Below are 236217 nucleotides of genomic sequence, written 5' to 3'. Positions count from 1 at the left end.
CGGAGATGTTTTACCTGAGAGTAGTGCTTTTTTCCCCCCGTTTGCTTCAAAGTGCTTTGTTTGGGTTCTAAAGGGCCACCTCTATCCATTTCCCCTGTTCTCAGAGGTTCTCAAGACCTACGGAGGAGTTTCCATTAGGCTACATTAGAAAAATGTGGATGTCTACTTTTATGCTTCTCTTTATCAGAAATTGCATTGGAACAGAGATTCTTTACAAACAGGTAAAGCAGAAGTGGTTTTGTTAAATTTTTGTCATGTTCGCTAAACCACTGATTTGCATAAACTTCCAGATGTTTGATTTAGAAGTGGCCTATGGAGAGAAACGGGATCTTTAATCTGATTTAAATCCTTACTTTGCAATTTACTACTAAAGGCCCTGGAAAACTAACTTCAGAGCCTCAGTTTCCTCATCTGTACTATAGAGATGTAATACTTTCATTGAATATTATAGAGAGGATACAATAAAAATAGCTAATATCTGAGAGTTACTTCATGCCAGACACCATATTAAGGGATTTATATGTGTTAATTCAATTATTAGAGATGATTAATTGTAAAAGTACCTAGCTGTAATATGTATGTAACCCATAAGTATTAATTCCCATTTAGCTTCTCAAATTTGATAGAGACCTTAGAAAAAGCATCTGCTTTGATGTCTTGAACCTCTCCACAAGTAATCATCTAGCTCAGTAATTCTCTCAACCTAGAACATTGTATCACCAGAGGTAGATGTAACTGAATAATCCTACCTCCCAATTTCATGTCTTCAGTAAATTTGGTCTGTAGGCCATCATTCAAGTTCTCATTCTCAGATGCCTTCCTTGCCAAATGACACTAATAAAATGCTTTTTAATAGGGGCCCCACACCCGACCAATAAATCAGAATCTCTAGGGATAGAGTTTAAGCATCTGCCATTTTAAACTCTCTTCCCAGATGATTATAATCTGCAACCAGTATTGAGAATTCTTCAAAGGAGGCAGTACCCACTGTTATTTGCTCCCACTCACCCCCAGTTTTGCCTTCAATTGACCTAGAAATCTGCTACTGGATAAAAACCCACCTCTTGCAAAGGGTCCCCTATATAGTAGGCCTCAAAGATCTGCAATTCTGCCCTCTGAAGAGAAGCAGGTCAGCACTGAGTCTTCCAGGATGCATTTAGCCTTGATTCCGCAGGAGAGTGCTTCCTTCAGTTTGCCTGGGTACCTACCAACTCTATCAGCTTTTCTTCATCCTTTCAAGCCCTTGGAAAATGGTTTCTTTTGCCATCATCCCTCTCAAAATCTGATCCTAATGATTGCATGCAAGGTTTCATCCAAATAACACACAGCAAAAAGATGTTTATGGCTTTCTTCTAATCACTGTATTTCCCCGAGTAAATCCTGGGAGCTATTATGGCAGCAAAATTACTCTATTGACTCCTATATTACAATTTACTAAAACTCTCAAGTAGTAGTCTTTTTCACAACTGCTGCAAAACACACCTTCTCAACCTGTGCTCATTACAATTTGTGTTTAGCATTTAACAATCTAGTCTATTAAATTCTATTGTACTAAGTCAGGCCTCTTCTTTTAGGTTATTGACATGTTGGGTGTCACTGTTGTAACTGAGTAATTCTACCTCCCAATTTCATGTTTTCTGTAAATTTGGTCTGTAGGCCATGTCATCATTCAAGTTCTCATTCTCAGATGACTTCCTTGCTAACTGACAAATCTGTGAAAAGCACTTTGTCTTGGTTTCAGAAAATTAGCATGCTGTTGATGAATAATCTCATCAATTGAGGAAGCGTGTGTTATTGAGTCATATTTTTATTCCTTGTCCTAGAGCATCATCAAATGTGCATGGGTGTATGGCATCTTTGTAGAAATTAGAAGAAAATACACAACCCTTACCCAGGCTGAGGGATTACTAAGAAAAAGCAATCTCTTCCTCCCAAATAGAGCCCTAAACAGCTGTGTTTTGTCCAGTGGTGTGTTTACTGCTGTAGCAACATTGTGAAAAAAGGAAATGACTACTTAGTGAATTCTCATTAACTTCTGAATTTCTTCTTCCTTTTCTAAGTACCCAGATACGACTTTAATAACAGGTTTATTAATTTTGCTCAGGATCTGTGAAAAGCACTTTGTCTTGGTTTCAGGAATCAAGCTATTCTTTTTTGAAAACATTTGTCCATCTGCAGTCGTTTAGTATTCATCTTCCTCTTTGCTGGTTCTAGATGTAAGTCCTTATTTGTGAACTTCTTGCTTAGATATAATTTTTCTGGGCAAAAGAAGTCAAGCTTTAGAGAGCTAAGACATTTTCTTCATTTATCTTAGTTTTCAATCAACTCTTGCAAAGTTTATTTTATTCTTTCAGTTGGATGGTTCTTTTTCATGATAGAGAAGAGAAGAATTAAAAGGGGAATTAGTTCTGGTTTGTTATCCATTTATCTCAAGAAGGGGCATCCTTTTTATGTTTATTCTTGTCTGAACAAAACAAAACAAAAAAGTATATATTGTTGTTGTGCTTGGTTTACTCTTGGCTCTAGCCTAACAGACCCCAGTCTTACAGGAGTATTAACAAGTACATGCTTTAGTTTATAATTCATTAAATTATACTCAAATTTGCCCTTTACATTTTACTAACCAGCCAGCTGGTCCATGACTATACAACTGTGTGGATCCTTGAAATGCTTTTTCCCCCCTGAGGCCAAATTAGTCTCTTTGTAAAAAACCGCCTTACCCCTACACCTAAAAGATCCACCCTGAGTCACTGAAAAGGAATGATCATTTTGGTTTGCTCAAGCCCTATTGCCCTATACTTGTACTTACTTACTCAGTGATAATCTCTCTCAGATCCCCCTTCCATTTTTGGGCATTCAGCCCTGGCCAGACATCCACCAAGACTTCTCCAACCTCCCTTACTCAGGCCTATGGCCTCTGTGACTTTCTCAGGGCTGACCTGCTTCTCTCCATGAGCTAGACTGTTCTGCTGCTACTGCTTCATCTCCTGATGATTCAAACTTCCTGAACTTAGGTTTCATCATTAAAACAAAAGGAGATAACGTGGTTGGAACTTGAAGGTATTATGTTAAGTGAAATACGTCAGATGGAGAAAGACAAGGACCGTAGGATTTCACTCATATGTGGAATATAAAAAGAAAAACAAATAAACATAACAAAAGTAAACTCATAGATTCAGACCAGAGCGTTACCAGAGGGGAAGGGGTTGCGGGTAGGGTGAAATGGGTAAAGGGGTCAATTTGTATGGTGACAGATGGAAATTGGACCTTTGGTGGTGAGCACACTATAGTGTTTACAGATGTCAAATTATAATGCTGTACACCTGAGACTAACATAACGTTATAAACCAATGTTATCTCAATTAAAAACAAGCAAAAGGAAACATTGACCTACATTCTTAATATAACTGAGTTGTATCCCCTCCAACCTAGTCATAATTTGAGGCTTTTATACATAATTCTTCGTCAGGTACAGATTTCCTGGCCTCACAAGCTTTTAATGGATCATTAATTGTTCCAAAAACTTCCATATGTGTTTCATTTTATCCTCACAGGCTCTGATGTCGGCATTACTATACTCATTTGACTCATGAGGAAACAGGTTCAGAAAGTTGAAGCAAATTTCCCAAGATATACATCGCTCAAACCACATATGATTGAGTTTTCTGATATCAAATCCCGGCTTCTACCACTAAAGCACTCAGCCTATACTAACTTTTTGCATCTAACGGCCCACTTACAGTCTGAGTGTCCTGGCCTCAGGTGAAAGTTTTTCTCCATTCTTGATTGACTCTTGAAATGGATAATTTTTATATCACCTCTTTATTTATTTTAAACTACTGTGGGGACAGAGCCTCAAAGAGCAGTTTCCAGGCTCTCGGCCTCACATAGAAAGGTGCTGGCTCAGGTAGTAAATGGCCATCAACTGTGACTAGTTGGCCATCAGCTCCGTGGGTGTTCCTTTTTGGCCTCGCCATATCCTGCATTCTTATGCAGGAGCCGGACCAGAGACCCCGCAGGCCACCCCACGTGACTCCCTGCATGACAACTACCCAAGGTGTTCCATACACCTACCAAGTTACAGCACTATTCTCTGACATTACAGAAATGATTATTGATATTTGCTATACGAATGAATGAAATTAGAAGTTTGTTCTTTTCCTTACTGAATGGACCAAAAGGAGTTTAAGCATTATTTTTCTTAAAAATATTAAACATTTAATATTTTCCTAACGTGGTTTTTGAGAATTGTGGACATCAACTGAGGAGTTTAGAAAATGAATGTTTGCTGAGGGTTAATTTAATTTGGTGATTCTTTATAATAGGCAGTTGGATAGTATTTAATCCTCCTCTTTTTATCAAACTCTGGCTTTTTCCAGAAGAGTGCAATTAAGGAAGAACTGTGTGAAGAAGTTACTACTCTTCATGGCCAAGAGGAAAGCGCTGGTGTTTTTAAAAATGCTAATATAACAAAATGTAAAAATTTGACTACAGTCTAACTCAAAAACAGCATTCCTTAGAAGAACTTATCATCTGTGTAAAAAAAGTAAAAGGAAACTTGGACTAATTATATGCCAACCTGTTCATTTTACAGAAAAACAGAAGTTAACATAGGTGGTGGTTGTTACCAGTTCTTGCTACTAATTCCTGGTAGAGGTAGGAAGAGAGAGCAAGCCTCCTGGTTGCTAGCCAAACTTTCTTTTTCCCACTTCTCCATGCTGCATCATTGACCATGAAACTCTAACTTCTCCTTCTGAGACTTCCATATTTTACATGTACTGTGACAATTTATAGAAAAATGTAAAGATGCATTCTTTTCACTAACAAAATATCAATGCATAAGGAGAAACAAGCTTTGTTTTTGGAGGAAATCAAAGGCCTACTCAAAATATAAATGAGATGGTATCTTTCTTTTACCATTGTTAAACTTGATGGTGTATACGTTACTTATAATTGTCCACTGACATGTAGGCAAAGTAAACTCATCACCGCATACTTAACAGTTGCTACCTAACCAAGTTTCTATCCTTATGGTGGAATCTTTAATAGACTTTACCTATCTTGAGTCATTTATCCTCATTATGCCTAGTTTAAGGTATTCAAAAGTCTTAACAACTTGTCGTTTTATTTCAGGAATCAATTTTCTAAGTTTCCTGCTGTTACATAAGAAGGATAATTCTTGATAGTACAGTTTCTCTTCAGAATGGGCAGATTAATATTACCATGTGAAGACCACCCACATATATATATTAGGTTGGTGCAAAAGAAATTGCAGTTTAAAAGGTCAAAAATAATTACAAAAACTGCAATTACTTTTGCACCAACCTAATACATACATACATATAATATCACTTTCAGATGAGTCATTAAGCATGTTGCAACAAATAACCATTATGAAGCAGACATTGGACATAGAATCAACATTCTTGGATTGTACTATAATGGAAAGTCATTTAAAGTGAATCTGCCTGAATTAAACACATTTTAATGTTGTTTGGGGGAAATGAATGGGTTAATATTGGAAATTGAGAGTGCTGGGTTCTAGGACTAAGTCTTTCACATATCAAGCAGTGTGACCCCAGAAAAATTGTTTCTTTTTTGTCTCCTGTAAACTTGGAAAATTCATCAATAACATACATGATAACTTGGGCAAATCACTTAACCTCTTTGAGTCTCAGTGTCCTCAGCCATAAGTTGGAAAAACTGGCCTTGAATCCTGGTTATACATTAGAATCACCCAGGAAACATAAAAAAGAATGATACTATGCACTACCCCAGACAAATTAAAACAGAAATTCTGGGTGGTGTGGCCTGGGCCAGTAGTATTCAAAATGTGGTCCATGGACCACCAGCATCAGCATTACTTGGTGTATTAGTCAGCTCGGGCTGCCACAACAAAATACCACAGTCTGGGTGGCTTAAACAACAGAAATGTATTTCTCAGTTCTGGAGGCTGGGAAGTTCAAGATCAAGGTGCGGGCTGATTTGGTTTTGATGAGAACTTTCTTCCTGTCTCTTTGCTGTGTCCTCATATGGCCTTTCTCTAGTGCCTTCACATGTAGAGAGAGACAGATTTTTCTCTTTCTTTCTCTTCTTATAAGTCCACCAGTCCTTTCAGATTATGATCCCAACCTTATGACTTCATATGATTTTACCTCCTAAAAGCCCTGTCTCTAAATACAGTCACCTTGGGGATTAGGGCTTCAACATATGAACTGGGGGCAGGGGAAGGAGTGTGGATAATTGGGTCCATGGCACTTGGAATTGTGAAAAATCCCATCCCAAGCCCAGAGCTATTGAATTAGATTCTCTGGGGGTAAGCACCAGGAATCCATGTTTTAACAAACTCTGCTGGTGGTTCCTACGCACAGCCAAGTTTGAGGATCACTGGCCGAGGCCACTTGTTCTTCCACTGAGCTGCACATTGAGTCACCTGAAGAATTTTTAAACCTTTGATGCCTAGGGCCCAATTCCAGAGATTTTGATTTATTGCAGGGTGTTCACTCTAAGCAAATTTTAAAGCTCTTTATGTGAATCCAATCTGAGAACCACTGGCATGAAAAATCTCTAAAGGTCTTTTCCGTCCTAAAATAGTATAAATTTTAATGTAATCACATATATATGTAATATAATATATAATCTAGATATTGTACATCAAAAGAAGGTGATAAGATAGCTCTTTCTATTTTGTAGTTTCAAAAACATTTGTTAGTCCTTTTTCATTAATCACATGATATAATGCATTAAATAGGAATTTTTTGGGGAATTGCTATTTTGGTTGTGCATTTGCTAGATAAATGGTCCTTTACTTTTCATAAAAATCAAAAATTGATTTCATGGTCAGTGTCTTTCAACTATATAAGACTAAATGAGGGTTGCAATAGCCAGATGCTTATGAGATATTTTAAAAGAATCTAACAAATTTAGAGTCCAGGAATATTCTAAAAAGCAAATAAACATAATGTAATTATTTTATAAATCTCAGAAAAGCTCATTCAACTATATAAATAAAGGAGCTATGAGTATTTCTTAGTAATAAAATTTATATTCAGAGTTATGTAATTTTAAAATCTCATTTGATACCAGGATATAAATGGCTCTAGGATTTTTAGATGCCATTCCCCCAAAACTCACAATAATCATTATAGAAAAATGACATTTAAAAATATCTCAAGGGGGAGGCCACATGGCTCAGTTGGTTAGAGTGTGAGCTCTGAACAACAGGTTTGCCGGTTCGATTCCCACATGGGCCAGTGAGCTGAGCCCTCCACAACTAGATTGAATGAGAATAACTTGGAGCTGATGACGCTGGAAAAACACACTGTACCCCGATATTCCCCAATTTAAAAACAAAAAAATTTTTTTTTAATAAAAATAAATCACCAGAGCTCTGACCACTGCATTTAATTGTAAATACTGTCATCACAAAAGTTACCACAGAAAAATAGAAAACACAACCCCTGTTCCCCTTCCCCCCACAGTTTTTCTTTTCTCTCCCAGGCAAAGGAACTATTTAAAAACGCCATTTAAAAACTTCAATCTCATCAGAGAAGAACAAGTAACTAATGAATCAAAACTAACAACTTTCCTGATAGTCCTGGGGTTTAACAGGAGAGTTTTAAAGAATGGTTTGTGAGCACTTGACTTAATTAGAATTCTATTCTGATGAGGCGAAGGTAACGTTTTCAAACATATAGACATGTTAAATCTCCATTCTAATGGTCACAAAGCAACTGGGGCATTAACATGAAACTTATACAGCTACTCCAAAACCTCTGCTCTACTCTAAGGAGGATAATGGTGTCACCTTTTCTACAAGTCCTTCAAAAGCTAGCTTTCAAATATTTTTCCGCATCTTTCAACAGTAAACTTTACCCGGAAATTACAAATGAAATATTAGAATATATCTCAAGATATGACTTTCTTTCCATATGTAGGTAACAGGATAATACTCCTTATCTGTAAACAAGTTTATAATTAAAAAATAATTTGGTGAGGGACTGTTTGAAAATAGTGCTACATATGAATTTTGCTTTTATTGGATACCACTAAGAATAACCATGGCCTAGAAATTAAACCTGAGATCTTGCCTCACAAGTCAATGGTTAGGATTTTTTGAGAAAAGCAAGCTACATCAACCACAGATGAGCTGAGATTAACAGATGCTTGAAGAAAAAGGGAATTAAAGAATTCTGAGTTGTAATAATACTGCAAAACTCCCAGCTTTTTCCATTTAACCACGTCACCTGGTATATATGCTGTATTGAAATTAAAGTTCTATATTACAGACTATCTATTTTGAGAGTGAAAGAATAGTGTTAACTTTGCTATGTCCCTAATCCGTCAAATGTCAGTCTCTGAAAGCTAAGAAGCTTCTGAACTTCACGAACATTAAAATACTATTTTCGGTATGTAGGAAATGAGATATATGACTATAGTAGCTGACCTAGAAGGATAAATAGGAAGATATATTTAAATTTGATCATGATGGTTGATAATGACTACTGAAATCCATAAAATTTTGATAACAATGGTTATTGTTAAATCGTATTTTATTACTAAGACGCTGAGTAAAATATACTGTTCACTTTCAGTGGGGAAATTGCTACAATACCATCTAAACATATATTTTTTAAGTTTTACTGAAAGAAGCATTTTCCAAACTTATGTATTTCCTTAGTTCAGAAATATAGAAGAAAATCTTATTTGCCAGCTTTTCCAGGAAATGACAGCAGAATATGTCTGTGTCTTCCCTTCCCCAATGAGCAGAATAGTTCTAATGAAGGATAAATCAGAAAATATAAATTATTTTTGGCCTCCACCTTTGTAGGTGACTTTTATTGCTTCAACATTAAAATGACAAATGACAGCCCAATTACTCTGGATCAACAATTAAAGAACTGCTAGATTCTATATTCTGAGTGGGTGACTGAAGTGTCAGAATTATCCTTGGAAACAATAGTTCTCATGGTACCTTCTCCTTTAGAAATTATACTCTGCTTGACTAGTATATATCATTATAAAGTTTTCATTTTAAATTTCTGTTACTGGCTTGGTGTTCCTGCTGCTCAGAAGTAAAATCAAGTATTATTGGCTGTTGACTTCCAAGTACATTCTTGAGGTATGATACATGAAAGACAATGTTTGAACAGGTGCCCCAATTCTTCTACCACCTCTTTCATTTAATGCACCGTTGACTGTCAGTGCCCACCAAGGGAAGGCCTTTGAAGAGCTGACATTCTACCTGCCTCTTCTGCTGGATGGCACCAGTGAGGAAGAGCATGAGCCAGGTCTGGCCCAGAGAGATTGGGTCCATCCAGGCAAAGGTCTCTGATAGTTTATCTAGATGTCTTTAAGACTCGATATTACCCCCCTTTTAATGTCTCTGCACAGGGTTTTAAAAGGAAAAATTATACAGGAGTTGTGGGAGAAGGAAGTTGTGAAAGAAGGATGTCATCACTTACGCAAATTTATAGGAAGTGTTCCTTATTTAATCTAATAAGAAATCAAAAGAATTGTTACAAAGTCTAATAATCTATTTCTGACAGTTCCCTTAAGGCAGCTTTTTTTCTAACCTTCTTTTGTAACTAAAAATTAATATGGATAGATAGATGATAGACAATAAATGATAGGTAGGTAGATAGATTAGATAGATAGATAGATAGGTTATAAAGATATAGAAATACATATGGATATAACAAAGTCTCAGAAACCATTGTTTTTATTTTTATTTTAGTCTATTTAATTTAAAAAAAAGACAGATTTTGATCAACTAAATAGATTTCAAGACCCACCAGTGGATTACAACTTGCAGCTTAAAAACATTGCACTGAGGTTATCATGCATGTGTAGAGAGATATTGTTCATGTTTACTTCAAAGTTTAAGAGTATAGACCTCTCAGAAATATGTAACTGAAACAGTGGCTTCTGAACTCTTTTGAGCTCCATAAATCTGATGGTTAAAAACATAAGAATATGCCTTGATGCTTTAGCCAAACAGAGACAACTTTGCTTAAAAAACAAACACCTTGTGGCATTTAGAAGCTTGCTCATACTGGCAGAAGAAGGAAACAGTAGTAAATAGATCTAAGATTTAGAGCAATACACTACCTTTAATATTTTCCCAATGGCCTCATAAATCTTCTAACAGGAAGATTATGTATTTATGGGGCACACTAAGAAACGTTACAATTGTCAGAGCTGTAAGGCGCCAAAGGTTTCTACAGCCTGGAAGTCATACTCCCATCAATGCGAAGGTCCACCATCAGTTTCTGCCACTGCAAAGGATATATCCAAGGACTGCACATTCCCGAACCACGCCCATCAGATGCCCTTACTACCTCATCTCATGTTTTTAATACCTAAAGAGTAGTTCTTCCCTTCAACAAACATAGAGACTTTTAAAAACTCCTCCCACCTCCTCCATTTATAAATAATTGTATGGTAGTGTATATACTAGCATAGGCTGTGATCTGCAATTACAGATGGACGGATACTGTGATCTCTAAACATGTCATCTATTGATTATCACTTTTATTTCTTTTCACAGAGTGGTCACAGAGAATCAGCAGTAGTAACAGACACTTATAAGTAATGAGGGAAAGAGGGCCATGATCAGAAACTTTTGCTGCATTGGATACAGGGCTTTGGAGCCAGGCAAAGAGAATTTGCCTTCCTTCTTCCAGCAGCAAGGATTCAACTAGACAGTAATAGACTAAAATTAGAAAGCGTTTTGTGACCTAGTCCTAAGAATCCCTAAAACCAGATTTATTTACATATTCTTATTGGCCTAGGGTATTTTAATTTATCGGTGACTTGGGTTAATTACTCTATAAATTCTACACTTGACAACTCAGCTTAAACCTAAAGAATCCAGAAGGATATACATCAAAATGCAAAGCCATTAGTCAGATATTTCTCTGTGTCTTCACTGACTTTCACACACACACACACACACACACACACACACACACACGGTTTTTCATACAGTTTGGGACATGTACGTACATGGATCTCAACAGGCCCGGAATCACCCAGGACAGTAGATTCCTGGAATGCGACACTCAGAGCAGCAAATATTTGTGTTGGTGGGGGAAGGGAATCTAGAAATATTTTGGATGTTACCAACAACACTATTTTCTTAATATTCTCAAATAGTTTATTAAAGGATAAGAGAGAAGGAAAAATATTTTTCAGCTTTAAAAAAAGTCTTATATAAGCAAGCCTCTGCTGATGCCATAACTTGTAAAAAATAACTTGTTTTTATGGCGAAAAGGACAGGACCCAGGGAGTGGCTTACCCATCAGCACTTGATCCTTCTGAAGAGCAAACTAGTACTGGAGAAGAGAGAAGAAAGAATATTGTTTTGTGGATGCCAGAGAAAACCGAGATGTAGTAAACATTGGGGGGAGAAAAACATTAATGAATTTGAAAGGTTCACAGGTCTCAATAAACTCAAAGGGGTTATTTGGGGGGCCAATCTTTGAAAAAATACTAAGATTTCAGTAAAACCACAGCTCTGTGTAGAGTCAAAACTAATAATTAGTGTGAGATCGTGAAAAGGGGAGACATTGACTTAAGGCCCAAATAGTGATGAATTTTGGAAGCACTAACTATGCAGACAGGATCTGATGAACAGAGACTGCAGCAAGGGCTGCGGGTGGTGAGACTTTCTATGCCCAGAATAGTAGAAACTCTTAAACACTCAGTGTGGCTACTGCAGCCAAAAACAGGCAGCACAGGAGGAAGAAGCTCACACTGGAACGGGATCCATGGATGTGGGATCAGGGACATCTTGGCTCTGTCACCATTTCAGGTGACCTGAATAAGTCATTTCATCCACCTGGGTGCTAGTATCTTCATTTATGAAATGAAAGGGTTAAATCATCTACAAGATTCCTCGAACTTTGGAATGTTATGATTCCAAGTTTCTAAGCTATAGGACAAATGCCTTCTAGATCCGAACTGTCCAGCAGAAATATAATGCAAGCCTCATATGTAATTTTAAATGTTAAAATTAACATTTTAACATTTAATATGTACAAAGACATTAAATATGTAAAAAGAAACAGGTAAAACAAGGTTTTATAATATTTTTATTTAACCCAATATGTCTAAAATATTGTCACTTCAACATGTCTGAAATCTTGCATAGCAACACACACTTCAAGTGTTCAAGCCACTTTTAGCTAATGGCTACCAACAAGCATGTTGGAAAGTACAGCTCTGTAGAGTAGTGTAAAGTTCTCGGGATGGCACAGGAGCTACACTTCTCTTTAATGCTCTGAGCCATAGTTCCAAAGCCTGACTTACTGGATGAACTTAAAAAAATATTTTGGAGCCTACCCCATTCATTGGATATGGGCCACATCTTGGAAAATCTCACTAGATAAGTCTGATATACAGGCAGTTCCTACCAGTGTGCAGGGCAGTGTTTGAAAACCTCTTCGTTGACCTACTGAGCCTTCGTGCTCTTCAGAGGTCAGTGGAATAGGGAAGCATGGTCATGTGGTTAGCATCCCTTCCAGAGACTCTATCAAGACTCTATCAAGACTCTATCAAGAGGACCATATTCTGTCTGCTATGTGGACTGGGAGATTTCAACACTAATCCTGACAGCATAAGGTGTTTTCAGTTATTGAAGGCGATTTAACTTTTTCAAGTTAAAACGTTTTAAAGAGCAATGAGCTGATGTTGCAAAACAAAGGAGACTAGATTTCACTCTGCCAGGATGTGTCCAGCTGGTATTTTGATGGAACTGCAGCTGTAGTTACAGATCGATTTTGGGGCCTGTTTAACATTTGTGTGTAGACTGGTTGCCCTCAATCTAGGACTGATTCTCACTTTCAGATGTCTTCAATTGAATGGTGAGAGTAACTGAGAAAACTTATCAAAGTGAAGGGTCTTATAATACTTCATGTTTCTGACATGAAAAAAATGGGTATATGTATTAGAAGTGTGCCTTCTAGACTTCCAGGATTTAAGCAAGGGCAAAGGAAGCTACCAGGGAATTTTTAGAAAAGAGGTAGGTTGAAATTAGGATGAGGAACCCTAGCCAATGTTATGCCACAGGGCAAGAAAAGGTGTCACAAATGTAGAGGAGGATTCCTGTGGCCTAATTGGAGAAAAGGTTTAAAAGTATCACGTGAAAAATAATAGGTGAGACCCATATGGATGTTGGAGTACCCAGCCTTTGTCCCCCCACAAAGATGAACAATTAGACAGCTATGCACAAACAAAAACAGCTCTGGAGAGCTCTGGAATCCACTTAAGAAACTTTAGCAACACAGTGGAACAAAAAACCTGAGAATATCCACACAAGAAGAGAATGAAGATAGGTTCATTTTATCTGCATCATCCTATCCCTCAGCTGGCATTGCCCAGTGACAAGAGGGAACTTCTCAGCCAGTAATATTTCCTTTTGCCTAGAAAGGAAAATCTTACCCAGCCTTTTTGGACACTACACGACAGTTCCACTTTGGTTTCACCCCACCTAGACCAGCAAAGCTGAGACATACAGACACAGCTAGGAATAAGGGGAAAAGCAGGGGTTACCAATAGCAGGAAGCAATGAAGCAGGAACAATTGCAGTTCACAGTGACCTGATCTGCAGACATACGCAGCAGTCTTTGCCACAGAGGAAACTAATGACCAACACAGGTAGCTGCCACAGACCCCCTGCAGATTTCACCAGCTTTCACCACACAGGTATTCTCATTCATTGACACTAGCCACCTGGTTCTTCCCCACTCTCGCCCCTTCCCTGGTTTCTAGCCACTGCATGTGGGAGCACTGCTGAGGACCCTAATAGCCCTTGAAGCCACTGTGTTACCCCCGCAATGCTCACCAAGTACCACACTGTTACTGATGCTGTGGACCCCAGCAGCATGAGCCAAAGATATATCATGCCCTCCCAAACCTGGTGCTGCCTCATGCCTTCACACTTGATGCTTTCCACCAGTTGAACAGGGGTCAGAGCATGCTTGAGTGTGCCTCCACCCACAGGTGAAAGTTTTCCCTTAACAAAGTCAATCCATAAAATCTGGAAGAGGTAACTGCTTCTTCAAATGCAGAGACACCTATGCAACGCTACAGGGATCACAAAGAATCAGGGAAATATGACTCCACCAAAGAAATACAGTAAACCTCCAGTAACTGGCTCCAAAGAAATGGAGATACAGGGATTGCTGGACAAACAATTCAAAATAATTGTTCTAAAGATGCTCAGAGAGCTATAAGAGAATACATGCAAACAATTTAACAATATCAGAAAACAGTACAAGAACAAAATGAGAGGCTCCACAAAGAGATAGAAAACATTAAAAAGAACCAAACAGAAATTTTGGGGCTGAAGAACACAATGAACAAACTAGGGAACTGAATAGAGAGCGTCAACATCAAACTTGACCAGGAAGAAGAGAGAATTAGTGGTCTAGAAGATGAATCAATCAAAATCATTCAATCATAGGAGGAAAAAAAAAAAGGAATGAAGAAAGCCTATGGGATACGATTGCAAGAAACAGTGTTCTTTCATCATTAGAGTCCCAGAAGGAAAAAAGAGGGAGTAAGGGGTAGAAAGTTTATTTAAAGAAATAATGGCTGAGAACTCCCTAAACCTGGGGAGAGATTTGGACATCCAAGTTCATGAAGCTAATAGATTACCCCAAAATTTCAATCCAAAATGATTTTGTCCAAGACACATCATAATAAAACTGTCTAAAATCAAAGACAAGTAGAAAATTTAAAAGTTGAAAGAGAAAAACATTTTTTTCTCATATAAAGGAATCCCCATAAGGCTATCAGCAGATTTCTCAGCAGAGATCTTGCAGGTCAGGAGAGAAAGAGGTAATATTCAATATGCTGAAAGAAACTTCCAAAGAAGAATATTTACCCTGTAAAGTTATCCCTCATAAATAAAAGCAAGATGAAAACTTTCCCTAACAAACAAAAGCTGAGGGAGGTCATCACCATTTACAAGAAATGTTGAATTGAGTAGATATACAATATAAAAAAGAGGTAAATTGTAACATCAAAAACATAAAAGGGTTAGAGTTGTTGTATGCAATCGAAGTTAAACAGTTATCAATGTAAAATAGATTGTTATATCTATGAGATGTTTTACTTAAGCCTTATGGTAACCATAAAGCAAAAACTTGTGGTAGATTCACAAAAGATACAGAGAAGAGAATCAAAGTACACTACTATGAAAGTCATTCACTCACAAAGGAAGGTAGCAAGAGAGGAAGAAAGAAACAGGGAATTACGAAACAGTTAATAAGATTGTATTAGTAAATCCTTATCTAACAGTAAATATTCTAAATGTAAATGGATTGAATTCTCCAATAAAAAGACATATAAAGGCTGTGGGATTAAAAAAACAACAACTATCTGCTGCCTATAAGAGACTCACTTCAGCTTTAAAAACATACATAAGCTCAAAGTTAAGGCATGTAAAAAGTTATTCCAGTGTAAAACAAGAGAGCAGTTGTAGTTATACTTACATTAGACAAAATAAACTTTAAGCCAAAAATGGTAACAAGAGATAAAGAAGGCCATTATATAATGATAAAAGGGTCAATTCATCAAGAAGATATAATAATCATAATATACACTCCAGAAAAATGTCATCCTTCTTTGAGGTACAAAGAGAGAGTTTCTTGAGCTTCTTCCTATTCTGACAGAGTTCTAACTGAAATTTGTGTAAGGCTTTATTGTACATCAAGTCCATGAGCTTGATTCTCTTATTGTACAAATCTTTCATTCACTCTCCTTTAAAATAACTCACCACTTTTGAGATATCACGAGGAGGGAAATTCTCTTACAACAAAAAGAGCCTGACTTGAGAACAATGGCTGATCCCCAGAGCGGTTGGTTACAAGGTCTATATGAGGTTATGCTGTCTAAGACCCAAACAGCACACAACAGGCTTTCAATAAATATTACTTACGATTTTCCAACCTCCTTACATTTTTTAAAAAAGGATTTTGATCATTAAATTTATGTAGTCTAGGTCAACATTTACTTAATAATCCCCAATCTTTGCCTCACATCTTAAGGACAAGTATGAGGAAGGAAACTCTGTTCCCGTATAGCATGCACTAAATAGTATCTTTATTCTCTTTAAGAGAAGAACTATATTTAAGGAAATATTACCTCTAAATACTGCTGCATATTTAGTGTATATTTGAAAACCATCTGAAGTCTAGATTCTAGAAAGTGATTATTACTCTTTAAAAGCAGAAATCCTTATGATTCAGTATCTGAAGGCTGCTTACATCTACTCTAAAACCTTTTCTACGAATCTCGGTACATGGCACATGCTTATCTTTAGATTGACACTAAGATTTTCCTAAACTTAAAATAATTATCAAATTATTTTACAGTAGCCATTTAAGATCACAAAAAAACAAACACCTTTATAGACAAGCTCTTATCAAAGGAGAAAAGCTACTAAACCCTGTATTTATCTAAGTCCCTTTATGTCACAATGGCAAGTGTCCAATGGCTAGAGATAGTCAGATCTATGTTCAAGTAATAGCTATACCATTTATTTGCTCTATAACCTCAGCCAAATTGCTTAGCTTCCCCAAATCTCAGTTTTCTGGGAGATTGTAATGCCCATCTTGTGAAGTTATGAGCATGAAACATAAAGAATGTAAAATGTTGAATACAATGCCACGCGGACTAAATGCTCAAAGGTGGCTGTTATTATTATTGAAACAAAGTCTATTTAAAGACCTTACTGGTGAACACTTATTAGATTTTCTGGAAATTAAGAAGGGCCTCATGAAGAAACATATTCATTCCCTGTAACAATCCATGACATAAATATATTTATTTGGAATACTATGAAGAAAAAAAAAATCCCTGAATTTTCCATTCAATATTACCTAAGACTCACACACACGTGCATGATGCTGCCCTACCACCTCCCTTCATACTTTCTACATTTCTCCAGAGGAAAAGTAGAACACAAAGTTCCTTCTCTAAACCACAAATTAGAGGTCATCATCAGTTCATTTGGAAAAATATCCATCAGTGTTTACACACACACACACCCACACACATATACACTTCCATGTACATACATAGACATAAACACATTTGCTTCTCTGTATATTTGAAGTATAAATCAGTAAAAACCTTGATGTTAGTACTTAGCTAACGTAAGTGAATGAGTTGCTAGGGAAGCTCAAGCACTTTTGATGACCACAGACTTCTCGTATGCCTCTGTCATACTTTTAACCATTCCTAAAGGACTTGTCTGACAAGCACATTCCATATTCCCACAAACCATTCTGGTGAAGAAAGGAAGAGGGGGAAGGGAGGAAGGACAAAAGTCAGGGAGAAATAAAAGAGGAAAAGGAAGGAGGAAAGAAAGAAAGATTCCATGTGTGGGGCGTGTGTGTAAGATGGGTTGGCAAGCCAGGCCAATTTTGGGAAGCCAATTTTTTGCCCACACAGAGTTTGCCCAGACTTGCCCTAAGGCTATGTTACAAAAAAGGGAGTAGTGATTTCTTTGCCAGGCATATTATTGGAATGAGTGGAATCCCAGACCTGACTAATGTTTTCTTCTTGGCCCTCTTACTTCTTTAGCACAAACATCTGAAGCTGTGGTGGTTTGAAGTGTGCTCCTAAAGGAGCCCAAAGTTCCTGCTTTTTATTTCTTATTTCCCTGATGCTTACTACCTAGTTCAAGAGCTGCTGATCTCTGTCCCACCCAGCACTAACCCTGGAGATTTTAAGTCCTTTAACTTTTCAGAACCACCATTTCAAGTACAGCTATCTCCACGCAGAGCCTAGAAATTATGATTAATGACCCATGCGAATTCAGCACCATATTGATTCCTCTAAGGCAAGTATTCATCATTCAAGGCAGCCCTATGTTTGGGGAACACTTGTAATTGAGAGAAGAAATGGTTCTGACTGGCCATTTTAGTTAAACTGATCCTTAGACATAGTAACAGGACAAGCTAAGGTCTGAAAGAATCGGTTGTGCCAAGGAGTTACATGTAGATAGATAACAGTTGATTCACTTAAAGAAACATTCAAATCTTATAACATGGCTTCCGTGTTTCCATTGTCTGGTTAAAAACATCTTCTTGCATATTTTACTGACCTCCTAAGTGCAGAATGGAGATTCTTCTTTTGTTGGTTACATATTTTTTTATAATAGCATTAATTTCAAAAGTGGGCAACAGGCAATCTGAATCCTCAGTTACCTCTGATTTTCCTTCTCTCCCAACTTGACTCATTTGCTAAGTCCTGACAATCCTAATGACAATTTTTTCCTTCCTATTCATTTCTCCTGCTACTTCCTTAGTTCAGGATTTTATTATCTTCTCACCCAGATTGATCCTACAGTAATAACTGGTTTTCATAACCCTGCCCTCTTCTCTCTTTAATCTATCCAAAACATAGTAGTCAGGTTAATATTCCTAAAGCATAACTCTGATGATTTCACTCCTTGTTAAAACAACAAAATGATAGTTTCTCATGACTCAAAAAAATAAAATCTGAGTTTCTTAGCAAAACATTCCTTTATAAAATGTATTTACCACTTCCCTAAACCAACCCCAAATTCCAGTTATTAAAAAATTTGTAGACTTTTTTCAATTCAACTGAAATAAAGCATGAAGTTTAAAAAAGAGAAACAAAAAAAATGGGGAAAAGGGTTATTACTTGTGGGTGGATACATGTTTCCTGACAACTTGTAAATGTTCTAAGATTTAACATTATGTAAGTTCTTGGAAGCGTCATGTGGCCACATCAGCTACAGGAGATGAAAAGTTCAGGACACGTGGTCATGAAATATGGTGAGCAGATGGACAGGGCTGGGGTGAAGGACATCCCACCCTGGACTTTTCAACCAGTTACAGACAAGAAGACAAAGTAATTCATCTACTGAACAGGAGCACGTTACTAGTAAATGGATACAGATGAACAGAACTTCTAGCACAGGGCGTATGAGGTAAATAAAACAAAGATTAGAGCAAACATTTCTGGAATACTCAGTTTTGCTATTTGGAGCCATAGAGGAACTCGTAGTTCCAGATGGACCTGGGCAAGGATGTCTGGGCAAGCTCTCAGAGGTCCAGAGACCCTTGACAATAAGAAGCTGAAGAACTGATGAACTGGCATGAAGCTGCTTTTATAAACATGCTGCTGCCTGCACAGTGCTTTGCTGGAAAATGGAAAAAGCTTTCTATCACTCTACGGCTTTGTGAATGGAATAAGCTACATGGATTTGGCAAATTAGGTAACAAAAACTCAGCAAATGCTGCTTGGGTGTGGGTCAAATGGTTTAGCTAAGCCTTCCACTCTCTGTACTTATGCCAAAGGTAATCTTTGGTTTAGTCTATGATTATAGTAAATTCTGAATTCACAGGATCCAAATTTAAAATGTTTCACTATGGAAAGATGCACGTCAATTAAAGGTAAACGGAGCCCCAAAAGGAAGGTTAATCAGGACACCAAACAGAGATGTGAGGAATAACAAAACTCTTGTCACATGAAAGAACTGATGAAGTTTATTCTCTGTGGTTACTGTCATTTCTCTTATCTGACAGAGTCAAGGTACAGGTACCCCCTGCTTTCTGAAAATTTGCATTATGCCACTTTGCTTTTACAAAATATCTACATTCGTATAGTAGTGGGGTTTTTTTGTAAAAGCAAAAATCTTCAGATCTCTTTCAGTTAGCAAGAACGGGTACTAACGTATGTCTTTCTAAAAGTGAAGTAGCATAATGCAAACTTTTGGAAAGCAGGGGATACTCTATGCTTTATTGCTATTTTGTCTTGAGAAGCGTTTTGTAGGAAGGCTCTACTTGTGGATAGTGGGGTAAACCAGCAGTTGCAAAATTTCTGTTGCAGGTTGCTGAAGGTGTGATCTTCATAGTTATAGCAAATTTCATAATGTCCTCCAAAACTGCCAAGGATGTTATTGAATGCAGGAGTAAAAAGTCTAAATAAATCAGAGCAGACTTAAATTTAATGACCTCAGAGCCATTTCTGGAAAAAAAAAAAAAAAAACCACACACAAAAAAACAATTCACACAAGACATTTTGGCCTATCAATAGTCATTAAAAAGTATGTAAAATCATTTTACTATGATATATCTGAAATCTCAGATTTCATCAAAACATAATTTTTCTAAATCTTCAGCCTTTATTTGATCTCAGGACTCTCTGTAATCATGTGTAATACCAATGCTTTTCAATTTATCCAGATTAATTCTGCAATTAGGGCATTTCTAATTTTAAATGATGAATAATAATACTATTGCAAAATTTAGCTGAAGTAAACCCTGCACAAAGCAACTTATACGATATGTTTTCTTCATGTCTATGAGGCACTATAGCATGGCAGTGTTTCTGGAGTAGGATTATTTAGATTTATATACCAACTGTACCACTTATCAGCTGTATGATACTGAGCAAATATTTATCGTCTGTGCCTCAGTGTCTCTAATTTGTAAAATAGGGGTAATGATAGTATTTACACCTCATAGGGTAAAAGTAAATATGGGCATTATCGGTAAATCACTATCATGAGCTATTCTCATCACAGTCGTAAATATTAATATATATGTATCATATAGTCATTAATTTTTTTGCAACAAAGACTATAACCTTAGCCTAAAATGCATAGACCAATATTTTGAGCACAATATAATTACGCTAATATAATCTGATGCTATTTTTTCCTTTAAAACATGCAAGCAAATAGAGCAACACACATGTCTCTCAATATAGGTGGCAATATAGTATTAGTTTAAAAATAATGCTTCTTTATTTTTAACACAACTTTTAGAAATTATAACTAATCATCACATTTAACTGAACAAGATCTTGGCCAAAATTAACTCTATCACTTTATTTAGCATCTTGCAAGCTTATGTATCATTTTCTCATTCAACAGTTTAGATTCTGTCTAGGTAATCATGAACCTTTCCAACAGGAATGTATCTTCTATTAATATACTGCAAGCTACATATTTTTAGATTTTCTTCAAGACAGAGATTTATTTATTATTAAGTATAGCCAAAATAAAATTTTTGCTGGATTCCAAAGGAGTTGACATCTGAATACAAATGTATAGCAGGGACATTCGTATGCTGAACATAATTCTGAAAGAAATATTTATTATTGATTAAGTACATAGAGAAAAGAAGAAAACAATACCATCAGCAAAGAGAGTCTTACTCTCTGAATAGAGTTGTGGGAATTAAGAGAGCAACAGAAAGTGGAATTGTTTGTGAATCAGTTCAAATGGAAAATTGAAGCAGAGTCCTTTATCTTTCAGAATATAATTTGGCTTTAATTCTGCTGGAATGTAGCAAAGTCATAGTAGCAGGCTGACTAGAAGTGGTGATTTTTCTCATACTTGTTTTATTACTGATCTCAGAGGGAAAGCTTTCAATATTTCTATGGTGCCTGCTATTGATGTTTTATTGATATCTTCTATTAAATTAAAGAAATTCTCTTTTATTCTTAGTTTGCCAAAAGATGTATTTTAGTCACAACAAATGCTGACTTTAATCAATTGCTTTTCTTGTAAGATGATCATTTAACTTTTTTCCCTTTATTCTGTTAATGTGGTAAATTCTACGAATTGGTTTTCTAATATTAAACTAACATTACATAATTACAACAAACTCAACTTATTTGTGACGTATTATCATTTGTATGTTATTTGGTGAGCTGACATTAAGAATTTTGGTATATGTGTTCATGATTGAGGTTGCCCAGAAACTTTTTTCCTCATAATTTCCTATTTATGTTTTGATATCAAGGTTATGTTGGCCTCATAAAGTAAGCTGGAGAGTGCGCCCTGTTTTCTGTCTTCTGGGAAGGCATAAAGATATTTATTCGTTAAACATTTGCTAGAGTTAAGTAGTGAAACTACCTGGACCTGTAGTGGAAGGTTTTAAATTAGAGATTCAAATATTTTTAGTTGTTATGCGATATTCAGAATTTCTGTTTTTTCACATTCGAATTTCAGCAGTCTGAATTTTTTGTATTATATTCACCTTAAGCTTATATAAAATAGTTAAGACATGAAGCATACATTTATTAGAAATATAATTATTACCAAAATGTATGGTGAATGAGAACTATATTTAAGGATAGTTCTTTCTATTTCTTGGTTATTAAGAGTTTGCCTTATTAAAATGAACTGCCTTTTCAGATAAATTTCAAAAACATAATTGTGGTACTAAAAAGACCGAGAATGCATCTTATTTGTCTTGAGTTAAAATGAAAAGGTGGATGTAAGAGCATACCTAGTATACTTGACATCTGACAGGGACAATTTTTAACACCTCTTCCTCTATATGACAAAGCATTTTTGGTAATAATCATGAAATGAAACAAATAACAATTATTATGTCCAGAGAAGAAATGCAAAAAGTGACAATTTTCATTTACTGAATTTTGCATATACAATGAGTAAAATGCAAAAAAAGTAAAGTTTTAATACTTTTTAAGTACATTTATGTGTTTTTAGGAAAAAGGAGGAAAAAATTTATACTTACATATTGGTTTGCCAATGATGAATAATTTCATTGCAGTTTTTGGCTTTGAGCCTTCACTTCTGCAAATTTGTCAATGGGTTTGTCAAAATGACCTTCACATGTCCATGGTCGACAGAAGCAGGATAGCCAGATTTGTCAATCTATCTTCACTCACAGTTGATTGAAGGACACTTGATATTTATTTTAATTTCAAGTATTTCTTTCATATGAAGAAACAGATATACAAATAGTTAGGAAAGCTATCAGAGATTCATAAAAATCTCAGTTAACTGTAAATTCTAGAAATTTCAATACTGTCCATATCTTTGCTCTTTGCAATCAGTTCTAGCAGCTTTCAAAAGTTTCTGCAATTGAAATTTTTTCAGTAAAATACCTTTACCAGAAAATTCATCATACATTTCCATTATAGTTGGCAAAATTTTCCAAAGCTTATAATGGTTGTGAATTAGTTGAGCTTGCTTCAGGCAGAGTTCATATCTCTAACCCTTGTGGTACTATGTAATCCTGTGTTTCAACATAGATTCAAAATAAACAATTATAGCACAGTGATTATGAAAATGAAGAAAGAGAACTTGGCTGCTTATTTTTGAAATAAACATGTGTAGCTGAGTCCACGTGCAGGGGAGTTAGAATTACTTCCATGTAGAATACAATGTTTGTTAAATAAGTAATAAAAACATGGTAATTTTTAGCTTACACATAGTATATTATTAAATTTCAGTAACTGCAGTAGTTATTTAGAACTTAGACCAACACGTGTTTTTTTTTCAGAGAGAAGTAGTATCATTGGCATTGCTTAGAATTGTCAGTGCATAATGATAATAAAAAGCAGACTAGCATTTATTATTTTTTATTTTATTCCTTTTAAATTTTTTACAAATAGAGCACTCCTTTATTGCTGATCCTAGGGGTGGACCACTCCCACCACTGGTACACTACTGGCTGGATGAGAAAAATAGTGAAGGAAGCTGAAAAGAAGCATTCATTTCCTTTTAACAGCAGGCCAAATAATCTTCTGGAATTAACAGATTCCAAATAATTACAAGAATAATGTGTCTCATTGATTTATTTTTGGAAATATCCACAAAAAATACAAATTACATTCCCTTTTGCTCCTTCATTAGGCTTGTTTAAATCATTACAATGTGCCTCATTTTTGCTTATCTGCTGCTACTGGCAGTGGAGTCATAGCACTTACTCTGATGTAACGGAATGGATAATTAACTGATATAGCAAAATTAAAAATTTGGGTAAGGCAAACAAACCTCTGAAGTACCATCTGAGGTATTTCCTGGCCTTATCTGACACTTTTTGACACCCTGTCATCAACTGAAGGGAAGTGACAGTATTCTGCTCAATATACTATGCACATCCTCCTGGATCTGGAAAGGAAATATCTAAAAAAAAATTAATTAAAGTCTAAGTGAATCATAATGTGCATCTCAGTAGACTGCAGCAAATGTTAAGTTTCTGGTTCACAGCTTAAAAAATAACAAGATATGGTAAAGTTTCAACATCCTAAGAATGTAGTATTGCATAAATTGTAGTAAGTAAAATAACTGGAAAAACAGCATTAAATCTTTTTGCAGATTTTAAACTAACCAAAATGACTACACCCTATGAGGTGTTTATAAGGTGTTTTCTATGCTTCATTGACAAATTTGGTTGAAAGAACTAAACTACCTCTGTCTTAATAGTCACAAAATAAATAGAAGAAATGCCCATTTGGTGCTTCCTGTTTGGTTCTGTTGATGGACTAATATTCCCTCCTGCTGTAGCAATTGAGGATGTTTGTATTCTTGACCCCTCCACAGGGAAGCAGGAAAGAATCTGAACTCTGATGACTTGCTGTACTTCTGGCTTTGATGTGCTGTTCTGGCCTCTGTGGTGGAAGTGGGCTGGGCAGAGGAACAGACCTGAACTTGTACTAAAAGCAGTGAAAATGCCAATCAAGAGTCTGACATTTAGCAGTTGTGCTTCTCAGTTTACTTGTGTAAGGACACAATTTCTATAATAACACACATAATGGTTTCAACTGCCATTATCTAAAATTAATTAGATAAAATATATAATAGAAACAAGGGATTTTCTTTAAAAAATACTAAATGGCCAATGAGGTAGAAAGCATACACCAATAATGGACCCACTGACAACAAATAGAAATATTGACGAGGAGCATTCTGGAGTCAAGTATTATTAGAATGCTGTAAAGTTTTGAACTCCAAATTCCCTGTAATGCCAGTGATTTCTATCCCCAGTGAACACCAGCCATGGTTCTCCCAGCAAATCGTTTGCCCAAGATCCTGACAAGAAAATCTATTTTCCTCCAACTCTATCTTTTCTGGAACCCCAACTTCATGAGATAGTTCACGGTCAGTTATGACCTCCCAGGTCACATTTGGGAGCTCAAAAATTTATTCTAACCCTCTCCCTTACTTATTTGTTCACCTTGTGATAGAAGAGAAAGAGAAATCCATGAAACATTTATTTTAATCTTGTACTACAGTGTTTCCCCAAAAATAAGACCTATCTGGACCATTAGCTCTAATGCGTCTTTTGGAGCAAAAATTAATATAAGACCCGGTATTATATTATATTACATTATATTATATTATATTATATTATATTATATTATATTATATTATATGACCTGGTCTTATATTATAGTAAAATAAGACCGGGTCTTATATTAATTTTTGCTCCAAAAGACGCATTAGAGCTGATGGTCCGGCTAGGTCTTATTTTCAGGGAAACATGGTATACACATTTTAAGAAAGGGAAAAACTGTATTAAAATTGTATTACTCAATATATACCGATAACAAAAGATGAATACAAGTTATGTGTATACATTTTTTTGGCACCCCCGTATTAGAGTCAGGACAGCTGGGTTCAAGGCTCTGCTTCCTATTATGGAAATAAAGTCTGAGTCACCTCTCTCTGTACTTAAGGGCCAATAGCTTACTCTTTGTGATGTGCTGTGTAACTAAGTAACTGAGAAAAACAGGTCTGTTCTGGAGAAGGATGCGGCTATACTAACTGGATATACCTTTCTCTGACTTTTCCCTGTTCTTTCCTTTCCTTACTATCTGCACTGTAAACCCCTTCAGAATTCGTCACTTTCCCTTTAAGGGAAACCCATCCACTTTCCCTGGAGTTAGAAGGCCTATGTAGGAGGCCTGCATATTTGAAGATCACACAAATGACCCCAACATCAAAGCTAAAGTTTAGTAAATGTGAAACATCGTGAAAATCTAACTGCCTGACTAATCATTTTCAAGAGTCTACTTAGGGTTGTATTTCAATCTGTTCTTTCCTCTCCTTACAGACTATTCCACCGGAATGAATTTAGGAAAATATATTTATTTTCACATGTCTCTAGGAATTTTTCTGCTTCATTTTGCTCTTACCCACTCTTTGCCCCATTTAGATTTTGAACCGTTATACTTTTCTTTCCATTAAGTCTTCACCCTGATTCATGCTCTGCAGTTTGGCAGCAAGCTTCAGGGAGCACCTGATATCTTTACATGTGACAAATGAAAAGAGAACCTAACAGTTTTCTTGGCCAAGCAAAAGAGAGATGGGGTATGACTGCAGTGAGTCAAGATTTGGCCGTCTCAGTACCAGCCGAAAGACACCCACGGAGCCACAGCACCGGATGAAAGTACATGGCAATGAAGGCAGACGCATGGTCAAACAGTGTTGTGGTGGCATCATTTAAATATTATCAGCAAGATCTAAACGACGAACTGGCATGGCGATCACAGTACCTGCCAAAGATTTTATCAGTCTTGGTACAAGCAGCCCCAAAGATATTTCACACATAAAGATGTTTCTTTTAAAGAAAGATCTAAAGGGAAGCCTTACCTCAGATTTTCCTTTCTTCTCTAGAGAAGCTGTCACTCCTCAGGCTTCCCGCCTTCATCTCTTCTTAGCTCTTCCAGGATGAAGGCTCTCTCCCGGTTACAATGGTGATGAGCCAGGAAAGTATCTGCATTGTGCTTTAAGTCAGACAGCAAATTATACATGGGTTGTACATTTGAGACAACAGAATTGTAAAACAGACAGTAGTGATCTTTATGTGGAAGGCAGAAGAAAATCACACGACATGCATAAGAGCATTACAGTGTGACAAACAGAAATTGTATAAATACAGTTGTATAATTGCAGGAGACCATCTACCTACCCCAGTTGCAACACAGGGTGTTAGGTTTTACGAAAAATGATCAAAAGTACAAGAAATTTGGGGATGAAGGCAAGGTAGAAAGTACAAAAAATTATTTTATACAATTTCTCCAATAAAACAAGGGAAAGTATCCATATGTACACAATTAAGCCTACCCCTAGAACTGAAGCGCTGGTGGGACGTGGAGATGATGGATTACATCACTCCTCATTCAGGAGGATACATCACAACTTATGATGGACATTTTCAAAAACATGTCTGGCCTCACCCCAGACCTGCTAAAACAACGTCAGAGAGTGAGGCCTTGGAAATTTGCAAAATTCAGGCAACTGGCAATCTCATGCTTCTGGGATTTCCTTTTGCAGAAAATCCACCTCTTTCCAGTGACTTGTGGTCTTGAGAGCTCTGATGTCTGAAGGATTCCTCTGATGCCACCAAACATGATCGTAGGCTAGCAAACACTGGCTCTAAGCTTTCAGGTGACTGGTCACCTTAGGGGGGGTTTTTCTCACCCTTGGTGGACCACTAAAACTCTGCTGCTTCTAAAACACATAACACTGGAATGCTTGGTGTGTGTCCCTACTTGGTCTCCAATTGTCATGTAAAGGGGTCACAAACATCTATTATTAGTACCTCATGGTACAAATACGAAATGGGATAAATTGAGAGAAAATTGGCAAGGAGACAAGTAGGAGAGTACAATCACCTGAGTCTTCATTACCTACAATTTAGGCTAGGAAGACACAAATTGCATGCACCCTCAGGAGAATGGACCCTACCTGTGTAACGCTCCACCCTTTGACAGAAATGGGTTGGGGAAGGGAGTGAACATCTATACAATGGAAGGATGTACTCAAACAACAGCCTACTCTTTCCTTGAGCTAACTCAGGCTGACTGAGTTAGAAATTGGGTAGTGGCGTGGGTTGGGGGTGTGTGTATAGGGAAAGATAATGGGCCTCTGGGGTTACTTGGATTTGTCTACCATTGACGTCCAACAAAACTAGGCCGTGTCTGTGTACACACACACACACACACACACACACACACACACACACCGGGGGTGCCAAAAAAATGTATACACGTTTTAAGAAAGGAAAATACTGTATTAAAATTGTAATACTCAATATATACCAATAACAAAAGAACAAAAGATGAATACAAGTCACGTGTATACATTTTTTTGGCACCCTCAATGTGTGTGTGTGTGTGTGTGTGTGTATGTGTGTATACATATATATACATAAATATACATATACATATATATGTATAGGTGTGTGTATATATATGTGTGTATACATATATATACATAAATATACATATATATGTATATGTGTGTGTGTGTATATATATATATATAAAAGTAATACTGCACACAATTCTCAATCCTGGGAACAATTTCATGAAGGTTCCAAAGTTACATAACCTACAACTATCCTGTTCTTCCAAGTCAACCATGGTCAACCATGATTTCCCTGCCCTTTTAGCTGATGAAGACCTGAGACTCACAGAGTCAATTCAAACAGCTGTTAGGAAGTGGAGTTGGGATTACAAACTGACCTTGACTCCCAAACTCATGTTCTTGCCACTAACCCAAACTATCAACTCCCATCAAGTTGCTCATTCCCAGCTATTAAAGCAGATTAGGAAAAATAGACAAAATATCTTTACTTCCTTGATCATACTGCTGTTGTATGTGCCTTGGAGCCAGGCAATAAACTAAGGAAAATCGGGCAAAATGATTAAATAAGATATAAATAAAGTCACATGAAAATGATGGTGGAATTAGCAGGAAAGACCAATAGCAGACATGGCTCTGGGACCTCTGTTTCCTGTGTATAAGAACAAAGAAAATCCCGGGTTGGAGGTGAGGAATGGAAGGGGTATCTATTAACTACTGAGTTCATATAATAGGGGAAGTTTTACTGGACTGCCAGAAAGACAAATGAGTGGATCCTAGATCAAATTAAGCATGAAAAATCACTGAAGGCAAAAATGATGAAACTGAAGTTGTCCTACTTTGGGTAAGTACATCATGGGAAAGCAGGGTTCTTTGGAAAAGACAATAATGCTGGTCAAAATAGAAAGCAGCAGGAAAAGAGGAAGCCCAAATATAAGATGGGTTGACTCCATAAAAGAAGCCATAGGCATGAGACTACAGAAGCTGAGCAGTTGAGGACAGTTGAGGACAGGACATTGTGGACATCACTCATTCATGGAGTCGCCAGGAGTCAGAGCTGATTCAATGTTAACACAGACACAGGGACAGTTACCCAGAATATGTCAGGATTAAACTGAGATGTGAAGGTGGAGTAGGATTTATCTATATGGAACGGTGGGGAGTGAACTTCAACTGCAAAGGCCTGTGAACAGAAAAGAGGAGCTATTCAAGAAGCTAAGAGTTTGCCAACATATCTGGATTGAAGAAGGTGAAAGGGAATGAATCAAAAAAATTGAGGCTGTGAAGGTGAGTAAACCCCAAATCAGGCAGTGTCTTAAAAATGCTGTACTCTAAGAGCCATAAAAAGGCATTGTAGGATTTTAAATAAAACCTAGATATGATCATATTTACGCTTCACATTTCCCAGTTTCTCTCACAGGTGTTTACCCTAATAAATTTCTTGCACACTGAATCCTGACTGGCATCTGTTTCTTGGAGAATCCATACTAACACAAACTCACCGAAGTTTTAAGGAAAGTAAATGAGTTAAGGTATCTGGATAGCGTATTAAAAAAAAAAAAAAAGAAAGGATGCTCAATGAATTTCACAGAGATCTGTTAAATATCTTCTTTTCAGTCATTAGTTTTAGGATCAGGAAGTCACCTATAGCACAACCAAATACCAACCTTCCTGGGCGAGCTGTAGGCACCATGTTCCATTGCATTGCTGTGGCAATGATTGTCACATGACTTGAAGGGATAATGCTTCGCCAAAAAGTACTTTTTAAAAATCCTACTTATCTAGTAGAGTGGGGTGCATTAACTAAAAGCGGTGAAAGGAACAATTTCCTAAGGTCCAGTTCCAGGGGAGAGTTAGACTGTCCATTTATTATGAGACACAGATTATCTGAAAGTATAATCTTAAAATTATTAATTACTATTTTAATAAAAACAATATTTTCTATCAGAACATTATTACTGTTACTTTCATTACTCGGATATTAGATTGGTAATTCCATTTCTTTGCTGGTGCATATTATTGCATTCCTTGTAGCTAAGACATCTATCTATTCTAGATAATAGAGCATTTAAGCAGATGGTCAAATCACTTAAATTGTTAAACCACTAATTTTAAATCACATAGATTATTGGATCATTATCAGCTTTTAGTAAAGTCTCTAGTTATGAATCACAGGCCAATCTTATGTAATTAGAACTAGTTGGAAAGTCTTTATATAAAGATCCAGGAACTCAACCATGAACCCAATCATAAGCCAGATCATGAACCTAATGCAGCTTTGGTCTTCTATTTGTCCTGTTTTCCAGCCTCAATTTGAACTCTTTTCACGATAAATTTCAAAGATTTATAAAGTTAAGGGATTTACTGAAATAAACTTTAAGCACTGATTTTCCACCTTAGGTATAAATTAAATGCACTTGGGAATTTTAGTACAAAACGTATAGTGACTCCAGGCCCACAAAGAAGGAATCAAAATATTTAATGAGGGATAGTGAGAAGCAGCAGTCATCTGTATTTTTTAAAGCACCAGATATAATTCTGATGTGAAACCAGTATTACCAATCATGGCTTCGGAAGCCACCGATTGCCTAATTTACCGCAGCAGAACATCATGCTCTAGAGAGTCTGGGTTCTGGAGATAAACCACCAAGGATCATTTCCCAACTCTGCCCCTTTACTAGCTTCACAAGCATCAGTAAATTAAGTTCATCTTTCTGTACTTCATTTATTCAACATCCAATGTATATTTGTTGAGCACCAGACTGAGTTCTAGACACATACCAGTGCACAAAACAAATGGAAATTCCTGCCCTTGTGACATCTATATTCTAGTGCAAGGACACCGACAAAATGACAACATAATAAAATAATAAAAAATATATATATGTATACATGTAATAGATACACACACGAAGGTGATATGATAATAAGGGAAAAAAGTGGGGTGGGGGGGATTGAGAGAGTATGTGCGTATTGGATCTTCCCCACTCACAGAATGGTGAAGGTTAAACAGAGTTTATATGTAAGGTGTTTAGAACAGTGCCTGACCCATGGTGTTCACCAAGTGCTATCTGCCATTCTCTTATCTTACCAATGAGGAAACTGATATCCAGAGAGGTGGAGGAACCCAGCCAAGTAACTCTAAGAAAGGAGGCAAATCAGCATCAGGGCTACCCCTACCTGAGCCTCCTGAACTCACTCCTAGGAGAAGTTCAATCTGGGGCTGGAAGACAAATGCTAAAACAATTGGACCAGCATCTGACTCCTAACACAGATTCCTGTACCTGAATATAGCTCTTACTGGTGCCTACATCAGAAGCAAATATTGCTAAACGCAGCTTTTATCTGGCATCCCTGAGGACATGGAAAGATAAAGGCTAAAGTAAATCACCTTGCCTGTAGCTCCAACAAACTCTTTAAGCATCTTTATATTAAAATAGCCATATGAGGGGCTATTTACTGGTCTCGATTTACAACATGAATAGGTAAACAATGGCTAAGGAAAATGTAAAAGGGCACTAAAAATGCATTTTGACACAATTTAATATAATAATACTTTAATATAATAATAATTATTATTACTATTAAAATTTCCATGATATAAAATAGCACTATCTTGTGACTAAGCAAATGTGATAATTTCCCAAAATATACTTAGGACAGAGCTGCATTTTAAGGCATTTTTAGTCAGATAGAACTTAGAAAACTTACAGAAGACCAGAAACCAGGAAAGCAATAATTGAAGACATTTTCTTGAGAAAATGTATTGTGATAATAACTTATCTGAGTCAAAGTCCTATGAGATGTCCAAACAACTCTTCTAACCCTTTTTTAGTATGACTAATATTTGTTTGTGTTACAAGATAACTATGAAGGTTAAGACCCATATGATGTGACGAAACTCAAACTTTTCCCATGACCCTCAAGACTAAAAAGAAATTAAATTTGAGGTTGAGTAAAGGAAAGAGAAGCAATCAATTTAAAGATGTTGCAAAACATTCCATAACCTATGTGAAAAACATAATTTGCTTCGTTAGAATCGTGCCTATGATAACACAGCAAAATTTTCTCTTATCCTTATGGACCGGAAAAGAAAAAAACAAAACAGTAACTCTTGATTTAATGTTAGAGATTAAATTGACAGAAAAAAAATGGGGAAAAGGAAATCATCAAGGTAGTGGCTGAGAGTCTTGAAAACAAAGTTAAACAAAGTGAAACTTGATGTAAACAATGAGAAAATTGCTCTGTGCCCAGGCGGGCTTAAGTTTATGTGTAATTCATTTCTCTAGGAATTTTCTCTGACTCAGAATATGAGTTAGTATAATTTATTCCAACTCTGTTGGCATTTAATTTATTTAAAAAAACCTTATGTGCAAAGCATTTAAATGTGCTCACTTTAACAAGTTTGGGCGAGGATGTGGAGAAAAGGGCATCTTTATGCACTGTTGGTGGAATTGGAAATTGGTGCAGCCACTATGGAAAACAGTATGGAGGGTCCTCATAAATTAAAAGTAGAACTACTATATGACCCAGCAATCCCTCTCCTGGGTATGTATCTGAAGAAATCCAAAACACTAATTTGAAAATATATGTGCACCTCTATGTTCAATACAGCATTATTTATAATAGCCAAGATATGGAAGCAGCCTAAGTGTCCCCTGATAGACGAATGGATAAAGGAGACGTGATACATATATACAATAGAGTATTACTTGGTCACAAAAAAGAATGAAATCTTGCCATTTGCGACAATATGGGTGGACCTAGAGGATCTTATGCTAAGTGAAGTAACTCAGAGAAATACAAATACCATATGATTTTACTTATAGGTGGAATGTAAAAAACAAAATAAATGAACAAACAAAAAAGAAACATACTCATAGATGCAGAAAATAAATTGATGGTTGCCCGATGGGAGGGAGGCTTGGGGGCTAGATGAAAAAGGTGAAAAGGATTAGGAAGTACAAATTGCCAGTTATAAAAATAGTCACAGGGGTGTAAAGTTCAGCATAGAGTATATAGTCACTAATGTAATAATTATGTATGGTGTCAGGTGGGTATCAGACTTAGCAGGATGATCACTTAATAAGGTTTATAAATGTCTAATAACTATGTTGTATACCTGAAATTAATATAATATTGTTTGTCAACTGTAATTGGAAAATAAATTAAAATTTTAAAATCCTAAAAAATAACATGCTCACATTTACGAGTGTTAGCCAATTTTCTTTATATGGGCAATGGGAAGGTGATGAAATTGTGTGTGTGTGTGTGTGTGTGTGTGTGTTATAATAAAGTTTGTTGTTTGGATAACAGTAATACAATTTTAATATTTAAAAATTAAATTTTAAAAATGTTTAATGTTGAAATCATTTCAAACTTACAGAAAGGTTGCAAGAATAATACAGAGAACTCTTGTATATTCTTTACCCAGATTTACCCCATTTGCTTTATTTTTCTCTATATATAACATATATATATATAATTTATATAGACATATAGAAATAAACATATATAGATGTGTATGTATATATATATACATGGATACACACACACACACACACACACACACACACACACACACACATATACACATATATTTTTTCCTGGTTAATTTCTTTACTCCTTAATAGTTCAGTATGTATTTTCCAAGAATAAAGACATTCCCTTTTACAGTTACCAAATACAGAAACTTGTAATGCTGATATAGTACTTTTATGTATTCCAATTTTGTCAATTGTCCTAATAATGACCTTCACTATGGCAATTTTTATCTTGTACAGGACTAAATCCAGGATCATGTGTCGCATTTCATTTTCTTGTCTCTTTAGTGTCCTTTAATCTGGAAAGTTCCTCAACCTTTATTTATTTTTCATAATATCGAAATTTTAAAAAAACACCAAAAAATGAGGGTTTTTAAAGCAAATGGTATATTAAAAAATACTTTATTATTGAAAAATGACTAAGGTCAGTGACAGAAATGCATGAATAAGAGAGAGCATAAAATTAGGGGCAGAGAGGAGACTCGGAAGACAGAAACAGCTGAGGTGATGAAGGCCTAACAGGTTGGGAGGGAAAGGTACCCATGTGAGTGATTTAAGAGCATTTAGTGATGATTATGTGTGAAAAGTAAAGAAAATGAAAGTTTGATTCTAGCTTGGGCCATTTAATGGATGGTGAAAGGATCATTAGGTAAGAAATAGATTTTGCTTTTTGTTTGATTCTAGGTTGAAGGAGGATAACCAGGTTTGCTTCTGAATGCTAAGTGGACCTGTGTATTATGTAGTTGGAAATAAGACAGGGAGCTCAGGTGAGGTGTCTAGGATAGAGGATTATCTAAAAAAGGGTAAACCCATCTTCTTATACTTCTGTCTCCTGGCTGAGCCCTGAACACAGCAGATGCTTAATAAAGATTGTAGACTGACAATCATACCATAGCAGCCTAAGGGAAAGGCCAGGGGCAGGCATCTTCTGGGAAGATAAGTGCTGGGACGATTCTGGGGATTTCCCAGCAGAATTGAGGAACCCCTGAGTCAGAACACCAGGGCAACTCCTCCTCTGCTGCTGAGAATCAGTCACACAGGAATTAACAGGGTGCCAGAAGCACATAACGCTTTGTACCAGAATTCATAACGCTTCATCCAGAATTTCCTAATACAAATAATTTTAAAAGTATTTTAACATCTCATTTGGCAGCAAAACTGACCTAAAATGATCCTGAGACTTTTGATCGTGTTTATTTATCCCACTCATTCTGAATATTCATATATTTCACTGCATAACTATTAATAAGTTTGATAACAAGGGCTGCCCTAGAACTCACTGGGGATGGTAATTAATTCATAGTATGTCTACCCTATCTATCTCCTTTCTAAAATCCAAAAAATTCTGAATTTCAAATTCATGGGACTATAAAGATTTCCGGTAAGGAAATATGAAAATGTATTCAAAAAGCGGGGGAAAATACTTTGCAACCTAGACTGTGGATTTTAGGTGAACATTTCACCCATGAAAATGTGAGTGGAGTTCACAGAAGGCTCCCCACGCATTGGCACCTTATGTGGGGAACTACTGAGAGGGCCTGTTTTGACTCACTGTTCCTCATTTCCATACCTTTGGCTCTTTGCTTGATTCTGTCCCTCAGCAACCGTTACAGGCCTGGCTCACCAGTCAGTTCAAAGCCCTCACTCTTCTTCAGGTGATGGATTTTGCTATCTGATATCTGACCCTCCTGAACCATAACTTCCTGTAAGAAAAGCTTATCAGCCCCTTTCCCCACCATCCCTGCTCCACTCTCACTATGCTGTGCCCCACGGGACTTATAACCTGCACCTGTCTCCTACTGTCCTGCCTCGAACTCTGGGAGGTGGGAGTGTTTGTGCAAAAAGAAATCAGATCAGCCAGCCATTGAACGATCCGGTTGGTCATTTTTGGATCATTCATTCATTCAAGAAATACATACTGAATATCTACAACGTGCCAGGTGCTGTTTTACATAAAGGACAACAATTAACAGACATATTTGATGTCATCATTGAGTTTACAGTCTATCAAGGAAAACAGATATTAAATAATTAAGTACAATTGTAGTTAAGTGCTGCAAATGGGGATGCAGAATATGGTGAAAGTTTGTAAGGATGGGGAAGGGGCCTAACTTGGCACAGTGGCTCAAGGAAATCTTCCCAAAGGAAATGGCTTTTTAGTTGAGATGAGAAAAATGAGTAGAAGATAGCCTGATAGCCCAGTGGAAAGGGAGAGGAAGGCGGGGAGAAGGAAGGTGGGCAGAATCTCAGGCAAAGCAAACTACATGAGCAGGACCTGACCTAGGGTAGGAAGGAACTTGGCCAAAATGTGGAAGTGAAAGCCACAAATGTGGCTAGAGGACAGAAAGAGAGAGAACTTGGGGTGAGGTAAAAGAAGTTTGGTCTTTATCTTAAGAGATAATCAGCCATTGAGGGGTTTTAAGTAAAGATGTGACCTAACCAGATACTACTTGTCAGATCACTCCAGTTGTGAGGTGGAGAAGGAATTGGAAGATCAAGAGTGAATGTATGAAGAATTAAATAAAACAGTTCTTCCCTTTTGGGACACACAGACCTCCAATAGAAGAGGTAACACAGAAACAGGCCAAATGAGCAGGATTGGACCTCCCTGCTGCTGAAACAGATTACACAGCGTAGCTCCACAGGGTAAGGCCAGGACTTCCAGGAAGGACTTGCCATCTCCAGGAAGGAAAAGAATCAAGACTCCTTCCAGGTGGGTCCTCAGAACCACCATTCACCTCTGAGGGAGAAGCCTACCCCCAAAAATGTTGCCTGCTCTCTCTCTATGCTCACACATACACTTACTCCATAACCTTTCAGCTTGACTACCCCTGTAGTCCAACCACCATTCTGCAAAGAATGCTCTCTCTCTTAGGATTTCTCTCCACATGTTTTGTGCTTGAATAGTATCTAAATGAAAATCATAGTTGGGATGATTTCACCTTCAAGTTTGTTGTTCATAAATGCTCATCATTTAAATTCTTAAGATGGCCATGAACTTTGCATTAAGAACCATAATCATATGTTATATATAAATGACTTCACTCAAATAGAGCAGAATTTACTCTGGCGTACTTCCATACTCCAATACTTTTATGCTGCCTGCTGGCATTAAGAACACTGCTGGAATTCATTCTTGAACAGAACTTTTCCTGAACTGAAACTCTATACTAAAAAGCAGTGAAGAAAACTTGTTACCATTCATTTATTTTGGACTTAGATTCAAAGAGTGGGAGGACTGGGGAAGGACAATAGTTCTTTGACACCAGCAATAGTAAGTTAGTATAAAGCCAAAATCCCTTCATTAGACTTAATAGCCTGAGGCGGAATCATCAGGGAAACAATTATGAAAAGTAGATCTTTAGCAGGAGGGGAAAGATAAGATAAATATATGTCATGAGGCATATTAAGCCATTGACAAATATTATATGTGATCCTTCTGAATTCTAACAATTCCCAGCTCTTCCCTACTGTAAAAGTGTATCAATAAGAGTGATACAATTATATATTCAGAAGTTAAAGGAACTTGCACATTTGAAGTTGGGCTTTTTTTCTTTCATTTTTTGCATTTGTATGAAAAGAATATTTAAACATAAAAGGAAATGAGTGCTGTACTATTAAGGACTATTTAGTATTCCAAAAATAGTAACAACCACCTAAAATGTATGACTTGAAACTTACTCTTCAAACATGACTCTTATTATTTCCAGTTGTTCCTCTAATTGTGACTTTGGATCCCAAAGGATTACAGCAAACTCTGCAAGTACAAATTTACTAGTTTAGCACTGAATAAAGTCTCTTTCTGGAAGGTGTGAAGGTCTGGCTTTACCCTCTTAATACTGTACCCATCTTTCTAATAAAATTTTACATTTTTTTTCTGGACTAAGATTTATTAATAAGTGCCATATTTAAAAAATGGTTTGAGTAAAAACATATTATTAGCAGACTGGCAGTTTATTAAAATTCCACAGCTATATTTGCATCTAATGTTCCACATTATCCTTGCCCATAGCCAACCATTGCCAAAACACTAGCTTCAGAAAACAGCAAAGTGTGTTAAGTAACTTTCTTCTAGACTATATTAATTTTATTTTCTCAACTTTAATTCACAGTATGCCATGGAATTATACATCTCAACATTAATAACTGTTAAAAATGTGCTCTGAAATGTTATCTTGGACCTCTTAGGTGAGAAAAAAAATTTGTGGATATTTTTGTTCAAGTTTTGGAGATCCTATTTGGTATAAGTTGAGTGAGAGAAACCTTCCTCCTTTCTATGTTTCTATCTCTATTTCTGTCTCTGTCTCTATCTCTATACATATCTCATCTATATCTATTTAGATCTATATATTTTTGGGTTATGTCCTCTCTGCTTATCATGTCTTATGACTTATTTAGGAAAAAGGCAGCAACCCACTCACATTCTAAAGTAACTTACACACATGCTGCTGTGGCTTCTGCATTAGCTAAAGGTTTATTAGCACTGGAGAAAAGCCCCAAGTAAAAACAATAGCATCCCCAGAAGATTAAATCAGTTTAGAATTTTGTTTCTTCTTCCTAAAAATCCTTTATGGTCCAACCAGTTATACATCAAAAATCCATCCAGAATTTGAGTTAACATATATTTGCAACTATACTCAGAACTGTTTACCTCTACCCATCTCTTCACTGTCCACAAATGTGGCACATATTCCTTTTGCTTTTTTTCTTTCTTACTCTGTTTGTCAAGAAAGCCAGGAATTTAAAAATGAGGATGTTCTGAAGAGCAGAATCTACAAAACCGACCTAACTTGGCTTTCACACTCTTAAGAATTTTGGCCCAGGATAGACAAATATATTTTAGTCATAATAATTGTAAGACTTATAAGCTCAAATTCTATGAAACTCAAAATGAAGGAATAACTTTTTTTTATTAATTCAAGCAGCCTTTCAGGATGAGGAAGTTTATCTACATTTCTATTTTACCATGCCTTTGGGACATTTTGTCCCCTAATAGCTTTTTAAACTCATAATTATAGATAACTCTTAATTGGCTCAAATTATTCTTAAAACCAGTAGAGGGAGAAACTGTTCAATAGTCAGTCCTCACTTATCCCCTAGAATTTTAGATGAGCACAAAACCACATTAGCTAGAGGCTAATTTCTCTCTGCTTCCTTCAAACCAAGTTTTGCCATTGGCATGTGAGTGGATATGACTGTGGAATTTTTAGGTCACATTAGAAAACTGCTTGCCTTTACTTCCTCTTCTCCCGTATTTATTACTTAACAATATTTAATCATTATTACCTACTTTATGCAAATTGATACCATCCTGGGAATAGAAAAGCTAGTCAAAATTGTCTTTATATTTATTCAACTTATTTCCAAATTAAGAAGGATAAGTAAAATAAATTCACAAATAACTCAAAACAAGGTAAAACAAAACATGCGATCATAATATATGTACAAAAAAATGCCTGAGAATTCAGAGGAAAAGATAATAGGCTGAGGTGTCAACAAAATATTTTAATTAGGAGTTAAGTGATTGAGAAGGGTGTTAATGAATACAGAGTGGGAGAAGATGCTCCTCTTCCTCTGGCCCACCTTTCAAAATGCTGAAAAAGTCAAATGTTCCTGTGCATCTCGACACTGGAACTGAGTTAGCTAACAGTATTGCATGAACATTATATGTCATAAAACATGTTAAATGCTTTACATGTTTAGCTTTCTATAGCTGGTGTAGCAAGTGACCACAAACTTAGTAGTTTAAAACAATACAAATGTAATTCCTTAGAGTTCTGGAGATCAGAAGTCCAAATAGATTTCAGTGGGCTAAACTCAAGGTATCAGCAGGGCTGCATTTCTTTCTAGAGCTCCAGGGGAACATCCATTTCCTTGCCCTTTCCAGCTTCTAGAGGTTGTCCACATTCCTTGGCTAGTGGCCTCTTCCTCCATCTTCCAAAGCAAGCAATGCTGGCAGAGTTCTTTCCATACTGCACCATTCTAACCTCCTCTTCTGCCTCCGTCTTCCACTTTAAAAGTCCCTGTGACTACACTGGGCCACCCAGATAATCCAGGAAAATCTCCCTATCTCAAGGTCAGTTGATTAACAGCTTTAATTCCATCTTCATTTGGGTAGATGATATACTAAGTGGGAAGGATGCATATTGCTTTTCTGTTCTCAGAGTGAGCTAGAAATATTTCCAATTTGAACTTCATGTAATTTCTAATAACAAACCTTTGTTTTCAAGACTTCTTCCTCAATATAGTACAGTAAAAACGAATGGCTTATTTATTTGCTAGAGCTCTTTTACCCTTGAGTTCATTCATCAGCAAATGAAATCTCTGAACCCCAAGTCTGAAAATCTGGAAATGTTGTTAAGTTAGAAATATCAGCAGTAGCAAGAGGTATTGTTTCTTAAATCTGTCCCACATTTAATAAATGCTTCCACTGAGGACACTCGTCTCTTAAAAGCCATACGGTCTGTTTAGATTAATACGTTCAAGTTCTCATGGCTGTAGAAGTCAGCCTTCAGTGTGCAATCATTCAATCAGTGCAGTCAACAGTGCACAAGAATCTTCTGGCTGATGGGCAGTGAAGATACAAACCCTGGAAAAAAAAGTTATCAGGACAGAGACAGCAGTCCTTGAGTTCCCCTATTACTGTCAAGGTTTTCAAGAAATCAGAAAAGCAACAGGACATAGCAGAAAGAGACTTGAAGTCAGGCAAACTGAGTTTATATCCACATTCCATTACTTACTAGCTGTGTAACTTTAGGCAAGTCATTTGACCTCTTTGAGATTTCCTATCTTTACAATATGGCAAATTCTATCTATGTCATAGAGGGGATGAGATAATTTCTATTAATGATCAAACAAATGAATGACGGTCTCGTTCCAAATCGACCTTTCACATTTTTAAAACAGGTGCATAGAACGGCTTGCTTACAAACCAAAGGAAATTGTAATGCAGTCTTAAAGCCAAAGAATTCACAAGGCAGAGTTCTTAGCTAATGGACGAAGAGTTATGATACCAAAGCATCAAGTTAGATAACATAGTATGAACTTTTCATATTAAACTAATTTTTATGTGGAAAGTAGTAAATGACTTTGATAAAATTTGGTTTAAAACAAGAGGGCTGCTTTTTATCATGAAAGTCTAGTTGTTCTAAGAAGGTTCTTTGACCTTGGAACTATACTCACACACAAAAAAAAAGTACTGATATTTTTGTACAATTATATACAAGCTCTGGATTTTTAATGAACAGTGAAAACACAAATTTCACAGGAATACTGTTAAAGGGTTTATCTACTACTCATCTAAACATCATACTATCTAGAAAACGCAAAGAAACATTTGCTCTTGTATGAAATTTCTTAACCTTAGGATGTTGAGATGCTTTCAAATATAAAAATCAAGTTTACTAAATGGCTTGACTGTTAATTTTTGGTATTGTACCAAACAAATCACTATGATTCACACTGACTTTTAAAAATTTATGTAATCATTTTCATTAATTGTTTCACATACTTTATTTTCATTTTATTTTAAATTATTTTACCTTACTAAAAATACAGTAGAGGTTTGTCCCAGTAAGCATAGATTTCATTGATTATTTAAATGACTAATGTAATTACACAATTTTTCAACTAACACTTCTCAAACTTGACTCATTTAGCTGCTTCTCTCTGAGGGGTAATGGCTCAGAAACATTTGAAAATTATTTTAAATCTATAATTTTTATAGTAAAAAAATAACATTTGAATTATTCTTTTGATATTATGTGAGCCAGTAGATAAGTACTTCTAGTGTACTTATTCCCAATTATAAACACACAATTTTTGCTCAAGAAATGCTAACTGAAAACACTAATTTTAATTAAGTAAAATTTTCCCTTACTACCCTTATTAATAATGGCCTGCTATGTCTGTGGTACGGCATTTTAGTTCTAGCAAGTTCCCTTTTACCCACCACCTGAAGATACTATTATGTCTAGAACGGCATTGTCTCGTAGAACGTTCTGCCACGATGAAATGTATGCTGTCCACAGTAGCCACTAGCCAGATGCTGCTACTGAGCACTTGAAATGTGGTCAGTGTGACTGATGAACTGAAATTTTCATTTCATTTACTTTAGTTTAAATAGCCACATGTGGTTATATTGGATAGTGCAGGTCTAGAATGTGTCTTAAAATAGCAGGAGCAGTGGAGAAGTATGACTGCTGTGTCTTCATGCCCCACCCATTTCTCAAGCTATTCAACTCTTACCCATAGTAGGATACAAGTCAAGGCTCGTTTCTTCCATGAAGCTTTCGCTGACCACTCTAATCCACATGGATGTCTTCCTCTGAACTCCCAAACACTTAACTGTTTTATAATTAAATATAGTGCCTGACTATACCTTGTACAATAGTTTAATTTTAATGTATGTTTTAGCATAAAACAATATAAATAATACTACCAGCTTCTACTCATTGAAAGTTTATAGTGCTAAACACTTTACACATATCTTATTTCATCTTCTTAATAGGCCTGTCAAGTATGTATTATAATCTCTATTATATTATACCTTTGAGGAAATTGTGGCTCGGAGGGATGATATGACTTCCTCAGGTCAAACAGGTAATAAATGGCATAGCTCAAACTTGAAACCAGGTCTACGACTCCAGTCTACACAGGCAGACACCTTGTCAGATTGTGCAGGGTCATTTGAGATACTTTGGCCTGATTTGATTATTGGAAGCCGTCATAACAAACCTAAACCTGTTTGAGAAAACTACTTTTTAACAATTACAGCTTAGTGGGAATAAAAGATTGTGATTTAATTTAAATTATACGAGTATTTCATTTATAGTGAAAGACGATTCCAAAGTTCTTCCATCAGACTAGACATATTACTTTCTTAGACCGCTTGCTCCCTCTAGTGAAAATCGCTGGGAATACCATACTCACCAAGTATTGGCTTTCACGAGATGGGGTTTCGGATGCTAGATATTATGCAGGAAGTCCGTATCAACAAAAACTTGCCCCACTTCTGAGAGGAAAAACCTACTTTTATTTATCTGAGCTTGGAATGTAACATAATTTTACATATAAAAACACAATATGTTTGCACTCTTTTACTACACAATGAATTTTCCAGGAAAGAAACTATATGAATTTCATCTAATTTAAGACATCATCAGTTGTAAACATAGTATTACTTAAATATTACCAAGAAAAAAAAAGGAAATTGCCAATTAAACTATGACACAAGGCATTCTTATACATAATTTTATTTATCTTTATTTAAAGAGCTCTTGTACACTTATTTAGACGTAAATCAAATAGCACACTTGCACATACTTAAGGGGAAAAAACAAAAGGAAAATAATTTTTTAAGTATTTCCAAAACTTCTTCATATCCAGTAAATTTTCAGAAACAGTTTTTGACTCAGAGTTGTCAATATTCATGTTTTTTCAAATAGTATTTTTCTCTTTGCTATCAAGTATTTTGATGATGCTATATTTCTTAACACAGTGCTCAACTCTTGTATCTAGAATTTTCTTCAAACCCACTGACACCAATTACATGTTTTGATGATGGTACTTTTTGAGCCTTTCAAAGACATCAATGGAAAGTTTTCAGACAACAACCGGTAGTTATATCCCTTCTTCAGATGGTCTTTAAACAGTTTGTCCAGAAATGAAATCGGTAACAATAACCCAGATCACATGTGCTCAACAAACATGTCATGACTAACACCTGGCTGACAGTGCTTGAAAGACATTCTGATTTCAGAAATGTGAAAATGAAAAAAATTTTTTTTTTTTTAAGAATTTTATTGGGGAAGGGGAACAGGGCTTTATTGGGGGAACAGTGTATACTTCCAGGACTTTTTTTCCAAGTCAAGTTGTTGTCCTTTCAGTCTTAGTTGTGGAGGGCGCAGCTCAGCTCCAGGTCCAGTTGCCATTGCTAGTTGCAGGGGGCGCAGCCCACCATCCCTTGCGGAGTCGAAACCGGCAACCTTGTGGCTGAGAGGAGTGCTCCAACCAACTGAGCCATCCGGGAGCTCAGCGGCAGCTCAGCTCAAAGTGCCATGTTCAAGCTTAGTTGCAGGGGGAGCTGCCGACCATCCCTTGCGGGAGTCGAGGAGTTGAACTGGCTGTGGGAATCGAACCGGCAGCCTTCTGGAGTTAGGAGCACGGAGCTCCAACCGCCCGAGCCACCGGGCCAGCCCCTATTTCTTTTTTTTTTTAATTTCTTTTTTTATTTTTTTAATTTCTTTTTTATTTATTTTTTTGTTAGTTTCAGGTGTACAAAATAATGTAATAGTTAGACATTCATCATTTATATCCCTCACACAGTGATAACCCCCTCCCCCAATCCACTACCCCTTTGACATCGCATACAGCCATTACATTTCCACTGTCTCTATTCCTAATGTTGTACTCTACTTCTTGCAACTATATATATATATATATATATATATATATAATTATAGCTGACATTGATTATTGTTCAGCTTCAGCTTCAGGTGTACAGTGCAGTTATCAAAGATCTGTACTCAGAAAATTATAAGACACTGAAGAGAGAAATTAAAGAAGATACAAATAGATGGAAACACATACCATGCTCATGGATAGGAAGAATTAATATCATTAAAATGTCCATACTGCCTAAGGCAATACAGAGATTCAACACAATTCCTATCAAACTACCAAAGACATGTTTCACAGAAATAGAACATATAATCCTAAAATTTATATGGAACCATAAAAGACCCCGGATAGCCTCGGCAATCTTGAGAAATAAGAACAAAGTGGGAGGTATCACGATACCTGATAACAAATTATACTACAAGGCTACAGTAATCAAAACAGCATGGTATTGGCATAAAAACAGACACATATATCAATGGGACAGAATAGAGAGCCCAAAATAAATCCATGCCTATATGGTCATTTAATCTACGACAATGGAAGCAAGAATTTATGGTGGGGTAACGACAGTCTATTCAATAAATGGTGCTGGGAAACTTGGACAGACACATGCAAAAAAATGAAGCTGAACCACCTCCTTACACCATATACGAGAATAAATTCAAAATGGATTAAAGATTTAAATGTAAGATCTGAAACCATAAAACTCCTAGAAGAAAATATGGGAAGAAAGTTAACAGACATTACCCGGAATAAGATTTTTACTGATATATCCCCTCAGGAAAGGGAAGTAAGAGAAAAAATAAACATGTAGCATTACATCAAACTAGAAAATGTATTTCTTACAAAGGAAGAAATAGAGTCGTGGCAATTGATGAGAACTTTTCCTTTTTCTTTTCTAAAACTTAACCAAGATTTGGTCACCAATTCAGAAAATCTCATCACTAAGAGTAATGCTAGTCATGGTATCTGAGCCACAAGTAAAACCTACCTGTCAGTCTTGGTGATTATACCAACAGGTGTAACTTTCTAACTACTCTGTTATTTCTTATAGTGTAGGTATGTTAATGCCCTTACATATTAAAACAGACACTGTTATAAATTACTTTTATTTCTCTGTTATATCAGAATCAAGTCATTATATTGATGTTTTTCTATTTATGTGTATAGGTGGTTGTTTTATCTATGAATTTCATTTCAAGAAAGTAAAGACTGTTTTAGAAAATATCTATTATAAAAAGATGACATTGGGTCTGATAGGGTTTAGAAAATACTGAATTTAGGGATCATGAGTAAATGTTTTTCCTCTAAACAGAAAGCAAATCCTTGGGCACTTTTCCTAACAAATATTAATATGCTTGTGGATAGAATGGGAGAGGCGGCAAAAAAAATGTGTATTAATTTAACATTAAGTGAGGATAGTTTTATGCTATTTTAAGACAGTGACTTCATTTTGTACAGAAAGCATGAGTTCTTGAGCCAAACTAGCTGGATTTCAAATGTGTCATTTTTGTATATCATTTTGAGTAAGTGTCTAATTCTTTCTTTGCCTCAGTTCCCTGATGAGTAAAATGAAGGTCATAGTAGCATTACCTCAAAGTTCTCATGAGAACTAAATGATACAATACTTGGAACAATTTACAACAGTGATTGGTACATCAGAAGCAGTAAATACATGAAATCTATCATTAATTATAACCATAAAATATATCTTTCTGCAAAACAAAATTGTCTGAACTTCTGCTAAACTCCTTACTACCTGAGCAATTATTCCTGAAGAATCTATGATTTCTTGACATGGTGGAGAATAACTTCATGGTTTTGTGAATGTTTTCTCATAAAATCATCTTAGAAAAGATTAGACTATCTTTTGGGTAATGAGGTTTATTGCCAATTGCCACAGAAATGCTGTGTAATATACTAATGTATCTTTCATTTCAAAGTGCAAAAGGGTAATATATGAAGTATAGCCAAAATATATTCTCCCACCAAGTAAAATGCTATGCCAATATAGACACACTATTGGTTTTTGTAAGATCATTTAAGACTTTATTTTTTTCAGATCAACAAATATCATTAAGGATCTACCAAAATCTCAGCTCCAGGCTATGCTGAGTAAATACAAAAGAAGAAGCACTGTACTCTTATCCCTTGGGAAGATGCTGGGATGATGACACTGAAATATATGAAAAATCAGAGTCACTAAGAGGAAGACTATAATTAAGCACTAAATTGCATGGCACAGCTCATAAAAGAGTTGTAGGAATTCAGAAGAGGAAGATTAATGAGTTGTTATGCCTAGGAGAAGGCTGGGGGAATGTAGCAGCTATTATATGGATGACCTGGTTAACTTCTCAGAGTTATTGTTTCGTCTTTTGAAAAATTTGACACTTTAATGCATGTTAAATGCCAAGCACATTCTAAAGCGATATAGGTTTGTGGTGGGGTCTTAGAGAATGGTATCTGCCTAAAAAGAGAATGTTTCAGATAGCAGGATAACCTGTGTCATGTGAAAGAGATGCACATTCAAGACTTCAGGTTCAGGAAAACTTCCACAAGTAATGGCCCTACTATTACAAGTACAAATTTCTGTGGCAATCATATTTTTGCCCTGCATGGCAAAACAGCTCTTTGAGCACATGAGACTTGATGCAGGCTGAAATTCTATAGGGTTCCTTCTTAAAAGCAAAAATTTGTTCTTTAAAAAAAGAAATAGCATAGAAAACACATATCTGCTTTTCCCTCTAAATCCTTGGTTCTTGCTGGCCCTTCTCTTATTTAAAAGTGATCACTTATTCAAAAGTGATCATAACCTAGGCTATCCATCATCTATAATGAAGAGTTATAATCTACTGTGATTTTCAGATAATGAAAATTGGAAGAAATAAGTTTCCTCATTTTCTGTATATATTCAATTAAATTATCTAGTAAGAGAAGGACAAGAGAAAGAAGTGTCTCAACACTACCTGGGAAATTACGCTCACCAGAGTCCTGATTACATTTACATGTACCATCTATCACTGGAGTCTTTTCTAACATTACCAGTTAGAGCACTAATTATGCTTACAGACATCATAATGGTGACTGTGACAAATAAAGCCACATCTTCTAGGATTGGTCAAAGACTGGCACTGTTTTCTGCTTACAAATAGAAGGCATATTAGAGTAATAAAAGTTTCCACTTTAGCCCAAATTAAATTACTCCAGTTCTAAGATTTAGGATAAATTATTTCATGGCAATTAGAAAGAAGTGGGCCTCAGAAGCAATTCCATTATTTATTCTTATCTATATTAAATAATTTCAGCCATGCATCACAGGATCTATATCCATTTCTTGCAAAGAGAAATGAAGTAAAGCCTGGATCCATTACGTTGGCTTGTTCAGAAAGGAGAGAAGAATTGGAAATACAGTGTTGGTAGTTTGAGGCTTTACCATGTAAATTCACCTAAATATGTCAGCCTTTCAGAGTTTGTCATATGGTGTGGTCACATAAATGTAAATTATTTGTAAAACAAAATTTTTCCTGTTTTTTGTTTTTTTGTTTTATGCTTTCATAGGCTTTGATGCATATGTAGAAATTCATTTGACTAGGGCTTCCTTCCTGCAGATAGCAGAGCAGTCCTCTGGTTTCCTGGTGGCAGATAGGGAGAAAAGCAGGATGACAATCTGCGTGCTCCTTACTTCTGCAAGCACCAAGCTGAGGCAGAAGAAACTGCATGCTGTTCACTTGTTCCTTTATTTACCATTTTAATAATCTATGCAACACCGTGCAAGGCCGCATGCCAGGCACTTGGTGAACAGTGGTAAACAAAAACAAGGCCCTGTCCTCCTGGAGTTTGGGGTCTTCTCAAAACCCACTTTTGTGGTGGGTTTTGGCTTTAATTTTATCTGTGTATTGTCTAAGTAGATTTCTGATCTCGATAACCAAAAACAGACTCAAAACATGATAAATCAAGCTGTTGGGCAGGACCTCAGAGGAAGCAATGGGCAAGAGTGAAGGGGTGCTGCTAGGAAAAACTTGAGGTACACATAAATGCAACACAAAAGCTCAACCCAAGAAGTACTCATTTCATATTGCTCTGTAACAAATTACCACAAGCTTCATAACTTAAACCTACACAAATTAATTATCCTATGGAGCTGAAGGTTAGGCATCATAAGGTCAAGGTGTTGCCAGGGCTGCATTTTTTTGGAGGCTCTTTGGGAGAATCTACTTCCTTACCTTTCCAGAATGTAGAGGCTGCATTTTTGCCTTGGATCCTGGTTCCTTCCGCCATTATTAAAGGCAGCAGCATAGCATCTTCAAATCTCTCTCTCTCTCTCTCATCTCTGCTTTGGTGATCATCTCTTTTTAGACTTGTACGCCAGCCTCCTTCTTATAAGGTCAACCCAGATAATCCAGGATAATCTTAGATCTTTAAGCTAATCATAACTACAAAGTCCCTTTTACCACGTAAGATAATATATTCAAGTTTCTGAAGATTAGGAGGTGGACATCTCCGGGGGCCATTATTCAGTCTACCACACAAGGCAAAGCAAATAGAAAAAAAAAAAAAGTTTGCCTCTTTTACACTTTAAGTCAACTAAATGCACTTTTGTTTTTTACTTCATGATTATTTGGTTACCCATTTTAAGTGGCTTTTCTTTATAAAATGGTGGCAGGTGGCTCCCGCCAACCGGTATTTCTCTGAGGCCTTGTAACTCGCTAACCCCGCTTTCCTTGCAAGTCAACTGGAGACACTGACATAACTCTTCCATGAACTCTATGAGCTGATTGCCATGAATATACACTTCATTACAGCCAACTTTTCCTACCTCCTTGCAGAACTAAGTTTGTTAATAGATCAATAGTTTTTGGGGCCGGAAATAAAGCTTTTCTATTTCCCACAGCAAGGGGCTATGGAGCAAAATGTAGCAAATTGATCCTATATTAATTCCTGCAGACATTATGTAGCACAAGCTCTTCTTTGATACAGATTATAAATTTAGTACTAGCAAGGAATAATATGCCTCACTTTAGTGGTAAAAAGCCGCTGAGTAGCTTTTTCTCTCAATGACGTTACAGGCTGTAATCGATATTTTCATGTCACTTCTATTTGAGAAAAGGGAAACAATTTGCAATTCATCTTCGTTAAAAAAAAAAAATAGAGAAGATTTTTGCTCCTGGACATTATGGAGTAACAGGGAATAGATTTACCTTCCTGCCTAAAAAAATACTGAAAACCAGAAAAACATGTTTTTATGCAAGTCTGCACTGTAGTACTGTGACCCCTACAACTATCCGAGTTTATATGCTGGAGGCAGTTTCCAGACGCTTCGCAGTGAGGGTCCTCACTGCCTTCGGACTCTGAGTCCAATCTACATTTATTTACATAAATCAAATTTTCTGTCCCCGCGAAGCAATTCATACAAGTAAAACTAACAGAACACTCGGGGACTGCAGGCAACAGCGGAGCCAATCCCGGCGGCAGCGAAATCTCGCGTTACGGTGAGATTAACGGCACTGACGTCACCCTCACGGAGACGCGGGCGACTCCAGAGGGTGGGTGGTGCTAGCGACCGGTGTTCGCCGAGCTGGGTTTCTGTGAGGAAAGCGGACGTTAACCTACCGTTGGCCTGGTTGCTACCAACATGAGCGGCCCGGAGGGGGTCGAAAAGACCGGTCTCCTCCTGACCCGCAGCCCCACTCCTCCCGGCCGTGCCCCAGGAGACCCGGACCCACACCAGTGCCTGAAGCCCCGCGAGGAAACCGAGGCGTCACAGGTGATGGCGGAGACGGGTGAGGGAAGCTTGGAGGCCAGCGTGCTCCCGCAGGCCCAGCTTCCAGAGGAGCGGGGAGCCCCCTACGACCCCGCGGGCTGTGGCCATTCTCCCCAGATCGGAGTTGGTGGGGATTGCGGTTACCGAGCGACCAAAGCGGGGAAAGAAGCAGCTCCGCCCCCGGTCTTGGGCCCGGAAGCCTTGTCTGTGTCCATGGCAACGGACCGCAGCCTGAACAATGGCTGTCAGCGTGGAGAGCCGAGTGGCCCAGGTGCGGAGAAGGCCCTAGAAACCTGTGGCGCAGAGAGGTTGGAGGCTGAGGTGATGGCGGAGATGAAGGCCGAGGAAGGGAAGGCTGAAGTGAACACCATCTTCTCAGTATCAGTGGATGAGGAGGTGGTGAAGGAGACGGGAGTGAAGGAGGAGGGCGTAGTGGAGGAGGAGATGGAGGTAGAGGAGAAGCCGGTAGGTGAAGACATAGACGTGGGGAAGGAAAACAGAGTGGTGGCGGAGGTGCCGGAGGAGGCAGCGCGGCGGCCCCTGAGTATGGATCTCCGCATGAACCCTCTGGAGGCCATCCAGCTGGAACTGGACACTGTCAATGCCCAGGCTGACAGGGCCTTTCAGCAGCTGGAGCATAAATTTGGACGGATGCGTCGACACTATCTGGAGCGGAGGAACTACATCATCCAGAATATCCCGGGCTTCTGGGTCACTGCCTTTCGGAACCATCCCCAGTTGTCCCCCATGATTAGGGGCCAAGATGCAGAGATGTTAAGATACATAACCAATTTGGAGGTGAAGGAACTCAGACACCCGAGAACTGGCTGCAAGTTCAAGTTCTTCTTTCGAAGAAACCCCTACTTCAGAAACAAGCTGATTGTCAAGGAATATGAGGTCAGAGCCTCTGGCCGAGTGGTATCTCTTTCCACGCCAATCATATGGCGTCGGGGCCACGAACCCCAGTCCTTCATTCGCAGGAACCAAGATGTCGTTTGCAGTTTCTTCACCTGGTTTTCAGACCACAGCCTTCCAGAGTCTGACAAGATTGCTGAGATTATTAAAGAGGACCTATGGCCAAATCCACTGCAGTATTACCTATTGCGTGAAGGAGCCCGTAGAGCCAGACGTCGCCCAATAAGGGAGCCAGTGGAGATCCCCAGGCCCTTTGGGTTCCAGTCTGGTTAAACTTTGCCCTTGGGACTACTCTTGCACAAGGTCCCCTGTCACCTCTTGCTGGACCTGTGCTTGGGTGACAGAAATGGGTATGCCTTCTACCTTTTTTCCCCGCCGGCATTTCTGCAAGCTTTTTCCTCTGGACATTTAGTTCTCTCAACCTCAAGATTGAGACCTTCATGGCCATGCTTCTCCACAGCCTTCAAACTGTTCTGCATTACTCTCGCATGCTGCATGGCCATGATTCACACTACTGCTCAGCCAAGTGAATGATGCTCTCAATTGCACTGCCTTTATCAGCACTGCTTGGATGCTAGTTGTTCCCGGGGCCTCTGGTCTGGCTCTTACCACCTATAATTCTAGCTTTTTCTAGGCGCCCATCCTACCCACTTTGCTCTGCAGTGCAGGTAGATAGTCTGTGGACAATTGCGGGGCATTAATGTCAAGGGAGAGCAGCAGTGGGTCACTTGGTCTTTGTGATTTACGTGACTCCATTGCTCTTCTTGCACCTCTGGTCATGTAGTGCTGCATGCTTCTAGCTGTGCCAACCCCTTTGGCTGCTCCCTACTGAATGAAAATCTTCCAGACCATTGTCAGCTCCTCTGTCTGGTTTCTGGTAAACCGAATCTTCAGAACTGGTGGTGGACCAAGTTTCCTGCCAGCACAGGTTTCCCTTCCAGCCCTTCCATTCCTCTACCCGAAAGACTTCTCAATTCTTCACCCCTCTTCCCTTGAGGAACCCTACTGTCAGGCAAGTGGTTGAGGTGTCACGTTAGACCTTGACCTCATGACGAGTAAGGATGGTGTCCAGGCTTTCTCAGCCTCAACTAGTGAATTCACACAAAACCTAGGTACCTCTTGGTGCCTCCTTTCCTCATCCTGAACATGACTGTCAGAGTATCAGTACATTTTCTGTTTATCTCCTGTCTATTAAAAAACAATTAAAAATTGGCTTTTTCCATCATTTCCAGGGACAACAGTTCCTGTAAAATATACTGCCAGAGCTCTTATTTCCCTCTGCTCTCTCTCCCGCCCCCGGCCCCTCCAACACTTAGAGGACTTAAAGGGAGGCAGATCTAGATGGGATGAAAAGTGATACCTAGTTCATATGGATGGAAGAACTAACGAGATTGTGAGGAGTGCCCTAAGCAGGGGAAACTGAACAACAGACCGTAGGCAAAAATGAGCCAGGTAAAAATTGGGCCTAAAATTCAGAGTGGCTGGCTGAGAACCTTCAAGGAAAGGTTCTTTCTCTGTTGGTGGTGATGGGAGGAGAAATACTTTTTCTCAGGATTTCCATGGGAGAATTAAAGGGGCTTGGAGTGTTAAATACGTTGCCAAGAGAAGAGTTTTTCAAAGAAACTAACACAACTTTGGGTGCTTGCTCTTATTTTCGTTTGACTTAATTTATGCAGAAGATTAATACTGTGTCCTTTATTTCACTAGTATTTAGTAAAATCCTGTATTTTCTCTGTTTCTGCTTACTGGGAAAGTGGAGCTGTACAGGCTTTCTTTCCTTTCAATTGGGGACATTTGGAAAAATAACAGACTTTCCAGTACGATAGACTTAAATGAATATTCATAATGATTTTCAATTTTTTCTTGTTTCTGTCAAAACTGTATTCGTAGAAATATGAATAACTTGGTATTGTCAGATTCTGAAGACTTTGGAAATTGTCTTCATGGAACAATAACCTACAGAAAATATGTGGTTTGATTAACCTACTTGATAATCTGCCCTGGTAACAATTTAGTAATTGATGTTTCTTTTTTCCTAAATAGCATAAATGCTTATGAGATTGCTCTGTCAAATTGGAAGTGTACCATTGGCATATTTGTCTTTCCTTATATGCATGATGGTAAAATAAAAGCATGTTGCTCTGTTAGACTTCTCATTTTTCACCCTGCCAACAAACTTGCTTAAAGAAATTATTGAAAATAACAGATTATGGAATTTAGTAAAGCTCTTAAATCGATACAACAAGCATTTTCCCAAAAGTAAAAAAAAAAAAAAAAATAGAGCACACTACTGTACCTTGCAAGGTAGGGAGGGTTGTTGCCTTTTTTTTTTTTTTTGCTTTAAAATATCAACAACTGCAATAGCTCACTCATAAACTCATAATGTCACTTTTTTCCACATAGTTTGTTCAGCATCACCACCCCTTTCACTTCCTTAAAGCTTCCATTTCTATGTGTGTAGATATCCTCAGGTCATTCAGGCTCTTTTTAGTCACTTGTGCACTTAATAAGCTCACATTCAGAGAGTTCCTGTCATAAGTGATGTATTCTTGTATCCTATACTTTCTCAGCTTTAAAAACTTGTTCTGTTCTTCAAGCCTCACCACCATCTCTGTGTCAAATCCTTCAAGCCCTGTCATAAATATCTTTTCTGCTTTATTGTTTTTCTCTTCCCCTTAGGGAAGATAAAAAAAAAAATTATGTACTTGGTGTACTTTGTAAAGTTTTCTGTACTTGGTGAACCTCTGTTCTAGAAAATAACACATAGTAATTTATTACAGTGAATTTCATGAATATGAAGGTATTCTGCCAGGCCCCAGGAAGATAAAAGTATAAGAAGATAAAGTTCATTACATTTATTGTTAAAGAACTGGGGAAAAACTGATAGGCAAACAAATAATTGACACAGAGTGACACAGTAAAATAAAATACAAAGATATACTTTCTTATGTTTTTCACTCTAGTTTCAAACGAAGTTTTGTGAAAGCAGAAGATGGGGGATATTTTTACATTCTTTACTACATCTAGCTTAATGTTTTGCACATAGTTGTCACCAGATAAATATTTAGTGAATGACAAAATGAACAATTCAAATGGAGAAAAAACAAAATAACACAGTACCCAGAAAGACTTTTGATGAGGTAATGAAAAGAAGAAAACGGTTTTCAAGGCATTTGTAAAATTGCAAAAAAAAAGTTTTTTTAAATTTAAACAATTTGTAAAAACTTTGCAAAAAATTTGCAATCTTTCTTAAATAAAAACAAATTTCTTGTTTAAGTAATTAGAAAAAGTCCAAACACTATATAACATTTCATCTTTTACTTGCCATGTTAACAGAGCATTAACTTTGGATCAACTTTTAAGTGATTTGTTTTTGTACATCTTAAGGTAGTGACTATTACACTGGACTATTACACTGACTTACACCAGTGGCTATTGAGCACTTGAAATGTGACCAGTGCAAATTGAGATCTGCTGTAAGTATATAAAATACACACTAGATTTCAAAGACTTCGTATGGAAAGAAGGATGTAAAATACCTCAATTTTTATATGGATTGCATATTGAAATAATATTTTTGATATATTGGGTTAAATGAAATATATTACTAGAATTAATTTTCCCTATTTATCCATTTTTTTAATGTGGCTACTAGTAAATTTAAAATTACATAGGACAGCATGGTTCTAGACTTCTTGATGAATATCTCAAAGCATATAAAAATATCTGTAAAATTTAAACATGCTATTACTTTCTCCCCATGAAATTTTTTGTGACTTTATGACAAGGGTATCTAGCCAAAATTCACAATGGGTAAAGTACAGCCAGAAGCCAGTGGGTAAAAAGGGTAAAATGAAATGTCTTTAATCAATTTCTTCTCGACTACCTAAGATATACTCAGTACTTTCTAAAATGTACTGTGTAAAACTATGCTTCTGGATATAAACAAGGTAGATCTGGGTGCCAAATTGGCACTGATAGTTATATTGATTAATAAGTCTCTAGCGACATTTAGGACCTCTAGTTTCATATCTTTCGAGAATAAAATGTGTACTTTTTGGTTTACAGGAATACATAAAGCTAAGACAATAATTTCAGTCATTAAATACAGAAGGTGCCAAAAATGTATAGGAAAACACTGTATTAAAATTATGCTGATGTACTATTTAGTATATGTTACATAGGCTACAAATTTTAGCAATTGGCCAGTGACAGAAAACAAAAATCTGAATCTATCACTGCCATTAAGTCAATTCAATACCCACCATTTGAAGCATATTTTTTTTTGAAAATTAGTGTAGCAATTGCACCTTGCAGCATTTATTACTTATTTTGTATTGGATACTATATTAAGGATTATATGAGATAGTAAAGATTTTCCTTGCCCTCAAAGAACTCAGTGTCTCATCGAGGGAGTATCCATTCCTTGATGTTTCTTCTTCTCTAGCATACTCACATACCTAAACCAGTTACACACACAAGAAAACGGGATTTATGTGGTCAAGAGGAGGTGTCAGAGATGATCAGGACATTTCCTTCAGGGCCAACTTCTTCAATGTTAATATATAATTGAAGTCCTAGACTGTATAGAAGTAACATATAATCTTTATCCATTAGTATGGGAAGTGTTTCACTTGTGAGCAGTACTTCCCATGTTTGATTGAAGTGCTTTGTTTCAGCTCCAAAGGGCTACATTGATCCATTACCTTTGACCTTAGAGGTTCTCAAGACCTACGGAAGTTTCCATCAGGCCACATTAGGAAAACCAAATGTCTGCTTTTTAGATTCATTTTTTCAGGATTTGTATTGAATGTAATTTCCTTGAGAACAGGCCAGAAAGAAATGGTCCTATTAAAAATGAAAAGGGTCACTTAAGTAAGCTATTAATAATTTTTATAAATACCTAAATGTCTTCTTAGTGGCCCGAAGAGACAGGGAAGACACATTACCTTTAAATTAGGATTAAATCACAGTTTTGGAATCAACCTCCTAGTGCATTAGCCTAAACAAAGACCTTCTCTGAGCCTCAGTTTCCTTGTCCATAATGCAGAGATGATATAACACCTGTATTATAAAGCTAACATTCTCCCAGATTGTATTTGGAGAATGTATTATAAGGTTGTAGAGAGGGTAACAATGATAAAAAATCTTTGGGAGCTTACTATGTGCCACTGCTAAAAGAGTCCAAGTATTAACATAGTTAATAAAGATTAGAGTGCAAAAGGCCAAGCACAATTCCTGGTATGTAATATGTAATCAATATTCCTATTTATCTTCCTCTCAATTTTAATTTCTCATTTAATTTACATTCAGACAAGTAGCAATCTGGCCTAATATTTGTCAAACCTGACTGCCCATTATAAATAGCTGGGAGCTTTGAAAAAATCTTGACGCCTAGGCTCACCCCAAACCAATTAAATTAGACCCTAAGGTGCAGACAGGTTTGAGAATCATACATAAACTTTCCTTGGACGCCTTAAGTGAGGGAATACCCACTTCCTTCCCAGTTGTGTTACATTTACTCAGAAATCTACCCCCTTATAAAATCCAGCTATTGCAAAGGGCCAGGGATATAGTAGGCTCGCAGCACACCTGCTCCACAGTTTGACCCCTGTGGTCTTGCAGAATGCAATTAGCCAGCTGCCACAAAAGAGCTGTTTAAGTACTTGAAGTTAATCATTATACTCTACCCTTCACCCCCCCACCCCAGACAGATCAATATATCAATTCTTTCAATGTTCCTCATCCATTCTGTATGCTAATTAGACAAGATTCATTACGCCAATGTTCTTCCTAAAGTCTGGCGCCCAGAACTTGGGGGAAAAAAAAAATCCAAATAACAGAATATAATGGGATTCTTACTGCCTTTATTATAAATAGTATTTTTCTTTAAATGGATCCTGGGAGAATATTAGCTTTTGGGGCAGCACATTTACCCTTTTTACTCTTAATATGATATAATTTACCAAACCCTTAAGTTTTCAAGTATTCACGTGCTCCTGAGTTAGGCTTCTCTATCTTACACTTTTTGGAGTTTGTGTCCAACACTATATTAATTTTTATTCTGTTAAACTAGGCTAATTCATTTAACCTGTTCATATTTAGAGGCTTATTATTTCTAATGAGAAATTTTATCCCTTAGTTTTGTGTCATTTTGCAAATTTTGTCTGTAGCCAGGTCACTGCTGAAGTTCTCACTCTCAGGAACCTTCCTTTTAGAGCGACATAGCTCTTTAGGATATGATCTTCCCATCAACTATGGATTCACGTGTGTGTGTGTGTGTGTGTGTGTGTGTGTGTGTGTATTTTAACTTTGTCCAAGGGCATTGGGCAAGCACACTTGGCACCTCTTTGGGAATTAGGGAGAGATGTCCCCCTCCCGTCTGAAGGATTAGAAGTGTTGCCAATTCCTCCCAGATGCAATCCATAAGAGCAAATTTGTCTTTCAAATTCTTTTGTCAAAAAAGGAAATGACTTCTTAGTGATTTTTGTTTACCTCTATTGATCACTCTGCTTTGTTTTTGAAGGCAGTATTAATATTTTAATATTACTATTTCAACTTTTGTGGATTTGAAATTTTTCAAAATAAAAAGTTAGGGAAATATTAAAAACGATATATAGCTTATTTTTATCAGTCATCAAAAATAGAAAAAAATTTAAACTACAAAAGTGCACAGTTAAAGGTCTAATTGACAGCCTTGATCAATTTCTGTCAGGGTAATAGGGATACTCATATTTAAAAGATTGCTCTATAATTGGAGACTATAGGAAGTAAACAGGAAGCACATATTATGAAGAGTTATCAGTGATGGTGGGTTATTCCATACAGCTCTAATAGACCCAACATTGCCCTAAATTGACCACATATCTAGAAACTTAAATTTATTTGGGGATTCATGTATTCCTTTATAAAACTATAGAAATATGGGTCTTCTTACCGAGGGCTTGGTTTCAGCACACATTTCTCGAGGCTGAGGTCCACTGACTCAGTAGAGGTTGGCATTGCAGAATCAGCCACAGCTGAAAGCATGATTCATACACATAAGTCTGTAAATGTCTTCCTAGATAGTGACTTCACTTCCAAGTCTTCATTTATTCAAGCTTCAAACTCTGATTCTGGAGTTTAGGGCAGCTTCATATTGGAAAATGACTGCGTTCTCCACTTTCTTTCTAGTCAGTCATACATATTCAGTTTGAATACATTTGCATTTTCTTGGTCACATTAACAGCGGCTAACAATGAGTGCTAAACATTTACTCTGTACCAGCTTACTATTGTTTTTGCCTTAGCCATTCTCTTTTCTCTTTTAAGTGACTGAAGATGTTAATAATATACTTCTTTTGTTTTTGGTATTTGTCATTTTTTTCCTTTATTAAAGTATAATTTACATACAGCACAAGAGTGTTCATAGCAGTTTTTTACCTAATAGCTCTAGAAACATACCAAATGTGCACCAACAGGTGAATGAATAAATACATTATGGTGTATTTATACAAAGGAACACTATTCATCAACAAAAAGGAACAAACTATCGAGCATGCAACTACATCTCAAAACGTTATAATATGTAAGTCTCAAAAACACGTTAACTGTAAGATGTTGTTAGGCGAAGTGATTCCTGGTACTTAGCATGACCATCTTATAAAGCAAGCTGACCGCAAGTTCACCCCAGGAGGGGTGGTCCAGTATCACCTGACATGTTTTTGCATAGGTAAGTTGGCCCATTAAGTTGTTTACTGCTTTGAATTATGCAGCTCTTAATGAGCCCCTGCCATGAGGCTTCAAGCCACCTGTGTTAGCAGGTGCCACTTGGCTATATATCACGCCTCCTTCCCCTTTCTGTGAGGAAATCTACTGTCTTCCTATCATCCCAGAGTCTACTTCTGCTGTAATTTCCCTTAAACTTCTTGTTTAATTTTGGAGTTGTCAGTCTTTTTCTTGTCTTTCGGGCCCTGTCCTCATTTGGAGGTTGGTCTCATTCAGTACTTTTCGAGAAGTGTTCCCAACAGATGACAGGCAAAAGAGGACAAACAATGTACATTAAGTACATTCAATAGCACGGGAAACTTATCTGTGGTGAAAGAAATCCAGAGTGGTTTCCTTAGGGTTGGGGAGGTAACTGGAAAGAAGCTTGAGCAAACTTTCAGGGGTGATAGCAATGCTCCGTATCTTGAATTGGGTGATGATAACACAGGTTATTCATTTGTCAAAACTTGTCAAATTTGTACACTTAAGATCCATGCATTATAGTGATATACATTATAACCTCAATAAATAACAGATTTTAAAATATTGTTGGGAATTCAAAAACTGGAACTCCATTTGCTCATCTCCAGTGTTTTGACTTCTCCTGTGCTTAAATAAAAGTTGCTGACTCTACTTGCAAGACCTTATTTGCAAGCTCTTATTGCTGTATGATTTCATTTATAATTCCAATCTTGGAATCACTTAACTTTTCTCCGTCAGTTCCAGGCCAAAGTTGATTTCTCTAGAGTCTCTTAACTTACAAACTAAGAGGTTCTGTCATCCTCTGGTCACTGAAGAAGTTAAGTCTGCTCAGGACAATATGTCCTGAAGTAGTACTGACATAATCAGTAATAATCTCCCTGGTGCATTCTCAAGAATCTTCCTGAGTTTCCCTTTCCATTTCTGCACACTCAGATGCCTACAAGATGCTTCTTTGACCTTCCTTACTCAGGCTCTTCTCTCTGACTCTTCAGTTCCAACCTACTCCTATCTATTACCCTAAAGCAGTAGATCAGAAAGGGTGGCACAACTGAGACTTGAAGCCAGATCTGTTTGATTCTAGTGCTATATGTCTTTATCCAATGTCAGGGTTCTCCAGAGAAATAGAGCCATCAGGAAGAGCTTTATTGTGAGGAATTGGTTCTTGTGATTATGGAGGCTGAGAAGTCCCAGGATCTGCTGCTTGCAAACTGGAGACTCAGGAAAGCTGGTAATCCAAGGCCTGAGAACCAGGGGAACTGATGGTGTAAATACCAATCTAAGGGCAGGAGAAGATATCCCAGCTCAAGTACTTAGGTGGCAAGCAAAAGAGGTAAATTCCTCCTTCTTCCACCTTTTTGTTCTATTCACATCATCAAGGGATTGGTTGATTCTCACCCACATTGGGGAGGGTAACCTACATTTTTATTCTACTTATTCCAATGCTAATTCTAGAAATACCCTCACAGACATACCCAGAAATAATATTTAATCTGGGCACCATTTGGCCCAGTCAAATTGACACATAAAATTAACTATCATACCCAGCACACAAAGCTATGAGGTCATTCAGGTGAGGGACCTTGTCTCTGATTTCCTTTATGATTGAGGAAAGCAAGGGTATACGACTTTTTTTTTTTCCTAAACATTATCAGAATTTTTAAACAAATTTTAACTTTGTGACAGTGACAACATAAATATAATAAAGATTATAATTTAATTTTAATAATATATAGAGCATCAAATATATGTTGAAAACTCATGCCACAGTTCTTTTAATGAAGGGATGGTCTATAAAATTGCCATAAATATTCTCTTCAGAGCAGTTTAAACTTTAACACCAAAGGCAAACTCAAATCAGATTATCATTCTAAACACAAGTTCCTTAGCAAGATAGAGATACAGATTTAATGCAATCCCCATGGTATTTTTTTTAAAGAAATAGAACAAAAAATCCGATTTGTATGGAATCACACTTTGTCAAAAAATCCTTTTGCCAAAGCAATCCTAAGAAAAAACAACAAGGTTGGAGGTATCATACTCCCTGACTTCAGTTTATACTTCAATGCAACAATTAGCAAAACAGCATGGTATTGGCAGAAAAACAGATACACAGACCAATGGAATAGAATTGAGAACCCAGAAGTAAACTCACATATATATGGGCAGATAATTTTCAACAAAAGAGCCAAAAACATACAATGGAGAAAAGAAAACCTCTTCAATAAATGGCGCTGGGAAAATTGGAAAGCCATGTGCAAAAGAATGAAAGCAGACTGCTATCTGTCACCACACACCAAAATTAAATCAAAATGGATCAGACCTAAACATAAGAACCAAAACAATAAATTTCATAGAGGAAAGCATAGGACCTTGGGTTCAGAGAGGATTTTATGAATTTGACCTCAAAGGCAAGGGAAGTCAAAGGAAAAAAAATAATGAATGGGACTATATCATACTAAAAAGCTTCTGCACAGCAAAAGCAGCTATCAACAAAACAAAGAGGCAACCAACCGAATAGAAGATATTTGCAAACAACATCTCTGAGAAGGGCTAATATCCAAAATATATAAAGAAAAGAACTCATATAACTCAACAACAAAAACACAATCCAATTTAAAAATGGGCAGAGGACCTGAACCGACTTCTCCCAAGAAGATTAACAAATGGCCAACAGATATATGAAACAATGCTCAACTTCACTAGCTATCAGGGAAATACAAATCAAAACCACAATGAGATACTACTTCACACCTGTTAGAATGGCAATTATCAACAAGACAAATAATAGTAAGTGTTGCAGAAGCTGTGGAGAAAAAGGAACCCTCACACACTGCTGGGGGAATGTAAATTGGTACAACCAGTATGAAAAACAGTATGGAGGTTCCTCAAAAAAATTAAGAATAGAATTACCATATGACCCAGCAATCCTCTTTTGGGTATCTACCCCCAAAATCTGAAAACATTTATCCATAAAGATATATATACCTTTATGTTCATTGCAGCATTATTCACAGTGGCCAAGACATGGAAACAACCAAAATGTCCTTTGATACATGATTGGATAAGGAAGATGTGCTACATATATATGTACAATGGAATGTTATTCAGCCATAAGAAAATATGAAATTGCCATTTGTGACAACATGGTGGATCTTGAGATTATCATGTTAAATTAAATAAGTCAGACAGAAAAAGTAGAGACATATGTGGGATATAAAACTGAAAGCAACAAACGCACAAGACAGACAAAAACTCATCAACACAGACAACAGTTTAGTGATTACCAGAGGGTAAGAGGAGGGGTGGTAGAAAAGTGTAAAGGGGGTCAAGTATATGGTGATGGAAGGAGAACTGACGGGGTGATGAAAACACAATGCAACATATAGATAATGTATTATAGAAATGTACACTTAAAACCTATTAATTTTACTAACCAGTGTCACCCCAATAAATTTAATAAAAATTTCAAAAGTAAAAAAAAAAAGAAAAAAGACCACTTCCTCCCTCTAGTGACTAGGAATGGGAATACTATATTCACAGGCATTTAAAAAACTGATTCTCAATGTGTACATGTAACAAGGGGTGTTTGCGAAATTTCCCAGAGTTATTTTGGCTATTAGAATGAATGTGGATGTAACTGGCATTCACTAAGGACATTAGGGATGCTAAACATCCCCCAATGTGAGGGATACAAAGTACTTATCCAGGGCTAAACATTCATGTAGACAAAAAAAATCTCTTAATTATTATGTAAGCCTAGAACCTAGCACTATTTTACATATGAAAACAATTTTTTTTCACTGTTTTATACACTGCATTTTTTGAAAACAACTTCATTATTTCATCTACTCTAAAACATTGATTATAAGATAATGTCATTACCTTAACCTAACACTAAGAATGAAAACAATTGCCAATTAATCTCTTAACAAAGTTTTCTAATACTTAAGAATTTTTATTTTATTAACAATCAACAGTGAAAAGGCAACCCATGGAACGTGAGAAAATATTTGTAAATCATATATCTGAAAAGAGGTTATTGAATCAGATTACCTGGGTTCAGATGTTGGCTCCATCACTGCTGTGTGACTTCGGACAAGCAGCTCAATTTTTCTTTGCTTCACTTCTTTCTGAGGTAAAGCAAAATGGAGGTTATTATATTATCACCTCATGTGGTTGTTGTGAGGATTAAATGAGATAACACATTTAAATGTGCAAGTGCCTGGTGTATAAAAGACATTAAATAAATGTAAGCTATAATGAATATATAACCAGAAAATATATCGTTCTGAACAAACAAACTTGCTGTTCAAGAGAGTAATAATAGGGAATATTTCACAAAATTTCCAGCATTTACTGTATACTTTAGTAAAGTCATTTCTATTATATTGTATTAATTTGAACTTCTATTAAACTCCTGTCGCATAGCAAATGAAAATTACCTTTCAGATTGTCATGGCATTTTTATGGATATTTTCTATAGAATCATAAGTTATTAAGGTATCTTTTTCTGTGCAATGAGGTCTATTGCCAATTGCCAACAGACTCTGTTGTGCACAGAAATCCTATATTCTAATATGCAAAAAATGTAAAACATGAGTCATAGCTACAACATATACAGAGGGTGCCAAAAAAATGTATACACATTTTAAGATAAGAAAAAATTGTATTAAATTGTAATAATATATATCGATAACAAAAGATGAATACAAGTCACGTTTGACTTCTGCAATTACAAGAGGTGCTCAAAGTGGTTACCATCAGTATAATTTTAATACAGTTTTTTCCTTTCTGAAAATGTGTACACATTTTTTTGGAGATATATATAGATGTCAATGTCTATATCTATATCTATCTCCACCCAACTCAAAATGAAATACCAGCATAATCATATTATTCATTTTGGTAAAACCTTCAAATTTTTCATTTAGGTTAAATCTTTAAGTTTTATTAAAATCTTCTGTGAGATAGTCACTGGGCTATATTATAGTAGATGCTAAAGTAGAAGAAGCCACTATGCATCTATCCCGGTCTAGTTGGGATGAGGAGACTGATCTTCATGAAACAACCAAGAAAATTAAAGATAGAAGATAATACATACTAAACTGGATGTCAAAGCTCATAAGAACTATAGAAATTTAGAGGACTATTAGGACAGTAAGGTGGTTAAGGAAGGTTATATAGAGATGGGAGGAGGCAATTTGCCAATTAATGTATGTCTCACCATGGGGGAGTTAACTTTTCTGTGTTCTTGGTCCTTGTTTATGAAATTAATGCATTTAAAATGCCTAGTGCAATCTACACGCGTTAGGCTTTGAATGGAGCTTTAAAGCATGGAAAGGCTGTTGTTAGTGGGAAATGATTCTACTGACAAGAACAATCAAAGCTAGGGACAAGGATGTTTTAAGTAGTGGAGATATAGATCTTTTAAAAATTCTGGTATACACAAGAGAAAAAAGTTCACAGGTAGTAGCTTTATGTAATTTTCTAGTTTTCTGTTGCAAATAGCAAACTCTTTTTTTTCTGCATGGCAAAGTAACTTTAATCCAGCATTTCCTTGTTTTCTGCATTTTGGCTCAGGTTATAATCCAAGAGAATTAATCTTTCAACAGTGCAAAGATTCTTTGGGAAAAGAAACAAGGCAAAGTAGTGTCAAAGAATAACTCAAAGTCACAAAGTCACTTAATTAGATTGATTTTCACCCCACAAAAGCAAAAACAAGATTTATTTTTTAAAAAAAGAGGAGAGAGAAAAATAATTATACAATTGGAAGAGTGAATCTTCTTTGTACAATTTTTTATTGGATAACTGATTAGCTAGCAGCAGTCACCTGGACAGTCTATCCTTGAGTAGCTGACTAGGGGTACCAAAAAAATCTTAATTTTTTATGAATTCTCTGGAAAATCTTTGTGAGCTAAACTGACTCTGCATGACAAGCAGTTTCTCTGTAATGTCTGCCAGTGCCTTTCCATTAGTACCTCATTCTTAGCTGGACGAGGTAAGCACTACTTCCCTCACTAGAAATCTCAATATACCTGCTGCTTTTCTCTAAATCCTTTTCCCCTAAGTCCTTTCCTCTTCCTGAATCCTCTTCTGAGCCCTTATTTGAAAGGGATCACAATCTGGGGTGCTCTGTATTGGAGTTTACATTACAGAGTTACAATCATAATAATTTTCTAGTATAAACTTAAGACATTAAACAAAAATAAGCAAACTTAGTTTTCCTTCCTTCCTGCATTTTTTAAAAGGATAAACACCAGTATTTTCACACTCCAACAAGCTAACAAAACAGCAGATAGTACTGACATCACTGTCTAATGAACTGTATGAGCTAACTGACTTGAATAGACAGGAACTTTTTCTTATTTTTTAAGTAAATATTTTGATATTAAAGTAATCTTAATTAAGACAATAGCTTCAGGGCTTATCACAGGAGCAAATTTTGGCAAATATTTGCTGGTGTCATGCCCACGGGCATTATGAAGCAGGAACGTTTTTAAGATGAAGATTATAACCTGAGGATAAGCAACATATAAAAGGCATAACTTTAGAAATTAAAACCCCCTGAGATTACATTTCTTCCTATAATGCTTAAAGACTAAATTTGCACACTTGCTCCTGTGTGTCACCTCTTAGTAGGGAAAATACATTTTTCCTCTTACATTAGTTAAAAGTGAAGAGGGAATATTGTCCAGTTGCTTTGTAGGTGTTTGCCAAAGTATATAAACTTTAAAATCTGTAAGAAAAATTGAAATGGTCTTTTATTATATATCTTGTTAGGATGAGACAAGTTTCCCTTTCAGTTGCTCCTGATTTTTAAATGATCGCACTTGACACAGCAATACTTCACTTTTCTTAAAAACCAAACTCTGTTCATCTCAATTTTTGGTAATAGCCATGAATCTGTACATTAAAGGAGGAAGGCCTGTGAATTGCTGAATTCACTTTACTGTACATGAGAAGCCCACTGAGCTGAGTTTAAATAAACAAGTAACCTTTCTCACCTTTTAAGCAAATATTTTAACAATAGCTTAGGTGCCTTAGAAATTCAGTCTTAGAAATCCACATTAACACAAAGCAGACCAAACATGCTTGAGTTTGGTCTGCATCCAAGTATACAAACCAAGCCTGTTGCAGACTGACAAAATTCAAAACATTTCGTAACACAAAGACAAAGGAATACTCTTGACTGAGGAGCTTAATCACAAGGCGCAGTTCTCGCCCGATATTAAGGCTCTGCTGTCCTGACGTCACCGGTTGCCATGGCAGCATCCTCCCAGGGAGGAAAAGAAGGGTGGTGCGAGGGGCGGAGCACGGCTTCTACAGAGGACAAGGATCGCTCTCTCATCCTGCAGGTCTGACTTCTACCAAAATGAGCGGCAAGGATGGGGACCACACCGTTCCTGTCGCTAAAACCTGCGGCCTTGCTGCTCCTGAGCATGCTCCAGGACATCCGGACCTGAACCAGCGTCAGAGCGAGGAAACCGAGGCGACACAGGTGATGGCGGACACAGGTGAGGGCAGTTTGGAGACTGCCGCGGAGGGAGGCGCATCTCGGGCCCACTGGGGCTGTGGCCCTGTGCTCCGCATTCGAGTTGCTGCGAGTCGCAGCCGTGCAACGGCTACAATGGGCCAGAAAGAGGCTCCGCCACCCACGGAGGGCCTGGACGCAGCCTCTGCCTCCGCCTCGGTGGCTACAGACAATAGTCCGGAAAATGGCTGTCAGCCTAGAGAGCCGAGCGGCTCTGCTGGAGAGAAAGCTCTAGAAGCCTGTGGCGCAGGGCATTTAGGGTCTCTGATGCTGCTGTCTGGGGCAAAGGCCAAGGAATTGACGTCAAAAAAGTGCGCCATCTCAGCGACAGCAGAAAAGGAGGGAGTAGCAGAAGTGGGGGTGGAAGAAAAGGTGATTCAGAAGGAGAAAAAGGCGGTAGGAGGAATGAAAGAGGAGACACGCGCCAGGGGCCCGAAGATCAATAACTGCATGGACTCGCTAGAGGCCATCGATCAGGAGCTGTCAAACGTCAATGCCCAGGCCGACAGGGCCTTCCTTCAACTGGAGCGCAAGTTTGGCCGGATGCGAAGGCTCCATATGCAGCGCAGAAGTTTCATTATCCAGAATATCCCAGGTTTCTGGGTCACTGCTTTTCGGAACCATCCCCAGCTGTCACCTATGATCAGTGGCCAAGATGAAGACATGATGAGGTACATGATCAACTTGGAAGTTGAGGAGCTTAAACACCCTAGAGCAGGCTGCAAATTCAGGTTCATCTTTCAGAGCAACCCCTACTTCCGAAATGAGGGGCTCGTCAAGGAATATGAGCGCAGATCCTCTGGCCGGGTGGTGTCTCTTTCCACTCCAATCCGCTGGCACCGGGGCCAAGACCCCCAGGCCCATATCCACAGGAACCGGGAAGGGAACACCATCCCCAGTTTCTTCAACTGGTTCTCAGACCACAGCCTCCTTGAATTCGACAGGATTGCTGAGATTATCAAAGCAGAACTGTGGCCCAACCCCCTACAGTATTACCTGATGGGTGAAGGGCCCCGCAGAGGAATTCGAGACCCAGCAAGGCAGCCAGTGGAGAGCCCCAGGTCCTTCAGGTTCCAGTCTGGCTAACTCCTGATCTGTGAGAAGCTCCTGCACAAGTCTCCTTACCACCTCCTCTTGGATTCTGTGCTTAGCCAACAGCATGCAATTTTCCATCTGCTTTCTCTTCACACTGGATTGTTTTGTTCTTTGGTTCTTCTAAATCTTCAATCAGTGTCAAGATTGTTGCTTACATGCCTATGCTCCTTTTCCTCTGGGCTTTGGTGCTGTTCTGCAAAGTGTTCCGTGTTCCAAGTGCATGGTCTCCCACTGCTTCTCTGCCAAGCACATGCCATAGATATGCACTGACTTCCTTTGCATGCCTTGGGCGTTCTCTGTGACTATGGTCTTTTCCCAGTTTTTTGAGTGTTTACCACAAGGAAGCTTAATATATATCTTTGCAAATAACTACCTGGGCTTCATAACGATGCTGGCTCTGTTCCTCATACCCTGTACTCTATGGTGAGCTCTCTGAGTGTCACCACTGTAAGATGAAGCTGATACAGATGATGCCAGCCATCAACCCAAACTGGACATTCCAAGCTATCACTAACTGGTTCCCAGCTGCTTTCCTGAGCCTGTGCCATCCAGCCTGCTGGTTATTTGACAGAATAAGCAGGTGGCTGATGGGTGGCTACTAGGCATGAATGAGGTAACAGATGTGTTCTGTTATCATGTTGATCTCCTTAATGCCCTTGGTCACTCTACATCGTGACCAGGTACTGGTGAGTATGAAAGCCTGTGCTGTGGCCCACCCAAACCTATTCTCAGCTTTTTGGATGAGCTTTGCACAGTCACCATGGCCTCCCTCCTCAGGAACTATCGTTGGACTTAAGCCCCCAGGCAGCGCACAGGAACTACTCCCTTCCCAAATGATTACCGAGAAACCCAATTGACTGTTGGGATGGTTGGGCAGTCACTTGTGACAGTGCCTAAAGCAAGGCTGGAATGGGGGTCCCTTCCAACAGTTAGCCTTTCTGAGTCCTAGACAATAAACCACCCAGGAGCACCGAGGAAGATGTATTTTTGGTCTGTCTTCCTCTCCCTCCTTCCCCAGTCTCCTTGCCTTTGTTTCCCCCTCCCTCCTCCCCCTGCCCTGCTTCCTTCCTCTCATAAGCAGTTACTGCTCAGAAACAGACAAAAGGTGGGACAGCAGTGCTGTCAGGGCTGTCTCATGGAGGGGTTTGGTGGTAGTGATGACATCCACCCTTCTTTCTCCTTTAGTTTTGAAGGCATTGCCGTAAGTTCCCCGAGGGCTTGGGAGGTCTAGATACAAAGCAGTGGGGAGGGTACTCTAGCTGGAGAAACTGAAAGCGCAAATGCAAAAATGAGCCTGCTGTGGAGAGTGTTTGGAAAGGCAGTCAGGGAAGATGATCCCTGCAGGGTCAGGGGTGAGAGGGGAGGCCCCAGTGCTCTTCCCAGTAAAGGCAAGAGAATCAAAGTAGTTAATGTTTAAAGAGGATGCTTGGAGGAGAGATTTCCTTCAATTTTTCCTATATCCTTGAATTCACCAGATTTTTATACACAAAAATCCAAGTCTAGATGTTTTCTCTTATTCTAGGAATGACCTTGTATGTGGAAAATTAATGGTATATGCTCCTTATTTCACTGTGAATAAAGTCCTATTAATTCCTTCATTTTTGCTTGCTGGCAAAATTGACATTTACAGGCTTGCTTTTTGCTTGTAATTGAGAATGTGTTCAAAAATATCAAACTTGTTTCCTGTGCAGTATGAAGACTTTAATAATGTATCAGCTTGTTCTGGTCTCTTCATATGTAGCTCTATTCTTAGAAATATGATTTAAATAATGTGATCTTTGAAGAGTCTGAAATTTTGCAAATTGTCGCTGTCTTGTGAAAGTAATCCCAAGAAGAAAAACATAACTCTGTCTTACTTGATATTTCTTGCCTTAGTAGTAATGTGGTACTTGGTATTTATGTTCCTAACCTGTGTAAGTACTTTAGAATTGCTCTGTCAAACTAAACAAGAATTGTTAGTACTTTTGTCCTCTATGTGCTCGAAGAAAAAATAAAATCTGTCACTCTGCTGTATTTCTTGTTTTCACTGAAAAATAAAAATTAATCAAGTTCTGTGTTGTCTAGGCTAATAAAAGGCTGAGAAATCATTAGTTAAATGGTACGCATCATCCTGAAGGTAAACACAATCCAAAAAAAAAGGACAACAGCCACCAAACCTAAGTTGTTTTTTTTTTCTTGGAAAATGGTAAAGAAGAAGCCCATTGCAGCTGCATACACATGAACACAATTTTTCCTCTACAATCAGTGCAGTTTTTGGTGGTAATTGAAGCATCATATGTTGATTTGTCACTTAACTGTTTTCCATTGAAAACTTCTCCCTGCAGCATCCTTGTTTACTATACTTCTGTTAATCATATCCCCTCCTTGATCTCATTTAATGAGCTTAAGATAAGACTTTTGGAAGAATTAACCATTGTGTATTCTGTAAGTGCTACTTAAATTCTTTTCATACAAGAGTGATGCTTTAAAGAGAAAGAACAAAAAACTATGCCTGAAATACGTCTAGAAACAAATGATAACAGACATCACAACTTCAGTTACCAGGAATGTTTTGCTGTTCATCATTTATTACCTGAAGGTTTGGGAGATAAATACTTCTGACTTCTCTGTAGTAGGGAGGGCTATGGATGCTGCAAGATCTGTGAAAGTGAATGACCCAAATATTTTTAGCCATCTAAACAAAAGTTTGACAAATGGCTCAAAATTAATGATTTGAATTAGACTGTTAATTAAATCTAGAGTTAAACAGACTTGTTGACACTTGGTGCAATTCTTTCTCACAAGTTCTATGTGCTGAAAACTTGAGAGCTAAGTTTTCTTTTGCAAGCTCTACACCCATCTTAATCCAAACTCCCCGTATGAACACTTTACTTTTCCAATTCAGTGATTGCTGTATCTTCAACCACCTGTTTCAAGCATCACCTTTCATCCTCTTCTGGCTATAATCAGAAAACGTCATTTTGTTGCCCTTGATTTATTATTAGATTCAGTCTAATCAATAGAATTCATTTGTCAGGCTGGTGGCACTCATTTGTTAAGAGATTTGTTTAGTCTAATAAAATTAGTCTCAATTAGGCATTCTCTAGGTTGTACTTACTAACCAATTGGTTCACTCCTATAGGCCTGTTTCATTTCTTTGCATTGCCTTCTTTTCCTTAATTTTAAACACAAATTATTCTTTATGCAGACCTCCAAACCAATTAAGAGGTTCTCTCATCCTCTGGTCACCAAAGTAGTACGTATTATTTTGGTCTGCTCAGGCCATATTGCCCTGACGATAGTAGTGACACATTTCATGATTTCCCTGGTCCCTATGTGACAATGTTACAATTTCTGGGCATTCAGCTCAAGCCAGACACCCACAAAAGGCTTCTCTGACCTTCCGCAAGGTCAGAGTAACGGCCTCAGTAATCAGGCCCTCATCTCTCCTCCCCGTTACTCCTGCTTCTGCTTTATCTCTAGTTGATCCAAGTTTCCTTAAATCAATTTTCATCATAAAAACAAACCAAAAAAATTACCTGTATTCTTGAGTTCCCTGCTCCATGGAGTCACAATTTGCACCTTGGATATCTGACTGCTTCAGATACACTTTCCCTGGCTTGAGGCTCTCAAGAGATCTGAGATATGTCAGGCACTTCCACGTGTGTTCCCATGTTACTTCATAATTTTTATCTCCATTTAAATAGGTGTAGAAACAGGCTTAGAAAGTTGAAATTGCCTAAGATGCAAGTCACACAGAGTGTTACATTTTCTGATTTCAAGCTAGGGTACCTTCCATTATATCACAGACGTACTATACTAAATTTGGCGTAAAAACAAAAAGCCTATTTATGTGCATATTTAGGCCTCAGATGAAGGTTATTTTTAAGCCATTCATGAGTGGTTTTCAAAAAGGGTACTTTAAAAAAAATCAATGCACATATTAAAACATTCCTGAATCTACATGTCATCTTGATGTTTGCCGCATAAGTGAATGAAATTGGCAGTTTGTTCCTTTTATCAATGGGAGTAAATGCACCAAAAGGAATTTAAATACTTTATACTTAGGAAATTTAGGTCCTAACAACTGTAAAGAAATGTTGATACCTCAAATTTAGAGAATGAATATTTTTTAATTCAACATGGTGATTGCTTTTAACAGGTACTTTTTAAAGAGGCACTCTATTAAATTTTGTTATGCTTTGGTCTTTACCAAGAAAGTAAAATTATTTTTTTGAAAATGAGTTTGAGAACAGAAGCCTGGTACAAGAACCTGATTGTCAAGCAGTCTGTGCTGTTGTCATTTTAAGTAATTACCCGACTTCTCTGTAGGCCCAGATATCCCGTCTTCCACTAAGTTTACCTGAACCAGTTTTCATTGTTCATTCTCCATTTTGTTTGCAGCAGAGAGGGGAATGTGCTAAGTATTCAAGATGAACATTTGAACCTGAATATGAAGAAAGAGTAGACCTGCTTATTGATGATTTTAGCATATGTGGCTTCCAAGAAAAGCAGGCATTGTATGTTGCAGAAGTCCTGTGATTCTTGGTTCTCTATTTTACTTTTCCAGGTAAGTTCAATATTACAGACAGTTAATATTTTTTATAAAATTTTGAGTTCCTTTAGGACAGAGTCTGTGTCTTCACTTCTAATTCCTCACTTGTCCTAGCATGGTGTGATTATTAAATTGAAGTGTGGTTTTAGACTGAAAATTTGCCCCAATCTAGATCTAATATTTGAAGACTTTAGGTATCAATTAGCTAAGAGTATGAATTTTGGTGTCAAACTTGGGCTCATGTACAAACGCTGTTCCTTAGTAACTGCAAATTTGAACAAGCATATTATGTAACCTCTGTGAATTTCAATTTCCTCTACAAAATTTTAATAATTATATACTTTTCATATGGTTGCAGGAGGGAGTAAATAAGATTAGGTAGATGAAGTAGCCTGAAAAGGAATCAGCACTCATTACTATTAAAATTTTACCATTATTTCTGATGATTCTAGAGACAACAAGAATTCACCTTTTTGAATTCACCATATATGGACTGCACCATACCCAAGGATTTTCAAGGGCGGCAACTGGACCACAGTGGGTGAGTTAATTCTCAACTATATCCCAGTCTTGCACTAATCTGGAAGCCACTGCTTACGATAACCTTGTTATTAAGAGCCTGAGAAGAGGTAAGGGGTACTGTGACATCACATTAAAAAAAAAAACCCTATCCATGTGATTCTAACATTCATTCAGAGTTGTTATATCCAGACAATCTGACATTCCATTTTATGCTTATTTTTTATATAAAATCATTTATTTTTTTAGACATGGTCACTAAAAGTATTCGTGCACATATACATACATATGTATCTATATATATCATATATATAATTGTTGGATTTGAATGTTGGTGGTGAAATAATACTTGATTTCGATTTAGAGTTTAAGAAACTCAGAAGTAGATGCTTTCAGATTGTAATTCATAGTTCAATTGAAGTTTCCACTACCTCAATATTCTAAATTCCAAATTCTGACAAACCGTTTGATCACTGTGGCCTTCAGATCTTTCCTCTGCTGATGAGCTCAATAGTGGCCAACAAAGAAAATCTCCGCTCCCTTGCCAGTTATTCTTAGGTATCTTTTAGATGATGAATGTTTGACTGTCGGCTAACATTAAACGTAAGCCTGCCTATTTGTACAGTTTTCCTGTTTTCTTATTCATGACTTTATTAACGAATATATATCTTTTTTCCTCTAATAGCCTCTTTTTAATTTTTATAGTGCCATTTTTGGATGATTATTATTAATCGTTATGTCCAATTAGAAACACTAGCACTTTTTAAGAATAATGAAATAAAAATGGGAAAGTCTAATTACAGTCCAACAGAAAAACAACATTATTAGCACTATCTCTGTTAAAAAAGTAGAAGGAAACTTGGAAATAAACTCTAACCTCCTTTGACAAGATGGGAGAAACTGAGGTTAAATTAGGTAGTAACTTGTTCAGATTCTTTAGGTAGGTACTGGTAAAAGTAGGACTAGAATTTCTGATTTGAGTGAATTTTTTCCACTCCTCCATGGGCAAAAAAGTGCAATTAAATTCTTATTTTGGGGTTCTTATTTTTCATATTAACAGTAGCAGTTCTGAGCATTTAAATATGTATTCTTTGCCATTTACAAAATAACGTGTAAGGAAAAATAACTATTTTTAAAAGAAATCAAATGTGTATTGAAAGTATACATGAGACAGCATCTATCATTTAGGCTTAAATTTGATGTGTACTTATTATATTCCAATGAGATTTTGGAAATCAATTCCAAATACATTACCTTATACTTATTAGTAATTATCAAAGAAAGCTACTGACTTTGAGGAAGTAATTTCAGTAACTGTTTACCTACCCTGAGACACCTGTCCCTACAACATATTTGGGATTATTTGAGCACTTAAAAATTTTAACAAAATATCTATCTTTTTATTGCATTTATCAGTATGCTAGTTAAGTTCTCTGCTATAGTCCAGGTAAAATAATGATAGTGACCAGTGTGTTTCCTGGTAAGGTCCATGATGAACAGAGTGAAATGATAACATAAAGAGGAGCCAGGATTTATATTGTAAACACTATCTAGCTCTAAACATTTTGCAACCAATAGCTACTAATATGACTATACATAGAACATCCTGGATTGTAATATACCTATGAAAGCTCTTAAAGCAGTTTTTTCTCAACCTTTTCTATTTCATTATCACCCTCCCATCCTAAGGAGAAAACTTTAACTCAAATTTAATTAATAAATTTTACTTTAAATTATATTTCTCATAATGGGAAAAATTAATACTAAGGTGTAAGATTTTATTGGGTAATGGTTAGCTTTGGAAGGCTATAATCCATTGCATTATGTAGTATTTTTTTTCACCCCAAGAACCAATTTAGTCCCATTGAGAATACATATTTTAAATTGAATGAAAATGAATTAAATAGCCTTTAACATTCTTAGGGAGGAGGAGGACCCCTAATGGGTAACATTGGAGGTTGAAATAGTTGGTTGGCTTCTGGTATCATCTCTATCCTATATTGGTTGTCTTAGAAGAAATCATGTCTCTTTTATTTCCTTGTTTTGAAAACACAAGAATAGCATAAAGCCTAATAGATTGGAAAAATCATTTAATCTCACTGGACTCCGTGTTCTTGGGTATAAATTGAAAAAGCTGGTGTAGATCAGCTGTTCTCAATTCTGGCTACATTGTCCAGGGGATATAAAAGATGTCAACGCTCACCTATATCCCCAGACCAATTCAACCAGTCTCTGGAGGTTATGGTCCAGTCAGTGGTTCTCAAAATTAGTGTGAAGCACTATCATTAAGCAGATTCCGGGGTCCCCTTTTCAGAGTTTCTTACTCTGTAGGTCTGGGGTGGGGCCTGCAAAAATGCATTTCTATCAAGTTCTCAGGTGATGCTATGCTAGTGGTTTGGGTCCACACTTTCTGAGATCCACTGGTCTAGGCACAGGTGTAAGGGGGGAGGGAGGGAGTAAGGGAGGGAGGGAGAGAGAGAGAGAGAGAGAGAGAGAGAGACACTACCCAGGTGAATTCTAATCTCAGAACTATTGTTATACAAAAATATTAAGGTTTGGTTCTTTTCAGGTCTAAGACACTGAGATTTTAATACAATGAGAGTTGTTGGGCACCAAGATGATCTATATAGAAAGGTGACCTATGGAAAAACATTATCAATGTCTTGGTCAATTTTCATTAAGAATTTGTTCCTATAAAGCATTTTACAGTTTTAAATTAACATTTTTACAGTACATTTGCTGCATATGTGGTTCTTCCCTTCATTTTTCAGTAAAGAAAAGTTATTTGTTTGTCAGTGTTTCATCATTTGATAAAACCACTGGAGGGTTTGGATAGTAGCCAGCCGTTTTTGAATTGTTTGAAGAGAATCTTGTAAACTTGTAGTCCAGGGGTAATTCTGGGGAAAAAAAACAGAAACAAAAACAGTTTGATTATTTTGCAGATCTCACAAGGCCTTTCATAAATATAAACACCAAAATTTGATAGTCACTGATAATAAAACTTTAATTAGAGTTTCATGATTTTAATATTTCTTTTGTCACCTGGATAGGTTGTACTTAGGAAGCAGAGTGTAGATGCCTTTCCCTATAAAATTTAGAATAATATTAAACTCAAATTACATTTAGAGATATTGTAAATCATCTTCAGAGTTCAAACTAGTGAGTTTAATGTTAATACACCCACACACAAAAGTTAACATGTAAAATAGGAAAGACCCTCTGATTTCTTTTTTTTAAATTTGTAAATCTCTCCTTACTCAAGAGGATCATGTAATTGGTAAATGAGAACTAATAATCTTCATAGCCCTTAGTAATAAGAGAGTTACTAAAAATAATCTTTTAATGCCCAGCTAAATAAGGATTCTAATATGTACAATGTGGCAATTTCTCCGTATGATAAACATTACACACACAGAGCCACAGGGAAATCAGGAAAAAGCACATAAAATCATACTTTATTGATGGTGGGACACTGTGACATCTTCATATAAGTCTCTCAAAAGCTAGTCTTCAGATCTTTTCTCAGATCTCTTCAAGGATACATTGCCAGAAATATTACAATTAAAACATTATGATGTATGTCATGTTATGATATTCATTACACATGCAGATCGACACTGGGCAGTAATCCTTATTTCACAAATTTCACAAGTAAAACATCACTTAGTAGTACTGAGTATTCTGCGCATGACACCAGCATAAAAATTATACTTTATAGTAAATGCTAGAAGGTTCAAGAAGTTAATTCTTATGAGGAGAAAACTAGTGCTAGAGATTGGGAAGAAGGAACACTCCCTTTCTGATGCCAGGGAAAGCTAAGATTACTGTAAACAAAAAAAACATTCAGTATTAGTGAATTTCATAGGTCTTCACTGCTCAGTCAGCTGGATTGTATTTTGAACTGTGCATTAAAAGGCATTGGAGGGGGAGGCCGGTTAGCTCAGTTGGTTACGAGCGTGGTGGTCTTAACAAGGTTGCCGGTTCGATCCCCACATGGGCCACTGTGAGCTGCGCCCTCCACAGCTAGATTGAAATGACTACTTGATTTGGAGCTGATGGGTCCTGGAAAAACACACTTAAATAAATAAAAGTTAAAAAAAAAGAAAAAAGGCATTGGAAAGTAACTGTTAAAACTGAATTTTTAAAACTACGTATCTGAGGTCCTGGATTTCTAATAAGCCACCAAAAGATACAGGCTAACAGTTGAGCCAACCATCTTTTTCTGTCTTTCCTATACATTTCCTAAAGTAAATGTTTAGGTCTCTGTATAGCTCCTATTATAAGGTTAAAAATGATTATGTTATCATAATGCTTATAAATCAGTCACCTTTGTAATGTATATAGCTAATATGTGCAAACTTTTAAAACATCTGTAAAAATGGCTTCTATGCGTTTAAATGTCAATGAGATAACTAAGTCTAACAGGATATCCATGAATAAAGAAACAATACAAAAATGTTTTAAGAGGCAAAGGGGGGAATATCAGGTTTGTTTTTCACCTATCTCATTTAAAACAAAAATTTTATTCTTTCTCCCAGGTAGCAGAAAAGGTCTACAACCATTAAGAAATCTTGGTATGGAATAGCCAAACTGAGATCATATGACTGTTCTGTTAAAACAAGGATCTCTAGACGGGTGATAGCGAGAAGAAAGTATTTACCTCTCTGTTATAGGAAAGTCATTGTTGGGTAATGACTATTTGGAAGAAAAGAGAAAGATACACAAAGAACCAAATTCCTGTTTACCACAATGTTCTATCAACGCTGTGTACTAAATACACTGTAACAACAACCATATTATATAACAATTAAATGAAGTGAAACAAAATGAAATATATTCTTAAACAATAAATTCAATATAAAATAACACAGAACACAACTCTCTTGGGACTTTTTAAATATATTAGTAGGGTAACATTTATCTAAAGATTCTATCTGCAACATGTCTAAAGCCATGGCCATTGCATTATTTTTTTTTTCCAGCCATTTTTCTTAATGTGGAGGTACACTACACAGCAGTATCCAATTTTACTGAATACCGGGGGTACCAAAAAAATGTATACAAGTGGATACTTTGGTCAACGTTGCTCCAGCAGTAGTTCGCCATAATCAGAAGTGTCTGGACCCGGATGGCAACCACTTTGAGCATCTTTTATAATTGCAAAAGTCAAATGTGACATATTCATCTTTTGTTATCGGTATGTATTGAGTAGTACAATCTTAATACAGTTTTTGTTTCTTAAAATGTGTATACATTTTTTGGCACCCTCTGTATGTTACTGAAATAATCAGTTTGAAGTTGTGTGTGAGATGTAACTTTAAGAGAATGTGATCATAGCAATGAGTGCTAACTTAGAGATTGACTAACAGCCTGCTTTTTAAGGAAGTGTCTTGGACATCAAAATCAACAACTGAAAATGATATACCAGTTCTCTCTCATTCTTTCCCCACACACTGTACTTGATTTTTTAAAAAAATCAACACTTGTTTAGCTTTGTTTGACTACTGGTAAGCCATATTTAATACGTTCTCCTGAGAGAAGTTAGAAGACAAAGGCCCTGCCAAGTTCTTTTCCAGGGTGCTGTGGAAGAAAGCCTTCAGAAAATGAAAACGGGAGGGTCCTGATGATATCTTCTGTAAGGAGAGGTGATCACCACAGAAGATAAAGAGGGGGATATTTTCCATTTCTTTGGAGAAGTATTTAAATCTTGCAATAGTGGAGATTCACTTTTCTTTGATTTTCTTGCTATTTGACAAATATAGCCTATTGAACAGTTTTTATCCAGGTCCCTTAAAATAATTCAGTAACTTCCACTATCACACTACCCTACTCTCTCACTATAAATATGAATCACTTTGAAAGAAAGGAAAAGTGAAATATAAAAAGTAAAAATAGTAGTTATTTAATTCTGGGCTTCCTCCAAGTTACAAGGTCTATTTCTTTAACAGGAAAGTCATTTGTAAAAGGAAGACATGTATTTAGGTTATTTTTCTTTAATTTTCTGTGTTTGTGTAAGCATGGAAGAATGAAAAAAATAAACCATTCTTTGAAACCAATGATAATGAGATATTTCAATGAATAGAATATACTGATACACTAGATTTGTATACCACCATAGAGGATGGACCTTTGGGAAGGTCCTACATATGTTAGATTAGATGTTGCCGTCGTCGTCGTCATCGTCGTCATCATCATCCTACTACCAATAATTCAGGTAAATTATCTTGCTTTGTTTTCTCTCACATCCCTCCTATGAGGGAGGAAATGAAGCCTGGTATTATCATCCTCAGCTGAAGGAAGAAGAACCTTAAGTGTACTTTCATTTCTAAATTGGAACTGAGGCAACTAGCGAAGCAGGATAAAATATAAACATCAGAGTGAAGTCACTGGAGAGCTAAAGAAGAGACCAAGACGTGGAAACACAATTCCTGGGAAGGAGTAACAAGCAGAGATGTGAGCTGACATTCTGCCCCAGCTTTTTCCTTTAGGCACTTGAATTGTGGCTTGGGGCAGGGACAGTTACTCGGAGCAGAAAAGTGGTAGAACTTTTGTCAGTCTTGAAGGGCTGGGAAGAAAAATAGGTTTAGGAATGCTCTTTAAAGGAAGGGGTGGAGAAACGGACCCCGCTGGTTTTCTCCAGCTGTTTCCCAAATTCTGAAGGGAACTTCAGGAAACTAAGAATCAAGCAGAAGCACACACCTCTGTAAAGCAGAGTGGAATTTTCAGCAGTTTCTTGATACTGAGAAAACAGGGAGGGATTAAGTTCTGACTTGAGAGAGGAGCGGGGCCCTGGTGAATATCTCAGACTTTCAATTATATATTTCTGAAAACAACTTATTATTATGAAGTGATTCTCTTTCATGTTAATGGATTTTTCCCTTAAGGTCTACTTTGTTTCACATTAATATAGCGAACTCGAATCTTCTTTTGTTAGCATGGTATCTCTTTCCATCTTCTGATGTTTAAACTTCAGTGTCCTTATGTTTCAGAGGTGTCTCTTATGAATAACGCATAGTTGGGTTTTGTTATTTCACAGGCTTTTAATTAGAATATTTAGCTACCTACGTTTAATGTAATCACTCAGGTTTAGATCTATCATTTTACTCAATGCTCTCCATTTGTCTTACTTATTCTTAATGTTCTCTTTATTTCCCTTTCTTGTTTTCTTTTAGATTTTAAAGCTATTTTACATAATTAGCTCAGAATGTATATCATTACAATTCTTTTGATTACAACACACATTTTTGACTTATCGCTATCATACTTGTATCCTTTACCATATAATACAAGGATTTAGAACAGTTTAACTTCAGCTGTCTCCCTTTGGGATTTATATGCCATTGCTTTCATGTTTTTAAATTCTGTGTTTAAACCCCATAGGACTTCTTTTTTTAATTGTTTCCAAAAGTAAATATTCATTTTAAATTATTCACATATCTATCCTTTTGTTGCTGCATATTCCTTCTTGCATCGCCAATCTTCCAACAGGGATCATTCTTACTTTTGTCTGAAGAACAATACTCTTTAGTATTTACTTTAGTGTAGGTCTTCTGGACATACATTTCCTTCATTTTTTTTCTTTCTAAAAATCTTTTGACCTATTTTCCGGTGCACTAATTCATTTTTCAACTGTGTCTAAACTGGTGCTAAACCCATCCATTAAATTCTTAATTTTTATTTTTTTAATATTTCAATTTTAGACTGTCCATTCTTTTTTTGGTTTTTTATAAAACCATAAAATTTCTCATTCCTTTTTTTCTGTACTTGACTATAGTAAACTTGGTTATTTCTGTTAGTGTAGTCTCATATCCTTATGTGCCTCACTATTTTTCATTATATGCTGAACCTTATATTGTTTTTAGAAATAATCTGAGTCCTAGAATGTTATATTCCTCAAGAGAATATTCATTGGTTTCTACCAGGTGCCTTGGGGCACTACCAGTGTAGAATCTTCTGAATCCAATTTTAGGGATTCATTTGATTTAAAGCTGAGCTTCAGTCCTACTTCTAATTCATCCTCACTCTAAAGTAAAGTCCTTTGGGGTTTCAACACAGATTGAGAGAGTCCACCAAGTCCATTCTTCGTTCAGCAGGCTCTACCCTCTACTTTCTGTTCCTGTAGGCTCATGAAGCTACTGAAAGCCCCACTCCCTTTCTTTGGTGTTCTCTCTCGAATCAGCAAACACTCAGGAAGAAACGCAGCCCCCGAAGTCAGGTTCATTTTACTTGGCCTCCTTAGCATCTTGTCCTGGTAATTTTTTCCTACTTATGACTCCCAGCAGACTTGAAAAAAAAATGTCCAGCTTTTGTAGTTGGCTCCAGGAGATGGGCAGGTCATAATTACCTACCGTGTTTCCACGAAAATAAGACTGGGTCTTGCTCCAAAAGACGCATTAGGGCTTATTTTCAGGGAATGTCTTGTACAACAATCTACATTTATTAAAATATAGTCATGTCACCTTCTTCTGGAACATCGTCATAACATACTAATTGGGTCCATCTGGCTGATGATCTTAACTGGGGCTTTTTTTCGGGGTAAGTCTTATTTTTGGGGAAACACTGTAGGTTGTCAAACCTAGATGTTTTCCAAGAAAATGTGGAAAAATTTTCTTCTTTTAAATGCAAGAATTCTAGTACTTAAAGTCATTGTTGTCTAGTAAGAGGAAAAGCTTTATAAATATTTCCCCCCTTACCTGCTATTGCTTCAATACTTGGAATTGCAATAGTGCTGTAGGTACTGATTCTCCTACAAGACCATGTATAAACCAAGGAGTCTTCTGTGTTTTTCAGTCCCGAAATGGAATCAATGAAAAACGAGCCCCATTTTTTAGATAATGAATTTAGAGGCTTTGCCTTCTGTCCCTGAAACAAGAGAATAGAACAATGAAAACCTGTGATTAATGTTCAATCTTACAAGTTTTTCCCCCAAACTAATAAATCAAAAAAAAAAAAAATCTGTAGGAATTTCAGTTTACCTTAACCGAACTATATACAATATATAAAGTAAAACAAAGCTTAGCAGTCTTTAAAAGTATCCACCCCTGATTTTGTTTCGGAACCCTTTCTCACCCTTTGGGATCTGGACAGGATGCCATCACAGACATTTGCCACACTCACGTTGGAGTAGGTCGCCTCCTCCAATTTCCTACATCCCGAGTTTATCCCTAATATACTACTCCTCATACAATCTCACAATTATCAGGCTATTTACTTTTTACCCTTGACAGATCATTAACTACGTAAGTTTAGGTACTTTCTTATGTATTAGTGTATCCCTAAGGTTTAGTGCCTAGGACAGAGCAGGTACATGAAAATTATAGATTAAATAAAAGACTCATTCAATAAATACTTCTCAGTGTTTTATGGATATGGCATAAATTTAAGAACTAAAAAAAAATCCTATCACATCCATATAATCTGGATTATACAATCTGTCATCCTTTTCTGAGGAAAATTTCAATTTAGAGCAGCACAGAGTCCCAAATCTGCCTCTAGATTCATATTTCTTTGTGGTGGAACTCACTTTGTGAAGCAAGATGAGGCTATATGTTTTTAGATGATGGTGTCTAGAAATCAGCAAGAACTGATTTGGATTTCACCAAAGATATTTAAGAGCAGTATAGAATATGAATATCCATGCTCCTGTGTGTACATTGAAGGTATATTTCAATATAATTTCTCAAGGTCTAAAGAGCAATTTTATAGGATAAATTTTCTTTAGTTCCTATCTTTTCTAAAATAATTAGTGAGAAGAAGTGATTCACATTACACATACTATATGTAGATAACGGTTCTGCACACATGTGATAGAATCTAGGCTCCTCCCTATTCCTAAGAAAAAAAGAAAACAGACATAGCTACCCTTTCTGATTCAATGTAATATGGATGCTGCTATGATCTAAATGTTTCTATTCCCCCAACATTCATATGTTGTCAAATGCAACGAACTGAAGCTTCAGTCAACAATATTGGTCCCAGTTTATGTTTTTCTAAGTTAACTCATAGAACTGTATCTCAGACTATTTTATTAGTAAGTCAGTTTAAAAATCCAGACTCAGATTTATCAATCTTTTTGCTTTAAGGTGGTATCAGTATCGCCATTGTTTTAATCTGCACTTCATGGATTACTAGTGAGGATGGGCATCTCCTCTCATACATAAGCTTTCCCCTTCAGTCAACTGTCTGATACTTTTTGTGCAGTTTCCTACTTGAATGTTCTATTTCTTACATGCTAGATATAAATTCACTCTTGGTTTTATTGGATTGAACCATATGAATGTGCTATGTTCAACTATTTTTGACGTACAAAAAATGGCAATTTCATAAGGTTCCATCTGGATGGGTGCTGCAAGACCCCTTTCCCTGTCTTTTCCTCCTAGTTAACAGTATTTCAGGTATCTTGAAAACAATATTTAATATTGATGTAAAGTTATCAATTTTTCTACTTGATCTTGTCATTTGGGGTCATAATTTGAGAAATCCTTCCCTACCTTGAGGTCACAATGTTTTCATAAATTTTCTTCAATTAATTTTACAGATAATTTTTTACTTTCAGGTCCATAACCCATTCAGAATTAGTGAGAAAGGGACTCATCTTATTTTTCTCCATATACTGAGACCATTTACTCAGTGTTATTTACCAAACTGTTTATCCTTTCCTGCTGATTGCTAATCTTCTATCATATATCACATTTTCATGGTAACTTGGAATGTGAGACAGGGTCCTATGTCTGCATTCTTTTCCTTCTGTTTACTGACCTTTTTTATATATTATGTCACCAGTATTATAGTTAAAAAAAGTTACTGTAGCTTCCTAACATGGTTAGTATTTGACAGACAGATTCCCTCCCTTCATTATCCTTTTTTAACAAATTGTCTTAGCTTTTTTGGGGCCTTCAGTTATAATTGACATAAACCATATAAGTTTCAGGTATACCATGTCATTATTGGATATTTGTGTATACTGTGAAATAATCACTACAATAAAGTTTAGTTAACATCCATCACAACAGTCACAATTTTTTTGTGTGTGTGGTGAGAACTGTAAAGATCTACTCTCTTAGCAACTTTCAAATATACAATATAGTATTAACTATAGTCACCATGCTGTACATTACATCCCCAGGACTTACTTATTTCACAATTGGAAATTTGTACATTTTGACCCCCTTTACCCATTCAGAATCTAACAGAGCCTTAAAAATGTCTTCATCAAGGTCTTATGAATTTAAGTTAATTCCTAGATAGTGATTCATTTCATTGCTTTTGTAAATGATTTATTTCTCTTACATTTTGTAAGTTGTTACTGGCGGCATAGAGATAAGGTATTAATTTTTGAATGCTGATTTGGATCTAGCATTCTAAGAACTCTCTTATTAGTCATAAAAGTTTGTTTATTCCCTATGGTCTTCTATGCTAATGATCATATAACTCCAAAATAATCACAATTTGGTGTCTTCTAATCCTAATTCCACATTTCTTTTTCTTTTCTTGTGGAGTTGGCCTTTTTCTTTTATTATATGATATAATTAACAACAGGTATCCTTTGTCGAATTCAGAACCTTAAAGGACAAGCGTCTCCATTAAATATGACTTTACATTAAATATTACATTACAGATTACATTCCCACTGGGTTTTTTGTGGATAGCATCTCTCTAATTACAGGCTGGCCCTTTCTTGTTTGCTGAGAATTTTCATCATTAAAATGAATTATTTTGGTACCTAAATTTCATAACATGTTATTCTAAAAAAGCCTGAGAATACATTTTTATTTGTTGTAAATTAAAATGAAGAAATAAATGAGAACAGTACTGAAGGAAGCTAAAGAGGAGGCCAACCTCCTTTTCCTATGTAGGAGGTTGGTCTTATAAAATTAAGACTGTCCAAGTAATTATGATTAATGAAGTGACTTTTGATTTAATTCTGGAAATAAAAATTAATGGAAACAAATTATTCTTTCTTAGTCTCCATAACTAGGCTTATTTGAATCATTACAATGTGCCAATTTTGTTTATTTATCATGCTCCAATATAACAAAGAAGATAACCAACAGATGTATTAAGATTTTGGAAAAAGTTTCTTGCATAAGCCTTTGGAGTGCAACTTGAAATGTTCTCTGTCTTTATCTTGAGATTCCTGTCACAAATGAAGGGAGGTGAAAGTGATCTTCACATTCCAGGTGGTTTTATCAAGGAAGGAAATTGCTGTAAATATCTGAGAAACTGAATTCAAGTCTGAGTGAAACAAAACGCTGATCTCCACGGAATGTAGTAAATGTAAATGTTCTGATTCATTCCATCAATCCTGAAATGATCTAGTTAATTTGGTTTTTAATTATATTGTTTCAAGTTCACTTAGACTGAATAAAGCAACTAGAAATATGGAATTAAATCCCTTTGCATTCAGGCTTTGTACTCACCAACAGACTGCACATTACACTTTCTGTGTCTGACATTTGGTTAGAAAAACTAAACTCCATTTTTCTGAATAATCAGAAAATAAACAGAAGAATGCTCACACAATGGTTTCTGTTTAGCTCTCTTTAAAGACAGTTTCCCTCCTGCTGTAGCAATTGAGGACGTTTGTATACTTGTCCCCTCCACGGGGAAGCAGGAAAGAATCTGAATTCTCCTGCCATGCTGGACTTACGCCTGGCTTTGGTGTGCTGACGAAAGTGTGCTGTCCAGTGGAGCAAACCTGAACTTAATAAGAAAGCAGTCTGATTTTTAGAAGTTGTGGTTCTAAGTTTGTGTTAGAAGATAAATTTTGAAAAAAACCAATAACACATAATTATCTTTAAATTATGCATAATCTGCCTTTAAATATAAGCAGAAAGATGTATGATAGAGGGTTTTCCTTAAAGCAGATAAAACAACTAAGTTGGCTTGGAACATCTGCTAAGGGTGGGCCCATCAACACAAATACTGCCTCAAAAACAAACTAGAGACATGATGGCATTCAGTCTGACCAGGATAATTTTGAAGTCAAGTAGTAGGAGGATACTTGGCTTTGGGCTACTGGGAATCCCCAGCAAAACACTTGCTTTAGACTCCAACAGAAGAGAGGACTCCATCCTCCACAATTCCACTTCTGCAACCTTTACAGAATAAGAGATGGAACTAGAGTTCAGGGCTAGTGCTGGGACCTTTTTAGGTCTTTATTCTAACTTTGTCACTTGGCCAAACCCTCCTGTTCTTTGTTTCCTTGTCCATTTTTAGTGGAGCAGAGGTGGGTTGGTTTGGGGGGGTGGAGTTTGATGGAGAAGGAACATTATTTCAATTTTATATTAGGAGCTAAAATGTTCAAGCTGTTGACTCACCATTTCCTGTCTAAGAGCCAAGTAGTTCTTTATTATGTATTTGTAACTAACAAGAGAAAAGGGGGTCTGTGGGAGAATGATGGGGGTACTGTGTACATAATGCTGGAGGAAACTTTCCCACTGATTTTCTTATTATTGTCCCCACATTCTCAAATCGTTCTGAAGAAACCAAATCTTTCTTTAGTGAAAACTTTTCCCAAAGTCACTCGGGTTAGAAGGCCCACCTTCTGGAAGGTTGTTTTAAAGCTCTTTTTAACCCAAATTGTCCAAAGAACTTCCAATGTCACGTTGAAGACTAAATGCTACTCAATGGAAACCTCAATGGAAACCTGACTCCTTTATTCTAACATCTTGTTGGATCTGCTTATTGTTATTTTTTTTCTTTTAATAATAGACTCTATTTTTTTAGATCAGCTTTAGGTTTACAGGCAAATAGAACAGAAAGGACAGGAAATTCTTATGTATATGTTCCCCTCCTGCCTCCTACCACTATTTCTCCCATGATTCACATCTTGTATTAATTGGTATGGTACATTTGTTACAACTGATTAACCAATATAGACACATTATTATTGACAAAAGTTTGTAGTTTCCTTTAGGGTTCACACTTTATGTTGTACTATTCTATGGGTTCTGACAAATGCATAATGTCATGTACTCACCATTACAGTATCATACAGAACAGTTCTACCACCGTAAAAATCCCCTGTGCTCCATTTATTCATTCCCCTCCCGCCTGAACTCCTGGACTCACTGGTCTTTTGCCTCTTTTTATAGTTTTGCCTTTTCCAGACTGTCACATAGTTGGCGTCATACAGCACGTAGCATTTTCAGATTGGCTTCTTTCGCTTAGTGACACGCACTTCAGTCTCTTCCGTGTCTTTTTGTGGCTTGATAGCTTATTCCCTTTTATTGCTATTTTTTGAAATATTTGTTTTCTGATTTGAGTTTTTCCTTCTTTAGAATTGTTCCCTTGGGATGAGTTTAGAAAAATGCACCTTATTTTCTGATCTTTCTTCTTTTCGGCTTTTTTTTTGCTTTTAAACACTATTTTACTTTTCTAGATTTACGACATATTTTCCTTTTCTTTACCTCACCTAAGTTCATTCTGGGGGCTCAGGAGTTATTAAGTCTAAAGGAGCTACCAATTTAGTTAAGTTAGATCCATGAAGAGACAGCACAAGAACTTTCATGGCCAAGCAAAAGAGACAACATGAATATAGTGAGTCAGGGTCTGGCTGCCTCAGCAGCAACCAAAAACCATCCATGGTTCCACAGCATTGGATAAAAGCAGAGGGGTGAAATACAGACAGATTGTCTGCGTTATCTTGGCATCGTTTAAAAATTATCAACAAGATCAACTTATAGAGTTGAGTTGGCAAGAAGATCACAATTAACTGCCAACAGATTTCATCACTCTTGGCACAAACAAGCACTTTTTAAGACATGTCAAACATAACGGTTTTTCTTTCAATGAAAGCGCTCAAGGGAACCCTTACCTCATATTTTCCTTTCTTCTCTAGAGGCTCTGATTCCTCAGGCTTCCCGTTTCTGTCCCCTCTGAGCTCTTCCAGGATGAGGACTGTCTCCCAGTTACTATAATGGCGGGCTGGGAAAATGTCTGAATGCATGCTGTCACCAAAGTAAACAACCTGTAAGTCAGACATCAAATTCTGTTTGAGGCATGAGAGTTGTGAAAGAGAGTGGTGTTCATTTCATGCCAGGCAGAAGAAAATTCCTCAACAGGTATTGGAGTAGGACATATTAAACCTCCTTGAATAAAGGGTGACCGCTGACTTGCCCCATCTGGTTTGCAGGGTTCCATGTTTGTTTTAAGAAGTTATATAATGTATCCACAGGTAGAAGAAAGGTAGAAAATAAGTGATTTTATTCAATTTTTTTAAAAAGTGAAAGAGTCCCTATGTTTACAATTAGACCTGCCCCTAGAGTTGAAGAACTGGTGAGATAATAGAGATGACTTGTTATAGTGGGTTAGATTAGAGGCGTGCACATCACAACCACTTTTCCAAAGAGTTTCTGGGCCTCGCCGGACCTGCTGAAACAGAATCTCTGAGAGTGGGGTTGGGCAAGTGGACTTTGAGAAGCTCCCCATGTATTCTGCGGCAAAATCCTACTGATCTAGTCCACACCCCTTTTACAGAAGAGAAAACAAGGTTAAAGGAATATGAACTAGAACCTCCACGTCAGGATGCTCTGTCCACTAAATCCCTCAGGACTTCCCAGGGGGCCGTGGCAACATGGCAGCCAATGGAGCAGACTCAGCTACCCACTGATCTCTCCTGCTCAAAGGGCTCCTGGCAGACATTTTTCAGACGAAAGGTCTTGCTGTTAAAAATGCACCAATGTCAAACATCAACAAAGTGACCAGAGTGTCAAAAGCAAGTGTTTCTTTAGTCTGTCATGTAATTTCAGTTATTGCTTATTTTACATCTAAAAATGTTTCTGATGGACTGTTACCAGGATATCATTACTCAGGTATCCCACACACTAATCTGGGGTATCCCCTAGACCTGTAGCCCCTGCTTGGAATCTCTGCTCTTCTCAGTTGCTGATAAAGAGCCCATCTACATCAACAAAGGTTTAGTTTAGCAGGAGAGGGAAGAGAAGAGATTGGTAGATAGGCAGAGGCAGATGTTTCCCTACAGATGATTCAGCTGAATGCATTTAGCATCATGGTTTTAGTTTATAATGGCTTATGTCTGCAAGTGGGCATCAAGGACTCTGCATCAATCAGAAAATACCTTGGGTTCAGGTTTGCCGGTCATTTTCTTCAGAAGTTCATACAGGTGGACAGCGTTCCCTTGGGAGTACCAGCCAGGTTTATCCAGAGACGGCAGTGCCTCCTGCTCTTCATCATTCTCTGATAATACAGTTTGACAATCATAAACTTTTGAGTCAAGTGAGAGCACCCAGTTGGGCAGACCACACTAGGCATGGCTGCAGGACTTGTGTAAGGAGGAATCATGTGGGTTGCGGGCTGGCATTCAGTGAGCACTTATTATAAGCACTTCAGAGATACAGAAATATATTATTATATATGTACATATTTTTAATGAAAATATATACAAAATAAATTCTTTTAAAAATTACATATACAATTTTAAAACCTTTTTAAGAGCGTTTTAGACTCATAGCAAAATTTAGAGGAAGATACAAAGATTTCCCTGATACCACCGCGCCTGCACAGCCTCTCCCATTATAGGGGATAATCCTATGTCGATTGATGTAGGTTCACCAATAGAAACAAATGCACCACTCTGGTGGGGGGTTTTGAGAGTGGGGGAGGTATATATTATTTGAGGACAACAACCTTTTTAATTGGGGAAAATAAGGCTCAGGAAAATTATTTTGCCCAAGGTTTCAAAGCTGGTGATTTATTATTAACAAAGCTCCATAGTTTATATTAGGAATTCAAATTGGGCCTAGAAGACGGAGTGTAAGACAACAGCTCCAAAGACCATTTCTAAATTTGGATTCTTGGACCTGAATATGGCTCACGTAATCACCACAAACAAGAAACAGCTATAGCACAAAAGAAATTTTTATCTGGCATCCCTGAGGGCACCCATAACCTATTAACTCCACACTGGAGCCTACACAACTCCCTGTGACATCTTCATATAAATTCAGTGCTGTTTACTGGCCTTCGTATATGCTAAGAACAAACAAGTCATCAGTGGATAAAGAAAAGAAGGTGATCTTTAGAATGCATTTGTCATGCAGGGTGTCATGCGGGGTCTCTGGTTTCTCTCCCCACATAAGAACGCAGGACATGGTGAGGCCAAAAAGGAACACCCACGGAGCTTAGATAGGGGAGTCACACCACTGTAATCTCGCTGGCTGCTGGGTTGTAGACACAGGAAGCAGGAGCCACACTATCTGCAACCTGCTGTCCACTTCTCTGCAATCTGCAACCCGCACTCCACCGTGCTAACTGCAGTCCGTGCTTGCCAGCCACCACCTTCTTGCTAGCCCCCATTTTTGCTAGCCATAGCCACAGCAGTTATATTAGTGGCCAATGGCTCACTGGTTACAGCTGACGGCCACCTAGCCACAGCTGATGGCCATCCAATCACAGTTGATGGCCATTTACTACTTGAGCCAGCACCTTTCCATGTGAGGCCGAGAGCCTGGAAACTACACTCCTGGCTCTGTCCCCACAGCATTTTTAACTTCATTTTATGAAGTTGATTATCTTTACGTTCTCCCTCAATTTCACTGATAAAACAGGACTACTTTATGTAAATGCAAACCGGTATTATTTTCCTAAAATAAACTCTGTCATAGTTTTAATTTAAAGCATTCTTAAGAGCTGGGTGGAATGCATTAATTTTTTTTTAAAAAAACTCTTCCTATGAAAATCTATATTCAGAACAAATTTCTGTACCAAAATTCTGTAAGATGTTCAAATTATTCTCAAACCTTTTAACCTAATGACTACTCGATGTTTGGGTTATAACTAGGAAGGAGAAAAACTCATAGGAGACCACAGCTCAAATTTGTTTCTGTGACCTGTAAACTGCCCCGAAAACTAGCTGAATAAAGTTAGCAAATGAGGGGTAGATAAAGAGATGGAGGTGCTACCAATTAAAGCACTTAGCAAATCAAACTAAAACTCTTTTGAAAACTGTAATTTGCCTCTGGATACAGCTGTGTTTTATAATAATAAAGTCAATCTTTTTTATTTTGTTATTTTAAGAGCATATGGACAAGTAAAAAAGAAAGTAAAATTTTAGTCAGTTAAAAGAGTTACAAAATAAATATGGGAAAATAATATGGTCAAGGCTATGGCAGATAGCCTTGAACAAAGGTAAGTTCCATTACTTAGCTCAGATAAGATAATCGTGTCAGAGAGAGTGGCAGAACTCCTAAGAAGAGCTGTGTGTGCCTGTGCCTGCCCACTGAGCTCAGCCCACAGCTGCCTGAATGTGGCTCATGTGGCAGCTCGCAGCGGCCTCTCCCAACTCACAAAGTGCTTGGTGTTACCATCATGTTTAAAAAATATTTAGGTAATTTTTTTGAATCAGTAATACATTTCTATACTTTAAAAAGTCTCATGTTTGATCTCTTATCTGCTATGCACTCACCTCTTCTGCAAAAGGTAACTACTCATGCATATAAATTAAACATAAATATATATTCCCTTCCTCCACTTTTTTCTACACATTTGTTGAAGTGTAATCGACACACAAGAAACTGCACATCTTTAAAGCATACAATTTGATGAGTTTTGACATACGTATATATGGACTGAACTGTGTTCCCCTCAAATTTGTATGTTGAAGCCCAAACCCCCAGTATTTGGAAGCAGGGTTTAAAGAGGTGATTAAGTTAAAGAGGCCATTAGGGTGGGCCCTAATCCAATACGACTGGTGTTCTTATAAAAAGAGATTAGCACATAGATAATCAGGACATTAGGACACAGAAGAAACACCACGTGACGATACAGGGAGAAGACAGCCATCTACAAGCTAAGAAGAGAGACCACAGAAGAAACCAAACCTGCTAACACCTTGATCTTGTAGCCTCTGGAACTGTGGGAAAATAAATTTCTGTTGTTGAAACCACCCACTCTCTGGAATTTTGTTATAGCAGCCCTGACAACCGAATACAACACCCATGAACTCCTCCCTTTTAAATGCAAGTATTAGTATATTCTGTACACTGTTCTGCAAAACTTTATTTTAAAGATAATGCGTTGTAATCTGCCTAGTGTTTTAAATAGACGCATGTTCCATGATTTATTTTTAACAGTCCTCTATCTATAGACATATGAGATGTTGCCAATTTTTTGTTGTTACAAGGAAACAATTACAAACATGTCATTAGTGTATAGCTCATAGTTAAAACCATCTGAATGGTAGAGAGCTGAAGACAGCAGAAGAAAGGAGGGGCAATACAGAATGTTGGAGAACATCAAAATTGGAGAGAAAGGTGAAGGGAAACCAGCAGTGGAAACTGAGATAGAGCACTTAGCGATAGGTGAAGAATCAGAATTAGCAGCAAAATAAATACCACATAGGACACGAAGAATTAGAGATTCTGTAATGTGAGCAGTATGATCCTCTTACTAGTAGTAGTTCTACCAATCTTTTTGTACCCTAAAAATGGGAATAAATTATTTTGTGTCAATTCCAAAAACTGTAGGAGTCATTGTATCTTCCACTAACATACACTGATGTCCAGAAAACTAAAGCTAGAAAGAACTCTAGAGATCTTCTAGTCCAATCATTTTGGCTGTGAAAAAAACAGGCAAGTTTTTCTATATGTCTCTATGAAGAGCATGAAATCCTGTATTCTGAGGTCCCTACATTTTATACTGGTCATTATAGACGATGGTAGTACGACTTTGGGTCCTGCTTCATCAATCCAGACTTTTCATCTCTGAAACTACGAAAGAGAATGAAAAGCAGTAAAATGCTTTTAAAGTTAAGTTTTTGTGGAACCCAAATGTAAAACAATTTTTTTAAAAAATGGTATTTTTATTATCAGCATGGTATATTTTATTATCAGCATGGTATATTATCAGCAAAAATGGTATATTTATTATCAGCATATTTTTTTAGTTAACATTCTATACCATTTTCATACCGTAAATTCAGTCAAGACGACTATCAAGTCTTTTGACGAATACGCGTATGATATTTGAAAATTCATTATTACGTCTGTTGTGCGGGGTGGCCTGCGGGGCCTCTAGTCCCGCTCCCCACATAAGAACGCAGGCTATGGTGAGGCCAAAAAGGAACACCCCTGGAGCCATAGGTAGGGGAGTCATACCACTATACTCTCACTGGAGGCACTATAGTCTCACTGGAGGCTGGATCCACACGACCTGCAACCTGCTGTCCGCTTCTCTGCCTGCCAACCAACCGACTCACCAACCAACGCAGCCTCGGCAGTAACATCAGTGGCTAATTGGCTAACTGGTTACAGCTGACAGCCAACTAGCCACAGCTGATGGCCATCTACTACCCGAGCCAGCACCTTTCCATGTGAGGCCGAGAGCCTGGAAACTGCTCTCTGGGACTCTGTCCCCACAACGTCAGCCCTCAAATCCAATTTGTTACTGTGCAACTAAAAGAAAGTACTTCACAGAAGTTGTAGGACTGGTACTTCTAAATGGTAATGGTTTTTAAACAGTTCATTCTTCTATGTCTGGATACTCTTCAATAGAGAAATACTGCACAGAATGCAGTAACTTGTCATCCTAAGTTAATGCATTTGAAATCTCCAATATGTTACAAAATTTGGTATATTTTTAATGTGCTTTGTTTTTCTTTTCATTGTTGGGGTGTGTGTGTGTGAAATTTTAATAAAAATCTTTTGTGGAATGGCATAAGTGTAGGTATAGAACAGGTACAGATTTTCTTGGAACAAAATATGAAAACCCTGCAGATAAAAATTTACTGAGTACTTAGTTATATATTTAAATATAAGTTTGTGAATGGGGAAAACATTAAAATAAACTTTTTTTTGTTTAATACCAAGAGTATTACTTGAATCCCTGATGACAGATTGTTTTTTAACATCAAGTATTTATATAAGACATTAAACTGATACATAAAAATACCACCAATCTCTCCCTTTCTACTAGACCAGGGTTTCTTAACCTTGGCACTATTGAGATTTAGGGCTAGGTAATTCTTTGTTAGTATTAGTGGGGGTGCTGTCCTATGCACTGTAGGCTGTTTAACAGCACCCCAGGTCTCTACCCACTAGAGGCCAGTAGCATCCCGCCTCCCAAGTTGTGACAACTGAAAATGTCTCCAGATATGGTCAAGTTTGCCCTGAGGAGCAAAAGTGCCACAGGTGGAAAAATCAATATCCTAGACTGTTCTCTGCAAATGAGGTCTGACAATTAAGTTCGTGAACTCATTCTAGAAAAAGTGCTACATACCCCACTGCTGAATATCACTACAGTCACCTTCAAAGTACGCCCCTTGGGAAACTATGCACTGATGCCAGAGCCTACTCCACCCTTCACAGCAATTTTAGAACTCTTTTTCTGGAATGGCCATAAGAACTGCTGTCATATTACCCTTGATGTCCTGAATATCATCATAATGTCTTTCTTTCAATATTTCCTTTATCTTCAGATAAAGAAAGAAGTCCTTGGGGGACAGATCAGATGAGTAGGGAGGGTGTTCCAATACAGTTATTTGTTTACTGGCTGAAAACTCTCTCACAGACAGTGCCGTGTGAGCTGGTGCATTGTTGTGATGCAAGAGCCATGAATTGTTGGTGAAAAGTTCAGGTCGTCTAACTTTTTCATGCAGCTTTTTCAGCCCTTCCAAATAGTAAACTTGATTAACTGTTTGTCCAGTTGGTATGAATTCATAATGAATAATTCCTCTGATATCAAAAAAAATGGTTAGCAACAGCATTGCAACAAGTTTGAGAACTTAATTGTCTACCTCATATATGCATATTCCAGTATCTTCAGTTTAAAAAATAAAATATGCCCTTGTTCCAACACTGTCTCTCAGCAAAAACCTCAATTCTTTGTCTTCAGAGCTAAAATTCTAGAGAGTGGTCTACAGTCATTGCTTCCACTACCTTCAATCAACTCTTCAAGACACTGCGATGTGGTCTGTGTCTCTACCGCTGCTCATCAGGACGCCAGTGATGTCCCTCCTGCCCACTCCAATGGACATACTTCTCTTTCCATTTTCAATGGACTTTTCAGTAGCATTTTTCCTAGTTGACCACTCTCCTCTCCTCTCTGGCCTGGAACACTGTACTTTCCTGTTCCCCCTCCTATAGTTTGCTGCTCCTAGAGTGTACTCTTTCTTCTCTATCCTTAATGTTAGAGTGTGTCAAATCTTGGTCTGGGCCTTTTGCCTGTCTACATTCTCTCTATACGTGATCTCACATAAGTCCATGGCTTTAAGTACCCCTCTATGAGCTGATGATCCAAATTTAGATATACCTGTCCTCGTAGACTCCACGCTCATTTATATGATTTTTTTGATTGATAGCTCCAGTTCCATAACTCATAGGCATTTCAAATTTAATACATTGAAAAATGAGTTTAATTAGTTACAACCCCCACCCCACACAAACTTTTCTTCTGTATTCTTTCCTATGGCTGTAAGCAGTACCACCATGCACCCATCTGCTCAATTTAGAAAAAAGAAAACACAACAGCCTGGAAGTCATTTTTGATTACTCCTTTCTTTTTATCTGCTGCTTCTAAAGCATTCTGGCGTCCTGTGTTTTCCACCTCCATAATGTATCTTAGGTATATCCACTTCTCTTCATTTCCAGTACTACTGCCTCAGACCAAACAACTACGTTGTCTCACTTGGGGCACTGCAATTGCCTGGTCTTCCTCTTTCTCTCGATCCCTCCCCACATCCAATCCATTCCCCAACCAGCAGCCAAAGATGTCTCTATGTCACTCTGCTTCCTGAACTGAATAACTTCAGATTGCTCGTGGAATAAAATGCAATCCCTTTTCCACAGCGTATGAGGCTTTCTGACTCCCTAACTTCACCCCTCTCTCTCTATGACCATGTGTCAGAATCACAGGCCTCTTCTCTGTCACTGAAACTCACCAAAACTGCTCCCACACTGGACCTTCGCATCACTTTGTCCCACGGCCAGGAACACTCTGCCTCTGCTCTCCTCATTACTCATCCCTCAGGTCCCTCCTTGCAAGTCACCTTACTTGACCTTTTCAGACAGGCTTTCCCTTCCCTGGCCAGCCACTCTAAGGTGGCCTCATCAGAGGTTACTTCCTTCACAATATGACCTCATGGGTTTCCTGACTTGCTTATGTGTTTGTTTATGCATCTGTCTGGTTCACATAAGATCCCTAAGTGCCTGACACTGAATTGGACTTGGACTTCACTGTTTTGTGAGCTCCTCACTGAGTAGAATACTAAGCTAGTATTGACTGTCTTATATTAAATAGGGTTTTTAAATAGCACAAAGAAGTTCAAAGTTGAAAATATGCATCAACATATTTATAAAAAGTGTGATGCACTTTGCCATTCTTTTGGGGTATTATAAGTTTAATTCCTAAAAATGCAGTGTGTGGCCATGAGAAAGTAAGAAGAAATGGATATTAAATATCATTCCAACCTGGCCCAGGCTGTTAATATAATGCAAAGTATCTGAATCAAAAGTAAATTAAATTATAAAGCATTTATTACAGTGGATGCTTGTATGTATTATGCACATATATATACATAGGAGTGTATATAATATGTTCACTTTTTATAACATTCTCTTTTAAACACAGCTAGATCTCTACTATGTCTATAAATTTTATTTGTTAATGTCTTATATACATTTACATGCATTTGTAACCATTAACTGTGCTTCAACTTCTAACCTTTCCTGGGCTTATTTTATATGATTATCTCCTAAGATAATTTCTGAATGTTCCTCAAATGTTAAATTTATCACTGAGCTTATCTGACATCAATTTCAATAGAAATAAAATACACAATAGATATCAAAAACTAAACTCACTGCCTTTCATACCCTAAACCTGTAACTTCTTCATTCCTGATCAGGCTATGCTTTTATTCTTTTATATATTTATTCAACAAGCTTTCAGATAGCGCCTATCACAACTGTCTTAGTCAGCTATTTTCATTCTTCTTTTTCTAAAAATAAACTTGTATAGAGTACACACACACACACACACACACACACACAAAATGAGTGCATATATACTGGTGAAATATGAATAAGTTCTGGGTTGTACAAATGTCAATTTCCTGGTTTTGATATTGAATTGTTGTTAGTTATACAACATGCTAATGTTGGGGAACTCTGGGTGAAGAGTATATGGGAGCTCCTTGTATACTTCTTAGTACCTTCCTATGAATCTATAAATATTTCAAAATAAAAGTGAAAAAAAAATTGTGGTGAAAGTAAAAAAGGAAAATAAGTTCAAGGAAAAAATATGAGAAAATTTCTGACCATTCTGAACCAGTTGTTCATCAGTCTTTTGAAATGGACAGTGGTGGCTATCAAACTGCTAGAGAGTTTAAATTCCATTTGTTACATTTAAGGTGATATAACAGCTTTAATTTATTTTTTTAAATAGAAAAAATTTTCAATTACTGTTGACATACAATATTATATTAGTTTCAAGTATACAACACAGTGATTAGACATTTATAACTTAGGAAGTGATTACCCCAATAAATCTAGCACCCATCTGGTACCATGCACAGTTATTACAATATTATTGACTATATTTTCTATGCTGTATTTACATCCTTGTGAATTTTTGTAACTGGCAACTTGTACTTCTTAATCTCTTCTCCTTTTGCACCCTTCCGCCTGCTATTCTCATTCTTTTTCATCTGAAAAATTTGTTTACTTTTCATTCCACCTCTCCACCAGCCTCTTCTACATGTGTGGCAATTCTAACTACTCTCCCTTGAAGGCTGTGCCTGTTCCCCAGAGAGGACTGCTTTGTTTTCTATGATCCTCATGAATTCTGTAAGTACCTTTCTTTGTTCTAGAAAATTACCTATTCTGACTTATTACAATTAATTCATCCTTTAAATATTTATTGAAAGCATTTATTTAGGCCCTAAAACCTAAGGGTGAAATCCATGCCCTTCATTTTTAAAGTCAGGGAGAGCCTGACAAACAAGTGATTATGATACAATGTGGTGGAATAACTAAACATAGGTTTATTATCTTCTTTCTCCCCCGCATGAGAGGAAAGAAGACATGGGGTCTCTTTTATACCCTTTGTTACACAGTACTTTGCCCATAGGTTAGCCAACAGATCATTTATTGAATAACTAAATGAACAAATCTTACAGAAGAAAAATGCAAAGTGTAACTTACCAAGTGTCCGGAAAGGTCTCTGACTTGGTAAATGGGAGAAGAAACCAGGCTTCAGTGCATTTGTAATCACAATGTCAAAAAGATCTGCAAAATCATTCCTAAAAAGCAATAAATTTTTCATACATTTATTTTAAGGAATTAGAAATGGTCTATATAAAACAGAACTTAATCTTTGCCTGTCTATTTGGCCACGGCATCATTTCTGATCTTTTGGTTAACTTTTTATATGCTTTCATACATTTTAAGGTGAGTCTTACCGTGGAAATAGAAAGTGGTTTAGCACTAGTATTCTTGACACTGCCTTGAAGTATAACGTAAGAAAAGAAAGAGCACATTAACTCATTAATTCTAGGCTTTCAGCTTTCTCAAGATGGTAACAGTCATGGTAAGTGCATTCAGTAGTTTCTAATAGCTAGAAATAGTCACAAGCTATGTCTTCATATTTGAGTCTGGAAATTTATCTGGATTTATTAGCTTGAAGAGTTATTAATAATTTTGTGTGTTACTTGGGTCCTGCGGAAACCTAGCGTTACATCAAGTCAGGTGACATCTTTTAGAAAGTATTCAAAATGTGAAGAAGATACTTTATTTTGAAAATTAGTGGTCTTATGATGTGACAGCTTTTAGATAACAACAACAATTGTTTTGTAGTCTGTATTCAATTCTATATTTAGGGTTGTTTGGGATGGCAAAGGAACGGTAGTCCTTGTTCCCGAGGGACTCACTGTTGCATTGGGGACACAACACCGGGGGCGTGAAAAAAATGTATACACGTGACTTGTAGTCATCTTTTGTTAACAGCATCTATTGAGTATTACAATTTTAATATAGTTTTTTTCCTTCAAATATATATACATTTTTTTGGCACCCTCTGTATTTACCCAACATTCCCAAATACTTTTACAAATCAAAACTGTACTAAAGAGAAATTAAGATAGGAAGAAAAAACTTAAGTTACGTATGCTAATGGAAAAGAGATTAAGACTCCAGTGTTGATTTAAAGCCCGGTTCCACTACCAAGAGTGAAAAGTCTTTAGAAGAGGCACCTTCTAAGGCATCCAGGACTTCAACTTTAATTCACTTCAAGGATCGTAAGCCCATGCATTATTCAGAAAATACAACATCCACTCAGAGACTGGAAGTATACCACAGACCAATCTAAACCCATATGTGCTGGGGAAAATGAAACCAGAGGCTAAAGAGATCAGCCAGAGGTTAGTTTTGAAGCTAAAACTTGCTTCATACTCATGGCAATTAAGTATTTGCTGAAATCTGAGAAAATATTAAGGAGAGCTAATAGCCCATTTTAGAATCTAGCTCTGACCATGGAGATTCCCTGGTATTGCCCAGAAGAATGATACAAATACCTATTAACACTTACTGAGACTTACCAAATACTCTGCCTGATACTTTACCTGTATTATGCTATTTAAACTTCCATTCATACCTGTAGGGTATTACTGTCCCACTTTTAAGGTGAAGAAATTGAGGCTTAGTGAGGTTCTAGAACCTGCGGCAGGTCACACAGTAAGTTGCAAGGCGGGGCTTGAACCATGTCTGTCTTTTATTCAAGTCCATGCATTTACACTGTCTCGATTTTCATGGATGTTAATCCTCCCCTGGCTGGGCTAAATGGTGAAGTACATGGCTCCACACTGAAAAGGCTACAGAGGGGCTGTACCCCAGTTACTGTCAGGGAGTATCCTCTCCAACTCCGTGTCCCTCAATAATCACCTGAGCTGAGAAACCAAATTCATGGAGGCCGGCCTGCAGCATGTGTTCCCTCCACTCTTCAGGAAATCTAAAGCCCAGACCGTCAGCGAGCTATGACCATACTGAACCCCAGTAACACTGCTTCGCTAAAATGCACTTGGGGTGTGTTGCTGTCACTAGATGTTGAGGACTGTTATGAGAAACAACCATTGTTAAACTCATTGTTTAACACAATGACAAGATAATGGTGTGGCATTTCCAAAAAGCACTGATCTAACTTGCTATCAGTGTATCATAAGATCAAGAAAACGGAATGTCTCATCACTTACCCAAGGATATGTTGGCAGAGCAGTCTACAGTAATCACTGTGGGAACTGGTGATTAACAAAAGAATTTTCCCAGCATTCTTTAGCTGCCAAAGCCACTTTTTTACAGATTCGGGACAACTGTGTAAATACCTGCCTGGATCTCTCTTTATTTCTGGAAAATATATTCCACAGTTTTCTGAAAAATAAAAATATCAAGATTCTTTTTTTTTCTGACTCTGTATTCTCAAACAAGTTAACCTTTCTCAAAACTATAGATAAAAACAATCTAGCAGTTAGTACTGTTTTTTAAGAACACTTCTGATCCTTTACTTAAAAAACATAATGATGACCGAAAATTTCAGTTGAGAGTATTCGTTGGCTACTTGACAAGAACTGATACTGTATAACATAACGAACACAATATAATCAGCATTCTCAAATTAGAGAAAACCTTACTGCATTTCAAATATCAATTGACTAATAAATATTCTTTCACTCATTCAGCACATATTTGCTGAATACAGATAACAAATAAATAAATATGCAGAGAATACACTATGAACACGTCTTTAGCATGAAGCAGCAAGAAGGGAGCTGGGTTCCTCCTCAGTCATATTAGTGTTGCTTCAGCTAGAACTCAGACTACAAGAGCCTCTGAGAGATGCTGAATGGAAAAACAAGCCAGAACAGGCCAGAGGGCATAGCAGTTGACAATGTACACGGTGTGATAAAAAATTACAGTGAATGCTGCTGCTGAGTGCCATCCAACGGAAAGGCACGGATCTTCAATTTGTAAAGTGGTGTCTTGAACCTTAGTAACACTGTGTGACAATTTTCAAGTTGTTCGATGATACAGTTGAGTGTGAGCTACAGTTGAGAGAAGGAGTGTTTTGAAGTGTGCCGTAAATCATCCTCCATAATGACAATGCTCCATGTCACACATCGCTTCTGGTATATGGCAATTTCTGTCAAATAAAAACATTACAGTGTGTCCTCATCCACCTTATTTACTGGATCTGGCACCGTGTGACTTCTGGCTCTTCCCCAAAGTCAAAATGATTCAGGACATCGAGGCAGCCACGACAGTGCAACTAAAGACACTCATGAAAGAAGACTTCCAGAACTGCTTCAGAAAGTGGCAAGAACGATGGGATAAGTGTGTTCGAAGTCAGGGGGAGTGTTTTGCAGGGGGATTAATGACAATGTGTCTTTTACTGTAATAATTATTTTAAATTTAAACATTCATCATATTTTGTGATCACACTTCATAAGTTGAAGAACCTGAATCACTGAGCCAGGATTCTTTGAGTGTTTAGGCTGAGCTCCAAGGCAGACATAGTCCTGGTCAGACGCACTTACAGTGCCTGACCCGATGCCTAGAAAGTTGTGGGTACTTAGCAGACAACTGAAGATGTGGTATAAATGCTACTAGATTTATAAAACATTTTAGAGACACAATTCTCTGGGCAAGACAGCACTACTACGCAGTTAAAGAGAACCCAAGTTCTTACTTTCTTTAACTGCTAGAAAAGAACACTTGCATAAACAAAACAAGGGGTGAACAAGCTTGTCCTGAATGATAAACTCCGCAACGGGTATAGGCTACACCTGCAATTCTGTACAGCGTCATGCACTTGAAATAACAGAAATGAGTTACATTTCAAGAATAACATGACAGGAAAGAGTCTCTAAGCAAAAAACGAAGAGAAAATGATACAAAACCAGAAATAGTAGCAAATACTGTCATCTGCCTGCCCAAATCCACTTCCCCTCTCCTCTGTTAGAAAGAACTCTGATTTTGTTTTTGAGGTTTTATCCTCCTGTGAGGGGCTGGGTGCTCTGGGTGGCGTGAGTCTCTATCAACCTAAACATATCATGGCAATTCCTTCCCCTGCCAGTAAGTTGTTTAGGACCCTGCAGGAGACCCGGGCATGGCCAAGAGGCTTGAGAACTCTGCTGGGGGTCACTGGCGTCCTGTGTGCTGCTGATAAATCCACATAAAAGGACACAGGCCTTCTCCCATTCTGGACTTCGCTATCACTACATGTTCTACCTACCTAGAACTGTGGCCGCTATCTTCAACATGAAGTGCAAGTCTGACATACCAGTGATGGCCGAGTGTTAATTTGAAAGGAATCTTTGCCCTGATGACATCACTGGGTCTCTGATTAAGAAACTGAATTAACCACTGCTGGGAGTACCACCCAAATTCTGGACTTCGTCTGATCAAGTGAAATAATTTAACAGTAACTTAAATATTAAGGATATCAGTTATTTGCAACATGGAGCATCTCCCTTCAGAAAATAATACATTGTAAGAATAAATCTTAACAAGACAAAAAAAACACACAGAATATGTTATACTATGAGAATAATATTTAGACATTAGGAGACCAAGTCAAAAACAATTTGTGCTCTTCTTGTATTCTGCCTTACGGGGACATTTATGTGCAAATCTCTAGGATCTCTCAATATCCTACAAGCTATGTAATGTATAGCTATGTAATGCAATGCTATGTAATTTTTTAAAGTTTTTTTTTAATCCCCAAAGCTTAAAAATATTAAAATAGATCTTCTGTTTTTCAGGTAAAAAAAGGGTACTAATAAGATAGGGCTAATTTAAGAAAGAGAATATAATACAGTTGAGTAGCTAAGAATAGAATAGTTTGATGAGTGACTATCAAAGTAGTGGCAGAGGGTGTGTCTCAGAATTTATTATAACTCAAAGTCACATGTGAGATTATTTTGCCCAGAAAAACACAGCTTTTGTAGCAATAGGGATTTTTTGGGTTGGATAACAAAAGATTTATTGTCTATAATGCTGAACACATTTATATACTTAAGCTTTTGTATTCAGAAACAACTGCTGAGAAAAAGGCTAATTTTTTTTCTTAGCTATATATATGTGCTTAGTGCCACCTAGTGAACAAAATATAAATTACTATTAAAATGTTACTGTCCCATTTCCAAACGAAATTTTAAAAAAGCATGTACCTTTAAAAGCTGTATTTAAAAATTCTTGTCTACATTAATTTTTTTGTATCCTTTAATAAGCCTAATGCAAAAGAATACAAGCATAATAGTTTAGGTGGGGAAAATTATTCTCTGAGGTAATAATAGGGGTGTCCTTGTTTTGTTCACAAGTCAGAACTGAAGTGAACAAACTAAAAAAAGACAAACCATGTACATGTACTCAATAGATTACTGTAAGAGACCACTGACTGTTGGGGAAAATATTTTCATCCCTCTTGTAACCTCAAATTATTAAAGGAATAGGAGATGTAATACAAATACACACTCATCTTTTTAAAAATTTATATTTATTGAGATACACTTGACATGTAATGTGCAAGTTTAAGCTGTACAAGTGTTGATTTGCTACATTTATATACTGCAACATGATTAGCACTGCAGCTTAGCTAATACCTCTATCACGTTACATAATTATCATTTCTATTTTGTAATGGGAACAATTAAGATCTAGTCTCTTAGAAATTTTTAAGTTTGTAATACAGTATTGTCTATAACATACACTCATCTTTTTAGTGAAATAAATCAAGCTACTGAACCAACAGAAGAGTTAGGTTAAACAAAGTAACATTGAATTATAATTGTCAATTGAATTATCTCCCCAAAGAGGCTGTAAAGTCCTAAAGGTCGGAAGTACATCTTTCTGCTTGGCATGGAGTAGGTGTTCAATGAATGAATACCTAAACAGGTGCAGGGGCAGATACAGAAATATTTGTGTTTATTTATATTCAAAGTAATACTATGATTTGTAACATATAACCTGTGAGTGACAAAAAAATTACCCTATCAAAGTCACCCTATCTTAAGTACCTTCATCTTTTTATCCCTATGGAAAAAAAAATCATGTTTAATTATATTATGATACTGACAGATTAACATTGACTCAACAAAACAGGGAATTTAGACATAAGGTGGAAAGAAAGGAATGGCCTTGTTTGTTGTCGACTCACAAAGTAGCCTGTGTTTTCACTTAACCTCAAAGGAATTCTATTTCACTGCCACTTTATGTAACTCATTTTCCTGGCCTTTCCACCCTTCTAACATACTTAGATGCCAGTAGTTTCTGCGTCTAGATGAGATTAAAAGTAAACTTTCTAAAATGGTAGTTCTGAAGATTAAAAGCTTTGCTATATTTTAAAACAACTGCTTAATACAGAGTCATGGGAATAACAGCAAAGTGTTGGAACAGTCTGATGTGCACATAAAATGGCCTGCATATATCAAACATGATTCAGGATTTAGGGACCTCTAATGCTAAAAAAAAAAAAAAAAAAAAAGGACAAATTGAATATTAGAAACACTTTTTAGTTTAATAGACAATTGAGCCACGTCACTATTTCTATTATCACAGAATAAGTAGGCATTTTTCTTATTAACTGTATCACTACTGTTTGGATGATTTGTGGCTAGAGTTTCCAAAGCTGTTGTCCATGGTGATGAGAGGGGCGGGGATTGCAAACACCTCCACCAGCAGCCTCCAGTTAAGGGCCGCTGTTGTTTCTATGTCACAACATAATTCAGGCGAGACTGAGACATTTACAGCCTTTACAAGTTATGGAGGAGCATGCTAGCGAACAGCTAAAATGTTTAGCTATGAACTAAATGTACTTGCTGTAAGGAACGATATAATTAATTTTGTAAAACACATACACACGCACACAATTTTTTTGGCCAAGAGATACTGAAACATTTTTTGAAGGATGAAAGGGATAAACAATAGATTCAGTATGTTCTGAATTTCTCTTGCTTATTTATAGAGGGCAAAAGATGAAACTGAAATTTAACATTATATTTCCTATTTATGATCCCTATATGGTTTGTTTCTATCTAATATATTTATAAATAAAGAAATCTAGAACACTAGATTGAGTAAAGTGAAAGAAACTATTATTTGTGGAGATTTGACAAAACAAAGGGTTTTTGCTTAGGGTAGCAAATTAAAAAAGTAGCAACATCCGTTTTTACAGCTTTTGCAGCCTTGAATCCCCTATCTCTGTAGATAAGGATGCCTTTTACTTCTTGGGATACGGAGTATACCTTCACATGGGAGCTTTCTTTCCTGCTTTCTTGGGGACAAAGGAAGGTCAGTGTTCTTACACTGGCTGTTGCTCAAGTAACTTTAATTCAAAATAATATGTCAAAGTGCCATACTTTGGGTCAGGCTGCCCTGAACCCATCATCTCCAAAGAATAAGTCAAAGTTTTCTACTGTATGTACATTTACAGAATATATACATATCTCAACATAAATGTTTTGAACAGTTTAAAGAAAACCAAAATTAACAAGTATTTAAAGCAAATTCTACATAGTACTTCTGACTTCTCACCTACTTCAAATGTGAGCTACTTAGAAACTGAGACAATAACCAACTGCTGAAATACATGGTGATTACAACAACAACAACAAAAAAAGAATTTTTTGAAACATTTACCCCCCATTAAACTCAAATTAAAACCTTTTGGGATTCCTTTAAAAAACTGCTCTTCAAAGAAACATGCATTTTAAAGATTGTATTTTATCACAGGGTGCACTGCTTCCTTAAATTACTTCAGTTGCATTATCCTCAGTGTCTTCAGAAATATCTTTTCTTATTGATAAAGCCTAAAGTATTTAGAACATTGATTAACAAAGAGGAAAGCAACATCAGAACACACATAGAGATTAGAGTCACAAAGGATTACTTATTGAATATCTGGTCTCGGTGTATTATATAAACAGGAAATCTCTATATAGCTATTAGGTCTGTGCCACATCACACCTAGGACACACACAACCTAGTGAAGCAGATCTTTTAATGAGGCATTACTCTGTTTCTCACCACCCTTTCCCCCCAAATCTGTACTGCATTAGTTATATAAATGTTTTTGTAACACCTGGACAAATTACCCCAAGTTAATTTAAAAAAAGGGAAAAAAACATACTAAAGCTTTAAATTAGTAAGATTTTAATTCAGATCATTGTTTTGGCAGAGGTGTTAATTTTGTAATATAAAATTTGAAATTATGGACATGATAAAATAGAAAAGTATTAATTTCCCTTTGATATAACAAACATGGATATACAGGATACACATGTAATGCTCTGCAACACTGCTTGAGGAATAATAATGCCCTAAGCCAGAATTCTTTTTTCTTTTTCAATTACAGCTGACATTCAACACTCTTTTATATTATCGTTTCAGGTGGATAGGATAGCAGTTAGACAATTTTAATTTATGAAGTGATCCCCGTGGTATGTCTAGTATCATTCTGGCACCATACATAGTTATTACAATATTATTAACTATATTCCGTACACTGTACTTTTATATCCCCATGACTATTTTGTAACTGCCAATTTGTACAAATGTGACATCTTCTGGGAGAGGAACTATCTTTACATTCATATTTACATTCTTGATGTCAGAGAAACAGTAGAGGATTAATAATTGCAGAAGTAAATGTGTGTGCGGGGACAGTTACCAGACAAGACTTACCAGGTGATCAGAAAGACCAGAGGTTGGCAAACCACAGCCCACAAGCAAAGAAAGGTTTTCCATCTTAAATGGTTATATAAGTATCTATAAAGCCTATAACCTTTATAGTCTGGTCCTTTAAGAAAAAGTTTGCTGATTCCTGATATAAACATAGTATTTAATAATTATAGGACAGTAACAATAAATAACAAGTACTTCTAAGTCAGTATTAGAAAGTACCAACAAGAATAATTAGTGAAATCATTCGAGAGACTTTGTTTAAAGGTTATGTAGTCTCTCAGCAGAATGAATATCAGAAAATCATTTGTGACAAAACTACCTTCTGGAAGACAATATATAGACTTTCATGTGTTTATATATTAATATCGTAGTGGATCCCTAGGCACGAAGTACTTGGCCCCACGTTATTCTCTGGCCTGGGTCTAACAGTCTATTGTACTGAGCCAGAAGAGGGTTCTCTTCGCTCTGCCATCTGTTAAAACAAATCTAAATCTGCCTTTGCCATTGCCTTTATGACTCTGGTACACTTTATTTTTAGTCTCTGAATAAAACATTTTCAGGCTCATTTGGTGTGTTTGTTAATAGAACACTAGCAGGGGCCACGGGAAGACACTGCAAACCCAGGGCTGAAAGCTAACAACTGGTAATATTTTCCCTTGTTAATGTCAGAGGAAGGAGAAAGATCCAAGAAATGCACATTACGATATGATGACATCATCAGAAGGACCTAAAGAGCTTGTAACTTGGGATGAATAAGGCACTGTAAATGCAGAACCGGCTCAAAATGGCCCTGTCCTGTTTGATGAGGTAGGTGCTGCGTTGCTTTTCAGAGACAACTGACCAAAACCACAAGTCATGCAGCTGAAGCATGTGCAGAGGAGAGAATTCTGACCTCCAGATGCACCGAGAACCACAGCCCTATCCCCGCTCCTCAACCACGGAATCAAAGGACCAGGATGTAACTGGAACTTGAACACCAAAGCCCTTTCAGAAGCCAAGGGTCCGTTGTTCAGGAAGATCCAGTGTCGATGCCCTTTTACCATAAACGCCCAAGTTCCAAGACCGCCATTTAAAACTTGCCCACTCAGCACTTCCATGTACCTGTTTCCCCTAAGCCCTTAAAAACCCTTGGCCTGGTCCAGCCAGCAAAATGGATGTGAGGCACCACTAGGTCTCCCATCGTCTCTGTTGGCACCTTCTCAATCAATAAACCTTTTCTCACTCCAAACCCTGATGTTTTGAGTTTTGGCCTTTCGGAGCATCGGGCACACAGACTTTGGTTGGGTAACAGCACTAATGCCTAAACGCAGCTTTTACAAATTAGCTGCCTAAGAAACAAGACTGTTTTTCTTGGTTCAGCAAATTAAAGATGCCTCCAGGTAAAACCTGGGACAAGTTTTAGGGGCTAGCTTCAAAGAAATAAACTGCAAGTTTCATCTCAAATAGTTTTTACATGTATTTGCCAGGCACAAAACCATCTTGGAAGGTTTTGTTTTCACCAAAGGAAGTAGGGCCACTGATTATCTTGATTTGAAACCTCCCATCTCCTCCAAAAGAAAGAAACTGGAAAAAATTAGGAGAACTAAAATGGGATAGCTTGGGGCAAAACAGGCTCAGTGAGGAGCCAAGGTTTATTCCTTTAAAAAAAAAAAAAGTTATAGTTGACTTCTGGAGCTTTGAGGCACACAAGAGATCAGAAACAATAACAGGAACAAAGGAGTCATAAGCTAGACATTAGGGTCCATTTACTATAAATGTCTTAAGGAAACCTGCCTCCCACTGAGGACTCAAGTGCTCAATCATTTAATAATTTATTTATTTTTTTTAACAAACAAAGAACCTGGAATAGAACTTTCACTATGTTTCTTCTAACCTGGTTTTTCTTCTGGAGTGTGTAGCCTAATAGAATGCCAAGATAGCATTTGGTATATACATACTATGCTAAATTCAGCTTCCAAATGAACATAAACAACTGAAATTGATCCATTATGGGAACCCAGTCCTTATTCTACAATAACCCATTATGAGGCACAAAGAACGCTTGGGGCACAGCTGTAGGAGCCTTAGTGCCTAAACACAGCCTGCAGCCTCCGTCAGGAGTGGGCAGGGTCTCAGGTAGAAAACAGCAGGAACCTGGGCAGGAAGGGTTCAAAGGTGACTAATGCTGGGGATGGCTGGCCTCCAGAGAATATCCTACGCCAGGAAAGACTTTTAACTTTCTCAGTCTCTATTTTTTCTTCTCTGGCCTGATTCCTTTCTTCTTTACCTCTTTTCACTCTTTCTCCTTCCAATTTAACTTAACAAGTTTATATATCTTGGGTATTTTTCTGAACTAACAAACATAGCATACAGTCATATTAAGAGGGCAATCTTATGTATTTTTTTTTAAACACTAAAATATGAAAGACTTTTAAAACCCAAAATCAAAACACAAGTCTGCTGGGTTAACATAAAAAAATTTTAAAAATGATGTTAAAATTTGTCTTTATATATATTTAATGAAAGGTTTTGAAAGAAAGAGACTTTCTTGCTTTCTCTCTTTAGGGCACATTAAATCTACAATAAAAACCAATACAAAACATTTACTTCTATAACTGTTGACTCTACTGACGCTAATTGTAAATGTAGGCAGAGAAATACGTTTTCCCACTTGTCCGTAAAACACAGGATCTACCTGAGAGACTATTTGGGGCCAGGCATAACGTGGGTTCTGAGGTTACCGAAATGACACGCGGTTCTTACCTGTAAGAAGGCCTCAATGGCGAGGGGACAACGGAAATGAAATGCAGTTTGAAGTATGTTGCGCGCGGCAGACAACAAAAGTGCTAGGGCTGCTGGGGGAGAAAAGGACTATTTGGTGAAGGAGAGGAAGAGCAATCCAGCGAGAGAACAGCAGGAGAAAAGGTACAGAGTATGAACTTCAGGAGAGGCCTGGGGTCGAGAGTCTGTAAGAACCCTGAATGGGAAGTGAAGATTGTTCTTATTGCCTAGATAACAGGATGCATTTTTCCCTCCTGCAATGCCTTTGCTTAGATGTTTGCTGTTCATCCTATCCCACCATCAGCCTTGAGCCATTCCCTCAAAAATTCTCTACTTTTCCAAATTCCACCCTGCTTTTAGGGGTCAGCTTAATTTCCACTTTTTCTAGTTTTCTTTCTCCTTTGAATATGCCAACTGCTCTGTTCTAGTTTACACACACACTCCAACTCTTATTCATAGATTTTTCTATACAGTTCATTAATTGTACAATAGATTTTTTACCTTCCACTTAAGCTCTATAAAGCAATTTTCTTTGTGCCATTATAGTGCGTAGCGCCATAGCAATTAGTTTTTTAGGCACATAGAACACGTTCAATAAAGGTAATGTAACTAAAACTTCTCTTAAGAAGGTTAAATATACTCATTTGAAATCTTAGTGAGTATACAGTACTATGTGGTTTAATAAAATAAATATTCATTCTGTAGTCAAACGTAAACTTTATTTCTGCTCAATCTACATGAGGTCTACTAATTATAAATTTTAATTAAATGGAATATCAACGCTAAAGGTCTTAGGAGCCGTAGTGTAAATTTGGTTGGTGTATATTTAGTGTATATCTTTGACCTTTCAGAATAAAGTACAACAAATCTGCTAGAAAACAGTTCTAGTTATTAATGCAGAGATCCTACAAGTTCCCAGAGGACCCAAATAAAACAACATGTAATGACCAAACCAAACTATTTACTGATGACAATTATATTCTGACTTTCTTTTGACCTAGGAAAAATTTTGTTAATAAAGCATATGACATAAGTGATCAGACTATTTCTTTTTGAAAGGAAAGGAGCTGTCAACATAAATTCAGAGAACCCAAAAGCCTGGAATTACTCAATAACCAAGAAGGAAAGATTCAAAATTCAATTTAAATGAGGCAAATATTTTACTCACAGTGTTTGGCAAATGTTAGCAATAAACACTAAATGAGCTATGTGTACTCAATGAAGAAAAATGTGAATGAAAAGGAAATTGCATTAGACCTCACAGATGACCAATAACAGTCTAACTTAACTGAAAACTATGACAAAGGAAATGTTTTTCCTTCCAGATAAGAACTCCATTTAAAACTTCAAAAGGACTTTAATCTAAATGTCTCATGCCAGCAAATTAAATCATTATAGAGCAGAGTAGGAGGTAAGGAAGAAAGGAATTCATGATTTGCAGATGACTTCATTAAGTAATGGCTGTTGCTATTAAGGAGAGTGGCTATTCCATTTCTACTGAAAAATCTTCAAAGGGCAGAGCAGTTCTGTACAGAGTAGACACACATATGTAAAACATATTACAGGATGTGGTCCTGGATATTCCTGGGTGGTCCTGTATCCAAATTGGACAGTCCTGATTCAGGACTCAGTTGTGCAATCATTTACTTGGGTAAATGTCTTAGTCATGCAGACATTTTATTGGCTTATCTGTGAAATGATGATAATTACAGAGTCCACCCCATAAGGTTATTGTGTGGGTTAAATGCTGTAATACATGCAAAACACTTAGCACAGTGCTTGCCGCCTAGTAAACACTCTATGTTAGCTACTCTGGCTTAAGTACAGGCAATTAATCAAGTGTAAACTACTCTGGCCCACAATGCATCATGGAATTGCCCAGCATGGATCCAAAATGCAAGGTTTCTCTTATCAAAGTGGTACTTACCTTCAAAGCACATTGTGATAAAAACCCAAAAGTCTACTTGCAGGGCGGTGCCTCGTTTTGTCATTTCCAGGGCAAAACACAGGGCTGGATGGCCCATTGCTCCATTATATATCATTTCTCACAGAGAACTGAGCAGAGAACCATGGAGACCACAAAACCCCATCTCCTCACTGTGCAGATTTGAAAACGAGGCCTAGAGAGGGTTACCTTGCCGATACTCACACAGTAAGGAAAAAAACATGATGGAACGAACATCTTAGTCTCCTGATCCTTTCATTCCTTATTTCTTACAGCCTACTTCTATTAACCTTATTATCTCCTGTATTAAGGTATTTTAAACATTTTTGTAAAGATATGTGAATGGAATTAGTAAAAATAAACATTTAATGCATCCTTTAAACATAAAATCAGATCACAGATGGAAACATAAAAATAGCTGGTTTATTCCTAAAGAAATATGCAGAATCACTGGACAGCTTTTTTTCCAATTTATTCACATATTTTTAAGGAACTCCCTTTGGAAAACAATCCAGCAAGCCCGTACCCTCTATATAGCTGTGTGGAAGCCGTGGGGCTCCAGAGGGAGGAGCTCCTCACTCAGTAAATTTCAACCTGCTGGATAACAAAGAAATTATTTTTCCATAGTAAAATACCATTTAAGAAATATCTTGTAATTACCCAAGTATTGTAAGAAAACATTATCCTTTTCCAAATTTGAAGAACTGCAGGAAAGTCCGAAATTTTCTGTACTACTTCCACATTCTGGTCCCTTCCCTTTGTCTACCTTTAGGGGTATCATTGTTGAACCTTTCCAGTAAGTTTTTATGGACTTAACACACATGCATGTATATTTACAACACAAATTTTCTGCAATTTGCTTTGTTCACTCAAGAACATGATATAGAGGTCTAGCCACGTACTTACCAATGCACTCAACGAGTAATTACTGAGCATTGGTCTAGTTGCGGAAACACAGGAATGAACAAAAGCAAAATTCCTGCCCTCAGAGAGCTTACCTTCTAGAGATGCTTCATTCTTTTGAACTACGGCATAGTAATCCAGTGTATGCATACACCATGGATGACTATGCCACTCCTTTATTGATAAGTTTTTTCCGTATTACAAATATAGAGGTTAACACCGTTGTATATGATTCCTTGTGCTCATGTGAGTATTTCTCTAGGGTTTATACCTACAAATGAGACTGCTGGGTCATCGCATATGCACATTTCTATTTTTAGTAGCTATACTGACTTTCCTTCCAGAATGATTACAACATTTTAGCAGCATGTATGTGCATACCTTTCCCCCTCACTCTCACTAGAACATATTTACCAGATTTAATTTTTGCCAACCCACTAGGTGAAAAATGGGTCCTTTGTGATTTTACCTTGCATTTCTGTGACTACTAATAAAAAGAGCATCTTTTTGTATCTTTATTAGTCACCATCTTTCATTCCTTTTGCATTTCTATAATATACAAAGTTTACAAAGTTGGAAATGAAATACTCACCAAAAAAATATTTACTGAATTCAACTGGGTGAACTGAGGGCTATTTACGTCAAATTATTTTATTATAAAAATTCACCAAACGCACTCTGAGAGCACTTGGCAAATTCCAGTATCATTAACTCCTCAAGTATTTCTTACCCCACCAAAAGCCTTCAGGCTCACAGCAGCCCACCGTCCTCTCTTACCATGGATCAAAGTGCAAATTATACCATGTTTCCCCGAAAATAAGACCTAGCCGGACCATCAGCTATAATGTGTCTTTTGGAGCAAAAATTAGTATAAGACCTGGTTTATATTATTGTTTTATTATATTATATTATATTGTATTATATTAAGATCCAGTCTTATATTATAGCAAAATAAGACTGGGTCTTGTATTAATTTTTGCTCCAAAAGACACATTAGAGGGTAAAGTCCAGCGAGGTCTTATTTTCAGGGAAACACGGTATTGCCCACAGTGAACTGGGTCAAAGGCCACAGAGTCTTCGAGGTGTTTTTTGGATGGGTCTACGTAAAGTTGGGAGTGGGTACATTTGATGATCACTCTGTGTGAGTGTGTGTGTGTGTGTGTGGGGGGGTGTCTGTGGTCTAAAACTGTTAAACTAGCCCCTTCTGTTTTTTTCCAAAAACTAAACTATGATTATCATTACAGATATTAAGTGGTCCCCCTAAAAATCCTAACAAGTACTTGTGAGGATATTGAAAATACAAATGATCTGGAACTCTCCCACACTGTACAAGTACTTTGGAAAATTGTTTGGCAGTATCTACCAAAATTGAACACGAACACACACACACACACACACACACACACACACACACTTATCCTACAATGTAGCAATTCTACTCCTAGGTATAGGTCTAAGAGGAACACATAAATAGGTACACAAAATATGTGTAAATAATGTTCATGAAATATTATTTGTAATAGTTCCCAATTTAAATTTACCTAAATGTCTATCAACTGTAGAATGGATAAATAAATTACGGTATAGCCATATAATGGTATACTGTACAGTAATAAAAATGAGTAAATTACTATTACGTTAACAATAGGAATTACAGAAACAAAATGTTGAGGAAAAAAGCCAGACAGAAGAGCATACATACAGCTTAATTCCACTCATATCAAGTTAAAAAGCAGACAAAATTAATTTGTGGTTTTAGATGTTGCTCCAGACAATGGATATTGGCTGGAAGAGAGCATGAGGAGGACTTCTGGGGGACTGGAAATGTTCACTTAGCTGATGGTATATTCATATTAAACAGTATTTATAAAGAACTGATATAATATTTTCATGACCATATAAAATGAATCTATGAAATCTAGTAGAGTCAAGTGTTAAATCAGAAATTAAAGAGAATCTACGTAACACAACATTGTAAGACTGTTCAATTTAGAAAAGCAAGCATTTGGTAATTTGGTTTGTTCAAATTTGCATTAAATAACATTTTATATTAACTTCATTATTTCCTGTCTCTGCACAAGAAATGTTTTTCTAATTATCATATTCTGTAGGAGATAGTAGTCTATTAAACCTAACTATAAGCATTTGTATTAAGAAGTCAAAAGCCATGTTAGAAAAAAAAAAAAGCTTCTTATGAGGTAACACCCCCACTTTTTTGGGGGGAGGGTATTTCAATTACTCCTACTATGATTTGTTATCTTTGTACTTTCCTCACTTTTTGAGATTTTCCAGGAATCGTTAGGTAATAAACTCTAACTCTTTCTAATTTTTTCCACAGAGCTTATGAATTTACTTGTTTAATTTAACAGTAGTAATAAAAACAGCTGTTGTTTTAATATTTTAATGTTTATCTGCAACGCATTATGACTTTTATAAAAAACACAGGTCCCATTTTCCCAGACTATCATCTGAGAATTCCATTCTTAGCCTAATGGAAACATCGTGTGACTAGATTTTTGTCTGGCTCTGTAAATATCACTTGATCCTCATTTAAAGTGTCCCTGAACTTTGCAGGCATCAAATAACAGATTTATATCTATGAAAGAAAATAGTCCTTTGTTTTCAGAATTAAAGAAATAAACCTCTTTCCAATAACAATTTTCTAAAGGTTCAGACTTAAAGGTAGAATCAAGGACATATGAGATCACTCTCTACTCATTTTCCCCAAAAAGAGTGTGGTGAATTAAACTCAAGGAACTTTATTTTGTAGGGTTGATTTAAGATCTCACAGCTTTAAATTTAAGTAGGTCAACATTCAAAGGATCTCTGTTCTGCCAATATTTATATATTCCAAATGCCTGAAGCATAAGGAAAAAAAAGTTCTCAAAAAATAGTATTTCTCTAAAAGAATGGCCAAGTGCACACAAGCAACGCTGAGGGCTAATATACAAGAGGAACCTGCATCAGAATACAGGATTTCTACACTGCACAGACCTGTGCTGTCTAATGTGGTGGTCTTTAGCCACACATGGCTATTTACAGTTAACTTAACTAAAATTAAATAAAGTTTAAAAGTCAGTTCCTGCACCACCCGAGCCACATTCCAAGTGCTCGACAGCCACACGTGGCTAGTGGCTACCACACTGGACAGCACAGAAATAGAACATCTCATTGAGAAGTTCTATTAGTCAGCACACCCCTAGGTTAACTTCAGTCCACGATTCTTAAATTATCAGCTGTAGCTGCATAAAGCTACGTACGCTGTGGGTTTTGGATCAAAATAACAAGCAAACACGATTTAATCCAGAAATAGAACATTTTAAAAAGCAAAAGTAATAATTATAATTATGAAACCATGGCAAGGCTGCAGTAGGGGAAACACGCTACCCAGAATCCGGTGGCTCAGGTTTTACACCTGTGTTCAGCTGTGTGTCCTCATCCTCCCCTACTTCATGGGTGGCATGACAAAAAGCCCAACGATGAGTGTTGGGGAGAGTGGTTAAGCACACACTGTTTAACCACTTTATTGTTATTTTTATGCTAAACAACATTTTATTATTATTATTTTTATGCTAAACAACATTTTTGGTATCAGCAGTCACTTTGGCTATAGCAAATGCTCAGCTCACTGAGGTGTTCAGAACTAAAAAGTGTTACAGGTGATTTCATAAACCACTGGGCATATATTAGGGAAACCTGATTGGTTCATTTCTTATCACTAAGAGACTCCCATCACGTAAGAGATTATAGAATAACGCTCTCTTTATAACAGAGTGATTCTGAATTCAGTTTCTATAATGTACCAGGTTTAAATACATACTTTTATACAGTGCTATATGTACAGAATTAATAATACTGTTCACTGCAATAAGGATGGTGGGAATAACTTCCAATTAAAGTTGATTCTTGAACACTGGTTTGAACTGCACGGGTCCACTTATGTACAGAGCTTTTCAATAAATACATATAGTACTGTAAATATATTTTTTCTTCCTGATGATTTTCTTAACATTTTCTTTTCTCTAGCTTACTTACTGTGAGAATACAGCATATAATACATATAAAGTACAAAATACATATTAACCGTTTATGTTATCGGTAAGGCTTTTGTTCAACAGTAGTTTAATCATACTGTGTTTCCCTGAAAATAAGACCTAGCCGGACCATCAGCTCTAATGTGTCTTTTGGAGCAAAAATTAATATAAGACCCGGTCCCGGTCTTCTTTTCCTATAAGACCGGATCAAATATAACATAATATAATATAGTATAGTATAGTATAGTATAGTATGATACGATATGACATGATATATGATAATATAATATAATATAATATAATATAACAGGTCTTATATTAATTTTTGCTCCAAAAGATGCATTAGAGCTGACTGTCCGGCTAGGTCTTATTTTTGGGGAAACATGGTAGTTAAGTTTGGTGTAGTCAAAAGTTATACACAGATTTTTGACTGCATGGGGGCGGTCAGCACCCTGTGTTGTTCAAGGGTCAACTGAATACAGTTAAGGATCATGACTAAATCAGAAAGGTGAGTGTCATAGAAGAACTAGTTCTAGTTAAAACTTTTTTATCCTAGTTAAAGTTTTTTATCCTTTAATATACTGTCCCTCCAGGATTTTACCAGTCTGAAGGATCTCCCCATCTTCTGTTCCTATTCTGCACACGTCCAGTTGCATTACCTGGTGGGCAGGTCTGTGCTTCACTCCACAACTGTAAAGGGGTGCTGCTATAGTACCTCCTTTTTCTCCCATTCCCTCACCCCTCTCCCCCCACCCCCCACAAGAACACAGAAACCAAATAGGGAACCTTTTAGACTTTGGTTAGAGGAACACACCTATAAGCTGTAAAGGAAGCTGTACTTCTGACTAGGTGGGTGAAGAAGCGAGCACGTGTGGATTTCCTCATAAGAGAAAGGAAAATTGGTTTACCACAGGATTTATGCCAACAAGGTGAAGAACTGTTATGTGATACCTTTTGGCCTCTTTGGTTGGAAGGCTAAAACTGCTCCAAGCTAGTGAGAGAAGAGATGACGTATGATTGCTAAGGACACTGAACATCACTGTGACAATGAAGTTGGGGAGCGACTCCATGAATAAACTTTTGAAAATGAGAAAATCATATGTTAGAGCTCGATGATATACTCATATCCTTCTGGATAAAATAACCATTACTTCTAAAAGTGCCGTAACTTTATTTAACTATGGTTTTTTAAAAAACTTCTAACTTTAGATTCCCCCCCAATTTTAGATTTACAAAACAATTGCAAAGATAGTACAGAGAATTCCCATATATCTCACATTGTTTCTCTATTATTAATATCTTATAATATTGTATTTATCGTAATTAATGAACCAGTACCAAGACATTATTATCAACTACAATCCACATTTTATTCATATCTGCTTAGTTTTTACCTAACGTCCTTTTTCTGTTTCAGGATACCTCCAGTATATCATATTCCATTTAGTGGTCATGTCTCTTTAGGATGGCTTGGCTGTGACAGTTTCTCAGACTTCTCCTGTTTTTGATGACCTCCCCAGTTTCTGAGAGTCCTGGTCAGTTATTTTGTAGAAAGTCCCTCAATCGAGATTTATCTGTTATTTTTTCACGGTGATACTGAATTATGGGTTTTTAGGAGGAAGACTACAGGGGTGAAGTGCCATTCTCAACACATCATAGCCAGGGTGCAAACTATCAACATGACTTATCGTCATTGATGTTAACGTTGATCACCTGGCTGAGGCAGGCTTGTCACATTTCTCCCTAGTAAAGTTACTCTTTTTTTCCACTTTCCTTACTGTAATCTTTGGAAGGAAGTCACTATTCACAGCCTGCAATTAAAGAGTGGGAAGTTATGCTCCACCTCCCTGAGGGCAAAGTGTCTGCATAAATTATTTCGAATTCTTTCACCTAGGTAAGTAGTTTCTTCTCCCCATTCATTTATTTGTTAAATCATTTATTTATATTAGTATGACTCATTTATATTTGTTTTATACTTTGGGTTATAATCCAATACTTTATTTATTTTGTTCTCAAATTATTCCAGCTTTGGCCATTGGGAATTCTATTATTTGATTCCTGTGTCACTTTGATATAGCTCATTATTGTGTTTTTTTGTTTGTTTGTTTTTTCCGAGCATTTTCCTACTTCCTGGATCCAAGGCTACGAGATGCTGCAGACTCATTTTGTATACTGCCTGCCCCAGTGCTCCAGTCCCAGAGTCAGACATTTCTCCAAAAAGCCCTGGTTCATCTTATTGAAGAATGGTATCAGAAACGAAGATCTGGGTACCTTCTTTGCTTTCATATTACACACTTCTCTCATTTCCACAACCTCTTTAGATAGATGAGAAAACTAATGTTCAGAGTAATTGAGGAATTTGCTCAAGATCAAGGCTAATGATGGCAGTGTTGGGGAAAATTCAGTTTTCGGATGATAGTTCAGTGTCCCTTCCACTACCTGATGTGTGCTGGATGAGAACATAGCATCAAAGATCAGATGAACAATTTGTAGGAAAAAGGAAAAAAAGAAACAGGCATTTCCAGAAGATAGTCCTTTCGGGAGGGAAAACTTAACAGGGATACCTGCCAGACTCTCCTATCTACCTAAAGGAAAAACTGAAGATTTTGTCTTTAATTTATAGTAGTGATTTTCAACAGGGTGTGATTTCAGTCCCCCACCTACCCACCTGTGGGACATTTGACAATGTCTGGAGACATTTTTGTTGGAGAGGGGGTATGTTGCTACTGGCATCTAGTAAATAGGGGCCAAAGATATTGCCAAACATCCTGTAGTGCACAGAACAGCTCTCACCACAAAGAATTATCTAGCACAAAATGATAATAGTGCTCATGTTAAGATACCCTATAGCCAAAGGAGTTACTGTTAACGAACTTCATCCCATTTTAAGCTCTTTCTATACTTGCTGAATTATTTTCCTATTGGTGGCTAAGAGGGCCAATCACAGACAATTTTCTGTGATTCTATGACCTCATGAGTTAGCCTATTGGGAGAAAAAGCCTCTCAATTTTGGTTACTATATGGGGCTCATAATCATATAAAAGAGACTCTAGTGGTTCTTATGTGTGGCCCCAGAAGAAGAAGAAGAGATGCTCTTTCAACTGGCTTGCAGGAGTCAAGCAGGGCATGAACAAAGCAACGATTTCCCCCAAGGATGAGCTATCCATGTAAGGAAAGTGGAAATCTGCCACTGGCCACGTAGTCTGCCACATTCTGATTCAGGAACAAGGTGTGCAGAACAGGAAGGTGGCTGGGAAAATCTGCCAATAAATTGGTGAACCTCACTAAGTAGATGGCTGCTGTCCAGAAACTGCCGTTCACTGCTCAGTGACTGCAATGTGGAGAGGAAGTGAGTGACTGAATCCCTGTTTGTTGATGTAGTCAGTGACCACCCAGCAGGTTGACAGAACAAAGAACCTTTATGTTTACAAGGATCTCTTTTGGAAGCTTCAGAAAAACTTTGCTCAATCCTGGTACTAACAAGTCAATGAAGGACATTTTCTGAGCAAAGCTAAGTTGTCATTACCCTCTATGAAAAAATACAGAGAGCTCAAAGGCGCAGTCCAGTTTGGGGTGATCCTATTTGGGGAGGTCCTGATGACGTGGGCACGTGTATGTAAAAGTACTCATTGCATTATAACGTCTGGTATATAGTAATTGCTTGTCAATGGTAGCAATAAAAAAGAACAAATATTTACTTAGTGTTTTCTATGTGTCAGACCCTATGTGAAGTGCTTTACATATTATCTCCCTGAATCATCATAACTAACTTACGAGATAAGTATCATTTCAGGTTTATTTTCATATGTGAAATTTTAGTAATAATTGTATCAATTGGCCAATGCTAAACAATTGGAAAGTAGTATAACTGGTACTGGAATCTCTAATACTCTAACTTCAAAATTTGAGTAACTTTATCATTGTGTTATATTGTCCTTTGTCCCCATCACAGCCACTAAAATTATTATAAATCACTACATGCGGCGGTGTGTTTTTAAGACAGAGGTGGCAGAGGTAAAGATAAAGTGAAGGTAGAGAATGTTGACAGTCATCCTACTGAGTATTTTCCAAGAACTCAATTCGGCTTAGTTTTTCCAATCAGACAAGATGGTAACCAGAGAGCTAGCAGGGACTAAAGGCCTTTTGGTGGGCTTTGTAAAAAGCCAGTAATAAGTCTTATGTGGACCCCACTAAAAGGAATGGTGTCTACAAACTGTGGTTTAGGACAAATCTGACATCTGTATCATTAACCAGGCAAAGTAGATCAGTGCCCAGATGCCCCTGAAGGCTCATGCCTATTCAGGACCTAGGTAGGAAGTAGAAGACAGCAGAGGTGAGGAGGACAACAGGCAGATTAAAAATGGAGAAAGGAGGCAGAGGCAGACAGGAGACCAGAGGATGCCCTGCCTTACAGGAAGTAGAAGAGACCCTGCTTCCCACCTGGCTCTGAGGCTGTGGCTCTAACACACACAAACAGCTCCAGGAGAGTGAGGAACCACTAGAGTGCAGGTCTGCCTTTCACAAATGAAAGGAAAAAGAGCTGATCAGGTGCTACCTGACAGGACTCTGGAGAAAACATGGCTCCTTTATTTGAAAATACCTCAACACCAGGGTAGGAGATGGAGGGATGAAAAAAGAAGAATGAAGACTGGTGCCTGGCTCATGGCAAGCACTGTGTGAGTGTTTGTTGAAACCAGCATACACAAAGCTACACAAGTAGCAGAAGGAGAAGTGGAGACACTGAGCCAGCACTCCTGACACTGCAGAATTAAAAGGCAGTAAACATGTCCTACCCAGAAGGTCAGCAACACTGGTGAAGTCCTTATAAAATGTCATAGCAGACATGAATAGTATTTTGTTAGGTGTAATAAAGCTACTCCTCCTATTCCCCTGATCTCAAGCTCTTATATATTAAAATTGGACAAAATTTTATATAATTTTTCCAAATTTTTAATTTTATATAATTTGAGAAAATAACATCCAATTACTTTAAGTATTTTTCTAGTTGATATTAATTTCTTTGTGCTAGTAAAATAAACACCTAGTTGAAAAGAGAAAACTGTGCTTTCTAAATCAAATAAATTGCCAATCATGTCTTGAATTATAGTTCGGGGAAAACAGGAAATATTTAAGTACTATTAAGGATAAGAGGCTTTAATTTTGATTAACTGGACTCTTTCTCATTGTTTTGTTGTTATTGTTAGACCAATGCAAAAACATAAAAAATTTTTAAGGCGTTTGACTTACATTTAGGAAATAACAAATGTGATTTGGAAAATATAAATAATCTATCAATTAAAACTGTAATTCTTGAAAGTTGTTGCTGGGTGACTTGAGGTCTAGGCCATCAAGAAAATCTGATGCTTATGGAATATATGATTGGCAAGGCAAGGAAAACTGTCCTTTTGTGATACAACCTGACTTCTGAAGATGGTATGAGGTCAGGAGATCACAAGCATAAACAGATACTGTGTTTCCCCGAAAATAAGACCTAGCTGGACCATCAGCTCTAATGCGTCTTTTGGAGCAAAAATTAATATAAGACCTGGTATTACTTTACTATAACTTAAGAGCTGGTCTTATATAATATAATGTAATATAACATAACATAATATAATATAATTAATATAATAATATAATAAAATACCGGGTCTTACATTAATTTTCGCTCCAGAAGACACATTGGAGCTGATTGTCTGGCTAGGCCTTATTTTCGGGGAACAAGGTACCAAGTTTAGCCCCTAAACATCAGCACACTACCAACCACAGTCTTATAGTCAGTGTTCAAACAAATACCGGGTGGGTGTGTAGACTGATGAATGAAGAAGTGACCAAAAAGCTTGTTATCAAATATGGTTAGAGAGTAGCAAATCTCTCCCCATCTCTACCTTCTGCTTTCCAAACTTATGGTTCAAAACAATTCCTGCCGTTTTTTTCCCTAAAGTTAGTGCTAGGAAAAAACCTTCTCTCTCGTCTTCAATCCCCACCCGTGATGCCGGAGTCTTCCCTGCATGTATCAAATGTGCTTAATCGCTATTAGTTGGTATTGTTGATCTAAATCTACCTGTACTTTCAATCTTAGTCCATGAATACATTGGGTTGATAAATGACCGTCAACTGTTTTCTAAAAACGTGGCTTCTTCAACTAGAAACGTGGTTCTGGAAGACATTCTGGTAGCCATCTCTCTAACCCATGATTATGTACGTTTGGAAAAGGAGGCAGGGAAAAGTCAAAGCAATTTCAAACGTGGTCTATCTAAAGGCAGGATGTTCGGATTATTGTTGGTATTCCTGTAATGAAATATTCTTAAAAATGAATCTTTTAGGAATGATTTGGTCTCAATCTGGCTATGTCCAAGCCGATCTAGTATACAACCACGACCTCTTTAATAGAAAAAATATGTTAATGTAATAAAAATTTAAGGTAAACTTAATATAAATATACTCATAAAGTTTCCAGTATTTTGGACACTCAATAGTCTCCTGTTCTGTCTGCATGATTTTTACAGTGAAGTCTTGGAATAAAATCTCGGTATAAGGCAAGCCATTTTCTAAGCAGCAGATATATTATTTCACTTACTAACACACACTTGCGTCCTGTATTGAATCTTTATTGTTTTATAGACATTCATTATCTTGACAGTTCAGTGAACTAAGATAACTAAGAATGTCTTTCAATGATATAAAACATAGTGTGATATAGGCTGACCTGAGGCTGGAAAGCAAAACCACTCCGTGCTGCCAAGTATAAGAGCAGGACATAGAAAGGCTAGGAGTGGTGAAGAGGAATGACGGGGAACTGAGATGATTTCAGGCTTGAAGAATTACAGTATGCTGTCTAGATTTAAGTTTGGGGTTGAGATATGCCACAGTATCCATCCATGGCTTTTTGCTATTAGTAACTTTTAAAAAATGCTTGAATCAAAGTAATACATGTACATGGTAAAAATGTTACTACAAAGCACAGAGCCATCTGTTAACTCCTCTAAAAATTTACATTCACAATTCTAAATAATGTAACTATACTTAGAGTTCTCAGTTTGTAAGCTTTAAACAACATCTGACTTCTCACTAAGAAACGATGATTTACTTAACTCACATTACACTTTATTATCTTTCTCCCTCGTTTTTATAATTTATAGTTACATTTAGCTGTATTCTTTTACGGATCACTTTTAATTTTAAATAATGCACTTCAAACTCTATTTGTTGTTCCGTCAATTTTTAACTCCCCACAAGATAAAACATGCTATTACTGACTCTCTCTTTCGCATCAACTCTCGACCTTCTCTCTATATCCTAACTTCTGGCTGCCCTCTTATTTTTTCAAATGATCAATTAACCTTTCTGTCCTTTGTTTATAAGTTATTTCTAAAAATTAAAGGCAAATAACCTGTGTTTACTGTATGGTGACATATAAATATTATTCATAGCAGAAACAAGTAATGTGTTAGAATTACATTTCTATTTCCAGAAGTCCATTTTTATGAACTGTCATTCAAAAGAATAGCATGTTACAAGAATAAAGGTCAAATCAATTTCTTTTTCTTAGTTTTTATAATTGCTCAAAATTATGCCACATTTTTATTGCATTGTGATTGGACCGTGACATCACTGTACAACTTTTTATCTAGAGTTTCTAATTGCCTTTACTTTATTGTTCAGCAAATCATCAAATTTTTATAGCAAAATTATGTTTGGGATCAACACATAAAAATAAAAAAATAAACTTTCAAAAATATTATTTTGTTTTTATACTTACAACTTTTTGCTTATATGTCTTTTAACTTAGCACAAAGATGAGATGTATTCCATGTATATTAATGAGCTCCATTTATTTGGTATTTTCAGTTTATAAAACACCGCTTACACATATTATTCACATATTATGTTATGCTCTCAATCTATGATCTTCTCCATTTCACAAATACAACAATTTAAGATTAGAGACCGAGAGATTTAGCCAAGATGAGACAGCAAGTTAAGTTGCAAGTTCCAGATTTGAAACCCAGTTTTTGTTTTTCAAAGGCCAGTATTCTTGGCTTCTATCCCAGCTGCCTAACACATGGGCTCTTTCTGCCTTTTGTTTACAGTAAAACATAATTTTTTTTAATTAGAGGTTTTGTTATCAATTACAGCACTCCTATGGAAAGCAATATAGTACTTTCACTCCTTATTAGTAGATGCTTTGGGAAAGGATTTTTGTAAATAAACAATGGAAAAGCTGGCAGAACTAGGAGAAAAATAAAAATAAACCAAAAGGCCATTACACAAAGAGCTGCTACAGTAACACATTGAATAGTCAAGGAAGGCCAAAGATTCATATGCACTAGCTTTCTCAAGTAATCCCCTAGAGTCTGTAAGGCACTGGAGTTATTATGTACAACTTTAATAATGTAGTGTTCATATAAAAGGGGGGCGTGATTTCAATCACAGTCTGATGAAACAAGTATATCTCACACAAATAGCTTCAAAGGAACAACTCTGGGTATTGACTCTAAAAGGTCAAGGGCAACAAGAGACCATCAGGAGGAGAACCAGGGTTTGGAGAAAAGGGTTTGTTAGGAAACGGGAAATCGAGCATAGAGAAGAAGGCTCATCTTAACAGTAGTATGAGCACAAAGTATCAGGTTTCCGCTTAACACCAGGAGGAATTCCTCACAGAAGAGATGAGCCCTCAGAAACAGAAACAAAATGTTAGTGTTTGGACCAGGTGGATTCTGGTTAGTTGAGGCTTTATACTCTCAACACAGGTATATAAGGCAAAACCTGAACATTCAATTACAAATTTCTGAATTTCACGTTACCTTTTATAGTATACACAAAATAAACATTCCTCAGTGTTCTTCCAGATTTGATTTTTGACTTTACATCAAAAGGAAATAGTTCAGGAAAACAAGTTTTTTTTTTTTTTTTGAAACAAGACTCTCCTTAACTTGCATATTAACAAAGATGAAATCCAATTTGAGTAAGAAGACATGTCCATTTCAAGTCTTCCATCTTTATATGCTTAAACACTAGTGCCAGTTTTCTCTATTTAAAATGATGTGCGAAATGAGTATAACTCTCTAACACAGACATGCATTTTATAAGAATATTTGATTACATATAAAAAAAGGAATCACACTTTTGTATTAGTAATATCATCTGCTATTTACTGAGAGCTCATACATGTAAGGCACTGTGCTTAACACATTATATCCACTATCTCACTCACAACGTGACTTTATCCCACTTTTAAGTCCGAGCAAATGAAGATTTACAGGGGTTAATTAACTTGGCAAAGTCGCATACCGGTAGTTAAGTCTAAACTCACATCCATCTCTTAAGTATCACACACTACCTACCTAATTAAGTGGATTGGAAGTCCACATGACAAATTCTTATCACGATATGAATATGTTAACGATTATCAATTTTTGTCTGAGTAACGGGCAAACAGAGGTCAATTAGATGGGTTTTAGAAGCCCAAAGGCTCATCCTGTTTGTGGATAATTTCTACCTCATCTGTATTCTGTCAAAAGAAAGAAAAACGGCAATTAATGTGGCCCAAAAGGAGCAAAACTGATTTGAATTTATCTGATAATGTTTCCTGCTCCCTTGCTGATGAGAATATTAATAAACAGGGAGAACCTGGCAACCTGAAAGTTCAGGGAATACAAATATATATATATGTACATTCTGAGTATCAATGTACACACTTTTAGGAGTAACATCTCAAAGTTTAGATGTTGATTCTAGAAACGTATATAACCTACATTATTACACAAAAGATGTCCAGATAATTTTGTACACTGTTTTTAGCAATAGGAGGATTTAGATAAACTATTTTCCTGCTGCACTTCATTCCATATACTTGGTGATATTGTGCACAGTGAATAATCGAGATGTGATTATTCTTATGTATAATTAATCAAATACATAAAAATCTTTTTTAGTTACACAGTGATTGCTGAAGGCTATTTTATCTTATCAAGGAAGTATAAATCTGTCAGCAAATATTTATGAAGCACGTACTAAGTGGAAATCACTTGCACTTAAATCTTTCTCTTTCCTCTTCTTTCCTTTGATCTCCTCTCACCTTCCCCTTGCACTGAGCAATGGGATCTATAACTCAGTAAGCACAGCAGGGTTCTTTGTTTACTCATGGTTAACATTTTTTCAAGACCTCAGATGCTCTTACTTGTTTTGTATCTTGAAGCAACAGTTCCTGGAGTCTGGGTCAGAGGTATAAATTCTTCCTAAACTACAGAAGGAAAGGGAGGAATTGTTTACTTGCACAACATTTCTTTCTGTCTTTCATTTAAGATACTGGCTTTCAGAGTTGCATAATGTTAAATGGGTAGAAGCACACATTACATTTTTAAAGAATAGTCTCTTTTTGTTATTAGCATTTCTTCACCCTCAGAACATTTAACTCAGGAGTTCAGAGACTCAGGACCTGGCCCCAGTTCTAACACTAACTTTGGGAAAGTCACTTCAGACCTCTGGGCCTCTGAAGAGTTGGAATTAGATAATTTCTCAAGTCCCTCCCAGCTCTGGAATTCTAGGATTTCCTTGTATTGATCTTTATAAATAGGGGTAACTACTAATGAGGACCATGCAGAGCCCCAACAGAAGCCATCCCAATGAAACCGTAAGAGCGAGTCTCTGGCACTTTCTCGGATTACCGAAATCCAGCAGACCTGTCACTTACTCCTCAGCAGAACGATTCTTTCCAGCCGTTTTACATACCACATGATTCTGGCAGTTCAGCTGTCAAGAATCCAGAGACCGCTACATTTTTGGCAGCTTTGCAGGTCTAAAGTCTTTCCTGTTTGATTTTATTCAAACCCAATAAAGCAGAGACTTGTGCAAAAGTAGAAGCATTCTGCATTGGGTGTTTACCCCTACAACCACTGTCATTTTTATTCCTCTTGACTTAAATTTAGCTGTGTACAGAGAGCAACCAATGGTGGGGTGGGGCGTGGGGGGTGGGAGGTTATATGATTTGTTTTCTTAAGATACCATGCCACTAACCCCTTTATCCCATCTCCTGTCTCCCTCACCTCTCGACCTTCATCCAAGTAACTATCCATATTTCCCCATCTTTCTACATCCACTGATAAAACAATTTATCTTCTCTTTCAAAGTAAGAACCATCAAAATTACTTCCTTGCATCATATGGCAAAACCTCACTTTTCAAGGAAAACCCCAGTATTTCACATAATAAAAGAAAAAGACAATTTAAAAGAATACTGTTTTACCTCAGGGAATGCTGGCTTTCCCTTCTTGAAAATGTGGTGACAGGAAGAGAAGAAAATAAACATATACGGATTGGTTACTACATGCCAGGCACTTCATCTCATTTAATAGCCACTATAACCTCTGTGACAGATAATGCTATACCCACGATACCGCTGACAAAGAGCCCTGAGATTGACTGAGGCATGAAATTCTTTGCCCATATTTAAACAGAGCCTATGCAGTTTCCATTATACCACACTGTTCCCATTACTCTGCCATTATCTGAAAACTACTAAAACAAACATATATTTCATGTCTCCATTGAAATCAGTTTTAAAATCTTGTTTTAACAAAAGTGCCTCAGCAATTCAACAGGGAAAGGAAAAAAATCTTCTTAAAATTACATACATGCAGCATAGTATACAATAAAATAACCACGTACTTCCTTTGAATGGATGCTAATAGCACTTAACATTTAACTAAATAATTGCTGCCTACCATTACTTCATTTGCCCTGCCTTCTGCATGTGAATGGATTTTTGTATCCATCTCCTATTAAGGATACAGTTCTATTAAAATCATTTTCTTCACCCGCAGAACATTTTACCATAGCCAACTATAAATATTTACTCTCACTTGACAAGCAAGAGCCCTTTTAAAGGAGAGAAAAACAGTCTGCATAGCTGGTTTAAACTTTTGAACTTTATTTCATCCTCAAGAACTATAGAGAACCAGCAGCATAAGTCATAAGCCTAAGTCAATGTCAAGTATGTTCACTCATGTGTTCTCCTTGATGTAAAAAGAACTCTGAATTACTTGTGCAAAATGCTTAGAAATAAGATAGGGAGATACGTAAAGAACAAACATCACAACCGAGAAAATCCGAGTAAAATGTCAATACTGGGAAGACAAGTGCCAACAGGTAGCAATACTGGGACTACATGTATGTTACAAATTGGATTCTGAGCTTGCGGGCACTCAAAATCAGGAAAAAATATACAACATATGGACACAATCAATTACACAATTCTAATGGTCTATGAGAGAAGAAAGTTCTAGTTAACTAATCAAGGTAAAGCTTTTACCACAATTTACACCTACAATAAATTTCTCAAGAGTGAAACTAAAAAAGAGAGCAAAATTCAAGGAGAAAGGTATTCCTAAACATCCCATTTCAACCAGTTTCAATAAATGTTTGGAAAAATCAGTTGTAATGATGAGCAAATTGAAAGGTGAAGACTTTGATATAAATTGAGCATACGCTGGGCTACAAGTTCTAGAATGTATAAGGTCTGTTTTAATACAGTAAACTTCTAATGTATGAGTCAATGTTATGTTAATGTTTTATTTATCCATTGCAATTACAAACATAGACTTCATACTTAAAAATGATGGAGATGCTTAATTTTAAACAAATAAAAACAAAATGCAAAACAAGATATTAGTGATGAAATGGGCCTTATGCCCTTATTTCAGAAATTGCACACGACTCTTTAAAGAAACTATTGTTAAGAAATGTACACGTACCTAGAAGCACACAAACTATAAATCTATACTTCAGTGAAATATCGTAAAATAAACATTCATGCAACGACTGTCCAGGTTAAAAAGTAGAACTTTTCTAGGACCCCAAAAGCCTGCCAACACCACTGGTCAAAGGTAACAACTGTCCTGATATTTACAGTACTCACATGCTTGCTTTTCTGGTTTACCACTATATTATGTTCCAGTTTACCACACTCTAAATTTATTATATAAATTGAGTCACAGAGTATATACTTCTTGCGTCAGGCTTTTCCTCTCTTTATGCTTTTTAAGATTCATTCATATTGTTGACAGATTGTTCGTTTTCACTGGAAAATAGAACCCCACTGTATGATACGTAACTTATCAACTGCACTACAGATGAACATTTTTTGGGTTGTCTCTAATCTAGAGCTATTGGAAATGCCAATAAGAACATTCTGTGTGTTATATACTGTGTCACGGAATGGCTGAGTCATGGAAAATGCTTCAACTTGACAGGATTATACCCAATAATTTTCACAACTAGCTCAACCATTTTACACTCCCACCAGCAGTTTGGAGGGTTCACACTGCTCACCAACTGTTGATATCACCAGAGTCTAATTCCAGCCATTCCAATGGGCATATAGTTGTATCTCACTGAGATTTGAATTAGCATTTTCCTGATTGCTAATGAGAAATAAGCACATTTTTCATATTAATAGACAGTTACATTTCCTTATTTGTGAACTGCCTGTCGTTTGCTCATTTTACTACGTTAAAATATTGAGTCTTATAATCCATGAATATGATATAGCTGTCCAATTATTTAGGTCTTCTTTTATTTTTCTCTCAATACTATTTTATAGTTTTCTGCATAAAGAGCATGCAACTGTTTCTGTGAATTTATCCCTAGGTATTTGATATTTTGTGAAGCTACTGCAAATGGTATTTTAAAAACTTTAATTTCTGATTGTGCTGAGATCTTGATATACAATTCATTTTTATATAATATAATGAATAAAAGTGGTGATAGAAAGCCTCCTTTCTTATTCTCAGTCTCAAAGAGAACGCTTTCACCAAGACCATGAAGTTTGGGAGATATTCTGTAATGAGATTTAAAGAGTTCTTCTATCCCTGGTTTCCTAGGATTTTTAAAAATTATGAATGGATGCGGAGTTTTACTAACTGGGTTTTTTCTGAGTCTACTGACACTCTGACTATTCTCCTTTAATTTGTTAACATCATGAATTAAATTATTCTAATCTTAAATCAATCTTGTATTCTGGGGGAGAATAACTTTTATATATTTTTATATACTCTTATATATTCTGAGTTTGCTAATAATTTATAAGATTCCTTTATATCTATACTACATGTTTTTTAAATAGTAATTTAAGTACTTAATGTTTATCTGATATTTCTGAAGTTATTAATATTTTTTAATTATTATGGAAATTTTCAGACATATATAAGTAGAAAGGATGGTATAATAAACTGTTGTACCCAGCACTCAGCTTTTAGTTATCAATCTTTTCATCTACATATCTCTCCTACATAATCTGTTGGATTATCAAAAAGTAAATTCAAGCATTTTAAATTTAGCAATGAAATTCATATGTATTAATAACTAGAAAATGTATGTTATGAAGGAGAAGAAAGCTCATGAATACATTTTTAACTCACTTTCTAATAAAATAGATGGAAGCCATTTATAATATTTAGTGAGTGGTGAGTTTCAATCACAGTCTAGATCTTACAGTGGCACCTGTCTTTGGATATATTCTATCCAGTTTCTCCCTTAAAGTCTATTAGACCCATGGATGAAAACACAGTTACCGTGTTCCCCCCAAAATAAGCCTAGCTAGACCATCAGCTCTAATGTGTCTTTTGGAGCAAAAATTAATATAAGACCTGGCCTTATTTTACTATAAGACCCGCTATAACATAACATAACATAACATAACATAACATAACATAACATAACATAACAAAACATAACACCGGGTATAATATAATATAATATAATATAATATAATATAATATAACATAATACCGGGTCTTACATTAATTTTTGCTCCAAAAGATGCATTAGAGCTGACTGTCAAGTTAGGTCTTATTTTCGGGGAAGCAGGGTAATTGAAAAGTATGTCATGAATGTTATAAACACAAGAGAAACAGCAAAGGAATATAATCTGAGGCTAAACTTAAGTATTCATATTCAGAACTTGTTGGAAATGAAAAGTTCATGTAATAAAAGACTTAACTTTTACAGTCAGGCACGGACTCATTCTATCAGACTGAGACTCTCTCCTGAGTATTTATACTGAAACTACTCTGCATACTATAATAAAAACTGCACTATAAATGGAAACTTCAGATTTTAGTTGTAGTACTCTAGACATTTTGTAAGCACAAATGGGTCCCAGTATTGAATTCAGTAAGATAAGGAACTGTACCAAACTTATATCTAAAGTTTCCATTAACTTTCTATGGGGAAAGGAAAAGGTGTTAAAAAAGTTAAAAATGAAAAATGTAAAATACAAAAAGCCGTTTGTACTATCGGTTTACTACCCAGTTACTACAGAGAGGTGCATGACTTTGCTAATACTCAACTCTTTCAATTTTTTGTTTATAAACTTTCTTTTTAATATTTCAATATTTCTGAAACAAAATTGAAAACAAATGTGGGGAAAAAGTTTGGTTAAGGTTTTAAATTAAATTGAAAGTATTAGTTGAAGGAAATTTGTATATTACATAAGAAGATTTCACTATTCTGTTTTTATTTTGTATGTCATTATTTAAAGTGTAAAGCCCTAAAAAGCACTGACAGTTTTATACAATTCAGAGAATCGACCATTTATGAGTTTACAGGGAGAGAAAAAAAAGTATTAGAACCACTGAAGCAAACCAGAAAGATAACCAATGAAGGCTGACTGGGATTTCTGACTTTTCTCAAGTGTTGTGAATGGCTCATGCACATCTACTATTCCCACCAGCTGTGACACTTAGTAAGTTGAGAATAGTTAATGGGAGTGGGGGATCTTTATTCTGCACAATATGTACATTCTCTTATGCAAACACACTTTTAAACATGTTTTATGATGTCTTTTTAAAAACAACTTCATCATACAAATTAAACACACACACACGTTAACTATTAAATTACCATTTTTGAGAAACGTTTTGGGGTTTCCATTCTCAGAAAGTAGCAGGTGAAAGATGGAAGTTTATAGACAGAAAGGTGGGGTTGGGGCTCCCGGTTAAAATGGAAAGAATAAAAAATGTTGGAGATAGGAATAGTTTGAATTAGTACTTGCCAGAACATAAATTCCAAGGATGAGGTGGTAAAGAGCATCTGATATTCTAACCCCAGATTTTCCAAGCTAAGAAAAAACGCGCTGCGTCTCAGCTTACCAAAACCTAGGTAGCTCTTTTCAGTATAGACAATTCCTCTTTGTCCAGAAACTGCGTACATATTATTTTCTTTGGCTGTTTGTAACCCAGGTACTCACATGGCTGCCAATGGTGTCTTCCTTATATTTTAAGCTCTCGTGGGCTTGAATGCCATCATAGATTTTTTTTCTGCATAATAACTGGCATGCCCCATGTATCACAATGCTGATAATGAGGCCATTACATCTTATGTCTCCAAAAGTCATGTCAGGATATGTAATAGGTAAGTCATACAAAGAGTTAAGATCTTGATTACTCTCTCCTTCTAAATCAACTGTGGCAATCTCATCCTCATTCTCCATTTCAGTTTCTTTAAATATCCTTTTCTAAAAGTTGACTATATATGAGAGCTATTATACATTTGCTACTATAACTATTTCTAATAATACCATTCCCAAAGCATATTACTAAACAGCTACAAAAGTTCCCAGTCACAATGTTGATCCTAAGATCTCAAAAGGATTTTTAGATATCTATACAGAGCAAAAACATCACTAGAATATAAAGGTAAGTATCCTTATTTAAAAAGTCAAAATAGCCCCAAAGGTATAATTCTGATTTAAATAACCACTTTCAATCTTTAATAATTCCAGTTCTGTTTTGATTATATATTTATTTCAAGAAACCAAATTTGAAGCCAAAATATCTAGTTTAGAATGTGTTCTGTTCAAAGTACACCATGTCTTAACTTTGTTATGTGAATTAAATTATGGTTATTATTTCTCTGTTATAACAAAATTCTTTCTCCAGAGGAGAGATACCACTTTTCTGTTCTTGTGATTACATGCATATTTCCAAAAAGAAATCCCAAGATTACTACTAAGATGTATAAAAAACATTATTAAATGCTTGAGAAATTCATTAATAGTATAGTAAACTCATCAGCAAAAGATAAGCTGTACCTTACCATACTTCATCGTCAGAGAATTGTCATTTTTATCATGTTTTAACTGCACCAGAATAATGTTTAGTATAGATCTAAGAGGATTCTAACATATATAATTTTCCTATAAGTATTTCTTAAGAAAATATCCAAGGAAGAATAAATATAAAGCTCTGATTCTGTTAACTTCTAAAGCTTAAGAATACAAATGATGACTCCCCCAAAAAAAGTCTGCCTAAAAAAATCAACAACAAAAAAAACTACCTCCAGTGTATTATTTTAGTTAAAAAAAAGTAAGTAAAAACTAAAAATAATACAATATTATAGAATACAGTATACTATACTAAATTAATTTTCCTATAACATATCAGAGTGATTTTGATGATTAGTTTAAAAAAAAAGGCAGAAACCATGGGAAAGTTGCAAAAAATAGCACAGACGAGGAGAAAATTCTCTTCTTTCACTAAGCTTTCTGTGCTTAAATCTATAAAATTCTTGCTCTTCCTTAAAACACTATAAATTCTGCAAATGCTTCTTCATTAGACAGCTCCTACCCATTTTAACAAGAAAATTAATTGTAGGTTTCACCACAAACACTGAGTAGGTACTTTCTAAGAGTTTATATTCTCTGCAACTGAGTATCTTTATTTAGTAGAAAAACTTTAGGCAGAATATGGAGTCGCTGACAAATCAATGAGCAAGCTGTGCTTCTGGTCTGGATGAAGAAGGATATGGAAACCTTCACTCCTGCTGAAAGCACAATAAATCCCCAGATAAACCTCAACAACACACATTTCTTTAAAACCATAGAAGAGCTGTGAACACAATGCAATGTGAAAGAGTTGAACAGGAAGAGGCCATTTTCATATCTTGGACCAGTCACTGAGCTTGGAGAAGCGAGCTCACCAGAGAAGGACAATCTGCCAGGAAAAAGAAAACCAGACAGACTGAATTTATCTGCAGGCTCACTTGTTGGATTTAAATCTGGAGGAGCTCCAAAGGTAAAGATAATCCTCTCTGCTAAGTCACTGTCCCACACGTGGGAATTTCAACAATCAGCAGAGGCTGGGTATAGGACACGTGAACTAGCTCACCTTTGGCATAACATTGGAGGGAAAGGGTCAGGCACAATTGAAGCTGGTAAGATAATGTCGGCTACAATTTTTAAAAATTACCATAAGCCAAGTGTGGGATAGTGTGTCAGTCTGTAATAGCTGAGAGCACTGGACAAAAAAGGGATCTTTGCACTCACTCACTCACAAGGTTTTCCCACAGGCCTCTGCCAGGTAAGGCAGTCCTCACTTAATGTTGTTGATACGTTCTGCGACTTTAAGTGAAATGACATATAACTAAACCAATTTTACAATAGGTTCATTGATATAAACAAAGAGTTAAGTTCCTATGGCATCTCATCAAGTATATAACAAAACTATGTTGAACAAAACGATGTTACTCGAGGACCTGCTGTACTCATAACAAGGCTAGGGTAGAGGGGGAGACTTGAGAGAGACCCCATTGGTGGTGCAGATGTGCAGAAGGTGACAGGGAAGGAGAGGCAAGAATGCTGAAAAATGTCTAAGATCCAGGTGCACATAGCCTCCCCAAGACTGAAGCTGAGCAAGAACAACAGAGAACCAATCACATGGCACCTCCACGTCCAAACATAACCCTAGCACAATGTGCTAAGCAACAGCAGTCTTCTCCTGGGGAAAGAGGATGAGTGTGGAGATTTATTTTCTTTGTGGTGCAGGTGTGCAGGGACAGCTGAAAGCTGCGGGTGGAGCAGTAATACTGACGAAACCCCTCCAGAACAGCAGCTCTATGTACTGGCAATGGCAGCCCAGGGCTAGAGGAACTGGAAGCCTGTGGTCCACTGAAGGTAGCAATACCCCAATCCAGCTCAGCTCCTGAATAAATTGATTCAATCCCACATACTAATAATTCAATAGAAGAGGGGATCCCATTTTGAGGCACAAATACTATTTACCTTAGTCTCTAATGTTCACACAACATCTCGCATTCAGTCAAAAATTACAAGACTCATGCATGAAACAAACAAAAATGCTCCAGGCAATACCACAGTTAAGAAACAAAGCAATCAAGAGAACCAGACTCAAAGATGATCCAATGTTGGAACTATCAGATAGAGACTTAAAAATAACTGGGATCAAAGTATTAAAAGGTAAATGACATGAATGAACAGACAGGAAATTTCAGAGGCGAAATGGAAACTATGGAAATGTTAGAAATTAAAAAAAACAATATCAGAGCTTTTCACAAAGATGGCGTCAAAAGCAAAGAAGAAAGTCCTTGCCCCTCCCAAAGCCGAAGCCAAAGCAAAGGCTTTGAAGGCAAAGAAAGCAGTCCTGAAAGGTGTCCACAGCCAAAAAAAAAGAAGATCCACACGTCACCCAACTACCAAAGGCCCAAGTCACTGCAGCGCAAAGGCAGCCTAAATATCCTCGGAAGAGTGCCCCCAGGAGAAACAAGCTTGACCATTATGTCATCATCAAGTTCCATGATTACCAGTCAGTCATGAAGAAGACGGACGACAACATACACTTGTGTTCATTGTGGCTGTTAAGGCCAACGGGCTGTGAAGAAGCTCTATGACATTGACATGGCCAAGGTCAACACCCTGATCAAGCCTGATGGAGAAAAGAAGGCTCCTGACTATGATGCTTTGGATTTTGCCAACACAATTGGGATCATCTAAACTGAGTACAGCGGGCTAATTCTAAATATAAAAATTTTTCATTGTTATAGGTATGTTTCTTTATGTTGATTTCTGGTTGGGCTGGAGGGAGGCCATACTGTTGCATATACACAATAAATAATAGGGTTTGGGCAAGAAAAAAAAACAATATCAGAGATGAAAAATTCCATTGGTGGACTCATCAGCTTCTGATACCTCTAAGGAAATATCAAGGAACTTGAAGAAAGGTCAATAGAATTTACCTAAACTGAAACACAAAGAGAAAAAAAAATACTGTGGAGGAAGAGGGAACAGAGCATCCAAAAGGTGTAGGAAATTATCAGATGGTCTAAACTGCATGTAACTGGAGTCTCAGAAAAAGGAGAGAGAGAAACAATGGTACAGAAGAAATACTTAAAGATGTAATGACCAATAATTTTCAAAAAAAAAAAGGAAAGATATCAAACAAAGACCCAAGAAACTCAGAGAACCCCAAGAGAGATATTCAATATTTAGCACATCACAGTCAAACTGCTCAAAAAACAAATATAAAGAGAGGATCATGGAGGCAGAAGAAAAAATATGTAATATAAAATAACTGCTTTTCTAAAATTAATCTGTAGGGTCAGGATAGTGACAGAAATAATATCATTGGTTTCCTGGTGTGGGAAGGTGGAGGTTGAGAGGATTGATTCCAAAGGAAAATAAAGAAACTTTCTGGAAATGTTCTATATCCTGATTGTGGTGGCAGTTATACAAGTGTATATATGTATAAGAACTCATTCAATTGTACACAAAGTATGTACATTTTATTGAGTATAAATTATAACTCAATAGTTAAATTTCTAAAGTCTATAAACTAAACTGACTCATTAATGTTTCGAACAATGAATAGATAATCCTGCTCATGGAAATAATCTATATCCCTTATGATTATGGTGGTCATTCAACGATCTGGTCATTGGGAGATCAAAACAATTTATTGTAAAATACAACTTTTTTAGATGTATCTTTAAAACTATGGGAAACCTATGTTACTCTGACATGGCCTATGTAGAGAATACAATAATACTAATAATCCAGTTAGACTGAATAACCATGCCTTATGTTACTAGTAGGTTGCAAAGCAGGTGGTAGAACTGCTGACCAAATCCTTCAAAATGGAGTATAACAAATGCCAAATACAAATCAAAAAAGTTATGGGAGCTAGAAGCAGTCCAAAGTTTATCTGGATGAAAATTCAAGATGGCTTTCATTAAAAACAAAAAGAAAACCAAACAAAAAAACTTACTGAAAATCGTGAAGGGAAGCCAGAATTCTCTAGTCTCTGTTCTTATACAAGTTATTTTTCATTACTTTTATTATGAAAGCAAGCAAGAATAGGGACTGCTTTATTCACTTAACATTTATACTCCAAAGTTTATAAGTGGTGGTGAAAAATATATCCAATCTAGTCACGGGCATGATTTGAGTTGAATATTTCATTGAGTGTGCTTATCATGCTTTGCCTCAGGAGAGAGGGATAAAATTAACATGAGAAGAGTCCTAATATTATAGTAGGGTCAAAGCAGTCTGTCTGTAATGTTTCTTATAGAAAAATTCCAAATAAGTATATTCTTTCCCATTCTAAGCAGGGGAATTTAATTCCCTTTCCCTAAACTTGAGTGGGGGCTGGCCTCAGTGACTTGCTTCAAAAGAACAAAGTATGAAATGGAGAAAAATAATGACCTTACAGTAGTGAAACCTTGCAAATGCTACGTTGGTTAGGGAATCAAGGTTAATATCACCAGTGATACTACACTGATAGCATATATCCCTGATATCTTGTGATGAGAATGCTTTTCCCCTTTGTGAGAGTCTTCCTCCAAACCCACAACTCCAGTGTAGTCACAGGAAAAACATCAGACAAACCCAAATGGAAGGCCATTTTGACAAATACTTGGCTAGTACTCTTTAAAGATTGTCAAGGTCATGGGAAATAAGGAAAGACTTAGAAAATATCACAGACCAAAGGAGACCAACACTAAGGCATGATGACTAAATGCAACGTGGTAACCTGGGTAGAATCCTGTAATAGAAAAAGGATACTGGTGGAATCCAAATCCAGTCTGGAGTTTAGTTCATAGTAATATATCAATGGTGGTTTCTCAGTTTTGACAAATGTGTCATGGCAATGTAAGATGTTAACACTGTTGAAACTGGATAAAGGGTATACAGGATATCTCCATATTATGTCCGTTACTTATCTGTAAACCTAGGAATTATCTAAAACAAAAAATTTATAAATCAGCAGTAAATAAATCATTAAAAAAAAAGTAGTATGTCTAGGAAAAGAGAAGGTCAAGGGGATCCCCCGACCTGTGTCTGGTTGTATGGAGCACATACACCTTCACGCATTGTTCCTGTCACTGTTGCTTGGATGGAACACTCCATGTGAATGAAGCTGACTGTTCAGACTGCCTGTCTGCTCATAACACATCACTAGAATATTCTTTTCTACTGTCCAAAAATCACCCAGGTAGAAGACACCTTCCATGTTTTCATTATTTTACGACATGACCCAACCAGGTAGGTGCAGGTATTTCAGTTTCAGGTTGTTGAAGCCAAATGTACCAATTTCTTCCTTTTTTTTTTTTTTTTTAAGTTTTAATTTTGTAGCCCTTTAAAACAAAATTTTGAGAGCCTCGATGTGTATTTCAAGTGAGTGGTAATTAGCAGCCTCCAACACAATTAACACAGTCAGTTTATCATTCAGATGGACACTGTAGGGGCTGTGGTTTTGACTCATATAGTGTTTTAGTTATTTTTAGTATATATTGTGTTTAATTTATCCAGATGATGAACTACTGAAAAAAGATAGAAAGCATAAGATCACAAATTTTGAACTTTAGCAAATTACAGAAGAATGTAAAAATTACTAATTCTACAGGTTCACTCCAAAATAAATTTTATCTGTGAACTGCATTCATTGGAATAAATGTCTTATATAACAAATTAAGGTATCTCTGGTATTTTGCAAAAAAAAAAAAGTTAAAGAAAACAATATAAAGATGATTGTATCCTAACTGGTTATCCACACCTGCCAGGAGAGATTGTGCTTGCAAGTAGAATCCTGCAACATTCTTTCTTATCTCATCACTTAGAAACCAAACAGGAACAAAGTAGATTTTCCTACAGGGCAAAGTGCAAGAATTCCATACATCGAGATGAAAATAGTTGTTGACTATTTTTGATGCCTTAGCATCAAAAAATAAATACAAGACTTAAAAATGTCTCAACAAATAATTTTTTCTTTTGTAACTGAACAGAATATATGACCTGTTAAATAAAAAATATGGAAAAATTTTCTGATCAAGTATAAATATTACTAAGGATTATATTAAAATGAGCTTATAATATAATCTTTAACAATGTATGGATATAATTTTTAACTTAAAATGACATCATAGACCATACAAAATAAAAAAATAATTTGCAAAATTTCTATGAGGGAATCACTGAATTTATGAAAGGGTTCACAAATTGACAAAAGGTTAGGAAATGCTTAACTAGCTCAATTACCTTGATTTACAGATGGAAAAAATTGAAGCCCAACATTTGTTTAAATTCATACAGGATTTGGGTGAAAGTGACAGTGTTAGGACAAGAACCTAGTTCTCTTTCTTCCTCACAATGTTTCCAGGACATAACTTCTCCTGTAAGATAGCGTCAGCCTTCATCTGGTTGGCTATCAACAAAATCCTCACCACTAAACAAAGCAAGTCAGAAAACTCTCATCCTCGGATTTCTCTGTATGTAGGAAATGGATTTAAAGGCAGCTCTTGAAGCACATCTCATCTCATCAAAACATGAGACTTAGAAATTACACGTTCATACGAATTATTGTCCCAAGGCTGCTCACGGCACCCTAACTGCCTAACACAGCCCTACTGTTCCTACAGTGGGAGGAAAACTAAAAATTTAAGAGTTCTGGAATAATCTTACAATAAAAAAGAGAATAGAAAACAGCAGAGGAAAGCAGAGGGGTACAGAGGATCTGTAAGGGAAAATACAATCAAATCAAATGTAGAATAAACTGTCTTCTTGCTTTTTCTTCCTGTTATGTCCCTTCTCTCTTCCAGGTCCCCCCGCAAAAGCTACTTCTCGAGTTACATATTATGATTTAAAATAGTATTTTGTAAGTACAGGTCTGAAATCTGATTATTATGATAACAATCATCTTTACCACCACTAATGCTTGCACAGCATGACTTGTTTTAGAAAGTATATTCCAAATTTCTGACAACCAAAGTATAAATGACCTTTTGGAACAGTGTCTATTTGTAATTCCTGGTCTCAAACCCATTTCACAAAACAATGTTCTTCTAAGCCAAAGCAAAAAAACACACATTTATTTGATTTTCTGACTTGTATTCTTTGTAAAATAATAATCTTGGCAAGTAATTAACAAACAAATGATTAAAACATTAAAATATGCAAAACCATAACAGTGGTGACAATTATATCAATAGTTCATTCACACATTTATTAATTTGTTCAGCAATTGCTTATTGAACACCTCCTATGGGTCAAGTAATGTGCTGGGGATGAAATAAAAAGATGAATGTTCACCACTTTTAGAGATAAGCCAGTAGGGAGAGAGTGATCTGTGAATCAACAAGTCCAAAGAAGAGTGGTAGGGTAATAACAGGCTAAAATGAAGGCACAGAGGATGGAGGGTGGGGGTCAATCAGAATCATGTGGGACAGAAGAAATGTTGGGAAAAGGCTCAGGGAGGGGGTGACCCTTGAGCTGGAGTGTGAAAGGTGAGTTGGCTTTGGCAGACAATGAGGATGGGATACATGGGAGTGGGGGTGGGAAGCGCAAGATCTTCAAGCCGATCCACTGAGGTATGATACACGATGAAGCACACTGGCAAACAGCAAACAAACCATCTCGTACGGCTGGATTTGGGGCAAGGAAGGTACAGAAACAGTACCTCACTCTTCAGGGCTTAGCTATCGCTGAGAAATACACCTCTATCCACAAACAGTTCTTAATTGTTTCTGAACACAGATGATTTTAAGATTCTAAACGTAACTTAAAAATAAACAAAAAAAAACCCAATACGCAAAGTGTACTGACCACTTAGAATGAGTCAGGCACTTTATATACATTTCTAATTTAACATTCTCGACAACCCTAGAAATAGGAATGATTATTTGTTTCTGAACGTAGACCCTTTTCAGAATTTAAAGATAACAACAACACAACCAATAACTACAGTATATTTATTACTTACTATGAATTGGGTACTACACATACATTTATTTAATTTTGTATTTGCAACAATTGTAGGAATAGGAATTATTTCTATCAGATAATAGCAGCTAGGTAATTTACTCCCAAGTACACCAATTATGTGGCTTCAAACTCAGTTTAACTTAAGCCTGTCATCTTGGAACCCTCTTTTGAATTAAAAAAGTACATTTACACACCATTATTTTCTTCCCCTTCAGCTCACACCCCACTCACGGGAGGGGGCCTGAGATAATCTCTTTTGATTCCACATCCTCCTCTAACTACCACTCCCTTTCTCTCTCCACTTCACAGCAAAACCAATAAAGAGTTGTTTACACTGGCCATAGTCACTTCCTCACTTCCCATTCTCCTTTCAAACTAGCATTCTTACCGAAGAGAGGAAAAATTTGTTGTGGACAATGTCAGCTGCGGCCTCCACACTGCTATTCCAATGGCCAAGTAATGAACTGTCCACATATTACCTGACAGCTCAAAAGGTTGTTACTCTTTTTCCTTAGCTCCAGGACACCATCCTCCCTTAATTTTATTGTTTTCCTCTTCTCCTTGTCTTACCTGACCTTCTCAACTCCTCTGCCAGAAGGAACTCTAAAGTTGAATTGTCCCTCTCTCAGCCGAGGGTTTTTCTTCCCTTCCCTTTGTGGAGTCCAGTACCATCTATGTGCTAATAATCAAGAGATTTTTATCTCTAATCCATATTTTTACCTCTAATCTATCTGTACAACATCTCCTCTAGGACACCAAATGGCTATCTCAAACATAACACAACTTAATAAAACTCATTTCTCATGCTTTGTCCTTTTAAAAAAAATTTCCAATGAAAAAATAAAACTTAGCACACAGCAGGTGTGCTTCCTCATAGCAAAAGAGGTAATGCATTGCTACATATATTTGATCAATATGCAATATGAATAGCTCAAAACTCCAAAGGCCTTCTTTAGATATGTAATTTCCTACCATATTCTTTCCTATAGTACTTAGGGTGACTATCATGATATTCAGGGTAATTACTTTGCTTATTGTACCTATAAAAGTGGAAATTTAATAAGCAATGGATTACATATATATATATATACACACGTATATACGTGTATATATATATACGTATATATATAATCTTAAACTGGAATTTGGAACATGTTTTTATTTTTAAAATGTTGAGGAACTTGATCTCCTGCTGCTGACAGTAGAGGACTATGCAATTTTAACCAAGAGAGTAACTAGAAAAATTGGACAAAGTTTTAAATATATAAGCTTAAAAGCACTGGGGAGCCAAAGTCAATGAAAATTTAAGGGGAAAAGATGAGGAAACCCAGAGAGGTGAGCCTGAAATCTGGCTCCTCTTCCTGGAATTAGGAGCAATGTGAATCCAAAAGAGGTAAATGAAATCCTAGGAAACCTCAAACAGCTTGGAGCAGTCCAGTGACTGCCAAGATAGGTTAGAAGCTAACAAACCCTCCATGATTTATGTGGCCACCTAAAGGGCTACAGCAAAGAAGTGTGAAGCAGACATAATACAGTTCTTAAAGGCCTGAAGCACAACTTCAAATCATTTCCATCTTTGAAAAATGAATTAAAGGTGATCCAAGATTGCTAGTGCCCTGGCTGCTTGCCAGAAGCAAAGGTTAAGTTCTCTCTGTAGAAAGTTATCATCAATTTAGGCCTCAAAATTTTTCTGTAACTGTTAAACTAAACAATAGCTGTTATTAATAAAAAACCATCAGATACATAAAGAGGCGAAATAACATGAAAACAAAATAAAACCAAAAAACCAGGAGGGAAAAATAGGTGATAGAAACAGATCCACAGGGTCTTCTATGACATGATGAGACAGACTTAAAAAAACACACAAAAAACTATGCATAATAAATGCAAGGAGCTACAAAATAAAAATCAAGATTTTGTCAGAGAACTGGAAAATATAAAATGAACTAAATGGAATTCTAGATCTGGATATAGTAACCATAATTAAGAGTTTAAATGAATAGGTTTAAAAGAAGATTAGACACAGCTAAAGAGAGAATTAGAAAAGAGGTCAGAAGTCATATAAGAAAACTGATGGAACACAGAAGAGAAACTATTGAAAGGAGAGTAAGAGATAAAAAAGGATCAGTAAATATGTATTGTAAAATATGTGTAACTGAAATTCCAAAAAGAGAGAAGAAAAAGGGAAGAAACAATATTTTTTAAAGACAATGGCTCAGAGTTTTCCAAAAATCAATCAATGGTATTAAGCCCTGCAAATCCCAAAGGGGATAAAGAAAAAGAAAACTACACAAAGAGACATCATAATAAAAGGCTGAAAAACCAAAGACAGAAAATTTTCACAGTCGTCTGAACAAAATAGATTACCCTTTAAAGAACAATTAGACTGACAACTGACTGACTTCTCAACATAAAACAAGAGAAAACAGAAGATACTGCAGAAAATAACCAATAATCTAGACTACTATCTCTACAGAAAATATCCTTCAAGAATGAAGGTAAATATAAACATTTTCAGAAAACAAACACCAAATACACAGAGTAATTTTTTAATATTTCGGTTGAGCTAAATAATCGTATCTGTTCATCACAACTTGGGGGCTAGGCAATGTAATTACTGAATGGCCATATGTATTGTCTTTTCTAAGACACTAAAAACAAATATTGTTTAAAAACAATCCAAATCAATTTAGAAACTGATGGGAGGTAGAAGGGTTAAGAAAAGAAGGAAAGAACAACACTCATCAACTTATAAATGTTTTAATTTAATCAAATAAACTCATTAGAATTAATCTGTCAAAATTATTTCTTTTTATCTTAGAAAAATTTTCTATTTGAACTAATTTATAAATGCTTTAAAAGTAAAAAGTGTATCACTTTATATCTGATGCATTTTATTAAACATACAGAAATCATTGGTGATAAAAGCCTAAAAAAGATGATTCTTACTAAAGCAGTTAATTGCATACTCTGAATAGTCTGGGTGTGATTTAATTTTCTGATGACAAGAAATATTTCTTAACCATCTTTTATAATTCCTATAGCATGCCTAGCATATAACTTTGCACATAGTAGGCACCCAAAAATAATTTACTTAATAAGCAAAATTCTGAAAGACAAGAAAGGCAAGATACTTCATCAGCTCAATTCCAAATGAGAATAATTTTTCCTCATTTCAAGGTTGGTAAATGAAATTATTCTCATTTCAAGCTTAGAACTAATTTCAGTCCTTTCATCTTTAAATAGAAACCACTCTAGGAAATTGACTTAGTGTACCATTTTCATTTTTTATATATATTTAAGTAACTATTAGATATAAGATGAAAGGGAAGTCTCTTTGAAAATTTAGAAGTTTCTCATGGATTTAGATTATAACCAAATTACTTTCCACATATATTACTGACCTGGTTTGAAGAGCGTTTTCTATTTATCAGCATGTACAAAAGGCCACCAGTGTTGTGTGCACTTTAAGGAGCATAAAGAAAATACTGGCTATAGCTGTGGCACAAAGATCCAGTAACTTGGTAAATTAATTATTTACATGTCAAGAAAATCAGATAGTCATGATGGTGAAAAAGAGTCCCCAATAATTAGGACATTCTACAATTCACAGTACATTTTGATTTGGGGGGAAATAAAGGACAAAAGAATGGGTAGAAAAATAAATAATCATATATGCAGTCATTGTCAAATCTGGGTAATTAGGAAAAAGTATATGAGTCAAAAAAAACAAAACAAAAGAAAAATAACACACAATAGGATTGATGAATTGGTACGAAGTCTCTTTTTTTCTCTTTATAGAAAAAGGTTATATTTCTTTTTCAGTAAGAATAAATATCCAACTGAGTCAATTTTAAAAGGAATCAGAGAATAAAAATCAATAAATCTAGAAAAAAGTCACATATAACTGTATTTTTTCAAATACAGCTTTTCCCAAAAGAATAGCATAAGAAGCTCTTCTTCTGTGTAACTCCCTAACATTGCTGTTTAGGTAGATACAAAGTATTTTTCCTTCTAAAATGCACCATCATTTAGATTTATGAGTTAAAACTACCGAAGGATTTGTTTTGTGAGCCATCCCAATGCAAGTGTTCGTGCCAAGGTGTCATTCCATTCTTGCATTAACACATGGGATCAAATAAATGGAATTCCCCAATCCCCATCCACGTCTCAAAAAGTCACTGACTGCTGGAAAACAACAGAAATTTATTTTCTTCTGGAAGTGAATCAGAAGGCAGATCATCATTTGGTAGCCAGCATATGATTCAGCAGAGCTTTGTATAAAAAAAATATAAAGTTCAAAAACGACCCCAAAAGGGCTCTGGAAGTAGTAGACTGTCTTTACCCTTCCTGGAATCACTACCGGCAGCATCTATGAACTTCTGACTGTGTGTAACTGAAGAATCCACCAGGATGACAAAGTAGTGACTTTTAAAGAACAGCCAACAACAAGCACTTAGGGACACTTTCAGCAAATACAGGTAGGAGAAATGCAAACGTATGACAATAGGTTTATATGGCCAATAATGTGATTAAATGAAACATAGCGCATGAACATGGGTTGTGACTATTTAAACAATTTCTCAGAAGATAATAAAATGTATTTACAGAAAATGATACTTTTTTCTGTGTCTCTTAAGATTGCTATGTTTGTAGCTTTTTGTCTTCACTAAGCAAAGGTTAAATAAAAAGCAAATTATTTAAAAACAATGTATCTTTTTCTAAATTTGAAGAGATGTTGGAATAGGCAATTTAAACAGGAGGAAAGGATCCATGTAGATGCATAGAACTAACATCAGAGTTTGAAATTTCATCTATCTTCAAATGATCATCTTAAAAGTACTCCCAGATCTGCACTCATTTTTATAATACTAATCACCTCCCAACAATGAGACGTAGTTGGTACTGTTAATTACAGTTATTATGTAATTAAACACTAGAGCAATTTGTATTTATTATAGCTATTAAACTAGAAAGTTCTTGGGAGTTTAGAGGAATTGCCTTGTTTTGAGCTTAAGCTGCCAACAGGTGATGCTTTTTTCTCTCTATAAAGGGAGTGTCAAATAGAAGACAGGAAGAAGACTGGAAAGAAAAGTACAAAAAAACTTAATTGAAATCATGTTTTTCATTTTTCTGAATGCTCTTGTAACACTTGTAAGGCATTTTGTTTTCATACTTTAAGAATGCTGTACGTCTTTTAGTAGTGTAAAAAATGGACAAATCAAGGGCCCCAGGGTTTCCAGGAGCCTTGATGGATAGGTCAGGTCAGCCACGGCTCTTTCTTATCAGTTTATGATTTCCCTCTTAAAACCTCTGAACTGAAGTGTGCTTTCTTCTTTCCACCCATCTTTCACTCTTTCACCATTCTAATTCAGTTTGACTTTTTTTTTTTTTTTTTTTTTTTTTTTTTTTTTTTTTTTAAAAAAAGTACCCAAATTTGGGGAGGGCAGGGAGATATTCTCTCTTGTGGTTTCATGTTTTTTTTGTTACGGTCTACTGAAAAAGAGTAACTTAAAAAAATGCAATTTCACATATACTTGATCTCTCTTTGGACTCAGACCTCTTCAACAATTCATGTTAATAGTTTTCAAATTGAAAACTAAGACTTCAACATTGGTTTTTGGCAGACAGCTTTTTCAACATAATTTCAACTCTCTTTGAACCTGTCTCCACAGTTCATTTCCCACTGTCTGAGCTTCCAAGATAGCAGTGGCCAAAGGACTGAAATGAGTGTGAGAGCCCATAAAAGTTATTTGTCTAGGGTTCTACTAAACAGGTTACACTGACTACTAGTCCCACACAATTAGCAGTTCTACCGAAGCTTAAGAGCACTGCAATAAATTTTAGAGATGGAGAAGGGCGATCCTCATTCTTAGACTAAATTAATCAAGAAAACTTGAGATTGAGGGGGAGAGGGGCAAAACGTATGGAATAGAAAATATCAGGGATACATATAAGTGTAGTTTTGTTTTCCCCATTCCTACCCCAAACAGTCCAGGTAATTGCAGCCCAAGGTTAAGCTCCTCCCTCTCCTGTTTAATTTGATTAAAGGGAAATAATGTTACGGAGTATAGTTAGGCAAAGAGAAAAACAAAAACCAAAAAACCAGAATGAACAAGCTGTAATGAGGAAAGATGCAGCAACCCTTCTTTCCAGGGCATAATGGCTCCTCCATGGACTAAGGCTAGTAGCATAAATTCGGCTCTGAGAACAATTGTGGTGATGAGAGTGGGGTGGGGAGAGGATTTAAAGCATAAAGTTATTGTCATCTAATCTTTTTTATCTTTATATCCATTTATCGCTTTGATAAAATTTTCAAATGTAATTCTCACTCAAGATACATTAAATTTTAAAAGCAAGTGCGATGGAAGTGTAAGAGTACCTTCAGTGTCACTCATCTAACTTCTCTACCATCTGTCTCTACATGATCAAATTCATCTTGTAGGCAACTCTAAATTACCACTACCTCCAGGAAGGCTTCCTTATGCCCTCCCGTCCATTCCCAAAGAGAAAATCTTGACCTCCCCCTCTCTTACTTTATCCGTGTCTTCTTTATGACACTTTTTTTTTTTCCTACTTTGTACTACATATGGCATGGTAATCCTTTAACAGACTAAGCTAATTTTAATACTTGGGGATTAAAAAGCAGAAACCATACATAATACTTCTTTTCAAACCTTAAAAATCAAAGCTCATTAATTTTGTCAGAAGAACAAGGTCCGGGGGGAACACAATGGAGAGCAAAGAGGGGAAATACTACAGAAAGTAAATATTAAATAAAAAACAAGAGGAAAATGGGAAATGCCATTCTTCACTTATTCCTCCCCCAAATGAAGGATGATCAGGAAGAAGTGGCCACTAATTATTTTTTTCAAAGTCAACAAATATTATTGACCTTAACATAACTTCAATATTTTTTTTTTAAAGATTTTATTGGGGAAGGGGAACAGGACTTTATCGGGGAATAGTGTGTACTTCCAGGATCTTTTTCCAAGTCAAGTTGTTGTCCTTTCAGTCTTAGTTATGGAGGGCGCAGCTCAGCTCCAGGTCCAGTTGCCGTTGCTAGTTGTAGGGGGCGCTGCCCACAATCCCTTGTGGGACTCGAGGATTTGAAACAGCAACCTTGTGGTTGAGAGCCCACTGGCCCATGTGGGAATCGAACCGGCAGCCTTAGGAGTTAGGAGCACGGAGCTCCAACCACCTGAGCCACCGGGCCGGCCCCATAACTTCAATATTTTTATGTGATGGCATAATCAGTATTGGCCACTATCATATTTCATTGCTAGAGATCATTACTGAACTTGATTTAAGTCAATGTAATTTTTCCTAGTTTATTCCCAACCCTTTATGCCTTTTGGTAGCTGCTTATATTAATTTATCACATATTCTCCCAGTGTTTGTATAAACACTTACTTATCTACCACCATTCCTGTTTATACAAAAGATAGCATAAAATGTATACAACTCTGTATCCTGCTTTTAAAAAACTTATATATCCTGGAAATATTTCCATTTCAGTAAATGCAGAGCTTCCTTCCATACCCCTCCCTCCCTCTTCTCTCTCTCTCTCTCTCTCTCTCTCTCTCTCTCTCTCTCAAGGAGAAGAGTATTATTTCTTTGTGTGGATGCACTGTAGCTTATTTAACCAGTCCCTTTTAGATGGGCATACGCCTTGCTTCCAATCTTTTGCTTTGATGACCAATGTTATAATGGATTACCTCATTTGTGTGCCCTTTCGTTAATGTGAAGAATACTGATAGGTAAATATATTTGTAATTTTTGATAGATTCAAAGTCATTTTAAATTGTTTGCTTTAGCCTTATGAAGGACAAGTTCAAAATTCTTAAACTGGATAGAATGTATTATACTATTTAATCTCCAAACATGGTCTTAGGCAAATGTTTATTTATCATGGTCCTTTAGGTGACCTAGCAAGTGGCACTGATTTCCAGAAGAGATGCTTGAGCTGATGAGTGAGAAGAACTCTAAATTAAAAACTACTACTATAAAGGGCTAACCAAATTGGTCATTCATAATAAGAAAGATTGGTATCTTTCTCAGATTATCCCAGATCTGTTTGGAGAAGCTAGGAAACTCCGTAACGTATAACCGTCATTGGTATGTTTTCTACCAATGTCTATTAAGAACTAAAACTATGTTAAATATTTGTACCTTTCATGAATTCAAATGGAGAAATATTTCAAAGACATATTATACTCAGTTGGCCACATATAAAGTCTATAAACCTCCTTCAAAATGAAGTTCTATTCTAACAGCCTCATTTCAAATCTGTACAGGGAGTAAAAACAAAACAGATAAAGAACAACGTGGGTGTAGGAAATTTTTTTTTAATCCACAATGATGTTTTCTATTTTTGTCTCGAAAAGAAATATTGTATTTTCTCAAAACAATTCATTATTTTTCTAATGTACAGGGCATTATAGCCAAATCAACAAATGTAGTAAGATGTCTCTTCCAAGAAGTATCTCCTAATTATTAATCTGGAGGTACAGTCAAACATTGCTTTTAGTTTGATGAGTGAAATAAAACAGAACAAATAAGAAATTATTTAATTCCATCATTAAAAACAGCCAAATATTTCTCAGGGAGGACCTCTCCCTTTCGTAATTAAATTAACCTGTAAGTTTACCAAGTAAACACCATGAACGGTGTACTTTCAAACTGTTATAACATTACCTCACTAACCTAGCAATTTTTTTTTTTTAAAAAAGCAAATACAAAATTTTGTGTACTTTTAAAAATCAACACTTTGCTGTAAGACTTAAAATAAGGTTGACATAAAAATCCCCAAACACATTGGTAAGATTACCTGCAGCAAGGAGTACAACATGTTTGGGTGAATCTGTTGTCAGAGTTCAGGAAAGTAAACAAGTCATAAGCATGCTTCTTCCCCACCCCGCGGAGGAAGCTGATCTCTATGGATGGTGTTAGGATACAGGAATAGAAACAGATCAAGGCCTCAGTGACAGCAACTTTTAATTTAGCCAAAAACATCACTACAGATTTTTCTGTTTTGCTAAAATATAAAACGTATTTACCAATTATTTTAAAATTTCACATATTTTAAACGTTAATATTACCACTAAGTAACCAAAAATAAAATTAGATTATCTTAATGCTATTCCAAGGCAGAAAAATACATTACAAATGTTGATCTGAGACCCATGGTTTAACATCTTTTTGGTCAATCACTTCAACTAGCACATAACCAAAATAGGAGTAAGCCTAGAAATATTCTCTTAAGACATGTATTGTATGTCACAGTTTCAAAGATGTACCCTGCTTTTTCAGAGTGCAACAGATACACCTTTACACTGAAATGGTACTTGGAAACTGGCATTTACTAAATAAAATCTATTATTACCCTGAAGGTTATTTTGCCAGACTGCATTTCTGTGCATGTATCTTTCACAAAATCCCATGGACAAGCTAAAGAAACAATGCTCCAAGGTCAAACCTTTACCTTACGAAGGCTTATCAGCCCCCAAATAACAGGAACTATCCAGGACATCACATGGAATGTAAGACATGAAGATTACTAAAACAATGAAAAAGTTATTAGGTGGAACTACATGTCACTGCTAATATTTGACTGTTTTTTTGATACAAAAGCGGCAATTTCATGTAGTTCAACTTAATATATGTCTGAAGCCTGGCCCAAAATAGAGGTGCGCTTATGACCAAGAGTTGAATCAAGGAGATTTAAAAATTGGAAACCAATGTTTCACAGCTTAAAATGTAAATGAAGAAATAGAGTATTAATCGTTTTCATTTTGAACTCTAGTTGAATAGACACTCTATAAAACACTGTGTTTAAAGATACGATGAATGTACCCATCTGACAACAGTTACTAGTTCTCAACAGAGCTAACTTCACACTTAAGGTGTTTATGGAACTTCGAGAGTTGACATTTGTGGCTATTCTGTGCAAGAATAGGATTTTAAAATGTACTGAACTTTTATATTCTTACCAAAATATAACGTATAATTAAAACTAAAATCATACAAGGTTATAATTTTTACAAGCTTTTAAGAAACAATTATTAATTCTAATTAACTAATTCTAATTCTAATTAACAAAGATTATTTATGTGTATGTATGTATGCATGTATATGTACATATGTATAAATGCATACGAGTATATATCAGACACATTTTTTTAAATGCTACGTATTAGGTAGGCTACTTCAAGTGATTAAGATTTTACTTCTTCTCCAAAAGCAATGTAATTCAGCCATCTAGTGGTAAAGTATAAAGAAATCACTTCTCTACATTTTATTATGCTACAAAAATAAGACAAGCAGTATGAAGGGGGCCGTTATAGGTTGTCTAATTTTACTGTTTCTTTTCTGTGGTGAGCTCACAGAGTCTAATCAAGAACTCAGAAGCATTTTCTTAGTGCACCTTTAAAACGTCATGTTTAAATATTAACATGGCCAAGCATTAATTTTTAAGTTATTTTTATTGTACTTTAATGAGCCATTATAATTATAAAACATCCTACCACAAGTTCTATTTACCTTAACAAATAGGAAAATTTGGCCCTAAACTTGCCAACACACCTCTTAAGCCTATAGGAGATACAGTCTAATGGGAATGGTACTATACATGCAAGTCACAGAAAAAAATGTAGTAAGTGCTATCTATCACAGTTCATCACGGGAGCACAGACAGAGGAATGCTTAAACCTGACTACAGCTTCCTGGACGAGCTGTTACGTAAGCTAAATTTTGAAGGATAAAATTCACCAGATGGGCAGGAGGTATTCTACTCAGACACTGAGCGATGTATGTGAAAACAAAGGGTAAAGAACATGACACATTAAGAGAATGTCAAGTAATTTGCCATGGTAACAACAAAGTTAATGGGTGAAGATGTGGAGAAACAGCCAGAGAAGGGGTGGGAAATGTGGGTGTTTATGACAAGCTGCGACATTAGCTCGTCTTTTCACCTTCTGTGCTGTGTTCTCTCCTATGAATTTAATGTCCACCTATAGATGAGTTCCTTTCAAGTCCATTATCCTCAAACCAGATTTCTCTGCAACTCTATAGTCATACAAGAGATACTTCCAACTCTACATGTTCAAAGATCCCATCATCATCTCTGAAAGTTCTGCTCATTTTCTTGTACTCCAAATCTTAATGAATGGAGCTACAAACCTTCAAGTGACCAAGCATAGAACTTCAGTCATTTGTTCACTCCCACTCACCCAATCAAATAGAATATAAGATTCTGTGTTCCACCTCCTTACTATATTTTGTAAACACCTAGATTCTCTATTCCCTCTGAGACTCTTGAGTTTAGTTGTGTATCATCTTTCATCAGGATGATTATTACAACAGTCTTTTGATTCCTAACTCCCCGTATCTAGTAAGTTTCCAATAGGGTGTAGGGAATATAGATCTGGAGAAGAGGCACGAGACCTTAGGTAGACACCAGACAAGGGAGAAATCAGCATGTAAATAAATGGTGAATGAAGTTATGACAATGAGTGTGACCATCCAGGTAGCCCTTGCAGTGCAAAGAAGAGGACCAAACAGAGGACCTTTAGGAGTCCCCAACATTCATGTGATGAGCAAAGGAGAAGAAAGAAGTCAAGGAATAAGACAAGAAGTCAGAGTTGATGAGGACAGGAAGAGAAGCAGTAAGGAAGCCAAGAGAGAAGAGAGTTTTGAGAAAGAGTGATTTGTAAAGTTAGATATTTAGAAGAATGGTAGTGACTATTGAAAATAGATCACTGGACTCAGCAAGTTGGAGTTTCTGATTGACCTTATAACAACAGAATGGAGCTAAGATTACATTAGATTTGTGAAAGGAAATAGAAAAATGTGTAGCAATTATCCAAGAAGTATGACTGTAAAGGGAAAGAGGGAAAGAAGAGAAGAGAAGGAATTATAAGGCTGTAGGAAGGCTTCACTTTTTATCTTTTAGCATTCAAAGTCTTGAATATGTTAAGGGGTTTATGTAAGGATATAGTGAAGATGGATGGAGAATAAATGTCAGAATAAAAGTCCCACATGAGCTAGAGGGGGATGAATTCAGAATACAGGAGTTGGACTGCCTTGGAGAAAGAGCAACGCACCTCATTCTTTGACATGGTAGTACGGATAACCACCATCACAGATGAAATTAAAGGTAGAGGAGCAAGAAGCTGAAAAGTTGTTATCTAATGTTTTCTCTTATTTTTGAAACAAGAGACAAAGGCATGTATCTCAGGGTGAAGAAGCAGGGGCCAGGATGAAAGAGCTGGAAGCTAAGTAGTAAAAGAAGTTGAATAGTCAACTGTGTGTGCTATTTTAAAGTGTTAAAACTCTAATCATTAATAGATGAAAAAGAATCAAATAGTTAGCTCCTGTGTTTTCTAATCATATATTCCCATTTTATTAAAATATGACTCTACAAACTAGTTTAACACTTGCATTTCAGAAGTCAACTGTACTTAAAGTATAATGAAAATGAAAACAGTGCTTCCTTTTAAAGTGGACTATGAAACACAAACCTCACAAACTCCATCTCCTTCAAAATTTCCATTTCTCTTTCTCCTCTGTAAGGAGTGGTGTACTAGAATCAACTAGGTCACTGTAATCCTGCATCTTAGTCAAAGAAGTCGCTCAGTAAAATAAAATAGGTGTTTTGAATAAAGTTGGCATCAATTACTCCCCTAATAACATGTCCTTATAAAGTTTTAGAATCCAAAAAAAACACGTTGGTACTCCAGAAACAAAAGGATATTTGATGAGACAAAATGATCAGTTTATAAATGTCTCAATAATCAAGAAAAGAGCTGTTATTTACAGGCTAGAGTGCAGTATTTTGTTGCTGCTTTTTTCTTTAACTTAAAGCTTTATTTACACATGATAATAATTATAGAAAAGCTAAAATGGACAGACTTTATTCCTATTATAAATGGGAAGTAGGAATAAAAAATAATGGTTTCTAACATACTACCTATAAACCTAACCTTAAATCTAACAACCCAACATCACATTATCTTTTATTTTGGTAACACTGTGAATCTTAAAAGCATACCAAAAGACCACATATAAATTATTTAAATATAATAGCCCTGTATTAGCAAACAAATAAGAAACAGCAGGCAAATGCTCAATATATTTCAACTGAGTAAATCAATGAATGCATGCAATAAAATTTTGCTCTACAAATGACTTTTAATCACACAAGAATTTGGATGGCGCAAACCCAAAACAGTACAAGTTGAAAACATTTAGGATTTTTCCTCCTGTTATTGGCCAAGAAAAATATGTACAGTAAAAATGTACTTGCATATATGAATGGGATGTAAGCTGGCTGAGATGCTCATAGGAAAGCACACAATTCTGACAGGAGCATCCTTAATGATGTAGGGGGAGGGGGAGACAAGAGTGATGATGGTTCAGGCACTGAAGGCAGTGGGAAGGTGGGCAGGATAATGGTACAGAAGCAAACTAAAGGCTGAACAAGTGATACAAATTCCAATTAAGAGCTGCAAGTTCTAATCCCTAACAAATTCAGAAAGATATGTAAATCCAGAGATGCCAAGATTTCATTTGACAAAAGGTAACAGTTTTAAGTGCCTAAAATGTTGTAAAATGTCATCTTATTCACTCATTTATCAAAAATCATAAAATAATACAATGTGAAATTGTTTCTACTTATAAAACTTAAATGCCAATCAAAACACCTAAATCAATTTATGTAATATTTAAATATGAACACTGTATACATTAAACATAATTTTAAATGATATTCACAAATTCACATTGATGTTTACTATACACATGTAAACTCTAAGACTCTGCAACTTCCCTACATTCAGATATTACATTAAATAACAAGACCAGATGACAGAGAGCAACAATAGCAAGAAACACCAAATAAAAACTTACCAAATATTGCTAGATTAGTGCTCCAATTCTAAAAATTAATAAAGTACTTAAGTGTTACTCTTATCCAGCTACCTTATTCTGTCTACACTACATCATTCTAGTATAAGACACCATTTTCTCAACTGATCTCCTAGTGAGCACTGATTCTCCAAAGTTCTGCTTATTGCAGCCAGAGTAATACTTTTAAAACACACATCTAATTAGGTCACTCTTCTGTTAAAATCCTTTAAGCCTGGCCTCTCATTGCCTTGTAAAAGACCAGACTAGCGCCTGTATAACTATATGATCTCGCCCCTATACTTTAAGTCTTATCTTTCATGGCCCACAAGCCTTCTTTCGGGTCCTCAACAATAGTTTGGGGGTAATCCTCAAAGAGAGCTATCATAGGGAATAAAGATAAAACACTGTACCAACACATTCAACCGTACCTACCTGTGAGGGGAAATACTGGACTTTTGAAAAAAAGCCAGGAGTCCTAATCCTGTTCTTTGCGTAAGTCAAATTTCTTCTCAATTTCCTCATCTTTATAGGAAGGAGATTGGCCAAAAAGATCTCTAAGAATCTTCAAGTTCTCTGATTTTATAATTCTTTCACCACTAATTTTACATGGAGATTTCAGATGCAAGGGTTCTACCCCAATCTCTATACTGATTTGGTGCATCAACATTAAATTCAACTATTTCCTTTTTGATTGAGTGTTTGCACTAAGCAATGGGGCACTTCTGGGAAATAACTATTTTACCAATTTCAAGTCTAGCTACCCTTTTGGACAGCTGTCCTTTGGTTCACCTTTGTTAAAAACAACAGTGCTATATATGTCCCCATTCAAATGCCACTCTGTGGAAAGCTCCATCTCAGACTCAACTTATTTATTCTACTAGAGTAACATTTGAATAGGTCAGTGTTCTGTTAATACTGGCAAGAAAATAATTTAGAAGATTATAATCCTAAAAATGCAGAGTCAGTCCAGTAAAGAAACACCGTCTATTAGATTTCCTGTCATACACAGTGGGAAGAAGCTTAAGTTAGTATATAGAAATGGCGTCTGCTCTGAAATTTTGCAATGATGAAAACAGTTACTTAAGTTATTAATTATGAAAAAGTCCTTGATTTAATATTTAGAAGTCACTGAGTAATTTAAATTGTGTTGAATTTGCTAATAATATCATCTACACCTTCAAATTCTGAACCAAGTGTATAATTATACCAAAATGTCCTGCCAGACAAAATATATTTTGAGAACTTTGTTGGTTTACTGTCCACTTGTGTTTATCCATGGATTATGAACCTGTCTTATAATTAAGAAAGAAAAATTTTGAAAACATGAAATAGGCTAAAGATCCAAACATCTAGAAAAGTTTGAGCAGCATCATCAATTTCCATCACCTAAATTTTTAGTGTGTTCTAGTGATAAAAACAAAGGATTGGCTCCTTACAATACACTGTAACTTACAAGTCAGTGTTATGTAATATATATTATTGAAAATATTTCTTTGGCTGGATCCTTATTTTCCTTATTATACTTTCATTTTTTTAATTTATAGAAGTTATTGCCTATAAAGTTAACCACTCAAAATGTGGTAAAATAATGTAAGTCAATACACTTAAGTATATCATAGTATTAAACATTATTTTGCTCATTTGTTTCTTTCCCATTGAGAAAAACAAGAAACATTCTCAAATTTTAGTTAATGATTTTGGTACATAAACCATCCAACTTTTAGCTCTTTCCTTAAAAAAACTGATGTACTGAAAAAATACACATAATAAACTCTTTATCATCAACACTTCTATTATTAACATGTCCCTATTTTGAGAATATAATGAAAATCGATATTCACAATGACAGTCCTAAGGCAATGAAAAAGATTTAGTAGTACTAGCAAAATAAAAATATATTAACTAAACTTGAGGATTATAGGTGTCTATCACTGCATTCAGATACTCAGAAAAGTAGACAATCATTGATGATGGCATGTATAGTAAATTGCAATGAAAACAAATGCCACATTATTTTCTATTTTTTGTCTTTTTATATGATTTATTTTGGAATAGATTATACTTCTATGTATTACAACATTCAACAAGTAAAGACCAGCATACAGTGGAAAGTCAGTCTCCTTCCCACCCCATCCTCCACCCATCCAATTCCCCTTCCAAAAGGCAACCACTCTGACTAGTTTCTTGTCTATCTTACATAAACTGTATGAGATTTTCTGTTATACAACAATTATGTGTATTTTACATAAGTGTTGTTTACTATATACTCTATTCTACACACATTTTTTCTACTAAATATATTTGGAGGTCCTTCTGTATCAGTCTATAAAAAGGTGCCTCCATCTTTCTAATGACTCCTTAATGTTCTATTGTACACATGTACAAAAATATACCTAATCCTTATTAAGGAATATTTGAGCAGTTTCCTTCTTCTGCTATTATGAAAAATGATGTAAAGAATAACCTCGTATATACATTATCTGCACATATGCAACTGTCTCTATAGGATAAATCCTTAGAGATGGAATTCTTGGGTAGAGGCTATGTGCATTAAACATTTTTTAAGTCTGTATTAATTTACACTTTCTGCAGTTTCTATCTGCAACTTATTAATATGAATAAGAGTGTAATCTTCACATATGTTTAAAGCCATTTGTGTTTCATTTACTGTTAACTGTTTATCTTCTATGCCCATTATTCAACTGGGTGACTCTTTTGCTTTTAGTAAGTTTTAAAGAAACTCTTTCATATTAGCACCTTGTCCATTACATGAATTGTAAATTTTTCTCCCAGTTTGTCACTTGTCTTAAATTTGCTTGTATTTTTCTTTGTACGCAGAATGTTTTTAATGTTGTCAGATTAATACATCTTTTCTTTTACAGTCGCTGGGTTTGGGATCATACTTAGAAAGGCTTTTTGACTCCAGGGTTAAACAAATTTAATTTTGGTGTCAGATGTACAAGCACAACTTTATTTTTTCAAATGACCATCCATGGGGTCAAACACCATTTACTGAGTAGTGCATCTTCCACTGATTTGAAATGCTACCTGTATCATATACTAAATTTCCCAGTGCCTTTGAATCTATTTCTGGACTTTCTAATCAGTTTTAATACATGATTTTTAAATAATATAGATCAGAAAGAATTTATAGTACAATGAAGCTTAAGAAATATGTTACGTTGTGTCATAATTATAGTAAACTATCAGACACAGATGAAATAAATATTTCTGCTCATCTTAACTCTTACTTGTTAATTCATTTACATTTCCCCTCACCCTTGGCACATAAGTACTATCTTTAAGGAGAAAGTTTCCAAGTGTCCAGCTAAGAATTTTCCTTGCTTTAACCCAAAGCGATTTCTTTCCCCCATTTTGAGTGTAGCAACTCCAAGTAATTACTTATGCCATGTAGCTTCAGAGAAATTTCTTCTTCCTCCTTTTATTTCAACTTGCCAGGTCAAAGTATGATCAAGTCCATTGAGCAAGCTATTTAGAACCCCAGGTTGATGCCACATACTCACAAAGTACACAGGCAATGTCTTTCTATAGCCTGGATAACTTTTTATTTACTTGATTCCCTTTTAACCATATACTGGACTCAAATCTCAGAATATCTACATTCATTCACACTGAGAATATTTCAACATCATACTCTATGTGGATTCTTTTCCCTCACACCAGGTCCCCCCTGCTGGCAACTAGCATATTTTAAAATAAATCCAGTAACTTTCAACAAAGTTGTGCAGAAAACAGTCGATGATGTCAAAGATCTCTTATTTTAAAAAGTCTCATTTTGAACTAGATGCCAAATAGAAGTCTCATTCTCCTATCATGCACACTTGTGGCTGAGATATGGTGAACGAACTCAGTCATCAGGGAGAAATCACTGGCTCACCACTCTGGTTTACTTCCTATTATCACACCCAGTCCTCATAAAGATTATATTACTGTTGTAAAGTCTAAGAAATAGTCATACCAGAGTCTGCTGTGGATTACAAATAAACTCTAAGAGTCCATTTACCAGCTTATTAGAAATCAAGGTTAATTTAAATACATCAAATATTTGAGTTCTATATTTAGAATCTTATATTTAAAGTAGTATGGAAAACTAGGCAAAAACAAGTTCAAGAAACATACTTAGCAGCTCAGTGTATGTGAATAGAAGTTGGTGTTAAACTTTAAGTTTACATTTTAATGTTGTAATAAGAATAAATGTTCGTTTGCATATTTTCAATTATAGAAAGAATTCCAATTATATAAAGCCCAAGAAAACCAAACATTCAAATGCAGAATGTTCAATACCAGTAGTAAATGAGCTCTGGATATCCTCATTATAAAAAAAAAAAAAAAATCAAATGCCCATATTTATTTGTGTGAAAAATCATAATGAAAAGCTCCTAATCTCTTTTTTTCTCAAGTAGTAAAAAGATTTAAGACATTCCTGTTAGAGAAAACACATCAGAACCTACCACTACTACAAATTCAGCCATGTTTCAGTTAATGACACTTAGTAATAATCTTTCTTGATTTGACTATAATAAAATGAATTACTATAGTTAATTTTTTGAGTAAGTGACTTATTTCTAGGTTTATCCATAAAATGATCACTTGCCTTAAAAAAAACATATGTATATGTACCTACATATATATGTGTGTGTGTGTGTATATATATATATACACACACACACACATATACATACATATACATACACACATGTTTAATAAATACAAGTGGCACTGCAAAATGCTGATTAATAGCCACAAAAAATGGCACATTCCCATTCATTAACTATGGCTAAAGGATTGTTGTGACCGTTCGCAGTTTTCACAGGAAAAAAAATATCTGTAAGTAGTAGAACAAATTCATCTGAACAAAGAAATCAAAAAGGTAGGAAACTGCAGCTATACCAGTGACAATTCCTTCAAATATCATCCATGTCAGAGGCAAATCTAACATGAGTAAAGTATCAGACATTTTGATATTACTTCTAAATATTATTCGAAATAACAAAATACTATCTAAAGGAATTTCATAGTAACAGCAAAATGGATATGACAGAACCATAACCTTTTCCAACTAAGATATAAACCAGAATGTCTATGTTTACTATCTACCAACTTTCCCCACCATAAAATATAGATAGAGAATAGTTAATGCAGTTATTTGGGAGCACTTATACTTGATTTCCACATACTCAAACTGACAAATGTGTGAAGAAACTGGGACATGTAGAACAAAGACCTTTAGAACAAGAAAATATCTCTTAGAGCTGGTAAATACAGAAGCTTACATCTTCAGTGGTCTGAAGAAAACAGCAAGAAATGAAAAGACACAAGAAATGCAGTGCCAAATTATATTTTTCAAGGTTGGAAGAACATTATAAATCTATTTCACTGATTCCTTCCTGCTTACCTCTGAACTACTGCCATGAACCTTTCTGAGTTATTATTCTATCAAGATGCCCTGGTCGCTAAAGACATTTCTTCCTATAAGCACAAAACTTAGTTTCATTGCACACTATAAATAAAGGATCTCATTTTCCTCTATGTTTATTTTCAGATTCCAAAAAATTTTAACAAAATTATCAGAAGCAAGTTACAAACTCACTTAATATACTTTTTTAATTAAAATGTATTGGGGTGACAATGGTTAGTCAAGTTACATAGATTTCATGTGTACAGTTCTGTAATACGTCGTCTATAAATCACATTGTGTGTTCACCACCCAGTCAGTTCTCCTCCCATCACCATATATTTGACCCCATTTACCCTCTCCTACCACCCTTCTCCCCTGTTACCCTCTGGTAACCACTAAACTATTGCCCGTGTTGATGATTTTTTGTTTCTTTATCTGTTTATCTTATTCCTTTGTTGCTTTCAGATTTTTGTATTAGTGAAGTCATATCGTTCTCAACTTTTTCTGTCTGACATATTTCGTTCAGCACAATATGTTTTAAGAGTGAAAAATGAGTTTAAGAGTGGAACTAGCAATGACGATATATAAAATAATTTAATATGAAATCTGAAACTATGCAGGAGATTCTTTTTCAGTAGCCAAATTAGGTTGTATGTGGTTTTGGTTTTTATGTTATTAAAAATATATTTTTTTAACTCAGTGCAACCTGAGTTAAATGCACAGGAAACAATTTATTTTTTAGGTTGAAAAAAAGCAAAAATGGTGTTTAATAAAACAGAGTTTGTGGTATTCATGTCTTTTGAAATTAAATTACTAAAATTGATCCCACAAATTCTGAGAAATAAAGTGGAATACTTATGAACTGTACTAATATTAGTTTCGTATTTTAGAAAGGATATCCATTTGGTCCCCACAAAAAGTTTTTTAAATATTAAAGTAATAATAATATCCTGGCATCAATTCAGTTTGTTTTATGCATTACAAATAAGCTATGAAATAAAAATAAGAGGTAAAAGATCTTTTTTGGGTTTTCATCACAATAACTTCAAAATTTTCCTGAAAAAAGGAATTCCTATATATTTTCTAGACTAGAAGCATCTCACATTTACAGTGCTTTCTCCCAGAAAAATCACTTACTGAAACAATCAGGACCCTGTACGTGGTTTTTCAGGAAAAGCTGATCACAATCCTAAACTGGAAACATTCTCCTGTTGGAAACTCTAATAAAGAAAATGTGGTGCTAGCTATTATTGTATAAGAAGAAAATAACTTTTACTTGAATTTAATTGCTAACTATAAATTTCCATTAAGGACAGATGCAGAAGCTTTGCAAGTAAACTCAGAACTGCAAATTCTGTAAAAAGAACAAACACCTATCCTCATTAGAGAAAGGAAAGTTAAAAAGAAAAATTTAGTAAAACATTCTGTACCATCATTAAGAGAAGCGCCAGGTCTTTTCTTGAATATACAATCACTTGGAGTCCCACTGGAAAGTCGGGAAAAGAGTAACATAAATTACTTATTGGGTCTTAATGAGTTATTTTAAAAACTTGAATCTATCTTGGCTGGAGGATAGGAACAGACAATACATAAGATGCCATATGTCTGCAACACATATAACTAATGAAAATCAATGTGCAAAAGATGTAAGGAATCTAAAAAAATCAACAATAACAACAAAAGACAACCCCAAAACAATGCATGAAGATATAAACAGGCATGTGAATACAAAAATACATAAAGATACAAACAGGCATTCAAGACAAAACCATTGGCCACTAAACATATGAAAATATGCTCATCCTCATTAGAAATCAGAAATACAAATAAAAATCTAAAGAGATAGCATGTTACAACTGATTGTCAAACCTTAAAATTTAGATGATACCAAGTGACTGTAAATCTTATGCTCTGCTGGTAAAACATAAAATGGCTTTAAGCAAACAATTTCCCATTAGCCAGTAAAATAGAAAATATGTATACTCAATATTCTATGCCTAGGTATACTTCCAAGAAAAGTTATTTTGCAGGTACTCAAGAAACATGTATAGGATAGGCCCTGTGGCTCAGGCGGTTGGAGTTCCATGCTCCAAATGCCGAAGGCTGCCAGTTCGATTCCCACCTGGGCCAGTGGGCTCTCAACTACAAGGTTGCCGTTCGACTCCTTGACTCCTGCAAGGGATGGTGGGCTCTGCCCCCTGCAACTAAGATTGAATGTGGCACCTTGAGCTGAGCTGTGCTGAGCTCTCGGATGGCTCAGTTGATTGGAGTGTGTACTCTCAACCACAAGGTTGCCGGTTTGACTCCTGCAAGGGATGATGGGCTGCGCCCCCTGCAACTAGCAAAGGCAACTGGACCTGGAGCTGAGCTGCGCCCTCCACAACTACAATTGAAAGGACAACTTGACTTGGAAAAAATCCTGGAAGTACACACTGTTCCCCAATAAAGTCCTGTTCCTCTTCCCCAATAAAATCTTTAAAAACAAACAAAAAAAGAAACATGTATAAAAATGTTTAAAGTAGCATCATTTTTACCAGCAAATAAAAATAAGCTAAATATCCATCAGCAGATGAACAAATAAATTCTGATATACAAATACTATGGAAAACTATATAGCAGTGAAAAATGACTCAATAGCCACACATATCAATATGGGTAAATCTTAAAAATATAACGTTGCATCAAAAAAGCAACTTGCAAAAGCACACACAGCATAATTCTTTTTAAATAAAAATTTAAAACATGCAACAAAAAAGGTTATTATGGGATATGTATGTGTGTGTTTTGGGGGGCGGGATATGGAAGGGTATACTTTCTATGAAGACTGAGGGCATAACAGACACAAAGTTCGGCCAAGTTACCTATACATGGGGACACGGAGAATGCAGTCATGGAGGTATGCATAGGGGCTTAAAAAGTAGGGGTAACATAGGTTTCTTAATCTGGGTAGCAGATACATATATATTCACGTAAGGTTCTTGCAGGTCAAATAAGAAACTCAAAGTGCCTAACACACAGAAGATGCTCAATAAATGCAAGTCCAATTTGAAGACAATGTTGAATCAGATCTAATTAGAGTGATAATTTCAGGATATATTTAAGAAATGACCCAAAGAAAACTCAAGGACCTCACTAGGGCTTCAAAGACAACTTTAACATAAATGGCTTTTACCTTGAAGAAAATGGCTTAATATTTTTAGTGTCTCTTAAGCAAAACAAAGTTAAATTCCTATTTCTCTCTTCTTCCCAGCACAGGAAATATCTGAAGTACCATAGCTTATAAACACACCCCACATGTGCACTTTTTAATTGAAAAACGGGATACTAAAGTGCTATAAAGTTAAATTTGAAAACATGGAAGTGTTTATTGGCATATGAAATGTTATTTAAAATTTTGGTCAATTTATCAACATGGCAAGTCGAATACATTTTAAAAGCAGTTCAACACTGTTATAGTATGACATACAATATACATTAAAATGTACAAGAATTTTGTTGTGTCAGTGCTGACCGTAAAACAGTCTAAGAATAGATGGTTTTCAAACACAATCATTTCTCAGTATTACTGTAGAGTCAGCTTTTAAATGGTATTACTCAAAACATAATTGTATAATCTAAAATCTACATGAGTTTAACCAACATTTGTATCAAATAACACAGAATTTTGATCCTTTAAGTCAATAAGCCACAAACTGTTACTAGTAGACTGAGAACTACCCCTTTCCAAAAAAAAAAAAAGAAAGAAAGAAAATCAAAACCAAAAAACCACATTTGGTAAGGTCAATTGCTTCCCACAGGCTACAAAAGTTACAGTTTCCCCCTAAATTTTCCTACTAGAATTTTTTACCGAATAATTCTCTTTACTCATTATATCTATAGTTTTTATAGTTTTGCTATATACTATAAACATACATCTACTTTCTGTAACTGTACTATTTTATATATGACTGCATATATGTTCAAAACTCCTTTTACTAAATTAATCTTTAAAAGCTCTTCTTGGCTGCAATTATACAAATCACACTAGTTGCAAAATTAAAAAGCAATTACAAACTAACATTTACCAATGTGAGAAATCAAGGATCATGGGGGAACTCAAGCCAAAACCAGTACTGGAGGCAAAAATGGGAAATATCCAAATACCTATTCTTATTCTTTTAACATTAGAGTTGTAATAACAGGCAATTCCCTGTCATTTTTAACTTGAGCTAAATATAAAATTCTATACAAATATGAAAATCCAAAAATGAAATTCCAAACCTATCCTATATGTAAATTGTGCTGCTATTTGCAAAATCAAGCATACTCATAGATTCTAATGTTATTTCATCAGTTCCACTCAGAAACTCTATCTAAATATGCAACACAAATAATGAAACTGCTATGAACTCAAAATTAAGAGGCAGTGTTATGTCAATGAAACTTTATATTGGAACACAACTTACTATACACACAATACTGAACTTAGCTAAACTTGGAGAGAAAAAGATTCTTTGATAAGTATGCTAGCACTAGTTCAAAACAGGATAATACTAAACTTAAAATGTATTTTAAGGTTTTGGTGCCAATACAATTATATGATACTTGAGTTCTTTATGTTGCATTTGACAACTCAAAAATGATTTTTCCATTTGAAAGGCAGGAGTGAACTAAAGATAGGAATTAGATGAATCATTATCTCAAAGTTGAGTTATTTTGAACATATTAAATCTAAAGAAATATTAGCATTTGAAGGAGTAGGTCAAAGGGTTATCTAGGATATATTACGTATAAGAGAAATCAAATTACAAATCAATTCATAAAAAGCTGGTGTCTCTTTTAAAAACCATCACACTCTCTGAAGTTGAATCCCACATTAAGGTTTCCCCATTTAGGTGATCAGAGGCTAAGCAGACAGGGTCCAGTGTTACTTAAACTGAAAACTCTGGGATGTACCTTAATTGTTAATATGAGTAAGTTAATAGCCGCGTGAGCATTAGTCTGGAGGGTGGGTTTCTTGGTACCACAATCCATGGTACCACAATCCATGTTGCCCCCGCCAACACTGTGCTTGGTACCTTCTAGGAAGGTGGAGTTGTTCTGAGGTATGATAATAAACAGGGGAGCAAAGAGATGCAAATAAGAAGTGTCACCCTGTGACTTCCCAATTAACACTTTAACTCTCTATCTAATTTCTCCTTCGAAGTTAGCAGTCAGACTGCGTGTGAAAGCTGAACTTGTAAATACTGTAGGAGCTGTTTAAATGGCCGAGAACCTGTTGGGTGGCCAAGATCCTTCAAGATTTCAACTGGAGGGGCCTGAAGCTCTACACTTTTAATTGGGCAGGTTACTATGGAAAAGCAGTGATGTCATTAAGTGCCTGGGGCACAAAACTATGAGTTCTTTAAGTAATGTAGCAATTTATGTGTAATAGAAAATAGAATATAAAGCTCTTGTTCAAACTTTTAAAATGATTCTCAGTATTTCTTGACCTGGCCTGAAGTTTCAGGGGTTTTCATAAACACCTGTTTTTAAGCATGAATTTCTCCTTTCAAACCCTTAGCAGGTATCTAACCACTAACCCACATTAGACTATTTACACAAATAGATCATTTTTAGCTTCTGGGCTCTGTAATAACACCTACGAATGTTCTTTTAAAACTTTTTCAAGAGGAATGAGGTCCAGCTAGGTGGTGGTGGAAGCTGTGGGTCTCCAAGTGCCCTAATTAAACTTCTGGGCACTTTTCCCATTTCCACTGCAAAGACTGAAGGATTAGCGGAACAGGAAAATCAGTATCCTGCTTGCGTAAGGCCATGAACACATCAGCTTAGTCGGTGGTGCTGTCCCTCAATGGGTTCTCTCACCAACAGCTCTTCACTTCAGAAAGTGAACTTGATTAAACATTAGGGAAGGAGACACTCACTCATAACAGAGAAACTAGTTTCCTCAACTGAAGAAAGAAATGATTGATCTAGATGACCTTTAACATCCCTGACAACTCTGAGTCTGCAAAAGAAAAATAATATTCTGAATCAAAAATGTATGCATCTTACAAGAAAATGTTGCACTTAAAAAAATCACCCTTATAAGCAAACTAAAAAGACAACTGACAGACAAACTAGGGGAAAATATATGTAAACTTCACAGAAAAGAAGTTTATATTCCTAAGATATAGAAGACCTATAGGAAAAGTGGGCTAGAAATACAGTCTTAACTCTATGAAAAGATGTTCTACCACGTGCTTAGTAAGAGGAATGAAAATTACAGCTAGGCCAAGATTCCGATGTTTACCTCTAAAAAGAGCAAATATCTAAACAACATATCCTACCGGGGAGGCTGTGGGAGAACAAGCACTGTCACATATTACTGGTGGAATTGCAAAATGATACACCACCTATGGAGGAGAGTTTAATGATCTATAACACAATTATAATGCATTTATCTTTGACCCATGAATCCCAGTTCTAAGAATTTCTCTTAAAGACATTCAGGCAAAAATATGTACACACACATTATTTGCTATAGAAGAGTTTGCATTAGCAAAAGAGAGGAAATAACACAGATGACCATCAATAGAGAACAGGCTGAAGAAAAAACAATGGTACAGTCATACAATGGAGTACTATGCAACTGTAAAAAAATAATGTGGACTACCTTCCATAACGTTATGCAGTGATCTCCAAGATAAACTTTACATAAAAAGAGGTAAAATAAAGTATGTATATTACGATGATATTTATCTAAGAAATTGGAAGGGAATATGAATGAATATTTATTTTTTAAAAATAGGATAAACCTAAAAAACATTTTTTTAAAGAGGTTACTTATGAAAGAGGGTGAAACCCAGGATAGGTAGGTCAGTAACAGAAGCCAGACTTCTCTGAGTGTTCCCTGTGTTATAAATCTAACTTGGGAAATATGCACTGTGTGCTGGAGCTGCCTCGTACTGTTTCTTGGTAAATGTTCAGGTGCTTTTAGAGCCAGTTGTCTTTACCTTGGTAGCTCGAAATGGGCTATGGTGGGAGTATTTGCACCATGCATATCAGTAAACACATCTCCCCCATATCCAAGCCAGTTAAACATTTATCAGCACAGCAAAGAAGCAGTAAATTAAGTAGGTAGCATTACTACACGGAAATGAGCCATTTTAAGTGACTTTAAAGCATGGTAATTTGACTATATAGCTCTAGTGGTAGTATCAAAAGAATTGCAAAAATAATCCTAAACTGTTTTCAATATTGTGGTATGAATTTTGGCATTGTTATTCTGAGAAATTGTGAGTATTATGGAATAAAGCAAATGAATAACTTCGTTACTGTAATGAGAACTAGGATTTTTACCATGGGACTGAAGAGCTACAGATATAAGTTTGAGGTCATTGCGTACAAACCCAATGGTCCTGAATGCGAGCTAGATGCATCAGTATGAAGCTATGATGCCTTTCATACTTAACGTTACATGAATGAATTTCCTAGCTCTGTCCACAATAACCAAAACCCCCTAGGACTCAGTCACACAGATTGTGGTCTCTATTTTCTATTTCCCACAAAAGGAACCAAGACTCCCTGATCTGTAAGTACGAAATACTAGAAGAATTATAAAAGACTACTGAAATCATGTCCAAAGGATTCAGGAGCCAACAATAAGAAGCATCTGCTGACCAATGATGGGGAAAACTGTGGGCAACAATAAGATAATAAGTGCCATGGATTGAAACACATAAAACATGTTTAAATCAATGAGTTTATAATGATACTCGAACACCTCACTGGGCCATCTCTGAAGGATGCTAGGAAACATGTCCATTGTTTTAAACATTGGTAAAGGCATTTATCCTGCTTTTTCTATACTAACTGTACTTCAGGGTAACTAAATAGTTAATGAAGGAGTGTTTTTCTTTATAGAAATATTCTAGCTAATAAACAAAGGAGGAATGATAGAATCAATGTGTAGGTAATAATCAATGCCGAGTAATATCACAAAAAAAGAGACAACCAACAAGGAAGGGCCTCCTGATGGAAATACACCACACTACTGTCTATAGTGCTCTTTCCAGAAACAGTGTGAGAGTGTGAGTGTGTGAGTGTGTGTGTGTGTGTGTGTGTGTGTGTGTGTGAAACCTGAATCAGACTGAACCTCTAGATCTAACTACCAATTTACAGGAACTATAAGATACAGAAAAAGCATTTTAAGTCACAAAAAAATCCAACTTATAGGAAATTGCACAGGATAGATGACCCAGTTTTTCAACAAATAAACTGCAAAGGGAAAAAAGAGACATGAAAAACCTACATTAACAGCGACATATCAATTAAGGGTAATTCATGAACCTAATTTGAACAAACAATAACTCAATCCACAAAAATACATATGATTATGTATTAAGTGTGTATGTACATGCATACTACCTACCTATGTGTATAACTATATATATATATGTGTATATATATATATAATGTGTGTAACTATATGTATTTGTGTGTAACTATATGTATAATTGTATATATTTGTGTAACTATATGTAACATATACCTATATGTTTATATATGTATAGTTACATATATATGAATATGGGGGTGTGCACACATAGGGTCACTGGGAAAATTTGAACATGGACTAAAGCATTTGATAATATTAAGAAATAGTTAATTTCTTAGGTATGACGAAGATACTGTTTTAAAGAAAAAGGACCCCTTATCTTCTGGAGAAATACACTGAAATATTCATAGGTGAATTGGCACAATCCATGAGATTTGTACAAAATATTGGGAGGGGTGAATGGAAGGATAGAGTAGCAGTGACCTGAGATTATTCTGAGTTGGCTGATGGGCACATATGCATTCCTTGTTAACTATTCTCTCTACTTCTGTATAAGAGAAATTTTCTACAGCAAAGTTAGAAACCACACGAACAAAAACAACCAAAAATTATGTAGCTAACATTAACAAGCTGGTACCAGAACACTGATATCAGACTAAGACATTCCAACTTAGGAATCCGTCATGATCACCTGAAAAGCTTTTCAAAACATAGTTTCTAAACCACCACTATCTTCATGAACCTCAAAGATCGAAGGAATCTGTCATATCCCTCAGGACTGTGGGAGTGGGGGAAAAATGTTGAGAACCACTGTTTAAACATCACAAGGGTGGGGGCCCTACACTGTTCACCTAGTTTTTATCTCCATGCCTGACACATGGAGAAACGTCTGGGGAATTAATGAATGACACTGGGAAGTAAAAATGAAGGTGAGGTTAACAGCAGTAAATGTTAGATGTGCAAAAAACATTATTCATATTTGATATTTAAAAAATCACTTAGGTTACTGAGTTTAAAGAGCATGGCTCTCTGTTTTAAGTGGAAAGGGTTTTCATCATAAAGCCACAGACTAGTCACTTCAAACAGCTACAAGTAAACTCCCAGAATAAAAATAGTTTTAAATACACAATTGGGTGGGGTGTGGCTAGCAAATATTCTGATTCTACAATCTGTTTTGGACAAGACAGTGCTCCTTAAGTGACTAACAAAGCAAACAGTAGTCAAATTTCGTGTGCTGAAATAACACTATTTGCAAAAAGGGTTGAATGTCCAAGTCTTATTCAATAAAGATACCACATTTTCCAAAGTTAAAGGGGAATATAGAATGACAAGAGCCCACATATATTTACATGGTCCAAAAAGAAGGCAAATGACCACCTGGATAAAGATTTTGTCCCTAATAAGTACTAACTGGAGCCAAGCCCACTGTCTGACCATGGGAAACAACAGAATACCTCAAGCACATGAATAATCTAATTTTAAAGCTGGGAGGAGCTTAAAAACCTAGTCCAACCTTTTCATTGTATTGATGAAAACACAGACACCTAAGAGGTTAAGGTGAAAAGCTTTGAAAATAACTGGAGTAGCCATAGATGAACAAACATTTGTGAGATGTACAATGCTAGGTATGACAAGCTGAGAATTAATCTTCTCAACTTTCACATGAAGGACTTCTAAAGGGTATCAGTCTCAATTATAAACAAATAAGTGTGTGTATGTGTGTGTAACCGTATATACACATGAAAATACTAGAATATGTACTTCCAATAATTCCTTTCAAAACAAAATCTTCAGCCTAGTACTCAAAAGCCTCCACAATGTTACCCCACCTACTTTTCCAAAATCTTGTCCAAATGAACCATAAGCAGATGGAAGCCAGCCATTTTCTCTCACTTCTCTTTTGTGGTCTCTTACATAGTGGAGTACATATTATCATTACAAAAGCTATTCCATAGATAATTTCCGAATGATTAGAATACGAACTTTCCAATTCTGTTAACCTGAGTGATATGAAAGCCACATTTTATGTGAATCTATGAGTATTATATAGAGACATATATGACAATGCAGATTTTTAATATGACAACCAATAAAAAGTTTAAAAATGAGAGTTAGAAGAAAGGGAGGCAGTGAGATGCGTTATCCATTTACACTTCTACAAGGTACTATACAAGGCTTTGTTTAAAAGACATACACAAAATTGTATGCAGGGAAGGGAAAAAAAAGAACAAACCTTTATTTTGTTCACTGGTCAAATATTCAATCATTTCAATTACTGACCAATCCTGATTCCTTACCATTTTAATTCTAGAGATAAAAAAAAAAGTATCTATGCCTGTGTATCAAATGCTCCTTCTCACCTACTTCACCTGTATAGTTGATTTGATTTAGCTCTAAAATGATGAGATTAAATAAGATACAAAATTTGGCCTCTCAACTTTCTACCTTTATTAGATTCTTTAGGATCTTGAAAAGTGATTTTAAGAGCCTCCTAATATTGTTAAAGAGAATACTAACCACTAAAAATGACAATGATAACATTTACTTTCATCCTTGGGGAAACAATGTTTCTAGTTGGGCTGATTCAAGATCACTGAAGGGAATTACAAGGTAAGCCAATGACATTTTTAAAAAGCTGAAAGCAAAGTTTGAAGAATCATTTTCTTCTGAAGTGAACGCAGCAACCTTACTTAAGCAGACATGATATGACATTATATACTTAAGGGTTTTTGTAATCTCTAAAGTAAAAGCCAAAACTGATCAATGAAATCTGAAGTCATTTACTGAACATAGTTTAGCGCTGTGAATAAACTCAATCCTTCAGGGTAATTATATTGCTAACTCCACTATCAACTTCATGGATGTCTTGCTTCTGTCTGGAAAATTGAAAACATTTAATATGAAAAAACTGACATACCTGTTATCATATTTAACATTTCTTAGGAACTTCTGAGGAAGTTCAAATCTAAAATAAAAAACAGCATACCTACACTTTCACCACTGCATTTCTCTCAAGCCTAAAAATAAGTAAGCTATTTTCATAAAAATTTAGGAACACTAGTGGACACATTGATGGCTTTATGTATTAATTGAAAATTGAGATGCTGGTTTAAATTCACACCCCCCTCCAAAAGACTTCTTCCCCTCCCTACTTTTATATACTACCAAATATTTTTAAACAAATAACACAAGAATGTGCTTTTCAAAAATATAAAGGGGGTAGTATCATCCCATCATGAACCAACCTAAACATCTGAGTAATAACTTCTAAAATAAAATTACAGGAAAAGATCGTGCATGGTTAAAACTATTAATATATATTTAAGACAAAGAGTTTATTTTTCAAATAGAAAACAAGGAAAAAGACAGCTCAACCTGATTTGGTATGTCTGCCCGATAGAACTTTCCACCATAATTAGTGTTTTCCACTTCTAGGGGAGGAGCTTAACCTCCTGTAGTAAGAGGAAAACAGTATAAATACTGCAGGATAGCTCTGGAGAAAGAGTATCTTCTGCTTTGCTCACCTGAGCACAGCAGGGCTCAGGGCTGCCATCTCCAGAACTCCTAGCACTCAGGTAAGTCTATAACTCCATACCCACAAGTGAATTTCCATGTTAGCTTGCTTGGAAACAAGCTTCAATAAATTAACTAGTTAGATTTTTGTGATTTAAAAAAATGGTTTTCTACTAAAATGTACTCAGAAAGTTTAATTTTCGTCAGCCTCTATAAAAGTCCTAAAAAAAGCAGATTTGGAAAAACGTGCTCTAATCTGAATTTGAAACTATTGGATACTTTTGTCTATGTCAAAGATCTTGAATTAATACAGACAGCCAATTACAATTTGTTTCTTTTAAAAATCACTTCAGTTTTAACTGATTACTTGAATGTGGTTTCTAAAAACAACTAAGATATATATTCATGTAATTAAAATGTTTATAACATTACTTTATGGAATATATTCAAAATATGTAGGATAAGATAAAAAAAAGTAGATAACTATATGAGGAATTTATTCCTCATATAGAAATATTAGAAAAACATACCAGGTCAATAACAAAGTTTTATGAAATTATTCTTTTCTGTTTTTCAGACTCCATCTGAGAACATGTTGCCACAAATAGCCCTTTTGCTGCTAATGTCCTTGAACTTGGTTCATGGAGGGTTTTATGCTGAGAGATACCAAACACCTACAGGCATTAAAGGCCCACTACCCAACACCAAGACACAGTTCTTCATTCCTTATGCCATAAAAAGTAAAGGTAAACTGAACTGTATTATTTTCCTCCGTTAACTAGTAGGTTGTTGCTTTCTACAATCCTAATGATTTCTTTAACAAAATGCTTTTACCATTTGGTTTTAAATTACTTTCAAACTGCAGAATTAGCCCAAAATGATTTGTGGAAAAAGCAGGTCTATTCAAGAACATTAATATCCTTTACACAGTAAGTATAGTAGGAAGATATACTTGAAGAATATGAAAAACTTTTATGCGTGGAAATTTTCCCCTCAAATGATGCTTTTTTTTTCTTTTCACTTTTTAAAATTTTTTTGTGTGTTTCATATATTTTTTTAATTCTTTCTTTTAAAGTTTATTGGGGTGACAATTGTTAGTAAAGTTACATAGATTTCAGGTGTACAATTCTGTATTACATCATCTATAAATCCCATTGTGTGTTCACCACTCAGGGTCAGTTTACCTTGGTCTTTTAGACGTGAAGATTTCAGTTCTTAGAATAGGGCATGCACAGTCATAGGATTCACTTGCTGGAAGTATGGAGAACATGTTCTCTAATTTGCCAGGGCAAATCTGGCAGCATTACATTTTTTAAAAATTGAGATATAATTGACATATAACATTAGTTTCAAATGATGCTTTTGCATAAGTAACTACTCATAAACTAGAAATATTAATCCAATCAAAATTAATCCTATTCAAGATAAATTTTCACTAAAAATAATTGCCAGCTGTACAAAAAGAATATCAAATTTATGTAGCTAGATATTTAAACATATTTACTTTTAAATCCTACTCTTGTAGCACACAAAAATTATAAAATTGAGTCTTAATGATCAAATATGATGCCCTCTGAAGAAACTTATAGGTTTCTTGAAGTAGCAATTCTTGTAACTTTTTACACATTTTTGTACAGCTTAATAGTTAAGTGTACAGATTATTTGACCTCGAGTAAGTTATTTATCCTCTCTGTGCCTTAGTTTCCTTATTTGTAAAATAAGGAATAGGTATCACAAAGGGCTGTTAATGAAGTGTGACTGAGTTAATATCTATAATGTGCTTAAGTGTTAGCTATTACTACTACTACAGCTACGACTGTGTTTCCCCGAAACTAAGACCTCGCTGGACCATCAGCTCTAATGCGTCTTTTGGAGCAAAAATTAATATAAGACCGGGTCTCATATTATATTATTTAAGACCCCGTATTATATTATATTATGTTATGTTAATTATATTATATTAATTATATCATATTATGTTATATTCCTAGTCTTATATTAATTTTTGCTCCAAAAGACACATGGAGCTGATTGTCCGGAAAGGTCTCATTTTCGGGGAAACACGGTAGCGCTTCTACTCTCCTACTATAGTAAATCTATTACTTCTAGTCCTATTATTTCTGTTATTCCTGCTCCCTCCCTCTCCCCCCTCTTCCTGTCCTAGCACTAGTGGTGTAGCCTTAGGTAAGTCTTACTTTCTTCTTGAATCTACTCTTCATCTGTTCAGGTTTCATGGCTCCTGTTAAGAATACTGAGATAATGTATATAAGTGTTAACAGATCTTTGAACAGGGCAATCATTAGGGTTCATATTCACTAATTCCATTTAATAACATGACTCAAACTGCCTGTAAAACATCTACTAAATCAAACTGAATAATCTAAACTAATTGTAGGATTCAAAGTTCCTTTCCATAGTATTTTCTCATTATAGTTATATATTTTATCCTGCAAATAAAGCTAGGGATATTTGTCATTAACTTTAAAAAATATGCTTTTGGAGACAACCATTTTGAGAAAATTAAACTTACAGGATTGTCTTTTTAAAACAGAACGTCGAAATTTTAAATATTTCATGAAAGGTAGCTTAATGTTTGAAAATAAATGCACAGGTGCACAACAGATACTCTTCAATGTCTCAAAATACAAATAAAATAGGAGAAAGAGATAATTAGGAAAGAATAAAAGTTAAGGAAACCTGCTACTTGAAGCCACAAATGGCAAGCATCCCTGGGTTATATTCTCTATGATCACAAATTCAGACTTTGTATAGTTTACCAAGATCTTAAGAAACAGTCTTAAATTAAAAATAAAATGCATCAGTTTTAGAAGGTTAAAAATATTTCTATCTTCTCATCTTACTGTTCCGCATCATCCTGCCTATTTTTGCAGAATAAGTAAAAAAAAGTTAACAAATGAAAAGTTCAGAATCTGTATGTTAATCATTATATCTACCTTAGTCTCTACTTCATCACACAAGGTGGAAACTCAAATATATTATCATTCACTGGCAGGCATTAATGCACTGAACAAAGATAAAAGCCTAGATTTTACACAAGTAAACCATTAAGTTGATAACAGAAATACAAAGATTGCCTATGTAGTTCCTAGGCACATCTGTTCAACACAGGATAAAAGAGAGGTCAGCCAAAACACAGAAAATATGTATATAGGGTTCCACAGCTGTGGGCGTGCGGGTACCATAATCTGATACAATCAACCACTATTTCAGTTTGTGGGCATTTAAGAAACTTCTCTACTGGGTAATTGTTTTTCTGTGAGGATGGTACCACCCAAATCTTGAATTTGTTCAGATGGCAAGCTACAGAGAGGGGCTGTCCTCCATGGACACAACAGAAATCACATTCTTTCTTGCACTGAGAGGTGCAGGATCCACTAGGGTACATTATTGCATTTATGTGTATATGTTATGTGTACTGTATCACATTCCAAGTGGCAGAGATAAATCTGTCCTTGGAGTTCTAATCTCAAATGATGTCTAATGTCGTCATTTTCAGTAAGACTTGTTTTTTCCTCTCTATTTTAACAGTTAAAATGATTTTCAAAAAGACTAAGAATTATTTTCAGTATAAACATCTTTCTAAGATTCTAAAGCAAACCCCAATTTAACATTGTTTTGCATTTTAAAAAATGCGCTATTTTATTCCAAACCATTAAGAAATCCTTTATTTATTCATCTATTCTATTTGCAATGTTTTGATAGCCATTTACATATAGAGAGATATCGGATGCATACACTAAAGTCAATCATAAGATTTGTATTAGTATATTGCAATCTTTTCCATAAATTTTTCTCAGTCTCTTTCCTGATAATTCTTTTCTGAAAATTCATGGGTAAATAAAGCTCCATACATTTAAATGTTTGCAAAATTATATGTAACTCTAATTAGTACAAAACATAAAGACACTCAAGTCTAAAACGATTTTCCTTCTTCCTTTTACCTATTTTAATGATTTTTTTCTGTACTGCATATTCAGTTTGCCATCAAATATCAGGAATATCTCTACCCAAGGGAATAATATTAGCAACTACTGTTGGCTGACTTCTTACGTGCCAGTTAATTAATATGAAATATTTGAAAAATATAATAATGTGCCAGCAACTAATAAAGGGAAATATGCTCGTAAAATTATGTTTTCAAAGGCATAATTTCAATTAATTTACTGTTAATTCGAATGTAGTCTTCATTTTGACTTTTAAAGCCATTAAAGATTTAGTTAAATAGAGTTTAAGCATATTATTCATTTTGTACAAAACAGACGTGGCTCAAAAGTCACAGCTGTAAGTCATTTTCAGGGTTTTGACCAAGCTGCTCGACTACTGTGACATCTACTAAATCTACCATTGTTATGAAACATTTTCTAATAGTGTAAGAATCTAAATAGTATATGCACACATTCTACTTATATTTCTGAAAATTTATCAAACGGAAAATGATTTTAATGTAAACATGCAACCAGATATTTAAAATCACATGTAATTTTATTATCCTCTTGGCTAGCTGTTAAAGAATTTCTCTGAGAAAGATTGAGTATTTTATGTAGGCTTATGATGACTCTTGGCCAAAGATTCTTTGACAGGGCAATCCTCCCCTAATGGTATATCCTAATGCCAGTAATGCTCCATTATATCTCATGTTTGAACAACAACAAAACAACCCTTGGACATCTCTTAAAGCACTTATCACATACACATGTCTTACTCCCTTTGTGACTGAAGCTATTATAGGATATGCTTTGTGCTTCCCCCACACTTGTGGTCCACTAGCACTTTTCACATCACAAGTACTGAAAAAGGGATTTTTGAGTTTAAATTTATTATATTAGAATAGTTAGCTCAAATGAATCCATAGCTCTATGAAATCAACAATATTTATTTGCACTTATTGAGGAAAACTTCAGATAAGCACTTTAATATTATTTTACTTACCTCTCCCAGTAATTCTCTAATTTTCTAATTCTTTGTTTCAATTTTAAGTCAATAATGGACAATGTAAGAGCTGAGGTTGGAAAAAAAAAAAAATCAACCTAAATCTGAACTGTGTTCAGCAGGGCCATGGCTGATGTAAATTACAATGAAGGGCATTCCTCATTTATGTCCTTTTTTAAAAATTTAATTTTATTTTATTATTAGTTTCAGGTGTTCATTTATGTCTTATAGGATAGCTTTCGTGAGGGAAAATTGTTATTGTTCTCAAATATTTTCCCATTTATTCTGCACTTGTCTTTTTGTTCTTTTTTGGGATACCTTTTTTCCTTTACTTTCCTTTCTAAGTAGATGATTTTTTCCCCCAAAATCAATGTAATAAATTTACCTCTACTGCACTCTTATTCTAGATGAATTCTTCAATCCCAGCTTATTTTCATGGATCATTAGGATGTAATGAAAGTATTATGGTAGCCATGGTCTTTTGAAACCATTTTCTCTAGCAGTGTTTTTTTTTAAAACAATATAAAATGTATTGTCTAAAACCATTTAAGACTAGTCTGAGAAAATGGATACACTGCAGTGTTCTGTCCTGATTCCTATTTCGAGAAGCAATGACAACCCTTAACATTACCAACCATTCCCCTCCCTGGGTGTGTATATTGGGCATGTCTTTTAGGTATACCAGTACGAGGAGAACAAGGTGTTCCCGGTCCACAAGGCCCTACAGGACCTCGAGGGCACCCAGGTCCATCTGGACCACCAGGAAAACCAGGCTACGGAAGTCCTGGACCCCAAGGAGAGCCAGGGCTGCCAGGACCACCGGGACCATCAGGCACTGGGAAGCCAGGTTTGCCAGGACTGCCAGGAAAACCAGGGGAGAGAGGACCATATGGACCAAAAGGAGATATCGGACCAGCTGGTTTACCAGGACCACGGGGCCCACCAGGACCACCTGGAATCCCTGGCCCAGCTGGAATTTCTGTTTCAGGAAAGCCGGGACAACAGGGATCCCCAGGAGCCCCAGGACCCAGGGGCTTTCCTGGAGAAAAGGGTGCACCAGGAGTCCCTGGAGGGAATGGACAGAAAGGGGAAAATGGATATGGTACGCCTGGCCGTCCAGGTGAGAGGGGCCTTCCAGGCCCTCCGGGTCCCATGGGACCACCTGGTCCTCCTGGAGTGGGAAAAAGAGGCGAAAATGGGTTTCCAGGACAGCCAGGCATCAAAGGTGATCGGGGTTTTCCAGGAGAAAGAGGACCAAGTGGCCCACCAGGCCCCCAAGGTCCTCCTGGGGAACGCGGACCAGAAGGTGCTGGAAAGCCAGGAGCTGCTGGAGCCCCAGGCCAGCCAGGGATTCCAGGAACCAAAGGTCACCCTGGGGCTCCAGGAATAGCTGGGCCCCCAGGGGCTCCTGGTTTTGGGAAACCAGGCTTGCCAGGCCTGAAGGGACAAAGAGGACCTGCAGGCCTTCCAGGCGGCCCGGGTGCCAAGGGAGAACAAGGCCCAGCAGGTCATCCTGGGGAGCCAGGTCTGACTGGACCCCCTGGAAGTATGGGACCCCAAGGACCAAAGGGCATCCCAGGAAACCCTGGGATCCCAGGCACTAAAGGTGAGACAGGGCCAGTTGGGCCTGCAGGACACCCTGGGGTTAAGGGAGAAAGGGGTTCCTCTGGTTTAGATGGAAAACCTGGGTACCCGGGAAAACCAGGTCTTAATGGTCCTAAGGGTCACCCAGGGTTACCAGGCCCAAAAGGTGAGCCTGGAATGGAAGGACGTCCTGGTCTCCCAGGCCCTGCAGGCCCAGCAGGAGCTAAGGGAACACCTGGGCATAATGGTGAGACTGGTCCAAGAGGTGCTCCTGGAATACCAGGTACCAGAGGCCCTGTTGGGCCACCAGGCATTCCAGGATTCCCTGGATCTAAGGGTGATCCAGGAACTCCAGGTCTTCCTGGTCCAGCTGGCATAGCAACTAAAGGCCTCAATGGACCCACTGGGCTGCCAGGGCCTCCGGGTCCGAGAGGCCACGCTGGAGAGCCTGGCCTCCCAGGGCCCCCGGGGCCCCCAGGTCCCCCAGGCCAAGCCGCCCTTCCTGATGGCTCTATAAAAGCAGGCCAAAGGCCCAGTATTACTGGGATGCCTCTTGTTAGTGCCAACCAGGGTGTAACAGGAATGCCTGTGTCTGCTTTCACTGTTATTCTCTCCAAAGCTTACCCAGCAATAGGTACTCCCATCCCATTTGATAAGATTTTGTATAACAAGCAACAGCATTATGACCCAAGAACTGGAATCTTTACTTGCAGGATACCAGGAATATACTATTTCTCCTACCATGTACATGTGAAAGGGACCCATGTTTGGGTAGGTCTGTATAAGAACGGCACCCCCGTAATGTACACCTATGATGAATACACCAAGGGCTACCTGGATCAGGCTTCAGGGAGCGCCATCATCGACCTCACAGAAAATGACCAGGTGTGGCTCCAGTTGCCCAACGCCGAGTCGAATGGCCTGTATTCCTCTGAGTACGTCCACTCCTCTTTCTCAGGATTCTTAGTGGCTCCAATGTGAGCATATTGCCACCAAGCTAATATAAATCTGCATTCCCCAGATTTGGCATTCCCCAACTTCACCCTGTCCCACAAAATGCATATGGAGGTAGGCTGAATAAAAAACATGACTCATTGTAATTTTCCAAAATACAGATTTGAGCTTTCAGACCAAAGAAATCACCCCCCTGAAAAAGTGAGCAGCAATGGTAAAAAATATGTGAAGACCCTCTCAAATTTCTAGTAAACAATTCTAAGACTCTTTAAAACTTTCGGTGAATTCCTTCAGTTTTTAAAAATTTCACCATAAAACTCCTGCTAAGCTAAAATGTAAAATGATTTAAAAAAAAACAACAACAACCCTGATCTCGGATGCTGAATTATGTGTATTTGATTTCAGAAACTCAGTATTTCCTTTTAAAATAAGCCTGTTTCTAACAAATAACAGGAGAACTTCTAGGAAACATTCAGGAGATATCGTATTTTTATAGAACTTAAATACTTGAATATTCAAATTTAAAAGACACTGTATACCATAGGATCTTTCTGATGGTGCATTACTCAAAGGCTCATATGGCTCCTTGCAATAAGATCTATTCAAATACAGAGGTGCATATAGACTTTTTACAACTCTCATAAAAAAACAAAATGTTATGTTGAAATTAACCTGAAATGCAAGGTGCTTTAGGTACTCCCTTTTCAAACTTTTCTGTGATTGCAGAAAAGCTTTCTATATACCCTTCACAACTTGGAAGCAGGTGTCTGACCTAGTGTATTTATTTAACACAAGTGTGATTAATTTGATTTCTCTAAGTCCTTTATTGAGTTTTATGTAATATGATTTTGTGGGTTTACAGAACATTAGTAGGTACCTTATGCCTCCCATTCCAGTAAAATTATAACTAATGTCAAAGATTTCAAAATCTGACTAGAAATGAAAAGACATTATTTATTTATGCTCTGTACTGTATTTTTATATTGCTGTTTAAAACTTTTAAGCTGTGCTTCACTTATTAAAGCACAAAATGTTTTACCTACTCCTTATTTACAATGCAATAAAATAACATCAATGGATTTTTATGTGGAATTTATTTGACAGCAGCAATTTGCATTTGTCGACCGTTCTTTCAAGGGTTTCATTTTACAAAGCTTCATACAAAGTAAAACAATAAAATGGTGGACGGCTTTACAGCTGTCATGGATATGACTCTCTGTTGGAGACAGGCATTCCCATTCACCCAGGAACTCAGTGTAGACTGTGAACAGGCGCCCTTAGAACCATTTGTGACCCATGAGCCAGGGTGAAGGGCTGGTGGCTGGGCACGAACAAGTGAGATAATTACCCCACCACAGTGATTTTCTTCTGGGAGAGAAAGAAGCAGGGGCCAGGGAAACATGCAGTTTGAATAAATATTCTGCCGTCCCTATTTGTTGACTTGACATGCTTTTCATCATAATATTTAGGATTATTTTGATGGATTAAATTACATTAAAAGGAAGGCAGGCAATTTTTATGTCAATCAAAAGGCAACATTTCTCTAAGCTGGAAAATACCGCTTTTAAGCTTCCAACAGCCCATTGGTTGAACCAGGACAGTCTGGTTGAAATCACAGGGGTCACTTACTATAAAGGCATTTCTTTATTCCTTAGAAGTAATCTGTGTAACCCAAGCAAACCTGTGAATAGAACCATGAAACCCTAGGCTCGGGTTGGTGATATCTTTGCTTCCATTCTGGGTTAGCCAGCCGTTTCTTAAGCAACAAGAATGGAATTTTCACTTTTCCAACTGTCTACAATGACTACACTAATGGTTACAGGTGCCACTAACCATCATTCCCAAACCAAGAAACAGGAAAGCTAGAACTTCAATTCTGGAGAACAGACAAAACGACCATACTGGCAGGTATGTAAAAGACAGCACAGCTTAGAATATGGGCAATTATAGCCATAACACACATAAACAAAAGAACCTCTTATAATGTAAAGGGTACCAACTTTATAGTGATATTTAGGATCAAATTAAATCCTAATTAAGGAACACAGACTAGGTAACTTCAAAGTAATTCACTAAACACACAGCATTTAACAAACATCTATTAGAAAGTCTCTCTTCACATTACTTACCCTTAAAAGCTGACATTCTGTAATTGTGTTGTATACCGGCAACTATATCCTTCCAAAAATCAAATGCTTTCTGACCATTGTTCTGCTGAAAAAAAAAAAAAATTCCAACTGTAATACATGCAAAAATTTTGTTTTTAAGCATAGTAGGAAATACTTGGCAAACTACAATATCGCTGTACTCTAAAATGGGGCTCATGTTTTAGAATAATAGGTTAATAAGCTTCTCAGTCTTCCAAACGTGATTTTAGAAAGAGAAATCTTCCATGAAAATCCCGCTACAAAGACATATATACATGTAACTAAATATTAACATAGCTCACAGTCCATATAAAATAAAAAATTCCGATCATTATAAAGTATAAAAATTACAGAATATTTTAAAAACGAGTAAATTTACAATGTTATAGCCTCTGAGACATCAGAATGTGTTACTTTGTGTATTATGGCATCAATGGGGCTAAGAAGCCTGAAACCTTAAAACCCTAAAAGCTGGTTACTTGAGAATTCAGTGTACATTTACTTGAATTTCAATATAAAACAGCACTAAGTCTCTACAGAAGACATCAAGGAGATTCCAAATCCAGAAATTAAATCATTTTTATTAAGATTTTTTTAAACCAGAAAGCAAATAAATATTACATTAAAACACAGATATTTGTACCTAATTATACAAACTCTGAAATATTTAAAGATTGACACATTTGCCTGTAGTCATTATGAAATGAGAAACTGACTCCATCTTATGTTAATAACAACTACAAACACACCAGAACTACTGCTCCACACAAACTTTCACAAACCCACGATTGTAATTCTGATTAAAAAATAAACACTTACCTATATTCCATTATAAACATAATCATTGTTATTTTAAAAGACAACATATGCAAAAAGGAAAGTGATTCTGACATAAAACTGGTTTATGTTCATAGGTCTTAAGTTCGGAGAATAAATTGATATAACCAGGAATCTATTTAATTTTGATATACAGTGCAAAGTCTATATGCATTAAACTATGCTCAAAGTGATGAATTTAAAAGTTTCACGGCATTTTTCTGGTTTTATTTCATTTAGAATGCTTAAGGACATGTGGCATCTTCTTAATTACCTTTACTTTTTTTAATTTTGTTAACGAAACCAGGAAAATTTTTTCCACATGCAAATTTTTTTTTCTTCTAGACTATTGCACCCCCTGGTGGAGAATAGGTTTATTATCCCTGGGGAAAAGAAAGGTCATGGCTATTTAATTTTCCAAAGACATTTTAACCAAATTCTCTGTTTCTCTCCCTCAATTAGCTCTGAAACCACAAAGAGGAAATTTTATTCATTTTGTAAAATCTCAACTCAAAAGACATATATAATTGATTCCTCTAATTTGTGACTAAATACATATATCAGTTTCCCAAAAAATGAAAAAAAAATTTCACCTTTGTTAAAGAGTCCACCACTCTGGCACACAAAAGAGCTCCTGGCAGGTCAAAGTAGTTATCATAAAAATAATATTTTCCTAAAAAAAAAAAAAAGAACAAAATTTTAAACTGGGAACAAACGAATGCCTCACTTATGTGGCATACACAGAAATCTGGCTGAAGAGACACGAGATCTCAGCGTAGTTTAGTTACTTACAGGAGCCTCCATTTCAATTCAAAATGTCTCCATCATTGTCTTTTAAAGGTTTTAAGCTATAAGGATGCTATAAGAAAGTTAAAATATGATATCCATAAATCAAGTATTCTATTAAAAAATATTTAAGTTATATTTTAAAAATGTAAAAACTAAAAACAGGCTATGCCCAAAATATGAAATGGATTATGAAAAAACCACAATTTATGCCATTGTTACTGAATTTCAAAGCAATCAACCTAGCACTACAGTACCAGTATCACGAGGTGCTCTGCACAATAGTGCTTTTCCATGTCTGTGCTGGTTGGCCCACCTAGAGTACCATATTCGATTTTTATGTAATTTCAGGCAAATTTCAGTACAATGTGAGAACAACCAGGGAGATGTGAGGAATAAAAACATCATGTGACATGTGGACTCAGTGTGCTTATCTTAGAAAAACTAAGGAGCATGCGACAGGCACACACCAGAATCTCACAGAGAAGAGGGATTTGATTTATCCTCTTTGGCCTTAGAGTGGAATTAAATGTGAACCCTTCCTTGGCACAGATGTCACTTTTGAATCTCTGATCCCTAGGCAGAGACCTTTGATGACCGTGTCACATGCCCTTGGCCCACGTCTGTTCCCAGCCACAGCTGTGCTGGATAGCACCATTCTACTTAAGCACTCCTGTGTCATACACTTTCTCTGGAAGCCTCTGGAGCTCATGTGGCCCATGTAGCAAGCCTCATCCAACAGGGTCAGAGGTCAGTGAATGGATGCCCCAGCCTCCCATCCCCAGGATTCACAACTCTGGGAGGTATTCTCTGAGCTTCTCTTTGGAAGTCCCAGTGGAAACCAGCACCCCATTATTCTTTCTTTCCATGTCTCACCCTCTCCACTAGGATACTAGGATCCTGCATACTAGGATCAGGAGCAACCCTTCTGCTTGGGAGAACCCAACCTCACAAGGAACTTGGTACAAAGAAGAATACAACAGAACCAACAGATGGAGCCAGATTTTAGTTTAATGTAAGAAGGTACTTTTCAAATGGTCCTACCTTGTACACAGTATTATAATAGCCTGATTTTGAGTCCCCTTTCCTCCCATTTGTAAGATATGTATGAAGTTACGGAATATAGCTGTATTGTTCTTTAGTGTTCACTAAGCACAATGTCCAGTATATGGTAGGCGCTCAAAAAATGTTTGCTGAATGAATGAATGAGTTATCCAATAACAGAATTGATTATTTTGGAATGATGGAGTATAAATTAGGAGAAAACCCTCTGCCATCCCATTAAATGTCACTAATGCCCTCACTTCTTACTGTCAAATTATTATGAATGTATAAAAATAAAGTCAAAGTTCTTCTGTTAATTCACAAAACAGCTGAGTTGGTTTGTGTGTCCTTTCCCACAGTTAAAAATATTTTGGTTGGCATAGTCTCCCTGTTTTTTACTCTTTCAGAGATGAAATTGTTGGGGGAACATCTCAGACTATTTTTCATTTCTAAGAAAGGACGAGTGGCTTTGCCAGGAACCTGGAGTTAAAGGAAGATGATATCCCATGTAATTTCTGCCCATGCTCTGCTATGCTGTAAGACCACAAAATACTGCAGGTTTCTTCAGACCCAAGACAGTGGGCACAGCTTCCCAAGGTTGATTAACCTGCACTTCACCTTCTCTCTTGCCTTTGACACCAGCGTGATCTGCCTGAACCTGATGGGTAGTTCTCCTAAACACTATGGGAACAGGAGGGGTCTTATTGCCAGTTTTATACCCTTGCTTTTTCCTTCCCCTTTCTCTCCCTGTATGGGCATTAACAGATGAAATTCAGTTTAAGTGTTGAAATATTGATTATAAGTCTTCATTGGGGTCTAATAAAATAACACAGGTGTTTAATGAGAAGGGCTCATTGACTCCCACCCGCAAGGCAAGGGGCTGACGTCACTCAACTGTCAAACATGGCTGACCCCTGTATGGACACAATGAGGATTGTTCAAGCCTTGACTAACTGGGCCAGGCTGCTCCCAGTGTCTCTCCCAACACTGAAACTGTGAGACTGAATGCCATGAAGGCTTTGATTGCTCCACCTGCTTACAGAGCAGACAGCTCATTGGGAATGAAGTGATTGGTGAGCTCAGTTCAATAGAACAAGCCTCTGAAACAAGACCAAGTCCCATAATCATTGAGCTTTGCACACAGAAAAACTGTTCCCCAAGAATCCACTGCCAACACTATTCCCTTTGCAAACTACACAATTTTAGTGAAAATGGAACAAAGGCACATGAATGCACTGGGGTAAAAGAACAATTTATGTTAGCGCTAAGTCCCATTTCTGCAGATGGGTGATATTATCTTATTTACAGAGGAGGAAAGTGATGCTAAGCGTGGCTTAGTAATTGACCAGGCCACTTTATCCAGCAAGTAACAGAGGCAGTATGATCCAGGACTGGCTCCAAGCCCTTTGTGATTTCCACTAGAACAAGCTGTTTCTGCATCATCTACCAGTTGGGGAGAAAAGATCCAAACTACTTGCTCTCTGGGGAAAAACCATACTTATGCCACGTCAACAATCTGAAAAGGGATTATGGAAAACAGTGATTAAAATGTCTACATCCATCAATGCTTTGAATGCCCTAAAGGTAGTGGTAGGGAATGCACCTGACAACTCTGCTTAACTCCAAGAATGAATACACTCAATGTAGAAGGAAACAACACAGAAAGAATCAATTGGAGTTCCTGAAAATAAAAGCTTTATTTGGCCATATTATTCAAAATTTTAAGCCTGCATATCCTTAGAGCATCTGTACTTCTATGAATTTACCTTGGATATATTTACAAAAGCACAAAATATATATGCGTAAAAATGTCACTGCAGACATTGTTTGTAATGCTAAACACCAGACACAATGTAAATGTCCACCATGAGGGGACTGATAAAAGAAATCATGATACAGGAACTGGACGACAGAGCATGCCAGCATTAAAAAGACTGAGGTCTATCAGTGTGTGTGCTAATGTGACAGGATCTCTAAGATGTAAATTACAAAGAGCAAAGGACAGAAAATGTATGATCTGTTTTGCATACTTCTCAAAAATAAGCCTTGGGAAAAGGGAATTTTGGTGGAGAGAAGCTGGATATAATTACTCATTTTATTCCTTTCTCTAATAGTTAAATTTCCTAACTATATGCTTACATTATCATTTTTTAATGTAAAAAAGATTTCACTGGGTTGTGACATCACAGACCATTTTTCTTCTTTTATCCATCACTACATTAAAAAAAATTTTAAAGGCATTAGCTTTTCTTATTATTTTGCAGAAACAACAAGCCTCTGTTATGCCATTGCTTGACCATTGGGCACCTGGAAGGGAAACACTCCCCTAACCAACCCAATTAAGAGTAGATAAACTCCAAGACCGTCCGCAGAGTGCTCCTGGGTAAATCAGGCACCGGATGGAAGCTGTTGATTCCAGGAGGCAGGGCATCCAGTGGGCAGAGCAGTGAGTCAACAGGTGGGTCAGATTGGGTGAATGTTCTTTTCATAGCTGGGAAACACTTTACTTCTTTAATACGCCCTGTTTCTGAATGGGTGTCACAGTGAAACACGTAGTTATGTGCCTAGCTTTCCTGGGTTATTTATAACCACCTACATCTGAAGAGACAACAGTTCTCTATCCTCACTTGAGTAAAAGGCTATCCACCCATTTAACTCCCTCTAGTTATTGTGACTTGAGGTGTGTGAAAGCATTCTATGTCTAACCCCAATATGAAGTCTCAGTTTTTCCTATCAACTTATTTTATCAAGAGCACTCATACTTTCTGACATTTTCATCTCTCTACAAAAACAAAAAAAAACTCTCAAAAGACAGCAAATATAATATAATACAAACAGAATAGTGATGAGGAGTAACTCCAACTATTTTCAGGTTACCACATTTTCTAAGGGAGAACAAACAGGTACATTTCAAAACTGTAGTGTAGGAGAAAATGGCAAAAAATATTGAAACAAATGAAAAACTAACAACTGACCTTTAATAATCTCTGTTTGTAGTAATGTTTTAATCATTCCCTATTATTTTATGCACATGTAAGTCTATAAACAATTTTTGAAAAATGTTTTCATGTTTACCCATGGTGATGCTCTTTAAAGCCTGGGGAAAATGTACAAAATCATTTAAAATAAAGAAAAAGACAAAGGGAGAACATACTAGAACTGGCAATAAGGAAGAGGAGTCTAGAAAATAGGAGAGGTGGGCAATATGAATGTAGGGAGAAATGAGGGATGGAGAAACAAAAATAAGGACTGAGCATGTAACAAACTGAAAATACAGACGACTAAGGAATGCATTATTCCTAAGTACTATCTTTTATTCCAGAATAAGTGCAAGAAAAAGGAAAAAGGAGTATTAACAAAACCTTAAATAAAACAGAACCAACTGCCAAAGAGAAATCAGACACATGTGGAAAAAATACATCCTATTCTATAAAACCACAGCTGCTCCCTTATGCATCCTGCCCAGCAGGAAGCAAGAAGGACGTTTTTCACCTTCTCATAGGGTCAGGGTGCAAAACAAAAGGGGAGGGAACGGCAGTGCTGCCCTACGGAGTCCTACCGGATCGGCAAGCCATTCCGATGTCCGACATGAAGTACTTCCACTCCTTCCTGCCAAACTCCTCGGCCAGCTGCTCGGGCGCCATCATCTTGGTGCCGTGGCTTGCCCTGGTTTGGGGAAATGAGGCACGCTGCTCATCAATGGCTCCCTTGAACGCCCCTTCCGCCAGCCTTACTAGTGTTGATCCCCCTAAAATTAATCAAGTTTTCTTTGTTTCTGGTTTCAGTTGGATGACTTCCCCATTTAGGATTCTAGAAGGCATTTCCCTTGACAGCTCTAGCTCTTCCTCCATTGCAGCCACTAACCAGCGAGTGACCAGGAGCAGCTCACGCGGAGGTCCACACTGTGGTCCTTGCCCTGGACCAACACGGAGAAACTATAAACTAGTTTCTCTGAAAGAAATATGACACTACCCTTTCCCAAGACGTTGTCACGGAACTCTGAAGAAAAGATGAACCTAACTGGAGCAATTAAAAAACGACTGTGTGGACTGGGTCTGGCAAAGGAAAGAGAGAACAGCTGATAGGAGAGTGAGCAGGAGTAATAAGGTGCCTGTACCCAGGGGTGGGCCAGCTCCGAGCACAGGGGGCCGTGGAGATGGGCGGGCAACCTGCCCACTCAAGGACATGTCACAGCTAAAACCACAATGGAAGACAGAGAACCGAATGTGACAAAACTCAGAACAGCAAGACCAGAAAGTAGCTGTTTTCTGTGCTGACAATATTGCTTTTGCATCAGTTGGTCCTGGTTATGGACTCTTAGCCTACAGAGAAATAGCGAATGTTTTATGTAGTTTATTATGGGAAATTATCATGCTAGAGAGTATCATTATTATTCTCTTGGTGTTATACTGTGGTAGCAAAGCAAAATGAAGGGAAAAAGAAATGAAATAAAAAGGGCAAATGTAGGCCAAAAAAAAATCACAAATGGGCTCCTTTTTATAAAGAGGCAAACATTTTAGAAAGCTATGTGTAAAGATGGAGGATTGAATCCTGAGTGGGAAATACGATCAGACAAGGAACCTACTATATTCGATGAAAGCAGGCATCAAGGAGATAAGCTAGTAAATTCAGGACAAACTGCAGGTTAGCCAGAACCTGAACGGAGAGGGTAAGACCTTGCAGGAGGCGTGTTGGGAGCAGGGGAGACAGACAGACCTAACAATGAAAGAAACAAAACTGTGGAATGCTTTCTATTCTTTTACCCATGATTTAAGGTAGCCAAGTACATTGCAACAATATGACAGTAGAGCTAAAGGCCATGGTCAAAGCTGCATTGTGTATGTATTTATACAGATACACATATACCCTATCTTTTGATACACAGGGGAAAACATGCAAATGAATAACAAAATAATCAGAGGTGGGGCCACACCAACAGCTCTAGCTAGCTGCACCTCAGGGGGAGGTTGGGGGAAAGTGAGAGTTTGTACTGTGCAAAAAGAATGATGTATCAAAGGGGAAAGTACGTACGAGGGGTAACCTGCACTGAGGATCCTCTCTTTGGACTCTGATCGTGTGAGCATAAATAATAAATTGCACAGCTGCGTGGCCATGTTGACTCGCCTGTACCATCAGCCTGCGGGAAAGACAGACGCTCACGCCGTGGTGCCCTCTCTAGACTCAGAGCAGTGGCAGCAGCTGCTTCTCAACTGCTTGCCTTACTCTTACCAACCTGAGAGGAGGGAAGGGAAGGGAGTCAGCACTGAGTGCAGGAGAGGGAAACAGATGGATGAGGGTTTGAACAGGCTAGAAAAACTTCCAGAAGGAGCTGGGATACACCATGAGTCCTATATGATGGGGGCAAATTTGGATAAATGGAGGAAGAATGAAATGTGTGCACAGACCACTAACATCTACCCAACATCCCTTCTCTTCTTCTACCTCAATGAAAAGAATTCCAATGTTATTCCAGGCACCTGCATACCCACCTAACACAATGTAATTCCCAGGCTCTTCGGCAGTAGGCGTGGTCAGTGACATGAAGCAAATTATTAATATTCTACTGTGCTTTTTGCAAATATTGCTAAGTTTAAAGAAACTAGATGGTTACGTCTAATGTTTAAGATTTGTATTTAAATGGCTCTAATGATTCAAACAAAGACATGCAGACACAAAGAAATCTGTCATCTGATGGACTAAAATGATAATATTATTTAACCATACCTTAACGATCAAATGCTATATAGTAATATAGTGTCCTGGAAAGAGCCAACTTTTTCACAACTAAATTTTATTACCTGAGGACGGTGCCATCATCTGCAAGTTTAATGAAGTTCCCCTCTTCCAGATCCAATGCCAAGCCCTTGCAACTAAAATAGAAATGTCTGATTACCAATCATTTCATATATTTACCTAATCCAAGAAATAATAATCTATATTTTCAAAAAGTCACAATGAGAAAAAGGGATTCTCCCACCCAGGTGAATGATATGTTAATCGAACTATTAGGACTATCCAAGAATTCTAAAATTAAATATCATGCACAGAGCAAGTATATAAGGAAAACTGTTTTGAGGGCAAACAAAGGACAGCATGTTTACTTTCTAAAATTCTTAAGCTTTTAAAAAGAGGAATACAAAACTTAAAAAGAACAGAAAAATGAACATCGTTGAACGTCTCTGAAAATTTGCAAATGTTTTCTATTAAATAAAACACACACCCTGCATGCACAAGCACATTTATATTCTGCTACTTAAGATCTTAGCCAGAGTCTTTCCTTACTCTAGATTTTGTCTCAATTTAGGTCAGATTATAAGACTAGCCCTCTGGGGCAAGGTATTTATTGAAAACCACTAAAAGAAAGTCAAATACTAAGTTTTAGGTTCTTCAGTGTAAAAGACTTGTGGGATTTGGGAAGAAAAATGGGTCCAGATTTATTATTATAAATTAAAAAAGCAAGAAGGTTTAATGGCCACCAAATACCAAGAGAATTAACCAAAAATGACAGGGTAGTTTAGAAGCATTATTTACTTTGGTCCACAGTAAAATTTCCAGAGTCAGCAGCTTCACATAGTAAAGTGGTTCTGTTTTTTCTTTTTCCAAAAGGGATAAATCAAAAAGGACTAACCAAACATCGGAGGAATGTATAACAGATGAACATCATTGCTCTAGAATTATTTCTACATGAATTTTTCATGTGTTTTAGGACTACTATTAATTTTCACATTTAAAGTGGTTTAATAGGATTTTTGTTTGGTTTTGTTGTTTACATGAGGAAGAAAGATAAAGGGAAGTTGGAAATCCTAGAATGCCAACCCAGGACAGGAATGAGCAGTTAAGACTCACAGACAAAGGAACGTCTATACAAATTGCAGAAAACCAAGTGTCCTAATTCTGACACTTATTGAAACCATGATGATTTCTCCTCTTTTCCTACAGTTCTGTATTTGAAGGGCAACAAACTAAAACTTTTTAAAAGATACAAATTTTAGAGATAGTCTTAACCTCTGAAACTCTTCATAAGGATGTAACCATGCAAAAACATCCAAATTAGTCACATATGCTCATAGCTTGTTTTCATATGTAACTAAGCCTAAACTTAAAATAGAAAGGACTTTAATTCATTAAACATAAAACTTTTAGTATAGAAGACATTTTGTCCTTTCACTCAACTTCACATTTCACTTTCTACCTGCATAGAAAAGGAAACATTAAGATTTTATCAGCAACAGATAAAAATCAGAGGGAATGTGCAGAACTTAAAAGCAAGAACCTACCAGAAATCCCAATGTTCTGGAGTCACAGTGAGCAATTCCTTGTCATATCCTTTCTCCTTGACCAGGAACTGAGCAAAGCTATTATAAATGAGCTATAGATAAGGGGAAAGACAAAAAGATTAAATAGAAAATTCACTCTTCATTCTTAATTTCACAGACTTGAAGACCTAATGAAATCACTCATGGGGTAGGTGGGAAGGAAAGATCTATAATGGTAAAGCTCTTCCGTTTAAGCCCCCTTCACAAGCAATTTAACCATTTCTGCAAGCCCCGGGGAGCGGCAGTGTCTTTTTTACTACTCCAACATTATACCACCAGTATATGCTTACAATTATACAACCAAAGACAATCATTCATCTTACTCCTGAGTTCTCATGGGTTGGAGATCAGTAAGACTTGACAAAGCCTTGTAAACGTATTTCACACATCACCAAGACGACAAACATACTGACCACTGTATCATTACATCTATCCTGGGTCCATCCTTGCTAGAAAGGCCCCACCTGCACTGGTAAAGTTAATTCATGCATCGGGGCCCACAAAATGAAAGCTGCGCCAGTGGCCCAACACATGTGACAACTCCAAAGCTAAGTCGGCGTGCATTGACGAGAAACACCTGTCAGGGAAACCGCACACCAGAGTCCTCAGCTCAGCTTTAGCTAGCTTACCTTACCCTAGAAAATAGGACCTGCTAGTCTTATAAAGAAATCCCCAACGTCCTAGCCAGTCATGTTCCATTTCCATGTTGCCTCTTCTAATGCTCTGCAAAACTCATTTTTACCCAAAATCCTCCCGGAGGAGTGCTCCACTGCTGGTGAGGCACTGTACACAAACCACTCCCCCCAACCCCCAATTCATGGATTGATTTTCCTTGAATAAAGGACATCAAACTCGTTAGTTGTTTGTTTAGTCATTTGACACAGAGAAGTCTCAAAGAGAACTACACATGGAGACCAGGCAGGTGATCTAAAGGAGGAATGATGAAGTCTCCGTCACATACAAGGAAATATTTCTTTTCCCACCATATGAAAACCTGAAGAAAAAGACAGAGAAAGCTAGAAGGTAAGTGCTCTGCTGATTGTGGACAGATCTGATTTCTCAACAACAAAATCCCAGCTTTTTGAGTGAAATATTTGGTTTTTCTTTGTTTGTTTTTAAAGAGCTGGCTCAATTTTTAAAGAACTGTACATATCAAACAAAAGTAGGCAAAAGGTGGATGAAGGTCTACATCAGCCCCACCCCATTCTCCTGCAGAAGAGTGTTTTAGGCTAGCATCATGTGTACGTGAAGCTGAGGCAGAGTAGTGATCAGACTGAGAGTAGTGGGGTCAGACTGAGAGCAGCGTCCATAGGGACACACAGGGCAACCTGACCCTTCTATAGATGTTAACCCACGAGAGGTTTAGTAGCATGGGATGGCAGTAGTGGGGTCAGACTGAGAGCAGCGTCCATAGGGACACACGGGGCAACCTGACCCTTCTATAGATGTTAACCCACGAGAGGTTTAGTAGCATGGGATGGCGCAAGGGGGAAGCAAAAGCAGTGGGAGGCGGCCTCTTTGAGGTGCTGATGTTTGCACTGACACCTGCAAGATGTAGAACTTAGCTGGCTGACTCCAGAGGGGAGGGGACAACTCAGGTCCGGGGGGGTACATGGCTGACGTTGGGGGCTGGGTTATGAGTGTGGAGAAAGCAAAACCTCCTTGGGAAATACAGCTGTTCCGTCATAAAGCTAATTCAAATCACTACACATATACTCCCATGAAATACAATGTGACATTGGTCCAGGTCATTTGTAAATAAATCCACACTATATCAACACTATGTATCAACTATGTATATCAACACTATGTATCAATCACTGTGGTGATTCAAAACCACAGGTGATGGTTCCTGAAACCACCCAGAAATTCCAAGCCTACAGGAGAGGTGGGGCCCAGGTGGAGCCCCTACAGGATGCCTGCAGACCAGAAGTAATTGAAAACCACTGATTTGGGTTATATGGATTTTTATTCAATCATTAAAAATCAATTAAAAAGTGTACTGAGTCACTCTGAGGTACAAAGCCCTAGGGACAATAAAAGATACACACATGATCCTGCCTGCAAGAAACCACTAACAGTGTAAAGGGATTAACATGTAAAGAGCTTAAAAATGTGCCTGGCATACAAGTAAATCCAACTTAAGTATTGCTATTATTCAGTCATGTTCCGGTTAAAAAAAGGCCCTGACCTTTTTTAGCATTTGCCCCTTTCCATGGTATAAACACTCCCACCCTGGCCAGTTTCAAGCTACCGATGCTACTGCACACGATTAGACTTGCTCTGGTCAAGGTACTTTACTCATTTTGGGCCAATCGGAGTTTCTCACGCCGTGGCATACTAAGATATGGGCCTGTGATTCCAGTGGGGTCAGATTCCTTCCTGAGAGAAAGGAGCTCTGTCTAGTAGGGCTGCAACAGGAGCATCCAGAGCTCCTCTTGGAGGAGCTATTACTGTAACAGGAGAGAATGGGGTCAATGTGTAAGGAGAAGCAGAGTACAGCGATGCTGAGAAAAGCAGGGGATCTGTGCCTTTGGAAACCCTTTTCTAGTCCCGAAGCCTCGGTTCTTAGAGCTTTTCTTTATACATTGAGTTACCCCAGAAGCCTCACGGACAGGGCCTCCCTGACCAGCCTCCTTCCCCTCCTAGGCTTAGCTGCTCATTACTCCCTCACAATCTCTCCTGACTAATAATAATGCACACTCCACAGTGGTTGCAAATTGGTGCCCTATGGGCCATATGCAGACCACAAATTATGTCTGCTTCCCACCTAAAGTTGCCAGATAAAATATGAAATACTTACCTAAATCTGATTTTCAGGTAAACACATAATTTTTTAATTTAAGCATAACCCATGCAATATTTGGAGCATATGGATACTAAAAATGTTTTTGTTATTTGAAATTCAAATGTAACTGAGTATCCTGTATTTATTTTTCTTTGCTATCTGGCAACCTAAGATCCTGCTGTTTGAAAATAAGCTAACATTTAAAAATTGAAAGACTTCTCATACAAGTCTAGATTTCTAACTTTTCTTAGAATTAAATCTGGCAAGACTGAGCCTCTCCTCCTCATGGCAAATGTTGGCAGGAGTCAAGCATGGCCGCACCCTCAGAGGGGGCACACCTTCTCCTGGCTGCCACAGGCCCTGTTCTCCCACTCGCCCGGTTCCATACACTTCTGAGTCTGCAACCTCAAGAGAGCACGGGTGTCATCATTTCTAGGACGCCTTTCCTAAGCCCCCAGGTGAGGTGACAGGCCAGCTGCACATGTGCACAACACTCTGCACTTATTAAATGACTGAGGCTGAAGTGAGAGGTATTCACAGCGCTCCATGATGGTCTCCACTGACTTCTCCAGCATCTCCTGCTACTCCCCACCCACCTCCAGGTCCTTGCTCTGGCTGTATTTCCTCTGCCTGAAGTGCTTCTCGCTGCCTCCTCGCCTGCCAACTACAGCGCCTGTGTTGAGACCGAGCTCAGGTATCACTCACTCCAAGGCGCTCCTCTGGGCATTGCAGCACACATAAAGCATGGTGGTGGGGGCCAGAAACCCACCAGCCAGACCACCTTGCTGGGTGACCCTGGGTAAGCTACTTGTTGTTTGTGTCCTCTTTTTCCTCATCTCTAAATAGCGACTGTGATAACTACCTCACAGGGCTGTTGTAAGGATCAAACCAGTTCATCGAAACAATGCCTTTAGAAGAGTGGCTGTAAGTGCCATATTCACTTATTAAATACCTATTATTTATTCAATCATTGCACAATTATTTATTGAACCCACTATGTGCCAAGCACTCAACCTGGCACACAGAATAAATTGCCAGAGTTACCGATGTCAAGGAGTCATGGTTCTAGGCTCTAGGGGGAGATTCCAACAAGTAAACAGGAAAATTTAATACTGTGTGTGCTACAAGAAATTACGGGTTTTATGGAAAACTGGAGGTGAGGTGGGGGAGGAAGGGTAAACTTTAGGGGTCTGGGGAAGGCTTTGCAAAGGAAATGCTGTCTCAGATGAGACCTGACATATGAGAAGTTAGTGTGATGAAAGGGGGAGAGCCCCAGACATAGGTAACAAAGAACCTGCAGCGGGGGCCAGGCAATACTGCCCTCACCAGAGGACAGGAACTAACTTTTCAGCAACTTAACCCATCACAAGACTACTTGAAGGCATGTGTGTTTTCTGTGTATCCCCACGCCTATTATGGTGCTCAGCATATGGTGCTGGTACTTAATAAGAGATTTCTAAACCAAACAGGATCCAAAGCACAATAGGTTACTATTTTCAACTTTTAAACATCACTTCTATTTGAGGCTTGTAGTAAAGAATCCTTGTGTTCGAGGATTTTATATTCTGAAATCTTATGCTTACACATGCACAAGATTGACTCTAACATGGCAGTGGTTTTTAAGTTATTTCCTCCAAATGAAGATGACTAGCAGGATGCAAGCAAACGTGAACCAGGAGGGGATATGAAAGGCACAGTGGGAAGGAAGACATGAATCAAACACCTAAAGGAAGTGGCCAAAGGATCAAGAAGTAAAAAAAAGACTTCTTAACTCTCAATATGACTAAGGATATATCTGTACAGTGGGAAAGCAGAGAAACAGGAACTTTTTTTTTTTTTTTAAGTGTCTGTGCATAGAAAACAGGAGTAATTCAGACACTCTTTACCTTTGACTGGGTAACTTGCCCAAGATCACAGAGCTAATAACAGAGAAGCTAGTGCTTTAAGCTAGGCAGTCTGGCTACGGAGGCCACGTTTTGACCACTGTGCTCATAACCAGTTTTTTCTGCTGGGATGCTTAGATTTTTGAGCAAACGAAATTCTGAATTTTTCATAGTGTTTCCCTGTGAAACCAAAGGAATGAGGGCAATTCATTTGAGGGTACAGATGTGGAGTCACACCTACTCCACTTCTGTCTCCCTCCCAAAGCTCAGTGAGGACCCCAACTTTGCAGGATCTTAGGGTTAGAACTTATTCAAAGTGCATGGAGCACGTAGTACGTGCGTAATGTGTATTTTCTTCTCTTGTTAAAAGGCAAAATTAGTGCTAAGAACTTAGCTGACTTTTCAGCCAGTGTTCCTTCTAATACACCACACAATCTCTCCCTGACGGCGGTGCTGAAAAACTGACAGGTGGTCGCACGGACGTGCAAAAGTAAAAATGCAGCCACGGAACATAACAGCCCCTAACCAGGTGGCTGTGTAGGCGCGGTGCTGGTGCCCAGAAACACTTGCAGAGAAGTTCCAAGCCGGGGGATCTGCAATGGACATCCCAGCTCCCCTAGGCCCGCCCTTCCTCTGGCCTAGGACCCGTCTCCTCAGCCCGATCTAATACAATTTGTCCCTTCCCCTTTTCTTCCGCAACCTCTCTCAAACTTGGCTAGTGGATGGGCTCAAACAGCCGGTGCCCACGCACGGGCCGGGACCCGGGGATGCACACCTCCGCCCGCCTCGTGGGGGGAGGCCGTGTTCTGCGCAAAGGCACGGCGGCTGCAGGCCCCGGCAGCGCTCGCCTTAGACGGGAGGAAACTCAAGCCCCAGCCGCCATGGAGGCTGCACGCCGTGCGCCCCGGACAGCCCGCGCCACTCACCGGGGCGCTCTCGGGCAGATTGTAGCGACACAGAGTGTGGTCCAGGTCGAAGCCGACCACGTCGCAGGCGGCCAGGGAGAAGTGCTGAGCCATGGCTGCGCTGGGAACACCGGCAAGCGCCTCTGCGCGGGGAGGGTGCGAGGAGCGCTCAGAGTGGGACGCGGGGGTACAGACCCGACAGGACGCGACGGGGCTGGGCGGGGCTGGGCGGGGCTTCATCCGCCCCAGGGACGCGGCGCCGCAGCCTCCGGCGCTTCCCGCGCTCGCGAGCGCCGCCCCTGGCCACGCTTCTCCCCGCCTCCCGCGCGTCCGGTCGTCCCGGCGCCCCGCCCCTCCCTTTTGCCGCGGTGCGCCGGGCTGACCCTGGCAAGCTGGCTTCTGCTTTCCTCTTCGCCCACAACGGGTTCCCCCAAAGTCGGTTGTGAGAAGGAGCAAAGCTACTACTGCAGGAATTGGGGGCTCAGCTAAGCCCCTGTTGGCACGTAGCCCTTGCCACAAAATTAACCGGGGCTTCCCTGCATTTTCAAGGGGCCAGGGAAATGAGATTATAAAGTTAGACCTGAACGTTCAATCTTGTGTGCGGAATAAGATTATGGAGAAAATTGTATCCACTAATGTCCTTCTAACCACATTAGCCTAGAATTTGGAAGATCTTTTCGCCCACGAGGTCTCTGATCATGGGTTGAATAAAAAACTATATTTCAGAGTAAATTCCTAAGTAGTAAAATGGGAGACCCGTGGAGTGCATTAGAAAATAAATGTATTAGAAATTGTGAAAGACCATTTTGCAAAATGACACTGGTTAGGAAAACAATATTGGTTATTTTGTTGTTTGAATATCCTATTTTTTATTGTAATGAAGGGTTTTTCTGTGGAAGGACATCAGAAACTTCAGGGAACATACTGCGGAGGGAGCACTTAATGCAAACAGAAGGTTTTAAGGTTTATAGAACACAAAATGATTTGAGTGATTTCAATTCTTTCCAGGGCTGCAAATAATAATATCATTTTAGATGCACAGGAGAAAAGTTATTCATGACACACAATGGGTGCATGGGGCATTTAATTCTATCTGAGAAACCCTGGATATGAAAGGCTTGGACTTTGAGGTCCTTAATCATTTAAAAGAGAAAATACAAATCTCCCCATTAAAAAGAGAAAATATAAATGTATCATCATTGTATTGCTTCTGTTTTAAATTTAAAAGATTACTTTTTCCAATGGGAAAAAACTATAGTCATGATATAATAAAAATATAATTGATTGAGAATTACATTTAACCCTTATGAATACTAACCCTTATCATGGTATTAATTTAGTGCAATAAATACTTCAGTATGATTGGACAATCATTATACCTAGTGGACCTATTTGAAAAAATTAATAAGTTGTTCCATTGTAACTCTTAAAACCCCCAAACAAATATCTTTTGAATAGGAACAGTAAAGAATCCTCAAGAAGATTGATCTATTCACTGACAAGAGCCCAAAAACCATATCTTTAACGTCTGTGAATAAAAAGAGAAAAACCGGATTGTTTCATAGCTTGTACCTCTTTCCCTTTCATGAATCTGTTAGCCATTCCTGTTGACCTTAGCTTTCCTCTTGGTCCTCTGCGGTAGAGTGCCTGCCAAGGTCAAACTGCCAGGTGGACTACACATTGAAGTCCACAGTCTCCTTGGAGGATCTCTTGTTTCATTGTGGGAACTGGCACTTTAGGTACTTCCCTTAGTAATGTAAATGTAGAAGTGCACTTATTGCCAGAGGGAAGAGCCAAAAGGATTGTTTTTGATGACTTTGGTGTCCCTGGGATTGGAACTGGCCAATAGACCTAGACATGCTCATCAATAGTCATATCTACTTGCTAAATAACAATTTTTAAATTTCTTATATTCCTTATATCCTCTCAAAGAGCCATGTGCTAGAGAATCTTCGACATTTATACTTTATGGGAGAATTCAGCAAATAATTTAATCCCATCATCTTGTCTCAAAGGCTTATTTTCAAATAAAGATACTTATTTTTTCCTGTACATTAAACTTTTATCACATTTACTGATGAAATACTACAGCTTTTCTATTATCAACCAGAAGTTCAATGTTCTATTCAGATACCAATTAATTTCTGTTTCTTCGAGTGATATATTAAATATGGGCACTCATACAATTTAATACCTCAAATCCCCCAAACAATCCAATTTAAAAATGGGCAGAGGACCTGAATAAATATTTCTCCAAAGAGGACATACAGATGGCCAACAGACATATGCAAAGATGCTCAATACCACTAATCGTAAGAGAAGGCAAATTAAAACCACAATGAGATATTACCTTACACCTGTCTGAATGGCTATCATCAATAAATCAACAAATAACAAGTGCTGGTGAGGATGTGGAGAAAAGAGATCCCTCGTGCACTGCTGGTAGGATTGCAAATTGTTGCAGCCACTATGGAAAACAGTATGGAGATTCCTCAAAAAATTCAAAATAGAGCTGAAATACACCCAGCAATTCTACTTCTGGGAGTTTATCTGAAAAAAAAAAAAAGAAACAACAACAACAACACTAATTCAAAAGGATATATGCACCTCTATATTCATTGCAGCATTACTTAAAATAGACAAGATATGGAAGCATCCTAGGTGTCCATTGATAGGTGAATGGATAAAAGAGATGTGATATACATAGATGTACATATATAATGGAATGTTACTCAGCAATAAAAAAGAATGAAATCTTGCCATTTGAGACAACACAGATGGACCTATAGGGCAATTGTGCTAAGTGAAATGAGTCAGAAAGTGAAATGATACAGAAAGTGAAATGATACAGAAAGACAAATACTGTATCAGTTCACTTACATGTGGAATCTAAAACAAAAACAAATACAAAAACAAGCGAATAAACAAAACAAAACAGAAACAGACCCATAGATGTAGAGAACAAGCTGATGGTTTGTTGCCACATAGCAGCCTACCCGTCTGTCTCCATGTGCCTGCCCCTAAGGAGAGTCTGTGAGACAGATCCTTTCAGAGACTTTGCTTCACCTTTGTGTTTGCACCTTATGTCTCCCTGTTTGGCCCCAGAAAGATGGCTGGTCAGCCAATGACGAGTAAGATTCCCCACGGGGGGACAACTCAAGCCAGGTGCAGTCGAGTGGGGACCAACAGGAGAACCCACGGGATTCATAGAGGTGGGCACAGCCTCCACCTTCCTCCAGCTAAGGAGAGCCTCTGCCTCTGTGGCTACATTCCTTCCCACAACCTGCAAGGGAAGTGATTCAACGGTGTGCCTCCATCTATTCATATGCATAAAGGTTTTATCCCTTGGGGAAGTACATACATCCTGAGACTTATGGTTCAGCTGCCTGCAGGCAAGGGTGATTAGCTTGAATCAGTTTCCTATTATGATGTATAGTATTCACAGATCTTGAGATTGACAAGCTTTATCTCCTTTACTTCCTCACCTAACTAATAAAAGCTAATGTGTAGGCCCAATTGAGAGCCCAGTCCAGTCCTTGAGGTTGCAGGTCCCTTGGCCCCGCTTAAACTCTATTCAAGGCTACTGTCTTTTCTTAACCCTGCGCTGCCCTCCTCGAACCTCGCTCCCCTCCATCCTCTTGCGCGGGAAGCTACTGTGGTTGCCAAAGGAGAGGGGGGTGGGAGGTAGGGAAAAATGTCAGTGTTAAGGACTGAATTGTGTTCTCCCAAATTTCATATGTTGAAGCCCTCAGTCCCAAATGTGGCTATTTAGAAACAGGTACTTTAAGGAGGTAAGTGTGGTTGAATGAGGTCATAATAGTAGGGCCCAATTCAATAGGACTGAAGTTATTATAAGAAGAGGAAAAGACACCAGAGATGTACATGAACAGAGGAAAGGCCATGTTAGAACACAGGGAGAAGGTACAGTCTGCAAGCCAAGAGAGGTTTTCCCAGAAACCAACCCCACGGAGCACCTTGATCTTGGACTGCCAGCCTCCAGAACTGTAAGAAAATAATTTTCTGTTGTTTAAGCCACGCACGTGGTATTCTGTTAAGGTAGTCCAGGCTGATTAATAGAGTCAGCAAGGAGAGTTCACTCTAATCAATGCTATTGTGTCAAATATTTGCTATTCAAAAGATCCCTAAATGACAAACTTTGGCTTTTATATAACTTTGGTTTTTATAACTTTTACATAAGATTGATACCATGTTGTAAAGTTTTAGGATTTTTTCCTTGTACTGAGTTTTTTCTTATAACCAGGAAGTTATGAAATGCTTAAAAATAATGTCATGATATTTATTGCTGTTTTTCTAGAATTGAATTTCAATATTATAACTGACCTGCATTTTAATGAATAAAATACTATAATTTAGCAACTTTAACCTTACGTATGCCTTTTACTTAATTTATTATTGACCTAAATAGCTTTGTGATCAGCTAGCTTAAGTTTTAGATTCTTAAATAACTCATTAAATGATCTTTTGTGGATTCATAATACTGCATGTTAACATCTACATTATAAATGTTATTTACCGAGCTGTTGTTTTGGAGAAAGGTAAAATGGCCTGTTTATTTTTCAGTAGTTTAAAATATGCTTTTGTGAATACTCCAAAGTAAACACTGTAATGTTCAACCTTTTATATAATCTTAGCTAATCTACACATTTCCTCTGGACCAGACAATTTGTTTGAGGGGAAACAATAAAGTTTATTTAGTAATTTGGAAAAAAAAACATGAAATATACAAATGCCTAAAAATCTCTACAGCATTTCAATATTAGCCATTTAGCTAAATAGAATCAAAAGCTGATTTGTAATTCTGGGCTGTGGCCTTAAGATGGCAGTAGTTCTGCATTAGGAATATTTTCATTTGATTAGTAATCTCAAAATCCTTAAATTTCTTAATAAAAAAATACACCATTTTCTTCTTTCCATTTCTGCTCTTGCAACAAGAAGGGAAGCCTACTTAGAATTTTTGCTGTGTTTTTTTGTGCGTGTTTATTTATTTTTGATGGTGGAGAGGGCAGATGTGATGGGATGAAGTCTTTTGATAGGGAATTTCTTGTTAAAGTTGTGTCTGAATAAAGAACCAAGTGTTTAAAATATGAAATGAGGTCCTCTTAGAGAAAGAGCTAAAGTATGAAATGGCAGAATTGTGAATCAAAAAGATCTTAAATGTTGTAATGGATTGAAATTTAGTGAAGACAAATGTTAAGTTTGGGGGTTAGGTTCAAACAATCAACATTAACAGTATATGATGGGGAATCTTGATTTAACATCAGTGTGGAAATAAAATGTGGATAAATTCAAGGTAACCTCACTAGTCCCAGTTTAAACTCATTATCTCTTTACCATCCTTCCGTTTGCTTTGTCTGTCCTTCTGGGAATGTGAGGGTTCTAAATTGCAGAAGGGTTAACATGTTGTCGAGGAGTCTGGGAGAGACTTTGGGTCCTTGGTTAGTGGCATCCATACAACTGCTTTTCCTCAGCTCATCATCCCTGTCAGCCTTTGGTTGTCTCTAGCCATACCAGCAACACTGTCAGCAGCTATCCCTGCGACATAAACTCTGAAACCCCTCTAGTTACAGTGTCATCAGAAAAGTCTTTAGTTTTGACCCAAATCTTGAGACCATTTCAGGTTCCAACCTCTGCATCTCTCTTGAGCAACCTCAGGAAAATTTCATAGCAAACTTTCAGCCACAGAAAAGGAGGGTATGTGTCAGGGTGGGGGACGGCAGGGTGGCTACCTCAGATCCTCTCTCAATCTAGATGTGACCCACCATCACTTTTCTAGTGGTCGTCCCGTATTGTCATAGGACACTCTGCAAAGCTGTCTTCTTTCAGAATTCCAGATGGGAATCAGGACCCAATTCTCTCTGCTTTTGGCTTCCCAACCTCATGTGGAGGGTCAATCGTATCCCATGCAGGGGATTTAAACTTGCAATGGGACAGGTTGTAGGGCCTCTTTCTTAGGACCCATACGAATGGCTATCATCTTCTCTATCTTGTTTCCCTGGGACTAACATTGTCAGATAATATACAGAATGCCCAATTAAATCTGAATGTCCTAGATATTCTATGTAACATCCAATACTAAAAAAAAAAAATTCATTGTTTTTCTGAAAACCAAATTTAAATTGATGTACTGTATTTTTATTTGCTACATCTGGTAACCCTATCCAAGATATATGCTCTGCGTCCATTTTGAAACCAAATTTTTGGGGAAAAATTTTTAATTGATTTTTTTTCTTTCAGAAAGCCCAGAACTTGAAAATCAAATGCTCCTTAGCATTTGCTATGGGCTGAATTACATTCCTTCAACACTTGTGTTGAATCTCTGACTCCCAGTACCTCAGAATATGACTGTATTTGGAGACAGGGCCTTTAAATGGGTGACTGGGTTAAAATGAGACCTTAAGGTGCCCAATCTGACTGGTATCCTTATAAGAAGAAGAAATTTGGACACACAGAGACAGCAAGGTGCATAAGGACAGAGGAAGAAAGACTGTTAGGATACAGCAAGAAGGTGACCATCTATAAGCCAAGGAGAGAGACCTCAGCAGAAAACAAACCTGTTGAATCCTATTCTTGGGCTTCTAGCCTCCAGAACTGTGAGAAATAAATTTCTGTTGTTCAAGCCACCCAGCCTGTGGTATTTTGTTATGGCAGCCCTAGCAAACCAATACAGCTTTCGTGATTATTTCCATACTATATGAGTCTGGAGTCCATTATAGAACACAAACCCAAGAAATAGTCTCTCTTTCCTGCTGTAGAAAATCTTCTCTTGAGAAATGGGCTTAGAAAAAAACTACTGGAGTCTGGTTAGTCTGGTTATTTTGAGGGTAATAATAGCAAATAATATGTGAGCCTAGTAAAATGGTCCTTACATCTATGGGCCTTCTTTCCTTTTTTACCATGTATGTCTCGATTCCAAAATTTTAAGTACTTAGGTGAGTTAAGGTTTTAAGACTTCAAGGGCATCCAAATATGAACATATCCCAGAAATCCCTTATAAACTGTGGTTCAGTCAATATGGAGTTCCTCAGGGCTCACGCATGAATCCATAACTTCTTTGCCTCCAGACCTCGTGAGCAGCATGTTTACTTTTATGATTTAAATATATCCCACATATATTTTCATCTTTGATCTTTTATCTCCCTCAATCATGTATTTCTAATGATGTACGAAGAGTTTCATTAAATGAATAACAAATACCTCTCCTAACTTGGCATAGTTTCATTTTTTAATTACTTTGCCCCAGTTCCCTCATCTACAAAATCAGATATTTAAAACTTTTCTTAAAAGTGGTATCTGTTTATTATTTGAAAAAAATGACATGAAGAATTGAGTATCTCATTGGTGATCCACCTTTCCCCACCATTGTTTTTTCATATTCTCCTCTTAACAAAATATTCCACACCAACCCTTTTGAACAGCAATATCAGTATCAAGAGTCTTAGAAATGGTTTATATACGTTGACATATTTAATCCAATTCTAGACATCTATTCTACAATTTCTATCCCAGAAAAATCTCAGGTAACAGGATGACTTCTGGGCATTGACTATGAAATGGTTTTATCTTTTCTTGGCAAAGTAGAAGGATTAACAAATTATCATTACACCTAATATATAGTGTGTACTTACTGTAAGACTCTAAACATTCCATCTCAAAGAAAATGTGATTGAAGGAAGGGACCATATTATGATCCTAGAAGAAATCTGTGTATTCAGAAATGGTACTCCATATTATGATCCTAGAAGAAATCTGTGTATTCAGAAATGGTACTAACATGCTTTAACATAATTTGTCCCACTCCTGTGTTTCAGCTAAACATTCCAACCATCATTCCTCTAAAATGGATTCTTGAAAAACATTCAGTTAATACAAAAGAGGGCAGAAAAAGAAAACAAATAAAAGGAATGCTGAACAAATGGGAGCAACAGAAAGCAAATAACAATATGGTAGATTTAAACACAGTGTATTGATAGTTATGTAAATGATGTGAGACTTCAATGAAAAGTCAGAGATTATCAGACTTGATCTAATAGCAAGACCCCAGTGTATGCTATCTACAAGAAATCTATTTTACACATGAAGATGTAAACGCCATTTGAAAAAATTTGAGATGCACCATCAGGTATCCGCCATCATCAAGACTTTAATATAGTGATCTGCTTTATTAATTTTCACTAACATGATTCCTTTTTCAATTGATTTGTTAGAAACACAAAATGATACAAACAAAGGAGGCCTATTGCTCAAATTTCTAAATGTCTGTAGCATTGGATCTTTTCATATAAGAAAATCAGTTCACTACTCAAAAGATTTGTGAGACAGGAACCAAAAAGAAAATCATGTATTATTTCCCCTTCTTTGTTTTTGAGTTGCTTTTAACCTCGTTGTTCCTTTATGCTCCTTCATACTTACCTGTCCACACAAACTGGTCTGGGGATTTGTGGAAAGCAACAACCACAAACAGATTCTGATTGGCCAAGATGGGTTTCCACAGGGTAGGTGGTCACTGTCCATGCCACGTCTGCCCCGTTTTCCATCACCACAATTCCCAGTCACAAGTGGCTCACGGTTCTGCAGAAATGTGGCTGAGCGTGTCAGGAGCAGGATGGGCAAAACAAGGAGCAATTCTCTGGTCATTCTGTGGTTGCTGCTTCTTCACTCTTTCAACATTTTCATTGGGATAAAGGAAAGCTCTGTTGATCTTGGTCATCTGAGAGTTCTGTCTCATGTTGGGAGCACTAGTTAGAAATAAGGTTGAGTAATAAGAAATCTTCCCACTTCTGAAAGGTATACACCCTCTGGTACTGTTTAGCCCGGCATTTCATGTACAGTTTGAGAACCAAGGTAATGAGTTTGCACTCAAGAAGAGCTAACTTTATTAAGGGACCAACTGGTGATCCATTTATACATTCTATTGAATGCCAGGTGACCCTGTCTTTGCTTGCTCTGAGCACCAGAATCCTATCTGCAATATTAGCTAGATTTGAGAAATTGAACTGTGACAAATACCTAAGAGGGAATCTTGAACTAGGGACTTTAGAAAGCTACCAAATATTTTAGCTGAAAGTGACTTAACACATATTACATACTCTGTGGTGCACAACTACATGCATGAACATATGTGACAAAATAGAGATATGGGATTATAGAGATAGAAATGCCAATTGTGACATCTATTGCCAACTTCCTTGTCCTTAAGAAATCACTAGAAACTTTTTTGTTATGGTGAGAGAATGCTCTTAGTTCAAGCTTTCTCTTCTTCCAGGTTTAGCTGGTTTTATGGTTCTTGTCCAACACCACTGTGCACTGATGTGGTCAGTTCTCAGGTCTGTCCCCTTGTTACTAGTTGCTAAAATGTATAATTACTCAAGGTTACTTTAAGTACTACATCTTTCTCAGGGATGGGTTATCGTAAAAGCAGAGCCTGAGACAAAGACTCGGCTGCCGGTGGTTTATTGGAGGTGATCCCAGAAATCAGCAATGAAGTAGTGGAGAGAGTAAAAACCAACAATAATACAAAAGGACAACATCAAGGTCACTGTTGTATGCAACAGTGGTTCAATTCTGCGGGGATGTTCCATGAAACACAGAGTACCTCTCTCAGTATCGTCCACCAGAAGAAGGAAAGGCTGAGTGTCTGCTTGCTCCTGGGTTCTCAAACTTGACAGTTACCCACACACCAACGGACAGGCTGTGCTTGAACTAGAGCTCCTATGGCCTCGGAGAAGGCCCTCAAGTCTAAAGCAGCAAGACTTTGCAGAGCTGTATTGAAGTGGGACAATGATGCGTGAGCTCACATGAAAATGACCACATGTGAGTTGTGGCCAACATCAGAAGTGGGATAAGAGGGTGTGATACAGGTCACCAGTGCTGTCTGCGACAGTGGCTGTTCTTTTGAAAGCTTGTCAGCTTCAGTGAAATTTATTCTACTCTATAAAATTTATCTGGGTATTGTGTCTCTGTCTGTCATTCTGTCTCCTGTCCACTGTTCATTTTATATCCTCTTTCCGTTTCATCTGTGAGCTACTCTGTGTATTTTCTGCCCTAATGTAAAGTAATAAAACTCAATAAAAACTATCACAGATGTTTTAGCCCAGTGCTTTCCAAATTTGTTCACATCATGCTTCATGTAGAAAACGGTAATGTTTATTTAGCAGACTGGGGCAAACAAAAGAAGCTAGCCCAGGAAGGTGGGGCAGGCTGGGCTCAGGAGGCTCTACATGTGTGTTGTGGAACAACAACAAAAAGAAGCAAATAGTGTAACAGTTCAGCCACCCACTACCACCTTCTCCATAATCTTCAAAGCAACCATCCCACTCTCTTACAACCCCCTTCTATTTTTCCAGCTCATTTCTTCAAGTTTCCAACTCCAACAATCCTTTGAGTTCAGTGACTTCCACAATCCAATGATTCCCACCTCCTTTTCACTGTCCTTCACTGCCATGATGTTCTCATTTCTTATTGCCCAGCGGAATATTCATGGAGAATCATTAGAAACACTTAATTGATACATTCTTAAATCCTGTATTCCCTTTTTAACCTCCTCAAACTCTTATTAAAAAATCACAATCCTGGTAGTGCTTTCAGAAACAATCCATCATTCATGCTTCCCCTGTATTCATATTCCTTGCAATATGATTCTGCAATCCCTCTGATAAAAGAGTCTATTTCTCTACTCCTTGAATTTGGTCTAGCCTTGTGACTTGCTTTGATCAACATCGTGTAGTGGAAGACATTTTGCCAGTTCTGGGCCTGAGTCGCAAGGGGCCTTGAGGGATTCTGCACTCTTTTTGGGAACCCTGCTCTGCCATGTGAATGAGGCTCATCTATCCTGCTGGATGATGAGACATTAGCTCAATCACTCCTATAGTCATACCAGCCTATGGTCGGTGAACTACCAGATATGTGAGCAAGGTCATTTGAAACTAGTCAGTCCCCAGTGACCTATGAGGTGACCTCAGACCATGTATGAGCCCACCCACGATCAGCCAAGCCTGGTCCAGATCAACAAGACTACCCAGCTGACAACAGATTCCTGAACAATAATAAATATTGTTTTAAACCACTGAGCTTTGGAGTTAATTGTTATGCAGCAGTAGCTAATAGATACACAGGTTAAACTTAACTCTCTTTGTTTTTTGTATTTACACCTGATCGTGGCTGAAGAAAATACACACTACCATTATATTTGCATTTCAATGAATACTTAATGTTACTGGGCAGTCATACTTTATTGCCCTGGAACATTCACTCTCCTGCTATCTTAGACCATTATTTTGTGGTCTTCCTCTTTTCAAACTGCTACAACTTTAACCCTCATCATCCCTCTCAAGTGTTGACCAATATTGCAGTTTTCTGGAAAAAAATAACCCACTACTGACTAGCATACATACTTAGGTACTCTATCTCACCTACTGTTATCATAGAGTAGTGGTTCTTATATTGTGGTCCATAAGTAGAAATTCTTTAATCCTGACAACTCCTGAATCAAATCCTACCTGACAACTACTGAATCAAAAACTCTGGAGGTAGGGGCTAGCAACCTGTATTTTAACAAAACCTCTAGGTCAGGTGTGTACAAACTTTTTTCAACATTTTTCACCAAGGGCCATATGCGGTAAAATACACAAACAGCCGGGCCACTCACTCGAGGTGAAGTACGTATTGCCTCACCTGGTTTATTTAAGTCAACTAAATATATTTTTGGAATTTGCTGCAGGCCAATTAACAATGAATCATGGGCCGCAGGTGGCCTGCGGGCCGCAGTTTGGACACCCTTGCTCTAGGTGATTCTCATGCACCCTAAAGTTTGAGAATCAATACTTATATGTAAGGCCAACTGCTCACTTTTCACTAGATAACATCCTCTCAAAAATAGTGCTTTATCCCTTTTCCTGTAACATTTTTCATTTCTATTAAATCATTTTCATCAGCATACAAACGTTATTTTTCCGTCTTAAAACACAAATCTTTTTTGCTCAGCCACCAACATGTTCTCTGCTCTCTTTTAAAGAAAACTGATAGAAAAAGTTGTCTATCTCACTGCAATCCTCCCTCTCCCATTCTGTCTTTAGTACACAAAGACAAAATGTTTGCTTCAACACCCCACCAAAACTCTGATTCAGTTCACCAATGATATCCATTTGCTAAATCCAATGTTCAATCTTCAGTCCTCGTTTTGTTATATCCATGATCACCATATGACACAGTCGGTGACTCCCTCCTTAGGTAAACACTGTCTGCGCTTGGCTTATAGAAACCCTCATTCCTTCTTCATTGGGCAAAAGATCTGCTAGACATGTCAGAAAAGAGGGCGAATAAACAGAACAGAAATAAATATGTTCAGTATTGTTGAAAACCAGAACAATGAAGATTAAAACCTTAGGGAGATACTATATTTCACCAGACTGGCAAAAGTAGAAGTCTGATAACACAAGTCATGTAAGGATGTGGAGAAATGGGAACTCTCATGAATTTCTGGTAGAAGTTATCGACTGGCATAACTTCTTTGGTAGTATCTAGTGAAGGTGAAGATATCCATAACCTACAATTCAGGAATTTTGCTCCCACAGAGAAACATGTACACTTGTGTACGGGGGGCATATGCATATAGGTTTATAGTATCGTTTAAAATGGTCAAACTGGAGAAAACCCAAAAGTTCTACCTCAGCAAACCACTGTGGTATATCCACCCAAAGGTACACCATGCAGAAATGAAAATGAATAGATTTCTGATATATGTTACAAAATAATTACTCTTAATGATAGAATGTTAAGCAAAAGAGGCCAGATACAACAAAAAAGTCATTGTATGACTCCAAAATAGGCAAAATTAAGTGATCATTTTAGGGATGGTTAATTAGGTTGTGAAACTTTAAAGAAATGGAAGGAAGTTGAATTCCATCAAAGTCAGGAAAGTGTTTAGTTTTGGGGGTGATTGGGGCTATGATATGGAAGGGTCTTGCAGAGGTTCTGTCAGTGTGCTGGTAATATTTCTTTATCTGAGAAGGGGTTACATGAGTGTTCATTTTACAATAATTTGTTGAGCTGTAAATTTAAGTTTAATGAACTTTTCTGTATGTTTGCTCTATTAACACAATAAAGTATTTACTTGATATGGGGTGTTGTAAGGATTAAAATATCTAAGACAAAGTCTGGCAACATAAAACCTTCTTAACCAACATCAGTTATTAGGAGTCTGTGTGCCCATCTCAAACTCTTTAGAGTCCTCTTATCTCCAATAACTGGACTCCAGGCTTGTTAGAATACTTTTTAGACATTGGTTAAGGGGCCTTATAAGCAGAATAAGACTGTCCCCATTGAAGTGTTCTATTGTCCTTGACCTTGGAAATAAATAACAATGTTATCTAACAAGTTAAAAATACCTTGAAAATAAATAACAATCTAACAAGTTAAATACCTTGGAAATAAATAACAATGTTATCTAACAAGTTAAATACCTCTGTCTAACAAATCCTGGGATGCCATGTTCATAACTGCTGGAAGATATTGAGGGTATTCAGAAGATGTGATACTCTACTCCTGGGTCCAAAAGCCATTTTCTTGCAGTTTTCATTCCCCAGTGTACTGTCTTGTAAGAAATGTCAGTGTTAGTGTAACTGCTGTAAGACTATGAGTTGATCTGACAGGGTTGGAACAAGTAAATGCATCTGGTCACAGGCAGTGTTTACATTGAGATCTATGACCAAACAAAGGTGATTCCCATTTCTCTGAAAGAATCACAGGCTTTCTCCATTGCCCCATACAGTCACTGGCATATAGGAAGTCCAGCAGTTTCCTGTATAACGTGGTTTCGTTTAACATCATTTCATCATAACGTTGATGAGAAAAAAATTCGATGGGGAGGGCACTGCTTGTGTGGAGTTTGCATGTTCTCCCCATGTCTATGTGGGTTTTCTCTGGGGACTCTAGTTTTCTCCCCCATCTCAAAGATGTGCACGTGAGGTGAAATGGCGAGTCTGCCTCAGCCCAGTCTGAGTGAGTGTGGGTGTAAATGGCCCTGAGAGAGAAGGCACCCTGTCCAGCCACCTTGGTTCCCACTTTGTGCCCTGAGGTTCAGGGTAAGCTCCAGCCACCGCGACCCTGAACTGGAATAAGCAGGTAGGAAGAGAATTCCTACTTTTTAAAGTGATCTTTCTTAAATGTATGCATAAATCACATTTACTTAAATGTTTAATATTAGAAATGTTTTGGGTCTTTATTTAAAAGTTTGGTGATGTTTTCCTGACCCAGAAGCTGGGAACTTAAAAGTTTGGTGATGGTTTCCTGACCCAGAAACTGGGAACTTAACTGTTGTGCATATCAATTAACCTATGGTAAAATTGGTTTCATTTTGCTTAAAGTCACAGTTTCCAAGAACCTATCAACAACATTAAGTGAGGACTTAACTGTAGTCAGAAAATGTTTGTTCAATGAGTAAGGGATGTGTAAATGAATACAATGATCGGGAAAGAACATAAAGGGTAATTACAATTTAAGTTAGAGAAGAGAGAGGTCCTAATTTAGAGAAAGATGAAATTGAATTAGCACCGTGAATTTACCCTACAAGGATTAAATTCCAAATTTGATTGAGGTGAGTGAAAATCCCTGGGATTTAAAGACCGCTTTGCCTGAGGAGCAAGTCCACGCAGGTAAAGCGGCATCTTTGTGAAAGGAAAGCCCGGCAGCCCTGGGTGCTCCAAGCTGGGGAGGATTGGAGTCCTAGGGCAGCATTTTCACAGTCACAGAGGAGTCCTGTGGGAAGTGCACCTCCCGCTGCCATGTGAGGAAGCAGGACTTCGGCATCAAACAGATGCCCTGAGAATGAATTCCTGCTTGGCCCATAAAATGTGACCTCAGGTAAGATACTTAAATAAAGCCTCTAAGACTAAGTTTTCTATTTTCTAATAAAGGTAATGACAACACCTACATCATGGGTAAAAACACATGAAATTGAATGCATAATGTACCTCTATTTCTGTAGAATTTATTAATCTAATGTGGTAGGTGCTTAAAACTTTTTAGTTTTCATTCCTTTCAGTTTTTGGATAGTCAATCTGATATATGGATAATTTGGAATTATCTTTGGGTAGCTGAAAATATGTTTTTCAGTTGGGAGGTAAGTTTCTCAAGAGAATGCAGATGCCATGTAATGAAAACACTTTGTAATATTATCCTACTTTCCTTGCTCTGATCAATACCTTTCTTTCTCTCAAAAGTTCAGATTCAAATTACTGGCAAAATGAAAGACACTTTGTTGTTGTTGCAATAATAATAACAATATTAATAATACTCTAAATTAAAATAACAATAACAATAATGATGATTGTTATTATTTTACTTTAGAGAATCAGTGCACAGAATACTCATGTGATAACAGAAGTATAAATACCGCCTGGGTCTGCCAGGTCATTTGCACAGCCAGCTCACTGTACCACATTAGTCAGAGAAAAACACATGCGAGTTGATCTGAAATGTGTGACCTTTGAGCAGTTAAGTTCACTTATTAGTTTTTATCCTCAACTTAAATGCAACAAAGGCATGTCAGTGACCAACCAAAGACAATTCGGCACGGTGTTTATGGGTTATTTCATACCCTCTGCTTCTTTATCATTTTCATAGTTGTAGAAAGACTGAAATGGATGTAAAACAATAATACATTTTCATTTTTTTAAACTATGATAGCAGAAATCTAATAGTGGAATCATTTTTAAAATCCAGAAAAAGACACAACAGTTGAAAATAAAATATGTGGATACAAAATGAAGGGTGATGCAGAATGCTTTAGAACAGAATAGGGCAGATTGCTTTAGAATTCAAAAATAAGTAATTTTGACTTTTGCTGTTTAGTATTTATAAATTTGTATATATAAATAGGACACACACACACATATATATATATGCACACATATATGGCATCCATCATAAAATTATTCACTGTAAGGATAAAATGAATAAGTATAGAAAAATCTTGTATTATTTGACAAGTCATAAGCTTTCAATGAGAGTATTCATAATGGAAGCAGATATATATACAAGATATTTAGGTGATGAGAATATATAGGTAAAGTGACTCAACTTAATTTAAAATACTAAAAAATGAAGAGCACTAAAAATGATAATGAAATTAAAAAGAAACTAGATTGCAGAAGGAATTTACGGAAAGGAATCAATGTTAAGGGATGTTAAGGAATTAACATTAAGTAAAGAGTTGTTAATGTGTCAAAATTTTAAATTTATTATCTCATTACATTTTCACATTCTAGGGTCTACGGGGCCCTGCAGATCTGGCCCCTCTAGTTTTCATTCTCATCTCTTGCTATACTCCTCGCTTTGTTCAATCCAACCACGAAGGCCTTCTTTAAGCATCTAAGAGTATGAAGTTCCTTCCTATGTCACAACTTTACACATGACATTACTTTATCATGAAAAATTTAAAAATTTTGCTCAAATTTAAAATTGCCCCATGTATATTCGATTACTTACCAAATAAGACAGCTGATTAAGTTCATCTCATCAGTCATTCTTTTGCCCTCTACCCCGGCTCATCTTTAAGTCTTCCTCTTCAAGTCTCACCTTAAACATCCCTTCTTCAGGAAGCCTCTGACCAAGTTGAAGTCCCTTTTATAACTTTCAGCACAATTGAAATGACTAGATTTGTCTATAATTATTGGTGTAATCTCTTTAATGCTAGGCTACAAACTCAATGAGGGCAGAGACTGTTTCTGTCTGGTTCAAGGTTTTATCTCCAGGACCAGGCACTAAACGTATTGTGGGGACAGAGCCAGGAGAGCAGTTTCCACGCTCTCAGACTCATGTGGAAAGGTGCTGGCTCAGGTAGTAAAAGGCGATCAACTGTGATTAAATGGCCATCAGCTGTGGCTAGTTGGCTGTCAGCTGTAACCAGTGAACCATTGGTCACTAATATAACTGCCACTAACATATACGCTAGCAGTGAATGGGGGGCTAGCCAGACGATGGTGGCTGAGCTACCAAAAGCGGATTGCAGTTAGCAAGTAAGGTTGGATGGCAGAGAAACGGATGGCGGGTTGCGGATAATGTGGCTCCTCCTTCCTGTGTCTCCAGCCTAGCTGCCAGTGAGAATATAGTAGTACGACTCCCCTATCTATGGCTCCGTGGGTGTTCCCTTTTGGCCTCACCTTGTTCTGTATTCTTATGTGGAGAGTGGGACCAGAAACCCCGCATGACACCCTGCATGACAGTATCTACCATATAGTACTCAATAAATATGTGTTGATTGATTTACTCGATCACTAACTTTTTATTGTTGCTATTTCATAGATAAAGCTCAGAATTTAAGCCACTTGCCAAGGCCATGTACCTGGCAAAGGGCACAATTATCGCTCTGGTATTTTTTCTTCTCTTTATGCCTTAATTTGGGGTTGAGGGACACACTTTCATAGTTAAAGCAGAGCAAAAGACTGAAGTCTGTGTCCCCAGGGAGAGGAGAGCACAAAAGAGCCCTAAATGAATGGAGTTAATGTCTCACCTAAATTTCAAAGTAGACTTTTAAGTCTTTACCAGGAACAACACACTTAAAAGAAAGATTTTCTATTGGAAGAACCAGCTTCTGGGAGAAAAAAAAGTTATTATTACTATTTTTGTAATTTAAAGCTTGGACTTAAATAATCACAATAAAATAAAAAATATTATTAACTAACTTTTACTGAGGGCTTACTTTGTGTCAAGATTTTTGTAAGCCTTTTACATCTATTAACTCATTTAATCTTCACAATAATCCGTATAATGTAGATACTATAATTATTCCCATTTTCACAGATGAGAAACAAGATTAAAAGATGGGCATAACGAGATTAAAAATAAAACATGTGCTCATAATCACATAGATAGTGAATAGCCATAGAAAAGCTGCAACCTGGGGTGACTAACTGTCTATTCCTTCCACAATGGAGAAATGAATGGATGATAGCGTAAGAGCCAGTATCTCTCCCAAAAGGAGAGAAGCGATCAACAAGCAGGTGGGAAGAAGAGAGTCAAAGGGGCCTTGGTGAGAGCTGAGATCCCCACAGGTGATTGAAATGATCCTGATCTCTCCTCCTCTCCTGGCTGAGCACTCCAGGGAGGAGAGAATGGGGAGATCCCAGAGCAGGGAGTGTTCCTTGCTCCCAGGTTGTAACTAGCAAGTCTGGGACTGTAATCTCAAAGAGAAAACCTCCTCTAGCATGGCATGACCCAGGGAGGAGCCATGGCAGACAAAACAGGGCAGCCGCTCAGATTTCCTTGTATGCTGGAGGATAGTAGGATGTTTTTTATGTCCCTGAATAGGGCTCCAAGGTAGGATGGCTGAGGGCCACAGTTGAGAAGCCTTGGAATGGGTCAAGGGGAGTTTGACCTCTCCAGTATGACTCCTATGCAAGGAAAGAATCTTAAGACAAGTTTTCAGTATGGATTTTTATTTATACTGGTGGTTCTATCAAATTGAATGCTTGCATGAAATTTTACTATCTATGAAAATTTGACCATAACTCACTAAAAGGTATATTTAAAAACATATATTTAAAAAAAATTTTGCTCAAATTTAAATTTGCCCTATGTATGTTTATTTACCTGAAGAAATAAGACAAGTGGTTAAATTCATTTCATCAGTCATATAAAATAAGGAAGCACCAGCATATTTTATTACTCAGAGAGATAAGTTGACCAACCACTTGGGTTTGCCTGGGATTTCCCTAAGGTTAACACAAGTTGTTTATACCAGGAAATCCTCAGTCTTTGGTAGATTGGGACAGTCGGTCATCAGCAGCTACATACAAACCATAAACTCCCTAACATTAAAAGTGTGTAAACAAAGGTGTTAGTCACTAAGAATTCAGATGAGTCAGTTCCAGTATGACTGGTTTTGGCTTTGCAGAATGAAATGATATTCCTTCTTAGGCTCTAAGTAGACTTCTCTCATTTGGATTTACGGAGAACTTTTTGAAGCAGGTCTCTGAATTATGGATTTGAAAATTTTCTTGCTTTCTAAGGAGAAGTGAGACACCTAACTCTATGAAACACCAAGAGCTAGGATAGAAGGAGCATCTGCGATAGCTTCACAGACCATGCAGGGGTAATGTAGAAGCAGGTGCTTTTGACTTCTTGTGTCACTATGGGGGACAGGAGTCAAGACAGGACAAGGAAGCTCTGACAGTTTCCTTCACCCTGGCAGAGGCCAGGAGCCAGGATTTGAGGCTCTTTTGTCAGCTCTCTTATTAATTCTCTCAGCAGTGCTTGGCATCATAGCCAAACATCACTTTAAGCTCTCAGTCTGTCATCTCTGGATAATTCTTAGCTATCTCACAGTGTTGTTGTGGGGATTGATTAATATTTATGAACATATTTAAATAAAGAATTGGAGTATAAATATTATTTCATGAGTTGAAAAATTGTTTCTTACATGTTATTATGCATAAAAGGAAAATAAGCCATGGACTACAGTATCTTCTTGGAACAGTTTTCAAATAATGATCAGTTATCTACTGCTTCCCCTTTCATCTTTAATAAGTTTAGTGTTTTTGTTATTTAATGTTTTAAACAGTGATTTCTGCTAAATTTATTTATTATTATTATTACTGTATTGATGCATTTTATTTCCTGTTAAGTTCAATACATCTTTGTTTCCAGTTAATATTTTCTAAATCATTGACTATGACTTTCCTCCATCAAATTTTGTCTAGTACAGTAAGGACATCTGTCATTACTTAAGAATAACTAAACTGAAACTAATATAATATTGTATGTTAGCTATATTTTCATAAATATCTTAAAAAGAATAACTATTAAAACCCATTGCTTAAGAGACTAGATATTTATCTAATCAAAATCATTGCACATCAAATTATGTTACATTAATTCTTGCCCCATTCTAATGTTCTTATGAATAAAAATTAAAAGTTTATTTAACTGGAAGGAAATGGGATTTGGAACATAATAAAATTATACTTATTTGGTTAAGCTTATGAATCATATAAAATAGAGAAATGATACCTTTCTCATAAAATACATATTAGTAACAATTCTCAAAGTATTAGTAATGGTTCTATTTTACAAATGGTAAACAATAAATACATTACATGTTAGAAGATAGTCCAGTTCAGAAAGTTTACTTTGAAACATTCTGCCTCATATGTTGTGACAGCAGGAAGGTAGAAGTCATTTTAATAACTGAAATTTTAACAGTTTAACTTCTGTATCATGTCTAACTTTAGCTCAAGATTATTATTGTAAATGTTTCACTCATTTCTCATAACTTCAACCCATATAACTCTGTCCAGCCATAGTTGCTATTTTAGTTAAGACACTGACAGTGTTGTTCTCTAGCACCAAATGTGTCACAGAAGGCTGACAGCCATTTCAGACTGTGTCAGTACCTTAGAAACCACACAGATGCCAGGCCTGGTTCTCAATAATGCATATTCAGAAACTTTATAAAAATCAAATTACCCCCAAATGATCAGTCTCATAAAATACATTCTAGTTAATCAAATTCATAGGAGAATGTCAAATCATTAATTTCTAAAAACACATACTTGGCAAGCTAGTAAGACAGATTCAGGAATACAAAACAGAGAAAATTGCTTAGTGCATACAGAATCTGAGAAAGGTAATTGTGTGTTACCAAGCAGATGATAACTTTAATAGGTCCTAGAATGTGACCCTTTCTCATTCTGACCAAAATTCTGTAATAATAACTGATAACTAAAATCAGAGTACAATAGAGACACATTGGTACATTCTATTTCAAGGTACTCTTCTCTTTCAATGTTTCTTTTTTAAAAACTATTTTAAAATATTTTTTATTTTTAAATTACAGTTTACATCAAATATTATATTGGTTTCTGGTGTACAACATAGTAATTAGACATTTATATAACTTACAAAGTGATCAGCCCCGATAAATCTAGTACCTCGTCTGTCACATAGATGCAAAATCCTTCTATAATTACATAACAAACTTCCTCATGACAAACATATTACATTTTCTAGAATCCATTTCAAAAGAATATTTCCTCTTTCAGGGAGCACTCTCAGTCTTTTTCTGCGATTTAGGAAGTGCTCTAATCTTATCAGTAGTTGATTTTATATTCTCCTAGATGCCCCTCATCCCCATTCCATTACACTTTCCACAGACGTCTAACTTTATCTAGGTTATCAGTCAGTATGGGGTAGGTTAAGCTCCTACAAGAAACAGCCCTGAAAATCTCTGAGAAATAACCTCTGTTGTTTTAATAACCCTTAAAATCTGTGAGAACTACAGTCAATAACCAAAGGATTGCCACAGGGTTACGAGAGTTAATTTGGGGAATGTAATCAATAATGTTGTAAAGATTTTGTAGGGTATCCAATGGACACTTGTCTAATTAGGGAGACCACCTCAGGGATGATGTAGATGCCTGATCACTGCACTGTACACCTGAAGCTGAAGCTGAACAATAATGAATGTCAACTACAAGTTTATATATATATGTATGTGTATATGTGTATATATGTATATGTATGTATATGTATGTGTGTGTACATATATACACATGTATATATGTAGATATATACATATACACACACACACACACATATATATATATATATATTTACAAGAAGCGGAGTACAGCATTAGGAATGAGACAGTGGAAATGTAATGGCTGAGTGCGATGTCAGAGGGGTAGTGGATGGGGGAGGGGGTTGTCACTGTGAGGGATATAAGTGATAAATGTCTAACTATTACATTGTTTTGTGCACCTGAAACTAATAAAAAAAATCTGTGAGAACTAAAACAACAAAAGTTATTTCTCAATCAGATTATATGTCTGGTCAGTGAGGCTTTGTTCCACATTTTGCTCAGCCAGGAAAGCAGGCTAATAGATCACCCCTCATCTGGAACATTGTTGTCATGTAGGAGAAAGAAATATGTTTAATTGCACACTCCTGGAAGTGATACACATTTTTACCTGGAAGTGATACACATTAGTTCTAATATTTCATTGGTCAAAGCGAATCATGTGGTCATGCTTATCTTCAAAGGGATAAGAAAGTACAATTCTACCATGTGCTTGGAAGAGAAGAACTAGAAACATCCTTGAATAGCAGTAATAAATACCACCTCTAGTCATTTTGATTAATATTTTTATTTTTAAAGAGTGATATTTTCAGATCCTGTTCTCAAATTCAGGGCTCACTCCCTCAGCAGATATTAAGTGTCAATTCTTTTTTCAATGTATTTTTCTAATCTCTGTGGATGATACAAAGACGAAACAAGTATAGTTCTAAAGACTCTTGTGCACAATAATCCTCTTACAGCATTTGGTATTTCTGCTTCATAGCTCTTAGTAAATGGGTATTCATTATTTCTGTAACAATTTGTGTAATGCTATCTCCTTCACTAGTATATAAAGTCTATATAGGATACAGCTGTATCTTTTTTCATGTCTATATTCTCAAGAGCAAGCACCATGCCTGATACTTAAAGGTGATGTTTGATGATTATGTGTTGAATGAATTATAAATGAAGAAAACTATTGTGGAAGTCAAGGAGGGACACATTACTTCCAAACAAATTTATACCTTATTTACATTTGTATCTCCTCTTGCAATAACAATATTTATCTGGTTACATTTTGTTTTGCAATAATATCCTTACACAGGAGACACTACTATGCTTTTTAAATTTAATTTTATATTCCCAAGCTTGAGCCCAGTGCCTGACACATGGTAGGAGCTCAGTAAATATTTAACTCAATGAAGCAAAGGAAGTAAGCCCCAGAACTACTGAAATAAATTGTTAATAGACAGGCCATTGTTTAATAATAGTCACTAGAATGTGCTTCCTTCAACTGGTCCATTAATCACATATGGTTTAATCTTCTAAAGCATGAATGTTACACACAATTGCTTCTAATAGAGTAGCAGATGAGTGTTTTTGTAATTGGACAAAATTCTGATTGCATCTGACACTAACTGGGCGATGGAGTTTTAGCAGATGACTTCCAGTGATAGACTCTCTGCTGGAGACTAAAGTGGAAAATGATAAGAGGGACGTTTGTGACGTTCTGTACATTTGGGCCTAGGCTTGTAGAATGGATTTGTAACATTAATTGTCTATACTCTTTTAAAGTTCAATATTCTGAAATTTCTATTAACTGAGGAGATGTAAAAATGTGCACAGTCAACCATACTGGAATGAATAGATATTTCTGAAGATGAGCATAGTACACAGATTATAGGTTTTTTGTGCTAAAGTGAAACAAATGCATATATATTATTCTGTATACAGGAGACAAGGTGTGACTCTTCGTTTTACTTCAGCTGAGGAAAAGCAAACCACCTTCTAATATATATATATAAATATATTATATTGAGTATATTTACTTTGATGATTCTCCAAAGAACATTAAGTCCCTGAGACTTGGTTACATTTCCAAAATGGTCAACTCTATCTTTCAAGGCCCAGGACACAAGTTACCCCAATTACAAGTCTGTAAATTGCTATGACATCTGCAACTATACATATTGTATGGTTTAACAATAGATTTTAGGTATAAACATTGCTAAAACATCATTATTATGAGCTTAGTTATTAAAATGCCAGGGCCTTAAAAAAATTTACCCATCCTAAGGAGTCTTTTGCTATTTTTGAAAGTTTATTAGAAAAATTTATCTGAAGTTAACCAAACTGTTTCTTTAACCTTGACTTTAAATAGTAGGAATTTATGAGGATAATAGGATTTGTTTTTCTTTTTAATCAAGAAGTAAATTAAAAGAAATGCTTAAAAACATGAGAACAATTAAACAATAACCATTAATGTGAAGAATAGAATCCTGAATGTGGTTACTTAGAGATAGTCCAATATCAAAATAAAGAATGCCAAGTATACTACTTATTTAATCAAGACAAAAAAAAAGAAAAAAGAAAAAAGCCCTAGCTGGAAAGAAAATTCTTGAAGCTCTGCCCAATTAGTTGGCATGGACATTGGAAAATTCTAAATGTGGGAAATTCAGTGTAAGAAATTTTTCTTTATTTCTATATACAATCGTGTGTATAAGCAAGGACCAGTACATTTGTTGCTGTTTCTAGTGATTAAAATTTTTACAACTTAGGTAACAGATATAAACATACTACATACCTCTTTTATTTGGGGAATGCTGATTAGACATGTGGTAATATGTTGTTTTTCCCTCTTGGATTAAGATTTTGTTAATATTTTTGAAATTTTGCAAACATTAAAAATTATTAAAAATGCTAAAAAAATACTATTGGTTTTTATTGAATCATAAATGCAGCATTTATAAGAAAGGGAAGGCTGTGATTCAGGTTATATGAATTGTGGACAACATAGAAAGATACAAAATAAATTGCCTAGACTGAGAATTAGGAGCCTGCAGTCCTACCCTACCCCAATTCGAACATAACCAGGTTCTAGGATCTTGTATTGGGTCACATCAAAATGATCCTTGGCCACATCGTTATCTTTTTCCACTCCCTGAGTTTTCCCCTGACTATGCCAATCACAGATTGTATAGAATCCTATTTTGACTGGATTTTTTGTTTTGTACAAAGCCCTTTCTTTTAATTTTTTGTTTTCAATTACAGTTGACATTCAATATTATTATATATTAGTTTCAGGTATACAGCATAGTGGTTAGATATTTATATGATTTATGAAGTGATCCCCAATTAGTCTAGAACCCACTTAGCACTATACATAGTTATTACAATATTATTGATTATATTCCTGTGCTGTTCTTTACATACCCTTGATGATTTCATAAATATCAATTCGTGCTTCGTAATCCCTTCACCTTTTTCACTTAGCCCCCCCAACCCCGCTTCACATCCTGCAACCATCAGTTTGTTCTCTGTATCTGAGTCTATTTCTCTTTTGTTTGTTTATTTTGCTCTGTAGATTCCAAGTATAAGTGAGATCATATGGTATTTGTCTTTCTCTGACTTATTTCACTTAGCATAACACCCTCTATGCCCATTCATGTTGATGCAAATGGTAAGATTTCATCTTTTTTATGGCTGAGTAATATCCCATTGTATATATGCACCACCTCTTCTTTATCTTCTTTATCCAATTGTCTATTGGGCACTTAGGTTGCTCTAATATCTTGGCTATTGTAAATAATGCTGCATTGAACATAGGGGTGTACCTATGTTTTCAAATTAGTGTTTTGGATTTCTTTGGATGAATATCCAGACGTGAAATTGCCGGGTCATATGGTAATTCTATTTTAAATTTTCTGAGGAAACTCTATACTGTTTCCTATAGTGGTTGCATCAATTTACAATCCCACCAACAGTGCACGAGGTTTCTCTTTTCTCCACATCCTCGCCAATATTTCTTTTTTGATTTATTGATGATGGCCATTCTGACAGGTGTGAGGCGATACCTCAGTGTGCTTTATGTTTGCATTTCTATGATGGTTAGTGATGTTGAGCATCTTTTCATATGTCTATTGGCCATCTGTATATTGGACTTCTTGAAGAGGAGCAGCTGGATGGTGGAGAGGAAAGACTCCCCTGGTAAGAATGCTGAGTATTCCTGACTTTATTATTCAATAATAGCTCTGTGATTTGAAGCAAATCACCTATCATTTCTGGGCTTTTTCTATCATTCTAAAACGAAATAATTGGACCAGATGGTCTTTAAAATCTCTTCCAGGGTAAAAAAATCCAAGAGATTAGGCAATAACATTACTTTCCAAGGTAAGTGATTGTGAGTTGAGGATATCCAACTTAGAGAGGTAAGCTATGATTTGAGTCACTAAACTCTTGCTAAACAAATTGTAGTCCTGAGATTAGCATCATGGGCATTACATTTGGGACCTTGTTAGAAATGCAGACTCCCCCCACGTCCCCCCCGCCAGTTTCACCCCAGATTTATTGAATCAGAATCTACATTTTTACCTGATCCTCAGATGGTGTACATGCACATTGAAGTTTGAGAAGCATTTGGGCTAGATCAAATTTATGAATGTTGATGCCCACCCAGCTGTGCTTTGTGTCGAAAGTGAGAGGGACAGAAGGTAGCTCAAAGCTGCAGCAAGTTTCCCTTGGCCATCTGCAGGCCTGAATCCTTTCTTGTTTTACGTGAGACATTAAGCAGAGTTGAGCCTGCCTCACACCTGGATAAGACCTCCTGGAAATACAGTTGGCCATGACCGTGTTTCCCCGAAAAAAGACCAGGTCTTATATTAATTTTTGCTCCAAAAGACACATTAGGGATTATGTTCCGGGGATGTCATCCTGAAAAATCATGCTAGGGCTTATTTTCTGGTTAGGTCTTATTTTCCAGGAAACCGGTAGTTCTTAAAACTCATCAGCTTTTCTATTGCCTCTGTATCTTTACACTTGTTTTCCCTCTACCTTGGACACTTTCTATTTTTCACTTGGGTAACTAATATTCATTCTTCAAGTCTCAGTTTAGATGTCACTTCTTTTTTCTAACCACTCTCTTTTCCCACATTCCTATCTAGGATAGATTTTTCCTTCTCTATGTTCAAACGTATCTCATCACCAGAGAAGTTGGGGCAAACACACGCACACACATGAACACACACACGTAACCTATTTTTAATGAGTCTGTCAACCCACATGACTTTTACAGACCTCTCCTCAGACTTCTCAGAGGCCCCCCATATTGAAAGCAAGAGTAAGAAAGAGACTCCTCCACCTTGTCCTTGTGGGGAGGGCATACCTGCTGCTTCGGAGCCAATAGGATTCTAGCAAAAGGGAAACTTGCATAGCCTGAGATGCCAGCGTTCATAACACTCTTAGAAGGCAGAAATACACTTTTAAAAGCACTTACCAGTCATTAGAGCTCCTTCTCCTTGCCCTGGCACGGAGTGAGCGCCCCCTATAGGATAGTATCTGACCACATACTGTGGCTAATATGGTACTTTGCTATTAGATGAACCTATTGTAAGCATCCATTTACTTTGGCATTTTAATGGATATGAACAAAAGCACTTTGTTTTCTACAAAATTATTTTATCCTTTTAAATTTTATAATGCACTTTGGTATTTTGGAATCTTTTGACACCAAATTGTAACACAATACGTAAGATTGAAATATAATTAATCTACTGGGGGTGGTGCATGAATAATTTTTATTTTACTTCACACAAACATAAATTGATACTTTCAATTTATAAGCATTGAAAGGAATATACAAATGAAGGGAGAAGGAGAGATTGGGAGATAGTTGGGGAGGCTGGCTAAGAAATGATGGATGGGACAGTAGCCATATGGAGAAAAATTCTGGAGGAAAAGAGATGTTTCAAATGGATTTTTAAAGGATGTTTTCCTGTACATAGTGCAATGTAACCATCTATTATAGATGCTCACAGAAACATAGTTTTAGCTACGTATGTGGCAGTGCTTTTGGAGTTGGATGTGTAATGTGCATTTTGCTTTTGTTTGGAGGTAGAAAGTGAACTGATAATTAATAATTTCTTATAGCTGGTCTCAGTGGTACAAGGACAGGACAGGTGTACTCACATATTTTCACAATAGTGGCTAATACTTATTGGGCACCTACCATGCATGTCCTCGACAGTGGCTACATTTTCTCATTTAATTTTCATAATCACTTTCTGAGATACATGTTACTGTCAAGGAATTGTCAACATTTTACAAATGAAGAAACTGAAGCTAAGTAATCAATAATTTATATAAGACCACAAAGCCAAAAAATGCCAAGAGAACAGGAATTCTCACCCACAAGCCATGACGCTGTCTTCCTGTGGCAGTGCATCGGAGGCACCAATTAACAAGCATTGCTATCTGGGTCCATCTCTTCAGCTGGCTGTGACTGCATCTAACTTTACTGTTATCTAATGGAATTTACTGTTATCTAATGTACATAGAAGATTTTTTCCCCCATGGCAATATTGAGTAAGAATTAATCTTTTGAAAAGAGTTGAACCCCAACAGAGGCACAGCTCTGCTAATCTTACTTTGCACGTGGAGTTTGGAATTAGCTGAGACATTTATAAGACTAACAGTAAGAAACTTTAATATTGAAAAATACTTTAATAATATATATGTTGATGCTCATTCTACCACAAATCTTTTTTATCTCAAGCTTGTCAAAATATGAAAAGCTTAAGGAAAAAGAAAACAGAGACTTCTAGGTGCTTTGGTTTTCTATCATTTTGGAGAATTGTGATGGTTTCTAACAGACTAGAGAGTTTTCTCAGGATTACTAAAATAATTTTTCTGCTAGATAGATGAGAATTTTTATTAATGAAGTATCTGTTTAATAGGCGAGGGCAAACCACATGAGTGAACCTTGAAAAACTATCTCCATTTCAGAAAAGGCTTATCAGCTGCTTCTAGGAGATTGTATATAGGAGACTATTCAGTCTTTTTGGAGAGCAGGTTCTTTATCTAATCCCCCTTGCAGACATCTCTAGAATATTTTTTTCAGTTGCTTCTGAAATCTAGATATACTGTACCTATTTCATGAGTTTGACAGTGCCAAGGAATGAAACAAAGAGCTTTAAAGAGTTTGTTTTTTTTTCTTCAAAGCTGAATTGATTTACTTGTTAGCAAGGGAACTTGTATCAGTAAAGAAATTTACTGCATTCACATATTAGTAAAGAAGTTCGCTGAAGAGAGAAGTTAATGGTGTCTGAGGTGTTGAAAACTGTGTTACCTGGTTATGTTCTTTAAGTATTGAAAACATACCTGTGTCAGCAAAAGGGGTTCAAGGGAAAGTAACCTCATAGGGTGATCTGATTATGAATTCCTAACTGGGCACTGGGTAGTCATGCCCCAGGCATATAACTTCTTTAGTTAAAAGGCTTATCTTTTTGCCTTAAGCAAGCCCTGTTTATTGTTTCTGTTTATCTAGGTTAATGCACCTTTGAAAAGCTTCTTTTCAGACCCCTCCTTCTAAAGTGTGACCACCCTGAAGAGAGTGCATAACCTTGTTAACTATCCTGTAATCTGATCCCCACTTTGCTTCTTCCCACCTCACTTTCCCACTTTCCATCCTTAATTCCAAATGCATTAAAGAAGCGACAAACTGCCATTCTGCGGAGAATTTGAGATCTTGCTTCCTGGCAATTGTCTTCAGTTTGGTTCAAGTAAAATCTTATGAGGTTTAAATTCTTTAGAGGTTTAGATGTTCTTATGTCAATATACACTTTGGGTAGGAGAGAAAGAGTCTAGTGTTCTTCAGTGTTGGCTAATGCTTACCGTTGTCCCTTGTCATTCCTCAGGAATGCCTCAGTTATGGATCCTCAGGAAGGATCTGGCTTGCCTGGGCGCCTCCAACTTCACGTCATTGAATAGTTTCAGCAGGTTATAACCAGTTGGGAAACACAGCACTGGGCTGTGATTTCTCCTAAGTACTGCTCTAAGTGAAAAATGCCTCCTTTGTAATAGTAATTCTATATGAAAAAAGAAATTGAGGTTAATTTGGCATCTTTTTTTTTTTTTTTGAATCCATGTTGGCTTCTAATAATCATAGCTTTCTTTTAAGTGTCAAGTATCGGTAAGAAATGTCTGGTCTTTTTCTAGCCTGGAGATTATACTCTTAGGTTGAGAAAACTGGAATATACATTTAGAATTTAGTTATTACTATTTGCTTCAAATATTAAGGCTATCCCTTCATCATCATCATCGCCATCATCATCATCATTTTCCTCTGTATATAATTTAAGCTCTCCATAATATATTTCATATTCTTTAGTTCATGCTAACAGATTCTTGTCATTTCTCCTAGTGTCAGGATAGTGTTTGGTCCCACTGGAAATGACTAAATGAGGGACTGATGAAGGCTAAAATGAAACAGATAAAGGATGTCAAGGTACCAGACTATACTGGAGCCAAAGGAAGAAACTGAATTTTGTTGAGAAGATCCTATTTCCCAAGAAGTTCATATTCTGAGGTATTGAGGGGTAAGACTTCAACCTATCTTTTTTGGGGAACACAGTTCAAACCTTAACCCTTTTGCCATGATGTTCATTTATGTCCAAATGAATAAATCCAAATTTTTTATACATGAAAATAAAGTCATTTATACACAAAACAGCTCAAATTGTTACTATTAAATGCATAAAATAGTCAAAATATCAACATTTTGTTTTTTGTGGATTTCTGACACATTAAAAAAAACACATCTGAGATCAATTAACGCAGAGAAAGAGTTAACACATGCTAAGACAGACGCTATGTTTGGTAGTTTTGTTACTTTACACGGAATGGCTAGGGGTAACTTGTTTAAGGATATATTATGTAGGCTCAGCACAAAAGGATCCCTGTGCATGAAGCTTGGCTAGGAGAATGGCAAGCAAAAGTCGCTGCTCAGAAAAAGGCCTTTGCTGCTGCCTCAGTGAATAGAAATGTGGCCACTGCAGCTGGGCGATGGAAAAATGTGAGATGCAGAGGAAGAGGAGGTAGACTGGAGATGGGTCAGGAAAGGGGTTTGGAATTTATTTCAAGTGAATGGGAAGCTATTGGAAAATAGATCTAATTTATACTTTTAAAGAGTATTTTGACTGCCATTTGGAGAACAGATTTTTAGTCTGCAGCAGTGAAAGCGGAGAGATCTCCAATGCATAGGATGGCATTCTAGATTCTCCCTGAGATACAAAGAAATATGAGACATAGATTTGTCTTCAAGTGTAGAGAATTATGGTTGGGGAAAACAACACAATTATACAAACAGATATTAAACAGCATAAGAGTTTACAAATTAGGTTTTAGATGACTAATATTCATTTGTTTTTTGTCAACATATATTTATTTGAGTACCTATTAAGTCAGTATTGGAAACAAAAGAAGGCTAAAAGAAGTGTGTAAAAAGGTTAGAATCAATTGGACGAGACAGATGTGCGACAAATGATAGAAATGGGGCATGAATGAGGAAGTAGTCCATTCTATTGAATAAAATAGTCAAGAAAGAATTAATGAAGAGGGAGATACCTTTTCTGACTCCTCAAAGATAAACAAATAGCCATATTTATCTGGCAAATAAGTTGGAGGCCAGTAAGTGTAACAAAAGGGAGAGGAACTGGGGGAAAGCAGTACCAGGCAAAAGGGAAGGCTTGAACAAAGGTCAACATGTGTGAGGAAGTAAGGCACATTGGGGACTTTAAGACTTGTGTTGGTCCAGAGTAAGACTTTAGAGGAAGACTAGATGTGGTGGAGATTTTTTTTATTTCGTATGGCTTCCTAGGATGTCTCTTCTCTACATGTGGGAAATCTGTCACTTTGTGAGTTGGGGAGACAGAGTCCCATTGTCCACTATGAAAACTCTCTCTGAACTTTGGCAGCTGCAGTCTGAGTGAGATCCTCTGGAGGGGACAGTGTCATCTAGTATCCAGTGGTGGTGAAGCTGGCGGTGGAGCCAGTGGCAGTGCCCAAATGTCTCTTGGTGGTGGTAGTCCATAACTAGCCTGTTGTTCTTGTGGCAAGATTCTGAGCATGGTTCTGGCCACCTAGCTTCCCTGTATTTCTGCTATCTTTCCAAGCTTTTTCCGTTAATTTTCCCTGTTAATTCTGAGAATCACTTGAATTATTTCAGTGTATATTTTATTCAGCATAAGTGGGCCAAAATTGGTTTCTTTATTTGTCCAAGAACTCTGACTGGTATACAGTGGAATAGATTGGAGTTAGGCAGGAGTAAGGTAATGAAGGGCCTTGCATGACATCTTAAATATGGCCTTTATCCTCAAGGCAATGAGTAGCCATTAAAGATCAACTTTTTTTAAAATTAAGCTTTTCATTTTGGGATAATTGTAGATTTGTATTTGATAGAAATAATTCAGAGACATCTCATGTACCCTTTACCCAGCTTCCCTTGCAAACTAGAGATGTTGACATAGATATAGCCAAGATATTGATATACAGCCAAGATACAGAATGTTTCCATCATCACAAGAATTCTTTATGCTTTTATAGTCACACCTACTTTCCTCTTATCTCTACCTCATCCTTAACCTCTGGCAACCTCTAATGGAGTCTCTACTTCGATAGTTTCGTCATTTCAAGATATGCTATGTTGTTAGATAAATGGAATCATACAATAAGTAACCTTTTGGGATCAACTTTTTTTACTCAACATAATTTGCTGGAGATTATCCAGACTGTTACATATATAAATAGTTCATTTAATTATTGAAAAATATTCCATTTATGTATGTGTTATAGTTTGTTTATCCATTCACCCATTGGAGGACATCTTCATTGTTTTCTGTTTGGAGCTATTATGAATAAAGCTGCTGTAAACATTTGTATACAAGTTTTTGTGTGAACATACATTTTCATTTCTCAGGGATAATTGCCCAATAGTTGCTTTGTATGATAGTCACATATTTGGTTTTTTAAGAAATTGCCAAACTTATCTAGAATAACTGTATCATTTTTACATTCCCACCAGCGATGTATAAGTTATCTAGATTCTCTACATCCTTCTCTACATCCTTCTCTACATCCTCATTTGGTGTCGTTATTTTTTTATTTTAGCCGTTCTTATAGGTGTGCAGTGGTATCTCATTATGGTTTTAATTTGCCTTTCCTGATGGCTAATGATGTGAACATCATTTCGTGTGCTTATTTTCCATCTGTATATCTACTTTAGTGAAATGACTGTTCATGTCATTTGCCCAATTTCAAATTGGATTGTTTGTTTTATTACTGTTGATTTTGGAAAGTTCTTTGCATATTCCAGCTATTAATCCTTTGTGAGATGTGATTTCCAAATACTTTATATTTTCTCCCAGTCTGTAGCTTGTATTTTCATTTTCTTTCTTTCTTTTTTTCCTTCATTTTCTTAACAGGATCTTTCACAAAACAAAATTTTCAATTTTGATGAAGTTCAATTTATCAATTTTCATTTTGTGGATAGTGCTTTGGGTGCCACGTCTAAGAAGTCTTTGCTTAACCCTGGATCCTGAAGTTTGTCTTATATATTTTTTAAATGTTTTATAATAGTACATTTACATTCAAGTCCATGATCCATTTTGTGTTAATTTTTGTGTAAGGTATGAGACTTGGTTGAGGTTCTTTTTTTTTGTCTGTGGATGTCCAGTTGCCCCAGCATTGTTCGTTGACAAGGCTATCTTTCCTCAATTGAATTGCTTTTCCACATTTGTCCAGAATCAGTTGAGCATATTGTGTAGGTCTATTTCTGGCTTGTATATTCTGCTCCATTGATCTACATGTCTATTCCTCTGATAATACTACACAGCCTTGATTACTGTAGTTATACGTTAGATATCAGGTGGACTGATTACTTCCACTATATTCTTTTTATTAAAGCATTTTTAAAAGGGTGCAATATGAACAGGTTTGTACTCGAGTAAGATTACTCTGTCTACAGAGTGGAGGACGGTTGGGGAGTATAGGATTGAGGACAGGGAGATCAACAGTTTGGAGATTGTTAAAAGAGTTGGAAACATCCAAAGATGTCCTGAGTTAAGGCAGTATCAGTGGGGTGAAGAGGAAGCAGATAAAGAGAGCAAATGTTAAACAGTTTGAATTCAGAGAATTTGTTCACTGATCATCGATAGGGGATAAGGAAGAAAGAAGAGTTTAGGGTGCTTTTTAAGGTTCTTATTTGATATGATTTTGACTGAGGCAGAGAATACCAAAACATGAAAGATTTTGTAAGAATCATAAAGATTTGGATCTATTGAATTTGGAATTGAGGTGTCTGTGGGACATTCTATATAGGTCATGACTGTAGAGGTTGGGATCTCAGCAGACCAGTCGGGGGTGGAGGTGGTGATTTGACAGTTATCAGCGGTTGACGCCATAGATGCAGAGGCCATGGCCATTCAGTGGTGTATGAAGGAAGAAAGGAACCCAGCCAAGGGTTCTAGCGAAGATTCCTACTTAACATTAGCACTGAGGGATAGGAAGAGGAAGACCAACCTGCAAGATACTGAGAAGGATTGTCAGATAAAAGAGAAAATCAAGAGGACAGCTTTGTGGAAGGCTTAGAAAAACCCTTTGTGACTAGTGAAGAGCAGTCCAGTGGAAGGCTAATGAGAAAGGAATGATTTGATTTGGCAAATGGCAAGGTATTGGTGACATTAGGTGGACTGCCTTCAGAGATATGGCATGCGACGAAGCCAGATGGAAGTCTATGAGTGAAAAAGGAAGAGAAGAATGGGAAAGAGGAAGCATTCATTATTTCTCTGAGAAATGTGGCTACATTAAAAAGGAGAGAGACAAGGGTGACATGGGTGGTAATTATAGTGGGATAAAGGATTTAATAGTATTTTTCTTTTTCTCCTTTTCTTTTCTCTTTCTTTTTTCTCCCTTCTTTTCTTTTTAATTTCTGACAGACCGATGGAATCAAATCTCACAAGGGAATAATATCAAGAGCACAGACATCAGATTTAACCATCATCTATTCTGTCATTTAAAACATATCAGTTAAGGGGCAGCTGGATGGCTGAGTTGGTTAGAGTGTAAGCTCTGAACAACAGGGTTGCCGGTTCAATTCCCACATGGGACAGTGAGCTGCACCATCCACAAATACCGTGTTTCCCCCAAAATAAGACCTAGCCAAACCATCAGCTCTAGTGCATCTTTTGGAGCAAAAATTAGTATAAGACCGGGTCTTATATAACATAAGACTGGGTGTTATATTATATTATATTATATTATATTAGACCCAGTCTTATAGTATATTATATAAGACCGGGTCTTATATTAAAATAAGACCGGATCTTATATTAATTTTTGCTCTAAAAGACACATTAGAGCAGATGGTCCGGCTAGGTCTTATTTTCAGGGAAACGTGGTAGATTGAAGACAACGAGCTGCAGCTCAGGTGAGCTGCCAGAGGGGTGGTCCGGATGGCTCAGTTGGTTAGAGTGCGAGCTCTCAACAACAAGTATGCTGGTTCAATTCCCACATGGGATGGTGGGCTGCGCCCCCTGCAACTAAAGATTGAAAACGACGACTGGACTTGGAGCTGAGCTTCACCCTCCACAACTAGATTTAAGGAGAATGACTTGGGCTGATGGGCCCTGGAGAAACACACTGTTCCGTAAAACAACAACAAAAAACATATCAATTAAGATAAGTCTTAGGTATATATAATAAAAAGTAAAAATATACCTCACATAGATAGAAGATAATTTGTTTTTCATATTGCAAACAACTCTGAAGCAAAAAAGCTAGAGAGTGCATTTCTCAGCCCTCCTAACAGCTAGAAGTGGCCAATAAAAAAGTAAGCAGAAGTCACTGAGTGGGGTTTAAGGAAAGCTCCTTGAAGGATCCCATCTCAGCTGGGAGGTCTACTCTTTCCCTTCTCTCTTTTATCTTTCTACTTGCTCAGAACGGAGTTGAGATTGCTGGACCTCCAACAGACGTCGTGGACCATATGGTGACCTTAAAAAATATAAACAGAAAAAATAAAAAGAAACTAGTGTCCCAGGAGTACCTACCACTTCTAGCTGTTAGGAGGACTGAGAAATGTAGTCTGTAGCTTTTTGCTTCTGTAAAAGTAAGGTTCTATTAGAAAGGAAGGAGAAACTGGACACTGGGTAGGCAAGTAGAGAGTTTGTCCTGGAAGGAAAGTGCAAGAATTTGCAGATGTGGATACATTTTCTGATGCAAGAAAAGAAATTGAATTGGTTGATGTCAAATAGATTTGAAATTTCTGTGACAAGGTCATTATCAGAGAATGGGGCTATCCACAGAGACCCTGAGGAGAATGGTGGATGACTTGAAATAGTACTATGAGAAAATGAAGAGAATGGCAGCTGACTGGACTGGCATATAAAAGACTATGAGCAGTGCTAAGGGCTTAGCAAGAGTTGGAGATCATTAATTTGTTCTGATATAAAACTGAATAACAGCTATAGAGTTTTCTGTTGCATTATTCAACAAATCAGATATAGGAGCATGGTTAAATTTGTGTAAGGTTGTATGTGTATGTGTTGGATGTGGGGGTTGCAGGAGCTAGAGAATTTCAAGGAAGAGAAAAATTATTTTGGCAGAAATGGACAAGGAAAGCCTAAAGGAGATGTGGATTTTTATTCAGACCTCGAAATGCAGGGAGGAGTCTGCTCGGAGGGAAAGAAACACCGACTAAAAGAATGCAAAGGAGATAGTTTCAGTTGTGTAAATGGACAAGACCTATCGGGAGACACAGTATTTGGCTGAGTGGGAGGGCTAATGGAAGGCAGTAATGGAAGGAGGTTGTTGAAAGGGTACATCTGATAAAGATCAGAGAAAGTACAAATTCTTTAGTCTTAAATTCCAAGCCATATCTTCCAGGCAATGAGGATCTGTTGAAAGTTATTGTGCAGGAGAGTGATTTAAGATTAAAGTGATGGCAGTTTGATATAAGAATGGTAGGCAGGAAAACTACTTTAGGATGCTGGCTAAGGAATTCAACATTCAGGAAACAATAAGACAGGAAAGAAGGGGACTGAGAGAGGCAATAGATAGAAAGTCACTCCTCTGTGCTCCCAGCACTTTTCACACTATAGAACTTTTGCTCTCAATTGTGAAATCTTGCATAAGTGTTTATCTCACTCCAATGGCTCCTTTCCTTTCCTTTCCTTACTTTTCCTTACTTTTCCTTTCCTTTCCTTTCCTTTCCTTTCCTTTCCTTTCCTTTCCTTTCCTTTCCTTTCCTTTCCTTTCCTTTCCTTCCTCATCCATCTCTCTCTTCCTCCCTCCCTTCCTTCCTTTTTTCCTTCCTTCCTTCCTTCCTTCCTTCCTTCCTTCCTTCCTTCCTTCCTTCCTTCCTTTTTTCCTTCTTTCCTTCCTTGCTTCCTTCCTTTTTTCACAAATACTTACTGATTATTTATTACTTACATACTGGACATTCATTCTTCACTGAAAATTCTGAGAAGGAAATGTCGACACAGGAACATCCGAACCTGAGAATTTTTTGTAAGCATTTGCGCCAAACTGACAACATATGCCAGGCAACAAGAAATCAAACGCTCTGGAGAATGACAATATGAAGTTTCTTTTATGCATTTGGGATTGAGGAGGGTGTACATGAAGATGGGAGAAATCAAGGCAGGGATTGCATACAGAATAATAACAGATGATGTGCTCCTTTGGGGGGGTGGATATGCCTCCAAGGTGTCTGAGAAAGGGGATGACTCAAAGTTATATTAACCTAGAAGCACAAGAACAATAGACAGGGCTTGCTTAAGGCGAAGATCAATCTTTTGCCAAGAAAGATTTATGCCTGGGGCATGACTACCCACCAAGACCTGCCTAGTTAGGGATTTAAGATTAAATCATCCTGTGAGGCTACTTTCTGTCACTGGACTTGTCAGTTTCTCTACAGAACCCCCTTCCACAGAAATCATATTCTCCTGAGGGAAATCAAACAAGTAAGGGAACCAAGTGGAATTCAACAGGCAAACAAGTAGAAGTGTGTGTCAGGTTTTGGGGGTGCACAGAGTAGAGGACCTCTAATCTATTATGGCAGAGAAGGTACCACTTGAACCCAGCCTGGAAAAATCACAAAGAAGTCACTGGAAAATTACAAGGAAGTCACAGGGGGAGCAGGTAGAGGAAGAAGCAAAGGTGCAAAGGAGAGGGCCTCGGCCTCAGGAGTGGCTGGTTACTTAGTGAACCTGCATCACAGGACATGGGTGTAGCAGTGAAGGGCTGTGAGGTTAGAGACATTAGCAGGGCCTTGTTGGTCCTCCTGAAGAGTTTAGGTTTTATTCAAAACATGTTGGAGGTTCCCTGAAGGACTTTACATAAGAGAACGACATTAGCTTTTTTTCAGAGTCATGGAGACTGAGGATCTGTGGCTCTGGAGTCAGACTGAAACCAGGGTTGTTACATATGGTTCAGCCACTTGGTGGCTGTGTGACTTTGGGCAAGTTACCTAACCTCTCTAAATCCCAGTTTCTTCTTCTCTAAGATTGAAAAAAAATACTACCTTCCTCATAAGTATTGTTGTTTTTGTTTTCTGAGAATTAAAGGATGTATCATTTGTAACATTCTTAGTACTATGTCTGACCCCCCACCCCCAAACTGATAGCTACTCTGACTTATATCACCTCTGGCATTATTACTATTATAAAAACCAAGCAGTGTGCAAAATGAGTCAGAGGAAGGGGATAAGCTAGAGGAAGGGAGACTAGGTAGGAGGCATCTGGGATAATTTAGCGAAGAATATTCTTTTTTTTTTTTCTCCAGTACCCAGCTCTCATTGAGAAAGAATACAAAAAGAAAAAAGACTAAATGAAAAGCAAGACTGAGCAGAATTTGGTGATTGATTAGCTCACAGAAACCAGGGAAAGAATAAAAGATGACTGCAAGGCTTCAAGCTTGGGTGACTGCAGAATTCTGGTCCTATCGACACAAGGAAACCCTTTCTCTCCCCACTCATTGACAGCTTTCTCAGGCCACTGCTTGCCTGACACCTTTCAGTGATCGGTTGCGTTTTCAATTTTATTCACTAGCTCAGTGAGTGTGTTGTGCAGGTCTGCTACTTCGTCTTTTTCTAGAATGCCTTGTCATAACCATAATGGAGGCGTGTTTGAATTTAGAACCTTCAAATTTTGAAGTCTCAAACTCTACTTCCAAATTGGTTTCGACTACATCTCTTTAGTTGCGTCTAAACCGTATTTCATTTCTAGATCATGTAGATGTCTCTGGAAAAACTTGAGCATCTATGCCTCTGTTTAGAGGCATTAATAGAATCTTACACTTTTACATATTAATATTCTCTTTGGAACAAAATCTTCTTATGGCATCGCAATATTACGTAATGCCTATTTTCTCCTCTGTTTTACATATGGAATTATATTTTAGTACCATGTGACAAACAAACAAAGAAACGAAACAAATGAATCTGGCTCAGCTTTTGGCTTTTCTATTCCTGCCAAATTGGTACCTCTTCTCTGACTCTGAAGACGATTGGAGAAACCTGGGAGCGTGACATGAGATCTTGTTCTAACCAAATGACCTGTCCACCATCAATGCCTGATTTTAGTATTAAGTAATGGCAGGTGGGGCCATGGTTCTCTGGTTCTTTCTTTCCTTTTCTTTTTTCCTTGAGTTGGATTTTTCTGATGACTAAAAATGCTTGCTGTTTGACAAAGAACAGGAATTTTGAGATTGTTCTGGGGCTAGGTTAGCCAGATTCAAGGCTCTGGCCAGTGTTTAGAGAGATTGTTTTAAGAGAGAAACTTTTAAATAAATATACAAAAATAAGTGACACATCATAAACAAGTTTGCAGTGCTCTCTGCTAGTGCAAATGGCAGTGCGTTGATACATCCAAACTCATTGCCCAGGTATTCTTGGGATCCAGGACACACATGTGAGACAGGTGCCCTAAACTAGAGGAAGTAAATCAAAGCCCATTGCCTGCGGGGATCGCTAGTCCTGGTCTCAGCTTCATTTAGGTCCTGAGCTCCTGCCAACAAAGTTAGTAGGAAGTAGTGTAGAACTGGAAGTCAGAGTTTAACAGAAGAAGCCTCCATAGCAGCACATCACAGACCTCCCACACTTTCTCTTCACTGGTCACCTCGTCTGTGTTTGCATGTGTGTTTCAGAAATAGTACACGAGAGATGGGAAATTAAATGTCTCAGTGGGAAAAGGCAGTGTTTTGGG

The 236217-nt window shown here is 36.9% G+C and overlaps 4 protein-coding genes and 2 long non-coding RNA genes across 8 annotated transcripts; 4 read left to right on the top strand and 2 right to left on the bottom strand.

The window, feature by feature from the left end:
• Positions 1–49365: 49365 nt before the first annotated feature.
• On the top strand, positions 49366–52667 carry TSPYL1 (TSPY like 1). Its single transcript, XM_033102682.1, has one exon. It carries the CDS (start codon positions 49475–49477, stop codon positions 50789–50791), a length of 1317 nt encoding a protein of 438 aa, XP_032958573.1. The 5' UTR covers positions 49366–49474; the 3' UTR covers positions 50792–52667.
• A 173-nt stretch (positions 52668–52840) lies between these two features.
• LOC117020307 (uncharacterized) lies at positions 52841–70523 on the bottom strand. Its single transcript, XR_004422665.1, has 4 exons — positions 70390–70523; positions 69444–69510; positions 62299–62375; positions 52841–59485 (listed from the first exon to the last, which is right to left on the bottom strand). It is a non-coding gene; the product is annotated as an uncharacterized LOC117020307 (long non-coding RNA).
• Positions 65528–68884, top strand: TSPYL4 (TSPY like 4). Its single transcript, XM_033102683.1, has one exon. It carries the CDS (start codon positions 65618–65620, stop codon positions 66860–66862), a length of 1245 nt encoding a protein of 414 aa, XP_032958574.1. The 5' UTR covers positions 65528–65617; the 3' UTR covers positions 66863–68884.
• On the top strand, positions 70050–77051 carry LOC117020306 (uncharacterized). Its single transcript, XR_004422664.1, has 3 exons — positions 70050–71420; positions 71858–71946; positions 76907–77051. It is a non-coding gene; the product is annotated as an uncharacterized LOC117020306 (long non-coding RNA).
• Positions 71932–196834, bottom strand: NT5DC1 (5'-nucleotidase domain containing 1). Of its 2 annotated transcripts, none has more exons than XM_033102681.1 (12): positions 196636–196834; positions 191000–191091; positions 189521–189592; positions 187282–187388; positions 182486–182565; positions 181059–181140; positions 99127–99301; positions 97085–97182; positions 88006–88124; positions 86743–86895; positions 80618–80786; positions 71932–74821 (listed from the first exon to the last, which is right to left on the bottom strand). In XM_033102681.1, exons 1-12 carry the CDS (start codon positions 196726–196728, stop codon positions 74706–74708), a joined length of 1356 nt encoding a protein of 451 aa, XP_032958572.1. In that variant the 5' UTR covers positions 196729–196834; the 3' UTR covers positions 71932–74705. The 2 variants fall into 2 exon arrangements, with proteins under 2 accessions (XP_032958572.1, XP_032958571.1); XM_033102680.1 differs by having other exon boundaries at positions 74500–74821; positions 181059–181143.
• COL10A1 (collagen type X alpha 1 chain) lies at positions 144504–180008 on the top strand. Of its 2 annotated transcripts, none has more exons than XM_033102679.1 (3): positions 144504–144783; positions 172019–172187; positions 177068–180008. In XM_033102679.1, exons 2-3 carry the CDS (start codon positions 172034–172036, stop codon positions 178954–178956), a joined length of 2043 nt encoding a protein of 680 aa, XP_032958570.1. In that variant the 5' UTR covers positions 144504–144783; positions 172019–172033; the 3' UTR covers positions 178957–180008. The 2 variants fall into 2 exon arrangements, with proteins under 2 accessions (XP_032958570.1, XP_032958569.1); XM_033102678.1 differs by lacking the exon at positions 144504–144783 and adding an exon at positions 171385–171503.
• Positions 196835–236217: the final 39383 nt, after the last annotated feature.

This window comes from Rhinolophus ferrumequinum, chromosome 3 (genome assembly GCF_004115265.2).
Source record: "Rhinolophus ferrumequinum isolate MPI-CBG mRhiFer1 chromosome 3, mRhiFer1_v1.p, whole genome shotgun sequence".
Lineage (NCBI taxonomy): Eukaryota > Metazoa > Chordata > Mammalia > Chiroptera > Rhinolophidae > Rhinolophus > Rhinolophus ferrumequinum.
The sequence above is the reverse complement of the archived record's forward strand: the minus strand, read 5'-3'. Positions and strand labels throughout refer to the sequence as shown.

Bases quoted from the DNA above. Each gene is read 5' to 3' on its own strand.
- TSPYL1 (XM_033102682.1), top strand. From the start codon at position 49,475: ATGAGCGGCCCGGAGGGGGTCGAAAAGACCGGTCTCCTCCTGACCCGC.
- TSPYL4 (XM_033102683.1), top strand. From the start codon at position 65,618: ATGAGCGGCAAGGATGGGGACCACACCGTTCCTGTCGCTAAAACCTGC.
- COL10A1 (XM_033102679.1), top strand. From the start codon at position 172,034: ATGTTGCCACAAATAGCCCTTTTGCTGCTAATGTCCTTGAACTTGGTT. The intron at 172,188-177,067 runs GTAAACTGAACT...CATGTCTTTTAG, and splicing joins TTATGCCATAAAAAGTAAAG to GTATACCAGTACGAGGAGAA.
- NT5DC1 (XM_033102680.1), bottom strand. From the start codon at position 196,728: ATGGCTCAGCACTTCTCCCTGGCCGCCTGCGACGTGGTCGGCTTCGAC. The intron at 189,593-190,999 runs GTAGGTTCTTGC...TTTCTATTTTAG, and splicing joins CCAGAACATTGGGATTTCTG to TTGCAAGGGCTTGGCATTGG. The intron at 86,896-88,005 runs GTATTTTCTGAT...TCTGACTTACAG, and splicing joins CCGGCAAACCTGAACCCAAG to GTTGTTTACTTTGGTGACAG.